The 288358-nt window shown below is 45.4% G+C and overlaps 2 long non-coding RNA genes across 3 annotated transcripts; one reads left to right on the forward strand and one right to left on the reverse strand.

The window, feature by feature from the left end:
- Positions 1 to 27982: 27982 nt before the first annotated feature.
- LOC147703623 (uncharacterized) lies at positions 27983 to 173697 on the reverse strand. Of its 2 annotated transcripts, XR_015297589.1 has the most exons (5): positions 173644 to 173697; positions 173011 to 173073; positions 36757 to 36852; positions 28999 to 29962; positions 27983 to 28483 (listed from the first exon to the last, which is right to left on the reverse strand). It is a non-coding gene; the product is annotated as an uncharacterized LOC147703623 (long non-coding RNA). The 2 variants fall into 2 exon arrangements; XR_015297588.1 differs by having other exon boundaries at positions 27983 to 29962.
- LOC147703624 (uncharacterized) lies at positions 61890 to 225266 on the forward strand. Its single transcript, XR_015297587.1, has 4 exons — positions 61890 to 62007; positions 67639 to 67730; positions 169228 to 169323; positions 224734 to 225266. It is a non-coding gene; the product is annotated as an uncharacterized LOC147703624 (long non-coding RNA).
- Positions 225267 to 288358: the final 63092 nt, after the last annotated feature.

Raw genomic sequence — 288358 nt, forward strand, 5'->3', positions numbered from 1 at the left:
CTGAGACCTCGGGCCATCTTCCTCCAGCCTCTAGAAGGCAATGATCTACCCTCTACAAAAAAACACCGTCACTAAATCCTTTAGACCTAAGCAAAGGCTGCCTGATTTCCAATCTGTTCTACCTGACTAAATTAGTGGAGCCCACTCCAGAGCAATAGATACAGTCCTTGCTATAAGTGCCTATACTCCTGAAATTGTGTCAAACATGCTGGTTGATGTAAAGAACCTGATTTCCTATCCTTGACTGACCAACTTTATCAGATCACATCTAAAGAAGATAGGACTGCCTTAATACCAGTTAGGTTAGAAAGAGTTAATTCCATGTACTACAAGATACTTGTCAAGTGCCTGTCAATATGCGATGTGGTGGAAAAGTGCTAGAATGAATAGTGTCGTTTTTTGTGACCAGTCACAACAGGGTACCTTGGAGCGTTTACCTTGGACATCCTACACTGTTTGAAAGGAATTTCTGCAGTAACGTGCATGGAGACCAATGCTTTTCAATGTTAAACGATCTCAATAGCTTCCCTAATTTCTGACTTTGGGCTCTGCTTTTTAGATCTTGAACAGACTTAGGGCCAGATGTAGGTAGCCCAATACCGGTCGGTAACGGCCGAATTCGGCCGTTACCGACCGGTATTTGGGTTTCCAGATGTAGGGGCCTATATTTTACCGATTCTGTAAAGTTACCGAATCGGTAAATTTACAGAATCAGTAAAATACCGAATCGATATATTTACCGATTCGGAAAAACCATATGTAGGTGGCACTCCTAAGAGTGCCACAGGCCCTTAAAAATTGGTATTTTACCACCCAATCCTATTGGGTGGTAAAATACCGAATTCAGGTGTGAATGCACATCTGTGCATGCACACCTGTGCACTGTGACACACAGACATGCCCTAAGGGCATGTCTGTGTGCCACATTGCACACAAGTCCAGAATTGGGGTGCTAGAGGGTGTCAAAGTGACACCCCCTGCACCCTTGCTGGATTCGGTATTTACCGATTCTGTAAATACCGAATCTGTATTTCACATTGATTCCTATGGGCTTCAAGGCCCATAGGAATCAATGGGAAATACAGAATCGGTATTTACAGAATCTGTAAATACCGACTCTGACAGATTCGGTAATTTTTTACCTACATCTGCCTCCTTCCTATTTACCGACTTTTAAATACCGAATCGGTATGACTCGGTATTTAAAAGGCGGTAAATCGGATTTACCTACATCTGGCCCTTAATGTGTTCAATATGCAGAGGTTAGACTTCGGGTCAGACCCTATTTCATGATGGAATGTCTTGTTGCCTATCTTAGTTGTCTCCTCTCGATTCATTGTCTCTCCATTTGCTTATTTGTATACTACTGAGGAGCATTTCATTCTCATAGTGTTCTGAATGTCGACTTGTATATTTATACTTCTGACGTTACTGCATTTAGAGAATTTCTTTTTTTTCTTCCTTTTCCTATAAGCACTCTATGAGAGTGCATGTGTTTTCTTGCTCCTTTTCCTATGTGCCTCTTCCCCTTTCAGTTTGCCTCCTTCCCTTGCTCTCTGTATTACTTCTGCTTAACCTCCCCAAGCTTGTTTGCTGGGCCCTTTTCTGCTTTTTTTAATATGCTACCACTCCCCTGCTGCTTCATTCCTCCAACACCTGTCAAGCTCCGCCTTTCCTTTTTTTGTTATTATGAAACTTAGAGGAGCCCTCACTGCTATTTCAGATTCTATCTTAAAATGGGTGTTTATTATTTTCGAAATGGACACCCATGATGGATCATGCATATTCATGTGTCGTGTTCACCAAGAAATTGGTTTGTGTCATTCGAATGCCCCTTGAAAAGGTCTACTGCAGATTCATGCACATTCTCTGTGGCCATATTTGAATGCGTTTCTGCAAAAACTGCAATTGAACTCAAAGATGGCTGTGCTGGATACTCTTCCATCCATGGTAGCCAATCGTTGTTTTTAGCTCCCATAGGGAATTCTGCTCACGCCTACAGCAACAACTGCTGCACAGATTTGTGCAGAACTTGGCATTAAGGTTGAACTTTACTCAGAAAGTGTTCTTTATTGAATTGGTGTAACTACATTCAGTAGTTTTTGAGATAAAAGTTTGTAAAAAAAAAACAACTTGTGGGGCTGGCTTGAAAGAGCATTTTGTATATCTTTGACATTTTTAATCACAATTCAGAAAATCGCAATCATTTGCAATGGCTTCAGAAGAGCTCTAACAAATATCTTCCTCTATAATAAAAAAAAGTTCACACAGTAGAAAAACAGTATCCAAAGCTTTGTTTTGGCACCAGGTGAGGTACGGGACCCCCAGGTAGTGTGGAGGGCATCCAGAGGCATGGAAAAATCAGCAACACCCCAGCCCAAAAAAGGAACTGTGATTTCATAGTCACCATTTAGTGAACCTTAAAAAAGGCACTTTTTTGTCAGAAAATGTTTGTAAGCAGCATGATTTGGCACACATGGTGGATTGAGTGTCAGGCTGATCATAGGCTAGACCAGTGGTTCTTAACCTGTGATTCGGGGACCCCTGTGGGTCTGCAAGAGTTCTTCAGGGGGTTTGCTATTTTTTTAAGGAAAGTACACATTATTAAAATTAATAAATTAAAATTAATAATGTATGTGCATATTTCGTGGTAACAGATCTAGAACCCTTTTGCTCAGTTACTCATTTATTTATTTGATTATTTATTTTGTGTACTTGTAGAGAGCAGACCTGTCACCCAGAGGGCATCCTGGCGCTTTGAACTTCGGGACGGATGCACTTCTCACTGCTCAGGCAATTTTCGGAAAGAGATGCGTTTTCAACGCTTTCCTAAACGGCAGGTAGTCCTTCTGGCTTCTCAGAGACAGAGGCAGGGAGTTCCAGAGTTTGGCCGCTGCAACACTAAATGAGCGGCCACCCATCCTAACTCTCTGAAACCTCGGGACCACCAGCAGTTGTGCCGAAGAGGAACGAAGGGTCCGCGAGGCAGAGTACCAGGCAAACATATTACGCAATGGTACTGGGCCCTGTTGGTGTACTGCCTTGAACACCAGGCACGCGGCTTTATACAACACTCGCAGATGTACCGGAAGCCAGTGTAAGTCTCTTAGAGCAAGAGTGGAAGAGCTGGACCTAGGACGAGAAAGAGCCAACTTGGCGGCCATGTTCTGCACCCGTTGTAACTTCCCCAGCAGATTTTTTGGGGCCTCCAGAAGTAGCGCATTGCAATAGTCTAATCGACTTAGAATGGTACTGCGGACTACCTCCGGCCTGGCCTGGGCGGGGAGAAGGGGCAGAACTTTACGCAACATGCGTAACAGCATCATGCACGTAGAGATGGTTTTATTAACGTGCAAGTCGAGCTGTAGATTTGGGCCGAAGATCACCCCCAAGTTGCGAGCTGATTCCGCCGCCGCTACTGGCTCGGGAAAGGTGGTAGGCCAAAAGTTCTCTGGGAGGACTCGCGGAATCCGGTCTATGGAACAGTAAAGCACCTCCGTCTTTGAGCTGTTAAATTGGAGGGAGTTGGCATGTAGCCAGTCCGCTGTGGCTGCCATACAGCGGTGAAATGTCTCCAGCGGGACCGCATTATTTCCTTCCAGAGAGAAGACCAACTGGGTGTCGTCGGCATAGTTAAAAGCCGAGACACCAAAAGATTTTATAGGCTGGACCAAGGGGCGAAGATACAGATTAAAAAGTATGGGGCTGATGGCCGAGCCCTGTGGGACCCCCTGTCCAACTTTCCTAGGCTCAGAACAGAATGGAGGAAGCGAGACCAACTGTTGCCGGCTACCCAAATAGGAAGTCAGCCAATCTCTTGCACCCTATGTGACCCCACACTCCTCCAGTCTTCTGATAAGGGTTTGATGGCAGACCGTATCGAACGCGGCCGACATGTCGAGCAGCACTAGAAAGGCTGCCCGACCACTGTCGACACGCGAACGGAGGTTGTCCAATACGGTTACCAGTGCCCGGGGCGGAAGCCAAACTGTGCCTCGTCAAACCAACCGATGTTCTCCAGGAAGCCTGAGAGTGAGCGGGTCACCCATTTTTCCATGATCTTGATAGCAAATGGGAGCAGAGAGATTGGCCTATAGTTAGAAAGGCAAGCAGGGTCTAGCGTTGGCTTCTTAAGCAGAGGTGACACTACTGCTAACTTCCAGCACTCGGGGACCGAAGGCAGCTCCAAAGACTGGAGAAAGATGGAATGCAGAGGCTGAAAGAGTTCTGCGTGGAAGGCCTTCCAGAATTTGGGAGGTAATGGGTCGAGCGGAGAGCCCGAGGCTACCGTGTGTGCCAAGCTACAGAATTCCTCATATGAGGGACAGGGGAACAGTCTTAGTTGGGGTCGACTGGAGGGGGTCTCCGGAGCTCCCAAACAAAGAACTGGGTCACTCGGCTGGGGTCGACTGGGTAGTCCATCCGGAGCTCCCAGACTGGGGCCAGACGTACCCGTCTGGGGTCGACTGGGCGGACCAACCGGAGCTCCCACGCCAAGAGTACCCTGTGTGAGAGCTGCAACAATCGGCTGGGGTCGGCTGGATAACCCGTTCGGAGCTCCCGAGCCAGGACAGAACCCGACTGGCCGGGGTGGACTGAGCGGGCTAACCGGAGCACCCAGACCGAGGGCCGCGGGCAGAGGGTTTTTTAAGCCCTCTAAGATCTTTGCAGTCTTCTCCTCAAAAGCACCCGCCAGGGCATCGCACAGGGCCTGCGACGCCACGACCGTGTTGGCCACACACACTGGGTGAGACAAGTCCCTGACAATTTTGAACAGGGCTTGAGATTTATTAGGCGCCTTATTCAAGGTGGATTCCAGAAAGGCCGCCTTTGCCAACTTAATCTGCGCCTTGTAGCCCTGCAGTGCGTGCCTGAACGAGGCCTTCGCCGAGGGTGAATACTCATGCATAGCCAGATAGATACACAAGAAATACGCAAAGAGGCTACCCATATTTAATGAACCATTTTGATTCTTGTGCAGAATATATGCGCTACAATGATTAATTGACAAACAGTTGGCAGTGATTAGCAATATGAGAACAATTAAAAGGATAACCAATTCCATCATTGTGCGAAAGCAGTAAATATGTGCTGGCATATAAGTACGTGCATAGTGTACTCCTACTATGAACTACCTGACCTAGTTACCTAGGGAAGGTGATCTGCAAAAATCCCCTACTGAATGACCTATCTCCCCATTACCTATGGGAGAATGGGTTCAGGTCCCCGTCTTGGTCACAAGTTGGGCACCCCTCCTTGCAGGGGGTGCACAGGAATCAGCTGCGCTGAGACTCCGACAATCAGAGACCTCGCAGTTAAAGCAGAGTGCTCCTTTGATTTGAACACTGAAATGCGTGTGTATATAATAACAGCATCCATGCTTCCTTACTGAGGCCTCAGCCAGGCTGTCATTGCTTATCGTCTTGTGATAAATGCTCCTGTACAAAAGAAGGCAACTTAAGAAATGTGTGCATGGAAAATGCCAGTGTTTCTACTCTGGCCTAACCCGTCCATTTGAAATAAGCTCCTCTTGCACGTGTCTTATGAATATTGTGTAGACAAATGCTTTAGCCTCGTGTATTTTTACATTGCACTTACTTGCAATTTTTTCTTATGTGTAATGTATTAGTGGTTATTTTACAACCTTTTGAGGTAAAAATTAACACCCCTGTATTGACACTTGAAAACAAAATATGTTGTTGGGATGCTTGTGGTGCCTGTGGGTGTGCATTCAATTTTGTGTGTGTTGTTTGTGTGCAATGCAATATGAAAAAGGGGCATAACACATTACCTACATGTATTTCAGAAGCAAACACATCATATAGGTGTATTTACACATTATTAGGTAGTACTTACCAGCCTTCACTCCATCGAGGATGCACTCCATTAGCAAACCACTGCTAAAACAATGCTACCACAAAGGGAGCATCTAAATATGGGTGGACAAACCCACTGATCAGTTGGTGACAGACTACTGTTAGCTAGCAGAGGAGTCTGCTGAGTCGACGAAGTTGCACCGCTACACAATGGGAAACAGTCTGTCAACCCAGACGGCGCTTCAGATAGCCCACATCTAAATACGGTGGGTGGGATACAGTCAGCTTGGTGGAGTGTTTGTATATTCTGCTGCAGAGTGACGAAGGGGGTCCTGCCAAGAGCTAAATCAGGCCCAAAGTTAGGCAGCCATCCCTGGTTCTGCAAGGCTATGTGTAGAAAGGGTTCACCACACGCGATGGGTTAAGCACAGGGGTTGGTAGCAGACCAGTTCCTGGTTCCACTTATTCCCATTTTGGGTTGGAAGCAGGACGGCTGACCACAATGGTGGTTATATCTGAGTTGTGGGTTGGATGCAGGGCTTGGCCGGCTGACCTGGTTCTGTGACCAACCACAGCACTGTAAAGCCATTCTCAGCAGTGGCGTGGAATTATGTGGTGGGTCAGCAGCAGGGTCTAGTTTTAGGTTGGGCTATGCGCCAACCTCAGCTGGGCACGGTCATACACATCAATGGTTGACTGCACATGCTGGGTTGGGCACAGGATCTAGTTGCAGGTTCGGGCCTGTGGTCAACCAACAATGTGAGCAGTCAGGGTTGTCTGCTTGTGATGGTTTGGGCAACAGGTCTGACTGAGGGCCAGGCCCTGCATCCAACTCTTGGTGGGGACAGCTGAAGGTTGTGCATAGTGGGATTGACTGCCCATTGCATGTTGTGCCCATGGCAAATGTTGCTTGTCCTCAGTGGTTTGGGTGCACGGCCTCACACTGACCTGGTCCTGCAGGGAATCTGTGGGTACACTTCGGTAGTGCCCTGTGTGTCAAGCCAAGTTCATTACTGTGCAGAAAAATGTTTGACTAAATGTGATATTCCTGGTTGTAGACGTTTTCATCCCAGTGATGAAATACAGAGTGAAGAATCTTCTAACTCAAAGTCTGTGGTGCCTAATCAGAGGGTCGACTGACCCATATGACCTCTAATGTGTTTGATATGTGTGATATGTGTTCAAACAAAAAAATATATGTTAAAAAACTGTATCATATGCATTTTTCAAATGTTTGCAGGCAAATGTTCATGGCAAGTTGAGATCAGAGCATGTGTGAAAGTATGTAATAACTGTTAGCTTCCAGACATTATTGGACCTAAACTAGGAATCAGAAATGCTTTAAAGCATGAGCAAAGGGGACAATTGCCTAGAGCCCCCAACTTCAAAGACACCCCCGGGTAAAGTAAATTGGAATGACAAAATTGCTACCATAATAAGGTTGGTCATAAAAAACATATTTTTCGAATTTGACAGCTGAGCATTCTTAATAGAAACAGAATGCGGGATTATCCAAGGGAATGGGCCAAGGCAAAGCCACACAGAGGAGTGCAAACTCTTACACAGGTGTTTGGTTTCCAGTTTAAAAAAAGCTCATATAGCATTTAGTGCTACTTTGCAGCACTCTGCATCAAGGGGACGTTATAAGGGTGTAGTTTGACGGATAGGCACACACACTCAAGGTTTCGTGATAAAAACCCTTATATACTAAGAAAGCAAAACTGGTCTTTGCGTAAACAAAAATATTCCTTGATGCAGGCGTTATCATGAGGAAATGTTTACATTTTTTCAGCATTCCAGACATTTATTATTTGAAATGTATACAAATAGACTAGGATTTTGATTTTGTGTTGGAAGAATATATTTCAAGTACAAATGCTGTACTAAACAGCATGCATATACGTCTGCACCATGGTGTACATTTTGTCGGTGGTGCTAGCTGGCACAGGGGTAGAGAGAACCAACTGACCATTTTTATTAAATATAGCTCAGCATTGCTTTCTCCCCCTTGTTCTGTGCAGTAACGTTGGCTGCTGTGCTGTATTGCACTAAATGTAATACATCTGCCCCTAAGTGTGCATGGCATTGTCTGCCCGGCCTTAACCCGTTCACTCTCGGGCAGTTGACAGAAATAACTTATATTCAATTGAAAAGTAATCTTTCTGTGCTGTTTCTCTTACCTTACCTTACGTCACCTCACCTCTTCTAACTTAACTCTCTATTTCTTCTTCTCTATGTAACTTCATCCTCTCTATCTCAGCTCTCTCTATCTTACCTCCCCACTCTCAATGCACCCAATTCATATTCCTCTTCTTCATCTCTTCCTACCTCATGACCTTTCTCCTCTCTTTCACTCTCTGTGCCGCTCTATTACTCTTGATTTCCTCTCTCTACCGCATCCCCATCTCTGTATTTCACTGCTCCTTTTCCATACTATCTCCCTGCATTTTCATCCATCTCCTTTGCTTCTTGCACAACCTAATCTCTCTGTTTACCTCATGTATCTATTTTGTTTTCTCCATGTCTCTGCCTCCAAACCTCACTACCTCACTCTCATTTCTCTCTCTACCTCACATCTCCTCACTACCTCACCTCTTTCTTTTAATATTGTTTGGGCACAGAAGGGCTTGTATCAGTTGCATAGGGGACATAAGTGTTAATTCTTCCAAACAGGGTGTCCCAAAATAAATATTGTTCGGGGCCCTTCAAATCCTTAAGATCACTGCTAGCAATCAGATTCTGACTAAAACACCTGATATATGTGACTATATACAGGTAGCCTGCACAAAAGGCCTTTCCTGGCTGCACATTCTCCATCCAATGCTTTAAAGGAGCAGGCACTTAAAGATGCCATGCACTTACACTTCTTGTATTGGAAAGTAGCCATGCCTTCACTTTCACCAGACCAAACTTATTCAACAGAAGAATTCCACCTAATCGAAAGTGTCAACTTAAATTCTACCTACTGTAAAGTTACAGGTAGGCAGCATGTATAGTGGCATAATGAGCATCTGGCCAGCCAGCTTTTTTTGCAATCACTGTCTTTGTCACCTTATGACACAAAGACCTCTTCTTATGTCAGTCTATTTATGACTTCTGGCCCATCACACCTGCTGACAGCTCAGATTTCTATTATCATCTATTGATTTGAGGTTACAACTGGTTCTTATGCCAGTGTGCAGTTGCTCTCATATTTAAACATGCAGTTGCAGAGGAAAGTAAATGGGCAGAGTTTATATAGTGTGTAATTATTGGTATATTTTGTAATCCTCCCCGCTTCCTATATCTCTTCCTCAACATTCCCTATTTCCCTGGCTCTTTTTTCTTCAAAACCCTGAAGATGGAGCTGCGTCGGTTGTTCTGGGGGGGGGCAAGAACCCACGGCTAAAATGGTCCACGCTCACCCTCTCCTATGACAAAGGAGGCTTCGATGTCCCTGACTTTGAGGCATATAATCAATGTGCGCAGGCACATTTCGCCTACCATTGGATGGCTCCTACACCATTCAATGCCTCATATTGCGGTTGAAGACTGAATAGTGCACCCCCTCCCGCTCAATGGGTTGCTCCACTGCCCGGAATTGTCCATCACTACGCCGAACACTTCGGTCTCATGCACATTGGATGCGTGGCGCCGCATAGCCAGGAGTTTGTCTTGTCACCTGCCTTACTCGGCCAGATTGCCGCTAACCTATCATCCTAATCTCACCCTACAGTGGGAACAAGGATTCCGCAGCCTTTGTGCTAGGATTCATGTCACTTGCTGGGGTGCCTTATTCTCTAACGGTCAGTTTAAATCTGCGGAACTGTTCTTTGCGTCACACAGCCACACCCCCCTTGAGCTTTTTTATTACATACGCCTGCGAGCGGGGATGAGAGACATTCTACCCAACTTCCCTGACGAACCTCAAGTCCTACTTCCGCTCCATTTCCTGTTATGCTCACAGGATGGGGTCCATCTGGTCTCCGGCCTTTATCGTCAGCTCAGGGGCGAAGCTCCGATACCCGAATCTAATGCTCGGGCACGCTGGACTACTGAACTGGCTACTGACATCACTGACGAGCAATGGCACTACTGCTGTGCTCTCACATCTCGCATCTCCGCCAGCAGCAGATTGAAAATCATACATTACAAATTCCTACAACGGGTGTACTATACGCCGGTGAGGAAACACAGATTTGGCTTAGCGGATGGTGATCGCTGCGGGCGCTGCGGTGCCGAACATGCGGACTTCCTGCGCCTGGCATGGGAATGCTCTCAGATATCGCGCTACTGGCAACAGGTAACAAGCGCCCTTACAGCGATGACGAAGGGAGCCGTGCCCATGGACCCCTTGGTGACAATCCTCAGATAGACTTTGCAGATCCCTAAGTCTTGTCGGAAATTTGTCGATACCGCACTACTCTTGGCCAAGAGGCGTGTGGCGTCCCGCTGGGGTCGAGGCAGGGCGCCCAAATTTAAGGACTGGTTGGCGGACTTGACCTACTGTCAGGAACAGCACACTACATTCACTGAACTGTTACCCATCTCAAGCCGGCCTAACGACCTTTGGGGTCCTCTAGTGTGCTATCTGCTTGCACGTTCAGATGACGTTGATACGCCTGAGGAAAGTCCTGCTGCTGTTTAACGATACGGCTGGAACTTGGACTCAGACCATTATTCCCAATCATACTTCCACATCTCCTTTCTGGATGCCCACAAAGGGACATGTTATCCTCAGGCCACGAAGCTTCGGCCTGCCTGACATACCCCACACAGTGCCCACCACTGCGGACCTCCCTCCTGGTATCGTCTACCCCCCAATACTATTCAGGGATCCCCTGAGCCACACACGACATTTACTCGCACCTTTTCTATTAAATGACATTCCATGACACCACACACGTCGCTCCCTATGGCACTGATGATAAGCCGTCAGGATCAATGGGTTGCGGCTACTGCGACATACATGACACTGCCTATCTGGGTTGCCATACCGGCTTGATACCTCTTTTCCGAGCGATAATGTAATGCCTCTTAGTTTTTTCACTGTTGGGAAGTTCTTTTAACTTTTACGAAAATGAACAATAACTAAAAACACTGTTCTGCTGCAGCTCATCCTTCAACGCACCACAACACCGGCTGTGTCACCAACTTCGCTTACGCACGTGTTACGCCGCCGGGCCTCAGGGATGCCGGTCACAAGGCTGTGTTATTGTCACCTTAATACGCTGCCGGCCTCCAGGTTGTAGGCGCAAAAAGATGTGTACTGTGTTTACTCCTATGCAATAAAGCAGTTTTGAACTCCAAAAAAATAAAAATAAATTATTGGTATATTTTTGTGTATTATTGTTGAGGTACAAATCGTAGAATGACTTTGGGTCTGATTTAAAGTTTTGCGGACCACGTTACTGAGTCACAAATATGACGGATATCCCATCGGCCATATTACAAGTCCATTAGATGCTTTGGCACTTGTAATACGGCGGACACTATACCCGTCACATGTGAGATGGAGTAACCCACCCCCAAACTCTAATGTAGGCCTATAGAGTCCCTGGCTTTCAGATATGATCCAATAATGTCCACAGAAGTAAAAAGGTTCATAACCACAGTCATAGACAATACCAGCACCCTCTTCTGCGGATAAGCAATTAGACCCTAATTCCTAGAAGCTGTGTTGGCTCCTAAGAAATGGGATTTGTTCCTTTGCAGGATCCGAATTATTTCCAACAATGTAGACTTTTTTGAGATAAAAGTTGGTAAAAAAATACTTGTGGGGCTGGCTTGAAAGGGCTAGCATTTTGTATATCTATACAATTTTTACCTGCTATTCAGAAAATCACATTCAAATAAAATGGGCTTTAGAAGAGCTCTAACTATGTTTTTCCTCCATCTGGAAAATATAATCACACTGTGGAAAAATAGTTTCCAAAGTTGTGCGGTGCATTCCACTGCATGTTGAAATTGGGCTGCATGATATAAGCTGATAATATCATGGCTTCCATGACCAACTCTGCTGATGAGAATATTTTACATTTGAAATTAATCTTCAAGGACCGGGTGGTGGTGATGAGCAATTGCTCAAAAAGCCATCTTTAAAACAGAATGCTATAAGAACAAGAGTTACTATTTTCTGTTCTTCGCTTTTCAGTCGGTTTTGTCTGGGTTACATTACAATAGGTTTAATGGTTGGACAGTGTGTGCATGCCCATTCAGCCTTTTATCCAAATTAAAGTTGGGCGTAAATTGTATAATTCCTAGTGTAATCATGTGGGTTTACATAAGAATTCTGCTAGATTATGCTTGAATTACACGACAAGAGTAATTCTGCTTTTAGTGTTAATTCTTTTTGCAAAGTGCTCCCTCACATCTAAAAATGGATGTGAAGATGTTTTTGTGCTTTGAAATAATGTAAAATGTCACAGAACATACATCGAAAGCATGAGCAGCCACAAACACTCACCAAATGTGATCTTGGGGTAGGGCTTCGTCCAATTTACTACCACCACTATTCAGTGCTATTTTCTTATCGTAAAATGCACTGTATTCAAAATAGACAGAAGGACAAAATGCACTGTATTCAAAATAGACAGAAGGACAAAATGCACTGCATTCAAAATAGACAGAAAGATGAATTTTGCACTAAATGCAGCAGAATATGAATAGCAAGCATGAGCGGTGGCTCACGCTTGTGAGATATGTTCTCTCAGGTAGGATTTTCCCCCAAATTGCTCTTAATTATGCAAGGAGGAGTAATCACATAATTATCGGTAAATCTGCCTCAAAGAGTTAGACGGAATCCACAAAATTACTCTGATTACTCTAGCATAATCTAAATTTTGCCTAAGCCTAATAACAATATTTGACAAATTGGCTTTGCTGATGTTTGCCGTTATTTGATGATGCATGAGGCTTGCTTCCTGTGGCATGAGCTTTGCTTCCTGTGGCATGAGGTATGCTTCCTATGGCATGAGGTTTGCTTCCTGTGGCATGAGGTATGCTTCCTGTGGCATGAGCTTTGCTTCCTGTGGCATGAGATATGCTTCCTGTGGCATGAGGTATGCTTCCTGTGGCATGAGGTATGCTTCCTGTGGCATGAGTTTGCTTCCTGTCTATATATTTCTTGTAATTCAGTGAGGCTAACAGCTCTGTGAGCAATAAAATGTAGTCCAACTCTGCTGGAATCCAAACTGCATATTTTTTAAATAATATTTCCTACAGCATTTTACATTATGTCCAAACATTTTCCCCACTCAGAAATGTGCAAAGAGACAAAACTGTGTCTGTCATAAACCCAATGTGTTCTTTAACCCATACGCTGGTCAGGTGAGGACGCCAGGCAGCCTCCATCTTGCAACTTGTTCCCTCCTGACACTCAGGTGTATACACAAGGGGTGCTTCTTTCAAGTCAAGTGAACATTAGTGCCCTAAGCAGTCAGCCTCTTAATTACCCAGAACTTTGCATTTCATTTAGTTTGTTAAGACAACATTTAAAGCATTTGAGATTAAGGGCTGAAAGAAAGCACTCTGCCTTTGGGGATTCAAATTGGATGGATAAGATGCAAACTTGCACTTTGATCTAAGTTGTTAAAAACAGAAAGCCGAGATATTAAGCTTGAAATGTATTAACAAGCTGTTCACATAAAGCCTGTCATGCTGTTTACCCTGCATTTATAACAGTTATCACCTTGTTTAGTCCTGACTAACCCCAGGTCTAGATATGGAGACATAGAGCACTGACCTGAAACCGTGAGCTCCACAATCAGGTTTCTGAACAGTAGACGACAACCAGAGGTCAATGGAGCAGCAATTCTTTTGCAGAATAGGATTGTGATAGTTCAAAACTCACTACTGGGTGAAGCTGACCCCTTTAGCCCAAAACCATGACATGGAAATGTTCTCATTTACAGATTAGTGGAGTGGAAGTTCTGTAATAAATTTGAGTAACTTCCCATCTGTCAAACCTGCAGTTTCACAGCCACATTTGGAAGTAGGGGGGTGGCTGTAAAGCAAACTTGAGTGAAAAGTAGGCACAAAACAAGACAGGGCACTCAGATTTTCAGCAGGGATGAAAGCATAGACACCACATTTACATCCCAGAGATCACTGCCGGACAGTTGGGCTGGTCTCAAAGGGCGCGTGTTCCTTTGCGAGTATCCATTTGGTGAGTGAAGGGAGTTTCTGACTAGGCAAGCTGTAAGGCTGCCTCCTCCATCTAGACTACCTCCTATTGAATCATGTAGCAAGGTTTCCTGGTCACGGCTGGGGTCCTGCTAAAGAGAGTAAAGAATTGAGACAATATTTATGGCGAAGTGAGACAGTGCAGCAAGTCACGCTGCTGTGCTGAGTCACAAGGAAAGGGCAGGAATACATCGTATTTAGCCCAATAAGGTGCATTCCTGCCCTTTCCCCTGCACTGGCGCACAATGGGTTGCCTAGCAGCAACGCAGGAACTCTTGCACCAAAGTGCAAGGGTACCTCCATTGCTTGCAGGATTGGGGGCACCTTCCTGCACACAAAAAAATCTCTGGAGGCATATTCCTCTATATCTCTGTGCTGCAATATACAGCACACATAGAAAGAGGAGGTAACAAGGAGAAATAAACATATTTCTCTTCATTACGTGTCCCCGGGCAAGGCGCAGTATTTTGGTACATTCCCAGGCTTACTAGTTATGGTAGATTTGGGAATGCGTCAAAATCCATGGGTGTTGCGTAAGAATACTGACACAATGTTCATGGAATGCATTCCCAGGGCAGAGTAACACAATGCAGCAGTTTGTGCTGTTGTGTTGCTCTAGATTTATGAAGCCACGCAAAGATGCCTTGCATGGCTTCATAAATCTTATTTTTTTGTTGTGTTGCAAATACACCACTTTAGTTGGTGCAAGTGCAATGCAACTGGCCTCATAAATATGGCTTTGCTTTTACTTTTTTTTTGTTAAGTTTTGAAAAAAACCTTTATTTAGGTAGAGAAACCGGTACAAAACCAAATTTCGCTGCCTACATCCATATTTAAGCCAGCAATATGTTTCAGCGAAAAAGGAAAAGGGTATACTGTACTGGTGGGAAATTACACAGCAAGCCGCCTACAACCACAGCGGGCCGGCCGCGTTAGGTGGGGTAATGCATTTGAGGAGTAATCAAATATATGTTATCATGCGGTGTCAAATAAGGCCTGTAGAGGAAAAAAGTAAGTTAACATTTCCATCAGCACAACATATGCAGTGAAGGTATGGCTGAGATGAAGATGCATCCTGCTCTTGTAGTGTGGTGGATGGTGTCTCCTGGTGTCCCGTGGTGTCCAGTGGCTAGTATGTGTGGGCGTGGGTGGGGGGTCACATTGCAGCAAGGCATGTTTCAGTTAGGGTGGGGTTGCATCTGAATTTGTGGTGTGCTCCAACAGGTACGTCTGTAGGGGGCCCCAGATATCTCTTGGGCGGAGGAGGGGGGCTGGAGCTCAGCATAGGTATGTAGTTGCTCTTGGCAAGGGATACGTTCTTGAATCCTTAAATTTTGGTTCCCTCTCTCTTCCCCACTGACAGGCTATTCCTCTCTTTGCAAGGAGAAGCGCAAGGGAAGTGTAGTGTCGCACTTTAGCAGCAATGTGTGCAGTATAGCCCAACAGCGCCGTTAGGGGAACTTTTGGTATGTGTAATCCCGTCATACTTTCTAGTGCATTCAATATCTTCCACCAGAAGTGTTGAATGGACGGGCAGTCCCAGTCCACATGCTTAAAATCCGCAGCGGTCACAGCTATCATTATCTTGGAGCCACAGACGGTGTAGCCGCGCTATGGTGTAGAGGTGATGTACATATTTATAGTATATGATTCTAAATCTGCTGCTGGTAGATATTTCTCCCGTCTGCCCACAGAAAAATATCCATTGCTGGTCCGTAAGGGGGTGCCACAATTCCTCCTCCCACCTACTTCAGGCCAGGGGGGGTCATACTCCCTGTTGGATTGGAGCATGTGGTACAGTAGTGAAAGCACATTTGCAGGGGCCATTTGTTGTAAAAGTGCATGGAGTGGGAACATAATGGGGGTTCTAGCGGAAATTCAGGTGTGGTGGCTTACACATCCTGCTGCAGTCTAATATAGTAAAATCGCTCCAGGGGAGTGGGATTAGTGTTGCCCAAAAAAATTTCACTTGTACAAAATTTGCCACCTGCGTAGAGTTGCCCCCATGTCTGTATGAACAATTTGCGAAGGAGCCATCGGCATCCTCCTTGCGTGACTGGGACATCAACCCTTCTGGGGAGGGGTAGAAGCAGAGAGTACAGTAACGTGTACTGTGTGGGCGTGATTAAGTCATGCCAGGCACTGGTGGCACATTGTACGGTAGTGGAAGCAAGGCGGCGTGGGACAGCGGGGCTGCTGAAGTAGGCGGTGCAGGGGACCTGGGCCATGTAGCCATCTTCTATTGCTAGGTGGGGTATGTAAGAGGGAGGTTTGATCCAGTATGCGGCAAAGTGGGCTTGTGCGCAGCTAAAGTATAATTCCATGTCTGGTGTTCCGAACCCTCCTGCGCAGAAAGGGCGCGTGAGAGTGTCCCATTGCAATCTGGCCTGTTTTCCTCCCCAAGTAAATCGTATGAGCTGTGTTTTAAGGGATGAGAAGAAGTAACGGCTAGAGAATGTTTATGAATAGGTATAAAAGTTTGGGCAATTTGACCATTTTTTATCAAGGCAGCCCTGCCAGCCATGGACAGAGGCAGTGCAATCCGCATCACTATTTTCTCAGTTATGCAGCCTAATGCGCAACCATAGTTGGCCCTCATCAGTTCCTCACGATTGCGGGATATAGTTATGCTGAGACAAGTTAGGGTGTCATCGCACCATTTGAGGGGATAATCAGGTGTGAATTTGGGGGTGGAGTCAGTGAGTGGTTATTTCAGGGACTTGTTCCAGTTTATGTTAACTCCTGAGAGCTGGCCAAAGAGGATAAACAGTCGGAGGATAGGGTTCAGACTGACATTCGGTTGTCGTAGATAGAGGGTGAGGTCATCTGCATATAGAGAAATTAATATTTGTCTGCTGGGGTAGATGATAGCATGTTCGTGGTGGTGTTGCCGTATCGTGGCGGCAAGTTGCTCGATGGCCAGGGCAAAGAGGAGGGGGGCAGTGGGCATCCCTGTCTTGTGCCTTTGACCAGTGGAAAAGCAGAGGAGCGCCTGCCATTAATCATCACCGTAGTCCGAAGTCCAGTGTACAGTAACTGTATCCAGGCTAAAAATGGGAGAGGGAATCCCATACGCGTGAGTACGAAGGATAAATAATCTAACTCCAGGGAGTCAAATGCCTTAGTGGCATTGAGGAAGATAACAGCTGCATCCTCCTCGGAGTCAATATCGTGCAGTAGCGCAAAAAGTGTGCATAAATTATTGGACGTGCACCTAGTTGGGACAAATCGTGACTCATCTGGAAGGACCAGTACTGGCATAAGAGGTCTAATTTGATTTGCGTTTAACTTAACCAATATTTTAGCATCTACATTTATGAGGGGTAGGGGCCTATGTCGACATGACTGGAAGGGAGATGATGAGTGCTTCGCGCATTGTCTGGGATAAGATTCCTGACTCCCTGACCTCCTCGAACACATGTCGCAAGATCAGAATTAAAAGGTGGAGGAAAGCTTTATAGAACTGATCCGAGCCACCAAGAAATCAGCACTCAAGAATCGACTCGACAACAACGCCCATAACAGCAAGGAACTATTTAACATCGTCAAAGAATTCACCAACCCCACCGCAGCCTCAAACAACATCACTCCCTCCCAAGACCTCTGCGATTCGTTATCCTCCTTCTTCTACAACAAAATTACCGACATACATAACAGCTTCGAAAATAGTTCCAACAAACAATCCTCTCCACCCCCCTCAGAACCTAAACCGCCCTCTAACAACCTCAGCGCCTGCAACCCAATCACCACTGAAGACACCATTTGCCTCATGAATTCCATCCACTCTGGCTCGCCAACCGACCAATGTCCCCACCACATCTTCAACAAAGCAGACTCCATCATCGCACCCCATCTCCGCGATGTCATCAACTGCTCCTTCATCTCTGCCACCTTCCCAGAAAACTGGAAACATGCCGAAGTCAGCGCCCTCCTTAAGAAACCCACAGCAGACCCCTCTGAACTAAAAAACTACCGCCACATATCCCTCCTCCCATTCCCGGCCAAAGTCATTGAAAAAGCCGTCAATAGCCAACTCGCCGCCTTCCTCGAATCCAACAACTCCCTCGATCCCTCACAGTCCGACTTTCGAGCCAAACACAGCACTGAAACCGCCAGCAACAGACGACATCCGAACACTACTGGACAGCGGAGAAACAGTGGCCCTCATTCTACTCGACCTCTTCGCCGCCTTCGACACTGTTTGTCACAGCACACTCATACAACGCCTCAGCAACATCGGCATAAAAGGAAAAGCCTTGGACTGGATCATCTTGTTCCTAGCTGGGAGAACTCAGAGAGTCCGACTTCCCCCGTTCAAATCAGAGGCCACCGAAGTCATCTGCGGTGTACCACAAGGATCATCACTCAGTCCCACCCTCTTCAACGTTTACATGAGTCCACTCGCTTCCATCGCGCGTCAACACAACCTTAACATCATCTCCTACGCTGACGACACCCAACTGATCCTTTCCCTCACCAAAGACCCCAACAACGCCAAAACCAATCTTCACGAAGGCATGAAAGAAGTAGCTGTATGGATGAAAGACAGCCGCCTTAAACTTAACTCAGACAAAATGGAAGTGCTCATCCTAGGATCAACCCCCTCTGCCTGGGATGACTCATGGTGGCCTTCGGATCTGGGCTCAGCACCCATACCCACGGACCACGCACGTAACCTTGGCTTCATCCTAGACTGTTCACTCTCGATGACCAATCAAGTCAACGCCGTCTCTCAACGCCGTCTCATCCTCCTGCTTCAACGTACTTCGTATGCTCAAAAAAATCTTCCACTGGATCCCCGCCGAGACAAGAAAGACTGTCACCCACGCACTGGTTACGAGTCGGCTAGACTAGGGAAACACGCTCTACGCCGGAATTACAGCCAAATTACAGAGAAAACTCCAACGCATCCAAAACGCATCAGCGAGACTCATTTTGGACATCCCTCGCCAAGATCACATTACCGGCCACCTGAAAGACCTCCACTGGCTTCCCGTCAACAAGAGAATAACATTCCGTCTCCTCACCCACGCACACAAGGCCCTCTACAAACTAGGGCCCGAATGCCTCAACACTCGACTATCCTTCTACACACCCACCCGCCAACTAAGATCATCCAATCAAGGCCTCGCCGCAGTTCCGCGTATCCAAAGATCCACCATGGGAGGTAGATCCTTCTCCTACTTGGCGGCCAAGACCTGGAACTCACTCCCCACTCACCTCCGCCTTACACAGAAGCACATCTCCTTCAGAAAAGAACTTAAAACCTGGCTATTCGATAAATAATGAACCCCCTCCCCAAGCGCCTTGAGACCCTCTGGGTGAGTAGTGCGCTATATAAATTCTTGAACTTGAACTTGAACTTGAACTCGTCCGGGAGGCCATCTGGGCCAGGGGCCTTGCCCGATTGTAACAGCATAAGAGCAGAGATGATCTCCTCATCCTCCTGATGCTGCAAGAGAAACTCTCTTTGACCATTCCCCAGCCAAGCCATTGTTGTGTCGTCAAATAATTTTGGGAAGTCTGCTGGGGTTTGTCGCTGGGTTGAGTACAGTTTTTTATAGAATCTCTTAAACGCTTCCAAGATGACTAAGGTGTTTCTGTGTGTTAACCCGTCTTCATCTTCGATTTCGAGGACTGTATTGTCAAAGTGGGGGGGGGGTCGGACGGAGGAGGCCAGTGCTTTTCCAGGTTGTTCCCCCTCTTCGTATCGGCGAGCCTGATGGTATTTCCCTATAAATTTACATTCTTGTTCTGCCGTCTCCTGATATTTGGTAAGCAGGGCATGCAGATGCGTTTGCAATGCAGGGGAGGGTGCAGCATGTATGGATATCTCAGTTTGCTTGATGTCTAACTCTAGTTTCCGGAGTGTGTTGTGAATATCTTTCAAGACACCTCCGCTCTTGGCTATGCATACTGCCCGCATGGTGACCTTGAAAGCCTCCCATATTGTGGAGTTTTGCGGAGTTGAGCCATTAATGAGAAGAAAGAAATCCGAAATCTCTTCCTCCAGCTCATCTTTAAAGACGGGGTCTAAGAGTGTCTGAGGGTTAAGTCACCAGGAGAGAAAGGGGGGTTCTTCATGTGGTGATCTCAGAGTGAGAAATACTGGGGAGTGATCAGAGTATGTCCGAGGGAGGTGTAGTGCGTTTGGCGACCAAGTTGCCAGGCCTCTGTCAGTGAGCCAGGCATCTATGCGCGACCAGGAGGAGTGAACAGAAGAGTAGCAGGTTTCCTCCCACTTCTGTGGGTGGAGATACCTCCAGGGGTCCATGAGGTCATGGCTTTCGACAATGTCTTTCATGGTGTGTTGTGCGTTGGTGTAATGATGAGGCTGTGGGTGCAATCTGTCCAACCCTGGGTTAATGGTAACGTTGAAGTCCCCCCCACACCAAGTGGGTGGATCCCATATCTTGTATCTTTCTCCACAATATCCGGAAAAATTCCAGATCATTGTTGGGTCCATAACAGGACACTAATGTAATGGTCTCTGCGGATAGTCTCCCCCACAGGATCCTGTATCGACCTTGTGGGTCCCAGTAATATCCGATGGGGTGTACGGGAGCTTGCGTTTCACCAGGATGAGAGTCCACCGTGCATATGAAGAGTAGGAGGAAAAGCATCTGTTGTTTGCCCACCGGGTAGCAAAGGTGGGGGACGGGGCGGGGCGAGGTAAGTTTCCTTGAGCATAGCGCATTGTATCTTGTAACGGTCTAGATATGCCAATATATGGCAACGCTTTTGGGGATTTCCCAACCCATGGATGTTCCACGTCAGAAAGTTATATTGGAGAGTTATCAGTCAGGACTCCATGGAGTAGATGAAGATTTGCGATGGTGCAGTGTACATATTTATTCCGGGAAGCATCAACCGATACGTACAAATTGCTAGTGTACATAACGATGTGTGAAAAACGATTCCCATCCCCCCTTCCCCCAAACGTGTTCCCATGGCATGCTGAGGCATAACTGTATGACATTCGAAGTGTTAAACTTCCCCGATCCCTCCCTCCTCCCACAGCAGTGACCCAATCTCACTGTGTCCCTTCCCGCCCTCCTCCCCATAACATCTTCTATCCATCGCCCCAACAGGGGTAATGTGGTCAACAAATGTACCCAAAGGTAGTGAAAAGTTCTGAGGGTTTGCCTGGTGGGTGGTTTCTAGAAGGCGACCAGTCTCTCCTCGCTCGGGTGAGAGTGCTCGGGCGGTAGCTTTTCGTTTCATCTTCAGGTTACTGAAATTTGGAACTCTTTAATGTTGGTTGCAAGTGCAGCAGTGCCTCCCATTCCTGATTTATAGCAAGTGCAGTTGCATCAGTAATGAAATGACTGTTCAGTGAGCAGCTAGAACATATTTTCCTGACATACTGCCCCTTATCGTATTTGGTGGTGTGGCAGCAAAGTGTCCAGCAGATTGTTGTCAGCTATACCGGGCAGTGGGCCCTCCCTGTCACAGTCCAGAGCATTTCCTCCTGCATGCTAGTCTATCATAGTCTGTAACACAATAGTGAGTCATCTGTTCTGGTTCATTCTGCACACTGAGGGCTGGGATGTCATTATCGTTCAGTAGTTGTCTGATGTCTAAGGCATTGCAAGTGCAACCGTCGGGTTCTGGCATATCGCATTTCAAGGCGGAGCGGCGGCTATTCTTTTGCTATTCCACGTCTGATGTGCCTTCTCCGCCCTCAGGGCGGAGGGTAGGAGACTGCCCTCCCGCAGCGCTCCTGGGTAGAGATTTGAGGAAGTTCTGAACGTGCTGTGGGTTGGTGAAGAAATTGTGCTTCCCTGAATGTGTAACCTTGAGGCGGGCCGGGAATTGCATGGCATAAGGGATATTTAGCTGTTGCAATTTTTTCTTCACCTGCAGGAATTTCCGACGTTGGTCCTGGACAGCCATGGTGAAATCAGGATAAATCGAGATCTCCATTCCCTCATGTCGCAGTTGTCCTTTTTCCCTGAGCGTCGGAGAGCAGTTTCCCGGTCTTGATAGTTTAGCAGTTTGGCTATTATGGGCCTAGGGTCGGCCCCCGGAGCCGGCTGACTCACTAGTGAGTGATGTGCCCTCTCAACCACTAGGACCTGTGAGAAGGCTTTTCTCCTGAAAAGTGTGATGAGTAGCCGCTCTACATACTCCTCCATATTCCCTGCGGCTGTGGACTCCGTTAAACCGAAAACTCTCAGGTTGTTCCTTCTCGATCGGGATTCCAAATCCTCATTCTTAGCGTCTTTTACCTTGAGGGCCTTCTCCATTTCGAGAGTGCGATTCGTGGTGGCGCTGGCTGTGTCATCCAGATCCGAGATACGGCGCTCTGCTTATACGATCACCATGCTTCTCCACCCTATACGTCAGGCCGTCGAGTCCGGCAGTCATGGAGTCCATTTTAGATTCTATGGAGGTTAGGCTCGACTGCATCACTAAAAGTATTTCCTTGAAGTCTGCAGTGGAGGTGGTCGATGTCCCTTGTTGTTCATCGACCAGCTCCGTCTGGGAACGCGATGACTTGCGGGCCTTGAAGGTAAGTTTCAGCTGTCGCCCATCTGGTTTCCCCATGTCTGCCAGGTGAGGGGAGAGAGTGGTGCAGCAGTCAATTGGGCCGAAGCTTTAGCTGGGGTGACTCAGGGAGGGCAGGTCGCAGCGGGTGGTCAGCAAGCTGTGTCTGCAGGGCCCTTGTTAGAAGCCTCAGGGTCCCGGAACTGGGTTTTCGGTGTGGGAGCCGCAGCCGCACCTACGAGGCTTTTCCCCAAGCTGTTACCACAGCTCCAGGAGCGGGTGCTCCGGTTGTGCAGGGGGCCTCAAAGGGCCAACAGGACTCCATCTGCGTTGGTAGTGTCGCCAGGCAGTGGGGACGCAGGGGAGCCGCAAGAACAGGAGATGGTCTTGGGTTAGTTTTGCTCATTTACTCGAGCTTCCAGCACGCGTGGAGTTCCGTCTGGCGGGCAGTCCGTTTCAGCAATGGTGAGCCCCAAATAGGTGAGGGGGTATATGGCGTAGTATCAAACCCCCACCGTCTAGTGCCAGCTGTGTGTGTTTTTTCCCACCAGCGCATTATCCAGGGGGGTCTTTAGGGCCCCGGCCCCAGAGATCGTGTTCACAAATGCTTGGTGGGGGTGGGCAGTCGTGGCCAGCACGGCCCCTCCGGGCCCCCTGCCCGTTATCTTCAGTCAGTCAGTCAAAATACACTTTATTCGATTTTTGTTAAAATCATAAAAGGCAAAGATAAAACATACATTTAAAACATTTTTAAAAATACCCACAATACATTTATTATACACAGCATCCTTAAAAAGTCACTTAATTAAATACCATATATGTAAAAAAGAATTAAAATTGATGTATTGGTACTTTAAGTTTAAAATGATGCGGTTCTGAGGATCCTTTTGTTTTCCTCTGTAAGCAGCTGTTAAAAAACTAGCAACACAAAAAGTGACATGTGCATCTGGTAACCATTGAAGGAAAAATAAGGCTGGTCTCACTTGTATAAAGCCCATAGTTTTCAGGAGAGGTGTTAAGTATTTTCCCCTCTCCATATTGTAGAGCCCACAAAAGAACATGAAATGGAGAGTGTCCTGATTAGAGAACTGGTCACACTCACAGGGTGGTGCATGCTCTGGTTTTCCCCACACAGGGAAACAACCTAGAGAGTAGTGGATCAGGTTCATTCTAAATCTGGTTAGTAAAAATCTATGCAAGGGTTTGGTGACAAATTGCAGGTATGGTTCCATAGAGGGGGAAGAGGATAGGACCAAATGTGCTCTTACTAATGGTTTGTTGATTTCAAGCTCCTCTCTCTCCAAACGTATCCTCCCCTGGAATTCCTTCTTAATCCATGCAATGTCCGCTTTCCTAATATTTAAAGGTGTTATATATTGGTCTGGTCTCCCGAGGGCAGTGAGTGATGACTTTATATATTTCAACCAAGATATTTTCATTGCCCCCTCCCTTGCAATCACATCTTTTAAAATTATGTGATTTAAAAACAACTCTGTATTTAACCAGGTATTGGCCCAAAAAAGTAAAGGGGCCAATTTCAAACCGTCTGTGATATAGGGTAGGCCAACTTCTTCATGTATGGAGTAGGTGGGTGTAGAGGTTGGGACCGATAGAATTCCTCTAAATAGGTGAGGGGGTATATGGCGTAGTATCAAACCCCCACCGTCTAGTGCCAGCTGTGTGTGTTTTTTCCCACCAGCGCATTATCCAGGGGGGTCTTTAGGGCCATGGCCCCAGAGATCGTGTTCATAAATGCTTGGTGGGGGTGGGCAGTCGTGGCCAGCACGGCCCCTCCTTGCCCCCTGCCCGTTATCTTATTTGCTTCAATCATGGAGGGGGTCTGCTCAAGCAGTTCCGGATGTCATTCTGTGGCACTCAGTCCCCCCAAATTGCTGGGATTGTGTAGGCCTGAGTGTGTGGAGGTTGTTTTTTTCAGCCGGGGCTTGGCCAGAGCCGCAGGCCACCGCACTCTCCAGCCCCGTCCGGTGCGAAGCAGTGCGCAGCATATGCTACGATTATTACCGTGGGGGCCGCCTAACTCGGGCCCGCCCCGACCGACGCGTGTATGGAGCCTTCTTTGCTGGCACGGTCCAGGCACCTGAGGCCCCCCACAGTGCCCAGAGGCCCCCGCTGGCTGGGGGGGGGCGGCGCGCGGTTGCCGCAGCATCTCCCAGACACTCCCGCAGGCTGACCAGGGTCAGGCGGCTCTCCCGCCGTCTGTCTCTGCCTCAGAGCTGTCCGGGCACGGGCACAAGCCACCGTCAACCATTGCCACGCCGTCCGTTCCCGCTCCCCCAGTCCGGTCCGATGTCTGCAGACTCCAGCCCTCACCAGCGGCAAAGGCAGATCCAGCGGTCTGCCGCGGATCAGTCGGGAGGCCGGCAGTGATGATGTCCAGGTCTCAGAGGAACGTCAGGTGCAGTGCAGTCCCCAGCAGCAGTGTCTGCAGGCTCGCCCAGGCCCCCAGCCGTCCGCAGAGAGGCTAGGCTGCCATCTTGTCGAATTTCGTCATCTGAAGAGGGGTCTGGACAGATCAAATCAGCACAGCAGGTTCTCTGGGGCGTGAGCAGCAAGCCGCAGTGAGTAGAAAGCAGGTGTCCATCAGGATGAAGAGGATATTGGGTGGATTAGAGCCCGAGCTGCAAGAGCCTCACAAAGGTAGGCCATCTTACTTGGCGCCCTCTAGCACCCCCTCAAATATGGCCCTTGTTGTTTAGCAAACGGAGGTATATGCAGCATCATGTCCCAGAGCAGAAGTGTTTAGAAACAACGTTGTGACAAGCTTCGGCTCAAAGAGTTGGCTGTGCAGTACCAGGAAACTTAAAGACCAGTACTGCATATATCCCTGGATCAACAAAGTGTATCAGGATTCAAGGAGAATTCACTGGGACTGTAATGGAATACAAACTGGTTCTCCCCCTGCTAGCACTGGTGACAAGGTGAGTGATTACAGCTGCCTCCTGGAGCGAAAATTTATAAAGTGCCCCGTTTGGGGTACAGAGACGTCTTTGCACCACTTCCAGGCATTTATTAAAGTGAGTAGCAGACACTTTCACCATGATTAGTCAGAAGCAGGGCATCTGTTGTCCATGTGATGCACGTCCATGACTTTTTGTAAAGTAAATCTCAGACTTTAGCCATGTAGTCACCATAGAAGGTAACATCTCTGACACCTCGGGCCATCTTCCCCCAGCCTCTAGAAGGCAATGATCTACCCTCTCTAAAAAAACACGTCACTAAATCCTTCAGACCTAAGCAAAGGCTGCCTGATTTCTTATCTGTTCTACCTGACTAAATTATTGGAGTCTACTCCAGGGCAATAGATACAGTCCTTGCTATAAGTGCCAATACTCCTGAAATTGTGTCAAACATGCTGGTTGATGTAAAGAACCTGATTTCCTATCCTTGACTGACCAAATTCATCAGATCCCATCTAAGGAAGATAGGACTGCCTTAATACCAGATTGTTACAGAAAAGGGGGTGGTGATGAACAGAGTGTCTGAATTAAGCAGACCACTCTTACCCAGTCCAAAGATCAGGGCTTGATCCATCACCGTTTTTTAGCTCACTGTACCATCCCAGCTCAGGGGCCCGGCTTGCTTGAATCCTGATGGTGCAATGAGCTAGGGACTCACATCTGAGTATACCCTTCCACGCTTATGGTGCACAAAATTGTTACAGAAAAGGGGGTGGTGATGAACAGAGTGTCTGAATTAAGCAGACCACTCTTACCCAGTCCAGAGATCAGGGCTTGATCCATCACCGTTTTTTAGCTCACTGCACCATCCCAGCTCAGTTAGTTTAGCGACAGTTAATTCCATGCACTACAAGATACTTGTCAAGTGCCTGTCAATATGCGATGTGGTGGAAAAGTGCTAGAATGTATAGTGTCGTTTTTTGTGACCAGTCACAACAGGGTACCTTGGTGCGTTTACCTTGGACATCCTACACTGTTTGAAAGGAATTTCTGCAGTAATTTGCATGGAGACCAATGCTTTTCAATGTTAAACAATCTCAGTAGCTTCCCTAATTTCTGACTTTGTGGTCTGCTTTTTAGATCTTGAACAGACTTAATGTGTTCAATATGCAAAGGGTCGTCTTCAGTTCAGACCCTATTTCATGATGGAATGTCTTGTTGCCTATCTTAGTTGTCTCCTCTTGATTCATTGGCTCTCCATTTGCTTATTTGTATACTACCGAGGAGTATTTCATTCTCATAACAAACTCTTGTTGACTTGTATATTTATACTTCTGACGTTAGTGCATTTAGTGAATTTCTTTTTTTATTCCTTTTCCTATACGGACTCTATGAGAGTGCATGTGTCTTCTTGCTCCTTTTCCTATGTGCTTCTTCCCCTTTCAGTTTGCCTCCATCCCTTGCTCTCTGTATTACTTCTGCTTAACCTCCCCAAGCTTGTTTGCTGGGCCCTTTTCTGCTTTTTTTAATATGCTACCACTCCCCTGCTCCTTCATTCCTCCGTCACCTGTCAAGCTCTCTATTTCCTTTTTTGTTATTATTAAACTTAGAGGAGCCCTCACTGCTATTTCAGATTCTATCTTAAAATGGGTTTTTATTCTTTTCAAAATGGACATACTCAAGTGTCGTGTTCACTAAGAAATTGGTTTGTGTCATTTGAATGCCTATTGAAAAGGTCTACTGCAGATTCATGCACATTCTCTGTGGCCATATTTGAATGCGTTTCTGCAAAAACTGCAATTGAACTCAAAGATGGCTGTGCTGGATACTCTTCCATCCATGGTAGCCATTCTTTGTTTTTAGCTCCCATAGGGAATTCTGCTCACACCTACAGCAAAAACCGCTGAACAAATTTGTGCAGAACTTGGCATTAGGGTTGAACTTTACTCAGAAAGTGTGCTTTATTAAATTGGTGTAACGACATTCAGTAGTTTTTTAGATAAAAGTTTGTAAAAAAACACCTTGTGGGGCTGGCTTGAAAGAGCTAACATTTTGTATATCTTTGACATTTTTAATCAATTCAGAAAATCACAATAATTTGCAATGGTCTTCAGAAGGGCTGTAACAAATATCTTCCTCTATAATAAAGAAAGTTCACACAGTAGAAAAATAGTATCCAAAGCTTTGTTTTGTCACCAGGTGAGGTACCAGACCCCCAGGCATGCAGAGGCATGGAAAAATCAGCAAACTCTCAGCCCAAAAAAGGATCTGTGATTCCATAGTCCATTTAGTGACCTTTAAAAAAGGAACTTTTTTGTCAGAAAATGTTTGTAAGCAGCGTGGTTTAGCACACATGGTGGAATGGGTGTCGGGCTCGTCATAGGCTAGACCAGTGGTTCTTAACCTGTGATTCAGGGATCCCTGTGGGCCTGCAAGAGCTCCTCAGGGGGTTTGCTATTATTTTGGGAAGGTACACATTATTAAATTAATAAATTAAAATTAATAATGTATGTACATATTTCTTGGTAACAGATCTAGAACCCTTTTGCTCAGTTACTCATTCATACCCAGAGAGATACTAAAGAAATACGCAAAGAGGCTTCCCATATTTAATGAACCATTTTGATTCTTGTGCAGAAGAAATGCGCTTCAATGATTAATTGAAAGAAACAGTTGGCTGTGATTAGCAATATGAGAACAATTAAAAGGATAAAAAATTCCACCATTGTGCGAAAGCAGTACATATATGCTGGTATATAAGTAAGGTGTATAATGTTCTCCTACTATGAACTGCCTGACCTAGTTACCTAGGGAAGGTGATCTGCAAAAATCCCCTACTGAATGACCTAGCTCCCCATTTCCTATGGGAGAATGGGTTCAGGTCCCCGTCTTGGTCACAGTTGGGCATCCCTCCTTGCAGGTGGTACACAGGAATCAGCTGGGCTAAGACTCTGACAACCGGAGACCTGGCAGTTAAAGCTGAGTGCTCCTTTGATTTGAACACTGAAATGCGTGTATATATAATAACAGCATCCATGCTTCCGTACTGAGGCCTCAGCCAGGCTGTCATTGCTTATCCTCTTCTGATAAATCCTCCTGTAGAAAAGAAGGCAACTTAAGAAATGTGTGCATGGAAAATGCCAGTGTTTCTACTCTGGCCTAACCCGTCCATGTGAAATAAGCTCCTGCAGGTGTTCTTCTATGAATATTGTGTAGACAAATGCTTTAGCCTCGTGTATTTTTACATTGTATTTACATGCAATTATTTCTTATGTGTGATGTATTAGGTGTTATTTTACAACTTATTCAGGTAAAATTAACACCCCTGTATTGACACTTGAAAACAAAATGTTGTTGTGATGCTTGTGGTGCCTGTGGGTGTGCATTCAATTTTGGGTGTGTTGTTTGAGTGCAATGGAATATGAAAAAAGGGGCATAACACATTACCTACATGTATTTCTGAAGCAAACATATACAGGTGTACTGACATATTAATAAGTAGTACTTACCAGCCTTCACTCAACCGAGGAAGCACTCCATTAGCAAACCACTGCTAAAATAATGCTAGCACAATGGGAACATCTAAATATGGGTGGCACAAACCCACTGACCTGTTGGCAACAGATTACTGTTAGCATGCAGAGTAGTCTGCTGAGTCGACGAAGTTGCACCGCTACACAATGGGAAACAGTCTTCTGTCGACCCAGACGGCGCTTCAGCTAGCCCACATTTAAATATGGTGAATGGGATACCGTCAGCTTGGTGGAGTGTTTGTATATTCTGCTGCGGAGTGACGAAGGGAGTCCTTCCAAGAGCTAAATCAGACGTCAAGTTAGGCAGCCAACCCTGGTTCTGCAAGGCTATGTGTAGAAAGGGTTCACCACACGCGATGGGTTGGGCACAGGGGTTGGTAGCAGACCAGTTCCTGGTTCCACTTCTTCCCATTTTGGGTTGGAAGCAGGGCGGCTGACCACAATGGTGGTTATATATGAATTGTGGGTTGGATGCAGGGCTTGGCCGGCTGACCTGGTTCTGTGACCAACCACAGCACTGTAAGGCCATTCTCAGCAGTGGCGTGGAATTATGTGGTGGGTCAGCAGCAGGGTCTAGTTTAAGGTTGGGCCATGCGCCAACCTCAGCAGGGCACGGTCATGCACATCAAGGGTTGGCTGCACATGCTCGGTTGGGCACAGGATCTGGTTGCAGGTTCGGGCCTGTGGCCAACCAACACTGTGAGAAGTCAGGGTTGTCTGCTTGTGATGGTTTGGGCCAGGCCCTGCATCTAACTTTTGTTGGGGACAGCTGAAGGTTGTGGATAGTGGGATTGACTGCCCATTGCATGTTGTGCCCATGGCTAATGTTGGTTGTCCTCAGTGGTTTGGGTGCAGGGCCTCACACTGACTTGGTCCTGCAGGGAATCTGTGGGTACACTTTGTTAGTGCCCTGTGTGTCAAGCCAGGTTCATTAGTATGCAGAAAAATGTTGGAGCTAAATGTGATATTCCTGGTTGTAGACGTTTTCATCCCAGTGGTGAGATACAGAGTGAAGAATCTTCTAACTCGAAGTCTGTGGTGCCTAATCAGAGGGTCGACATAAATATATGTTAAAAAAATGTATCACATGCATTTTTCAAATGTTTGCAGTCAAAAGTTCATGGCAAGTTGAGGTCAGAGCATGTGTGAAAGAATGTAATAACTGTTAGCTTCCAGACATTATTGGACCTAAACTAGGAATCAGAAATGCTTTAAAGCATGAGCAAATGGGACAATTGCCTAGAGCCCCCAACTTCAAAGACACCCCCTGGTAAAGTAAATTGGAATGACAAAATTGCTACCATAATAAGGTTGCTCATAAAAAACAGCATCTTTTTCTAATTTGACACCTGATCATTCTTTTTTTTTGTTTAGGAAATTTTTATTTATCATTTGAAAGATAATACAAAAGACATGTCGTAAATATTGGGAAAAAGTACATAAACATAAGTATAACATGACATGCGTAATCATAAAGAAATGCATAAGTAAGAGGGAAAAAGAGAAAGAGGATAGGTAAAGTTAAGGGAAAAGAAAAAGGAAAGAGAAAAGGAAAGAAAGAAGGAAAAGAATAAAAGAAAGAGAAGATAGAAATATTCTATGTGGGACTATCAGCAAGAAATGAAGTAGGAGATTTGGAAGAAAGATAAGTTGTGAAAGGAAGCCAAAGTAGATCAGATTTAATTTTCTGGGGAACAGAGGTGGAAGATGCGATAGAAATTCTGTGTTCATCACAAATAAAATTCCACCAGGTATGTATAGAGAGCTTAGAATTATCTTTCCAACACAATAAAATAACTTTAAATGCAAGAGCAATAAACCAGTCTAATAACTTAGCAGAAGAAGAGACAATAGTAATATCATCAGATAAAGAACCTAAAAAAACATTCAATAAGGATAATGGGGCGGAGCAAGAAAACATTGGCATGCAAATATTCCATACTTCATTCCAAAATGATAAAACATATGAACATTCGTATAATTGATGTTTAAGAGTTCCAGTTTCCTTAGAGCATGACCAACATAAGAATGAGGAAGTTTGGGAAAACTTATGAATATTAACTGGGGTAAGAACAACTCTATGATAAATAAAGAATAAAGATTGAGTAATACGTGCAGCAATAGATACTTAAAAAAGTTTGGACCATATACGATCCCACAACACAACAGGCAGGGAGACATCAATGTCAGTCTCCCAAACAGTCTCTACATTTGATTTAGAACGTTCTGAAACATTAGATAACAAAATTGAATAAACAAGAGCAGCTTTTGGTTGTTGAGTAGAAAATAAAGAATACAATGGAGTGGTAGGGATGAAAGAAAGAGAAGCCTCAGGTAAGGAGAGGGAAGACAAATGTGACTGAATGTCAGACGTTATAATGGTATATTCAATAAGAAACGATAAAGGCAAATGGAATACATTTTGCATTACTGAAAAGGAAAGGAGAGAGGGACCATCAAAAAACTGATGTACAAAGCAAATATCCTTCTCTTTCCAGTGTTTAAAGTAAAATGATTTGCCTTTGTATCTGAGGAATTTGTTGTACCACACAATAGGGGATAAAAACATTGAAGAGTAGATAAAGTAGAAGAGAAAACAGTATGTAATAATAATTGGGAGTATTTCAAAATGGGATATTTGGATAAAAAAGAACAATTTGACATGAAAACAGTATGTTGGAATGAGAAGTCTTTCAAAAGGGAGCGTTCAAGGAGATCCCATTTAGGTACAGGGTTATCTGTGAAGTCATAAGCCAAGGAAAAGGACTGTTTAATCAAAAAGGCAGAGTGGTATGTTTTAAAATCAGGAAATCGAACGCCACTTTCAGGTTTAGGTCGAATTAACTTGTGTAATGCAATTCGAGGGTGTTTGTTGTTCCATAAAAATTTAGTACAAATAGTATTAATAGGATTTGGGAATTTTAAAAGGGAGCATGGAAACAGTATAAAGAACATGTGGAGTAATCATCATTTCGATAGTGTCTAATCTGCCCCACCAGGAAAGGAATAAGGGGGACCAAATTTGAAGAAGGGATTGAATTTTCTTAATAAGAGAGTCAAAAGTTAATTTAAGGGTGTTCGTTAAGGATGAAGAAAACTATATACCAAGGTATTTGATTTTGGAAGGACACCATGTAAAATCCGTATTGTTAAACATATACTGGAAACAGATCGAATTGAGGTGTAGAACTTCCGTTTTAGATAAATTGAGTTTGTAACCTGATATAGAGGAATACAAACGCACCTCACTCAAAAAGTGTGGGAGGGAAGATTCAGGATCGGACATGTATATCAGGACATCATCTGCATAAGCAGACAATTTAGTTTCAGTAGAGGAGAGTTTAAGGCCAGTAATATTAGGATTAGAACGAATGCGTTCTACAAAAGACTCAAGACAGAGAATAAATAATAAGGGGGAAAGGGGACAACCTTGTCTCGTGCCTCTAGACCACTGGTACTCATAGTACGGCCCGCGGGCCGGTGGCGGCCCGGCAAGCCTTCCCTGGCGGCCCGCGGACCTTGCAAACATGTAGCCGTGTTTAAATTTTTTTTTTTTACAGTGTCAGCAAACACCTCTGAAGCAGCGCGACTCAGACTGCTGCTCTGTGGGGGCCGGGTGATTCCCTTCGTAGTCCGAGTGGGGCTGCAAGGGGGCTAAGAGGTGACAAAGCCTCATTAACAAACGAATGGTCTTTTGAAGACCCGTGAAGTGCTCCGGTGAGGCTGTGTTTGTGTGTGTGCCTGCCCAGAAGCTGTCTCGGCCCTGGCACACACGGGCAAGGTGGAGGGAGGGAGAAAGGGAGGGCGAGAGACGGGGAGGGAGAGTGAGGGCAGGAGAGCGAGGGCAGGAGAGTAAGGGAGAGGGAGAGCGAGGGCAGGAGAGCGAGGGAAGGAGAGAGCGAGGGAAGGAGAGAGCGAGGGAAGGAGAGAGCGAGGGAAGGAGAGCGAGGGAAGGAGAGCGAGGGAAGGAGAGCGAGGGAAGGAGAGGGAAGGAGGGAGAGGGAAGGAGGGAGAGGGAAGGAGGGAGAGGGAAGGAGGGAGAGGGAAGGAGAGCGAGGAAGGAGAGCGAGGGAAGGAGAGCGAGGGAAGGAGAGCGAGGGAAGGAGAGAGTGAGGGAAGGAGAGCGAGGGAAGGAGAGCGAGGGAAGGAGAGCGAGGGAAGGAGAGAGCGAGGGAAGGAGAGAGCGAGGGAAGGAGAGGGAAGGAGGGAGAGGGAAGGAGAGAGCGAGGGAAGGAGAGCGAGGGAAGGAGAGCGAGGGAAGGAGAGAGCGAGGGAAGGAGAGCGAGGGAAGGAGAGAGCGAGGGAAGGAGAGCGAGGGAAGGAGAGCGAGGGAAGGAGAGCGAGGGAAGGAGAGAGCGAGGGAAGGAGAGAGCGAGGGAAGGAGAGGGAAGGAGGGAGAGGGAAGGAGAGAGCGAGGGAAGGAGAGCGAGGGAAGGAGAGCGAGGGAAGGAGAGAGCGAGGGAAGGAGAGAGCGAGGGAAGGAGAGAGCGAGGGAAGGAGAGCGAGGGAAGGAGAGCGAGGGAAGGAGAGCGAGGGAAGGAGAGCGAGGGAAGGAGAGCGAGGGAAGGAGAGCGAGGGAAGGAGAGCGAGGGAAGGACAGCGAGGGAAGGACAGCGAGGGAGGAGAGAGTGAGGGAGGAGAGAGTGAGGGAAGGAGAGGGAAGGAGGGAGAGGGAAGGAGGGAGTGGGAAGGAGAGAGCGAGGGAAGGAGAGCGAGGGAAGGAGGGCGAGCAAAGGAGGGCGAGGAAGGAGAGAGTAAGGGAAGGAGAGAGTGAGGGAAGGAGAGAGTGAGGGAAGGAGGGAGTGAGGGAAGGAGAGAGTGAGGAGAGAGTGAGGGTGAGGAGAGAGTGAAGGTGAGGGGAGAGGGAGGGCGAGGGAAGGAGAGAGCGAGGGAAGGAGAGAGCAAGGGAAGGAGAGAGCGAGGGAGAGAGTGAGGGAAGGAGAGGGTGAGGGAAGGAGAGTGAGAAGGGAGAGGGAAGGAGGGAGAGGGAAGGAGAGTGAGGGAAGGAGAGTGAGGGAAGGAGAGTGAGGGAAGGAGAGTGAGGGAGCCCGCTAAGAGTGAGGGAGCCCGCTAAGAGTGAGGGAGCCCGCTAAGAGTGAGGGAGGGAGACAGAGTGAGGGAGGGAGACAGAGTGAGGGAGGGAGACAGAGTGAGGGAGGGAGACAGAGTGAGGGAGGGAGACAGAGTGAGGGAGAGAGAGGGAAGGAGGGAAAGGGAAGGAGGGGAAGGGAAGGGGAGGGAAGGGAAGAGGGAGAGGGAAGGAGAGAGGGAGACAGAGGGAAGGAAGGAGAGAGAGAGGGAAACTGAGGGAGAGGGAAACAGAGTGAGGGAGAGGGAAACTGAGGGAGAGGGAAACAGAGTGAGGGAGAGGGAAACTGAGGGAGAGGGAAATAGAGGGAGAGGGAAATAGTAAGGGAGAGGGAGACAGAGATGGAGAGGGAGACATAGAGAGTGAGACATTCAGAGTGAGTGAGACAGAGGGAGAGAAGGAGTGAGACAGTCGGAGTGAGTGAGACAGAGGGAGAGAGGGAGTGAGCGAGACGGAGGGAGAGAGGGAGTGAGACGGAGGGAGAGAGGGAGTGAGACAGAGGGAGGGAGGGAGCGAGACGGAGGGAGAGAGGGAGTGAGACAGAGGGAGAGAGGGAGACAGATGGAGAGAGAGAGAGAGAGGGAGGGAGAGAGAGGGAGGGAGATTGAGGGAGAGAGAGAAAGAACGAGAGAGAGAGAGAGAGAGAGAGAGAGAGAGGGGCCGGGTCTGGTGGCTCAGTGGACGAAGGCGTCCGCTGCAGGGACCTGTGATCAACCTCATGGTCACATTTTTGTTGTTGTTGCTCTAGCCCCGCCCCTTCCCCCACTGACCCCGCCCCCACTGGTGCGGCCCTCGGACATAAACCACACTGTAAATTTGGCCCCCGAGAGAATGTTTGTGAGTACCCATGCTCTAGACAATGAAAAAAAAATAGAAAATTGGTTGTTGACAAAAATACTAGCACGGGGAGAAGAGTAGAGGAGTTTAACCAAGGATATGAAACAAGGACCAAAACCAAACCATTTGAGGGTATGAAACATGAATTGCCAATTTATACGGTCAAAAGCTTTTTCAGCATCTAAGGACATAGCCGCCAACGGGACTTTAATGTTCTTACTACATGAAATGACATTGGAAAACAGGCGGGCATTATCAGCAGCAAGTCTACCTTTCACAAAACCCACCTGGTCAGTAATAATTAATCGAGGAATAATAGAATCAAGACGAGAAGCGAGGATTTTAGCAAAAATGTTACAGTCATAATTAATTAAAGATATGGGGCGATAATTTTTACAATGTGAAGGATCTTTGTCTGGTTTGGGAATGATGACAATTAGAGCTTCCAAAAAGGACCCAGAAGCCTTGGCATCTAAAATGAATGAATTAAATAACTGAAGGAGTTTTGGTGCAAAAAAGGAGTGAAAAGAAGAGTAAAATTAAACAGGTAAACCATCTGGACCAGGGGTCTTAGACTTTTTGAGAGAATTAATGGCAGTATTAACTTCCTGAAGAATGATTTCCCGTTCCAAGTGAGCAAAGTCCACCGGAAGAGAAGGAGGGGGAGGGAGGCCTTCAAAAAATGACGTTAAGTGCACTTCAGAGGGGTGGGTGTCATCAGTATACAAGGCTTGGTAGTAATTTTGAAATACTTCAGCAATGTCCTCATCAGACTTAACCAATTGATTTGTAGAATCATTAAAGATGGGGCCAACAGTTTTACGTTCGGATTTGATTTTTAAATAATTCGCCAACATTTTCCCTGCTTTATTTTGGCCACCATGGAATTTAGATTTGATTTTAAGAAGGGTGTTACAAGCTTCATTGGTTAATATTTTGTTTAGGTCTGTTTTGGCAGAAATTAATTCCTGAAGGGCGGAGGAGGATTTGGAGGAAAAATAGGAATGCTCGAGGCGCTTAATCACCTTAAACTGGTCTTCGTACTTTTGTCTATTAAGTTTCTTCTTTTTGGAAACATAGGATATAGTGAATGCACGGAAAGCAGCCTTAAATGCATCCCAAGTGTTAGGAATGGAGGTGTCAGAGGGGTTATTAAAGGAGAAAAACTCAGTAAAAAACTCCACACTCTCTTTCACAAAACTGGCATCAGACAAAAGAAAGGAATGTCATTTCCAACGACTAAATTTAGAAGAGATAAGGGCAAGATCTAGGTTAGTACAAACAGGAGCATGGTCAGAAATGAATATAGAACCAATGACAGATTTTTGAATGGAGGGCAAAAGAGATTTACTAATCATAATGTAATCAATTCTCGAGCGTGTATGATGTACATTGGAAAAAAAAGTATATTCTAGCAAGTCCGGATTACACATTTTCCAGGAATCATATAAAGGACGAGAGGCAATAGCAGATTGAAAACTCTTATGGGATTTGTCAGGTTGAAATTTACTGGAGGATAATCTGTCTGAAAAGGGGTCTAACCACTGATTGAAATCACCTACTATGACAAAGTCAGGACAATCTATGAACAAAATCAGGACTTTAATGTCTTTCCAAAATTTTGGATCAGGGCGTACTGGACCATATATGTTGAGTAATACCAACGTCTTATTTTGTATGACGACCTTAGCCATTGCCCAACGTCCTTCATCATCACAATGGGAGGAAAGAATTTGAACATTTAAAGACTTATGAAACAATATAGCAACCCCTCCCTTTTTATTTACAGCAGGTGAGAACACAACTTGACCCACTGATTGCCTCCTCAGCTTAACAGATTCGACATCCAAACAGTGCGTTTCCTGAAGAAAAACAACCTGTGAATGAAATTTAGATAAATGGGACAATACCTTTTGGCGTTGACAGGATGACCAAGACCACGGACGTTCAAAGTTACACATGATGGTAGGAAGGGAAAATGGGCGACAAATGGAGCAAGGAGATAACTACAAAAAGGAAGACAAAAAACACATAAGTAATTAATAAGGGAACTCCCAGAACTGTCACAATACTGGAATCAAATACATCAAGAGATAGAAGAAATAACAACACGAAGAAAAAGAATAGAAGTAGAGAACGCTTAGGATTAGAATGGAATTAAAATAGGAGAAAAAAAGAATAGCAGCCAAGAAGAAGGAGGAAGAAAGAAGAAGGAAAAGGAAAAAGAGACAAGTAAAACAAGAGAAAGAATGAACTAATCAAGGCACAAAGGCCTGATCGGAGAAAAAGAGAGTGACCAAAACATTCGAGGCGAGGATACACCAGAAAAAGAGGACATACCCCATGAGCCACCGAGAACGAACGGACATAAACAGAACAAAAAGAGAAAAGAACGTGAGACCTCAAGAAGAGGATCAAGATAAAGAAGAGGAACAAAAGAGGTCAAAAAAGATAATAAGAAGAGTTACAGCGAATAACACACAGGAGGAAAAACATTATATATTAGTGTCCATGTTGGCAGGAGAATCACTCTGAAGATAATCGTGGAGCTTCTGTGGGTCATCAAAGGATCTGGTACAGCCATTATGTGTGATCTTGCAAAAACAGGGATGCAGGATTCCATTTTGAATGTTCAGTTGTCTCATTAGAGGTCTAAGATACAAGAATTCCTTGCGCCGGGCATTCGTAGCAGAAGAAAGATCTTGCGAGATAACAATGTTATGCCCAGACCATTGGAGACGTCGCTTGATACTGGAGGCCTTCAGAACAGACATTAATTCTGTAAATTCAAGGAAGAGCAGAATGATGCCACAAGGTTTCGTAGGGTTGGAATTAATCCAACCAAGATGATGGGCTCTCTGAATATTAAGAGGATGCAACGTTGGCTGAAGATCCAAAAGTTCCTGTAGAAATTTCCGAATAAAAGACATCATGTCAGATCCTTCCAAATTTTCCGGAACACCATAAACGCGTAGATTGTTCCTACGATTGCGATTTTCCAAATCCTCTGTGTGGAGTTTGAGCTTGTGGATTTCCTGCTCCAATAATGGGATTTTAGATGAAACATCTTGAATATCACTCACACGTTTTTCCAGATTCAAAACCTTGCCTTCCATGATAACCCAGCGCTCCTCAATCTGCTGAAGCTTCGCATTAGTGGCAATCATGAATGGTTGAAGGCCACGAACTTCCTCACGAATAGTACCCAAAACAGGATTAGAGGATGACTTAATGGGAGAAGGTGGGTCATTCTTAGGCCTCTTAGGTTTAGCGCCTGTATGTGACAATTTTGGAGTAAGAGAGTCATTTGCCATGGTGATGAAATCCTACCAAAGAGAGTCACACAGGAAATCAGCAGGAGTCTACGAAGGTGAAGAGAGTGCACTGGCGTGAAGATGCTGAAGTAGTAATAGAGGCACACCAAGAGTGGTAAAATGTGGCAACAAAAAAGATCAGGTAAAGGAGTGCACGATCCTTGCAAGCCGAGGCACTCACGGTGTTGAGAATGTCATAAAGATCTGCAAAACTGAGTTAATAATTACCACAAACAGATGGAGAGCATCTATAAACGCCAGCACAGATATGATGTAGTAGAATGTAAAAACGCTGAAACTTTAAAGGTGGTTGCGTCATAGAAAGCAATAAAAATGAAGACGGCTTTCCAAAACCAGCAAGACGAACATGGCGATCTTGTTATCCTCACAAAACATATGAAAGGCATGACCAACGCATGAGCAAGAGGTCAGAGGGACGGAGCAACAAGAGAGCTGAAAATACGCAGAAAATAACTTCAGGCAATTCCTCCGGACAACACTTGAGTGAAGATATTAAGCAGTAGAGGAGAAAAGGAGAACACTTCAAAAATGGCAATCTTAAAATGGCGGCCGGGTTTCCTCACGGAGCTCAAATGTAGGGTAGCGAGGGTTGAAAGACAAGAGGCAGTTGGCAGAGAACAGCAAGAGATTGGCAGAAAAAATAGCAGTTTGGCCAGGTGACTCCTTTGAAGTTAGGTGGAAGTCATGTGAGGGGAAGCGGCGTATGAAGGTAAATGCAAGTGCGAGGACGGCATATAAAATGGCGGCCGCTCGCGTTAAGGGGACAGTTGAAATTACCGTAGCCGATAACTGTCGGTTCGCTGCAGGAAGACGCCGCACATCTGTGTCATCTTGCTCTAGACCCCTTCCGCCGGTACTGCAACTCAGTCAGCCGTTCGAAAAACGGCAAGAAAAGCTCTCACGGCATCCGCTCTGAGTGTCCGCAGCGGAGCTCACAGAGAAGCCGTCCTCCCTCGATGGCGCGCAAGCCACGCCCCCGACAGCTGAGCATTCTTAACAGAAACAGAATGCGGGAATAACCAAGGGAATGGGCCAGGCAAAGCCACACAGAAGGACGCAAAGCAGAGCAAACTCTTACACATGTGTTTGGTTTCCAGTTTAAAAAAGCGCAAATTGCATTTAGTGCTACTTTGCAGCACTTTGCATCAAAGGGACGTTATAAGGGTGTAGTTTGATGGATAGGCACACACTCTCAAGGTTTCGTGATAAAAACCCTTAAACACTAAGATAGCAAAACTGGTCTTTGCGTAACCAAAAATATTCCTTGATGCAGGCGTTATCATGAAGAAATGTTTACATTTTTTTAGCGTTCCAGACATTTAATATTGGAACGTGTACAAATAGACTAGGATTCTGAACCTCACATTAAACACCCAGGCCCCCCATACAGGTATTTATGCTTGCATCTTGGCAGATGGAATAGGAGCTTATTGTTTCGTTTTCGAGATTGGAGTATAGTAAACTTACTAAACTTCCCCTTGGGTTACAACAGACACCTTGAAACCTTAAACTGTCCATGTAACCCTAACATGAAACAGAGCCTTATGCACTTTTTGTTCTTCTGTGGTTTTTACAAAAAGCTTTCTGCTCATTACTTAATGCCCTACTGTAGAAAACAGAAATTGACTAGTTTTAGAATAGCTTTGAGGTCTTTTTTATTACTGGGAACCGATGAAGTAATATTTAGGGTGAGCTGCTTTCTCAAAGCTGCCGTTAGATCACGAGCCACCTTACATATTGATGTTTAAGATTTGCACATTTGCACTTTTTATGCACTTTAAATTTTCTAATTTGCACATTATTGCTGTTTTTGCACATTATGAATGTGGACTCATTAATGATGCTGCTCTATCCATCCATTTTTTCTCTTTTTAACTATGTTTTATAACTCATCTTTTTAATTGTATATAATAGCTGTTTTTAACAAGGAGGGACAATCTGTATGTAAATGTGAAAATGAAATTGATATGATTCATCAGTCTTAAATTTTGCTTTCCAGATGTCATACTATTGTATTGTATTGTTTTTGATTGCTTTAATTGTATTTTGTCTGTACTTTTATGGATGTTTTTAATTCCGAATAAAGATCTTTTGACTTGACTTTGACTAGGATTTCGATTTTGTGTTGGATGAATATGCTTCACGTACAAATGCTGTACTAAACGGCATGCACACACCTCTGCACCATGTGTACATTTTGTGGGTGGTGCTAGGCAGCACAGGGGAAGTGAGAACCAACTGACCATTCTTATTAAATATGGCTCTGCATTGCTTTCTCCCCCTTGTGCAGTGCAGTAAATTTGGCTGCTGTGCTGTATTGCACTAAATGTAATACATCTGCCCCTAAGTGTGCATGCCATTGTCTGCCCAGCCTTAACCCTTGCACTCTCGGACAGTTGACAGCAATAAATGATATTCAATTGAAAAGTAATATTTCCGTGCTGTTTCTCTTACCTTACCTTACGTCACCTCACCTCTTCTAACTTAACCCTCGATTTCTTTTTCTCTATGTAACTTCATCCTCTCTATCTCAGCGCTCTCTATCTTACCTCCCCACTCTCAATGCACCCAATTCATATTCCTCTTCTTCATCTCTTCCTACCTCATGACCTTTCTCCTCTCTTTCACTCTCTGTTCCGCTCTATTACTCTTGATTTCCTCTCTCTACCTCAACTCTCTCTACACAATCCCCATCCCTGTAGCACAGAAGGGCTCGTATCAGTTGTATGGGGGACATAAATGTTACATTCTTCCAAACAGGGTGTTCCAAAATATATATTGTTCGGGCCCTACAAATCCTTAAGATCACTGCTAGCAACCCGATTTTGACTAAAACACCTGATCTATGCGACTTTATACAGGTAGCCTGCACAAAAGGCCTTTCTTGGGTGCACATTCTCCATCCAATGCTTTAAAGGAGCAGACACTTAAAGATGCCATGCACTTACACTTCTTGTATTGGAAAGTAGCCATGCCTTCACTTTTCACCAGGCCAAACTTCTTCAGCAGAAGAATTCGAAGTGTCAATTTAAATTCTACCTACTGTAAAGTTACAGGTAGGCAGCATGTAGAGTGGCATAGAGGAGCCGGATTTGTCCTTTAGGACACACGCCAAGAAGACCGCGGGCGTGTGCTATGGAATGCTCCGGTCGGCCCGTAAGGTTCTCCCCCTGCTGCCAGAACTCTCCCGGAAGCTGTTAGTCCAAGGCTTAATCATCTCACGCCTGGACTACAGCAATGCGCTCTTTCTCGGAGCGCCAGAGTCAACGTTTAAGATCCTGCAACAAGTGCAGAACGCAGCAGCAAGGCTGCTGCGGAACGTTCCGGCTAGGCAGTCAGCCAGGCCTGCTTTAAAAGCACTCCATTGGCTCCCTGTCAGAGAGAGAGTTACCCATCGCCCACAAGAGCTTGCAGGGGAAAGGACCAGCTATTCTGAAGGACATGATTCGGCCCTATAAGCCCACAAGAGCCTTACGCTCTGACAACAAACATCTCCTTCAGACAAAGAGAATCAGGAGAGCCCGTTCAGGTGGCAGGAGCTTTTCTATCCATACAGCTCGCGCCTGGAACTCCCTCCAACTCTCACTGCGCTCCGAATCAAACCTTCTCAGATTCCGAAAACGTATCTTTTTCCAGAATAATTATAGCTCCTCTGTTCTCTATTAGTAGCCTGCTCTTGGTTTCTTTAAGCGCTGGGATGCCCCAGGGTAACCGTGCGCGGTACAAAATTCAATAATAATAATGAGCATCTGGCCATCCAGCTTTTTTGCAATCACTGCCTTTGTCACCTTTTGACACAAAGGCCTCTTCGTATGTCAGTCTATATATGACTTCTGGCCCATCACACCTGCTAACAGCTCAGATTTCTATAATTATCTAATGATTTGAGGTTACAACTGGTTCTTATACCAGTGTGCAGTTGTTCTCACATTTAAGCATGCAGTTGCAGAGGAAAGTAAATGTGCAGAGTTTATATAGTGTGTAATTGTTGGTATATTTTTGTAGATTATTGTTGAGATACAAATCGTAGAATGACTAGGGGTCTGATTTAAAGTTTTGCGGACCACATTATTGAGTCACAAATATGACGGATATCCCATCTGCCATATTACAAGTCCATTCGATGCTATGGTACTTGTAATACGGCGGACGATATACCAGTCACATGTGAGATGGAATAACCCACCCCCAAACTCTAAAGTAGGCCTATAGAGTCCCTGGCGTTCAGATATGATCCAGGGCTGTCCGCATAAGTAAAAAGGTTCATAACCACATTCATAGACAATACCAGAACCCTCTTCTGTGGATAAGCAATTGGACCCTACTTCCTAGCAGCTGTGTTGGCTCCTAAGAAATGGGATGTGTTCCTTTGCAGGATCCGAATTATTTCCCACAATGTAGTCGTTTTTGAGATAAAAGTTGGTAAAAAAATACTTGTGGGGCTGGCTTGAAAGGGCTAGCATTTTGTATATCTATGCCATTTTTAAATGCGATTCAGCAAATCACATTAACATAAAATGGGCTTTAGAAGAGCTCTAACAATGTGTTTCCTCCATCTTGAAAATATTTTCACACTGTGGAAAAATAGTTTCCAAAGTTGTGCGGTGCATTCCACTGCATGTTGAAATTGGGCAGCATGATAGAAGCTGATAATATCAAGGCTTCCATGACCAACTCTGCTGATGAGAATATTTTACATATGAAATTATTCTTCAAGGACCGGGTGGTGGTGATGAGCAATTGCTCACAAAGCCATCTTTAAAACAGAATGCTATAAGAACAAGAGTTACTATTTTGTGTTCTTTGCTGTTTCAGTCGGTTTTGTCTAGCTTACACTACAATAGGTTTGATTGTTGGACAGTGTGTGCATGCCCACTCAGTCTTTTATCCAAATTAAAATTAGGCATAAATTGTATAATTCCTAGTGTAATCATGTGGGTTTACATAAGAATTCCTCTAGATTATGCTTGGATTACACGACAAGAGTAATTCTTAGTGTTATTTCTATTTACAAAGTGCTCCCTCACATCAAAAAATGGATGTGAGGATATATTTTGTGCTTTGTAATAGCGTAAAATGTCACGGAACATACATCGAAAGCATGAGCAGCCACAAACACTCACTAAATGTAATCTTGAGGTAGGACTTCGCCCAATTTACTACCACCACCATTCAGTGCTATTTTCTTATCGTAAAATGCACTGTATTCAAAATAGACAGAAGGACAAAATGCACTGTATTCAAAATAGACAGAAGGTCAAAATGTAATGTATTCAAAGTAGAAAGAAGGATGCCTTTTGCACTAATAAATAGCACTAAATGCAGCAGAATATGGATAGCAAGCATGAGCGGTGGCTCACGCTTGTGAAATGTGTTCTCTCGGATAGGATTTTCCCCCAAATGTATTGCGATTTATATAGCGCACGTATCACCCGAAGGCATCAAGGCGCTTGCCTTGGGAACCCGTCCTGGCTTTTCCCTGAGAGATAACCCCTACTGGGCATCCCCAAGGTGAAAGCCAGGCATCCCCCAGCGGGTGGGCCGCCGTAGTGGAGATTAAGCAACTATTGCCCAGAGTTGCAGCATGGGACCCCATGATTAGAATCGGCACCGAGGCGAGAATTATCGAGTCCGTGGACATTTTGGGATCAGGACCCTGCCGCGTCGGGAATTGAACCCTGATCCCGGGCCAGACCTCTGCATCAGGGTCTGCCGCTCTAATCAGTGAGCCACACTCCTCCTCCTCTTAATTATGTAAGGAGGAGTAATCACATAATTATCGGTAAATCTGCATCAAAGAGTTAGACAGAATCAACGAAATTACTCTGATTACTCTAGCAAAATCGAAATTTCGCCGAAGCCTAATACAAATATTTGACAGATTGGCTTTGCTGATGTTTTCCCCGTTGTTTGAGGAGGCCAAAGGTTTGCTTCCTGTGGCATGAGGTATGCTTCTTGTCTATATGTTTGTTGTAATTCAGTGAGGTTAACAGTTCTGTAAGCAATAAAATGTAGTCCAACTCTGCTGGAATCCAAACTGCATATTTTTTAAATAATGTTTCCAACAGCATTTTACATTATCTCCAAACATTTTCCCCACTCAGAAATGTTAAAAGAGACAAAACTGTGTCTGTCATAAACACAATGTATTCTTAAACCCATACACTGGTCAGGTGAGGACGCCAGGCAGCCTCAATCTTGCAACTTGTTCCCTCCTGACACTCAGGTGTATACACGAGGGGTGCTTCTTTCAAGTCAGGTGCACATTAGTGCCCTAAGCAGTCAGCCTCTTAATTACCCAGAACTTTGCATTTCATTTAGTTTGTTAAGACAACATTTAAAGCATTTGAGATTAAGGGCTGAAAGAAAGCACTCTGCTTTTGGGGATTCAAATTGGATGGAGAAGATGTGAACTTGCACTTTGATCTAAGTTGTTTAAAACAGAAAGCCGAGATATTGGGCTTGAAATGTATTAACAGGCTCTCTGGTGAAGCTGTTCACACATAGACTGTAATGGTGTTTACCCTGCATTTATAACAGTTATCACCTGTTTGAAAATGTTGTGTCTTGTTTACTCCTCACGAACCCCAGGTCTAGATATGGAGCCATTGAGCATTGACCGGAAACCGTGAGCTCCACCGTCCGCTTCCTGAACAGTAGACAACAACCAGAGGTCAATGCAGCAGCTATGCTTTTGCAGCATGAGCTCATGATAGTTCAAACTCACTACTGGGTGAACCTGATCCCCTTCAGCCCAAAATCATGACATTGAAAGGTTCTCATTTAGAGATTAGTGGAGTGGAAGTTCTGTAATACATTTGAGTAACTTCCCATCCGTCAAACCTGCCGTTTCACAGCCACATTTGGAAGTAGGGCAGTGGCTGATTTATTTGTTAAGTTTTTTGCTGGTGAAATCTCCATGTGCTCCATCAGAAAAGCCCTTTACCAGAAGCATATTTTCCACAGACCCTCATGGTCAAAGATGCAAAAGCCCAGCCCTACTTACGGGTGAAAGGTACCGCATGCATTCAATGCTTGTGAACCAGGGATGGGCAAAGTGAAATCCAGGGAAATAATTCCCTAAGGATCATGCAGGTTTCTCTTCTGTTCTTTAGAAACAGTTGGGAGGTTTGTTTCTGTAAAGCAAACGTGAGTGCAAAGTGGGCACAAAAACAAGACAGGGCACTCAGATTTTCAGCAGGGATGAAAGCATAGACACTACATTTACATCACAGAGATCCCTGCCGGACAGTTGGGCTGGTCTCAAAGGGCGCGTGTTCCTTTGCGAGTATCCATTTGGTGAGTGAAGGGAGTGTCTGAATTCCCCTGACTAGGCATGCTCTAAGGCTGCCTCCTCCATCTAGACTACCTCCTATTTTATCATGTAGCAAGGTCTCCTGGTCACGGCTGGGATCCTGCTAAAGAAAGTAAAGAATTGAGACCATATTTATGGCGAAGCGAGGCACGCTGCTGTGCTGAGTCACGAGGAAAGGGCAGGAATACATCGTATTTAGCCCAATATGGTGCATTCCTGTCCTTTCCCCAGCACTGGTGCACAATGGGCTGCCTAGCAGCATCGCAGGAACCCTTGCACCAAAGTGCAAGGGTACCTCCATTGCTTGCAGGATTGGGGGCACCTACCTGCACACAAAAAATCTCTGGAGGCATATTCCTCTATATTTCTGTGCTGCAATATACAGCACACATAGAAAGAGGAACTAACAAGGAGAAATAAAGATATTTCTCTTCATGACATGTCCCCTGGGAAGGTACAGCATTTTGGTACATCCCCAGGCTTACTAGTTATAGTAGATTTGGGAATGCGTTAAAATTCATGGGAGTTGAGTAGGAACACCCATGTAATGTTCATGCAATGCCTTCCCAGGGCAGAGTAACACAATGCAGTAGTTTGTGCTTTGTGTTGCTCTAGATATATGAAGCCAATCAGAGCCACACAAAGATGCCTTGCATGGCTTCATAAATCTCATTTTTAGTTGTGTTGCAAATACACCACTTTACGTGGTGCAAGTGCAATGCAACTGGCCTCATAAATATGCCACTTGTTGTTTAGCAAATGGAGGTATATACAGCATCATGTCCCAGAGCAGAGGTGTTTAGAAACATCATTGTGACAAGCTTCGGCTCAAAGATTTGGCTGTGCAGCACCAGACAACTTAAAGACCAGTACTGCATATATCCCTGGACCAACAAAGTGTATCAGGATTCAAGGAGGATTCACTGGGACTGTAATGGAATACAAACTGGTTCCCACTTTGCTAGCACTGGTTACAAGGTGAGTGATTACTACTACTCTAAAATAACAGACATTTGCTTCTCAATGTGACGGTCTCTCACAGGAGAGAATATTTATAAAGTGCCCCGTTTGGGGTACAGAGACGTCTTTGCACCACTTCCAGGCATTTATTAAAGTGAGTAACAGACACCTTCACCATGATTAGTTAGAAGCAGGGCATCTGTTGTCCATGTGATGCACGTCCATGACTTTTTATAAAGTAAATCTCAGACTAACATCTCCTAGACCTCGAGCCATCTTCCTCCATACTCTAGAAGGCAATGATCTGCCTTCTCCTAAAAAAACACCATCACTAAATCCTTCAGACCTAAGCAAAGGCTGCCCGATTTCCAATCTGTTCTACCTGACTAAATTATTGGAGTCCACTCCAGGGTAATAGATACAGTCCTCGCTATAAGTGCCCATACTCCTGAAATGTGTCGAACGTGCTGGTTGATGTAGAGAATCTGTTTTACTATCCTTGACTGACCAACTTCATCAGATCACATCTAAGGAAGATATGACTGCCTTAATCTTACCAGTTTGGTTAGCAACAGATAATTCCATGTACAACAAGATACTTGTCAAGTGCCTGTCAATATGCGAAGTGGTGGAAAAGTGCTAGAATGTATATTGTCGTTTTTTGTGACCACTCAAAACACTCCGCCTTCTCCCTCAATATGTCACATAAAACCAACAGTCTCATCATGTTTTTGATGAATAATTGCATTTTAGAGGATGCAATTGGCCTATGTTTTGAATGCTCGCAACAACACAGACCTGTTCCATTTGGTGCTACAGTTCTACCTAGTCAACCCTCCTATGTACTTTTAGGATTGGGCAATAGCCAGCATTTCAAGCTATTTGTTTCTCTAGACCCGGTTCACCACTTTCTGATTATTCATTAAAAAGAGAGAGTGCACTCTTCCCCCTTGTATCTCTGTAAATTTCTCCCCACCTTGCTGACAGTCTTAGAGTGAGAAGCAAACAGGAGGAAAGGATAGAACACCTAAATAGTGAGGAAAAGAGTGGTGTCGCCTCACGGGAGTAACACCATGGAGGCTCTGCAGGAAGGTACTCGCCTGCCGCCTAGGTTCTCATCATTAGCGTCCACCACTCATAAAGCAAGTGTGAAGTGTAAAGGAAAATAAACTAGTGAGGGTGCTAGGGCAACAGTACCTGCATGTGCACCAAGATTGGTGCACAGCAAGTCTGAACCCAACAGAGTGAAGAAAGATGACAAAGATAGTGCCACCCTTCTTTGTGAAAGTTAAAAGATGAGTTCACTGGTGTTCCGGGCATTGTCTCGGCAGCCCGGTTCCAGCTTGATTCACGAGACTGACGGGAGCAGCTCGCTACAAAAACATTCCCTATAACAAGGGACACAGACACTGCTAAAATGGAGGTATAGGTATGCCTTCCACAGTAGGTGACACGGAACACCTGTGAAAGGGTGCAGGGCGAAGTGACAGACCCAAGCCCTGAAGAAGTTGCCGTAAGTTGTTCTAGTTGGCAATGAAACATGTCGGCGTTTTAATTACGAGTCTACTCGCAGCCAGGAATAAAGTCAAGAGGGCCAGCGAGTTAGAACTCATCTTTTAACTTTCACAAAGAAGGGTGGCACTATCTTTGTCATCTTTCTTCACTCTGTTGGGTTCAGACTTGCTGTGCACCAATCTTGGTGCACATGCAGGTACTGTTGCCCTAGCACCCTCACTAGTTTATTTTCCTTTACACTTCACACTTGCTTTATGAGTGGTGAACGCTAATGATGAGAACCTAGGCGGCAGGCGAGTACCTTCCTGCAGAGCCTTCATGGTGTTACTCCCGTGAGGCAAAACCACTCTTTTCCTCACTATTTAGGTGTTCTATCCTTTCCTCCTGTTAGCTTCTCACTCTAAGACTGTCAGCAAGGTGGGGAGAAATTTACAGAGATACAAGGGGGAAGAGTGCACTCTCTCTTTTTAATGAATAATCAGAAAGTGGTGAACCTGGTCTAGAGAAACAAATAGCTTGAAATGCTGGCTATTGCCCAATCCTAAAAGTACATAGGAAGGTTGACTAGGTATAACTGTAGCACCAAATGGAACAGGTCTGTGTTGTTGCGAGTATTTAGAGAGGGGGACGACCTGTTCCAATAATCCCCTTAGCTCCTGGATGTAATAGCTATGTTTTGAATGGCCTGTCTAATACATTGTCCAATCTTATATTAAAATCTCCGGCCATTATAACTGGGGAAGTCAAATCCAGTAAATTTAAACAAATCATTCTAAAAGGTTCTATATCATCTATGTTCAGCCCGTAATACCCCACTAAGGTCTAGTTCTGATCATAGACTGACAAATTAGTGATGATCCAACTTCCTGATTTATCTGTGATTCTGTCTTTCATAGACACTTTCAGAATTTCTTTATCAAAAGAGCCTCCCCCTTAATGCTGTTGCTCTGATTGGTACAGAACACTTGTTAAACCCCTTTTCTAGTCTTAAAGGGGCCTGTACACTCTGCCCTTGTCATGGTAGTTTCTTTCAAAATGATTATATGTGCTGGAGAGTCACTTAAATATTGAATCAGTCTTTCTCGCCTCCCTTATACACCATTATGTTGCATGAAAGTGTTTGTATAGTAGCTATTTTAACTCGGCCTTCAACAACCATGTGAAACAGAACCGTGCAAAATTTTTTAAATATGTCTCTCTCTGAAGGTTCACCTAAACTTTTTGCTTTCTTCCTCTTTTTCTAACCTCATTTTAGTTGGCTTTAGTATTCTGAGCACTTTATCAATTCTAGCCCGTGCTAAAGTGCTTGTGGGTTTCCTCTAAACATGGTAACACTGGCTCATACCCAATTGGCACATTTGATTTATCTCCAAATGCCTAGTATAGTGTGTACTACCTGTGCCCTGGACCTGTAAATGTAATGTGTCACCCACCCAAGTAGATCTTTAAACATATCTCAGGCCTACTACCTCAGAGCCTGAGTGTGCAGTGTTATTGCCATATTGACTTGCAATTTAAAACCCCCTGCCAAGCCTTAAACTCCCCTTTTATTACGCAAAAGTCACCCCTAAAGTAGGTGTTAGGTAGCCCATTGGGCATACTTCTGTGTAAGTAAAAGGTAAGACATGTACTGTGAAGTTTTGCATGTCCTGATAGTGAAGGACATATACTTGCTTTTCATTACTGTGAGGCCTACTCCTTTCAGTGATTAATATTAGGAATTCCTTATTACCCTTTTAACCTGTAATTCCTGATTGAGAAGCACTGGAATGTTTCATATCATAGGCATGGCAATGATAAATCCTCTTTACTGGTAAAGTTAGATTTAACATTACTATTTTAGAAAGAGGGTGACAGCTTGACTTTGTGCATTCCCTCTAGTATGAGTATGAAAAAGGCTGTATTTCGATAAAAACATATCTTAAAAGCATAAGCATAGATAATTACTTTAACATCATAAAAGAAATTCATTTTTCGTCAACATGGACACTGAGGTGCCAACTTCGTACAATTTTTCTTAAAAGTACACATATTACATCAAGGATAAGACGCAGAGTAGAAAAATAATGCTACTCTCACATAAGTGTAAAATCACAAATTAAATATTTTCTGTTAGCCTTTTCAATCTGATGGACCAGGCCCATCTCAAAAACTTGGAAAAACCACATACATACAATAATCGCCACAGCCGAGCCCATAGTAAGAGCGGTCGGACTTTTACCAGATCATTAATCGAGTGACACCCCAATTCAAGTAACAGTGGGATCGTAGGGGTGCTCTGGGGGAGTGCCATTATATCTTTACGGAATTTATTTTCCGATATTGTCAACTGTTCAATATTACTTGCACCCCACAGTTCGGCTCTGTATAGGGCCGAGCTTACTCCTCTTGCCTTGTATATTTCTATAACCGGGGCAAAGGGTCTAATTGATGAAGAACGTTGTTCCTTGAGGATGGCTCCCGCTACCCTTTTGTGGCATAAGAGCATTTTCTGTATGTGAGGGTTCCACTGCATGGAATCGGTAATAGGTATTCCAAGATAATCAAATACGGTAACCCTTTCCAAAGATACAAGATTCAAGACTGGGGGCCTGCCCAACTTTTTTGGTGGATTCAGTACCAAGTACTTGGTCTTATCTGTGTTTATTACAATGCCTCTCAGGATACAGAAGGACTGGAAACTATCTAGGAGGCTCTGGAGTCCCACAGGGGACTTGGAAAGGAGGAGGGTATCATCAGCGAATAGGAGAGTTGGAATTCGCTCGCCCACCAGGGATGGTGCATCAGATGGACTTTTCAGTAAGTGCTCCACCACACCGTTCACATAAAGTGGGAACAGGGTGGGAGCAAGGACACATCCCTGGCGGACGCCCCTATTCACTGGGATTCTATTAGTCTTCTGTCACTGTGGGCCCCACCTCACTTGAGCAAAGTTACCCTTGTGGAGCCTCACTAAAATTGACAAGATGTTCGAGGGAATCCCCATTTCGGACAACACTCCCATAAACGTTCCCGAGGCACCAGGTCGAAGGTAGTCTTTAGATCAATAAATGCGAGGTAAATACTGCCTTTTCCCATGACGACCACTTTCCAATAAATAAGTAGCAATCTAAATCCCTGCTCTATGGTCCCAGTTCCGGCCCTAAATCCTGCTTGGTAGTCCAAGAGGATTTTATTTTCGTCAGCTCATTGCAAAATTCTCTCAAGTACCACCTTCCCGGCGACCTTCTAAGTGGAGTCGATCAGACTTATCGGACGGTAGTTGGCAGGGTCGCCCCTGTGCCCCTTTTTAAAGATTGGGACGACCTCTGCCCCCTTCCACGACTCAGGGATTATAGCGCCGTTATCCATGGCGTTAATTAAGATGGAAATAAGCTTTCCCCTTTTGGGCAGGTCAGAGCGTAGAAGGTCTCTGGGGATGCCATCAGGGCCTGCTGCTTTATGTGGCACAATGCACTTAATCGCATATTCCACTTCTTTCTGTGTATATGGGTAGTTATTGGGTTCCCCCAAAGTTGCCGAGAAGCTTTGAGAAATGGACTCATTTGAGCCACCCTGTGGAAACGAGTACAGTTTTGAGAAGTGGTCGAACCACGTTTGGCCTGCAATATTACACGATATAAGATTGTTTGCAGGACTATTCTTAGATCTTATTATACTCCAGAAATGGCCAGCAACTCGCCCAATGCTGGCCTCCTCGAGTGCTTGCCAATAGTGGTCCTCCCACTCTTTTTTTGCTTCTAAAACAGTCCGTCTATACTCTTTCCTGGCTAGCTGGATCAGTACTTGGGACTTACACTTAACTGCCTTGATTAGTGCAGATTTCTTATGACGGCATTTTGTTGTATACCAACCCTCTTTGTCATTTGGCTTACGGAGCTCTCTCTGTGTCACACCTTTGTTTTGGACTAAAAATAGGTTACCCAGTGCTTTAATGGTGTCTTGAAACATTACCGACACCCTAGATGGATCAGATCGATCTGCAAGGGTTATATTCAACTTAGTCTGTGCTGATAGCAGGAGGGCCCCAATATTCTTGGCTTTCGCCTCATCCAGAGCAACTTTGCACCATTTCAGGCGCCTTCGACAATTGGATGGACGAACTTCTGAGGTTGACATTGTTTCGGTTAGTGCTACAGGCCCATGCACACATGGCCACAAAGGATGTAAACTCAAAGAAAGTAGATTGTGGTCGCTATCAGTAATCGAGTGAACTTCCATATCCTGCATAAAGCGCCAAAGCTTAAAATCAAGGAGAATATAGTCAATCTTTGTGGAATGATTGACCCTATTATACGTGTGGGCCCCAGTTGGATCTGAAACAGTTCTACCATTTGCTGCTCTTAAGCCAAACTCCATGACTAGTGTGGTCAACTGTATAACCCGTTGCGACCACCTCTTTATCGGTTGGATTGCAAGTATAGGATTACTCCTCCTGACATCATCCTCGGCAATATCTAAGATGTCCTCTGCCGCAAGGGGCTCAGATGTACAATTAAAGTCCCCTGCAATCAGCACGTGCGTGTTGTGATAGCAGTGCCTGAATTCATTTTCCAGGAGAGTAACTATGGGTGATGGAGCGCCACCTTTAGTGCCTTAGGCATAAATGTTAAATATTTCCATTGTTCTCCCTCTCTGTACACCAATTACTGAGATCCTCTAGATGTCAGGGGAATTGCATTGCATTTGCTTAATGGTACATCCCAGAGAGACACTAACCCATATTAGGAGCCCACCTGAATTGCTGCCTCTTCCTGTGGAGGGGGATACTGGTGGTAAGAAGAAGGTGGTAGAGCCGACTTTATAGTGGGGCACCAGGCTCCAGGTCTCCTGGAAAATACAGATTGTGTAAGACTCAACCAAAATATTCCAGTCTGGGAGATTTGATTTCTTGGAGATGCGCGCTATATTCCAACACAGAATCTTTATGGGAGAATCAACTACAGCTAAAACCGGGGGTATATTTATTGGCGCTATATATGTACTATCTTGCAACCCAGCAGGGTCTGTTGTAAGATACAACAGGTTAATAGCCTGCGAGACAGGAGTCTTTCCCAGCTTAGTGAATTGGTCTGGCAGGGTCGGACTAATTCCATGGGATTCATCGCAAAAGGCCTGAATGCCGTTTATTCCAGGCCCGATTAGAGTCTCCTGTGGTCTTCCTTCTCTCTTAGGGCTCCCACAGTTACTCTGAATAATTGATAGTTCTCGCACTAACCTGCTTGTGCGGCTAGCGGCATTAGATAGAGGAAAACTATCAAAAGTTCCAAAAGTCCCTTGCTGTTCTACAAACTTCCTACTGCCAGCAGACCAGGACCTATCAATGGCATTTAATGAGAAATTAAGGGCACAGTAATCATCGTGTCAATATCCACAATCCAACCCGTAAAAGTCAGGGGTTCTGCTGAGGCCGGGTGCTATGTGGGTACAATGATTGTTATAGGTAGACCCACCTTGTCCCCCCCCCAGAGTGGGTAATGGGGATTCTGCGTGTGCTGCGAGTATGCAGATTGCAAGTGGAAGTGATTCAGATCGAAGGTATCAATTCCACTACAATCCTGACCAAACTGTTGATTACATATGAACCTCGCAACACGAACGTCCCTAAAATTTACAAGGATACAGTCCCCAGAGATATCCTTAACCCTGTTGCCAAGCCAATTTACCCTTCTTACAAAGAGGACATGACCGTCAATTTGGCTCGGGAGCGGTCTGTTCTTATTCAACCAGTAAGTGGTTTTATTTTTGAGTTCGTGATAGGATTCCGATTTACCAGCCTTTAGCTGTGGAACTCCAGTTATCACCACTACATAGGGAAGACATTCGGGGGACAGGTTGATATGGATTGGATTTTGGTTATCTGACGTTGCCATACCAGGCTTTTCTTTTGATGTAAGTTGGTCACTACAATGCCTGGCTGTTTTGCTTTGATTGTTATCTGCCTCCTGGCCCTGCTCGGGTGCGCCTCGGGGGGTTCTTTTATATCTATACCTGGGCACTATGGGTTGTAGTAGGTATAGCTGCAGGATTCATTCCGGACAGAGACCCGGAAGTCGCTGCAATATTTGCTGATTCCAACACAGGTATAAGTGTGGAATCTGCCAGAGGATTTTGTCTCGGTTCACAATCGCCCTGACTATTTCTAGAATGTAATTTAATTAATGTCTTAATGGAAAAGAAATTGTCAAGTGTGGCTTGTTCAAATCTGTCCAACCTCTCCGACAATACCTTTATCCTCTCGAGTATCGGGAGTATAAGTGATTTCGCAATTTGCTCTATTTGGGCAATGGGAAGAGTCTGGGGTATGGAACCTATAGAAGAAAGTGGCTCTAAGCAAGGGGTCACCAACTCAGATAGATTACGAGAAACCGGGCTACCTGCAGGTGAATCGACTCTTGGTGGTAGAGATGTAGGTTTTACTGACCTCCCCGGGCCCATTGTTTTCTCGCTTACATTATGTGTTTTTGTTTTAAATTTCTTAGAAGTTTTTGGGGGTCCCCCCTTCTGGCCGCTACCAACTCTTTTTCTTTTGATGGGAGCTAGATTAGGCCCTGTGATGGTCACAGACTCAGACTGCACTAAAGTTCCCTGGGGGGGCATTGTGTTACTGATGCATGCGTGTTTCCTATTTGAGGTGACCGTCTGCGATAGAATCAAGGGGTCCATCTGAGTTATATGTCCTTGCACAACGGACCTCTCAAGATTCTCCCCTGTGCTACTTGAACTAATCGATACATTGCTGAGTAGGATGCCTTCAGAGGGCTCGTCAATGTTGGCAGGGGAGACAGCCAACGATAGTGGCCCCAAAGACGAACGCTTATGGTTCAATGGTTCAGTAGAAAGGCGCCGCTCGTTAATAGCAATTTCTTTTTCAAGTACCGAATATGCTCGGGTAATGAACTGGTCTAGCGTGCCACAAACGCAGCCCCCCCACCCTCCTGCCCTTTCCTGTTCATGTAGACATTGCCATGTAAGATACTCTTATAGTGTGTTGATACAGCAAGCTCTATATTACATTAATAGTGGGATAGCACTACACTTTGCACAGTACCTCACAAATACTAGAACGGTGGGAGGGAGGTTAAAGAACTGGCCCTGCCCGACCTCCTCCGGCCTCCTCCGGCCGCAGACGGCCCCGCCCTTGTCCCGGGCTTCTCCCGGGACGCTCCCACGCGCTCCCGCGCAGCGGAAGTAGCCAAATGTTTTATAGAAACGGTGCAGTGGGCGGTGACAAGCCCCGTTGCAGGTGATGGCAGCCCAGAGCCTTCTGGGACTTAGAGTCCGGTAACCTGAATGCGGCATATTCACTATGTCCAAAGAGCCCTCAATGGCCTTTAGAAAAGCGGTAGTGCTCCTCTCGACCCCTGGTAAGTAGCGGTATTCCGCTAAGCGCTCCTTTCAATCCCGTACAACAATCAGCACACTGAGAAGCTGTAAATCATGATTGAGAAGGAGTAGCTCTGGAATGTGTAATATAATTGGAATGTAATGTTAAATCCCCTTTACTGGTGAAGTTGGATTTAACATTCCTATTTTAGAGATACCACTATAGAAAGTTGACACGTCTCTGCTCTCAAAGCTCTGTTTGTCTCTAGCCTGTCTCCAATACATATCTGGGGTGGGCGACAGCTTGACTTTGTACATTCCCTCTAGACAACCACACACAAAGGAAGGTTAGGTGTGTTTGAGTGCCTATTTGCATCCTGATGGCTCATCCTGGGCAGGATGGGAAGGCGGCCAGCTGACACATACACCTGAATAGGCAGTGACCTGTCACCACACAAAGGGTTGATTACCCCCCTGTAGTGAGTCTGGAGCCAGGACTATGAGGAAAGGTCCTGTGTGCACTTCAAAGACCCTTCTTTATTTTCAGCTCATTCCATCAAGACAGGATGGAGAACCTCACTTCCTGAGTTGGTGTCCACTTTAAGATTAAGAGATACCTTTTTAACATGGCACCCACATGAACATGACTTCACCTTCTACTCTGGGACCACCTTAAAAGTTCTGGTTCTGGGTAACATCTCATACAGGGCAAGTCAACATAGAGAGTAAACAGATCTTGAGTCCTCAATAAATAAAATAAGGAGGCGTTCAATTGAGACTCGAGGTGCAGAGGTTTTTAGGCATCGGAAGGCGGCCTGGCTGTCCCTTAGGGAAATGGTAATGGATATAGCCTAAAAGGCATGGGTGGCATCCCAGTAGATAGTATACAAACAGGTGGACAAGCTAGGGAAACTGCTCTAATAAATGTCAAACCGGAAGATGTAGCTGAGTGTCATAGGGGACTGGTGACCTCAAAACGGAGATTGCCAAACCCTTCACAAATTATTACACGCAGTTGTACTGAAAAGATCGCATAACTCAGGCTAAGATAAATAACTCAATGCTGCACCACACTCCAGTCTCGGTACTACAGAGAAGTGACAGAGAAATATTGAATATGCCCATTTATGGTTCCCAAATATTGTAAGCAATTAAATCCATGTCCTCTGGAAAAACACCTGGCCCTACTGGAATTTTTCAAAGATCAGCCAGCAAATTGGTGGATCCACAGGAAGCCATGTTCCAAGAAGCAGTTCACATAGAGACAAGGCTTAATGATCTCAGTGGTTTAATCATAGTGGTCATGCCGAAGACTGGTAAGATATCCAACATATATGCCTCATGCAGACTGATATCTTTACGAAACATCAAGGCTAAAATGATATTCAAGCTACTGGTCATCAGACTCACAAAGGTAGTAAGGACTGTAATAGGTGTTGATGAGAATGTTTTCATCCCTTTCCATGGGACCAGACTGCCTTAGATGAGCTTATGAAGCCTTAGCAAACGTTTAGAGAATACATCAGCCGGCAATGCTGCTCTCAATTGATATTTGAATGGCATTTGACTCGATCTCTTGGTCCTTCTGCTACCAGGTCCTGGAAAAAAAATGAGATTTGGACCAATGTTTTTGTCTTACGTATACTTTTTGTATTCCTCCACATGGTCCAAGGTGTGAAAAATGGTGGGCTCTCCAGACCCTTTCCAATAAAGAGGAGGACACAGCAGGGGTGCCCATTGTCCCCTGTCCTCTTCATTATAACTACACTGCCTATTTGGATATCCCAGGATGCTCAACTTAGTGGTCTTGACTGGGTAGAGTATTAGAGGACTGCATTGCGTTATACAGCATGCTGCTCTTTGTACAAGACCAACAGATTTCAGTCCCCAGAAATATACAAATCCTCAATGTATATTGTAATGCCTGATGACTTTGAGTTATTTGACATGAATCCATTTTAATGCTCAACCCCCCCCCCCGCCCCCGTAGGATGTGACATAGATGCCATGTTTGCTGTCCCTGGGCTACCGGTCACTGGAGGCCCATTTAAATACCTAGGGAGTTACATATCTCTTTACCAAGAAGAGAGTTGTAAATGGAACAAAGCCCTGCAACTACATAAAATGCAAACACAATTGGTGGCCTCCCGATTTCCAACATTGGTAGAGTGGCGCAGTCAAATATGATCTCACTGCCACAAAAGTTTTATATTCTCCAAAACTATCCCCTATTGTTGCCTTCAACCTCTTTTAAATCATTGCACTCAACATCACTTCTTTCTTTTGGGGGATAGGCCACCTAGAATGGCATTCATGAACTGTGTGCAGCCACCATATAACAGCAGTCTATTTGTATTTAATACATTTATTTAGAGGCAATTAGCCATCCATAAAATCAATATATAAAACAGTACAAATATAAAAACATTAAAAAGATACAATTCATTGGACCGGCTCAAGATATATGCATAATATATGCATAATTATATCTTTAAAGACAATAGTGAAAAGGGGTTTACAATCAAATAACAATACCACAATATATTAATAAAAAGAGTTGATATACAGCACTTAAAAAAGGCATTCACAACTTGGTGGATTCTTTTCCCTGTGGTAACATATAGTTATTATAACGGAATCGTCCATAATTCAGCAAAACTAGAGTGGAGAAGGAGGACAAAAATCTGATATTGGGTTTGTCATGTGCTTCCTACCTGCCCTAGCAAGCATACTCAAATTTAGTCAGTTATAGGGACATACAAATACATTAGATGAGATGTACTTCAAGCACATATCGCCTCCCAGCAATACACCATAGAGATTGCATCCTAATTTCTTTATTGTGGGAAAGTTAGCAGGATTTTCTTTCTAACATTGATAACAGCCCACATAAAAGATGCCATACTACAGCAAATCTCCGGGGATTGGATGTATAAATACACAGGTCGACATTGCGAGAAATGTGCACCTCTTAGAATTGGTATAATGTTGTGCTTCCTCTGATGGTTAAAACTCCTACAAAAAAATACCACATGCATAGTATTCTGAGCCATAACATCACTACAGGGGAAACTGGTTAAAATTGTAGACCAGTCATTCATGTTTGGAAAAACTGACCAGCCAGTCAAAGGTGCCTAGTCTTAGATGAGTCAGAGCAAACTTATGTTTTGCAGTTAAAGCTGTTTTAAGATAGGGTTGCATATCAGAAGTTGTTAAAATCATTTGATTTTTCAAAACACTGGGTTGCAGGTTTCGGATGTAAGTCTGACGTTCTCCAGATGTGTTATGGTTTAGTTTTTCATAGAGTCCCTACTAATAAGGTCTATTGTCTCAGGATTCTCAAAGTACTCCAGGTGGCCCTGATAATTAAACAAACATTGATTTTAGTGGTTCGTGGGACCACTGCTTGCTCTTAAAAATGCTTTTACAACCATTCACAAAGGGGAACGGGTCCCTTGGGGACCGCTCTCATTTGCAAATGGGTTTCCATCTACTTGAAGTAGGAGGTAATATTTGAATGTCATGCATACAGTTAGGATTCGATATTTGGAAGGGATGCCCTAAGCATGCCCCTTCCAAATACCGAATCGCAAAACCATTTTGTGATTCGTTAACAGGTTACCAAATCACAAATTAAGGTTTAAAGCATTTTTTACCTTCGCAAATGGCCCGATTCCGCTAATCAGCCCGTTTGTTAAGCCAAAAATGCTTGAGGCATGTGCCCTTAGCCTTATAAATTGACATCATCAGCTCTGGTGGATTTAAGCCCAGGTATCTGGTAAACCCTCTGAGTGCCATACAGGCTTTACTACATTGCAGCTTCCTGTTGGAGATTGCCTCATTCCATAGTCACTATTTATCAAATAAAATCCCCAAATAGAAAAAAGTACTAGCAAAGCCTATAGTTTTTCCATGTATTTTTAGATCTCTCTAGTTAGTGGTTTTCTTCCCACATTGCATGATAAAACTTTTGGATTAGTTTACCAAATGCCCGATATCCTGCACGTATTCAGAAAAATTTGTCAGCAGGGACTGAAGAGCAAGTGGAGTTTGTACCATGTGGACGGTGTCGTCAGCATAGAGAGGGGCTGGTACAGGGCAAATCGCTACTTGCGGTAGATCTTTGGCAAAGCAGCCAGCACCACACCCACACTGTTTATATATAACGAGAACAGAAAGGGGGCCAGGACGCAGGCCTGTATCACCCCCCTCTCTACCCTGAATGCTTCTCTGCATTACCCTCTGATAACATATCTGACCCTTGCATTACATACCGAGTATAGGCCCCTCAAAAAGCTAATGATGGATGTTTCTACCCGCAGGTCCTTCATAACTGACAGCAGTCTTAGGATAGTGAATGTGCAATTATGCTACTGGGTGGCTAAGAAGCTTTACATCAATGACTGTGTTTTTTGGACTTGCATGCCTAGATGAAATAGGGGTACGGACAACACTATATAGCATGGGAATGTCCCTCTCCCAACTCCTGCAAGGCCATACCATCAATATCAAGGGTATCTGTTGACTGTTGATTTAAAAGTTTAAAATGTTTTGCATGAAGTAGGAAGAGGACCCAGTTGTGGGTGGGGGACTGTATTCCCTCAGCGTCCAAATTGGAGGGCTTTGAACCTTGGGACAAAACAGACATTTATCACCTTGGAGATATTTGGATATCCACACAACTCAAATGATGGCAGACCTTAGTGATGTGTATGAATTGCATAGGTCATAGTACGGTTGATTGCAGCAGGTCAGGCATGCCTTGGAATTTTGAAAAAAGAACAAAACCCCCAACCTGATGTAGGATTGGAATCTATACTGGCTTTAGAAAAGACTGAAAACAACGGTGGTTCCGAATATATTAGGCCTGGGAGTTTACATGCCTGACTCTTTTGCTGTTGAGGGAGAGGTGGAATACAGAAATGGGCGTGCTTGATGACAGTGACTGGCAAGAAGCCAAAATAGCAGGAAGTGAGTCGACAATCTCATTTAGATTATGTCATATCCAATTTGAATTAGGCCTGGGTGGTAAATTCCATTCCGCTCACGGAATTTGGATAATTTCGCGTTCCACTGAGAACACAGAATTGCCATAAATTCTGCGAGATATGCAGCATCTTAGGGGAATTTTTTTTGCTTGTTCGCAAGATATTTTCCCCCGAGCATGCAAACAGCATTCGCGAACAGGAAAAAATCATTCGAACGGGCGGAACAAGCAATTCCGCTTGTTTACGGAATTTATGCGTGCTCGCTGAGATTTTTTACCATTTCCCGGAGGTTTGCTTGGCGTGAACTAGCTAATTCCGCCCACCCCTAATTTAAATGTTTCCATCAAAATTATTATGCCTCTGTCAGGTTTCATAAAATGACACCCTATTCAGGTTGTGTGAGATGAGTGGAAGCAGGCTCCTTTTTACATATAATGTAGGAATGTTCTCTGATATCCATGAACTAGCCCAAGATTCAGGCAGCCTTGGTTGGGGTTTCCATTGTGTGGGATGCCAGAACCATCTTGTAGGGGATAGCATTGGAATGAACTGTTACTGAAAGTGGTTATTTGGTGGCAAAAAGAGACATTGCTGAAGACTGACATGCACCCACTGACCCGACAAAGACAGAATGGCTACAGGATATGGATTACAGTGACTTGAAGGAGAAAGTGGTGTGTGAAAATAGGAGTTGCCTGAGTGAACACAAAATAATTTGGAGCAGTGATGGAACCATTTTCAAAAAGTATAGCCAAGTTGATGCTGATATGAGGGCCTGCGACATTGTAATGAGATACGCAAGAGGGAATTATGTATTACTTTGATATGATTTGCCTTTCCTACTTTACAGTGTTGGCTATACATGGTCTACCATATGCTGTTTTTAGTTCATAAAACAATGAAAAGCCGTTTAAAAAATAGAAATCTGCCATTTACCCAGCGGAGGAACAGGCCCCTCCAGCTTGGGAGAGAGATCCTGTTCATACCTCGAATGCATGTGCCTAATCGTATGGCTGAAGGTGGAGATTGCAGAGGCACACAAATAAATGGTCACACTCACATTAATGTGTCCATTTGATCAGACGTAAGAGACAGTCAGGTACAATCTTATAACAGAAATATTGCCCACTCAGAAAGGTGAATAGAGACATTCCAGTTTATGTGTGAATAGCTTCATCAGAGAGCGTGCTAATACATTTCAAGCCTAATATTTCAGTTTTCTGTTTTAATCAACTTAGACGAAGGTGCCAGTTCACATGCTCTCTATCCAAGTTGATTCTTCAAAGCAGATGAATTTATTTTAGCACTTAATCTCAAAAGCTTTAAATGTTGTCTTAATAAATTAAATTAAAAGCAAAGTTCTGCGTAAGTGGGCAATTGACTTCTTAGGATATTTATGTACACATAACTGGAGAGAAGGACAACTTCTGTATACACTAGAGTGTCACAAGGGTAAAAGAAGCATGACAGACACTGCTTGGTGTCCTCACCTGTCTAGTGCATGTGTTCAAGAATACATTGTCTTTATAATAGACCCTGTTTTTTGTTTATCTTGATATTAGAATAGTTATTGTCTGCCTGAAAATTGTGTGTCATGTTTACTCCTCACTACCCCAGGCCTAGAAGTGGAGCCAATAGGCACTGTCAGAGACTCTTATATAGGGCTGACCTGAAACAGTGAGCACAACAGTCAGCTTCCTGAATTGTAGACGGCAACCACAGGTGAGTGCAATAGTTATGATTTTGCAGAATGAGATTGTGATAGTTCAAGGTCACTTCTGGTTGAAACTGACCCCCTTCAGCCCAAACTAATGACATAGGGAAGGACTCATTTAGAGATTAGTGGAATGAGTGTTCTTTTTTTTATTAAATTGTTTTTTATTTGAATATTCATAAATCAATAGCAATAAACACATGGAATATAAAGCAATAGTACCAGAACTACATAATATTACAAGAAGTAAGGAAATGAGGATCAATAAGAGAAACCCATGAGTATAACGTAATCATAACATTGTATGTAAAAATAAATCGATGGGGGAAAATAGAAAGAAGAAAATAAATGTGGGGAGACAGTAGGAAAGGAAAGAAGAGTAAAGGATAGAAAAAGACAATGAGAGAAGTAGAAATATGATAATGAATTACATGTTAGTAAGTGGATATATATGTAGTAAAGGGTAGCCAAAATAGATCTGATTTAATTATCTGGCGTACGTTTAATAGTGAAGAAAGTGTAGATATTCAATGGACATCACAAATAAAACCCCACCATGTTGATACAGATAACTTAGAAGTGTCTTTCCAACAGGAAAGTATACCCTTAAAAGCAAGTGCAATTAAAAGAACAAACAACAAAGGTGTAGGTGAAATAGGATCAAAGTCATAAGACACAGATTCAAAGAAAACATTCTGAATTGATAATTAAATATTACATTGGAAGATTGTTAACCACTTGGACACAAGAGGGAAATAGTATAATAAATGAATTAGGCACCTAAGGTAGAGAACATGAGCAACATAATGGCGAAGCAGTTGGATCAATTTTAGAAATACATTCAGGTGTAATAACAGCTCTCTTGTAAACAAAAATGCAAATAGAACAAAGGAGCTGATGAAATTATTTTAATAGTTGGCAAATTGTAACAATCTCTTTATGTCCTTTACATTGCAAAGTTTGGGCCAATCCACCACCACAGATCCCTTTTGTTAATTCCTTTATCTGATAAGATGAACCCCACAAATGAAGGATAATGAACCTCAAAAATATTATTTTTCAATAGTAATCCAAATGTGAGTTATTAAATGCCCTTGTGCCTCTTGTATGTCTAATCAGTGGTTTTTCCCCTCATCACTAGTTTTGATTTGAACAAAATGAAAAGCTCCTCTCAAGTCTAACTTGGCAAATAGCTTGACAGTGTGGGCTTGCTCTAAAAGGTCTAAAATCAATGTCCAAATGTACAGATTTTTTACAATAGCAGCATTCAATTCTCGATAATCCACACATGGTCTCATATCACCAATCAGCATTGATCAACATGGTTGCCCCTGTCATTAATGTGGAACATCTGATGCAGTTGTTAGTTAAATTATCATCAATATTTTTCTCCAAATGTTTATCCTTCTTCATGGTCAGCCAATGTGTCCCTCTATGTGGAATCTATGTTTTGAAAACAATTATATTTATCAATCATACTCCTTGTGAGGAGGCAAGAAATTGGTACTCTTTTTGCTAAATACATCCTGGAATGATACATAAGGTTCAGGAATGTGGTACTCAATTTCAGTTGCATGCAAAATGAAGCATCAAGATAAGGGATTTGTTTATTGAGACAAATCTTTTAGAAAGCAATGCTCTTTGCAGTATTCTCAGGTAAATTGCACATTAGAAGGTTTCAAATGTGATGCCTGAATATGTTGGTGGAGCCAAATTGTTCCAGAGACAATGTAGAAATTAGAAGTATATATTAAACCAAAACTGATTTGTGCACAATGTCCTAAATGTTAATTGAGCTGTTACTAGTTCTGAATGCTATATAAACCTCACTTGCGGTTAAGGATGTACAGCTTATATTTTTAATGAGTTCGGTTGTGGTCTTTCTCATTGTAGGAATATTTTGTAATTCTGTGACTTGTAGGCCCATGAAGCAGCCAACTACCACAAGTCAAATAATATCCAACATTTAAGATTTAAGTGGGCAAAATGAAGTGGCTGGCTTGACCTTCAACAAAAGCCTGCTCTACTTTGAGCAGGCACTTGTAGATCTGAATCGCCTGACCTTGGCTTGAAAATTGAGGTTGGGTGTTCTTGTTTCACTCCTTCTGTGGACATTTCCTCCAAAAATGCCCTGCTATCTCATATTAAATTATTTTATGATCTATTTATGCTTGGGACAAAGACTTTCCGGCATTGCTAATTTGTATGGTCTCTTCCAAAGGTGTGACTTGCTTGGTGTCAGTTGGACAGTTAGAATATATCCACCAGATTCCCACATTTTTCTGCACTCATTTGTTTTTACTGATAATCTATTCGAAGCACTACATCAATTAATTCATTAGGTTTAGTTGGCTAACTGGTCACCAGCAACAAAGCAATATTAGTATGTGATTGAAAGCAGTGGGTTAAGCCTCATCAGTCCACACTGATTCTGACTTTAATTGAGTGGATTGATTAATATAGGTAATAACATATTTAGCACCTTGCCATAAGGTGATTAAGCCAAGGTGCGCTGAAAGCTTTGAGGTAACCATTGAAAACTGTGCAGTCCCACTAAAACATGCAGATTATCCTGAGTCAGTATAGACTAAAGAAACGGTAGATCTCATGTGAATTTATCAGGTGGCACCATGTTAGGAGACCCCACATAGAAGACCTTAGACGTCTGCGTGGAGTCACATGTTCTATGTGAAGCGGAACTACTAGAATTTTGATTAACAGAATCTCTGGATTTAGAGCTATTTGTTTCAAAGAATGTAATAAATATGATCATTAACTACTAGTGGCCAATAATATACTGCACCATAGCTGCCGCAGATTGGGATTAGAACTCATGACAAAGAATATTACAGTGTGGCAAACTGTAAAGGATTTACAGATCTTGAACGAGAGAGTTTAATGACAATCAGGCACACTCTCTAGGATTTAATTATGCTTATCATGAGTAAGCATGGATAGCAGAACAACATTCTTGAGGCAACAAGGAATGTGAGTGGGGGAGAAAAGAGATGGACAGAGCCCCACAATATCATGTGGTGCGGCTCTCAGACTTCAGGAGAATCATGGTAGTATTCCTACAGATTAATGTAAAGCCCCATAGTACAGATGCTAAAACAGACAAATATTTACTACCGCTCACAAACAGAAGATGAGTAATAACAAAGATGGTTTTTGTTATGTTTACTGGCTTCAGAGTGGCAGGGCACAGTGAGCCTAAGCCAAGGTGGAGAAAGCAGGTATCAGATATGGTGAACTCCAGGTTGAAAGCAAACCTGAAAAAAAGAGACAACCAAGAGACAAATAAAACAAACTAAGCCAAATCATAATTAAAATACAGGTCAAAATTCAGGCAGAAGCCGGGTAACTAAGTAATCTGAGCAAGGATCAAAGCAACAAACATGAAGGACAGGTATGAGGGTGAATGAACTAGAACAACAGCAAAGGAGCCAAAACACACAGAAAGTTGCTAGGCATCTTCCAATTGAATTGAACTACTTAAAAAGCACTGCTGCCACTCATGACCTGGATGTCACACCAATTTATGTTCCATGAAGTAGTGTTGGTATCTTTGAAGCCATACCTGGTCTATTACAATTTCACAGGGATTCTAGCAAAATCTCTATGGCATCTTTTCCCACAGCAAGCCTCAGTTTCTTCATACCTATTTCTTGCTGACAATTACAATTATTGTAAATTACACAGAACTGAAAAAAGGCCAAATGACCACGTAAAATCTAAATGAATCCTTTCAGCTTTAAAGACTACAAGTAACTTTTTGGGCATGATCCTATTCACGGAAAACCCATCAAAGAAAATATATTCAATCAGCCTAGCCTTGCTTCCTCTACAGTCAAGGACATACATGTGAATTCACTAGAAAGAAGTGGGACACCAGTATGATTGTGTCAAAATATAGGCAAAGAGAGCAGATTACTCATTATGGGTCTTTACTCCTTCTTAAGTTACCAAACCTAAGTACAGTGGTTGCTGCCACACAAGGAAGTAAAGTGGAGAGGGTGGAAAGGAAGAAGGGCGGGGAATAATAATAATGTTTAAAACTTTTCTGTCGCTGATGCTGTTCGATGCCTCTGTGGTTCTCTTTTCCCATCAGTCACTGCGAAAGCACCCCCCCCCTCTTCAATCAGACACTGCTCTCATGCTATACCTAGCACAAGGACAGTGCCAGGTTTGGTCTGAGCTACCTGGCCTGCCACTCAGACAGCTCATAAGAGACTGTGCTGTTTCTCCAACCCGGCTGTGCAACACAGCTGGGTTGGAGTGCGTATGTCGAGGTGGCCAGTCTAAGACGGACGGCCAAACTGAAATGAACACTTTACAGTGCCCATCCCTCCTCCCCCTGCCATGGCCCGGCCCGCAATACCCTACAATGACATTGGCTCAGAAACAGAAAAATAAATTGATATTATTGTTTCATTATCTTTTTTTTCTGTGACTGACTTTGACCAATAGAGTGACACTCCTCCATCATTACGGAGGAGCCGCCCCTGCCTAAGTATCCATTTATTTTTAAAACTACCCAGTTAACTAACTCTTCAAGTCAATTAACATCACTGAGGATCAGGAATATGAAAGGCATAGAGTGCATTAATGACTACATGAATTTTGGAATATCAATAAATAAGTATTTGAAATGTATGAAAGGATTGCTATACTATTGTTAATCAACCCTAACTTTAGGCTTGTCACTAAGGGCCTGATTTAGATTTCAGCGAACAAGTTACTCAGTCACACCGGTGATGGATATTCCGTCCCCGAAATATAAATACTATTATATCCTATGGGATTCATATTTTACTGGACGGGATATCCGTCATCGTTGTGGCTGAGTAATGTGTCTCCCAAAATCAACATCAGGTCCTAAGTCTCAGAGCTAGCAACTTGGTCATGGAATATTGGCAGTGTTGACAGACAATGTCAAGCACCTGATGAGACTTTAACTCGGTATTTACCTTAATCACTACGTGATGTGTTTTCAGGAATTGTGAAAAACCAAGCCTCTCAACATATCAAATTTTATCAAGTATGAAGTATTTGCTACAAAAAAACGCAGGCCAGCTGAGTGGAGCTTTTATAACCCTAAATAGCAATTCATTAATAATGAAACTTCGATAGTTGAACTACAATCAAAAAATATCCTGATTGTTCAGTTTGAGGACTGCTTCTTGCAAAACATCATAATAGGAAATATATATATTTTCCCTCAACTTATTAGGAACAAAGGCGAAGTGCTTAATCAATACCTATTTTCCATCAATAGCAGTAACCAATCAGAAGATTCATTTGATCTGTTTATTCATATTCAACCCCCTCTTACATTGGCAATGAAAACCCTTAAACAACCAAGTACAACAATGACTAATTATACACTTAACTTTCCAAAGTTTCTGATTAAAAAGTTGAGTCCTACATTCTACTGTTGCAGTGCTTTAATTTGTCAGGTTGTTTTTTGAGTAACTGACACAAGTCTTACCAAAACCCCAAAAGCATATGGTTCTCAGATGGTCCTGTCAATTGAAGAGTATTGTTCTTAGCTACAAGAAGACCCCAGAAAGTTTTGAGAGCCCCTTTCCCCTTTGGGATTGTATTCCAGTGTCATTTAAAATGATTCAATTTTCCAGGTGTCTTCCTGGGAAGAACTTGAAGACCTCCTATTTGAGCAAAATGAAGTTTGCCACTCTTATTCTCTTCCTTGCAGTGGTTGTGGGCACAGGTAAGTTAGAACTCAATCAATTATATTTCCAACTAAACACTTTATCAGGCTGTGGTAGAATTTGTGTTCCTGGTAGATTTTGAGTAATTCCACCTCTGGATGGTCATTTTGAAATGTTACTTATTTGTTTGGATGTAACTGCAACTAGCTTGAGCAGCCATTGAAATCTGAAAGTCCTAGCTTACTTTCAACAGGGGCTCATCTTGGGACCAACATTTCCAAGTAACATTTGACTCTGAGACTTTACATTGGGGACATTTCCACTGATTCGAAGCCTTACTAGACCTTCCAACCAAACTGACATACAAATAAGTCTACTGGGGTGAAAGTTGTGCTGCTTTGCCACTAATACCTCTGGTCAGGCAAATTAAATTGTCTTGAACACAGGGAATGTGTACATTTGTACATAAATATATTTTATATTAAAATATTTGACCCCACAACCAAAGACTTGTTTTCCCTGCCCGGCACTCTCTACCCCTCTTTCAGCTTCAATGGGGGTTGAATTAGTAGTTTATTTTCTTTTTTTGCCAGCCCAACACCTGTTCATAAGTAGGAGGGTATTTACAACAAGGGGTGGTGAGGGACAGAGTCTCTGAATTAAACAGAATACTCTCACCCAGTCAAGAGATCAGGGCTAGATCCAACACCGTTTTTTAGCTCACTGCACCATCCCAGTTTCAGAACCTGGCTGTATGCAAATTAGTCTGTTCCTGTCCCAGTGCATGATGGGAACAGGGCAAACCAAACTACAAAAGCCAATTCTTACACTGGGAAGGAAACAAGCTACCGGGGACCGGTTTCTGGCATTTCAGCCTCTTCGGCCCGGCTTGCTTGAATCCTGATGGTGCAATGAGCAAGGGACTCACATCTGAGTATACCCTTCCACGCTTAGGGTGGACAAAAATATTTACAACAAGGGGTGGTGAGGGACAGAGTCTCTGAATTAAACAGAATACTCTCACCCAGTCAAGAGATCAGGGCTAGATCCAACACCGTTTTTTAGCTCACTGCACCATCCCAGTTTCAGAACCTGGCTGTATGCAAATTAGTCTGTTCCTGTCCCAGTGCATGATGTAGTTTAGTCTGCCCTGTTCCCATGATGCACTGGGCCAGGGACAGACTGATTTGCATATAGCCAGGTTCTGAGCTGGGATGGGGCAGTGAGATAAATAACGGTGATGGATCAAGCCCTGATCTTTGGACTGGGTAAGAGTGGTCTGCTCAATTCAGACACTCTGTTCATCACCACCCCCTTTTGTAAATCGATTTTGGCCACTATAGGTGTGGCAGGGTATACTCAGACATGAGTCCCTTTCTCACTGCTCCATCAGGATTCAAGCAAGCCGGGCCGAAGAGGCTGAAATGCCAGAAACCGGTCCCCGGTAGCTTGTCTCCTTTCTGGTAAAGAATTGGCTTGGTAGTTTAGTCTGCCCTGTTCCCATGATGCACTGGGCCAGGGACAGACTGATTTGCATATAGCCAGGTTCTGAGCTGGGATGGGGCAGTGAGATAAATAACGGTGATGGATCAAGCCCTGATCTTTGGACTGGGTAAGAGTGGTCTGCTCAATTCAGACACTCTGTTCATCACCACCCCCTTTTGTAAATCGATTTTGGCCACTATAGGTGTGGCAGGGTATACTCAGACATGAGTCCCTTTCTCACTGCTCCATCAGGATTCAAGCAAGCCGGGCCGAAGAGGCTGAAATGCCAGAAACCGGTCCCCGGTAGCTTGTCTCCTTTCTGGTAAAGAATTGGCTTGGTAGTTTAGTCTGCCCTGTTCCCATGATGCACTGGGCCAGGGACAGACTGATTTGCATATAGCCAGGTTCTGAGCTGGGATGGGGCAGTGAGATAAATAACGGTGATGGATCAAGCCCTGATCTTTGGACTGGGTAAGAGTGGTCTGCTCAATTCAGACACTCTGTTCATCACCACCCCCTTTTGTAAATCATAAGTAGGAGGGTGCATCTAACCCACTCCTTTGCTTGAGTGATGTGTCCAGTTCGCAAATTGGCCCATCAACAGGTGGTAGGCATTGCTGTAGATAGTGCCTAAATTAGAGTTTGTGCAGTAAGCTCTTCCAAAAGAGGTTGGTATAGGACTCTAGGGTGCTGGCTGGGTGACTAAGTCAAGGATTAGCTGAATGATGCTTGTTTTTTTAGGGCATCCGAAACCTACGCTGAGATGCGAGGGTTGTAAAGGGATGGACATCTTATAGAGGTAGTCAAGAAGTGAGCACACAGTTGTATAACAAAGTATCACTGACAAAAATATTGTCAAGAAAAATATTGTCAAAGAGTATTGAGTACACAAATATCAACTGTATACTTTGCATGTAAAGTCAAAAATATGCACAAAATAATTGGAAGACTACTATTTCATAAAATAGATATTATATAGCATTTTTGCATTTTTACTTTTTTACACTACAGCAATTTTAAAACATCAAATTAAATGATTCAACATTAAAAAGTTGTCTAACAGTATATAACTATAATAAAAATTATGTTACAAATATACAATATATATTAAAATATTCACGAACAAAATAATAAACAATATTTAAAAAAATTATCGTTTTATTTCAAAATAACAAAATGCAAATTATTTTTATTACAAACACAAGATATTGAAAAATAATATTAACATGAAAATACACAAATGCGAAATATTGCTAACAAATAAATATTAAACATATTTACAATAAATTATCTTCATTTAAACATTTTATTCTATTTTTGCTTTTTTTAATCAACACCATATATAGGGATACGTCACAAAACACTTACTATGTTCTTGTGGATGTTGCAATCATCCAATGGTAACTATATACATGTTTAGAGGCTTGCACAAAGATGAAAGAGGCATAAGCAGGTTTGTGCCATTTTCACATGTGTACATACTGGGAGTTAAGAGAGAATTGCACTAGCTCTTGTTTTTCCACTTCAATTAACCCCAAGCTGTAAGCTGATGATTAAACGGACTAGACAAAGGACACCCTTGCAAGAGAAAACACATTACAGGTATCACAATGAGTGTATCTGTGTTTCACCTTTTGTTCTTGAGAACAATAAAAAAAACAACACGAAGAAAGTACATTTGTGCTTGGTTTTCCCAAAATTCTACAATGGGTGGTAAAGTCAAGTAGAAGCAGAAATTGCAGCACACAGTCTTACTACTGAATGGAGCCCAAAGAGCTCGGAGGCTTTAGGTGTTGTTGATGGTCACCCAAGTCTATTTCACTATATCTATTCTGATTTCTTCTAATTAACTTCATTGTTTGTCACTTACCATATGCAGGCTTAATAACATTTAGGATGATGACAATTCCTAAATGAGGCTGTTATCTAAATAATGGTAAAATAATGGTAAAAGGTATTACTGGCAGTGTGAGGTATGGCCCAGCTGGAGTAACAACAGAAAAGTTTTCATCTAGATCGTGCTGTGTGCCAGGGTTGCATACCGCCCCCCTTTCTTTGTACGTCAATGGTCTAGAAAAATATTTATTGAATCTCAGTGTTGATTGTCCCCGGTCGGCAAACATAGTGTACTTGCCCTGATCTATGCCGATTATACTTTCTTATTTGCCAGGACTACAATTGGCTTGGAGTGATTACTAGGCCAGTTGGTTGTATGACATTACAACGCGGGCTTTTACTCCGCGTGCCATTACGACGCTGTTTTTACAACGCAAGTCGTTACAACGACTTGCGCTGTAAGCGCTGGATAGTGGAATAGTTTAATTTTCTATTCCAACTCCAGCCCACGTTACAGTAGGGAAGGTGTTGGAATAGAAAATTAAACTATTCCTTTTCCAACAGCGCCCTCCAGCGCAAGTCGTTGAAACGACTTGCGTTGTAAAAGCAGCGAAGTAATGGCAGCGCATGGTAATGCCCGCGTTGTGATGGCTGCTCACCGGCCAGTTCTGTGCCTTCATTAATAGTTTAGACCTGATAGTAAATATAGTAAATTCAACAAAAATCTACATAATGGTCTTTGGATCCAGAGACAAAGAATATAATGTTTTGTTTGTTAACAGAATGGAAATTAGTAAGGTCCCCTCATATTCTTACTTGGGAATACCATTTGATGTTAGACTGACTTAGGGCATTCTGAAAGTTGGCACGGCAGCCGCTCTAGTTAGGAGTATAGAAGTTGTTTTAGGTGTGGCAGCCAGATTAAGTGGTAAACCAATCAAAGAGCTGATAATTAACAAATCTAAGTGCTGCCCAGCTGCCACATCGGGCCAGGGAAGGTAGAAAATGCTTTTAGAAAAAGGCTGCTAGCCATGCCTACTTAGCACACTAGTGTTGTATGGCATTTTTGGACCCAAGTGAACTTTTCCCGATTCATGCCCTTATATAGGTACCACTCACATTGCCCTAATATAGGCATAAAAATCATACCCATATTTAGACATAGCCCATGCAGTCCAAATACCGGCATGGCTACTTCCACCCATTCCGAAAAGTTGTTGAACAATGTATATATGGTAGATATGTAAGTACTATCCATATTTTGTACAAAAAGTGTCAGTAAGTACTGTACATGTCAAAGAACTGAGTAACAGTACATCTTTTTGTTGCCGTATATAGAAGGACATATGATTTACACTTATGCAAATGAAATAGAATATGACGTAATACAATAAAATAATTAATGAATTGTATGTCACTCGAGTACTGTGAAATTCGTGTTCACTGTTGTGATAAATTTGAAAAATTGTAAAAATAATATTGAATGACTCCTTCAGGAACATTTTTCTATTGTGTTATTGATTATACCCAGTTCCTTGGGAATATTGGGTTACCCTATTAGTCTTGGCCCACATTTATCAGAAGCAGTTCTGCCATTTAGGGCACGAAGCCTGTGTACAACACAAAGGACTTTGAGCTGCAAAGCTGCATCTGTCCACTTTTTAATAGGTAGAAGTGTCAATTGGGGGATATTCCATGGGCCATCTTCTTCCAAGGTAAGATCTATGTCATTGGTGTCCAAGGGTTCAAAGCAGCAATTTAAGTCGCCTGCGACTTTAATGTTACCTTTTTCTCTATAAAGATCTAGGAGTAAATCTAGCTCTTCAATAGTATGCAAGGGTTTACCTCCTGGCATGCCCCTAGAATAAACATTAAAAATGAATAACTGTTTGGATCCGGGGCACTGGATTGATATTAATAAAATATCGCTGCTATTTGTATCAACCTGGTTGATAATGAATCGTCTATCTTGTTTGATCCATGTCAAGAGGCCCCCCTTTGATCGACCTCGAGAACTGGGGACAGCAGGGACATAAAAGGAAAGATAACCGGGTCTAAACTCAGGAACATTCAACCAGGTTTCCTGTAAAAGGATTAAATCCTGACTGTCTATAAAGGACAGCCAGTCCAATGATGTTACTTTACTTCTGAGCCCAGCCACATTCCAAGAAAACGATGATAACACATTGGATTCAACGTCCAATAGTTGTTATGTTTTGTTATGTTAAATGAAACTTATATAGCGCACTGACACCAGAGGTTTCCTGGCGCTGAATGACAAAGTGAGTGAGTGTAAGGTCTAGGGAGGCAGAGTTAGGCTGATGAGGGGAAGAGGAGGGGTTTGAGCAGTTTCCTGAAATGAAGAAGGGTAAGGCTGGACTTGATGGAGAGAGGGAGAGGGTTCCAGAAAGCAGGGGCTAGGTGTGCAAAGCGACGGCCACCGAATTTCTTGGTTTTAACTTTGGGGGCAACTAACAGATGGAGGTGGGCTGATCGGAGGTTGCGCGTAGGTCGGTGAGGGGTGATGAGTGTGTTAAGAAAAACGGACTAGTGCAGTGGAGGGCTTTGAATGTGAGGCAACCCAGTTTGAAGGCCGCTGTTTGTTCTATGAGCAACCAGTGGAGTCTATGGAGCAAGGGTTTTGCCGATTGCCACTTGGGAGTTTTGTAGATGGTTTGTGGCCTGGTTCTGTACTACCTGGAGGCGACGTGACAATGATTGCGGAAGTCCGTAGTACAGGGAGTTGGAGAAGTCCAGGCGGGATAGTACCAGGGAGAGGATAACCTGGACCAGTGCGGCATGAGGCAGTAGGCGGCTGACTTTACGGATTTTCCGGAGCTGATGCATACAAGAGGAGGTCACAGCGCTCACTTGGGCTTTAAGGGAGAGCTCGGCATCGATGATCACACCCAGACTTTTCACCAATTTGACCGGGACTGGGGGGGGGCCTAGCTCAATGGGCTAGAACTGTGGGCCCCAGTGGGCAGGGCTGGAACCAGGGAGGAGAAGCTTGGTTTTCCCTGGATTTAATTTTAGTTGGTTGTAATTCATCCACTGTTGGATGTGGATCATGGCGGCATGGATGTTGCTGACAGTGCACAGACAAAATATCGACTCCAAAATATCGAATGGACAAAATATCGAGTTAAAAATATCGACAATAATAAAATATCGATAACAAAAATATCGTTGGCCAAAATATCGAATAAAATAATGATAAAAAAATATCGAGTACAAAAATATCGACTCAAAAAAATTTACAAGACAAAATATCTATAAATAGTCAAAGTAAAAAATTTCGATATTATGTAGAAAAAAGGTTAATTTTTTTTATTTTTTATTAATAGTAATATAAATTGTAGTTAATGTTTAGGAGCGGGATGTTGGGTTAATAGGGGATAAGGGTGGGGAGTAATTTAATAATAATTAATTAATTAATATATGTTTGTAAATATTATTAATTAATATTTAATTGGTAATTAATTAATATTAATTAGTTAATTAATTAATATAATTTTGTACATATTTTTAATTAGTAATTAATTGGTAATTAAATAATATTAATTAGTTAATTACATTAATTAGAGTAATTTATTTATATATAATTTTTAGTTATTGTTAATTAATTTATTGGGAAAAAATAATATTAATTATTAAATTAAATTAATTACAGCTAATGTGCTGCTAATGTGCTAATATATTTACTTTATTGTTATTGTTAATTAATAATTAATTGGTAATTAAATAATATTCATTAATTTTGGGTAAAGGAGTATTTTTAGGGTTCTGGGTCAGTTTTCAGTTTTTGGGTAAAGGGGTATTTTTAGGGTTCAGGGTCAGTTTTCAGTTTTTGGGTAAAGGGGTATTTTTAGGGTTCAGGGTCAGTTTTCAGTTTTTGGGTAAAGGGGTATTTTTAGGGTTCAGGGTCAGTTTTCAGTTTTTAGGTAAAGGGGTATTTTTAGGGTTCAGGGTCAGTTTTCAGTTTCTGGGTAAAGGGGTATTTTTAGGGTTCAGGGTCAGTTTTCAGTTCTTGGGTAAAGGGGTATTTTTTGGGTTCAGGGTCAGTTTTCAGTTTTTGGGTAAAGGGGTATTTTTAGGGTTCAGGGTCAGTTTTGGGTTTTTGGGTAAAGGGGTATTTTTAGGGTTCAGGGTCAGTTTTCAGTTTTTGGGTAAAGGGGTATTTTTTGGGTTCAGGGTCAGTTTTCCCTACTGTTGCACCCACTGGAGTGGAAATAGTAATTTTAACCCCTACGCTATCCAACGCTTTCCCTACGCTTGCACTCTTTGGAGTGGGAATAGTATTTTTTACACTTCTGGTATCGTACGGTAATATAATAGTATCTTATTTAATTATAGTATGGTACTATATATATATGTTTTAACAAATAAGATTGTAAAAAATTATTTTTATTATTTAATTATTATAAGTTAATTTAAGTATTTTTAAGTATATTTTAGTAATTAAATTTGAATATTAATTTAATTTAACACTGTTTTTAATAAAGTCGATATTTTTTACAACTATATTATTGTAAACGATATTTTGTACTCGATATTTTTGTACTTACCTGTTTGTAGATACAAACTCGATATTTTGACTATCGATATTTTGTCCACGATATTTTTGCAAGTCGATTTTTTGTCCCTCGATATTATTTCAGTGATCCGTTGCTGACTGCATTAGGGGAGTGGAGTGGGAAGACAATCTGCAAGTCATCAGCGTAATTGTACACTGTGATGTCCCAATTCTGAAGTGAGTGAATCAAGGGCCGGAGGTAGAGGTTAAACAATAGGGGCGAGAGGGAGGAACCTTGGGGGACTCCACAGGTCATAGGGGTTTTGTCCGCTGTGTATGGACCGAGGCGGACGGCTTGTGTTCTTCCAGTCAGGAAGGACTCGATCCATTTAAGGGCGGGACCCTGGATGCCTGCCTGTCCGACGCGGTGGAGGAGGATGTTGTGGTCCACCGTGTCGAACGCGGCCGACACATCCAGGAGTACGAGGGCTTGGGGGATCCCCGCATCGGCATTCCTCCTCAGTGTGTCTAGGACTGGTTGGGCTCTAGGTGGCAGGAGGTCTCGATGAAGCTTGAGAGACATCAAGTGACATGGGCCTCCATTAGCTTGGAGTCGTAGGGTAGGAGGGAAATGGGACGGTAGTTAGAGGGTTCTGCGGGGTCCGCACCAGGTTTCTTGAGGAGGGGCACTAAGATGGACTCCTTGAAGGATCTGGGGACGATACCACTGCTGAGAGAACCGTTCAGCAGGGGTAAGATGCAGTCGGGTAGATTGAGGCAAATATTCCGCAAAACCGAGGGAGGGCAACAGTCCTTAGGGGAGACCGATTTGACGCGGGTCGCGAGTTCCGCTAACGTGTTGGAGTTGAGGATGGGGAATTGGGTGAGGGTCAGTGAATTGTTGGGGTAGATGTCCAGGGGTTGAGTCTGAGGAAGAGGGGGTATCGAGTCCTTAATTTTCGTGATTTTTTCGACAAAGAAGAGATTGAGGGCGTCACAGGTCTCTTGGGTGGGGGTCTGAGCTGGGAGGGTTCTGTCGTCTGTGGTCAATTCATTCATAATTTTGAAGACCTCCTTTGATTTATTGTCCGCTGACGAGAGCCTGTTTAAGAAATGCTCCGACTTGGCTAGGGTGATAGCAGTTTTATATTCTTTGCGTGCAGCAGTGTATAGCAATCTGGCTGGGTCAGAGTAGTTGCGTCTCCAAGTCCGTTCCAGCTGACGCACCTTCAGCTTGTGCTGCTTAAGGTCATCAGAGAACCATCTATGAGAGTTGTGGTGTCTGGTACGAGGGAATTTAGTTAGGGGGCGAATTGGTCACTGGCCAACTTTAGCCAGATGCCAATGTCACCTTCCATTACATCAATGTTGGCAGGGGAAATGATGATTGGACGAGTATCGGCCAGAGTTGTGAGGAAGCCTTGGGAGTCATATGAACTCCATTTACGTGAAAGGCCGCCAGCCATCAGAGGGGCAGAGGCCCTGCCAGCGACAGTGATGGTGGTGTCAACTAGGTAGTGGTCTGACCAGAAGCAAGGGGAGATAGATGGTTGAGATAATGCTAGATTATGGGTCCATATCTGGTCGAGGATGTGGCCTTTCATGTGGGTTGATGAGGAGACTTGTTGGGTTAGGTTCAAACTATTAAGGACTTCAAAGAGTTCTGTGGCATGAGGACCGGCGTTGGCGTCATTAAACCAATAGTTAAAGTCGCCAAAGAGAGCGAGTCTAGAGTGCAGTGTCAGCAGATTGGACAACTGTTCGCTCATGATGGTAGAGAAAGATGGCATGGGGTGTGGGGGCCGGTATAGGAGTAGGAGTGTGAGGGCTCCTGCATCAGTTTCCAGACTGATGAGCAGATTATCTACCTCGGGAAGGGTGAGGGAAGACGAGGATATAAAGTTAAGGTGCTTCGATATAATGGCTGCCACCCCACCCCCAGGCCGATCCCCGGGACGATCGGCATGGAGGATATAGTAGTCGGGGGGAGGGCCGCTAGGATGTCAGGGAGGGAGTCTGCGGTTAGCCAGGTTTCTGTGAGCAGGAGTATGTCGGGTTTGTTATTGGACAGCAGGATGTAAATATCATCTTGGTGTTTTACCAAGGAGCGAGTGTTCAGATACATCACCCTGACGGAAGTGTCACTCTTGGCCAATTTAACCAGGAGTTTGCTGCGGCTGGGTGTGTGTGAGACTGAACGCACAAGGCCAGCTGTGTTTATGCGCCTGATGGTTGCAGGAGATGGTGGGGGATAGGGGTGCTGTAGCTCTCTGAGGGATTTGGCCGAATAGGGGATGGGTTGCTCAGCATAGTTGGCCCTTGGGCCCGGTCTGGAGCGGACGGCCGCAGACGGGCTTACCTTAGGCGCACCTTCGGCGCGCCCTCTGAGCTCGTCCGCTGCGCTTCCGGGGAGGGGGAAACATTTTATACTAGTCAGGGTGGGAGGGCCGAGCAATTATTATGCTCACCCTCTGACTCACCCAAGATGGCGGTGGGAGTAGGAGGAGCAGCGCCTAATCGGCTGCTGGAGCCTCGTATGAGAGCGTTAGCGTGGGCAGGAGGTAGGGAGTGCCTCGTGAGGGATAGATGTATTCAAGTCACAACAATCACAGCCAATAAATTTTTTTAAAAAGATCGCAACAACAAGTAAAATTTCTACAGTTTAAAATCACGGCGTCCCCGGCTTCCGCCTCAGGGACCTTACGCTAGGTTGGTTGGTCTGTCAAGTAATGGGAATGACAAGGCGCGCGGCGCTTTTATACTAGTCAGGGTGGGAGGGCCGCGCTATTGTTCTGCTCGCCTTCTGACTCACCCAAGATGGCAGTGGGAGTAGGAGGAGCAGCGCCTAATCGGCTGCTGGAGCCTCGTGTGAGAGCGCTAGCGTGGGCAGGAGGTAGGGAGTGCCTCGTGAGGGATTGATGTATTCAAGTCACAACAATCACAGCCAATACAATTTTTTAAAAAGATCGTTGAAAGTTGTGGACTGGGGATCACTCCTTCCACCAACCTTCCAGTACTATTTAAACCACGTTCTATATCCTCCTGCGGTATACTAACAGCATTACAATTGATAGAGCTGCTAAGTATTGCACTGGCTCCCAGGGCAGGAGTAATAGCTCCTTGTGACTCAATAACTATAGGGAGTCCCGCATTGTGCATATTTGCTGTGTGTCCTACCCGCTGTTCCCGTATTTCAACACCTTGAAGTCAATCATTGGCATCAAGCGAGCTAAAGACCTCAAATCTATTACTCAATGGAACCAAATTGCTGAGGGGACTACCCGAGAATTAATCTCTCTCCTATGTAAATCAACTGCAGCGGTAGAAGGATAGAAGAAACCTAAGGGTAAAATGTTGATGGAGTCGTTATGGATCCTAAATGAACCTGCCTGTCTCAAAATATGGTCCACCAGTTGGGGGGAAGAAAAACTCACAACAACACAATCCACCTCCATGCTTTTCCTGGTCTTTCCCACCCAAGCCACCTTTCTCACCATCTTAAAGTTCCTAAAAAGATGATCCCCCAGAACTGTTTTGCTGTTCAGTAAATGGAGAGCTTTATTTTTAAGTGCCGTCCAGTGTTCTTTCCCACCATTATGGATTTTTGGAACATTTGCCAGAATAACGGTGTAAGGGCATGCCTCGGGTGGGAGGTGAAGAAATATTTCTTTGGGGGAACCATTAGCCGGGAGATTTAATCTCCCAACTGGTCCCCTGGGGCCGGGCTTCGCTCCTGCTTGATTGACTATAGCTGGTACCAGAGTATTGATTGCTCGAATAGCTGAGACTGTAGGTGCCTCACTCCGGCCTAAACCTGACGGTATGGAAGCTTGATTTGGTCATTCATTGGGAGTTTTAGTTCCTTTAGGAGGAAGTGGGTCCTTAGGTATAGACTTTTCAAGAGCACCAAGTCTACGGTCAATTGAATCCAACTTTTCCATAACGGGAAGAATTAGTGCTTTCAACCTTTCCTCCATGTGTCTAAAGAGCTCAGAAGAGAGATCCCCCTAGTGGCATCTTGTACTGGAATGGTAAATTCATTCCCTCCTTGAGTTGCGGGAGGAGGTTCTTGACTAATTACTGTCACCTTATGGTTGCCCAACCCAGATGTGGAATTCTTTTTTTCAGCCAATTTAGCATTGTGTCTAATACCTTTAGGGGCGCTGGTAGCATTTCTTTTCCCTGGAGCATCTCTAATTTTGGCCCCTGTCAGAGCCCTTTGCTGTCTAGTGCGGGTAGTGGGAGGGGAGGATGAAAAGCTCACAGCGGATGGACAAATAATATTTGTCGAGTTGATAACTGGCACTAAATCATCATCGGAGGATGAAATTTGGGCCTGCGGGGACAGAAGCATTTCAATTTGTCAAATTCAGGCAGTCCCTTGCCCTCGCATAATGGCGTCTCCCGTGAGGGATTGCCCAGTCACCTTATGGATGTAGGGGGCTTGGTCCAAGTCATGATCGCCACTTGAGTTGCTGGAAGGAGCTGGCCCATCCCACGACCACCGTATAACTAAAAAAGTCAAGAATGCATTGGAAACCTTCCAGTCTAAATGTATAATGGTTCGGAGGGGCATAGATCCAATCATTCACATTAATTAGGTGAGATACCCAATACTAGGCCCAGATATCAGGCAAAGCAACGCCCCCCTATTCTGGTTGTGCTGGAGGGTCGACGGGTCACTCTAGGGTGCTTTCCCTCTCACAGCAGTGTCCATAAGTCTCCTTCTAATGCTGATAGTGCCTCTTGCAGGAGAAGATAGTAAGTATGTTGAAGGAAGTACAATAGTTTGGGCAGAGACATCATTCTGAACATAGCAGCTATTCCAAGCAGAGTGAGGGACAGGCTCCGCCATCTCTCCATCTCATCACGACATGAGCCCAGGACCATTCCCTGGGTGCGCTTGAAACATAGGTCTCTCTGTGGAGTGAGAAAAACCCCCAGATATTTGATACCCACTATATGTAGTGGAAGCAAGTCGGCTAAAGGTTCAAAAGTTGCCTACAAATACATTTTACTTCCACCTGTATAGGAGTGCCTTTTTGAAACCCGCAAACTCCTGCTCCATACATTGCTGTTAGGACACACTGGAGGTTATAAATCCTCATATAGGGGGAAATAAGGCTCTATCCTACTTTTTGGTGGAGATTAAATAGAGCTCCTGCTCTGCTTAATTTCATATGAGAGACATTTATCTGGGGCTGCCAAGTACCTGCCGAATCAAAATGAACACCATGGTTACTAACATTCTTCACACAACTCAGAAACTGGTCATAGTCCTCTTCACTAGACCACAGGCCATTATATGGGATTTCCCATAATTTGTTAACAAGTCTAAGCTAACCATGAATGAGACAAAAGTATCCACCGAGATACTTGAGACACTAAAAGTCTTCATCATTAAAACAGCTTTGTCAGAGTAAAATAACACCAGAATGAATGAATTAGCTATCTTTGCTACATCATTAGTAGCTGCTGACAAGTGGGGTAACAAAACGCACCACTGGCGCACCCTCCTTGCAAAACGGAAAAATCAGAAGATACCCTGCTTGACCATAACAAACTCTAGCCCCAAAATTCTCATGCAGGGTATACAAACATTCACCAGGGTAATTTCTACTCCCAGATGTATCAAAATAAGCCATAGCTTGGTACTATTCATGCAATCAAATGCACTAGATAAGTCCATAAAAGTCAGGTACAGTGGACAGCGCCTGAGATTGTGTATGTATCGTATCCACAATCTAGTGCAGGTTCAGGAACTGCTCCAAGGTACTAAGCCCTGGATGAAAGCGATACTGACTCAGGGACAAAATATTATTAAGATTGGTCCAGGACCTTAAAGGATAAAAAATTACCCTTCCCTGCATCTTTACTGTGCTGCCAATAAGAGAAACCAGCCTTTATCATTGGCGTAGCCTACAGTACCCTTTTTAAAAAATGGAGACAATTATTAAAAGTGCCCAAGAGCTTGAAACCCCGCTACACAAGGAGTTATGAAACAAATTTGTGAGCAAAGGACCCCAGAGTTCAATGTTCAATGTTATACTTAAAAAGGTCCATGAGTATCCCATCTGTACTGGGAGCTTTGCGGCACAAGCTGTGCTAGATAGCTTCCTCCACTTCCAAAAGGGAAATCCAAAAGGAAGGGGAATTTGGCAAATGTGCCCAAAACACGTCCTATTCTTCAAATCCTGATAAATAGTGGGAAAGTACATAACCCACTCTGAACCCGATATATTACAGACTAAAAGTGGTTTAGATCAAATATCCCTCTGCTGAATCTTGTGAACAGTTTCCCAGGACACTTTGCTGTTATTCCGAGTCACTGCCAATACTAGCTGTTCCCAATCCCTGTTATTCAATAAGTTCTTCCTGTCCTTAATAGTGTATTTATAGATCCTCCTAGCCTCCCGATCCTCCTGAATATCTGTAGGACTCCCAGAGGGCGCATTCCTGAGATAGCAACTAGCGGTAGAACAATGCTTGTCAAACCAGAGCAGGCAATCTTGTGCAGGTCGAAGGGGTCTCATTAAGTGACTCCTAATACATAAGCTTAAATGGTGATACCAGGCAAATAAAATTTCTCCAGTATCCTCAATAAGATAACCCATAATTGCTGACAAATGATTCTTTAGCAAAAGACTAAGCATAGCCTTTGGGCACTTCAGAAACAAGACCAATCAGAGCCCATCTCTCTATAGCTGAATAATTGCACTGCAAATTATGGGCGGTTTGTCCTTGCCAACAGGGAAACACCTTCTAAAGACAATGAGTTGTGATCCCCGATTGGGTCTCTATAATTGAACAATTGGAGACCACTGAAGTAAGTTCCTCAGAGCAAATATATAATCAATAGTGGATGACCACCCCACTCCCTAAAAGTGGGTACACAAGGTCCTTCAGTCTGGAAAAAAATAGCTAAACCACTAGATCATTTGAGACTATGACATTTTTCAGCTCTCTCCCTCCAATATCTTGATAGGCTACTTCAATAGCAAAGCTCTAGAACCCCAGCTCCTTGAGCCGAACCCCAAGTTTGTCATTTAAGTACCTACAAAGCAAAAATATAGGTTGGAATGTATCAACAAACCAAATTGGTTTCAAACTCAGTATAAAATGAAATAGCTCCTCAAAAAGATAAGAGGAATTAGTAAAATCCTTATTGGAATAATGACCAATAAAAATAACTCGAACTATCTTTAATAAGCAGAACATGGTAAAATAGGACACCTGAATCAATAGTTAACACTTCCACCCTCAGATTCAATTTTACCCATATTGATAGACCACCCCTAGCTCTCCCATGAGTGGAAGGTAACGCAGGGCAAGAACAACAGAAGAAACCCTTGCAAGAGATTGACGTGATACCCAAAGTTTGTTGCAAAAGAACAAAATCAAATTTATTTATAAAGTGTAACCAATCTGGAATTATAAGCCCAGCTACATTCACCCTCAGAAGAGAATAATGGCGCTCTCAATTAGGAATTACAGCTTAATAGGAGGGACAAGATGGGCGCAGCTGGATCGTAGTGATCAGTCGCATCAATCCCTCTCCCACCTAGGAAGATGCTGGAGCTTTGAATAGCATGCTGGGCACCCCCGGAACCCTGGAAGGCTGGATACGAGCGGAAAAGGGAGATCACAGGGCTGTTAAATTGCTAAATTCCCCTTTTAGCATCAGCGTCGGCCTCGCTGTCTTGAAAGCCAGCTTGCACAACTTGCTTGCTCTCCTTTCCCGCACTGAAGCTGCTTTCAGGATGCTCCCAGAAGCAAGAGAAGGAGCAGCCGGAACACACTATCACGGCAAAGACGGGAGCGGACAAAGGTACAAAGAAGGATACACCGGCTCCGGGTCAGGCGCATTGCGCTCTCGGCGTTGTACGGAAAACGGTAATCCCTGCGACAAAGAAGACGACGGAGCATCGGGGGAAAACAGGGGATCTGGGTTCTATGGAGGAACCGCGGAGTACATTGACACAGAGGACTGAGAAAGAAGGCATTAAATACAAGGACACGACATTCAGGCAGCCTACCCTTGCAGAAGCCTTCAGCGCGAAGCCCGTAGAGCAGCCCGCAGAACAGGTAGAGCATTTGGAGCAGCCAGACGCCAACGCGAACGAAGACGGTGCCGTCCTCGAGGACGCTGTGAGCGAGGTTGCAAGGCAACGCCCAGGGTTGGGCTCAGCGGTGGGATATTCTGCAGCCAGGCAGCTAAGAGGCGAGGCGGAGGGCAACATGAGGCAAGAGGAGCCCTTGGGTGCTGCTACAGCGCTGAACATCGCAAACACTGGAAATAAGGAAATGTTGAACTCTCTATTACTGGTGGAGGCTGGACTGTGCTCACCGTGCCAAACAGTGAGTACAAGGGGGAGTGACACCATCTTGGCAGGCCAGAGGATCAGGGCAAACTACATTATACAGGAGAGACTGGAGAGAGGGGGGGAGGCTCACCAGAAGGGGACGGTTTTTACTCATTGAATGAAGACTCTGAGTCTCTGCTATCCAGCGAAGTGAGCTCAGTCGATGGGTGAGATACAGGGTCCACCACCTCGGGCAACAAGAGCACTCAGAAAAAGAGGAGATCAAAGCAAGAATTTACTGTCCGGAGTCTCCTTCAGGCACGAATAAAAAGCTCCTCTGGGACTGCTCGGCCACTTCTCAAGTATATCAGGATGAAAACACCCTACCACCCACACCACGGGAGGCTCACGCTAAGTCTCCAGCCCAGCATGCCTCACTTGACTTATTGTTTAACACCCTTAAACAAATGCAGGGGGAAGCGAGAGCCCAGAGCCGCAGGGCTAGGCAGGCTACAAAGAAAATTCAGAATACACTGAGGAAAGTAAACAAACTTTACGAAGAAGTAGCGGATAGAGTGACGCAGGTCGAGGAAAGAACGGGAAGGCTGGAACACGATGTGGGTAGCTGGCAGACTTTTAAAACGGCGCAGGAAAAACTGACAGAGGACATGCAGTAGAAGATGGAGGATTTTGAAAACCGCCAGAGGTGGAATAATGTTAGACTGTTGGGTGTGGCAGAGGGGGCAGAGGGGCAAGACGCCAGGCTATTCGTGACCAACTTGCTAAAGGGAGCTTTTCCTGATACATGCTGGCAATGGGAGAATGAGGTGCAAAGGGCACATAGGTTCCCATTGACTATGAAAAAAGGAAGGGGAGTTGGTCAAGAAAGTACGCCTACGGCGATGTTGGTGTACATAGGTAATTATCTGCTTAGACTGGAACTTATTGACAAGGCAAGACCAGATTCCAAACGATCATTTAACAGCACCACCTTCTTCGCTAGACCCGATTTCTGCCATGTCACAGTGGAGAGGAGGTGAAAGCTTAGGCAGTTAATTACGCCCTTCCAGGCCCTAGGCTCAGAGGCGTATCTTCTGATTCCAGCTAGGCTTAAAGTAATCACAACAGGGCAAGTAAGGATGTTTTTTCCGGAAATTAAAGCACAGCAATATATGGAGGAACTAAAGGGTAAGAAGGGTGGCTAGGTGTGGTGACCCAGCATATAGATTAGAGCTTACCACTTTAGGGGTAATGGTTTTTGGCTTTTTTTTTTACTCAAGATAGCGGTGATGGGCAGGTTACATTACAGTAGGGGGGAAGCACAGCAGGGACTCACAGTCTTAGGAGAAAGAGGGATACGATAGCTGGGATTCAAAAACGGCCACACATAGGTCATGTGTGACCTATTTGCCTGTAAGGGGGAGGGGGGTCTTGGGGGGGTTCAGGGTGGGGAAGGAAGAGCGGGGGGGGCAGGGGAGGGTTTAAAGAGGGGGAGGACTTTGTTTGGTTGGTATTTGCAGCAAACCATAACACAGCATGGCACAGTTTGGATTTATATTTGTACACATTATTTTGACAAAGCTGACACGGCATCTATAGAAACGCAACTTGTCACACATTAATGAGCATTACACTTGCTTCAATAAATGTTTGCGGCCTCAACGATGGGAGTAAAAGGGAGCGTGTGGCTCTACTCCTTAGAACATTGTGTTTAGACATAGTGTGTCTCTAAGAGACCCATATTGAGGGAACTAAAAGCTATATATTGGAACAACTTGGCTTTGCAGTAATAGCATCTACAAAACAGGGGACTAAAACTCGAGGGGTGGCCATACTCACTAGAAGGGGGGCCATTATAGTGAAGAGGAAAAAAGAGGATTTGTGGGGGAGGTGGATAGTTCTCCAGTGTAGTTTCAGGGGTGAGATATTCACACTAGTTTCTGCCTACGGGCCCACTAAGGATGACCCAGACATTTTTGAGTTTTTTGACTCTGAGCTCCCCCTTTGGCCAGAATCTATTGTTTGTTGTGGGGATTTTAATATTAATGGGTTGGATGGGTTAGGTACGGAGAATAGGAAGGCTTATACTGGTCGTAAGAAGCGTGCATGCCAAGCAATACTCAATCTGGCACACCATAATTCACTAGTAGACCTTTGGGCTCGACTTAATCCAGTCGGCTCTGGCAGTGCATTCTACTCAGCTCCCCACAGGATCACCGTCAGATTGGACTACTTCTTGATTTTGAACTCTTTAGTAAGTAGAGCGCAAATAGATAAGCAACCCAGAGAATCATATCCGACCATAACCCGTTAATACTTACGCTCAAATTGGGGAAGGTGCCGCATAAAGTAAACAATTGGACATTTGAGAGGGCTCTCTTGAAAGATGAAGAATATGTTAAATACATGCACGACTGGATTGCTATGTTCTGGGAGATAAACAGAGGTAGCACCCAACCCCCAGGGGTAGTTTGGGATGCTTGTAAAGCTGGAATCAGAGGGGAAACTTTAAGCTATACACTACATAGAAATAAGCAGGAGAAGACTAGAATTACAAAAAAACTAGCTGATATAGAGGAGGAGCTGAATTTAGCTGTAGTAAAGAAGGCGCCATTGGAGGACATCCTGCTCAGAATTACTCTTAACAAAGCAGAGGCAAGTGAGATTATTTCCAGCAAGGCGGCTATTAACTACTTCAATTCAATTCAATTCAATTCAAAGCTTTATTCGGCAATTTGCCATCAAGCCAGCAAGTAAAAATACATTATACATTAAACAAAATTACATCAATTAGAAGAATAAAGTGCAAGTTGTTGTACAATCCTCATGCAAAGTCCTAGTTATTTATATTCACATTAGTTTGTTTACAATTCATAAGAGGGACATATACATTTTACATACAAGGGAGTTTACAGACCTCTAGTTAAAAACACTTATATAAAAAAGTTTTAAATAATTTAAAAGCCAGAGTTAAAAAACTTAGTATCTATGTTTTAAAACCATACTTTTTCCTTATCAAGCAGATACTAAAAAGAAATCGACTGACTCCAAAAGTTATCAGTCTAGTGGACAAGGATCTGAGTAATCTTTCTGCCTCTTTATATGAGCGTATACCCAAATTTTTACAAAGGGGTTTGATCCATTTTGTACGTTGAGCTTTGTACAATGGACAAAAAAAGAGGATGTGTGCCTCATCTTCCCTTTGCTTCAGGTCGCACAGTTTACAAAGTGTATCATCTCTGTTAGGGTTAGGATTCCCCCACCGGGACGTGTTGGCATTTATTTGGAGAACCCCGTACCTATATTGGAGATACATGGTTTTAGCCAGGGGTGGTTCCACCTCGTCCATAAATTGCTCAAATATGGGGATGTCCTTGAATTGCAGAAACTCAATTGATAATGAACCTGTAACACGATTATGTATATTGGAATTCATATAGTACCAAAAGGCGGATTTTACCTGATCTTTACAATTAGGTTGCATGGATGTTGGGTTTTTCCAAAAGTGTGAAAGGCCCAATTTAGTGAGCCATGCAGATATATGTCTCAGCCACTGAATTGAATTGTAAGTATCCAATTCCATGATTTCCAGCAGACCCGCTCTATAGTCTGCGAGTTCCGGGGTTGTCCAGATTCTTACCCAGTAAATCAGTGGCCTCAACCAGCATAGATAGTCTGTACGTTTAAAGTTCATGTCTAGAAAAACAGGTGCTAAAGGTGTTCGTGTTGGTAGCCTTAACAACCTCCTGCAGAACGTATTCTCCACAGTATGGAATGTTTGTTTAACATACGGCCCCCAAATCTCGGCCCCATATAGGGCCGCGGATTGTCCTTTAGCTTTGAACACTTCAATCGCGGGTGATATAGCTTTTGAAGTACTCCTTCCATGGATTTTCAGAATGGGAAAGGAGTTCTGTTTTAATATCAATCTACTTTTTTCTAGCTGATTTGACCAAGACATTTTACTATCAAACCTAATGCCCAGGTAATCAAATGATTCCACATATTCAAGTTTTATATTATTTAAGGCCAGATTTTTCTTAAAGGATTTTGGAGGGTTAATGGCCATGTATTTGGTTTTACTTGAATTGATTTCTAACCCCTTCTTTTCACAATAACTATAAAATTGATTTACTAAATTTTGTAAACCTTTGGGAGTTTGAGATATTAAAATCGTGTCGTCTGCAAAGAGCAGCGCTGTGACAGCCTCATTACATAATTTAGGGGAGTCGTGGTTACACTGTGCCAAAAAAGGGGGGATATCATTTACAAATAAAGAAAAAAGAGTCGGGGCCAGCACGCACCCTTGTCGCACCCCCCGTCTGACTGGGATAGCTTGAGTAAGTTCGCCATTTCTTCCCCATCTTATTTTTGCAAAATTGTCTGTGTGGAGTTTTATGAGGTTAGACAATAATTCGTCAGGGACACCCATTTGCCCTAAGGTATTCCATAACAGTGAGCGGGGGACCAGATCAAACGCTGAGCGTAGATCCATGAACGCAACGTATATGCTGCATTTTTTAATCTGGACATACTTCCAACAAATGCACATGAACCTATGTACCTGATCTACAGTACTTGTCCTAATTCTAAAACCTGCTTGGTATTTTGAGAGGATTTTAGTTTCCTCAATCCAATCTAAAAGGCGATTTAAAATGTGTCTGGCAAAGATTTTTTGTAAAATATCTATTAAACTTATAGGTCTGTAGTTGCCAGGGTTGTAGCGATCTCCCTTTTTGTATATGGTTACTATTTCCGCCCCCTTCCATGACTCGGGGATCGGAGTGCCTAGCAAAATAGAATTGCACAAAAAGTTTATGTAGGGGCACCATACTTCTATATTATGAATAAATAGGTCGCACGGTAGTTTATCCGGACCCGGCGCCTTACCTGCCTTAACTGCCTTAATAGCACACAATGTTTCCTCTGTGGTAAATTTTTCCGGCTTAAAGTGAAAAGGACTGAATCCAAAGCAAGGATCTTCAGAGGGCACCTCAGTTGCGTCATATAATTTTGCAAAGTGGTCGTACCAAATTTTTCCATCTAAGAAAAAGTCTCTATTGGAGCTCCCTGTTTTATTGTTTTTGGATATTAGGCTCCAAAAGGTGCATTGATCATGCGACCTGGCAGCATTTAAGAGGTCATCCCAAATTGAATCGTCCCACTCTTTTTTCGCTCTCGAGAGAAGGTTCTTATATTCAGTTCTACACTCTTTAACCTTCTTTTGATCTTTAGATTTTACGGCCTTAATAAGATTACCTTTGGCCAGGCGACACTGGTTGTTATACCATGGTGTCTCCAGTTCCAATTGCCGTTTAATTTTACTGTCCCTGTTGTTGCAGGGTTTGCTCAAGAGGGGGATTAACTCTTCTATTAATTGATAGTGCATTGTGAGCACTTCGTGGGATCCCATAACCAACTTATTATATGAGGAGATAGTGTTTGAAAAAATATTGTAGATACCTATGAGTGTGTCCTCTTTTGCCAAGATATGCGGCCACTTTATTGCTCTCCTATTGTTAGAAACTTCAACCTCACCCACGTCATTATTCGGTTCCGTACCACTATCTAATGGTTGGAATAGTGCCGGAAGTAGCCCTAACTCAAGGGGGAAGTGGTCGCTTTCTGGTCTATTCACAACAGAAAAAGTCAGCAACAAATACCATAGGTTAATAGTAATCAATACATAGTCAATAAGTGACTTTGCATTCCCTTTGTTGTAAGTGAAGTTAGATGGCCTATCCGGATCCAATCTACCATTACATGCTCTTAAGTTGTGAGATATCGTCAGCTCGTATATCTGCATAACTGCCACCGAGCTTTTGACTGCTTTTACACTATCTAGCCGGGGAATATTGTTGGCCCTATCCTCGTTTTCAAGGATATTTTCTAACCCCAGGACGGGCTCAAACTGACAGTTGAAGTCCCCGCCTATAATTATATTAGGGTCCTGCTCCAGGGTATTCAAAAACATATTTAACTGTTCCACAACCAGTGATTCCTTTTTTCGAGGATTGGGTCTATTATAAATGTTTAACAAATAAATGTCCCCAATATCCTTCGTGGTGACCTTTACCCCAAGCAAATCTTTAGAACCAATATTACAGGGTGATATAATAACATCCAAACATACTTTTATCCAAATTATCAGGCCCCCTGATGGTCTGCCTCTCACAGAAGCAATGGCCCCACAATGGTACGCTTTGTATCCAAGTCTATGCACCATGTTAATTGCCCATGTTTCTTGTAGGAGAATAATGTCATACTCTTCCAGAAATGAACTCCAATTCCTATCGCATAAGTTCCTGGATACCCCTGCTATGTTCCATGACAAGATTTTTAAATCACGGTTAGATTTACATGACACTGGGATGCTGGGGCAATTATTACCTGTACCCAGGATAGAGGATATTGCCCCTACGTTGGAATCATCAGAGGTCTCATGGGAAAGTGTCAAGCCCTGCGAGTCGTTAGGTGCCACTATCGACCTAACTGTATCTGGTGCATGGCCACTGTTCATTATAGCCTCTCCTTGGTGGTCTTTGGAGGGGCTAGTGGACAGAGCTATGACCGGTCTGGTTTCCACGTTATCCGATGAGGGGAGCATTATTCCAGTATTTACAATTGGTTTTAAACAGGGGTTCTCTTTGGTACCATACAGGGAGGGCGAAATTTCATGTGTGCCACTTTTTCCTTCTTGTCAGTAGCCCCACCATGACCAATTTTTATCCCCTTCCATGGTACCTGGAAACATTCTTCCTACTGGAGTTGGAGGATCAAAAAATGAATATTTATTATTCATCGGGCCTAACCGAGATTGATCTCTATTATCTTGGGGCCGCTGCATGGGGTAAAAGTAGCTGAGGTCGTAAGTGCCAATTCCTAGATAACCACCTCGTTGGTTCTGGCTATACACAAGTTGAGCCACCGAGGGGTCCTTAAAATTGACTAGAATACAATCACCTGCTATGTCTTTCTGCCTTGTTCCCAACCAGCTAATTCTTCGGACTTGGATAACCTGACAATTGACAGAGTATGGCAAGGGTCTATTTTCTTTGAGCCAAAACAGCGTCTTATTTTTCAGCTCATCGTATGACTCCCTTTTGTTGGGTTTCAGGGGAGGGACCCCGGTAAGCACAACTACGTACGGTTGGCATCCCGGAGGAAGGTGTGCATTAGGGGTCTTTTTCATTGCTGGTTTGTCTCCGTCGTTATCAGTTACTTTAGCATTATTGTCCGAGCCACAGTTAGTAGAACAGGTAGTAGTTTTAGTCCCGACATCCAACTTAGGTGGAGCCGGGGCTTGAGGTGTGGTGGTTGTGTTAGCCAAGTTTACTTTCCGAGGTGCAGGTTTCGGCGGGACAACCAACTGGGTACCTCCTTTGTTTGAGTGTGCTTTGGCAGGTTCCGATTGTCCTTTCCTTGGATCATTAATGAGTCTATTCGGCTGGGTCCCACTGTCACTCCTAGGTTGTCGGGGATGTTGTGTTTGTTTAGAAGCTGTCGGGCTAGGTTCCACCCTTGTAGTCTCACCGCCAATCTTAGAATGTAATTTCACCAAAGATTTTAGGGCGAAAAAGTTATCTAAGGATGTTTGTTCAAATTTATCCAGACGTTCTGTTAGCCCTTTTAATTTTTCGAGGACTGGCGAAAGCAGGGTTGTCATGAGTTCTTGCATCTGGTCAAACAACGGGTTTTTGGCAGGTGAATTCTTTGGACAGTCTAAAGTCTGCTTTTGACCAGGTGTGGCGTTATGGTCCACCCCCGCTTGTGAAATATTTACTTCTGGCCTCATGGTTATATTTTCTTGCTCTACAAGTTTGCAGGAGGTGCCTCCATTTGTGTAGTTCCTGCGAATTCTTTTAAGTGTTTTAAGTCTATAGGCTTTTCTCGGGGAAACCACTCTCTTCCTTTTGACAGCTGGTCGACTATTTTTTGGCGACGGTGTTATGGGAACTGACACTGGAGGTGAATCGTGCACCAAAATTACAGGTAATGAAGGTGGATCAAGTGTTTTGTTGATCAAACAATTGTTTGTGCCAGTACCTACTTGGGTGCTGCCTGTAGGTGCAGGGTCCGAGATAATGTCAAAAGCGCCGTTATCATGACTTGAGTCAACAACACAAGGTTGTAAAAAACCTGTTGGAGCAGATAATAATGGTTCAGCTGGAGTGGTATTAACCGGAGATGTAGCATTGACTAGTGGTCCTAGTGAGGAACGTTTATGAGCCAAGTATTCCCTTGATAGTCTGCGTTCTGCCAGGATAATTTCCTTTTCTACTACAGACACAGCACGGGTGATGAAATTATCCATTGTACATAGGGTCGAGTTTCCCCCTCGTCTGGAGCTTCTACCTGAACGGGTGGTCATTGGCGAAAATGAAGACATGCGTGATTACAGTAAACTTTTATAACGTCCGCCGCCAACAATTAACAAGTTTACCTTAGTTGTTGGGGAGGTGGCCCGACCCGGCCCCTGCTGGCCCCGGACGGCCACAGACGGCCCGCCCTTTGCCCGGGCTTCGCCCGGCGTCCCGCTTGCGTCCCGCAAGACGGTCTCTCCTCTGATCTTGTAGAGTGGCGGTGGGGCGGGGCACGCAGGGGGGCGCTGACCGATGACTCGTGGTCGTGCAGGGACTCCTGGGAAAGCGAGTCCCTGCGGCGCTTACCCCTGAAGCCTCCTCTGTTGCAGCTCTCCCTCGGCAGCCAGGCAGGTTGGGTTCCACGTTGGTGGGTCCTCCCACAAGCGATGCGGCTCCCGCTGTGACAGGGGTCACAGGCAGTCTGGCGAGATCCCGCGTCTCAGGAAGCGCCGGATAATAGGGTCACCTACTACTTAAATAAGAGAGAAAACTGCTATGAATGTAGCGAGAGAGTAGGGCATATCTTGGCGATCCGAACAAATCAGAAACTGGCAGTGTGGGAAATTAAGGAGATTTTGGATGGTAAGGGCGGTGTGGCCATAGAATCAGAAGAAATAAGGGAGGTCTTTAGACGGTTTTACAAGACCCTTTTTGATCAAAACCAGTTAGAAGAAATAAATAGCATCAAGGAATATCTTGAAAGTATCCCACATCCGGTTCTACCCAAAGAGGAAAAAGTGGTGCTGGACCTCCCGATAACACTACAGGAAATAGCCACAGCTTTGGAAAATCTCCCTTCTGAGAAAGCAGCAGACCCGGATCAGCTAACTGCCGAATTTTATAAAGTCTATAGAGGGGCACTAGGTAAGGATATACATACTACCCCGGCACAAGCACAACAAGGTAACTCAATACCAGCTTCGTGGGGGGAGGGCATACATAATAGTAAATTTAAAGAAGGATAAACCTCCCCTGGACCCTGGCTCCTACAGATCTATCACACTCATGAACGCAGATGCGAAAGTATTCTCTAAAATATTGGCAACAAGATTAGGCAGGGTGATCGAGAGCCTGGTCAGTCCCACGCAGCACGGGTTCATCCCTGGAAAGGGCACTACACAGCACACAAGACAGATGATTACACTGCTTGATGCAACGGAGGTCTCAGGGGATCCTGCAACGGCCATGTTTTTAGACGCTGAGAAGGCCTTTCACAGGGTTTCCTGGAACTATCTATGGTTGGCTATGAGGTGGTGTGGCATAGGGAAGGATATGTAAGGGCTGTGCAGGGTTTGTATAGAGACCCGCCGGCTAGGGTGAAAATCAATAAAGGATTTACAAACACGCTGCAGATTAAACGGGGGACTAGGCAAGGGTGCCTCTCCTCTCCATTACTATTTGCTCTATATATGGACCCACTGCTACGCAGATTAGAACATAATAATAAGATCCCGCCAGTTGTTATGTATGGAGTGGAGTATAAAACGCTTGCATAGTCAGACAACGTGGCTATTATCACATCAGCTCCAACAGAGGCTATTAAGGAGATCGAACTGGAGGCGAGGGGTTTTGGGGCAATTACAGGCTAAGCACTAAATAGGGCTAAAACCCAAATAGTTAAGAACTCTTTTATCTCCTGTGAAGATGATAGGGTGGGTCCCTCAGCTATATATTTAGGGATTACGATCACTTCAAATCTAAACAACTTGGTAGAGCAGAACATGTCACCATTAATGACCAAAGTTGAAGGGGATCTTGTAAGGATGCACAATCTACATTTAACTTTAGTGGGAGGCACAAATGTTATAAAAATGCTCATACTGCCCAAATTTCTTTATTTGTTTAGGGCAATCCCGCTGTTCTTTGAGCCCAAATGGTTTGGCAAATTAGAACACATACTGAATAGGTTTATTTGGGCCCATGGGAAAACAAGGAGAGCTTACCGATATATCACCCTGCCCAGGGAAAGAGGGGGCTCGGGGGCCCCAGACTTCAGAATGTATTATTGGGCGGCAGCTCTTCAATACATCCAGGGGTTAATAGGAGGCACCGGAATAGGGAGAGGAGATTTGGGAGGCATGCCCAGGTACTCTAATCTATATGCTATCTTGCTGGGAAGTGAAGCAAGGAATTGTTTTTTAAATTGTATTGATTTCAGTTACTACAAACGTACAAAGTTTAATATTTTACAAGCGGCGTATAAAATTTGGGCTGCTTTTTCCAAGAAGTTTGGTCTGGGAAGGGTCAATAGATATACCCGCATGTCAACAAATGCCTCCCTGCCAGGTGAAATATTTAGGGATTCAGTCATGTTGGACTGGGTGAGGCATGACATTCAGAAAGTAGGCGACCTGTTGGGCCCTAATGGAGTGCTTCAGTTCTTGGGACTGCAATCTAAGTACGCCATAGACAGTAGGAGTTTCTTTAAGTACCTGCAGGTTAGGAGTTTTATCACTAGCAAGCATGGGGGACCTTTAGGGTTCGGCCAGAATCGCATAGTAGACGCTATTGAGGGTAGGGGGGATTGTTCGATACGTCAGCTCTATGCAGAATTGATTACTGTTAAACCAGATGATCTTGAGAAGCATGCCACAAAATGGGCAGAGAAATTAGGCATCACTCAGGAGGGGTTTCAGGTTTCCCTGGGTCTGGGGAGAACCACACTTTGCTCAGCCTCCCTACAAGCACAACATTACAAAAAATTGTACTCCTTGTATTATACACCTGCAAGGATAGCACAACGGGGGGGGGCACATCAGGTATTACTTGCCCACAATGCGGTTCCATGGAGGCAGACATAATTCATATTTTTGCTACGTGCCCACAGCTTTACACACTTCTTAGGGCAATTGAAAAATGTATTGATACTTTACTAGAGATTAAGATCACCCTGTCAGCAGATTTAATCATCGTGGGGATTAAGGCAGAGACAGGGGGCCTGCATACAGAATTTCTTTTTATGGCTATGGCAGTGCTACGCATTTGTATAGCCAAAGCTTGGTTAGATCAGGTGCCCCCTACATTTCAGATGTGGTTAGTTAGGTTGCTGGCCGCTTATAATTTAGAAAATGGAATCTATGCTAGAAAAGGCTGAAGGGGCAGAATACTTGGGGAAAAAATTTGGAATCCCATTGAGCAATGGAAAAGGGGCTTGAACAGTATACCAGGGTAGGCTGGTTCTTGTTGCTTTTTACGTCATGGTGATTTTGTGTATCCCTTCTTCTATTTTTTCTTTTGTGGGATTGCTTAGGAAATTGTAAGGATGTGTGTAAATTGTGTCTAAGCTTTGTAAAAATAAGTCTATGATTCAGTTCATAATGTATTCTGCTGTGTGGTGTGCTGTAACACCAGGTGTAATAATTACTGTTTTCAAAAACTCTTTAAAAAAAAAAATTAAAAAAAGAAGAGAAGGCCTACAGATCATTGACCAAATCCTTTCTCCACACTTACTGCCCCTTTAGAGACATTAAAAAACATGTTTCCAAGGTTAGACTGAAGGAATCAGTCGACTTCAGATAAAACATCAAACCCATCCCCAACAGACACATTAAACTGATAACTAATGGAAACAAATAAGGTAACAGATGAGCCAGATGGCCGTGGAACTAATGGCACTTGTGAAGTATCCACAGCCCTTTCCCACAAGGCTCCTTTACCTGACGATTACCAAATCGTGTCGACAAAAAGGGGGTTTATAGAAATATCTTAGTGTGACAGGGACTATAGAACTCTCAGAGACACACATGCTCATACTCCCAAACAATATGGCCTGAACCGCTAACAGCGATTTAAAGTTAATGATGATACAAGGCCTTGAATAACAATTAGACCATGACCAATCCATTGGATCCTTCGGGTGAACAAAATCTCTTCAGAAAGGGAGAAAGTAAAACCCCTATGGTGAACTAACCAGTCTCATACCTTGTTACGCAGCTCCGCATAGGGCTCCTCCTGGTTCTTTTGCATGGGGGAACTGCAGTCAAGACCACTTCATAAGGACAGACGGCAGGGGGAAGATTTTAAAAGGTCAGATTTGGTAGCAAGTTTGGGTCCCTGGCCCCAGGCTTCCCTGCCATAGAAGCAGCCACAGATACCCATATGGCCTGAAATGTCTTTTGAACATGGTCTCTAGATGTTACAATCTCCCCTGCCATTATCAAGGTTTTCTCACCAGGTAACTCACTAAGCAACCTTGCTGCTTACAATCTTCTCTGTAGAGTCTCTAGTGAGTAAGGGTTGCTGCAAAGAGGATGTGGGTGGGTTTCAATAGCTCCTAAAAGGTATAACACTAATGAAAGCTCGGTTTATAGTAGTGCCTTGATTTTAATAATACAGTCTTCCATAAAGCGCTAGGTGCAGCAGGTATCGTGCAAGGGTTGAGCCACAACTGCCTCGGAAGACTGGAGAATAGGATTGACACAAACCAAGTTCACAGAATTATCAGTCTGTGTTGTGCGTCAATCACCTCATGCTGCAACCCCCTTAGGCCTTTTCCCCATAGCAGGTGCCTTATGACCAGCAACGGCAAAACGAACAGCCCTTTCCACCTGCAGGGGTCCGAATCTGAATAGATAAAATAACTTGGAAAAAGCCGCACAAGTGTATCGTCCATTGGTACTAGATGAATGCATGAATTCAAGGCCAGCCTCCTTTCAGTAATGTCTATTTCCGAACTAATGTCCCCCACTGCCTTCTCCAGCATCCAAGCAGTAGACTTACACTTCGTAGGGGGAGTGGGGGCTGACAATGCACCAGAAGCCTTCCTTTTTACAAATTGCGGACTATGATACAAAAATCACCCAGCAGACAATGGCCTGCTCCCTTTCTTTCAAACAGGTTTACACAGAGGAGCAGCCACCACCGACAACATCATTGCACTGGCCACCCTAAGTTATCAAGCTGCTCAATGGAAACAGCTCCCACTCCTCTGATTTTTCATTGATTACAGCACAGCCTTTGATAAAGTTGACAGACCAACGTTGTGGAGGAAGTTATCACAATGGGGAATCCCACCCCACCTACTAAGGGCAGAAGTGTTCTTTTATTCCATAGTATGGGTCCATGTGAGAATTGGTCCGCACACGAGCAACCCCAAAATCACTGTAGGGGGTCTGAAGCAAGGCTGTGTGTTAGAGCCTCTACTTTTCAACTTATACACAGCAGACCTGGGGAATGCCCTAGCAAACAGTATCCTTCCTGTCTCCAGACGAGAGCACAGGCTGCTTCATAGGCTTCAGAATGTGGATGGCATAGTTATCATGGCAAAAGGAACAAAAGATGGATGGACTGATGAGAAATGCAAACATTCACACCCAGTCACAAAGATCTGGGTTTAATCCATCATTCTTTTGCTCAACACGCCACCCCAGTTTGGACCCAGACATATGCAAATCAGTCTTGACCTTGTTCCCCATGCGAACAGTCCAACCCGAACTGCCAAAACAAGTCCTCCCTGGACCAGAAACAAGCATCCAGAAACAAGCATCCTGGGACCGATTTCAGGGCATCACTCCCCATCAGCCAGGCTAGATTGAATCCAGTGGTGCAGTGAGCATGGATCCCATGTCTGGACATACCCTACCCACTTAGGGCGACAACAGAAAAAAGGAACAAAAGATTGATGGAATACTGAGAAAGGCAAACATTCACACCCAGTCACAAAGATCTGGGTTTAATTCATCTTTCTTTTGCTCACCACGCCACCCCAGTTTGGACCCAGACATACGCAAATCAGTCCTGACCCTGTTCCTCATGGAAAAAGTCCAGTCGGAACTGGCAAGCCAGGTCCTCCCTGGACTGGAAACAAGCATTCTGGGAAGGTTTTTGGGGCATCACTCTTCATCAGCCAGGCTAGTTTGAATCCTGTGGCACAGTGAGCACAGGTCCCAAGTCTGGGCTTACAGAAGTCTCACTTTCCCCGGTTAGGTCACCGGCCACTTCATACCTTCACGACATAGTGATTGTAGATCACACAAAAATGGGCTTTCAACAAGCTCTGACCAGCCTAAATACATATAACGAGCAAAACCTCCTCACCTCAACCCAGGAAAGACCAAAATCTTGGTTTTTAGGTGCTCCAAGAAAAATAACTCTATCTCAAGCACCTTGGGGCACACGACCATCACTACAGCAGCAAAACATAATTATCTGGGGGTGTGGTTCACTGAATGTGCTCAACCTTAAGCCCATGAAAGTTGGCTAGAAAATAAATCAACTGCTAGAATTTATGGACTAGCCAGCCTCAACAAGAAACTCAACAGCCCTTTTGCCACCCTTTTCACAGCACTACAATTGGCCAACAGGCTTTTCCCGGTGCTTGTTCGAGGCGCATTGATCACGCTCAGTGTGCTGGATAGAAGAGAATCTTCAAACTGACTAAATAACTCCGTAAATCAAGACTTAGACTGGAACTAGGCCTGGTAAAAAAAACACTAAAGCAGGTTTTCTGAAATTCTAATACGAACACTGAAAACACCAGAGAACTCCCTCAAGGCCTGCTTAGAGTCATCTTCGAGAAACCGTGTACTCCATGGAACAGACAACTACAGAGGGCAACTACATCCTTTTCAACAGATCCAGCAGCACTCGCCCTTGATTCCATTCCTTTCATGACATGGAATAAGACAATCAACAGACAGGCACGGCTAGTTTCATTTCAGCAAGACCTAGCCTCTCTAAGGCCTCGGAGATCTTCCACTCTTTAAACTCTTCATACTGGGGGCGTGGCCAAGATGGCGGCGTGAGCAGACGTGCCTCGCCGAGCTCCCGCCGCCGGCCGCTGATTTTAGCACATTTTCAGCGTGTGCCCGGCTGCAACTGACCCTCGAGGACCATCCAGCGCAAGCAGAGGGGCAGCGACGACCTTTGGGCCGGCCGAGTGTCCAGAGCCAGCCTGATTCCCGCCGCGAGTGCGGCGCCGCCGGCGGCCTAGTGCGCTCCCGAGCCCTAGCTGGAGGTGAGAGCGAGGCCGAGGTGGGTGGAGCCTCGGAGCCGCCCGGAGTCCCTTGAAATCGGCGGTGGCAGGTCCGGCCCGCGCGGAGCTGCGCGAGGCCTCCCACAGCGTCCTGTGGGGGCTTCTGCGGACCTGCAGCACACCCGAGGCAGCGGAGCGACCCCCGACCGGCTCGCCGCCGGCCCGCGCCTGAGGACCCAGCAGCGGCATCTTTCATGCAGAGGTGAGGCCTCGGGGAGACGCGTGTCCCTAGCGCGAGGAGGACTCGCAGCAGCGGAGCGGAGGCACGGGGGGGGTAGGACAGTAGCAGCGGGCCCCCCCTTCTCCCTGCAGAGCTCCCGCTTCCCGCCTGCCCAGCGGGGGTGAACCTCGGCACACTGCAGCCGCCGGGGCCGAGCGCCACGCGCCGCGACACGGAGGATCCGGGGGGCGCCGGGAAGCTACAGTACTTGGCCCGGTGTCGGCCCGGAGAGCCCGGAAGACCCCAAGGGGGCGAAACACAGAGCGGGGGTGCGCGGAGTGGGGAAGTCAGGCGTTTCCTCCCCCCCCCCCCCCCCCCCCCCAGCAGGCCTGCCCCTGCAGGACTACACCCACGTGCCTCGTCCCCCAGGCGGGGCGCCCGGCCTGTCGTGGCGGAGTGAACCCCAGAGCACCTACACCGGCAGCCACGCTCCCCCACGGCAATCCCTGCGGAGGTGTAGGAACCTAAGGGACGTGAGGAGGCCCAGCTAAATTGCTACGCTCTTGGCCCTGGAGGCGGCAGGGCGACCCGTGGCAGACGCCATCTTGGCGGCTCCCTAGCTGACTTTTCCCGCCCTGACCGTTGGAACCTTTCCTGTGCCCCTGCCGCGCCCTGTGGCGCTGCGCTGCCCGCCTGGATCCTGGGGACCGCGGGATATCGCCTCCACGACTCTAGCCTCGCAGACCCGAATTTGCGTCCAGAGGACCAGGGATTTGCCGCGCAGCCGACGGAGGGGCGACCTTGAAGGCCCTGCGGCGCGATGTCCGGCGGAAGGCCCAGGAAGGACCGCTCCATCAAGGACCTCTTCGCCCCCCCTACCACAGGGAAGCGGGGCGGCCCCACGGGCGCTTCCCCCCGAACAGACACGGACAAGAAGGGGGGGGCCTCATCGCCTCACGAGGAGGCCGATCCCGAAGCTCCAGTCACGCGGTCCTTCTTGGAGTCCCTGTTCTCTAGCCTGCGGGAAGACATCCATGCCCTGAAAAAGGAGCTACAGGATGAGATCAAGGAGGTCCGCCGTGACACCGACGCCATAGGAGAGAGAGTGGCAGACCTGGAGACCAAAAGTGACACGCGTGACGCCGAAATAGAAGCCCTGCGCCAGGAACTGGCCCGCATCCACGACCAGCAAGTGGACCTCCAGACGCACGCCGAGGACTTAGAAAACCGCTCCCGGCGGCATAATATCCGGATCAGAGGTGTGAAACTGTCCCCAGACACGGAAGACCTCTTCCAGTTCACCCAGGGCCTCTTCAATCACATCTTGGGCCGTCAGGGGGATGCCCCCCTCCACCTGGACAGAGCCCACCGGACGGGCCCGCCGAGGGCCAATGCAACAAACCCGCCAGACATCCTAGTGTGCGTGCAAGACTACAAGACGAAGGAGGAAATCCTGCACAAAGCTCGCCACATGGAGAAGATTTCCTTCGGCGGGCATTCCCCGGTGCTCTACCAAGATCTGGCTGCACTGACTTTGGAGAAGAGACGCACCTTCCGCCCGGTAACGGCGGAGTTGAGACAGCGCAACATCTCCTACAGCTGGGGGCACCCCTTCCGTCTGATGTTTCGGCTGGGCAATGTCCTACACCAGCCACGCACTCTTCGGGAGGCCTGCCAGGTGCTGGGGCTGGACGAACCGAGGGCTGAGGACGAGCCACCTGGAGCCAAATCATCTAACGAAGCGGGACCAGGCCGCTGGCAGCAGCAGCGGCGCAGACGCAGGCCGCGACGCCCAGCGGACACGGAGATAGAGGAGGGGCGGAGGTCTGCGGTGGAAACTGTGGCACAGGGCCTGGCGCCCACGAACAATGGCTGACCGAAGGGAGGGCAACGCACTGGTGGTTCTGGAGTTGGTCAAGCCGGGCTCTGCTAGCCCGGCGGCGGGGGCCCGTGCAACGCACCCCCTGTCCTTTCCTACTGATGACATTGACGTTCTACCGGCATTGGTGCGCTCAGAGTGCACGGACCTGCTTGCGACGTCGCCACTGCTCCCATTCTACGGACTTATTTCACCACGGGTCCAGCGGCCATGGGGCTGGACCTGGGACAATGATAGACCATGTTTCTTTGCTTGTTGGGGAGAGGGGTTGGGGGGGGTTACGGGTGGGGGGAGTTGAGCGGGGGGAGTTTGCACTGCAGAGGGGGGGGGTTCAGGCGAGACACTTGTCCCGATTGGGGGGGCAGGTTGAAGTTGGGGGTTCTCGGGGGGAGAGGGGGGAGGGGCGGGGGGGTTCTCCTTGTCCAGGGCCTTTCGCAGTCAAATGGCGCTCTGCCGCGACCCCTAGCGCAGTGTTGTGTGGCGGCCCGCGGGCCTACGATCCCGGCTGCGGGGTAAACTTGGCTTCCCTGACGCGACCCCTGCCATGCCGCGACACCTTGTAGTGCTCACGCTTAATGTGCGGGGTCTCAACAGCCCGAACAAACGCAGGGCGATATTGTCCTACCTCGAGCGCTCCAAGGCAGATATCTGCCTGCTTCAGGAAACACACCTTGTGCGCAGCGACCAGCATAGACTCAAATCCCGCGCGTTCCCATGGCAGTTCTTCTCCTCTTCCCCGAAGAAGACCGCTGGGGTGGCGATCCTTGTGGCTAAATCCTTTGAGGGGAAAGTCCTCCAGAAAGAGGCCGAAGTAAGAGGGCGGCTCCTACTCTATAGCTTCCTAATAGCGGGCCACACCTTGCTAGTGGGTTCTGTTTATGGCCCAAACGAGGGCCAGGAGAAATTCCTGCACACAGCTCTAGAGACCGCTACAGCCACCACACACACTCATCTGCTACTGGGGGGGGACCTCAACATTGTCTTTCATAACACAGCGGATCGCTCGGGTCAGAGGTCCGGTCAGGTGGGGGCGCTCACAGCGGCGGGTCACGCGCATCTGTCGGACCTGGGTCTCATCGACCTCTGGCGGCACGCATACCCCCAAACTACCGCCTACACGTACTACTCGGCGGCGCATAAAACATACGCAAGGCTGGACTACTTTCTGGGCTCCTCACAGCTGGCGCTACAAGTGGAGAGCGTGGAGATTCTGCCAGCCTCGCTCTCGGACCACTCCCCGGTGGTAGCGAAGCTTCGGGTAGGAACGATGCCGACTCCACAGCGGCACTGGAGGCTGCGGGACGGTCTCCTGCACTCGGCTGACACGCAAGCTCGGCTCTCGTCGGCGATTACCCATTTTCTGGAGCACAACGCCAATGATGACACTACCAAAGCGACTCAATGGGCAGCCCTCAAGGCGGTCCTACGCGGGGAAATCATCTCCGTCGCCACGGCCAACAACAAAGAGAGGGAGCTGAAACGCGCCGAACTCTCTCAGCGCGTGGCGGAATTGGAACAGATGCACCAACGCACCGGGGCGGCCAGAGCGTGGCGTCAACTATGCGCCGAGCGGAAAATGCTAGCTGCCCTGGACCAAGACGTAGCGGAATACGCCGCGATGCGCCTTAAACACGTCTACTACACCGGCGGCGACCGCTGTGGAAGGCTGCTGGCGAGTAGGCTTCGGGCGCAAACCCAGAGGCAACAGGTGCGCTCGCTCCGGTTGCCCAGTGGTGACTTGGTCACGGAAAACGCAGCGATTGCGACGGCCTTTGGCAACTTCTATGCGGCACTATATGATGCGGATCACTTAGACCCGGATGCCGGTCTGGCCTACGTACGGGGGGCGGACCTCCCCACCCTCACCCGGGCCCAGGCGGACTTCCTGGAGCGGCCCATAGCCCTGGAAGAGGTCATCTCGGCCATTGCCCGCCTCAAGGTCGGGAAATCCCCGGGACCCGACGGTTACACCGCGGCGTTTTACAAGACCTTTTGCCAACAGCTTGCCCCTCTCTTGCGTGACCTGTTCAACACGTTTGACTCGCCTGGCGCCATACACCCGGACTTGCTGGAGGCGTCGATCTCTGTTATTCCCAAGCCCGGTCGGGACCCGGCAGTCTGCGGCTCCTACAGACCCATATCGCTACTGAATGTAGACCTGAAGCTCTACACTGGCATACTAGCGAGCCGCATCGCCCCATATATGCAGCAACTGATAGATCCCGACCAAGCGGGCTTTATCCCCCAACGGCAGACCAGCGACAACACCAAGCGGGTGCTGCATCTCATTGAAGCCGGATCGCGCACTAAACCCGGCTGCATGCTGCTCACCATTGATGCGGAGAAGGCCTTCGACAGAGTGCACTGGCCATACCTCAACCAGGCCCTCCGTCACTTCGGATTCGGAGAGAAACTCCGCCATCGCATCTTCAATTGCTACCGCCGGCCCAACGCCGCGGTACGGGTGAACGGGCACACCTCCCCGAGATTCGACATCGGCAGGGGTACGCGCCAGGGATGCCCGCTGTCACCGCTCCTATTCGCACTATACATGGAGCCGATGGCCCAGAGGGTGCGACAGCATGCTCACATCTCAGGTATCAAATTCGGGGCCGACACGCATAAGATCAGCCTGTACGCTGACGACGTCTTGCTGTCCCTCACCGACCCGATACGATCCCTGCGCGCTCTCTTCGTGGAGCTGCACACCTTCGCCCTGGCCTCGGGTTTCAAGATCAACGAAGCCAAATCTGAGGCTTTGAATGTTTCGCTGAGCCCGGATGTAGTGGCCGAGATTAAATCGGAATTCCAGATCCAATGGTCGGGCACAACCGTCCCATACTTGGGCGTTCGCCTGGCTCCTACGGTCCGAGACACTACGCGGACCAACTACGAGGCCCTCACTCGCAAGCTCCGGGAGCAGCTACGGCGCTGGAAGCCACTCACGCTGTCGTGGTTGGGAAGAATTGCCGCAGTCAAAATGACACTACTCCCGCAGATTCTGTACCTGTTCCAGACGCTCCCCCTGGACCCCCCGACGGGTTGGCTCCAGCAAACGCAATCGGAACTGTCACGGTTCATCTGGAACGGCCGACGACCCAGGTTCAAGCACACCCTCGCCACTCTACCCCCCGCGAACGGAGGAGTCGGGGTGCCAGACCTCACACTGTATTTCCAGGCAGCCCAATTGCGCACCTTTGTGGAATGGTTCCAGCTGGAGTCCGGTAAGCACTGGCTCTTCCTCGACCAGGCAGTAGCCGGCCGTACCCTCCAGGGCGTGCCCTTCCTCCCGCGCCGACACCGCCCTCGCAACTTGTATGCCTCTGCAATCACCGGCACAGCCCTGCGAGTGTGGGATCGAGTGGCCGTGTCCAAGGGGCTGACTACCTTCCCCTCACCCATGACTCCTATCTTTGAGAACCCCGACTTCACCCCGGGCCTGGACGCCGGCACGTTCACGACGTGGCGGACGACACCCTGTCGCGCGGCGGGACACATGTTCGACCTTAAGGGCGTACTGTCGTTCCAGCAGGTCAAGGCGGATTACGGCGTGGCCGAATCAGAACGCTTGCAGTACCTGCAGGTACGCCACTGGGTGCTCCACCCCACGGTCCAGCCCGGAGCCCAACGGCACCTCACGCCTTATGAGCGATGGCTGCTGACGCGCACCTCCGACAAGAAGCTGATATCGGATCTCTACCAGCAGCTGCTGCTCACGCAGGCACACACATACAATGCAGGCCAGGTCCGATGGGAAAGGGACTTGGGGAGGCAGCTCACTAGGAAGGAATGGGAAGGGATATACCATAGAGCCAGGCACTCGGCACACCACACTGGTCTTACCGAGACCCTGACGAAGGTAGCAACATACTGGTACCACACCCCTGAGAGACTTCACCAATGGGATGCCCGAATCAGTGACAGATGCTGGAGGGGTTGTGGGGAACTAGGGACACTGGAACATCTGCTCTGGAGCTGTAAGGCGCTGCGCCCCTACTGGGACCCTATTCTGGATCTTATAGATGCACACCTAGACACACAACTGCCGCGCTTCCCTGCGTACATCCTGCTGGGCCTCCCAAACGCCCTCATGTATCCTCTGAAATCCTGGCGCGGGCGCCTGATCGCGCTTGCACTTGGGGCAGCAGTCCAGAATATAGTGGCGCACTGGAGGGCGACCCAGGCTCCGCAGCAGTTGGGGTGGCTTCACCGTCTGTGGGCAATCCTGGGAATGGAGAAGCTGTCGCTGGCGGCAGCGGGGAGGGGGGCGGACTTTGCGGAACTTTGGCAGCCATTCCTCGCCTTGCTTACTGGTGAGTTCCGGGAGGTGAGCTGTCCACGCTACCTGCGACTGCTCCGCTTGGCGGAAACGCCCCTCCCGGACCCCAAACCACACGCTCGCAAACGCACAGGCCCTGCGCACGTGGCATCCACTGACTGTTGAGAGGGGTTCCCGACCTGTAGCTAGAGCCCGGAAATGGACAAGGAGAGGGGTGGGGCGGGGGGGGGGGTGGGCTGTGGGGTTGTTTACAGTTCTTTGATTCTCGTTTCCTTGCAATGTACTAGCACTGCTCAGCTTGCACCGTTGTAGCACCTCTTAAGACGCGGCCGGCCCTTTTTGGGTTGTAGGCGGCTTGCTGTGTTAATGAGAAGACTTCTCCGCTGGCCCTAGGCGGGGTGTCCGCGAGGCCACTGATTTCGGCCTCCCTGAACTGGTTACGGCCATTGCAGAATTGGATGGGGTGCATTTTTTGCTTATGCTCAATAAAATATTTAATACATAAACTCTTCATACTTGGTGGGAAGATTCCAGCCTTATTTGTCTGTCGCTTTCAAATGCTGAGTGCGGAGATACATTATGTACTTGAGCCTCCTTGCCCCGCGAATTGTAAATTTTAACCCGGTATGGGCTAACCAAGACAATGGAGGGGCCTACAGGCTATATGTAAATTAACACTTGTACAGCGCACTACTCACCCGCAAGGGTCTCAAGGCGCTTGTACGAGTACCGCTGTGGAACCCATCCTGGCTTTCCCTGTGAGGTGTCCACTCCTGGGCACCCCCAAGGTAGAGGCCAGGCATCCTTAGCGTTGTGGGGCCGTTGTGGAGATTAAGCAAGCTATTGCCCAGAGTTGCAGAGTGGGACTCCATGATTGGAATAGGCACCGAGGCGAGAATTATCAGGTCCGTGGAATTTTGAGCCCAAGACCCGCCCAGGCAGGGAATTGAACCCTGGTCCCGGGCCAGAACCAATGAGCCACACTTCTCCACTTCGCTATAGAAGTTCAAACGAGAATCATGCCTGCACCTTCTGGTGCTGCTGCTCTACGATTGATGGCGCAAAGAGTGTCCTACTGAAACCAATATTTTTGACACTTCTGCAGAGGCATCTTTCATATGTCTTTACCAAACCAATGCGACCTTCCTATCACCGTGCCGGAAATGTGTCAAAATACTCAGACACACTCTTCAACCTCGAACTGGACGCTCTCAACCCATGCACACAGTTAAAACACGAATAACGGATTGCTACCCTATGAACCTTGCAGTCACACAGCCCTGCACTCTGGGCCCTCTACCCTAGTACACTTCTTATGCACGCCATTGCATAATTACGCTGTTTGCTCCGCCTAAATTACATCTGCTGGCGGTAATTCCTGTATCAGCAACAGTCTGGTCTCCCTACCCAACCTGCTGCATGTTAAAGAAATTATTGAAAGTCACATTGATTTTAAGTACTTAAAAGAGTTTTTAAATCGATTAATGCGCCAACACCTAACACTGAGAATAAACAACAATCAATCCTTCTTGAGAAGCAAGCTCAGCCACTCAACTTATATTTTATAGTCGAATGGAGCCAACGGTTGTGGAGATTGGCATCTGTTTTTTAAATATGTATCCCTGGTCTATTTACTGCACTGTATAAACTTTATAAAATGCTTTTATTCCATTGAACAGAACACATGGAAGCCAGATAGAACGTTGTTTTACATCATGACATGGTTTTAATTGACTGAATCATGATTAATAAACATTTGAAAACACTCAGCAGAGAAGTGGGCCCAACTTAGCACTCCCCACTTCTAACGAAAACAAAGCTGTATAGGGACCAAGCAACAGAAAGAAAGCACATTCAAAATGGGATTCCAAAGAGAGGGGGTCCGACCCAGCCTCTCCGGGCTCGGGCGGGAGCAGACAGGCCCGCTCTGGGCTTTCTGATTGCAGAGACATGCGCACGGGCACGTCTCACACTGAGGTGATTACTCATGCTTAACCACATCCGTGCGGGTAAGATTTACAGCCGGTGCTGAGCCCGAACGAAAACGGGCGTGGTCATGACGGAACAGTTCCGTCATGAGCACAGCTCAACCGATGCTCATAAAAACGGGCGTAGTCATGACGGAACGGTTCCGTCATGAGCACAGCTCAACCGATGCTCATGACGGAACCGTTCCGTTATGAGCATCGAAGGGCTTAAAACACTGAGAAATGTCCTGCCCTTCGCTTTGGGCTGGCTTGGGAGCGCTGGGGTTTATTGTCCCCCCAGCACTGCAAGCACTGCAGTCAGAAGCTGCCAAATTAGCACGTGCACCTAGCCATTTAGGAGCCAAATCAAGGGGTCTGGGGTTGATTCCAATAAATGTTTCAATGATTTAATTAGATTAGTGAGAATATGGATACATTTAATGTGTGCTTGCTCTCAAATAATCATAGCCCAAGTGAGATAATTCTGGAATTTGAAGTTCTTTATAAGGCTCTTGATATGAAGCTGACTAATAGTGGCCACCCAAGGAAAAAGCCATGTGAAGGGCTGGTTTAACAGTATGTGTACTAGAGCTCATTCTAATTTAAGGAAGGCCTTAAACAACTACCCTAGAGGCCCTGTCATTGTGCCCTTCTGTCAATAGTGTGAAGAAGTGTGGCTCAATGATTAGAGCAGCAGACCCTGATACAGAGGTGTGGCCCGGGACCAGGGTTCAATTCCCCGGTCTTGGGCTCAAAATTCCACGGACCTGATAATTCTTGCCTCGGTGCCTATTCCAATCATGGAGTCCCACTCTGCAACTCTGGGCAATAGCTTGCTTAATCTCCACAACGGTCCCCACAACGCTAAGGATGCCTGGCTTCCACCTTGGGGGTGCCCAGCAGTGGACGCCTCACAGGGAAAGCCAGGACTGGTTCCACAGCGGTATTCGTACAAGCGCCTTGAGACCCTTGCGGGTGAGTAGTGCGCTATACAAGTATCAATTTACATTACATTTACATTTACATATCTGTATAAGCTAGTTCTGAAAGACGGCAAGGATAAAATCCGTAAATAGTCCTGGGACAATTTAGTCAGAGCAAGTGAATTAAAAGATGACGGTTTGTTCTGGCCCATATGTAACTCCTCGTATTTTATGAAGGAACATAATCCTACATTAGAACGGAGTGTCCCTGAACATAAATGGATAGCCCATTACAATAAGACCTTTATGTAAAACGAGGATAGTAGCTGTGTAGCAGACCCTAATAACGATCATGTGCGTCTTGATTCCAATTTGAATCTGAACTTTTCTATAAATGAAATTGAAATGGCTCTGAACAAAAGTCGAAGTGGTGGAGCGGTAGGGCCTGATGGTGTGCCGATTGACATGTTAAGGGTTTGATTGTCTATTGGGACCTTTAATACCTAATGTGCTGAATACTGCTTGCACAGGTGTGCTTCCTTCATTTTGGTCTAAGATAATAATTGTTCCTGTATTTAAAAGACAAGGGATAAATCAGATCCCAGTGTTACTCCCCTATCTCCCTTCTAGATAGTTTGGTAAAATATTTGGGTAGAGAGGGGATTGTGCCTCTTTAATCTCCTTTAGCTCTCAGCAGCTAAAAAAGATGGCTTCATCAGTCTTCCGGTTTGCCTTCAAATTAGGATCTAGGCCAGTTATAGAAATGCTTAAAATCTATTCCAGTAAAAGCATTTGAACTGCTACCTACGGTGCTAGTATCTGGGGCATACTGTTTGCAAAGTCCTGCAGCAAGCTGAGATAACAATTTCTAGAAGGTTATTAGCTGTTACTAAATCCACCACTGCCTTTATTCGACAAAATAAATTGGGTCTTCCTTTTATTGAGGACACTCTTAGATCAAGGATCATGTTACTTTGATACTCTAGGTGGTTGAAGGTGGAATGTACTTTAAGCAGGGCCCTGATTGCCTTTTCTTGAATGCTTCTATAAAATTGTGTGGTTGGAGTTCATTATATCCAGTTATCAAAGTATGGGATTAAACCTGAGCACTTCTGAAGATGATATTCTCGCTCTGATTTCTAATTTAAGAACATTCTAATTAAAAAAAAAGTCTGAAAGAATTGCTTGTGTAGTAAGAGAGAGCTGTGAAATGCTTAAGAGTTCTGTGATAGAATATTCATTAATCCCTCCCTATTAAGATTTGCAGATGCACCGTAATTATATTTTTAAAATACATCCTTGCTATATTCCAACTCGCTTTTGGCCTGGAACTGTGCATATTATGGTTGCTCAAAAGACTAAGCTGTATAAATAGTGTGATGAAGATCAGAAAAAGCCTGCCTGATTTCTATGCGGTGTGTATTTGATTAGTTCTTCTTTAATATATTTGTTGTTTTTAATGTCTTTGTGTGATCTTTTATGGTTTTAATGTATTACCTGCCTATTTCATTGTAACGGAGCACTGAAATCTGACTTTGACTCACATTTTTATGTTCATTTTAAACACGGTTATTTGATGTGTTGATTTTTTTTTTTGTATTTATGCATTTTGTAGAGCACACAAGTACCAGAGGGTGTCTCGGCGCTGGGGGACTGATGGAAAGATGGTAGACATAGTGAACAACTGATTGAAGAGACAGGTCTTTATCTGTTTCCTAAAGATGAGCAGGTTGGGGCTGTTCTTGATGTGGGAAGGAAGCCTGTTCCAGAGTTTGGTAGTGGCAGATATAAACGATCTGTTGCCCCAGGAGGCTTTTTTTGTGCGGGGAACAATAGGAAGGTTAATATTGGAGGAACGCAATTGTCTGGGGGGATTGCAGGGTCGGAGAGACTGCTTGAGGAAATCAGGACCAGTGGTGTGTATGGCTTTATAAGCAATACAGAGAGCTTTAAACTTGGATCTGCTTCCAATTGGTAGCCAGTGACGTTGGCGGACTACATTAGGGATGGGCTTCAATTTAGGAGTGGCTGTCATCAGCCTAGCTGCTGCATTTTGAATCAGCTGGAGTTTTTGAAGAACTTTTTCTTGTGCATTGATGAATAATCCGTTACAATAGTCCACTTTGGACATACCAAATATACTGATCAGTGTTTTGGCGGCTGAGTAAGGGAGATATGGGAGAAGTTTCTTTATAATTTTGATGGTGTGGAAGGCTGACGACACAACCGAATTTGCATGGTGCGTGAAAGTCAGTTTGGCGTCGGAAATGACTCCAAGGTTTCTGACCTTTGCAACTGGAGACGGGGGTGAACCTAGGTTTGTTGGCCACCAAAGAGAGGACCAGGATGGTGAGAGATTACCGAAGATCATAACTTCGGTTTTACTGGAATTCAATCTCAGGGAGTTGTCAGCCATCCAGGAGCTTATGGCAAGCATTCCCTTCTGGAAGTTATCTGCGACTTTTGCACCATTGTTATGTATTGTTAACACTAGTTGGGTATTGGCAGCGTATGAGGTAAGCGCCAGGTTGTATGTTTTGATGAGCCTCACCAAGTTCGACACGTAGATATTAAAGAGTGTCTGGCTTAGCGAGGATCCCTGGGGTACCCCGCATGGAAAAGAGAATGAGGTGGAGGTAAAAGTGCCAAGCGTGACTGATTGTGAACGATCAGCCAGGAATGACGCGAGGAGGGACCTGGCCTTGTGACAAATATCTAGTGCAGTGGCACGGTCGATTAGGGTGGTGTGGTCGACCGTGTCAAATGCTGCTGAGAGGTCCAACAGGACGAGAACCGCCGCTCCTCCAGCATCCATGATTTTTTTGATCTCATCAGATGCTTTGATGAGGGCGGTTTCCCTCCCAATGTTCCCTTCTGACGACAAATTGTGTATCATCTAATAAATTATGTTGTTCGATGAAACTTGCCAGTTGGGTGTTCATTACTTTCTCTGCAATTTTTGCTGGTAGAGGCAGCGAAGCAATGGGTCTGTAAATGGCTGTGTCAGCTGTGTCTAGGTTATAAAAGAAGGGGGGAATGGTAACGGCTATAAGGAGCACACAGCACAACGTCAAGGTTTATGTAGCAAAAACAGATTATCAAGTAGGTGCTCAGGAAGAGGTGGGGGGCTGGTTACCACAGTCCCCAAGGCAAACCTAGGTCCAGACAATAATTGTAGTCTTCCGAGCACTCAATCTTATCAACAAAAGAGAGTCTTTATGTAGTTTTCATTCTTTTAATGTTCACTCTGCATCATCAAATCCAATTCTCCATCAAAACGATTGCTTGCAGCCAACGCGCGTTTCGTCAAGTCCGTGTAGGACAATCTGACTTCCTCTATTCTATGTATCTCCAGCACGTATATTTTTGTCCAAATCCTCACTTGTAGTATTTCAATGTATTTTTCCAATCAATTCCTGAACGCCAGAGCAAGAGACGGAAAACGATACTGACTAAACGACACGGACTCGTGTCACTGATCCTTTTTAACACGGAGGATTTTGAAGATACAGTGAGATAAAAACGTACATGTACAGATACTGCAAGATAAGGAATTGATTGGAAAAATACATTGAAATACTACAAGTGAGGATTTGGACAAAAATATACGTGCTGGAGATACATAGAATAACCCTACCACTATATGATCAGGAATGTGTAGAGAGGAAATTGACCCAAATTTCTAAGGAATATCAATTGGATGGTCCGAGGGTAGACAATTACTACTAGCTAGCCCTGAGGAAGTCAGATTGTCCTACACGGACTTGACGAAACGCGCGTTGGCTGCAAGCAATCGTTTTGATGGAGAATTGGATTTGATGATGCAGAGTGAACATTAAAAGAATGAAAACTACATAAAGACTCTCTTTTGTTGATAAGATTGAGTCCTCGGAAGACTACAATTATCAGCTGTGTCTAGGTTGACTTTTTTATGAGTGGCTTGATTAGAGTCTTTTCCATTTGGAAGGGTATATGCCGGTTTTGAACATTAAGTTGAGTATTTTAGCCAGATTAGATCCTATGATGTCAGGGTTAAGTTTAAGGGTGGCAGGCGGGCATGGATCTTCGGGGGACCCTGATTTTATGGAAGAGATGAGATGTGAGATGAGGTCCGGGTGGACTTGGCTGAATTCTTCAAAGGTAGCGATTTGGGGAGTGCGAGCAGTAGTGTGTTCTCGGATAACTGGGGGGTCTATTGGTGTGCTGGATTCGTTGGGGTTAGCCATGGGAGTGATCAAGGAATTGTTGAGAGTAAAGTTGTGATAGATGGTACAAACTTTCTCTTGGAAGTATGTGGCTAGAGTTACAAAGTGTCTGAGTGGCGGTGATAGGGGGGGTTGATCCCTGCCCTGCCCATGTAGTTTAGTTTAGTTTAAGTTTATTTGTTTGATTAATTAAAATCTTACAAAAATGTGACCTTAGAGAAAATATCAGCATCAATACACATTTAAAACATCGTGCAAATAGTAAATGTCATTAAAAAGAGAGAGAAAAAAAAGAAAAAAAAAAAGAGAAAAATATAACTAGATAAAATTTTTGTTAAGACTTTTGGCAATCACATTTAAAATTTTTACAAAAGCAACATTCATTGGTAGGTCATTCGGGTTTAAGCACGCCATTATTGCTTGTCTACAGGTTCTTATTTCTCGTGCATTAAACAACCTCCTGAGGATTAACCTTCTTTCTGAGTCTATGGCAGGGCACAGACATACCAAGTGCACAATGTCTTCTTTTCCCCCCTTGCACAGTCTACATAACGTATGCCCCTCATTTGACTTCCAGGGTGGAAGATGACACAAACCTGGCCATAGACCAAAGCGTGCTCCTATAAATGTTCGCTTACTTTGGACTGACCATGCAGTATGAAGGTATGGTTGGATTTGTTTTTTTTTGTAGCCGTTTATGATTGGCCATGAGTGCTTTCGTTTTACTAATAGAGCTTTGTCTTTTAGCAGCGATAGGTGAGTAACCAGCTTATTGATTGTTTTTTTAAAGCTTTCCTGCGTTATTGTGTTTTCCCAGATTGCTGATATTCCAAATTCTTCTTTTGCGATGTTTAGGTATTTCCACGCTTGCAGTTTCTGGTTATCTTTCACCTCTCTCCACAAAGCTATAGACAATTGATTATCCTGATCATTCTTTACTCTATTCCAAACCTTTAATATTTGGCCTTGCCGGACATATAGCTGATTGTTCATACCGAATTCCATCCTTATTTGCGCTTGTGAGGCATTACATGGTATGGTGAATAATTTTTTATAGGTTTTTGCCACAGCATTGTTGATAAGTACGGCATCCTTCCCGTTTAGCACTTCAGCACCATATGTTAGGGATGGTAGTAGCTTGGCAGCTATGATTTTTAACAGTGGCCCGTATGACAGTGCAGATAGATTCTTTTGAAGGGTTCTAAATGCCGCAATCAAGCTGTTCGCCTTCCTTACAATATCTTCCCTTTGTGGTACAAAACTTCCAGTCTCATTAAAAAGGACACCGAGATATCGATAACTCTCCACTTGTTCTAGTTGAGTCTGTCCCAGCAATCATTTCATCTTTTGTCTTTTTCTTCCTGTCACAACCATTATTTTTGTTTTAGTCTCGTTTATTATCATTTGGTTATCCTTTGCATATTTAACTGTACGATCGATCAGTCTTTGCAGTCCCACTTTTGTGTGGCTCAGCAACACCACGTCGTCTGCGTATAACAAGTTAGACATTTGTTTTCCAGCTACCCTAGGTGGATGTGAGTTTACCTCATTTAATGAGTTAGTAAGATCGGCCACAAATAAGTTGAAGAGTAAAGGTGCAAGCACGCATCCCTGCTTAAGGCCACGAGTCACCAGTATTTTGTTGGTCAGAGCTCCGCCATCACCTATCCTCACCTTGACCCAGTTTTCAGATATAATAGCTTAATAAGAGTCAGTAGTGAGCCTGGGATTCCGTAGCCCTCGAGTTTTTTCCATAGGAGGGATCTATTTACTAGGTCAAAGGCCGATCTGAAATCGACAAAACAAAAATAAAGTGACTGTTTAGATAAAAGTGTCTTATCCATTAAAACTGATAAAATTAACAAATTGGTTGTGGTGCCTATTTTAAGCCCTTAACGAAGCCGGTTTGGTTTGGGGGAAGTATTGACTTTTCCTTGACCCAATCTATCAAGATTGATAATAAGAGTCCTGTGAATAACTTGGCGTCCGTATCTTGCAGGGTGATCAGGGGATAATTCTCCGGTAGTTGCCAATTACCCTTTTTGAACACGGGCGATATAATTGACCCTCTCCAGGATTGTGGTATTTACCCTGTGTGGATAATTTCATTGAAAACCTTTGTCAGATAGCTGGCCCATAGTAGGGGGTCCTCTTTGTAGAGGGCAAAAGGGATACAGTTGGGGCCCGGAGCTCCATCCTTTTGTCTCTTTATTAAGTTTGCTACCTCAGTGATTGTGAAATTTATCACCTGATCCGTTTCAATTGGTCTTTCAGTGGGCTCTTTGTGGCCCCCACCGTTGGTAACTAATTCAATTTCGACGAAAAGGGTTTTTTTAAGAAACCTTACCCAGTCCTCTTCTGATATTGGCGAGGCTATTACATACTTGTTTGGTCTGTTTATTTCGTTAATAATTTTCCAAAATTCTCTGGAGTTTGGTTGGTTACTAGCGTAAAAGATTTTTGTCCATAGCTCTTGTTGGGTTTTGTTTTTTTCAGACCATATTAATTTCCTCAAATTACTATTCGTATTTCTGAGTTGTATCCTGACATCTTCATTATCCGGCATCTTGGTTAGTTGTTTCCTCAATTTGTTACGGGTCCGCCTCACTTTTTTAATTGTGTGTGGAAGATTGATTTTGTTATCACTTTTTATTATTTTTTTTTCCTTAAATTTCTATTTCTTATTAGTTGTGTTTTCGTTATCCAACTCTAATGCCTTTTCGGTAAATTGTTCCCAACATAATATTGCTGATTGTGTTGCATGCTTTTCAAAACATTCAACTGCCAATTTTTGGGCCCTTTTTTCCACAACATATTTTTTATCCGGTTTCCAGATGAGTTTCTTATGATTAATTGACGTAATCTGTCCTCGTGTGGTTAAATAACTTTGGTGTCTAGAGAAATCAAAACACAATTCCACTATTTGCTGACAATGGTCGCTGTCGATTCGCTTATTGAGTCTGTAGGAACCTATTTTATCATACATGTGTAATGACATTAATGTGAAATCAATGCCCTGCCCGTGTAGATCCTACTTGGAACAATTGTTTGGCCGAGTTTTTTACCGAATAAATTTGGTTACAATAAAATTTGCTTTTGGCTGAAATCAGGAGGCGTTTATAGTTAGCGAGGGATTGTTTGTAGAGGGCTTTCTTGGAGGGATCATAGTGTGAGCGCCAGCTACGTTCTAGAGGTCAACATTTTTGCTTTTCGCACCTTAGGGCCTCCGAGAACCAAGGTGCAGAGACGGAGGCTTGATTATTAGACCTGCGTTTGATGGGTACCGATTTGGGGCCAGATGTAGGAGCCCTAATACTGGTCGGAAATGGCCGATTTCGGCCGTTTCCGACCGGTATTAGGCTTTTCAGTTGTATGGGGCCTACCGAATCGGTAATTTTACCGATTCGGTAAATATACCGATTCAGTAAAATACCGAATCAGTATATTTACCGAATCGGTAAATCCATATGTAGCTGACACTCCTAAGAGTGTCACAGGCCCTTAAGAGTCGGTATTTTACCACACAATCCTATTGTGTGGTAAAATACCGAATTCAGGTGTGCATGCACATCTGTGCATGCACACCTGTGCCATGTGACACACAGACATGCCCTTAGGGCATGTATGTGTGCCACATGTCACACAAGCCTGTACTTGGGGTGCTAGAGGGTGTCAAAGTGACACCCCCTGCACCCTTGCAGGATTCGGTATTTACCGATTGGGTAAATACCGAATCGGTATTTCCCATTGATTCCTATGGGCTTCAAGGCCCATAGGAATCAATGGACAATACCGATTCGGTATTTACCGAATCGGTAAATACCGAATCTTACAGATTTGGTATTCCTAAATTCAGATTTACCTAAATCTGCCCCCTTCCCATTTACAGACTCTTAAATACCGATTCGGTAAAATTCGGTATTTAAGAGTCTGTAAATGGGAATTACCTACATCTAGCCCTTGGTAACTGCATCATTTATCCAGCTCGTGTATATAATGGCCCCTGAGTCAGGGTCAGTCGGGGAAAGGTCAGGCTGATTTGGGAGTAAGGAGGAATGAAATTCCAGGGGATCAATATTACTCCAGGCTTTGAACTGTCTAGGGAGTGAGGGTTTTAGGAAGGGGCAAGGATTATTGCTATGTTGAATGTCGAAGAGGATTGCGTAATGGTCTGTCCAAGGTAGCGGTAGAATATATCCTAGGTCGAGACGTGGATGGTTGGAGAAGATTCCATCTAGAGTATGTCCAGCATAATGGGTGGGGGAGGTGACAATTTGTGTGAGGCCTACCGCCTCTAATACGGCCAGTAGTATTATTGTGTCTTGGTGGCCTGTGACTCCAAGTGAAAATTAAAGTCTCCTAAGATGGTGTAAGCGGCTGGACGGGAATAGGAAGGAGACGAGTCCGTGTAGGTTTCAAAGATGGCTTTATTGACTGATACAGTCTGTCAGTGCAGGTAAGACGGGTGGTAGTTCGTCGCGGGGATCGACTTCTTTCTCGCCGGCTCTTTCCCTTTGCTCCTTCTTCCCGCCTAAGATGGGTCCCTCTTCGTTCTCTTCTGTCGGTCTCCGTGGTGTCCCAGGCTCCACCGAAGGAGAGAAGCAAAGACAGAGGAAAGTATCAGGACAGGTGTTTTGTTGCCACTCGTTATCAGGGAAGGGGGTGGAGGAACACACTGTGCACTTTAAGAACGGTGAAGGTGAGGGATGTGCTCAGGGGAACTTATTAAGGGTATCGGGGTTTTCTCAGGGCTTACTCCACACCCACCCCGCAACTTTGTTACGCACCTCTGTTAGCCACGCCCCTCCAGGGGAGTGGCTGGGCGAAGCGTGTTGTCGTTGGCCTCCTGGCTCCGATGCTCTCGCTTGTCGTCCGGGGAACCACCGGCGTCTCGATCCGTCCGTTGTCGGCTCTCTCCGGATGTCGATCCCTGCGGGTGAGTCCTCTGGTCCGGACGCTGTGTGCCTCTCGTGCGCTCCGCTCGAGTGCTCTCCTTCTCCGTCCTCGGCTGCCTTTGGTCCTTGTCCAGGGTCTGTCGACTCCTTCGATCTCCGCTCCTCTTCTTCTCCTCCTCCTGCTTCCTCTCGCTCCGTCGTTTCCTCCGCTTTACCGCTCCTGCTCCCACCGCTGCTCCACGCCTCTCCGCCTCTCCAATCCACTCTGACCGCTCCTCCGGTGTATAGACACACCTGGTCCTGTGGCTGTGAGCCTTTTAAGTCCGCCCTTGACTCCTCCTCTTCATCAATCATACCTGGCCAGTTAAAGGGACCGTGTTCCCATTCTGCATCTTCTCCACCGAAGGGCTCTTCCACTCTGTGCCACGTAGGGGCGCCCGTTTCCTGGTGAGAAAAGAGGGGGGGGTCACAAGTTACGAGTCCCTCATCGCATACCTGGGCCGGGGGCTCCCCCACCTCGCTACACACCTCCCCCCCTGGACTCTTCCGTTCGGGAAGGGGATTACGGGAAAGGTAGTCCGCCCCAGTGTTGTCTACCCCTTTCTTGTGGCAAACCCGAAAGGCGAAAGGTTGCAATGATAAAAACCACCGCAACACCCGTGGATTGTTTGATTTGTTCCGGGCCATCCACAAGAGGGGGGCGTGGTCCGTATACAGTGTGAAGGGACGCCCCTCAAGATAATATGACAACTTCCCCACAGCCCACCGAATCGCCAAGCACTCTTTTTCCACAGTTGGGTACCTTAATTCTCTGGGGAACAGTTTGCGGCTCACATAAACCACGGGATGGTCCACTCCATCCTCTCCTGGTTGGGATAGGACTGCCCCTATGCCGTAGTCCGAGGCGTCTGTATGTAGCGCAAAGGGCCGGGTGAAGTCAGGAGACGTCAGTATTGGCGAGGAGGTAATTCGTTTTTTTAGGGTATCAAAGGCCCCTAGCATTTCCCTCGAGGGGGTCGATAGGACCGCTGGCTTCACCTGGGATTGTAGCGTATCTGTTAAGGGGGATGCAAGATGTGCGAACTGCGGGATGAAGCGTCGGTAGTAACCGATCAGACCTAGAAACGCACGCATCTCCTTCTTGGTTCTGGGGAAAGGTGTTTCGGAGATGGCTCGGATCTTCTCAATTTGGGGTTCGATCAATCCATGTCCCAGTACGTATCCCAGATATTTGACCCTCTGGAATGCCAACCGTGTTTTCTTTGCGTTGATGGTTAATCCCGCTTCGTACAGGGTTTTGAACACTTTGTCCAGATGTGTCAGGTGGGTGTTCCAGTCCGGGCTGAACACCACAATGTCGTCTAAATATGCCGACGTGAATTCCTTATGAGGTTTCAACACGTTGTTCATAAGTCTCTGAAAGGTCGCGGGCGCCCCGTGCAGCCCGAATGGTAGGACCGTGAATTCAAAATGACCCGAGTCTGTTGAGAAAGCTGTTTTATGACGGTCCTCCTCCCTCAGAGGCACCTGCCAGTATCCTTTCGTAAGGTCTATGGTACTTATGTACCTGGCTTCTCCGAGTTTTTCAATTAGTTCGTCAATGCGGGGTATCGGGTAGGCATCGAAGGTGGATATATCATTCAGGGCTCGGAAGTCCATGCAGAACCGGCGGGTCCCATCCGGTTTGGGGATCATCACGATCGGGCTGGACCATTGACTATCGGAGGGACGGATGACATTCATCCTCAACATATCATCAACCTCTTTTTGTATGTCTTTTCTCCTCGCCTCAGGAATGCGGTACGGTTTGATCTTGATGATCTTGCCAGGGACTGTCCTGATTCGATGTTCCGTTAGTGAGGTTTTTCCTGGTTGGTCGGAGAATATCGGGGTATGTCGCCCTAGCGTTGCCAAAAGTTCTTTCTTCTCCTGTTCCATCAGCTCCTCATTGATCACTAACTTCCCGATGGTATGGTTCTTTTCTCCAGTCGAGGGGTCGGTGATGAGAACTCCGGTAGGCGGCGGGCCTAGCCACTTTTTGAGCAAGTTTATGTGGTAAACCTGAGTCTTTTTAGCTGTAAGTTGCAGTTTATAGCTGGTGTTTCCTATGGTATCGATGATCCGATACGGCCCTCCCCACTCGGCTTTAAACTTTTGGGTTGATGAGGGGAGCAAGACCAGGGCCCAGTCACCTTTTGGTAGTCTTCTCCACCGCTTCCCTTTATCATACCCCTTTTTCTGTCGCTGTTGGCTTCGGGCTAGATTGGTGTAGGCCAGGTCTCTCATTTTGCCCAATTTAGACCTCAGGTTTCGGGCGTACTCCAGGGTGTGTAAGGTGTCTTCGGGGGTTTCTTGCTCCCAAGCCTCCTTTGTCATGTCGAGTAGGGATCGAGGTTGTCTCCCGTAAAGGAGTTCGAAGGACGAGAAGCCTGTGCTGCTCTGTTTTTGCCCTCTGATCACATATAAGGCCAGGGGTAGAACTTGGTCCCAGTCCTTGCCGTTCACCTCCAGCATTTTCCGCAGCGTGGTCTTCAATGTCCTGTTGTATCTCTCGACGAGACCGTCTGTCTGGGGATGATAGACCGCGGTTCGGATCTGGTGTATATTGAGCAAGAGACACACTTCCTTCATCAGTTTGGATACAAAGGGGGTGCCTTGATCCATAAGGATCTCCTTGGGGAACCCCACCCGTGAAAACAGTTCTAGCATTTTATCTGCCACCTGTCTTGTAGTTGTTGACGACAATGCGAAGGCCTCCGGGAATCGCGTGGCGTAATCCACCATCACTAACACGTACTGGTGTCCTTTCCGTGTAGTGGGAAGGGGTCCAATCAAGTCCATGCCTACTCTTTCGAAGGGGACTCCTATTATCGGCAGGGGTTGGAGCGGCACTGCGGGAGGTCGGGTCATGTTCTTCTTTTGACAGGTTTCGCATGTTTGACAGTATTCCATTGTATCTTTGTAAATCCCGGGCCAGTAAAAACTACGAAGTATATTCTGTGTAGTTTTCTCGGCCCCAGTGTGGCCAGCCACTAGGTGTGCGTGGGAGTAGAATAGTATCTGCTCACGGAAGGCCACCGGGACGAGTAGTTGCTCCGGATCGTCTTTGGCTCCCTGTCTATAGAGGAGGTCGTTTTTAATGAAGAATCGGGGATAAAGTATTGGGAATGATCCTTGGGTCCGTTGAGCGTTGTCCCAGGCGTTGTGTAGGGTCGCATCATTGGCCTGGGAGAAACGGAAGCTTCGGTCCAGGATCCAGGGCTCCGGGGACACCATTGCTGGCTTTACCCGAGTGTCATGTTGGATCCCCTTGTAAGGTCTCAGGCTTTCATGAAACATCTCCAGGAAGGCGGGGTTGTCTGTCCCGATAATCAGGTCTTCCGGGAGGGTGGGCAGCACTCCGACTTTGACCGTCTGGGGTCGCCCAACCAGGGGGCGTATGGGAAGTATTGCTACGGGATATGGCCTGACATCCCCATGAACACACCGGATGAATACCTGTTCCTGGGGTTTAACCTGAGCGGGTAACACATGCAATGATTGTACCACCGATTGGCGGCACCCCGAATCCAACAGGGCTTGTATGGGGGTCCCATTTATTTTAACACTCACTCGGAAGGCTGGTCCCATCTCTGCCGAATACAATACAGTTCGTGGCAGGTATCCCACCTCCATGGGTTCTTCACCGGTTTTCTTCCTAGGACACATCCGGGCGATGTGTCCCCAGGCACCGCACTCAAAGCACTGCGGTCCACTCTGTATGGGTGGTTCGGGTCTCCAGGGCCTTGGTCTTACTGGATCCGAGGGTCTCAAAGGTTTCTTGTCTGGTTTCGGCGGCTGTCTGTGTTTCTCGGTTTCCCAAGAAGGAGGAGGTCGAGGTTGAGCCCTTGTGAAGGTGGTGGCCATTTCCACCGCTTGGGCCGTGGTTAGGTTGTGATGTTGTCTCAACCATCTTTGTGTGGCGAAGGGTAGTGCCTCTAAGAATTGTTCTAAATAGACTCTGTCCATTATCTCCTCTTTTGTACACACCGCAGGGGTCAACCATTTGTCTGCCGCCATCTTCAACCGGACAAACAGAGTCTTGGGAGTTTCCCCGGGCACACCCCTCTCCTTCCGAAAACGTATGCGGTACGCCTCGGTATCCAGTCCTAAATGGTCCAGTATAATGAGTTTTATGTCCTTATACGATGTATCCCCCTTGGGATTAGCGACCTGGTAGGCCGCCTGGGCCTCCCCCACCAGTAAGGGAGCCAGGAAAAAAGGCCACTTCGCCCGGGATATACTTCTGGAGAGAGACGCCTCCCAAACTGTGCGGCACTGTTCCGGTTGTAGGAGCCACCGTGGATATCACTGGGTCGAGGGCATGCGCGGTCACGGCAGCCTTCATGATCTCCCTGTCGGCCTCGGCGGATTGAAGCTGTTTCTCCAACACCCATTCCAGCCGCTCTTGCCCTTTTGCTAGTTGCTGCAGGATTTCTTCCATCTTGTTTACGCAGACGGCTGGGTTGCCCGCATTCTCCACCACTGTAAGCAGCTGGACGGGAATAGGAAGGAGACGAGTCCGTGTAGGTTTCAAAGATGGCTTTATTGACTGATACAGTCTGTCAGTGCAGGTAAGACGGGTGGTAGTTCGTCGCAGGGATCGACTTCTTTCTCGCCGGCTCTTTCCCTTTGCTCCTTCTTCCCGCCTAAGATGGGTCCCTCTTCGTTCTCTTCTGTCGGTCTCCGTGGTGTCCCAGGCTCCACCGAAGGAGAGAAGCAAAGACAGAGGAAAGTATCAGGACAGGTGTTTTGTTGCCACTCGTTATCAGGGAAGGGGGTGGAGGAACACACTGTGCACTTTAAGAACGGTGAAGGTGAGGGATGTGCTCAGGGGAACTTATTAAGGGTATCGGGGTTTTCTCAGGGCTTACTCCACACCCACCCCGCAACTTTGTTACGCACCTCTGTTAGCCACGCCCCTCCAGGGGAGTGGCTGGGCGAAGCGTGTTGTCGTTGGCCTCCTGGCTCCGATGCTCTCGCTTGTCGTCCGGGGAACCACCGGCGTCTCGATCCGTCCGTTGTCGGCTCTCTCCGGATGTCGATCCCTGCGGGTGAGTCCTCTGGTCCGGACGCTGTGTGCCTCTCGTGCGCTCCGCTCGAGTGCTCTCCTTCTCCGTCCTCGGCTGCCTTTGGTCCTTGTCCAGGGTCTGTCGACTCCTTCGATCTCCGCTCCTCTTCTTCTCCTCCTCCTGCTTCCTCTCGCTCCGTCGTTTCCTCCGCTTTACCGCTCCTGCTCCCACCGCTGCTCCACGCCTCTCCGCCTCTCCAATCCACTCTGACCGCTCCTCCGGTGTATAGACACACCTGGTCCTGTGGCTGTGAGCCTTTTAAGTCCGCCCTTGACTCCTCCTCTTCATCAATCATACCTGGCCAGTTAAAGGGACCGTGTTCCCATTCTGCATCTTCTCCACCGAAGGGCTCTTCCACTCTGTGCCACGTAGGGGCGCCCGTTTCCTGGTGAGAAAAGAGGGGGGGGTCACAAGTTACGAGTCCCTCATCGCATACCTGGGCCGGGGGCTCCCCCACCTCGCTACAGATGGCAAAGTTATTTTCATCTGCAACTAACTCTAGTAGGTTGCCTAAAGAGGATAGGAATTCTGCACAAGATCCTGGGGGTCGGTATAGCAGAATACCTTTGAAAGGCGGAAAATGGGGTTGTGATGGAGAAGTAGCAGGCTTCACAGAAATTGGTGGGGGCTGGCTCTACTTTGATGAGATAGTTTTCCTGGTACATAATTGCAAGTCCTCCTCCTTTTTAGGTCTCGCATAGAGCAGCACATGCGCTGCCTCTACGAGGCATCAAGTAATTAGTATTACTACTGAAACTCCGCCTCTTTTTTCTCTTTGTTTTGTTGGTCGCCATAGGTGGAATCCTGAATTGCTGTTAATATGTCGCTCACTGTTGGCTGGTGGTCAGATACATCACTTCCCTTTTCTTCAGTGTCTGGAGGAAGCAGCATGGACCAACTACAGTTAACTTGCACTGCTGGTTGTTATCTTTTCATTTAGGGACTACTTTTGTTCTTTGCTGCTCGCATTTCCACATCTGCAGCTTCCTGCCCACATCTATTTACGTTTAATATACACAAGATTTTAATAATTAAATGATGCTGCCCATGCCCAGGCTCGAACCCTGTTCTCCTGCTCCAAAGTCAGTAGCTTTATAGGTTGAGCCACCTCCACGCACCGGTTGTTTTATGTGGTTTTAGATGCTACATTTTTCATTTAAGGGCCGCTCCCCCACCTTCACTAGAGCTGCTTTTGACACTTTCTATTTACAAAAAGCGCTCACCTGCATGATGCATTTTAACTTTAATTATGTGTATTTCTTCCTTAATGGCCGCTCCCCCACGATGACTAGAGCTGCTTTGGAGATCGCTTTTTTTGTGTAACCCCTGTCTTGTTTTATTTGATGCCATGGCAACTAGCTGATTCTAGACACACAAAGAGCGTGAAAGAGGTCCACCTACAGCCCTAATTGGCTGGTCTCCAGCTCTCTTGATCACGGGGGAGGAAGACACACCCAGCTGCTCTGGCTGGTACCCCGACCCCCCAGGTTGCCTCATGCGACAGATATCTTGCACAGATAGCGGAGGTGCACCCGTGTTCTCTCAGCACCAAACCCTGGAATCGAGGTGGAAGACTCGATAACATGCCCAGGCATGTCTTGCATGTCTTGCAGACTGTGGCTCCCGCTTACGTTCTTTTAAGGGTTGTAATGGCGATTTCGTGGCGCTGCACTCCCCACACTGCCACAGACAGGTCTTTACTTTATTCGTACTGTTGTATAGGGAGTAATGACAGATTTCCTTCAGAAGCCCAGTGGATGCTTTCAGAGTACTGCGGGCTGACCGACTCGTCCCCGCAGGGGACCCTCATAAGAGGGCGGCCCCCTTAGTGCCACAAGATGGCACACGGAGCAGCCCAGTGTTCTAAAGACCCCTTTTGGGTCCCGCTCGTCACTTCCGGCAGAGGTGGGGGTGGGGTGAGGTATATATTCCTCAACCGCCTACCTGGCGGCCTCTTTCTCCCCTCACCCTGATGCCGGCACTCCGGTCGCTCATCCAGAGGCCGGGTCTGGCGTTGGCGTGCTGTTGTTCCTGCGTTCGCCGGGTTGGTTTTCTGTTGCGGTGAGTCGTTCCCTCTCAGGGATTTTGTGATTTCATTGCCGTTTTTAGGCTAGGGGACAGTGGGGGTACAGAGGCCATGCCACGGATTGCGTGCGCTAAGCCCCTGCCTGCACCCCGGGAGGTACTCCGGTGCACGGCCTCAGTAATATTCAGGGGCATGTGGGGTCGCTTGAGTGGGCCCACGTTTATTGATTTGAGTTTGCACTGGTGCTGGATTCATTGGAGAGTCCATGGATGGTGAGATGCGGCTTGCCGCTCATCATTGAGCGCAGTCTTTCCTCGCGCAGAGATTCACGCCGTCGTCCGAGAAAGCTGCAAGTGAGGCTGAGACTTCTGTAAAGCCCCCCCCCTTAAAACCTTGTGGGGTAGGCACTATCCGGCCATTGCTGGATTTGTGATGCCTAAGAGGGGGGGTTTAGGAGTTCCCCCGGTACTGGAGCAGGCCTACAAGGTTTCGTGACTCTGAGAGATAGAACTAATGGAGGTTGCGGTTGGCCATTAATTTGGCCAACTCCGGTGCGTGTTTAATCTCCGGTGAGTCGGGTCGTCCCCTCAGACTGCAAGACGTGGGCATAGTGGAAGTCGTCTTTGTCTCTGCCCTCGACGCCCCTTACAGTGCCGATGTTCCACGCCATCTGGTCTTGCGGCGTACTGGTTTAATCCCCTGTCTTGGATTGGGCCGGCCTCTGGAGGTTTTGATGTGAGTCAACCACCACTCCTCGGCACGAACGGCGGTATGCCCACCTGAAGTCATGTTCCTTTGACGGGACGTATAAATTGTGAATTGATAATTATATTGGCCGCACTTCATGGCGCGGAAAGCTTTATAAATTCACTGCTTTCTCTGTCGTTGGCCCCTAAGGTTTATTTACGGTTGCGGGGGTCTCGTTTCGGCCGGTTGTTGGACCCTGGTCTGGCGGTGGGGGGAGTGGTGTATGCTGGGAGAACAGATGAGTCGGAGTCAGGTGCGCGGGCTACCGCTGGAGTTTGCTTTTGTCAAATGAGTCACACTATATAGGGGCCCTGGCTCACTCTTGACCATGCGCCGAGTGGCTCGTGTCTGGACAGATGCTCCGGGGGTTGTGTCCTGATTCCCCCTATGTCAAACCAGCAGGCAGCAGGTCATTGTTGGACAGAGATAATCTGTATTAAAAGAACCACACTGATTACAGAGCAGTTCAGGTGTACTCTGCTCCGAAATTGCTTGGGGGTTGAACGCGCACAGCATGTTTCAGGGTGGACTTACAGGTGGGGAGACCAGATAAGAGTGAATTATTTGCACACGCTGTCCAGGGCAACTGTCCGGCGAGCGATGGCCAGCGCCGTTGGGTTTGCGGGGACTCGGGCCCCTACTTTTTGCAGTGGGGCAGTACTGCGGGGTTGATGTCGGGCCGGTTGCGCGGCCGCTGGTCTGGCGAGAGTAGGAGTGTCGTGGCCATGTTGCACGCACAGGCTCGCACTGATGTTTAGGTGCACCGCAGGCTGAGGTTTTGCCCGAGTTGGTCGTCGCAGGGGCGAAGAGGTGACGGGGTGCCGGTGGCGAACAGCCCTCAGTGGGTATTTGGGCATGCTGATGCCAGTGTTTTGGCTTTTTGGACAAAGGCGGGTTGTTTAGTCGTCGCTGTGAGTGGCTGCCCTGTTTCCTAAGCGACGCCCGAGGCGAAGAGCTGCCTCCTCGAATGAGCATTGCCCCCGGTGGCAAGGCAGAGGCGTTCCTTTGTTCTCCGGTGCCATTTGTAGCTTTCTGTTCCCCCCTGGATGGAAGTAAGACATAGCTGCCAGGTTGCTATGAATATATTGTCCTACTTTTGTTGTGGGTGTGAGTGACATTGCGGAATATGTGTACACTTCCTTGCGAGCGATAAAAATGAGGTTAACAAGTATGTATTAGAAATTACGTCCACTTGAGCAAAGGAAGTGTGTAGATTAAAGTGTGCAGGTTCGAGAGAGAGGTGCAGATTTATGTGTGCAGTGTAGTAGAACAGGCTGACTGACTGGCATGTTTTATAGCAGTTAATTTTGCCGGCGCCCCTCGTGATATGGAAGTATCTCCTATTACAACCTTCACCCTTCCGCTAAAATATCAGCAGCTGGAAGGTCAGCGCTAGGAGCTATACTGCTTCACCATTCCTGGGGAGCGGCAGTTCGATATAGCTAAGGGTGAGGACAGAACACAGGAAGCAGTAGGAGTGGTTAACCACATCGCTGCTACAGGAATTTTCCTGCTGTGCTGCTTCTTTACGAACAGGGTGTGGTCATGACGGAACCATTCCGTCATCAGCACAGCTCAACCGTGACTGATGACGGAATGGTTCCGTCATCAGCATCGAAGGGGTTAATTCAGGCTAGATTGAGCCTGAGAATCACAATGCAAGTTTTGTTATGCGCATGTATGGGCAGTGATCTGCTTGACCTGGCCACCATGGGGGCACAGTACTTGAGTAGGGGGACTGGCATAAGGCATTGAGCAGAGTTGTCCCATCTCTCACCTTTCATCAGTTCTGCCCATGGACCTGGGAGGCTTCAGCTTGCGTCAGAGTGGTACTTTTGTGGAAAGTGGATGCTCAGTTGTGCCTCAGGCCACAGGGTCTCTTTCAAGGGTCATGCGCAATGGTGCAGCGGGGCACTGTATTAGTCGAGCGCGTCGGCAATGCATGCGAGCCATGCTGCCATACAGAGGACAACCAGCGCTGGCGGCATGGCTGCTGCTGGCCAGACTGGTTTCCCATCCTCTCCATTAGTCTGATGAGGTCCGGGCGTGCTGTACGCTATAGGTGCGTGCACAGGAGTGTCGCTGCAAGCATGCTGTAAGGTTTTAGAGACTGGGTTTAGGGTGTAACTTCAAAGGGGCTAATTTCAGATACAGCTCGTCTGACCAGTTCACAACGGTAGTCAGGACTTCTTATAATGGTGAGCCCGGACTGTGGGTGGGCATTCTCAGACCCATTTTTAGTCTAGTCAGGTGACTTGGGAACCTGTTGCCCTCCTCCATATTTCTGTTGGCGATCTCCTCCCTGACTCAGGCCCACAGCGAAACGTTACTCAAGAGCTCACTTCGCAGCACAGTTGAGCAGGATGCACCAAGCACAATATTACGTTATCAGCGTCCCTTGCCCCGGGATGGTTTCCAAGAGAGGGATGATGACAAATTGGGGCAGTTTTAAATGTGTAAAGACACTGTTTACATGTTTTGCTAGGTATGGGGAGAATGCATGGATTTGTGCTTGCTGCAATGTTTGTTTTAATATGTATTTATTTATTTATTTATTTATTTGTAAAGCACGGCACTCATCCCATCGGGATATCAAGGCGCTGAAGCACATAGTCCAGTGGAACAGAAAGGGTCGGGCTGGAGTTTCTTATATTTTGGGGTACAGGTGGGTCTTTGGTTTTTTTCGGAAAGCTAAATGGTTGGAAGTAAGCCGTAGGTCCAGAGGTATCTCATTCCATTTTTTTGCCGCAAGGTATGAGAAGGATCTTCCGCCGGACCTCACTCTCTTGATGCGCTTTGTTCTAGCCAGGGCTAAATTTATTGACCGCAGGCTCCTTGAAGGGATATAGAATTCAATTTTGTCCTGGAGTATTTTTGGGCCGCTTTGGTACAGTGCTTTATGAGCGTGGCGAGCAATTTAAATACTGTTCGTTGACGCACGGGTAGCCAGTGCAGAATCTTCATGCACATTGATGCAGAGCTCTTCCTATTTTGGTTGCAGACTAGTTTGGCTGCGGCGTTTTGGAGTATCTGAAGCCTGGTGAACAGATGCTCGTTCATGCCGACAAATAGTGCATTACCATAGTCAAGTTGACTTATCAGCAGGGCCTGCATGACTGATTTCCGACAGTCCATTGGTATCCACAGGAACAGTCTAGTTAATAGTTTTAGCGTTGCAAAGCCCCTTCCACAGAGGATCCGTACGTGGTCCTTCATGGATAGGGTGTCGTCGACAAAGACGCCTACGTTTTTTGCACACTGTTTGGGACTTGGGACAGTGCCCAATGTTTGTGGCCACCACGTAGTCTCCCAGAGAAGCTTAGCCCCTCCAAAAAGTAGAATCTCGGATTTGCCCGCATTTAGTTTTAAGCAGTGCTTATTCATCCATTGGGACATCTCTGTCAGGCAGTTATAAAGTTTATGTTTGGAGACTTCAGGCCTTTCCTCCAGTGCTACCATTAATTGCGTGTCATCTGCGTATGAGCAGATGCCGATTCCCCACTTCCTGCCAATTTTGGCAAAAGATGAAACGTTGGCATTAAATAGGGTCGGACTAAGTGATGCCCCCTGAGGGACACCGCACCTGGAAGTGCTAGGTTTAGATTGGAATTGGCCCAGGCGGACTGATTGGGTTCGGTTGCTTGGGAATGATTCAAACCATTGAAAGGCGTTGGAGTGGATTCCCTAGTCTCGGAGGATTTCCAGCATTCTGTTATGTGAGACCGTGTCGAACGCTGCCGACAGGTCCAACAATATCGGTGCGACTGCTCCGCCTTGGTCAGTGCTTATTCTGATGTTGTCCAGCACTGCCAGCAGCATGGCCTCTGTACTATTGGTGGTCCTGAAACCAGTCTGTGATGGATCCAATAGATTATTTGTTTCCAGGTAGAGTGTCAGGTGCTTATTTACCAATTTCTCCAGGACTTTAGATAGGTAAGGAAGTTGAGAGATTGGTCGATAGTTTTCCGGGTTGAGGACATCCGATCCAGCTTTTTTTTTAGCAGGGGGGTTACAATAGCATGTTTCCAGATCTCTGGAAATGTGGCGGTGTTGAGGGAGTTGTTGAACAGCTGGGTGATGTATGGGCAGAGGATGGGGGCAATCTGAAAAGTAAACAGGAAAGGCCAGCTCAACAGACAAATAACAGGTCAGAGTTGCATACATCGAGTTCCAAGTAACTCTAGGATAAGAGACTGATCAGGGAAGGGGTATATTAGCACTCTGTAAGGGTATGTAAGCGAGTGTAGAACGTACTAAGTTCACAGAGGAGAGTATGTTAATAAAAACACTTTATACCTCATCTGTGCCTTCGGTGCTGGAAGTTCCAGCATTCCTACAAACTATTGACACAGAGGCAAAGCACAGAATACTTCCAAAGCATCAACTCACGTGCTGCCATGGGGTTCAATTTGTGATACCTTTATAAACGGAGTTGGGCGGTCTTGCAGTTCGGTCAGTTTTGACTCATTGTTCATAACATTAAGTTTACTTCTAGGACTCACAACTACCAGGAAATTTAGTCCAGGGCTGCATTATTGTGCAGACGGGTGCCAAATATTAACCCATTGCTAGGCCACTTGCTCTTATTTGTACCAGTCCTTAGGCAGGGCGGACCATATTGAAATTACTAGTGCACGCTGCCCATGCCAGTCTTTTAGCCTTTGGGGCCTGGAATAGTCTATTTTGACACAATTGAACTATTTTCAGGGTAGGAGTTGTGAGGTTACCAGGGAGTGGCAACACAGCAGAAGCAATGTGTGAGGTTAACTGAAGTGGCTGCCTGTCAGCAGTCCTGGCAGTTAGTGGCACAGTGCCAGGGTCAGTAGTTGCAATATTATTGTTTGGGCAGCACGACAGGCTCTATGTGTGGTGCAACTGAAAGGGCCACCGGACGCAGGCATGGCAGATGGGTTTATACAGGTTAGCGCTGCACATGCAGAATCCGTGAGCTCTTTGGGGCACGGCTGAGCTGATATGGGTTATAGAGATTGGGGCGGGCCCCGCGCCTTCATGCCCAGGCAGTAAGGAAGCAAACCAATAAAATACAGCATGGAAATTAGGTGGTTAACATAGTCTGGTCACCAATTATCCTTGAATGTCAAGATAGGAGCACACTCAGAATTTGAAGATTAGGTTACTTGACGTTGGGCAAGAAAGTATTTGTTAAGGAGGTGGAGTTTCCTTAACAAGTTTCCATCTGAAAGTGGCAGGGATTGATGTCTCCTCGAACAGGGCTTGGTCTGGCCGCAGCAGGATACAGACGCGAGGCAAATATTTCAAACATATTTCAGCCCGGGAGCGACCAGAACGTTCTCTGGGGAGGAGAGGTAGTTTAGACAGGGCTGGGGCAAGTGTATCGCCACACAGAGGGTTCGCGCAGACAGCAGGGCCCTTCTACCCGAATTTTGAGAATGCCAGCATGGAGCTGAGGTCTCGGGCAGTCTTGGCAGTGTAGGAGGGTAAACTATGGTTGGAGGAGCGTTATCCTCTGCTGCATTCCTAGGTGCATGAAGTTATCTTCAGACCAGTTATGTGACATCATTTGGTTTTGTTAACAGCAGGGGGGGGGGGGCATACAATTTTCCCAGGCTAGTGGTGTCTATGGGGCTAAAAGGTAACGGGGGAGCTCTGAGCGGGAACCGGCTAGATGGCGGACGGCTCCTTTTTAGTTGGTAGTTTTGGGCTTGACATGCAGGCAGGAAGGACCCACATCATGCTGCGGTCTTCCTCCATAGGTGTTCTGCCACCGGGAGGAACTGCCCCTTCTCATATTCAATATTAAGGAGAGTAATTTGAACTTTCAGTTTCACATGGGTCAACAACATTACACTGTGTAACAGTTACTTATGCCCAAACCCTGTCAGCAGAGGGACCACGGTTAGGGAACATATTAGTTTCTCAGCATATGTGGGCGCTTTATCCTTGCAATTCATTCTCACCACAGAGGGCAAACACAGGCCGTAAGCCTTGATGGAAGGATTATTTGGCTGTGTGGGATTTCTCAGCAGTGTAGTAGGTGAAGGATTTGACATTCCCATATGCCGAAGTGTGGTGCGAGCACAAGATTAGCTAAGCCAAACCAAATTAAGAAACTTAAAGGGGATAGGGATGCAGGGGGGCAATGGGTCCCCCTAGGAAAAGGGGTACAGCACAGAGGCACGTCATTTATGTCTTAACAGGGGAAGGTTGACGCCCCTCCCTCCCCTCTTTGCCCACAGGGGATTCAGGTGGGAGGCCTGTAGCTCTCAACACACCTTGTCCCTGCCACTGATAGCTAAAAACTAATTTGAACGCTCACGCTCCCACACGTGGACAGGTTGGACAGGTGCAAGATTCAGTGTTGATTAGGGACTGTGTTGTTTTCCTCTCTATTTTCAATTGCATTTATGATCGAATGAGGCTCCATCCACTAAGCGAAGGGTAGATGCACAGATAAGTGTAGCGTACTTAAGAATCCAGGAAGGTACTACTTTCTTGGCTCAGTCTGATCTTTTCAGAATGGCGAAAAATTGATAGTCTTACTCGTTAGCCTCGGTTGTTGTTTAATTCATTATGCAAATACCAGACAGCGACAAAGCTAAGAGTCCCGGCTGGCCACAGCTCTGGGAGGACAGGATGAGTAACCATGTAACAAGAGAGTGAGCGGTGAGAGAGAGCATGCACCAAGAGATGGATACTCGAGATCATCCAAGACAGACAAAAGACCCACCCTCTAGCCAGGCTTTTGTGGGTTGCGGGGCAATAAGGTGAGGGGAACATGTGGTCAGAGCATATTTTGGCTACAATGATTGAAGAAGGATTGTTTTGGCGTTCCCACTGCTCAAGAAGGGGCAAGTATTCGTTCATGTTGTTCCCCCCTCTTACTCGGCTGGTACACAGGGACACCTGTGCATATGTCACATATCCCATGGCAAGATAGTCACCAAAAGGTGGGAACGGCCATTGACATGCCTTGCCAGGACAGGGACTGCCACTCACAATAACTTGCAACTCTTAAGGAAGATAAATGTTACAAACACGGACTGGGTGTGCTGGGCCCAATGCCTTTCATCAAAGCTGCAAGGGGGCATCAGGCTGTCAGATGTTTTGAGGGACGGGGAGGGCATTAAAGGGCCATAGTGCGTGACGCAGGATTTGAAGGGTTACAGAAGGGTCCCAGCGGATCCACCAAAGGGACTACAGATGACATAGAATCAGGTAGTCCGACACCATTACTGGTGGAAGTATCAAGGCACGCGCAGGTGGATAGCAGGGACCGGGCAGAGGTGACCGGTCGAAGGTTCAGCAAGCAGGGTAGGCTGCGTAAGTTGGCCCTTCACGAAAGATTGCAGTGTGTAATAAACAAGCATCATACACTCATTCCCATGTTGTGACACCATGCTATGTTCACCAGGGATCAAGGGAAAAGAACTGTGAACTTGTCTGGTCAATGGGACAAAGTAATGCACCCTAGAAGAAGACCACAAGGGGCAATTGGCAACCAGTTGGGGACAGGTGAACTTTAGTGGTCTGAATTCACCTCCTGCTCCCGTGGCATGGAGCTCTGTTGGGGGAAGTGAGGCAGCCGGTCGCAAGAGGTTCTTCTGCGCGATGAACACATTTATTGAGAAGAGATTTGGCTTATTAGACATGAGTGCTACACGCCAAATTCACAGGGTATTTTCAGGATGATGGGATACAGCTGTCCAGTATATGCATGGGCCTGTTTCTTGCTGGATAGGGGGGAGGCACTAGAAATAGCAAGTAAGAGTTAGTAAGGAGGAATGCCGGCCTTGGTGGGGGGCCCTGGCTGCGACGGTTGCCACACCCAGGGCTGTGGCGGAGTTACAGGGCGATCCAGAGGCGGAAAGGTACTCAGGGGTACCCTCTTCAGGAGAACAAAGGGTGCTGAGGCCTAATATCCCCAGGAAGTCTGTGCGTTGGACCCTGGGGTGCGATGGCGCCCGTCTGTCCTACGGGCGGTTGGTAACCTGTACAACCGGGGGTCGCTTGAACGCTCCACCCCTCGTAGGCGGGGCGTGAGAAAGAGGGTGGGCCGATGGTTCACCGGAAGTGGGAGTGGCTATCCCCTCATCACAACCGCTAAGCACTGATTGGCTAAGGCCACGATGCAAGTTTGGCCCATCAGGTGGTAGGCCGCAAAGGGCGGCTTGGCTTTGGATCCCCTGTAGGATAACCCACCATGTTGGCATATTTGTATGCTAATAAACCTGCAGCAATTTTCTCCAACCAAATAGTTGTCTTGCCTGCTTATTTATGCTATCTGTATTTTGCTACTTGAGGGCTGGTGAGTGGGGCCGATATTGGCACTATGCTTAGTGCTTGCTGTGCACTGTGGCAAGGTTGGAAGTCAGACACAGGCCTGGAAACACCTCACCACTGTGTGCCAAGCAGCCCGAAGACCACAGCTAATATGATAAGCAAACACCACATGCCAAAACACAACGTGTAACTGGACAATTACCTTCCCGACAGAGCACCTGCAGCAGGCCTGTCAAAGGCTGCACAGCCATTTTAACGCTTCATGTAAAAACTTCCAGGGGCACATTAGGTAACTGGGCTGCAGGCATCCAAATTATGAGGCACAGTTGCCCCACCGTCGAAGCACACAGACTGGCCCACAAAACTGGCCTTTTGTAAAAGATGCGCCTACCTCGGCACGTCAGTGTTTCTGGAAGGGAGCATGTACCAATTAATAATTTGGATCAAAGACCATTCAATAACGAAAATCCAATGAGGATGGTCGAGGTTGTTTATGTGTTTTTATATAGCGCTTCTTGTTTTTAAAGATGATATAATCTCATGCAGTAAAGCACTTGACGAATTCCTGTATAAATAGACCAAGCGTTAACTTGAAGCAGTTTCGGTTCATAGCACACTCCAGGACATCTGGGGGGCGGACTTCTAAAACAGTGAAAACAACCCCCCAAGATTTGCGCTCCCCATTTCAGCCCCATTCTCATGGTGAATACGGCATAAATGAAACTTGTAGGATTTATCAACACTGCGATGGGAACGTCCGAGCCCAGACACGTCACTGTGCTGTTTGGCATCAGAACGCAGAGCTCACTAAACCCACAGCCCAGGAGGCGACCCAGTGCGATGTATCATTTAAATATAACGTGTGACGTAATTAAAAGATGTGCACTCTTTATTCTGATGCAACAGTACTGAATGCCAGATCATGCAAGGTTCTTGGATTCATGCGTATGCTGTTTTGTTTTTTCAGCTGTCTTTTTTTCTGCAGATTCAATATGCTACGATGAATAAGTTACTGTACATCATGAGAATTCAGTGATTTTTAGAGGCATTCATTTCTGAGGACATCGCCAGTACCAGGTAGTGCTCATCTGGAAAGTAATAATACAAATTTAGCCCAAAGGCAGCGCATGGACTGGAGAGGTATTCGTCAAACACACACAATCTGACGCTCTGCGAATTGATACCTGCACAAACTCGATTTGGCATGCAAAAACATGACTTCCCCAACATGTTTGTTATCGATCCAGTAATTCATTTTTCGCCTCATTAGTGAGTGAATCGGGGGCAAGGCTAGTATTTGAACCTTGTGAGAGAGCGCAATTTGAATAAAACGTATACCCGAGTCATATTTATAAGCATATCGTATAAACGTAGGAATGAAATGTATATCGTAACGTGAAGTTGACACTTATAGTATACAGTTAACAGACGTAACCAAAGTAATATAGGAAATGTAATTATATTTACTCTTGAATGTGCATCATATTAGAAGGCCCGTATACCTAGTGGGCTAATGTAGAAATGCGTAGAAATACTTACGAATGGAAGAACGTGCAAAGTAGAATTCATGTACGTGTATAATTCTAAATGGAGAAAGCGGCGAGAAAATGTAAAGTGAAGAAATGTGCAGAACATATATATACGATGTAATAGGAGAATATAACTTTACGTTCTATGTATGAGGTTTATATTCTATGTAAAATGTATTCACTTATAAACGAAGGATTTGCTAAATGCGATTATATATAAATGTGTGTTAAAGGTTATACTGTGTAGAAAGAGTTTGTAGGAATGTTAGAAGAGTTGGGTCATTTGTGATTTTAACCTGACTGACCAAGGGTTCGCAGGAGTGTAGTCCGCTGTATGTAATTTAGTGGGCTCACAGGAGTCGTGAATAGACTTGATGTGAACGTGCGAGCCAAGGAGTCTAAGTTTGTTAGATTTAAGGTGACAATGTCGGACGAAGTTTATTGCCTAAACGTGAGAGGAGACGCTTGGAATTTGAGTCTTGTTTTGAAATGACTATTCACAGGACCAAGAAAGGTTACGCATATAGTCGTAAAGAGTAAAGTTCTGATGAGGTGATAGACTTTTGCTCCGAAAGTGTCAAATGTAATGTTAATGAAGTCACCAGCAAGAAGACGAAGATGGCGTCTAAGAAGAAAGGTCAACTTAACGGACGACGCGAAGAGACGAAGCCATGGAAAGAGCTAGAAAATGACATCATGGGGGAAAGTCCGTGGTGGGCGTCGAAGGGGCGTTCCACCCACACTGTGATTGTGTATTTTAGGGACAGCACCCCGGGGAGAAGATAGCGAAGGCGAAGAGCGAGAATAGCGAGAGCGAAGGAGAAGGGAGCGCAGATGACTTGAGCAGATGCGCTGAGAGAGATCAGAGCGCAAGAGAGCAGTAGGCCGAGGACCCTTAGAGAGCGGATGGGTAGGCAGATAGGGTACTGCTTCTTAAACTTACGTTACCTTTAGAGGCTAAGAGAGTTTGAACTTCTTTGGAAGTCAAACTGCTGACACCTTTTTAGGGTACTAGAAACTTGCGAAGTAGGGATGTCACTTAGCATAGAGTAGGGACAGATTTAACTTGATTATTTTTTCTCTTTCTGTAGATGACGCAACGGAACCACATCATATCTATGCTTTAATTTGTTGATTCTGGAACTGACTTTGATTGTATTTCTTTTGTAGACTGAGGTTCTTTGGGAATTCATGTTCCTTTTAGTTCCTGTATATTTGCTGAATCTTATCCTGAGAGGATTGTATTTGCAACTTTTCTTAATTTTATATTAAACCTTTTAAACTTTATCAGTCGTAAGTGGTTCTTCAGAGTTGCGTCAGTTTATGGGGTTTATCTAACCTATGTGGGGGTTGTCTTTTACTCAATGACAGAAAACAACCGATCCAAATTGATGAATGAGATTAATATCTAGGTGATTAAAAAGGGTATCAAAATCTCATTCCCCGCAGTTGGTAGCAGAGGATGGTTTTCTTCTTGAGGAAGACAACCTAGGTCAGGTTTAGTTTACCCCAAGGTCCCTAGTCATCGACGACCAGAAGAAGAATCCCTGCCGAAGACGGTGCTGACGGTGCGTCAAGAGAAAAGCAGCAGAGTCGGTCGAGAGTGAGTATAAGGGTCATGCGTTGCCAGATTGCGGTGTTTTATGTTGTACCTGTGTTGTAATGTCAAGCGGAGTTGAATGCCTGTAGTGTGATTGAGGGAAGGTTGTGAGCGCGCGCAACCGGATAAAATCTTATGTCCAGAGAGGGCTTAAGTGGTTCGGGTGTATCGAACACCCAGAGTAATTTGTCTACCATTTGAAGGGGGTCATGAGGTACCATTGATCGCCCGCAGACCGATGATAGGGGGAGCGTTTGAGTGAGTGTATGAGTAACGGACGCTGGTCGTACGTTTACTGTGTGTAAGTAACCTATCAGTTGAGGCAAGCGTCTGACCGTCAGAGGGAAGACGTTTCGCCAGTTGAGGTGGCAATTACAGTTAGACTGTGGCCGTACAGTCAGAGAAAAGTGATCGCTTGGACGGAAGTAGTCATTTTTCGGCGTATGAATGATACGTATGCAAGACTGCGAGGCAAGCTGAGAAAGGAGGGGAACTGCTGCAGAAGGGGACGAGTGACGTCAGCGTAGAGTCGCGCTGAGATTGGTCGGTTAGCGTAGAACCGCGCTGGGATAGGCTGATTAGCGAGAATCGCACAGGGATTGGTGGTTTGTCATCGGGACGTAAATAAGGAAGAGAATTAATAAGGAAAAATCGTAGATTACTGAAAATGAAGTGCTTTAAGAGTTTAAGGGCAATCTTTAGGAGAGATAGAAGAAACGTATATGCCGGAGAAGAAGCTCCACCAGAAGGCACACCAGCTTATCATATGGCAGTATATGTAGGCTTACACTCGATAATGTGGATCTCCGAGTGGAATAGGCTAACAGAAGGGAATAAGGAACTGACGTTTCCGAGATTCGGAACGTTTAAGCTAGAAGTGTTGAACCAACTGAAAGCAGTAATGCTTGCAACAAGACCTCTACCGAGGCCAACACAGTTCGAAGCACTTAGTGCATGGTTTAGAGCAGCACACGAAAAAAGCTTAAAGAGACGCCAAGAAAGAGTGAGACGATCGGTAAAAGCAGTGCAGGATGCAAAATGGGATGAGGAAGCTAAGAAGTGGAGAGTGCAAAAGATAGAAGCAGACAAACTGTTCACCATGATAGAGACTACGGGAGAAAAGAAACCTCTAGAAGAAGATGAGGATAGTGAACCAGATGACGATCTGATAGAGAGGCTATTAACAGATAGACCACCTCCGTACAACAGCGAAGCTGAAAGTCCCGTATTACAGCAAGAGGACGGAGCTAGATGGGGGGAATATAAATCGCTCCCCACATCAGAGTGGGATACCAAGAAAGGTGAGGAAGCAACTCAATCTAGTTCCGAACAGAGAGTAGTGGGAAGATTCGTGGTCCAGAAGGTCCCAGAAACACAGCATGCAAGGTCGTATCAAATGCCAGATGCTTTACAAGTACCTGTTACCATAGGCCCTATAGTGTCAATCTACAACCCAGAGGGGGTCCAGCAGGAGGAGCAGGCACGATGGGACAGGGAAAGGGCAGAGATGGAGAATAGGAACAACGCGATAAATCCTCAGAGTCAGATACTAGCACCAGTGAGTCGGAGTACCCCATTAGATTCCGCAACGGGTCCCTGGATAGAACAAGGGGGTCAAAGAGGATCAATGGATTTAAGGGGACCGAAACCAAAGTCCTATAAGGAATTAAGGGAATACCTGAGAGAATGGGATACTGCCGAAGAGACTCGGAATAAAAGTTTAGAAACAGGAACAGAATGGAGAGACCAGGATAACAAGATCCTCTCTCATTGTGGAGCTGGCGAAAGCAGCCCGGAGTGGGAGAGAGGGAGTCAAGGAAGCAGGGGAGATACTTACCCAACTACTAGTGGCAATAGGCAAATGTGCAACGACAGGAGTGCAGGGTGTGGGGAAGTGCCTCGCGTCACCTTTAGTGAGGGAGAACGAAGGACGCAGGAGTACCGAAATACTTTTAGATGCACTCACCATACCCCGGACGAAAATGTGCAACATTGGAATCACGGGAACATGGAGAGTCGTGAAACGTCTCGACATGCCTCCGGTGATTACGGACGGAATCACGGGAACATGGAGAGTCGCGAAGGGTCTCGCCATGCGTCCGGTGATCAAGAACGAAGTCATGAGAACATAGGGAGTCGCGAAACGTCTCGCCATACATCCGGTGATCACGAACGAGATCGCGGGAACATGGAGGACCGTGACGGACCTTACCATTTGTTGAGTGACACTAGACAGCAAGCGAGTTACAGTGGTTTAGAACAGCATGGAGGATCCTATATCGTATCTGGAGAAACTGAGCAAAAAAGACGGAATGTAGTGATGGGGAATGGAGCAATGTTCCACCACACCCCAAGGGAAGATGGAAGAGCTTGGGATCTAGAGAGGTGGGAACAAAGAGATAGAAGAAAAACTCCTCATAACTCACCTGTGCTTAGGCGTAGGGCGCATAGTGGAGGTGAGAGGGATGTAAGAGAACAACCTAGGACTGACGTACTGAGAGCTGAAATAAAAGCAAAGCGGATTGATGTAATGAGCTTGAAATCAGACTTGGATGAAATCATAGATGGCACAGTGGCAATAGAAAGGTTAGAGCTGTACGATCCAGATGAAATATTGTTTTTATCTAAGGATGTTACTCGAAAAGCAAGGTCAGCTCATGAAAAGTTATCTGAATTAGCAGAAAAGTATATGATAGACATGTCACGAACTAAAGCCTTACAGGCCAACTATAGGCTGAATTGCACGGATAGGGATCTAGATGAGCGTAGAACGATTGGGCTAAGAGTACACATAAGGGAACTAATCATGTGTATCAGAATATGGAGAGATCTGGATAGATGGGAGGAAAAATGGTCCAAGAGGGGATCTGTCAGAAGGAGTGCACTTGTGAAGTCCCAGGATACAGACCTAATGCGAATGGAAGCTTTCCCTTTGCGAGAAATCGCGAACGGAAACTACGTTCATGTACCCTGGAGTAGGGGGGATTTAGCGGCATTCACTAATTCTTTCCCAAAACTTAGAGAGAATCCTGTGGAGTGGTACAAGCAGGTAGAGAGATTCGTGAAGATCTCTAAGGTGCTGTGGATCGATTTGAACACTTTGTTCGATATCGTAGTACCCGGAGATTTGTGGACGGCATGTAAACTTAGTATTGAATGGCCCGCTTGTGAGCCTCCGAGGGATGCACAGACAGGCGGTCCATCAGACAGAGTCATGGAAAAATACGAGAGAGTAATAACATGGCTAAAAGAGAAAGTGCCGGTGCAGGATATAGACTGGGTTAAGATAGATCGAACAACTCAGGAGCCTAAAGAGACCGTTCACGAGTTCTATGAGAGGTTACTGAAAGCATTTAAACAGTACAGTGGGTTGGACGTAATGGATCCTAAAGACATAGGACAGTTTGTGTCGAAGTTTGTTCTCGGATTGAGACCAGACATAAGCCTGATGATTCAACAGCATTTGATCTGTTGGCAAAACAAACCTTTAGATGAGATTCTGAGGTATGCAAGGTACTGTAGCGATGAAATAGATTCGAAGGCAAAGAAGCTTAAGGAAAAGCTGATGTTGGTACAGATGCAAGCAGCTGGAAAGGGTGGACAGCGGCAACAGGGAACAGCAACGCCAGCAAAGAAACAGAATAATCAGAGCAGAGATGAGGAAGAAAGACCGAGACCGAGAATAGATATTGCAACGCTGAAAAAGACAACGAGGTGTCATCTATGTAACGAGGTGGGACATTGGAGACGCGAGTGTCCTTACAATGTCGACACAGGCGAATTAGAACAGGAGGAGGAAGAGGTTCAGAACAACGTGGTTAAGGGAGCAACAGTCCCGAAGGGAAAGTTTATCAAAGGGGGGACTCAGACTCCTCGAGCCCCGTTTCCTCAACCGCCTCGCATTACAAATGGAGGGAAAACCTATAGACAAATGCCATTGTTCGTAGGAGGAGAAGAATGCTACTACGTTGATCCTCTTACAGGGCAACGAGTGAATAGGGAAGAAGACTGTACTCTAGGAGCAGCCCTGGAAGTAGATCAGAGAGGACCATACGTAGAAGCTGAAGTAGCTGGATGTCCTACGACCTTTTTGGTGGATACGGGGGCCACTAGATCCACGTTGAGATCAGCGGTAGTCCCAGGTCTGCCGATATCAGGAGAGATGATTCAGGTGGTAGGAGTCGCAAACAAGAGGATGACGAATCCTCTGACGGAACCAGTGTCAGTGAAGATAGGGAATTACAGTGACGAACATCAGTTTGTGATCTGTGATTCTAGCCCGGTGTGTTTGTTAGGAAGAGATTTGTTGTGTAAATTGAATTGCACAATACATTGCACACCTGAAGGAGTAGAAGTGCAGACCAATGATGAAGATGCCGATTTCAAGGTTGTAAACTCGCAGGAATGCATGGAACTATATCCTACTTTAACAGTGGGGGAGCTTCCACAAGACTTGAGGGAGAAAGTGTCAGCTGAGGTGTGGGATTTTACTGGAGAAGAAATAGGACTGATCAAAGGGGTAGAACCAGTAAAGATCATGGTAAGACCCAATGCCGAGTATCCAAGAACACCACAATATAAGTTGACACCGGAGACGATTGCAGGAATAAAGCCTGTGATCGAATCCATGATTAAACAGGGAATACTGAAGGAGATCGTGGGTAGTCCATGTAACTCACCGATTATGGGTTTACAGAAGCCTAGTGGAAAATACAGAATAGTGCAAGATCTTCGAAAGATTAATAATATTGTTGTCTCATGTTGTCCAGTGGTACCGAATCCATCAGTCATATTGTTTCAGATACCGTTCCAAGCTGAATGGTTCACCGTGATAGATTTGTGCCAGGCTTTCTTTTCGATTCCTTTAGATGAGGATAGCCAGTATCTTTTCGCTTTTAAGCTGGAAGATCGCGTTTTAACATGGTGTCGTATCCCTCAGGGGTATACAGAAAGCCCATCGATTTTTAACCAGTTACTGAAGAAAAATCTTGAAAGTCTAGTACTGCCCAAGAATTCGGTTCTGGTCCAGTACATAGACGACCTCCTAGTTGCGTCAGAAACAGAGGAAGCTTGCAGAGTAGACACCATCACCTTGTTAAATCATTTGGCCGAGAACGGACATAAGGTGTCTCCAAGTAAATTGCAATATTGTCTTACCGAAGTGCAATACTTGGGCCACAGGATTGAAAAGGGGAAACGGAAGGTGTCTCCAGACAGAATAGAGGCGATCATGAAAATGAACGCGCCTAAAACACAGAGAGAAGTCAGGATGTTTCTAGGCATGGTCGGTTATTGTCGACAGTGGATAGCCAACTTCTCACTGAAGGCAAAGCCGTTATTACAACTGACGCACAAAGGAGTGAGTGATCCGGTACCATGGGACAAAGATTGTTTGATGGCATTTTTGCAGCTGAGGGAGGACTTGTGTCGCGCCCCGGCTTTAGGAATGCCTGATTACACAAAATCATTCTTGCTTTACTGCTGCGAAAGAGAGGGATGCGCTTTAGCAGTTTTGGCCCAGATACATGGAGATGCGCGTAGGCCAGTTGCGTATTTTTCGGCTACATTAGATCCAGTAGCCGCAGCGTTGCCCGGATGTCTCAAATCCGTAGCTGCAACGGGTGTCAGCATTGAACGATGTGAAAGTGTGGTAATGGGACATCAGTTAGTGGTGTACGTACCGCATTCTGTGGAATTGTTAATGACCAGGACCAAGACTCAGCATCTGACGAATAGCAGGCTCACACGCTACGAGCAAGTCATATTGGCTGCCGAGAATGTGACCCTAAAAAGATGCTCCGTCTTGAATCCTGCTACGTTGATGCCACTTCCAAATGATGTGGATGATGAAATTTGTACAGATCATGACTGCCTTGATGTGACTAAACTATGCACCAAACCGAGACCCGATATCGTAGATGAGCCATTGACTGACCCCGATGAAATTTTCTTTGTTGATGGTTCATGCGTAAGAGACGATATTGGTCAGCTGAGAGCAGCTTATGCAGTTTGTACAATTACCAGAGTCGTAGAAGCCGCCTGCCTGAAAGGAGTACATTCCGCTCAGGTAGCTGAAATTATTGCTTTGACGCGTGCCTGTTTAGCAGGTAACAAAATTCGAGTCACCATATACACCGATAGCCAGTATGGTTTCGGGGTAGTTCACGATTACGGGCAGTTATGGTCTCAAAGAGGTTACATGACCTCCTCGGGTTCTCCCATTAGGAATGGAGAATTCGTGAAACTACTGTTAGAAGCATTGCAAGGACCATCAGCTATTGCGGTTGTCAAATGTGCCGCGCACACGAAAAACGTAGATTTTGTGTCGCAGGGCAATCGCTATGCTGATGAAGTAGCGCGTTACTGCGCAGAACAAGGTTATTCTCACACCAATGTAGAAGTGGGGGGAATACAGGAAAGAACTGATTTAACAATGTTGTTAGACACTGTAGATATGTGGGATGAGCTGAAATGTGTTCAGGATAACGCACCAGATGAGGAGAAAAAGGGCTGGGAAACAGCTGGGTGTACAAAAAGTGAAATGAACTTCTGGATTTCTGCAGATGGGAGAGCAGTTTTACCGAATGAACTTGTTAGTCCAATGGCAAGGAAACTGCATGGATCAGCACACATAGGTAGAGATGCTATGGTAAGAGTATTCAGACAAACGTGGTTTAACCCAAAATTCAGAGTAGCGGCAGAAGCAGTATGTCAGCGATGTGCGATCTGTCAGCAACTAAACGTAGGAAAGAGAACACCAGTCGCATTGAGTCACATTGGGAGGTCTGGGGGGCCTTTCAATAGGATGCAGCTTGATTTTATCGAAATGCCTAAATGCAACAGACTCAGATACGTTTTAGTGATTGTCTGTATATTTTCTAGATGGGTTGAAGCTTACCCTACACGTAGATGCGATACACTTACAGTAGCAAAACTGTTACTTAGAGAGTTGATACCGAGGTTTGGGGTGCCATCCTCTTTGGAATCGGACAGAGGAACTCATTTTAACAGCGAAGTAGTGAAGATGTTGTGCTCAGCTTTAAGTATCGATCAGAAGCTCCATTGCAGTTATCGACCAGAAGCCTCAGGGATCGTAGAGCAAATCAACAGCACAATTAAGTCCAGACTTGCCAAGGTTTGTTCGTCAACATCTCTGAGTTGGCCAGACGCACTTCCAGTGGTTCTTATGAGCATACGTAGCACACCAGATAGAAAAACAGGTCTCTCTCCACATGAAGTGCTAATGGGGAGAGCTATGAGATTGCCATCGGTTCCGACTGCAGCGTTATTGAACATCACAGACGACTTGATCTTGGACTACTGCAAGGGACTATCTGATGCCATTAATTCTGTGTCCCTCCAGGTCCAGGCTGCAGAGGTTCCATCAGCACAGGACTTGTGCCATGACCTGAGTCCGGGGGACTGGGTTTTGGTGAAAAAGCATGTCAGGAAGAACTGCTTAGACGTACGCTGGCGAGGACCATTTCAAGTCATACTTGTTACGAACACTGCAGTGAAGTGTGGAGGCCTGCCAAATTGGATACATGCTTCACATACTCGAAGAGTGCCAACACCTCTAGAAGAAACAGCTCCTCTCTCGGATGAGAATCCAGCGGAAAGCGGAGAAGCCACAGAGGGGGAAAACCAAGCTGTAGAGGTGATCGAAGAGGCTGAACCTGTGTCGGAACAAGTCGACGACGGTCAAGACACCAGTGAGACCGAAGCAGTATCAGAAGAAGGAAGTAGTTGGGAATTCGAGTCAGAGACCGAACAAGATGTAAGTGACCAAGAGACGAGTCCAAGAACAAGAAGCAGGAGGACAAGGAGTGATGAAGCCAGTTGGCCAGAACGAAGGAGAAGGCCAAGCTTAAGAGCACCACAAGAAAGTACCCTTGTCCCGATCGCTGAAGATTCAGATCAAGAAGAAGAAACTACGGATTCAGGTTCTGAGAGTCCAAGAAGATCGAGAAGGGTACGTGTGCCCTGCAGAAGGTACGCCACCCCAGAGTGGACTTATCTAGCAGATGTCTTGGGGACAGAAATCTGGGAGAGTGAGAGAAGTGAAAGTAATCGATCTCGATCCATTTGTGGCAGTGGAGATATGGATGTTGACGCCTGGACTCGAGACTGAGGGGTTACTAACTTTCACACTTCCCATACCCCCATACCTAAGTCGGATCAAAGACCTAGTGCTAAATCGATTACAGTTTCCAACCTTTGGTCATCAAATTCCAGAACAAGAAGAAAAAGTTGTTCGTTTTGAATTATTGGAACTTGTTATTAAAGCTGCAGGTACGAGAATCATTATAGATGCATAAAAGACTTTTGTGTTTAAAGCTATAAAGAAGAAGATAACCTAGCGCCGAGTGGAAAGAAGAATAAAATTAGGGATTACATTTAGAGGACGGAGAAGGGTTAGGGTTGTCTGTTATTAAAGAGAAAAGACATTGCTGTGAAAAAGAGACTTTTGTTGATAAAGAGCACTTTACAGACTGAGAAAGAAAACAAAGCAAATAAAGACTTGCAAAGAAAACTTTCTTCGCAAAAGAAAGAGCTACGCTGTTTTGATAACATGGAGAACGGCAACCCAAACCGAAAAGCCAAATGCATAGTAGGTACACTAATAGCAGTAGTAATTTTTCTCATTATTACAGTAGTGACCATATCATACATAATAGGACATGAAAGTGATAAAGAAACAGCAGATGTAAAGCCTGTAACGACTTTGAAACCTGCTCTTGTTGGGAAGAAGGAGGAGAGCAATGTTATCCGTGAAAAAGCGTTACTGGCAGATGAAGCTCGTAGATTACACGTAGACGAGTCACAGGGAAACTTTAGGTCAAATGCATATGCCAAACTATTGTATGAGTATATCGATGCCATGGAGGCCAAAGATTGTTACGTTTGTATGCAATTGCCGGCTTCTGTAGATGAGGGCATCAGATATCATCATCTCCCATTGACTTATGGGATAACATGTAGTTTACTGCTTAGTATATTTTATGGTAGAGAAGGGTTCGAGTACTACTTTTCAAATTATGATTAGGTACTGCCTGAAGTTCCGAATTATAAACAAATGAATAAGTGGGACTATTACAAAAAGGAGGATAGACTAGCCAAATTCTTTCTTCCTTGGGATACACTAGATACATCATATGCACGCAGAAATAATCTGACTTGCAAAGTGTCAGAGATTGAGAAAAAGTTCATAGGACAAGTAGATGACCGATACAGAAGGCAGAAGCTCTAAAAATGTCAGGACAGTGGAAAACTGATTGGACCGAAGAAGAGAAGGCACACAAAAAGAAAGGGAGCAATGGTCCAATAGCTTTGGATAGAACGCAGAAAGGAAAGTTATGTTTAACTCGAAGCAAGACATATTATGAGAATGTATTTGTAGGTGAAGTTAATTGCGAACATGCATTTAGACTAGAATACTACACGAAAGATTTCATGAAGGAAATGCAAGTGATTCCTAATGTATATTTTGTATGTGGAAGAAATGCCTATGTAAAACTGCCTGACAATTGGTATGGTTCGTGTTACTTGGCAATTGTCTTCCCCAAAATATATCATGCAAAGGATTTAGCGATCATAGAAGGAAAGGCTTCGACAAGAATGAAAAGAGAAGTAGGAGATGCAGAAGTAGTAGGAGACGTATTTGGAGCGATGTTTCCTATGTTAGGTTTAATACTTAACGATGTTAAGATCAGGAGACTAGCTACAGTCGTAGATAGATTGGCTGCAAGTACTGCAAGGTCATTAATGCTAGTAGAAGGCGAGATGCAATCGATTAGAGCAATGGTTCTTCAGAATCGACTTGCTCTTGATGTACTATTAGCAAAAGAAGGCGGAGTTTGCAAGGCTTTGAAGGTTCAGGAATGTTGTACTTATAGTCCTGATAATTCAAAACCACTTGAGAAGGTCATAAGAAATATTACACAGATACATCAAGAAATCGAAGATTTGACAAGAGTAAATGTTTGGGAAAAAGTAGGTCATGGAGTAGGAAAGGTTGGAAGTTGGTTTGCCAACCTTGGTAAAAGTATTGTATGGTATATATTAAAACCTGTATTAATAGTATTAATTTGTATAATTACATTACTAGGGTTAGTAAAATTGTATAAATGGTATAGGACGAACCGGTTACAAAGATCCATGAGAGAACAAGAAAGGAGATTAGCTACTTTACAAGATCAACAGTATAACAGTTTAAGAGCACTCGAAAGGATAAAAAGAGGGAATGATGTAACTAGTTCTGTTTAAAAGTGCTATTCAAATTGCATTTAGTGATGACTCCTAAAGGTCATCAAAGGGGGGAACTGAGAGAGTGCAATTTGAATAAAACGTATACCCGAGTCATATTTATAAGCATGTCGTATAAACGTAGGAATGAAATGTATATCGTAACGTGAAGTTGACACTTATAGTATACAGTTAACAGACGTAACCAAAGTAATATAGGAAATGTAATTATATTTACTCTTGAATGTGCATCATATTAGAAGGCCCGTATACCTAGTGGGCTAATGTAGAAATGCGTAGAAATACTTACGAATGGAAGAACGTGCAAAGTAGAATTCATGTACGTGTATAATTCTAAATGGAGAAAGCGGCGAGAAAATGTAAAGTGAAGAAATGTGCAGAACATATATATACGATGTAATAGGAGAATATAACTTTACGTTCTATGTATGAGGTTTATATTCTATGTAAAATGTATTCACTTATAAACGAAGGATTTGCTAAATGCGATTATATATAAATGTGTGTTAAAGGTTATACTGTGTAGAAAGAGTTTGTAGGAATGTTAGAAGAGTTGGGTCATTTGTGATTTTAACCTGACTGACCAAGGGTTCGCAGGAGTGTAGTCCGCTGTATGTAATTTAGTGGGCTCACAGGAGTCGTGAATAGACTTGATGTGAACGTGCGAGCCAAGGAGTCTAAGTTTGTTAGATTTAAGGTGACAATGTCGGACGAAGTTTATTGCCTAAACGTGAGAGGAGACGCTTGGAATTTGAGTCTTGTTTTGAAATGACTATTCACAGGACCAAGAAAGGTTACGCATATAGTCGTAAAGAGTAAAGTTCTGATGAGGTGATAGACTTTTGCTCCGAAAGTGTCAAATGTAATGTTAATGAAGTCACCAGCAAGAAGACGAAGATGGCGTCTAAGAAGAAAGGTCAACTTAACGGACGACGCGAAGAGACGAAGCCATGGAAAGAGCTAGAAAATGACATCATGGGGGAAAGTCCGTGGTGGGCGTCGAAGGGGCGTTCCACCCACACTGTGATTGTGTATTTTAGGGACAGCACCCCGGGGAGAAGATAGCGAAGGCGAAGAGCGAGAATAGCGAGAGCGAAGGAGAAGGGAGCGCAGATGACTTGAGCAGATGCGCTGAGAGAGATCAGAGCGCAAGAGAGCAGTAGGCCGAGGACCCTTAGAGAGCGGATGGGTAGGCAGATAGGGTACTGCTTCTTAAACTTACGTTACCTTTAGAGGCTAAGAGAGTTTGAACTTCTTTGGAAGTCAAACTGCTGACACCTTTTTAGGGTACTAGAAACTTGCGAAGTAGGGATGTCACTTAGCATAGAGTAGGGACAGATTTAACTTGATTATTTTTTCTCTTTCTGTAGATGACGCAACGGAACCACATCATATCTATGCTTTAATTTGTTGATTCTGGAACTGACTTTGATTGTATTTCTTTTGTAGACTGAGGTTCTTTGGGAATTTATGTTCCTTTTAGTTCCTGTATATTTGCTGAATCTTATCCTGAGAGGATTGTATTTGCAACTTTTCTTAATTTTATATTAAACCTTTTAAACTTTATCAGTCGTAAGTGGTTCTTCAGAGTTGCGTCAGTTTATGGGGTTTATCTAACCTATGTGGGGGTTGTCTTTTACTCAATGACAGAAAACAACTGATCCAAATTGATGAATGAGATTAATATCTAGGTGATTAAAAAGGGTATCAAAATCTCATTCCCCGCACTTGCATCTTCTAAAGCAGGATGTTACTGTCGTTTGTCAGTGAACAGGCAGGCTGGAGGGCTTTTTTTGCTTGTGTGTGGGGGGGTTGGGGCAGACATTATTGCCCTGCATGTGCTTCATGTTTGCTGTGGTCCGTTTTACTGCAGGCGCCTTGTGCTACTTGGGCACGCTCAGGGCAGACTTGAGCCACACCTGGCTTTTAGGGTTGGACCTGTGCTGCCAGACACCCCTGGCTCCTCTGAGTTACACATCTTTCAATTGATGCAGGATGATTAGTTACATACACACCTCCTTGTCCCCATATCCACCCATCTGACTATTCATTTATTTGTCCTTTAATGTACTACACTCTCCGATCACCTGTATCTAGAACCAGCTGTCTTTTTCCCTCCTTTGTTCTCTCTCTCTCTGGCATTTGCCACTTTGTCAACAAATCTCTACCCTCTTATATCATCTCCTCTGTCCGTCCATCCATCCATCCATCCATCCATCCATCCATCCATCCATCCATCCATCCATCCATCGTGCTCAGTAGCATCATTCATACATACACTCTTCATACACCGTCCATCCATCTAGTTCAGCAGCATCATGCATATATATGCTCTTCATAGACGATCCATCCATCCATGGTGTTCAGTAGCATCATTCATACATACACTCTTCATAACCCGTCCGTCTGTCCGTCCATCTATCCTATCCATCCATTCATCCATCCATCCATCCTATTCAATAGCATTACATGGTCAGGACTGACGTTGAGTGGCCACAGGGAGATGGCTATAGGCTGAGGAAAGACCCAAAGAATTTGTGGTTTTTTATCTTATGGCTGATGAATGGATAGAAATGCATTCTTTATTTGGCTAGGGTGCAGGATGACAAACAAGCATTCGCAATGCAATAGGTCATACATTTACACGAGTTTAAGCTATTGGCATTGTAAATGACAATGCGATTTATTTATGTTTCAAAAATGAAAACATAAATAAAAGGCATTGTCATTTACAATGCCAATAGCTCAAACTCACATAAATGTGAGACCTGTTGCATTGCACATGCTTGTTTATTTTGTCTATCAAATCTGCAGATCGCGTATCCTTCTGGTGTTGCTGTGTGGAAGTCAGGCCCAGCAGCCAGATCCCCCAGGTTTCAGTTATCCTCAGGATGTCTAGTTTCTGATTCTCAATACAAATCTGTATTTCATATTTGTGTTTTGGTAGGAAGCAGGCGTTTATCAGAGCCAAATGCATATTTGTGGGTGAAGGGGTGGTGCTGGCTGAGTAATGTGCTGCCTGGTGAATGTTCAAGGAGAAGCTACAGTTAGGACAGCACATCACGTGCTGAAAAACAGGTTTCCCAATTTCAAAACTGGGGCAATTGGTAGGATAGTTGCAGGAGGAACGTATGGATGCAAGTCGTTTAGACATATACTGTAATTGTTTATTACAGATTAATTGGCCGGGCTGACAAGGGGGAGTGTCCCTGGGTCCGGTCCAGGCGTGGACGGGTGCAGACGGGCTTGCCTTTGGCACGCCTTCGGCGCTCCACCGGCACGCCCGGTGCACTAGTCCGCTGCGCGAACGGAACGTCATCGTTCTTTTAAATTGGTTGGGGCAGAGCAACTAGCCTGCTGACCTGCGCGCCGCAAGTGAGGAGGAAGTATTACTCACTTGCGGGAGGCCTTCCCTCCACAACAATCTGACTAAGTCAGCGGTGGACCGGGGAAGGGGATGCTTAATGAGGTAGGAGCGGTGTGAGTAAAAACAGAGTTAGTTATTAAAAATACCATGTTCTAAGTCTCAATTGTAGCAGTTACTTAAAAAAACTATAGGAACCCTTTGCCAGGTGCTACAACCATGCGCTAAATCGCAATTGCAGCAGTTACTTAAAAAAAGCTATAGGAGCCTTTTGCCAGGCGCTCCAGCGTTTCGGCGTTTTAGTAATGGTTTACCTTGCTTTGTCATGTCTACCTGAGTGTGGAATTGCGAGGCTATTTGTAGTGTTGGTAGGGCAGAACAACTAGCCTGCTGACCTGCGCACCGCAAGGAAGGAGGACGTATTAATCACTTCTGGGGCGCTTTCCCTCCACAACAATCTGACTTAGTCAGCACTCAGCAGTGGACCAGGGAAGGGGGTGTTTAATGAGGTAGGAGCGGCGTGAGTAAAAACAGAGTTAGTTATTAAACATACCATGCGCTAAGTCTCAATTGCAGCAGTTACTTTAAAAAACGATAGGAGCCCTTTGCCAGGCGCTCCAACCATGCGTTAAGTCTCAATTGCAGCAGTTACTTAAAAAAACTATAGGAGCCCTTTGCCAGGCGCTCCAGCGTTTCAGTAATGGTTTACCTTGCATTTTCTAGTCCACCTGAGTGTGGAATTGCGAGGCTATTTGTGGTGTTGGTAGAGCAGAACAACTAGCCTGCTGACACGAGAGCCGCAAGCGAGGTGGAAGTATTAATCACTTCCAGGACACCTTCCCTTCACAACAAATCTGACTAAGTCAGCGATGGACGGGGGAATGGGGTGCTTAAAAACAGAGTTAGTTATTAAAAATACCATGCGCTAATCCTCAATTGCAGCAGTTACTTTAAAAAACTATAAGAGCCCTTTGCCAGGCGCTCCAACTATGCGCTAAATCTCAATTGCAGCAGTTACTTAAACAAACTAAAGTTGCCCTTTGCCAGGCGCTCCAGCGTTTCGGAGTTTCAGTAATGGTTTACCTTGCTTTGTCGAGTCCACCTAAGTGTGGAATTGCGAGGCTATTTGTAGTGTTGGTAGAGCAGAACAACTAGCCTGTGACCTGCACACCGCTAGGAAGGAGGAAGTTTTATTCACGTCCGGGGCGCCTTCCCTCCACAACAATCTGACTAAGTCAGAGGTGGACGAGGGAAGGGGGTAATTAATGAGGTAGGAACGGCGTGTGTTCAAACAGAGTTAGTTATTAAAAATACCTTTGCAGGCGCTCCAACCATGCGCTAAATCTCAATTGCAGCAGTTACTTAAAAACACTAAAGTTGCCCTTTGCCAGGCGCACCAGCGTTTTGGCGTTTCAGTAATGGTTTACATTGCTTTGTCGAGTCCCTGAATTCTAAAGTCCTTGACGCCCTTACTTTTTTACAATTTTTTTTAATCTATGATATTTTTTCAACTTTTATGTGTGACTATAGGTATGTGCAATATTTTAATGTACTTTTATGGCCTATTCTTATTTAGATCGAATAAAGTTATTGAATTGAATTGAATTGAATTGTATTACGTTAATAAATGATTGATTGATTACATTAATTGATTGATTGAAACCCTGGTAAACTCAGATCGATACAGTTGCTGTGAACATGGGTTTGTTGCACAAAGATCAAAGAAAACTGACCAATAGGGTTAATTCTGCAGAGATGAGCCCAGTTGTTTCAAATGCTATCCAAACACATATGGAGAGAGTGTGGATCCTAGAATATAGAGCAGAAGACAGTGCACTGTAACCAATGTATAACATAAGAATATTGGTTCTCCCCAAGCCCATGGAAAAGTGGGACATTGTTACATAATTTTAAAGTGGAAAACAGGAACCATAGTTCCTGTTGGTCTATCAACCATTTTTTGCTGTAGGTAGAGCACTTAATCTATTAAGTGCAGCCGCCAGCCACTGGCCGATGGCTGCTCTACCTCCCCAGTGCATGTGTTGGCCGTTGTCTGACACTTGTGAGGTATATAAAGGCCTCTCTGGTGCCCTGCACCGGAAGGTTTCCTTCATTTTATTTGTACCCCAGGCTGCTAAGTAAGAGCTTTCTGAGCAGCACAAGTTCTAATTTGTATGTTTACTGTAATGACGGTCAGCGCTCAGGGCACTCTGACAGCATTAGAATAAAGTAAAAGTAAAATGAGCCAATGGGTTTCTCTTACTTTCACTGGATTTGTACTTGGAAGGCTTATCTCAGCCTCCCCCCGACCCCTGATACTCTTGTGAGAGAATGTCGGAAAGGGGAGAATCTCCCCTTTTCTAAAGTTATCTCTGCCTGGTGGATCCCTGTTTTTAGATCACCACAAGAGAGTGATCCCCAAGCAGGGATCCAACCATTATGTACCAAGGATTTTGAGAGAGTGCCCCCTGGAGCAAGGGCTTGGACAGCCCATCCCCCTAAATATTTCAGTCTTTCTGTTCCCCCTGGGAAGTGGATGGGGTAAATACTCCTGATCTTCTCCTGGGAGGGAGGAGGGGGAAAAGCCCTGTAGACATCATGGAAACATTATAGAAAAACATAGGAGTGGGGTATGCCCACCATGGCCATGCCCCCACCCCAAACAAATTTAGCAACTGTTTTTCTACCCTAGAGGGCAGTGGATGGGATGATTACCCCAAGCTGCCCCGCGAAGGTACGGAAAGAGCACTAGGCTTGAAGGCAACATTGTTTATAAAATGTAGTGGAGTCTGCATACAAGGGGAATTGCATGCCCCCACCCCAAAACATACTTTCTGTCCCCCGGGGGCGTGGGGGGTGGAAGGAATGGATAAAAGTGTTTACCACAAGCAGCCGCCCCCGGGGGCAGTAATCAGTAATCCCCCTAGACAACCAGGGACTGCATCATGCAATATTTGGTTTGAGGCCAGGCCCCATCCAGGCGTGGGCCTGCCCTCTCCTCTAGCCCAGGGGCCAATAGACTCTCTGCCCCTCCCTTGGGATGTGGACAGGGGTATTTAACTCCAATTGGCCTCTTGGGAGGGCAGAAAGGCCACTAGACATTATGGGTTTTAAAATGGCACCAAAACAAACAAAATGATGTGGCAGCCCACCCTGGCATCGAGCCATACCCATACCTCAGTAGGGGTAATAGATTCTTCCTTGCCCAAGTCTGCCCCTGAGGGGGGTACAAATCCCACTAAACAACAAATAAAAAAATGAGGTGGGTCTTGCCCATCCTGACATGAGGCCCACCCTAATCCCGAAAGCCTCTACTGTCTTTTTGCTCCTCTGTGAACTAAAACATCTACCCCAGTGGCAAGCGAGAGGACACTTTATATTTTGGGTGTTGTTTTTACAAATTGGCCAGAAGAGTGTGACTAAATTCCAATATTGTCGTACTTGCCATGGTGAATGGCTGTACTTGTTGGACTTGGATAGGCTGCCACCTGGAGAAAAGTACCAGTCCTAGACATTTCCGAAAACTAGACTTCAAGGGAAACTCAGGGTGGTATGCCTTGTGTGGAGCTCATGACGTTGTGTTACCCACAATGCAATGCAGACCTTACACTTTTTCTAAAATCACACATTCATCTTGCATTTATGTAATTCCAGACGTTTCCATCACAGAAATGGAAAGGAACATATGTGCATATAGCTACCGATTAAAGTTTGCAGAGCATTGTGGGCACACCACCATGGATTCCCCTGGGTATCTAGTTTTAAAAAATGTACAGGTTTGCTATGTTTCCATAGGTGCCAACTGAGCTAGGTTCCAAAATCCACAGCTACCCACATTGCACAAACAGGTCAGTTAGGAGGGGAAAAATGTGACGTGTCCATGTCGCATTTTATGGCCCCTATAGCAATGTTTCCTGGCCAGTAATCTGATCCCTGCATGGCCTCTGTAATTGGGTCACCTTTGTCTTAGTTGGATGGTTCTACTGAAGTAAAATTACTGGTGATGTGTGCCTTCTTAAAAAAGCTTAGATTTCATATCTATTGAGAGCTGTACCCGCTCCTCTTACATTTCACTTAGGAAACGTGTAATACTTTATGGAAGGTATCACAGATTTGTAAGTACTTAAGGCACAAACCTCAAATCCTCTTTCCCAGGACCCAGACACAACCATACTCTGTTCAAACAGTGAATACACTTTCTATTCAAATTCAGACTTCCCCTCTGGATGCAAAACCAGTAAGGATGTAGAAGGGGACGCAGCACTGGCCATTATTAGCATGAATTCTTTCCCTTGACTAGGCCTCAAAAGCTACCAATTGAAATTACTTTTTACATACAATTTTCAGCCCCAATCACCCCCTCCCCTACCAGCCACTGCAATCAAATAACCAGGATGGTAGGAATGTCAGTGTCTACAAAAAACAGTATTAGGGAGTGAAGAGGTAATGCTCCTCACAGGCACTGGGGTGGATACGTCCTCAACTAGGTTAATTGAAAATAAAAGGATCCACCTCAAAGAGGTTCAAAGGAAAGTTTTCCCAAACTTGGTAGGGCATACACAGTGTTTGTTAAAATAGCCCTCACACACCAAAAGGGCCCTTGGTATCATGCTTCATCATAGGGGTCTTCCCGCCCGCAGCGGGACGGGGGGTGCTCCGACTAGCGACTATGCTGAAGCACTGTTATTGTAGTGCTATGTGTGATGTATGGTAGTAAGAGAAAGGGTCAAGGGTGGATGAGGTCAGTAGGTTAAAATGTACCTGGCCTTATAGACCTAAAGAATTTAATAGGTCATAGGCTGGTACTATTAAAAGGGTAATTCGGAGATTTCCCGCGTTTTAAATGTGCGGATACTCCTGGTCAAGTCAACATGTTTCAAAGCATCAAGGCTTTTCAGGGACATTATAGTGACATTTGAGATGTCTTCAGTGATGTCATCAGTGATGCCACTGACCATGTCATAAATCATGTGATACGTGACGTCATCAGCAGTGCATTGCGGGGGCGTGAGTTATAGTTAGCTCAACTAACTATGGTGCCCAAATTTCTCTGGTTATGTACGAGTGAAATGTCCAACTAACTATAACGTCCCTGAAACCTGTGTTTTTTTTGTAAATTTCTAAGCATTTTGCAAATGCTAATTTCTAACTATACCGTCCCTGAAACCTATGTTTTTTTCAGTGAATTTCAAAGGTTTTTTAAGTGCTAATTTCTAACTATAACATCCCTGAAACCTGTGTTTTTTTCTGTTTTCTGTAAGGCCCTAGTACATAATAGGGAAGGGGGATTAAAACTATCTCTAAGTCAGAGGTGCAGAAAGAGGCAAGAGAAGTGCAGAAAGAAGCATCATAGGTATCAAAATAGGCAAGAGAGGTGCAGAAAGAAGCAATTGAAGTACAGAAAGAGGCAAGAGAGGTGCAGCAAGAGGCAGGAATGGTGCAGAAAGAAGGAAGAGCAGTACAGAAAGAGGCAAGATAATTGCTGAAAGAAGCAAGAGGTGTAGGAAGAAGCAAGAGAAGTGCAGAAAGAACTAACAGAGGTGCACAAAGAGGCAAGAAGGGTGCAAAAAAAGGTAGGAGAGGTGCACAAAGAGGCAAGAGCGGTACCGAAAGAGGTAGGAGGGGTGCAGAAAGAAGGAAATGAATTGCAGGAAGAAGCAACAGAGGTGCTGAAAGAGGTGCAGAGGGTACAGAAAGAGCAATAGAAGCGGAGAAAGAAAGAACAGAGGTACAAAAAGAGGCAAGAGAGGTACATAAACAAGCAGGAGGTACAGAAAGAGGGAAGAGGGGTGCAGAAAGAGGTAAGAGGGGTACAGAAAGAGGCAAGAGGGGTGCAGAATGAACCAACAGAGGTGCAAAAAGAGGTAAGAGCATTGTTGAAAGAAGCAACAGATGTGAACAAAAAAGCTATAGAAGTACAGAAAGAGGCAGGAGGGGTGCAGAAAGAAGGAAGAGAAGTGCCGAAAGAAGCAACACAGGTGCTGAAAGAGGCCCTAAGGGTGCAGAAAGAGCAAGAAAAGTGCATAAAGAACCAACAGAGGTACAGAGAGAGGCAAGAAGGGCGCAGCAATAGGCATGAAATGTACAGAAAGAGGAAGGCGCTGAAAGAGGGAACAGAGGTGCAGAAAGAGGTAAGAGAGGTGCAGAAATAGAAAAGAGGGGTACAGAAAGAGGCAGTAGGGGTGCAGGAAGAAGGAAGAGAAGTGCAGAAAGAAGCAACCGAGGTGCTGAAAGAGGCATGAAGGGTGCAGAAAGAGCAAGAGAAGGGCATAAAGAACCAACAGAGGTACAGAAAGAGGGAAGAAGGGTGCATAAGGAGGCAAGAGAGGTGTATAAAGAGAAAAGAGGGTTACAGAAATAGGCAAGAGGGGTGCAGAAAACAGGCAGGAAAGGTACAGAAAGAGGAGGGGAGAACTGCAGAAAGTAGGACGACAAGTGCGGAAAGAGGCAACGGAGGCGCTGAAAGAGGCTCAAAATCGTGCAGAAAGAGCAAGAGAATTGCAGAAAAAAGCAACAGAGGCACAGATAGTGGCAAAAGAGGTGCAAAAAGAGAAAAGTGGTACAGAAAGAGGCAAGAGGGGTAAAGAAAGAAGCAAAAGGACAGGGCAGAATTAACTAACAGTGGTAAGAAAAAGGGACAATAGGGGTGTAGAAAAAGGTAGGAGCGGTGCACAAAGAGGCAAGAGAGGTACAGAAAGAGGCAGGAGAGCTGCAGAAAGTAGGACGACAAGTGCAGAAAGAAGCAACAGAGGTGCTGAGAGAAGCTCAAAGGGTACAGAAAGAGCAAGAGAATTGCAGAACAAAACAACAGAGGCGCAGAAAGAGGCAAAAGAGGTGCAGAAACAGGCAGGAAAGGTGCAGAAAGAGGGAACAGAGGTGCAGAAAGTGGCAAGAGAGGTGCAGAAAAAGGGAAGAGGGGTGTACTGCAGAACATAATTCCACTACAAACAACATCCATCCATTCCACCCCAAACATTAGTAAACAACTTTTACATTTACAATGCCAAAGCTTTAACTCTTGCAAATGCAAGACCTATCAAATTACAAATGCTTCTTTAACTGGTAGTCACGTTTGCAGAGTGGTTGAGAAATGGGGCTGGGCCTCCAACCAGTTCTCAGGAATTCTACTGCGTATGACTTACAGGAGTTACCAGGAGGGCTTCTTGGCCCCCAAAGCCCCTCAGGAGTAAAGTGGACTTCATTCCTCAACCAGTACTGTGCCAGGAGGCGCGTTTACAGAATGGTGGAGAAAGCGGGTATATGGCCTTCGAATACCTCTCAGCAATCCCACTGTTTTGAACTTAGTGGAGGTAACAGGAGGGGTAGTTGGCCCCCAAGGACAACCCTGGGGGCCTATTACCCCTCCTATTACCTCCAGTAAGTCCCACACAGCAGCATTGCAAGGTTCTCATAGCAGGCCATGCCCCCTTTCCCCACCACTCTGCAAACACACCTCCTGGCGTGTCCTGGGTTGGGGGATGAAGTCCCCTTTAATCCTGAGAGATCCTGGGGGCCAACTAGCCCACCAGGAACCTCCAGTAAGCCCCACACAGCTGGATTGCTGAGAGTGGTCAGAGGCCACAACCTCTTTTTACACCACTCGGCAAACGTGCCTCCTGGTGCATTGCTGCTTGGATGATTGAAATTCACTTTAGTCCTGAGGTCCTCAGGACACAGGAGGACCTCAACGCCCCGACAGCAGTGTACCAAAAGGTCCCAGGGATGCCCGGGGAGGTGGTGGTCCCTGGGGCAGTGTGGGGAGGGGCAGGAGCCCCCACACTTATGTATATATTAATTTAATCTCCTGAGAGGTGGCGGTCCCCGGGGCTGCGGGCTGGCTGCATGTCCCCCGCATATGATAAACGAAGCCTGCTTCATTTTTTTAAATAATTTTGTCCGGATTCACACACCCAGCGTGAATTTGGCTGAAATTATAAAAAATGTAAATACTTTTTTTGGCCCTGGGGGTCCTTGTGGGAGCCCCTGAGCAGGCCTAGGGGGTCAGGGTATTTCTACCCTGCCCCCTTTTCTTCATATTTAACGTGTTTTTCCTTTTGCTTGTGACTTGGTTACCGAGTCACAAGATGGCTGCCAACACATTCTGGTTTGGAGTGTTGGCAGCCAATCAGGATTAAGCTTGTGCTCGGGAGGCTTTGCGAATCCTCCTCAGTGCTCAGATATCGATATTTCTTTTCAATTTCTTGCCAAATTTGGTGTAATTGCTTTCAGCAGTTTGGGCTGTAGCTTTGCCTAAAGATTCCTTCAGAAATTAACACGTGGAAAACCAGTTTTGGGACCCCCCTTTTTTCTTGGCACCCGCTTGACAAATCCCCCCGAAACATTCAAGACAGGAGCTGACCTGAGCTGGGCATTAGTTTGAAAATCCTGCGAAGATTCAGCAAACGGGTCTGAAGATATTGGCAAAAGAAAAAATGTTTTTTGTACAGAAACAAAACCCTAACTATAACTACCTATTGATGATCGACTGTAGGTAGGTAGGTAGGTAGGTAGGTAGGTATATATATATATATATATGTAAATGTGTAAAATTGATTGGTTAGCTGACTTATTAAATGTATCTTAGTGAATACATATATTAGCGAGTAATGTTTAAATATTTAAATATCTGTATCTGTGTCTCACTTTGTGTATAAGTGGCTGCATGGGTTGGTGAGTAGCTACATGAGTGTGTATATGGGTTATTAGTTGTTTTTTTGAGTATCAGTATCAGTGTCTGTATGGTTCGGTGGGGATATTACTTAGAGCACAGATGCATGAATGAGTGACTCACTATTTGTATGTATTTTGAAGACAGCATGTGTGCAAGACTGTATGGGTGGATGATCGTGTGTATGGGTGGGTTAGTGAGTATGTGTTTTTATAATTGATTGTTTAAGAGAATAAATATGTTTCCGTTTCTGTAGAAGTATGCGTAGTGGTGTGTATATAGCAGTATAATCAAGTAAATGGTTTTTGATAGTTTATTTGCATGTGTGAATTTGTTTGTGAGTAACTATATGGATGAGTATTAGTGTGTAACAGGATGTATAGGTGTATGAGTACATATGATGAGTAAGTACATGCATGAGTGACTATATAGAACTGTTGGTGAATGAGTGGATGTGTATGTAGATGTTGGAATTACCTAATAAGTTGTTGTAATTGGTATTGGTTTCTCCTTTGTTAAGAAAATGTTAGTTTCTATTTTTGAATGTGTGTGTCAAAGGTTATTTTATGCTGATAGGAGGTCTGCCACTTTGTCACAAGGATGTTGTCATCAGTGATGTCATTTGAGATGTCATCAGTAATGTCATGAGTGATGTCACTGACCATGTCATGAGTGATGTAATATGTGACATCATCAGCAGTGCATTGCATGCGCAAGTTATAGTGAGTCCAACTAACTATAACGTGGGAATTTCAATGGTTTTATGCGAGTAAAATTTCCACCTAACTATAACTGGTGTGAAACCTATGGTTTTTTCAGTGAATTTAATAGGTTTTTTAAATGGTAATTCCTAACTATAACTGGTGTGAAACCTATGGTTTTTTCAGTGAATATATATATATATATATATATATATATATATATATATATATATATATATATATATATATATATATATTACCTACTGGCGGTCGCCAGTAGGTATATATAGTTAGGATTTTTTCTCTATGGAACTTTTGAAAATTCTATGTCTAATAACTTTGGCGTTTGTGGACGGAATCGGCTGAAATTTTAAGGAAAATTGCACATTTCGTTTCTGATCAGCCCCTGAAAATTTGGGGGGTTTCGTCAAGGGGGGGCCGAGAAAAAAGGGGGGTCCCAAAACGCGTTTGTCCCATTCATTTTTCCATAGGGCGTTTGGCCTCACTTTTAGCTCGAACGGCTGAATGGATTTACACGAAACTTGGCAAAATTGTAGGGACTGTTAGCCCGATGGGCCTTTGCTGGGTCTCAATATATGTGCTCCAGTGGATTTTGAGAAATTAACGTTTAAAAAAACAGATATATCTGTGACAGCGTCCTGGATAGCGAACTAGTTCGCGTACTTTTCGCGTAACGGAGCTTTGCGAAGCGAAGCTGATTGGCTCTCCGGTGTCTGTCAACATTCTAAATAGTCCGTAGCGGCCGCCATCTTGTCTCTCGGTAGGATCGAGAGACAAGAGGAGGCTAAAACGAAGGGGCAAATGCCCATAAGGGGGCATAGTAGATCCTCCTTGACCCCCTAGGTTTGATGTGGAGGCTTTAAAAGGGCCCCGCCGTGCAAAAAAAAAAAAATGTTTTTTTCGTGGGGTGCGCCCGGTACACGTACCGGAAAGCGGTCTGGGGAGCGTACTATAAGGAAACAAGAATGATTGACTTTTAACTTATTGTATGTTTATTGATTGTTCGTTTTTTTTTATTTTTTATTTACGTTGCAACATGTAGGTACCAATGCAGAGTGTAAAAATAAATAAACGCCGTCTCCTTTGTAGATATCTTGCAAGTTGTTTCAGAAGTTATTGTGGTATATGGAATTCATACCATAGTCTGTCTGGAAAGCCGAAACAATATGGAGGCAGGAGATGATAAAGAGATGTTAAATACACATTGGAGATAATATAGTTGGAGAAAGGAAGTATCTATGAGGAAATTTACTACGTAACATAAACAAGTTTTACAGTATACTATAAGTCTGACTTTACATTATAATCAATTTGGTACTAGTTTATGAATTACATATAAAAAAGATTAAAGACTCGAACAATTTTTGATTATTAAATATAAATTTTTTCTTCTGATTTTTCTGATTCTTTTTCAATATTTAATAGACTGTCTAATATTTGACTGTCCAAAATGTCCTCTTGTTGAGTGAACATAACTTCCCACATTTTATCGTCCTCATAATGAAGTAACAAATCCACAGATTCTACACATTGTAGAAGTTCTTGGTCTCGTGATTCGTCCATGAATTTCAAGTCAATGCGTTCAATGATTTTCTCATTGTTCATCTCTAGGGCAATTTTCAAAGGAAACGTTCTGTTCTCCTTCCTTTTTTGTGCTGAAATTTGCATAAAAAATAAATATATCAGTAGAGATAAGGAAAATAATTATGCATTTCGGAAAAAGTTTGTTGACGTCACTTCGGCACGCAACGTAAGCGCCCTCGGAAGCGCCTACGTTCGCGCCGCGTTTGTGCGTTTGCGTCCCGGAAGCGCCTACGTTCGCGCCGCGTAAACGCACCCGGAATCGCTCCTGAGCGCGCAGCGTAAGCGCGTCGGGTCATGTGACCTTAAAATAACACTTTTCATTGGTTGCTAACAGTTTTTTTTACAAAGAATGAAATCCCCACCCATTTCCTTCACTTCTTCTTTCACTTTTGTGACTGAAAGACCTGCCTTTTTGCTCCAGGATATTTCTTGGTTTTTCAATGGCTGCCAGACAATCCAGCAGTGAGGATGACTCCAATGAATTCATCAATGAACAGCCTCCTCAACGAAAAGTTAAGGAGCATTTCATTTGGAAATTTTTTATAATCCCAGCTGGACTAAAAAAGGTTAATGCTCCAAAAGTACAGTGCAGGATCTGCAAAGAAGAGCTGTCTCGAGGTAATCCTTTGAAAAAGTACTCTTTTGGGAACTTTACAATGATCCGGCATGTGGAGAGGAAGCACCCCCAGAATTTTGCCAGGGAAAGTGTCAGGGCTCTGGCACAAGAGGTTCCCAAAGATGGGGCCTCTACATCAACCGGAGGAGCAACTTCTTCTGGGAGGGAGCAATCACAGGAGCAGGTGCCAAACATTCAACCTGCATTTAACCATGGGGTCGTCAGATGCAGATACTGCAATCAACTCCTCACCTATGGGGAGCAAAGTGTCCAGCTCATGGTTCGAGCATTGGAGAACCATCGCTGCCCTTCCCACCCCTAATTTTTTTGTTTTTTTTGCTCCTGTTGAGCAGTTTCCATTCCCTGTTTTTGTTCCAGTTTTGAAAAAGAAGAAAACCAAAAGTTCTTTTCAGAACTACCTCCAATTCTCATCAAAGAGCTATATTCTTAAAAAAATGAAAAAGAGTAAGTGAAATAGAGTGCATTGATAATTGAAAGGAGAATGAGTAAGAAAGAACAGAAAGGTATGAGAGGAGAAAGTAACTCCTTGCGACATGATTCGTCATACATTAAATATGACACATCTGGAATGTCGTAAGGAGTGCGCACAGAAAAGTGATGCATCGCACCAGCGGTGTAAAAAAATGCACCTCGTTGCGCTATATTTAAAAAGTGACGCATCTAGATAAATGGGTCACTTTTTAAAACCCTGCGCCACATTATACCTGCGTCAGGGATAATGTATGCAAGGGGGGCGTAAAAGAAGAATACATTTTACAGCTTTTGATATTTGCTATTAAAAAACCATTGATATTCACTGAAAAAACCATAGGTTATAGACCATATATAGTTAGGGATTAGCATTTACAAAACCTTGAAAATTCACTGAAAAAAACATTGGTTATAGACCATATATAGTTAGGGATTAGCATTTACAAAACCTTATTTTACTCGCACAAAACCATAGAAATTCGAATATATAGTTAGTTGCAATAACTATATATCGCGCACCCGCAATCCACTGCTGATGATGTCACATATTACATCATTCATGACATGGTCAGTGACATCACTGATGACATCACTGATGACATCTCAAATGACATCACTGATGACATCATTGAAGACAACTGAAATGACATCACTGACGACATCACTGATGACATCATTCATGTGATAATACGATCAACCTCTTTAGACTTTAATATAACCTTAGATGCACTCAGAGTAAACAGACACTCACAGATTATCAGTCATCCATGGAGTTACTCACACACCTAGTCAGTCATGCAACAAATCAATCACACCTCCATTTCCTCAACTATACAGTTATACACACCTTACCTATTGAAACATATTCTAACACATATTTACTCTCTTATACAATCACTTTTACAAGTTCTCAATGATCCATGCAGCCACTCACACATTCACTAGCTCTTATACACAGAAATTTATATATGTCAACTCTCACATGTACTGTGTTTTACATATGTACTTACTTTGAAATATAGCACTGAGATATCCATTCACTCACCAATACACTCATGCACACAGTCAACCACACATACAGCTGTTTCCACATGCAGTTTTAAACCCATACATCTAGTGAATCAACTGCTCACACATCTATGCACAGTCACACACCTCCCAGACACCCACACACACACTTGTTCTCCCATACAAATACTTGGGCAACCAATCAATAACCCATATAGTTACTCATATAGGTACTGATTAACACATGTAGCATCTTACACAACAACAGACATACTGATGCACACATTCAGACAGTTTAGTCACTAACCAATGCACTCAGTGAGACACATTTAATCACTCTCTCATACAGTCAGTCATGCACCTACTAAATCCTTCATCCAGACACTTATACATCCACTCATTCTTCAATATGTAAGACATATTTTAACTTTACAGAAACTTACAGTCACTGGATGATGTCATCAGTGATGTCATCAGTGATGTCACTGACCATGTCATGAATGATGTAATATGTGACATCATCAGCAGTGGATTGCGGGTGCGCGATATATAGTTATTGCAACTAACTATATATTCAAATTTCTATGGTTTTGTGCGATTAAAATAAGGTTTTGTAAATGCTAATCCCCAACTATATATGGTCTATAACCAATGGTTTTTTCAGTGAATTTTCAAGGTTTTGTAAATGCTAATCCCTAACTATATATGGTCTATAACCTATGGTTTTTTCAGTGAATATATATATATATATATATATATATATATATATATATAATTTCAATGGCAAAATGAAACCCCTCATTTTGTTCCTTTTCAAATTAAATGTATTAAGTGTTACCACTTTATTCCAATCAAGATGACTTCAGGTGTGCCATACTTTTGTCATAAGTAAGACTGTTAGCGTTCTAGTTGTTCTTTAGAACACTCTGGGACATTCTGTCATTGGGCTATAGTTGGGCTACATCTGGCTGATATTTGGGCTACATTTGGGCTCTTTTGTCTCTGGTGGCCCTCTTGGGAGACTGCATATCAGAATTGTTTTAATGAAATATAAGAGGATTTGAGAAGTCACTCAAAATGTGCCCTAATTTTTCTTTCTTCAGCACTAATCATAATTTCTATGGCAAAATGAACCCCCTCATTTTGTTCATTTGCAAATTAAATGTTTTAAGTGTTAACACTTTATTCTAATCAAGATGACTTCAGGTGTGCCATACTTTTGTCATAAGTAAGACTGTTAGCGCTCTAGTTGTTCTTTAGAACACTCTGGGACATTCTGTCATTGGGCTATAGTTGGGCTACATCTGGCTGATATTTGGGCTTCATTTGTTTTTTTTGTCTCTGGTGGCCATCTTTGGGCTACACTGGGCTACATTGTCCTGTATGCAGACCCCTTATGACGGGTACCACCACCATTCATCCCATCCTTGAATAGCTGTATCCACAAGCGTTCAACCAGTTGTTTACCACTACAGTGGTGAGTACTGCCTATAATGTGCCGACATTGTGCCCATATGCGTGCACCATCCTTAATTACACCTTTACTTATCGCTTTTTTCCCCTCCCCCTGACAACAGTACCCGGCTAGGCACACTGTAAGTTGTTTTTAGTTATCTATCACGCATGGGTTGCCAATTACTCAGACTAAGGTAACAAGTCTGTCCGCTTAGTTCGCTTTTTTACCTTACACCTAAACATAGTATATACCCTCACTACTTTTTTGTAAACCCACCCTTAATTTAATTTAATTTAATTGCGGGTTTATATAGCGCTAGGATCGACTCCCGGAGGAGTATCTCCGCGCTTCGACCGCTGGGGAACCCATCCTGGCTCACCCTGAGAGATGGTCCCTAATGGGTATCTCTAAGGTGCGACCAAGCATCCCCGGCGGTCTGGGGGGGCCGTTGTGAAGATGAGGCAAGCTAATGCCCAGAGTTGCCGAGTGTGGTCCCTGACTGGAGTAGGCACCGAGGCGAGAATTATCGAGCCCGCTGACCCTGGTCCACGACCCTGCCGCGTCGGGAATCGAACCCTGGTCCCGGGCCGTCCTCTGCTTACGGGTGCCGCCTCCAACCAGTGAGCCACACCACTCCACCACTCCACCTTAGATGTCCCACAACGACTAGTCCTGACGAGACCCCCATCCTCACGGGTCGAAACGCCGTTGACGCCATAGGAATTGAACCGCGACAACAGTGCCTATGAATATAGATAGTCACTGTGTAATCATTGCGTGAATTATTGTATATGGTCATTTTCCTTTCTCTTGTATATAACCCCAGCAGAAACCTTTGTATATATTCACTCACTGACCTTCACCTACTCCTTGGTTCTCACTAAAACACGTGGGACACCCTTCACCATGTTCTTGCAATACTATGTATTTCAATGTATATATCGATGCAACCATTGTTTTGAATTACAAAAACTTTGATGACAAAAAACCTGGTATACTGATTTTTGCTTCTCTTCTCTACATCCCCGTTCAAACCCTCTACTGCTGTTAACTGCTATTATGCTATGCACTGACTTTGCAATGTACGTTTATTAAACCACAGGAACCATTGTTTTTTTTTTAAGTTTGAGTTTATTGAACATTAAAGAAAGTACAAGGGAAACCAGATCAGCGAAGAAACAGTCAATATGATAAAATCAGAAATTATACAAGAAAAAGGAAAGGGGTAATGGAAATCATACAACCATATGAGGAGATAAAAAATACAAAAGCATCAATAACTAAGCACTTAAAAAAACGATAAAGCAAGCATTACATTCTGTAAAAGAGAAAACTATTAAAATGGAAAAGGAATCTAAGGTGGTTTGCGCACCTCAATGGAATGAACATCATGAGTGACGGAGGAGGGGGTAGAGGAGGATAGGTAGTCCACCAAAGGAAGCCAAAGGAGATCTCGCTTAATTGCTAGGGAAACAGGGGAAACAAAGTTAGTGTCCAACCTGTGATGGAAACATATTGCATTCCACCATGATCGAAAGGAAACATTTGCAGCCTGTTTCCAATTAGATGTGATATGGTGAAAAGCAATGGCAATAAGGAGATCCATTAGGAGTTTGTGTCTATGTGATTGGGGAAGTGGTGAGGATAAAGAGCCCAAAAAGATGCGATCGGCGAGAGAAGGGGGTATTGAATTGAACAATTTTTGGGATTTGTGACCAAACCGTAGTTCAGAATCGAGAAATGGGGGGGCAATCGAAGAGCATGTGTTTTAGGTTTGCAGATGGACAGGGACAAGACCAGCAAGTAGGGAGGGTGTCTGCCGAGAAAGAGGATAAGACAGAGGGAGTGAAAAGGGTACGATTGTAAATAAAATACAGTGTTTGGGTTGTATTGGCTGCCCTAGAGGTCTTATGGAGTTTGGACCAAATTTTGTCCCATATTGCAATTGGCCAAGTTAAAGAGAAATCTTGTTCCCAGGCTAGCTCAACTTTCGACTTGGGCCTGTCAGTAGAAAAATTAGCCGAATTGTACAGGAAAGAAGCAGAGGGAGAGGAATCCAGAGCAGAGGCAATAGGGCTAAGAGCAGGGGGAATGGGATTCGAAATTGGCAAAGACGCAAGATAAGACAGAAGAGTGGGATGCAGCGCTTCATATTGAGAGCGTGCACTAGAGGGCAACGAAAATTGAGACCGAAGGTCTGAAAAGGATAAAGGGAGATCATGGGATAGAAGCTGAGAAAAACCATTATTTTTTTGATAAACTGTTTGCCCTGGTTCTTTTGTGAGTAGGGTTCCCTTGTTCTCCCTTGTGACCTTTGATGCAGTGCAGCAAGATGGTTAGCTGCACTGTGTCTTATGATAAATCTGGCCCTTAGTTTCACCCAAAACTCCTTCCAACCAATGCAGAATACACAAGAACCAATCAAAGAGGAGTCTTTCTTTCACATGGTCGCCCATAAGAAGCATTTATCTGCTTGACCTTGGATGTACCATCAGTGTGAACAGGCTGGTACAGGAGCCATCTTCTCATGCCCAACAACCTATCCCAGGGGTTGCACCTGTTCTGTATGCCCCCAGGGGATTAAGATATTACAGAAGGGGCCACTGGCGCATGTGCAGTAACCTCTCTAACACTGATAGCGCTGGCACACATACAACACCAAAGCTATCATGAGCGGGTAGTCCCTTATTTGAATGGGGAAGTGACCCTTAGGAGGTGCACTGAGAGTACACCACAAAAATGGGGTACACTTTCATGGCAGGTGGAAGTGGGGAAGAGGGTCCTCTGGGAGCCCCAGACATCCCCCTGCAAGCGGGTGCAGTCACTCACTGCATCCACCTTCATGGTGATTTCAGTGCTCTCTTTAAAGCTGAGGTGGGCTCCTGCCTACAATGTGAAACACTGAGTGACTTATAAGCAGTCCCTCTGTATTTCACTGAATGCGCTGGTAACATGGCAGCACAACTTTGCAGGCACTCTGGGGCAGTGTATTTATCATCCTAGGGGGCACTTTCCTGGTCACTGCCAGGTGGACCCGTTGAAAGGTGCGCAATGGTGCAAACTTGGACAATACACCAACCATATTTATAATACGGGCCAAGATATACCTAACTAACCTCTTTGTGACTACATCGAGTCCTCCTTTAAACACACTTTTCATAAAACGGCTGAACAGATTTACTCCAAATACTGAAAAGCACACTTTCTATGTAAAGTTCTAACTTTTTGTAAACATTTATTTAATTGAGTTCAGTGGTTTCTTCTGTACAGCTTTAAAACTTTCTTATGACAAATAACATGAGGAATCAAAGATTTGGATTCCCTCTTTTTCTTAGCCACTGGTCACAGATCACCCAGAAACTTTCCAGAACAGAACTGTGGTTAAATAACGTTTGTGCTGATTTTTCAAAAGGTGCCAAAGTTATTAGTAAAGCAAAAAATACTCTCCCCATGGAAACTCTGGCTAAATTATAACTAAACTGCCATTACAACGACTGTGTAAAAAATGTATATCATCCACCGCTAAATTTACTTGTGATCACTGATTTGTACCTCTGGCAAGAGACGAGGTACAATTGTGGTATGGTATGCTTTATGTACTTAGCTGTTCCCCACAGGTAGGAGCACCTCCTCAATTCAGGTCTTGCTGTGTGCTACATGCCTGGAAAACATTTGCTAATGGAAGAAGGCCTGATCCTGGTGGAAATAGCTGAGCCGATCTAAAATGCGTTTTACTGCATCTAATTAAAAAGAGTTGGAGTTTTTGTTATTTAATCAAATAACAAAAGTTGGGGAAATTTTCAATTCAATATGAACGGATATATATTAGCAGTGAGTTCCAAAATGTACCATGAATACAATTGAGTTTTCTTTATAGCAGTTCCGTAGATATCTTATAACGGATGCCGGTAAGCAGAGTCTAGAAAAACTGTATTCAATCTCCTAGAAATTGCACCAGGTAGACTATTGCTAGCAGAACTGAAAGATGTATTTTGACATTGAATGGCGAGAGAAGCAAAGCCGCTCTTCGTGTGCCTCCATCGCACTCTATCTGTCGACCCATCTGCTTTGGCTCATGAGTTAAAGGTAATTAAAGTAAAAGGGTGTGAAGTATGGTAATATAAACAGATGCTGAAAACCTGTGCTCGCACTCCATCCAAAATTCTTTAGTTTTTATGCTCTGCTCATATAGCTACATAGTTCAATCCATCTACTTGCCTTCTTTGATGCGTCCTGGTATGTTGCTCATGATCTCACTTTCAATCTCTAAATTTGTCTTCTTTCCTCTTCCATCACACTAACTCTCTCCTATCTCATTTAGGTGAAGCGATCGAATGCTACCAACAAGTTTTTTTCGGTGTATTTCCTGGTACATGTTCCCCTCCTAAGGATACTTGCTTTTACAATACGGAGTGGGGTGAGTAAAATAATTATTTACGTTCACAATATCTTATGACATTCAATTTGTTGTATGACCATGATCATGCCCCCCAACAGACTATTGAAAGATTAGAGTACGTTTGTTTTGGAAGAGCAACAGGTCACATGTTTATTACTTAATTTGGATTGATTTTATAGACGATCAAGGTGCCTATCATAGATGTTGAATGACCTATGTCGTTTTCTATTTCTGCTTTTTATTTTCTGGACTCACTGTTCAGATGGATAATGAGTGTTAACTGTCCACTTTACTTGATAGCATTGATGTATCCCACATCCCTTTGTTGTGACCTCAGTGGAGTCCAGAAGAGTGCTTTGATTTGTCGATCTACATTTGAGACTTCTGTAAATCTGCTGTGCCACTCCACTTGTTTTCTGATACTTGTGTGCACCCCATCTGTGCTCTATCATTTCACTCCCTTTCCAAATGTATTGAAAATTTAATAGAAACAAATCCTTACCCATGTGTAGTCCGTGGACTCAATCTGGATGAAGACACCTTGGGTTCCTTTATTTTGCCTAATAACCTACAAAATAGCTTTTTGTGATATTGCTCCTTGCGCAGTTTACTCTGCTTCCTGGCATCTCTATCCAGGGTTTTGGCTTGTCCTGTGACATTGGGATCCACATTGCTACATACAGTATCAGCTCTTTACTCTCCTGTAAATCTCTGTATTGTTAGGCACTCTGAATATTGTCGTTATCCCCCAGCTATATTACCATTAGGCTTTGTAGTGCATGTCATTTATGCTTGATAAACACCACAAGTGAATCCAGGATCATAATTCTCTTGACAGGTCTATGCTCAATAGTTGGTCATGATAAGGCTTGTTTAAATAGTGCATCATTTCAGCATCACAACTTTCTATTTCTAGGCGCACAATCCCTCCAGCACTTGCATCTAACAGTGAAATAACTATATAGCCTGGAGTCACCTGGAATATTTTTTTTTATAGATTGTGCTACACAAAAACGCTGTGTAAATTAAAACGGCCATAGTTGAATTCTTAAATCAGAATATCAATACAAGATAAAAACGAAACTGATATAAATTAGTCCCACTTTCACATCTGGGTGGGCAAAAGTATATGTAAGACAATAACATCTTGAATGGGATCAAAGCCTTATCTTTGAAGAAGAATTCAAGCAGCATGTCTCAATATTTTTTTCATTTGAGTTTTAAGTCAAAGGGCCTTCAATAAGAGTTTAAACAAATGACAGCCCTCTACTCAGGATGAAAAGGAGCAAAGATTGAAGCTAGTGATAGCTTTCAGGGTTTAGAGCTGTGTGACTCCTATTCATAACAGTGATTCTGGATTGTGCATTGGACTAGGGTATACTGGTTTTCAAATCAACCTCTCAGGCTTTTTCATCCTCTGTGATCCCTACTCTTTGGTCCTTAGCATAAAAGTGGGTTTTGATCCTTATTATAGCTTATGATTAGAGCATCTAGGGCCAGATGTAGGTGGCCATTTACCGGCCGGTAACGGACGATTTCGGCCGTTACGACTGATAAATGGGTTTTTGGGATGTAGGGGGCCAATTTTATTGAATCTGTAAATTTACCGAATCGCTAAATTTACTGATTCGGTAAAATACCGAATCAGTATTTTTACCGATTCGGTAACTTCTAGATGTAGGTGAGACTCCTCTGAGTCCCAAAGGCCTTTCAGAATCAGTATTTTACCACCCAATCCAATTGGGTGGTAAAATACCGAATCCAGGTGTGCATGCACATGTGTGCATGCACACCTATGCCATGTGACAGACAGACATACCCTTAGGGCATGTCTGTGTGCCACATGGCACACATGCCTGTATTTGGGGTGCTAGAGGGGGCCAAAGTGACACCCCCTGCACCCTTGCTGGAATCGGTATTTACCGAATCGGTAAATACCGATTCGGTAATGCCCATTGATTCCTATGGGCTTCAATGCCCATAGGAATCAATGGGCATTACCGAATCGGTATTTACAGAATCGGTAAATACCGAATCTCAACGATTCGGTATTTACCGATTCTGTAATACCTACATCCCCCCCCCCACTTCTTGAATACCGAATCGGTAAAATTCGGTGTTTAAGAAGTGGTAAAATAAAATTACCTACATCTAGGCCCTACTCTTGGATGCTCAGTGAGCACATACAGAAGGGAAACATCCTTTACGACGCAACTTTTACCACGCAGTGCCTTTACAACGCAGGTTTTTCAACGCAAGTCATTAAAACGAATTGCGCTGGGGGGCGCTCTAGGATAGGTAATAGTTTAATTTACTATCCAACACCTTCCCTACTATCCACGGGGACTGGAGTTGGAATAGTAAATTTACCTATTCACTATCCAGCACCCCCCAACGCAAGTCGTTGTAACGACTTGCGTTGAAAAACCTGCGTTGTAAAAGCATGCCTGGTAAAAGCATGCGTTGTAACAACGTACATCCATACAGAACAATACATTTTATTGTGTAGGAAGAACAATATATTTTTTTGTTTAGTATCTTATTTGCTAAATATCACTGTTTATACAAAATTGCAAAATAGTTTTATGATTTATAATAGATGTGCTACTTGGATTATTCTATGTTTGGAGTGATTGTTGTCATGGGTACACGTCTGTGTTTTAGACATTTCAACAATACACTTATATCCACTGTTGACGAGAAGTCTTGTGATATCTCACACCCCATTGATTTATTAACCTGTACACACTGGGGAAGCAAAGGTGCACTACGTGTCCTGCTGCCACTTTGTAAAAAGCAATTCATGATTTAATTAGAACCAACATAATGGCATGGTAAAGAGTTGCTTTTAGTGGCTGTAGGAAAGTGGAGTATTATGTTGTGATGCTGGTTAACCTATCTGACTACGGGGAGGAAATCGGTCTATTTGGTGCGACAGAGGAACCTCCGATGCTAAAGAATACCCAGTTCACCAGTTTTACATAGCTTGTCCAATACCTGGCTTGAGGAAAGTTTCCATCAGCCCACTCATTTGGTGGAACTTCGTCATCTGGAAAACCAAGAGAGAGGGGTCACATGTAGCCAAAGTTGCTCCAAGGCTAGCATACATGGATACTAGACCTCATACTCTCAGAAGGTCTCAGCCACTCTGGTTGTTCAAGGTATGTGGAAACTGATGGAGTGCAGTGCAAGTGATAAACGTGTGTGAAATAAAAATGACTAAAAGGACAAAAAATATGTTTATTGAAGATTGTCCTAATGCCATCTAATAAAAACCGCCTGATAGTTTGGGATAATTTAACTATCTTTTGGCAACAAGTGAGGTCGACATGTTTCAGCCGTATAGCTCACTAGCTCGGCTTTCTTCAGGACCTTATAAGAAAAGTGTTCTACTGCAAGAAAATCATAGGTGAAATGTGTTAATCATCAATTCATTCATCAGAAGAAAATAGATCAGTGGTGTATTACCACACTACCAGACATGTATCCCATGTATATGTAGTTTGAGAGCTATTTCTTCATTCGTAGAAAAAAGGAAAGTGCTGTCAAAGAAAGCAATTAGGCTTGAAGTGGTAAACAAAACATATGCTCTAAGCATGGAGGTAAAACACATCACTGAGTCGATAATACACTGTATTCGACTATGCCCATTCAACACATGATTCTGATTGGGAAATTAAAGTTTGACAATTGAAAAATACTCACCCAGCTTTCTGTGGGAGTAAGCCTCACCTCACCCGGCAACTGCTCGGTGGCTGAGGCCCCGCTCTAATGGTAAGAGAGAACACGGGGACAAAGGGTAATCACATTATCCATCTTATGTACCCCTGGTATACTCTCAAAGCAAAATAAATAAAACCTAAATCAAAAACGACCTTCGACCATGACATTCAACACCATTGGCGGCTGCAGACTGACATAGACTTAGGTAATTGCTTCATATTTGTAAAAAATGAAGATAAACCAAGGTCTAGTCTAATTTACTGTTATATTTTGTAGTGCCCACTTAACTCTGTAACTATAATCAGGTCTGGGATAACTGACCTTTGTTGGAAAATTCCTTCACAAATGATTTAATCAGAAGTATAGTGAAGGGTCAGCCATGTTATGGTATTCAAATTATTAAGTCCATAGATAAAGTATTAGTGCTAAGCCTGGTTCAGTGGTTCTCAGCACTGACTAGGGAGCCCATGGTTCAAGATACTATACTATGCCCATGCTGATAATTATGAGTACTGCTCTTGTCATAAAGAAACCTTAAGAGTAGAGCAGTCAAATTGAGCTCAAACTAACAAAACCCAACAACTAAATACAGCCAAATAGCTTGTATTAACTCACCTATCCGTCGGCACCCCTTCGCAGTCTGCGAGCAGTGTGGGAGGTACCGAGGATGGTTTCTAGTCCCTTCTTACAGTGGAGCTGATTGGCCTAATCAGATCTCATCAACTAATTGGCCAAACGCAGCCCGCGTAGTTGTGTTTGAATTCCGACCTGCCTGTCATGCGTTCTGCTATTGGAGCATGTGCGGGCCTCGCGTCACCCTCAGATGCTATCTTCTCTAATTGTTTTAACTCCGAACGCGCATGCGCCCATATGACACACCGCTCTTTGCAGATTCTATGCTGATACTTCACGCGTCCTACCCTGACGCTATATTAGCACGCATCCGCGATCGTAGTTAACATCGGCTGGTGCGCGTGTGTGTTCGTTTGAAGCCGCGAAATGGCAGCGGCAGCACAAGTCGCGAAATTAAACGACGTGTATCAAGAGTATCTGATAAAAAGGGGAACGCTTATTCAATCATTTCTTTTAACCCCACTTTTCATAAAGATGATCATAACTATCTTCATCACTGACCTAGTATGTTTCATACCACACCCTGTTCCATTTAATGGGTAAAATTACATTAATGCAGTGCGAGGTATTGTAAAAAATTCTGTAGATTCTTTTTAACTTATATAAAAGCTGTAGATTGGGAACACTTAATAGAGGTTAAATATATATCTAGGTTCGTTATGCTCCTAACAGGACCACCGACATGTGTAATAAGCAGAGGTGTCCTTAGAACTAGTAGGCTTCATGTAGTCACAATGTCATCTCCGATATCTGTAGGTTGGAGAAGCTAGTGGAGAATATTGAGCCAATCATAGTGTCCAATGGTACCTGCAGCACTGATGGCATATGTTCTACAGCTGTATCGGACCCGAAATTGTCCATCCTCATCTATGTCTTTGTAGTGTGAGCGCACCACATCACCCATTGGGTTGCTGTGACACTCGTATCTATGATGACGTGCCAGTAGAGAAAATGCTGGTTTCCGACATTTTTAATAAGTGTGATTCAGGGTTGCTGTCATTAGTGTGGCAACTGTTAGGTGTATCATGGATAGGTCAGATCTGAACCCATGGAATACTATTGTTCAGGACCTCTATATCTGTTCCGAGTTTAAAAATCCTCCTTTGTTCCCTAATTAACAGAAATCTGGAGATATCGGTAACATGTTGAGGAATCATGGGATGTTCACGGATCACCCATCTCATGTCATCTGCTGAATGTTTGACACTCAGGAAATGATTGGTCAGGCATGTGGATTGCTTGTTACAGCGTATGGTACTTTTGTGCTCACTGATTCGTAGATTGATTTTGCGAATGGTGTGGCCCACGTACCTCAGTGAACACGGGCATGTGATCATATAGATCACGCGATCTGTGTTGCAGTTTGTATGGTTTCCCAGAATTCCAATATCTACGGATTCCGTTTTCATAGTCTGTGGGCAAACACTACATGAACCACAAGGATAGTGGCCACGTACCGGAGGAAGCCCCTAGAGAGTGTTAGATTCTTGTTTCAGCTGTTGCCTTGGACGAGTGTGTACGAGGCTGTCTCGCAGGCTTGGGCCTCTCTTGAACGCAAATAACGGTAGTGGAATATTCTCTGTGGCAATATTTAAAATGCGCCAGTGTCTGCGTACTGTCTTCTGAACTTTGTTGGACAGTGTACAGAAGGTATTGACAAACGTGAGTCTCTTGGTTACAGGTTTGGTCATACTGTGGTCGAGTAAGGCATCTCGGTTGATGCTGGTTAAGCCACGACATGCAATACTAACACAATACCCCTAGGATGGTCCTTGGATTCAAAATAATAAATCCTTAGCTCAGCAAAGAGCAGTCAGGCTTTACTAGAGAAACGTGTTAGGCATTTCAGAGTACCAACCTGGATGATAAGTAATTGACATGAGTTTAAGAAAATCCGACACCAATTTATACAAATAAAGCAGATATTAATATGAATTTAGACACAAAAACAAATACAATCAGATGTGTATTATCAGTGTTAGGGATTTTAGAAGCAATAATTAATCAGCACAATTCACTACAGCAAAACTTCTTTTTTTTTTTAAAGTTTCAAAGACCTTTATTGGTAGGTTCCAAGGGTACACAGCTTTGGGCCTACAACCAGTATTGGCTGGCAGCATCATAATATCTCCGTCAAGTAAACAAAGTAAAACTAAATAACATAAACATGATAACACAGTAAGTCGCCTACAACCTCTTCAGGCCGGCCGCGTTGGACTAAAAGGCACTATGGCATTTACCTAGGAGGAGCAACAGAACACAACATCCGAAAGAATGGAAAGTAATAGAGGTCTTGGGTATGTCATAGATATATCTCTTGCCACTCTAGGTCGGCACGCGGCTATGCTCTCCACACCAACAGCATTACATATACTAACCTCCCCTCATGTATAGCTGGTACTCATCCAGGCAGACAGATTCTCCTCCCTGGTCCTCTTACTCCACTATCAATTACACCCCCTCTGGGGACTCCGCCATGTAGCCCCTGTACACGGTACACCGGCACCTTAAGTGGTGACATGTAAGAGAGTATGCTCAGTATTGTACCTATGGATGCACTAGCTGTCTCCGCCGTGGGTCCTCAGCTGCAAGTCAGCTACTAGTGGCGACCATATGTCCCTAGGTTTGGATGTGATAGGTAATAGCTCAGCATACAGGGCAGACTGTTCCTGGCAGTGTATCAGATCGTTTAGCCAGTCCTTAAACTTAGGCGCTCTACCCCTGCTCCATCTACAGGCTACCCGCCTTTTAGCCATTAACAATGCCAGTGCAGTGTATCGGCGGTATGCTAGTGGGATATGTTTAACATGGCTCAATAAAGCAATCAGTGGTGTGGCTTCTATGCATATATTGGTCATTTGGTTCAGTGCTGTAAAAACATGTTCCCAGAAATCGTGTACTGCTGGGCCGCTCCAGCACAAGTGTAAGAAATCGGCCTGTGGAGCCTGACACCTGTCACACCTATCATTATCACGAAGACGGTATTTGTGCATACTGACCGGGGTGTGGTAAAGTCTGTGAAGATATTTATAGTGTATAATCCTCAACCTGCTGCTGGCCGATATTCTTTCAGTTTGCGAGTAGCAGTCTTCCCATTGTTCATCCGTTATGGGAGTGCCTAGCTCGGTCTCCCATTTTGAGCGGGATGGTGTAGCTTCAGTATGTTGTTGAGTGCGTACGGTGCAATAGAGCAGAGATACTAGCCGTTTCCGCGACTGTTGCTGTAAGAGTGTCTGCAGTAGTGCATGTAGCGGGGGTTCATCCGGAAAGTCTACATGCAAGGATCTAACACCTAGCTTAAGGCGGATGTATAAGAATACATCTAGTGGCGTGCAGTGTGCACCGCGAAGCATGCCGTCAGAAGTACGGAATGTTCCATTTTCATACAGATCCCCCCAATGTTTGATGGAGGTGCGGTCCTGCCATTTATGAAAGAGCGCTTCCTGCAAGAGGGGCATGTCTGGATGATATACCAGAGGTAGCAGCGGCGAATATGGTATAGGGGTCTCAAATTGGCGCACAATACGCTGCCGCGCCGTGATCGTGGCATTTACAGTTGTCTGAGTGCATTCCCGGGCATGAAGGGTCATGTATATAGCGCCCTCTATCGGTATTCGGTGAACAAGCCAATGCTCTGCTGCCAGCTGCGGCATATATTTAGGTTGATGTATCCAAAAATATAAATAGTGTGCCTGAGCGCTGATATAATATTGTTCAAAATCAGGTATGTCAAAGCCACCTGCCGAGTAAGGTCTTATTAACACAGCCCATTTCAGTCTAGCCAGCTTGCCCCCGCACACTAAACGAATCATCTCAGACCTAAGGGCCTTGAAAAAATATCGTCCCAGAAAAAAGGGGATATTCAGGAACAGATATAATAGCTGGGGTAAGATCACCATCTTAATCAGCGATGTCCTATCTGCCAGAGACAGCGGAAGACTAATCCATCGATTTACCTGGTCAGTAATGCGAGTGAGTGCCACTCCGCAGTTGAGCCTCATGAGCTCTTCCTTATTACTGGTGATACCGATCCCCAAATATCGGAGCTCATCTGCACACCACTCTAACGGGAAGTCCATCGGAAAGCGGTCCACTGAGTCAGTTAAGGGAAAGATGCAGGATTTCCCCCAGTTGATCTGAACTCCAGATAGGTGCCCAAAAACAAACTCTCGCAAGAGTGTATTCAAGTTATTCTGCGTGTCCTTCACATATAGCGCGATGTCATCTGAGTACATGGAGATAAGGATTTGCTGCATGTTAAGGCCATTGCGTTGTGATGTTGACGCAGACGTGCTGCAAGGGGTTCTGTGGCCAAGGCAAATAAGAGTGGGGACAGCGGGCACCCCTGGCGCGTCCCTCTAGTAATCGAGAATCTCAGTGACATCTGGCCGTTGATAAGCACTTTGGCCCCCGGTTGACGATGCAACAGGTGGATCCAAGACAGAAAGAGTGGTGGGAACCCCATTTGACTCATGATCGCAAATATATAATGCCACTCAATGGAGGCGTCTAGGAAAACCGCTGCTAATGGTATTTCAGAGGCAACATTATTCCTCACCGTGAAGAGGGTTCTCAAATTATGGAAAATGGCTCTCCCAGGGACAAACCCAGACTGGTCCGGGAGGATAAGATGTTCGAGCAGCAAAATCAGACGTTTAGCAATAAGTTTTGCAAACATTTTGGCTTCACAATTGAGTAAAGAGAGCGGCCGGTATGATCCGCATAGCTGGGCCGGTTTATCTGGTTTCAGCAGGGATATGATGAGGGACTTCCTCATTGACGGGGGAGAGATCCCACCTCCAAGGATTCTTCATAAACCTCCCACAGTACAGGGGCCATGATGTCAATATAAGTTTTATAGAATTCGATGAGGATACCATCCATTCCTGTGGTCTTCCCAGATTGTAACTCCATTATGGCTTCGCGAACTTCATCCAATTCAAATGGTGCACACAGAAATCTACGCTGAGCATCGCTAGCCAGCCAAGGGTTACGTCATTTAAGTAGTCATCTAGCTTAACACTGGGGGTCTCTGAGGTGGTATATAACCTTTCGTAGTGATTGGTAAATTCTGTTAATATGCCGGCCATATCACAGCAGCGTGTCCCGTCAGCCTTTTCCAGTTCCACTACATAGTTGGAATATCGAGGCGTATGAACAATGTCCGCCAATGTCTTGCCAGGCCGCTCCCCTTCTCCATATCTGCGAGCCTGCCAATGCTTGCCCCTAAAGTGTACCTCCCTCTGCGCTTCTTCAGTGTATTCTGTGAGTTTGACCCTGAAGTTCTCCTGTGCATCCCGATCTGGAGCATGGAGCATGCTTCAGTGCCTCTTCCAGAGTCTTAAGTTCTCGCTCTATTCTGCGTAACGTATCAGTAATAGCCCTAAGCACCCCTGTCCCCTTGGAGACGCAATAACCCCTCAGTGTGACTTTAAAGGCCTCCCAAATGGTCTCTACGTTTTGCTCCGTCCCCTTTTTGTGCTCAAAAAATCCAATATCTCCTTGTGCAGTTCCTCCTGGAAAACTGTGTCCATAAACATCTTGGGGTTCATTCGCCACACGCTGCATGGTGTGCTAAAATCCGCTGAAGAAAGTGCTAATCTGACAGGTGCGTTATCGGAGTATGTTCGAGCCATGTGTTGTACTGTGCAGATGGCAGGCCCAAGCCCTCGAGAGACCAACCAGTAATCAAGCCTCGCCCAAGTAGCTGCATGCGCCGTGAAATGTGTACCTTCCCGTTTTGAGGGGTATATGTGCCGCCACACGTCTAGAAGCTGATGTTCTGTGATGATGTCATGGAGCAGTGCGCCCGCTTTGGTGCAATGGTGTGGTGCGGGGTGTGATCTATCTATAGACAGAGCATAGGTGACGTTGAAATCCCCGCCCCAAACAATGTGATTCGACCCTATAGTTCTCACCGCCTCCCATAGAGTGAAGTAGAAGTCTGGATCATCCACATTAGGTCCATAACAACATACCAGTGTGACTGATTCCATGCCCATGCGTCCCCATGCTATGCAATATCTGCCCTTATCAACACTTAGCGAGCCCACCAGGGAAAAAGGCACTTGTTTTTTACCAATATAGCTGTGCCCCTGGTATAGCTGGAATAAGAGGAGAAAACTCTGTGCGTGGCCCATCTAGAAGCAAATACATTAGGTTTTTGGGATGCAAAATGGGTTTCTTGTAGCATAGCTATATGTGTGTTAGGTCTGTTCAAATACGCCAATATCTGGCACCTTTTCCGAGGATCCCCTAGCCCTCTGACATTCCACGTAATAATGTTCAGTTGTGTCTTACTATCTAATGAAGAAATTCCAAATAAGACGTCTCGTGCCATAGCATTATATTACAATAACTGTTCACCATGAGTCGCTGTGTGTCCAATGCATTTTCAACTCTTACTTGCAACGTACATGTTCTTAATACAGGGCAGTGTGTGTTTACCAAAGGTCAAAACAATCAATCCCCAAACATTCATGCATCTTCCACCCCCCTCCCACTGAAGCAATCCCAAACTGCCAGTATTATACTCCCACCCTCCCACCCCACCCACCCTGAACTGTTTCCCAACCAGGGACTTGCTACAGTCCCATTCCTGAGGAAATGGCAAATAGCCATAGGGTATTTCCCGCTGGGGGCCATGCCCAGGTGGCTACACAGCAACCCCCCGCTCCCAGAGCAATCACAGCCAAGGCAGTGGTCTCTACGAGTGTGGAATAATAAAAAATGAATAAATACATGACACCATGAAATATAAACAATACAATTAAAATATTTTTAAAGATAAAATGAGTGCCTAAAGTGCTAGAGAACACACGAGTTTTCATGTGTTCTCTAGCACTTTAGACACTCATTTTATCTTTAAAAATATTTTAATTGTATTTATTCATTTTTTATTATATGTTAATGTATGATTTATGATATATGTATATTCCTATCATATAGTCTGATCTGTGTTCAGCTTCTATATGATTTTTACTATGTCAATTAAAAACATGTTTTTTATATAATTATTTTTATCTTTGACTGTTCCCTTTACAATTGGTTCTGGTTAATTGTTCATTTTATTAGTTGATGGCCTAGGATTCTTTATTCACATATGCTGTTACCCTGCCCTAGGAGTCTGTACTACTACCCAGGGGGTCCTTGTTTATTTCATAGTAGCCTGGTTTGCTTCAGCAGAATTTTTGGACGTTTTGTTGCTGGAAAAGCAGCTTGCAAAAGTTCATTGGCGGCAAGATGTTGGGTTGCTGCCTGATGAAACATTGACAAATCTGATGATTTACCTGGGATGATGTCCCACGTGAGCTGCTGTTAAACCCCTACCCAGCTGCTCACAACTTGGCAGAGCTAGAAAGAAACATTGCGTTGAGTACAAACTCTTATCGGGCTAAAGTGAACTCAAGGAAGATTTGTGCCTGCACTGTGCAAGCTGGTAGCCTGAATAGCCATCTCCAACATTGGCATTGACCTCGATCCAGCAAGTTTGAGATTTGAGTATTGTACACAAAAAAAGCAATATGCAAGCGTGGGCATCCGTTTACAATCAATGGTTTTACAAATAGCAAGAGGATGGGGAATGGAAAGATTCCTAAGTAGGTGCTGGAAAGCAACAGCAAGGGCACTTGCTATTGTCAAAGCCTCAATATGGGCAGTTGGAAGACCCAGGTCGTTTGCCCAGATATTTGATGTTAGCCACTCTTTCCACTATCTGGCTGTATCTGGCTGTAAGAAAGCAGGGTTTTTGCAGTGTCCCCCACTTTTTGCCCCCATTTTGATCAGTAAATGCTGGTTTTATGACACAGAATGTTCCTGGGGCTTCGCTACCCCGATTCAGGGCCTGTGCTCTGATTAAAACTACATTGCAATTAGAAAGAATTACAATTAGGACCAACAATCTACATGTAAATCCGTGGTATATAGTAGGGCAAGTAGGTTTAGAGGTCGGGTAGATTTAATGCACTTATATTTGCACCGCTGTGTTGCCTGCTGCCACTTAAAAAGTCAGCAAAATCACAAAAAGAGACAAGAGTATGAGCCTTCTCTCACTTCCCTTCCAAGACTGCTAACTCACTCAAAAGAGAAGGACGAATAAAGAAATGTTAAAAATCAGAGCCCAATGTACGAACCGAGTCTGAAATCTTCTAGTTCCAACTCCCTGTTCTACCTACAGTGTATGTTTGGCTTATGCAACGGGAGAGAAAGTAAGAGGAAAAAAAGAAATTCTTCTTAATACTGCCCTCATCCTCTGTGCAGCTTCATTATTGGACCGCTGCAGATGTCCAGGTGCACACCAACACACTAGACGGAGCACAATTTGTTTTAAAAGAAGGAGTAAAGTGGTGAGGGAGAAACTTTTAGAAAGATAAAAGTACTATGGAAGAATATTCCCTCAAGAAGGGATCATAAGGTGCAGAGAATAGTAATAAAACTTTCTAAGGAGATACCATGTGATTACCTTTATTCTTGGTTCCCCTTGGTAGGGTTAAAAATACGTGTTGGGATAAGTAGGAGAGATAAATACCCTTTTGTCCCAGCTGCAAAAACCAACATGTTTCGGCCTCTAGCAATAGCCCCATGGGCCAACGAGGACTTTTTCAGGGTATGGATCCCTTGATTTAAATGGTCTAGACCCCCACGGGGCTATGCCAATAATAAAAAGGAAGGTTCAAGTTCATCTTACTACCTTTAAAGAGAGGTGGACATTCTTCCGAGTTTAAAAGGAATACTCTAATCCCGGCACCGTAGTGAGAACCTGGTCTTGTAGTCACACTTACTCCAAAGACCAGTGCTCGTCCTTCCCCCGGACCAAATGGGGAAAACGCTCCGAAAAAGTGCGAAGGTAACATTTTGACCAAGACCTAGAGCTTAGTGTATCAGACTCGCACTCCATCACGGTCGGCCTCAAACTTTTACTTTGTCCCGGTCTAGCGCAACCAGAAGTCCCAAGTTGGCACGTTTGGTTTTTAGGCTCTATATAGTGTTCATTCTTTAAAAATTGATATCTCTAGTTCACTACATTTTTTGATGTTTATTGTATATTGTAAATATTTTACACATCTGTATCCTAAGTGAAGCCTGCCTGCTCTCAGCCAGCTACCATGGCTTGAGTAAAGGAATAATTTATTGGGCCCTAAACCGTACCTTATATTGTGTTTCTGACCCTATTATTAGTGGTAGATACCTACTTACCCCTACTACTAAATCACTTTCCAACACTGCCCATTTACGAACTAGAACCAGGCCTCGTATCTGATTTTCCTTTTTGCAAAGACTAACATCTTAGTTTGGAAGTATTAATACTGAGCTCATTAGTTTTACAGTGCTCAGCCAGGCTGGTCAATGATCTTTGATGCCCAATCGCAGTTTGGTCTAGTAATATTGTATTGTCATCTTCCGAGAGATCTTTTTGGTGGAAAGTTGTTAGCAGCACTTATATAGTCATTCAAGAAGACAAGATATAAATTGAAAGGTAAGGGGGCAGAATGCATCCTTGTTCGAGGCCTCTGTTTGTATCGATCTTTGCTGATGTAAACCACTTGCTTGATACTCTTATTTTGGCCCATGTGTTAGAGTAAAGGCTCATTATGGCTGACAAAAGACAAGGTGCCATTCCCCATGCTGATACCTTGGCTATGATCGGAACCTAATTCTCTTTATCAAAAGTTTTGGTGAAGTCAATGAATGCACTGTAAAAGGAGCCTGGACCCTTTGTTGTCGCACGTTTGATCAAGGCTGATATACACAGCAGAATCAACTCTGTCCCATTGCGTTTTGGAAGCCGGTCTGACTTGCTGGAATGATGTTTTTATCTTGCTCTCAAGCCTTTAGTTCTTTAGCAGGATCTTTAGGAAGTACTTCCCCTCCACGTCCAGCAGAGCTATCAGTCGAAAGGTTTCAGGCTTCGCAAAGTAACCTTTCTTACACATGGGGACTAGTACGGAACCCCACCAACTCTCTGGCACCTGGCAGGAGTTGAACAATGGGGCAAAAATAGTTGGACCATTTTTCTTTGGCTGCCTTAAAAATGTTGGCTGGAAGGCCATTAGGGCCTTGAGTGCCGAGCGAGTCGATGCTCAGGTGTTTAAGACCATCTCCTCCATAATTAAGCTCAGTGTTTCACCTGGGGCAATAATTGTGTTTTGTTGCCATTGGCACCTCTTGTAAGGGCATAGGGTCAGCATAAAGCTATGAGATATATGTTGTCCATCCGGATGCAGACATATTGGATAACTCATTTTTTCTATTTCTCAGCTAAATTATAAACTTTTAACCAAAGTTTTTAAAAATCTTTAGCTTTGAGTGCAAGAATCACTGCCTTCCTTTGTGTTTCTAGGATATGCTGCCTTTCCTCATGAAAATGACGCCATAGCAATTTGATTTCTTCCTAGTGAACTGTATTTGTTGGATCCTTCTGTGCTGCCCTAATGCTTCTGTTTAGCTGTCTTTTCAATTATGACAATTCTTGGCTGTTAGTGAAGCCTAGGCGATGATCAGAGGGCGCACATAATGCTGGTTAAAATTCTGATAAGGAATTTCTCAAGCCATTAACACAACATAAGGCACAGAGGAGGGCTGCATACTTAGTAAAGGGCTCTGAGGTAATGGAGATATAACAGCCTCTATATTGCACCTGTCGTTATTGTCAAATGTACTACTGCCTGTAACGCCACCTTTCCTCCCAGTATTGAGCTGAAACATTTGCGGTATCTTTGGGATGGAATGTGTAGCAATTTCGGAGATTCTGGAGCTAAGGTCTTGTTCCTGTGCTGATTTTGCGGCTAAAGCAGCTCGAGTGCCGACTGAGCTTTCCCCGGTGGGTCTGGTTTTTCCCTCCCGTGCAGGTTTTGGCGGCATAGTCAATAATGTATGAGCAGAGTCTCAGAAGAAAGGGATGTAGCCAGTAAACTACTTTCAGAAAGCATTAATGGATAAAACTTCTGATCAGATTGACAAATTGAATGTGGCAGAGGATGCCATTTCAGATTATCCAACGGATATAATTGACCCGGCAAGTAGTAAGGATGGGGACTTTTACTCTCTCTCTGAGCACTCAGAAGGTTCGGCTCTAGATGGGGAGTCTGAGTTTGAGGAAGACCTTCCACTCGACGGTGGAGGGACTACGGGCAGCATTATATTTGATGTAGAGGGATCTAGGGCCACAAGCAGCAACACACCTATAGAGTTTGTTGAAACGATATCTGTAGATGAGTTTTCTACAGTCCGGAAGAGAAGGGTTGTGGAGGGCGAGGCGCTTACTTCTGGACTTCCTGATTGGGACCCCTCCGCTGAGGAGTTATCGCTGGATAAATTGAATTTATCTGACCAGGCCACTTCTGGTCTTGCTGTAGAACAAACGGGCCTGTGTTGCTTGAAGCAATTTGCAAAGCTATTACCGATCATAGGCTGGAGGAACGCGCAGAACATTTAAAGACTCACATAGCTTGCAGCAAGTTACAAAATAATGTGCGCCGCCTGACTAAAACCTGTAATGAGTTCACTGATCGTATGACTGAGGCTGAAGGACGTATATCTGTGCTGGAAGACCCAATGACCAGCCAGACAGAGTATGTTGCTAATATCAAGGCTGGCAATGAGGACGTCCATAATAAGCTTGCGGATTTAGAAAATCGCCTGCGTCGTAATAATCTGTGCGTGCTCGGAGTTCCTGAAGGCCTAGAACATCAGGATGTTCGTAAATTTATAATTGAACTGTTTGAGGAGGCTTTCCCAGATGTTAAGGATTGGAACTGGGCTCAAGAGGTTCAACGTGCACACCGATTTCCATTTCGTCAACGGCCGATACGGAACGTGCATGCTGGCAAGGTGGCGTATCGTTGAGCCATACTTATTTCACATGAATAACTTTTTGGCAAGGCAGACCCTATATGATCTTGCGCGACCGGAAAAAAAGCGATCTGCTAAAGGGGTTCAATTCTTTGTTCGCCCAGACTATTGCCATTCAAATGTTGAGAAGCGTTGGCAGCTTCTCCAGCTTATTGCACCATCTCAATCTAAGGGTCTGCAGGCTTTCCTTCTACAACCGGCGACACTCAAGATAGTGAACAAGGGACAGGCTCGCTACTTCACATACGACGCTTCCACTAAAGAATATCTGCAGTCTCTGCCTTAAAGGCTTGGTATATTGTATTTTTGTTTTCGAATGATGGATCCATTTATAATACTGTTATAGTTTGATTGAAACTTGGACGGCCCGAGCCTTTAGTGAGGCGCTCACACTCATCAAGGGGCGTTAGGCCCTATTGCCTTAGTGATGGGGGAGGGTGTGCTATGGGGTGGGGGGGGTTTCTGGGGGGTCCGCGTATTTGGGGGTAAGGGGGTGGGGGAGCACGCGGGTCTGGGTGAAAAGGGTAAAATATCAGTTCAGAGCAACTGCTGTAGGGATTTTAGAATAATTTCATTTTCTGCATGTTTTGACGACCATCGACGTGACTATGATAATAATAGCTAATCATCAAGTACGGATTTGTTCATTTAATGTTTGTGGCCTGAACAATGTGATGAAGCGCAGACGGGTGAGGGAGGAGATTCGATTAATTAATCCTGATATCATTTGTCTACAGGAAACTCATATATCTTGGGCCAATCGGAAAGTACTAACTGAGTTTGGATATTCATTGCTAGCTGCATCTAGCCAAGCTATAACTAATCGAGGGGTTCCAATTCTGGGTCGTCAAGCATTGGTCGTGGCTGGTAAAATTAAGGTTGATAATTTTGGCGGCTGGGCAATTGCCAAATGTATAATAGGTTGTCGCAAATTTACAGTGTGCACGGTTTATGGTTCCAATTTTGATGAAGCCCAGACCTTGGATTCTCTGAATGTTGAGCGCACTCTATGGGACACTCCATTGGTATTATTAGGAGATTTTAATATACATGGCGAGCTATCCACTTTGGACTATCATTTAACTAATTATAAAGGTCGGAAACCTAAAGTGTTCTCTGCGGTTCATCAATTATTGATTCAGCATGGCTTGGTTGATGCATGGCCAGTGGCCAATCTGGGTGACCCGGGATACACCTTTTTTTCCTTCCCCCATAATAAGTTTGTCCGGCTAGATTATATTTTTGTACCTAGATTTTTACTGGTCCAGGTTAAGATGCAGGTCGCACCACGTATTACATCTGACCACGGTCCCCTAGTTATTGACCTTCCGTGTTTTAATCTGGTACGGCCACCACGCTCATTTACTTTCAAAATGATTGTTATTAGAGGAAGAATACATATGTCATATTCCAGTATGGGTCAAACAATTTTGGGAATTTAATCGTGGCACTGCTTCTTTAGTAATGATTTGGGACTCCCTTAAGGCCGGCATCCGGGGCGAAACGCTTAGCTATGGCTGGACTCTACAGCGCAAAAAGAAAGAAGTGATTGAGAATCTGATTCTAGATTTAAAAACGGCTGAGCGTGAATTAATTACAATAATCCGTACAAATAATGACAGTCAGACGGCACAGACAAAGGTCGCCTGCTGTAAGGCTTAGATTAATGGTGTGTGGAGTGAGGAAATAGCAATCCAGTATAAAATAAATAAAACTGAACGGTATGAGTATGGAGAAGCTGTGGGCCGATGTCTTGCTGAAAGACTACGAGGTCACCAAGTATCTCAAAGAATTGAGGGCCTGTTGGACAACCAGGGCCATTTAGTAGCCTCTATAGAAGGCATTATGGATATATTCTAGCAATATTATACAGAGTTATATACTCAAGATGTTTGTCCAGTATAGATTTGCCCGTGCTGGACGGTATAATAAGAGAGGAGTCAGGGGCACCTATTACTATGGTGGAATTACAGGCTGCGCTTATGGATTTGGCATCTGGAAAAGCAGCCGGACCAGACAAATTACCTTTAGAGCTGTACCACATTTTGTTTCCGGTAATACAAGATGATATGCTAGCCATTTTTATTGCGGCACAGTCAGGTAAACCCCCCCCCCTTCCTGGGACGATGCTAATATAGTTGTTTTTAAGAAAAAAGATAAGCCCACTGAACTGGCTGGCTCTTATCGGCCCATATCTTTAATCAACGCCAAGATATACTCTAAAATCGTGGCAACACGGCTGTTGCAAATCGTCCCCTTTTTGGTGTCTCGCCATCAACATGGCTTTTTACCAGGCAGAAGTACTACTAATCACTTGCATAGAATGGTGGCCGTACTAGATTATGCTGCACTATTTCAAAAAAACATTGGCTTCATTTTTTTAGATGCCGAAAAGGTGTTTGATCGCGTCGCCTGGGCTTTTCTTTGGGCAGTCATGTCCAAAATGGGATTTGGATCTCGGTTTCTGCCCTCTCTCCAAATTATGTACAAACGACCCAGGGCGAAGATTTGTGCGATGGTCCAGGAATCTGCACCTGTGTATATCACATGTGGCGCAAGGCAGGGCTGCCCATGCTCACCGCTATTGTTTGCGATGTATATTGAGCCTTTGTTGCGTATTCTGGAAACTTCACAGAATATACAACCAATGGCGGTAGGGAATCATAGTGTGCGTGTCTTAGCCTATGCTGATGACATAGCAATCGTTACATCTGATCCGGAGCAAGCACTATTGGAAATTGAGCATGTGACCTCTGACTTTGGAAAATCGTCCGGGTATAAGTTAAATCTTTTAAAAACCCAGGTCATCTCTACTTTAGGTCTATGCCCCGGCGAGACGCGAGTGACTCAAGAGGCCTGTTATTTGGGGATTAAGATTAGGCTGTCTCTTCAATAAATTGTCACCGTCAACTGGGCGGATATAATAGGCTCGGTTAAAAGGCAACTTGAAAAGGTGGAATGCTTACATTTATCTTTGGTCGGGCGACAGAATGTATTGAAGATGTGCATTCTACCCCGGGTACTCTATTACTTCCGGACAGTACAATTAGAATTGTCACATAAGCAATTAGCGACCCTTCAATCTATTACCGACAGGTTTATATGGGGATGGAGGAAAGCCCGTCGGGCTTCCAAATACATGACGCTACCACTTTCCAGAGGGGGATGGGGGGTGCCTAATTTTGCCTTTTATTAATTAGCTTGCCTTCTACAAAATATTAACAGTTTGGTCACTGGGGGCGAGACAAGGATGTTTGAAACTCCCAATATATATCTGATGTTACTCAGGGATCAATCGCGACACTTACTGCTTACATTTCTCGAGCAGAGTTATTACTAAAAAACTAGATTTAAGACCGTACTTGCTGCACTCAAAGGACTGAGATGGGTGCGCAAGCTTATGTCTTTTAATAGAATTAATTATTATACTCCACTTGACTCCACAGAACTATTTCCAATGATTGTTAAGATGAAAATATGGTATGAGAACGGGATTCGACGGGTTGGGGACATTTTTGAGCGAGGTATCATGTTGTTGTTTACAGAGTTAAGGGATAAATATGCAATACCGCAGAATGATTTTTTCAAATACTTGCAATTGAGGGATTTTTTTTCCAAACATTCTGAAATAACTCCCATCGCTGCTAATGATTTATATGATTCTATGTTTAAACATGCGAGGATTGGGACCCTATATAATATTTTGCTTGCAACATAACATGATGACCTAGCAGCACATGACGCAAAATGGTGTATTAGGTTTATTAGTGCCGGCGCATTTGTTCAAGAATGTATCGATCTTGCCTCTACAGTCATTTTGTCGGCAAATCTACGGCTTGGTAGTTTGGTCTGCCCTGTTCCCATGATGCACTGGGCCAGGGACAGACTAGTTTGCATATAGCCAGGTTCTGAGCTGGGATGGTGCAGTGAGCTAAATAACGGTGATGGATCAAGCCCTGATCTTTGGACTGGGTAAGAGTGGTCTGCTTAATTCAGACACTCTGTTCATCACCATCCCCTTTTCTGAATCGTTTTTGGCCACTATAGGTGTGGCAGGGTATACTCAGACATGAGTCCCTTGCTCACTGCACCATCAGGATTCAAGCAAGCCGGGCCGACGACGGCTGAAATGCCAGAAACCGGTCCCCGGAAGCTTGTCTCCTTTCTGGTGAAGAATTGGCTTGGTAGTTTGGTCTGCCCTGTTCCCATGATGCACTGGGCCAGGGACAGACTAATTTGCATATAGCCAGGTTCTGAGCTGGGATGGTGCAGTGAGCTAAATAACGGTGATGGATCAAGCCCTGATCTTTGGACTGGGTAAGAGTGATCTGCTTAATTCAGACACTCTGTTCATCACCATCCCCTTTTCTGAATCGTTTTTGGCCACTATAGGTGTGGCAGGGTATACTCAGACATGAGTCCCTTGCTCACTGCACCATCAGGATTCAAGCAAGCCGGGCCGACGACGGCTGAAATGCCAGAAACCGGTCCCCGGAAGCTTGTCTCCTTTCTGGTGAAGAATTGGCTTGGTAGTTTGGTCTGCCCTGTTCCCATGATGCACTGGGCCAGGGACAGACTAATTTGCATATAGCCAGGTTCTGAGCTGGGATGGTGCAGTGAGCTAAATAACGGTGATGGATCAAGCCCTGATCTTTGGACTGGGTAGGAGTGGTCTGCTTAATTCAGACACTCTGTTCATCACCATCCCCTTTTCTGAATCGTTTTTGGCCACTATAGGTGTGGCAGGGTATACTCAGACATGAGTCCCTTGCTCACTGCACCATCAGGATTCAAGCAAGCCGGGCCGACGACGGCTGAAATGCCAGAAACTGGTCCCCGGAAGCTTGTCTCCTTTCTGGTGAAGAATTGGCTTGGTAGTTTGGTCTGCCCTGTTCCCATGATGCACTGGGCCAGGGACAGACTAATTTGCATATAGCCAGGTTCTGAGCTGGGATGGTGCAGTGAGCTAAATAACGGTGATGGATCAAGCCCTGATCTTTGGACTGGGTAGGAGTGATCTGCTTAATTCAGACACTCTGTTCATCACCATCCCCTTTTCTGAATCGTTTTTGGCCACTATAGGTGTGGCAGGGTATACTCAGACATGAGTCCCTTGCTCACTGCACCATCAGGATTCAAGCAAGCCGGGCCGACGACGGCTGAAATGCCAGAAACCGGTCCCCGGAAGCTTGTCTCCTTTCTGGTGAAGAATTGGCTTGGTAGTTTGGTCTGCCCTGTTCCCATGATGCACTGGGCCAGGGACAGACTAATTTGCATATAGCCAGGTTCTGAGCTGGGATGGTGCAGTGAGCTAAATAACGGTGATGGATCAAGCCCTGATCTTTGGACTGGGTAGGAGTGGTCTGCTTAATTCAGACACTCTGTTCATCACCATCCCCTTTTCTGAATCGTTTTTGGCCACTATAGGTGTGGCAGGGTATACTCAGACATGAGTCCCTTGCTCACTGCACCATCAGGATTCAAGCAAGCCGGGCCGACGACGGCTGAAATGCCAGAAACTGGTCCCCGGAAGCTTGTCTCCTTTCTGGTGAAGAATTGGCTTGGTAGTTTGGTCTGCCCTGTTCCCATGATGCACTGGGCCAGGGACAGACTAATTTGCATATAGCCAGGTTCTGAGCTGGGATGGTGCAGTGAGCTAAATAACGGTGATGGATCAAGCCCTGATCTTTGGACTGGGTAGGAGTGGTCTGCTTAATTCAGACACTCTGTTCATCACCATCCCCTTTTCTGAATCGTTTTTGGCCACTATAGGTGTGGCAGGGTATACTCAGACATGAGTCCCTTGCTCACTGCACCATCAGGATTCAAGCAAGCCGGGCCGACGACGGCTGAAATGCCAGAAACCGGTCCCCGGAAGCTTGTCTCCTTTCTGGTGAAGAATTGGCTTGGTAGTTTGGTCTGCCCTGTTCCCATGATGCACTGGGCCAGGGACAGACTAATTTGCATATAGCCAGGTTCTGAGCTGGGATGGTGCAGTGAGCTAAATAACGGTGATGGATCAAGCCCTGATCTTTGGACTGGGTAGGAGTGGTCTGCTTAATTCAGACACTCTGTTCATCACCATCCCCTTTTCTGAATCGTTTTTGGCCACTATAGGTGTGGCAGGGTATACTCAGACATGAGTCCCTTGCTCACTGCACCATCAGGATTCAAGCAAGCCGGGCCGACGACGGCTGAAATGCCAGAAACTGGTCCCCGGAAGCTTGTCTCCTTTCTGGTGAAGAATTGGCTTGGTAGTTTGGTCTGCCCTGTTCCCATGATGCACTGGGCCAGGGACAGACTAATTTGCATATAGCCAGGTTCTGAGCTGAGATGGTGCAGTGAGCTAAATAACGGTGATGGATCAAGCCCTGATCTTTGGACTGGGTAAGAGTGGTCTGCTTAATTCAGACACTCTGTTCATCACCATCCCCTTTTCTGAATCGTTTTTGGCCACTATAGGTGTGGCAGGGTATACTCAGACATGAGTCCCTTGTTCACTGCACCATCAGGATTCAAGCAAGCCGGGCCGACGACGGCTGAAATGCCAGAAACCGGTCCCCGGAAGCTTGTCTCCTTTCTGGTGAAGAATTGGCTTGGTAGTTTGGTCTGCCCTGTTCCCATGATGCACTGGGCCAGGGACAGACTAATTTGCATATAGCCAGGTTCTGAGCTGGGATGGTGCAGTGAGCTAAATAACGGTGATGGATCAAGCCCTGATCTTTGGACTGGGTAAGAGTGGTCTGCTTAATTCAGACACTCTGTTCATCACCATCCCCTTTTCTGAATCGTTTTTGGCCACTATAGGTGTGGCAGGGTATACTCAGACATGAGTCCCTTGCTCACTGCACCATCAGGATTCAAGCAAGCCGGGCCGACGACGGCTGAAATGCCAGAAACCGGTCCCCGGAAGCTTGTCTCCTTTCTGGTGAAGAATTGGCTTGGTAGTTTGGTCTTCCCTGTTCCCATGATGCACTGGGCCAGGGACAGACTACTTTGCATATAACCAGATTCTGAGCTGGGATGGTGCAGTGAGCTAAATAATGGTGATGGATCAAGCCCTGATCTTTGGACTGGGTAAGAGTGGTCTGCTTAATTCAGACATTCTGTTCATCACCATCCCCTTTTCTGAATCGTTTTTGGCCACTATAGGTGTGGCAGGGTATACTCAGACATGAGTCCCTTGCTCACTGCACCATCAGGATTCAAGCAAGCCGGGCCGACGATGGCTGAAATGCCAGAAACCGGTCCCCGGAAGCTTGTCTCCTTTCTGGTGAAGAATTGGCTTAGTAGTTTGGTCTGCCCTGTTCCCATGATGCACTGGGCCAGGGACAGACTAATTTGCATATAGCCAGGTTCTGAGCTGGGATGGTGCAGTGAGCTAAATAACGGTGATGGATCAAGCCCTGATCTTTGGACTGGGTAAGAGTGGTCTGCTTAATTCAGACACTCTGTTCATCACCATCCCCTTTTCTGAATCGTTTTTGGCCACTATAGGTGTGGCAGGGTATACTCAGACATGAGTCCCTTGCTCACTGCACCATCAGGATTCAAGCAAGCCGGGCCGACGACGGCTGAAATGCCAGAAACCGGTCCCCGGAAGCTTGTCTCCTTTCTGGTGAAGAATTTGCTTGGTAGTTTGGTCTACCCTGTTCCCATGATGCACTGGGCCAGGGACAGACTAATTTGCATATAGCCAGGTTCTGAGCTGGGATGGTGCAGTGAGCTAAATAACGGTGATGGATCAAGCCCTGATCTTTGGACTGGGTAAGAGTGGTCTGCTTAATTCAGACACTCTGTTCATCACCATCCCCTTTTCTGAATCATCTACGATCCCAGCACTATAAAACTGTATTTAACCTATACTATACACCTGCCCATATGATGAAGTGGGGAAATGCCCAAGCTTTAGATGCTATACACCGCTGGCTGATATAGTTCATATATTTTATGATTGTAATAAGTTAGCATCTTTTTTTCTATCCATTGAACAGTTTCTTTCGCATCTTACTAATGTAAATGTTACGATATCTAAAGAGATGTTGATGCTTGGGTTATGTAGCAATGCCCATTTATGCCAATTGTATTACCCTCATAGATTTTTTTTATGGCCATGGCAGTAGCTCGCCTATGTATCACTTCAATGTGGCTTAAAACAGAGGCACCCTCATACGAAATGTGGCGAGCGAAGTTCTATAATGTTTTCTATACAGAATTCAATCTTTATCGTCTCAAGTCATTGAAGAAAAAACATTTAGGGATTCAGATTTGGCAGCCCATGATTCAGCACATGGCAGACTAACAACTATCTGTGTGGTGTTCCTTTGCTTATTCATTTTCTACCATTGTCATCTTCTTGTTTTATTTTTTCCTACAGCATGATGAATATGTCGTTATCTATGCAAGTTGTGAAATCTTTTTGTGTTACCGCTCTGAACTGAATAATAAATATTTTTTTAAAAAAAAGGCATTTCTCAAGCCATTGATGAATTCAGACTATACTTCTATTGAAATTCAGGGTTATTATTCAACAGTCAGTAGATGAGCTTGAGTTTGCTTTGTCATCAGGGCTTCTGCTTTGGGGTCCCAACTTATCCTTTTAACCAGTTCCAAATCTGTTTATTGAACGAACAAGATTTCTTTGTGTAGAGGGTAGACCTCCAAGTAGAGAGAATAACACAATTTGGTATGATCACTTATAAGATTATACAAAAATGTAAAATCCAAGATCCAAAGAAAGTCTTGCATCATCACCCATAGATAATCCAGAGTTGCCAGTCTTTGGTGAGACGTGTGCGTATATGCAGCATCATGATCAGTGATGCTCCTGCCATTCAGCGTGCACAAACCCGAAGTATTCAAGGCGCAAGCTAGTGAATTGCAGAGCTTAGAGCATCTGATAGATGTAATAGCATTTAACATTGGAATTTTCCATAGCTCATCTTCCATGTCCAGCCATTCTAGATCATTCGTTGTCATTAACAGGTTGGCATTGAAATCACCTGCTAGAACCCATGTGGAATTGAGGTGATCTGGTCATCGGTTCGAAATCTCGATAGAAAATTCTATTGTTTCCCTCTTTTTATCCAAGTTTTAATTTATACATATCTTGGCCAGGACTAGGGAGATTAGAGGGCTATCTTGACTAGTCAAGCTGAGTATCATAACAGCATTTTTTAATTGGGCCTGAATGGTTGTGGTGAATCCCAGATGATTGAGAACATGTGTTGAGATCCCACCAAAGGGCAGCCATCCTTTTTTGATATTATTTCAGGCAAGTGATACTCGGTATAGTCTGACAAAGGGAGTAATCCTGATTGCCAGGTCTCTTTCAAACACACTATTTTAAATATACCTACATGATCCAAGTCGTCAGGTGAAGAGGCAAGATTGGTACAGCCCCTGATGTTCCATGAGCAGACCCTGAGCAGCTGTGGAAATTTACGTGGGTTTAGGCTAGGGTTGGTGAGCATTCGCACCCGCAAGCGCAGCCCAATTGACAGCAGTAGCATTCTTTAAGTGACCGGCTCTACTTCCTTACCCAAAGTATTTATCCATAAATAAATAATTTTGGTATGATTTACTGTTGGAATGATCAGTAACGCCTGGCAAACCTATCTCCCTAGATGAGGAAAACTTTATAGCATTATGATCCTTGTAAGTTGTCTGGCTTTTTAAAAAATTGGAGGATATTTAACCCTGATTGGTTTGACAGTTCTTATGTTCTCATTGTTCAAACCTTTTCTTTCCAGATTTGAAGTATGTCCTCAATGCCACGTCAGGCATATACAGGATATAGTCTGACACTGTTTCTGTCACTTCCTTCAGAGTTTACAGCGCTAGTCCATGAGTAGGCCACTGGGAGACCTACAACATCTTTCAAGTTGTTTTGTTAGCTTGATAGGTCATTTGTTAGCAGTCTAGTGTTAAAGGAAGCTGGCAACATTATTGGGTCTTCTAGAGATTTTGCAGCCTTGAGCGTACAACCAATACCTTAAACAAATTAGCTCTCTTTTGGGCATTTCAAAAGCTTGTATGTCCCTGGTTTGTGTACAGGGAGATTGATTCAACTTTTTATCCTCAGCAACAGTTGTGGTCTGAGCAGATGATAGGGAGGGATCCTGCTCTTTCGGCAAAGGAATTGGCTCAATCCATTGATCAGTTTGTACAACCTTAGTAGACTTGCTCAAGTTATGAATGGGTGCCATTGTATCACTTGGTATTACCATTGGAGGGGGCTCGGCAAGGGCATTCTTCTCTGGCTGTGAAGAGGATTCTGTAATACTATCCAGATGGGTGTCTGTTTCTTGACCCCAATTCGTTCCAAACCCACCTTTGTTGAGATCAGTGGGTGCTTGGCATCTTCTTGCTGCTGCCCTACTTTGAAAAAGTAGTAAGCAGATTTTGTTGCAAAGAGGGCCTTTTTCTCGCCTTATTATTGAGTTTCGACAGGCATTTTCTATTTTTTTTACATAATTGGGAGATTTGAGACAGTAGACATAGTCTATTGCTCAGGAAGGTGAGCTCAGTTGAAGCAAATTGTTTGTCAACCTTTGTCCAAGATTTTTGTTGTTTTCAAACTGATGATGGAGAGGTTTCTGTCCTTATTGACAGTGGAAGAGATGACTAACTCAGTTGACCCCTCCTCGGCATGAGGATTCTCCTTAGCAGCTTTAAATGCCCCTTAATAGTTGGGTGAATCACAGAATCCATATCTGCTGCAACTAAATCATCTGTGGGTGGCCTGATTAAATGATGGCCCAGTTGTATGCACATCCTTTTTCAAATCTGCTGTTAGAGATATCATCAACGATTTGAGACAAGCCAATTTTTTTTCTAGGAGATGGACACAGAAGCAAGTGACATCATTGTCTAGCACTGATTGCCCCACTGGTGTAATTAGTGAATTTCGGTTGTCTATTTTTTTTATTAATGGCTTTGGTGTTATCAACCAGGTTTTGCAGAGTTATAATTTGCACATCCAGTTTGTCAGCATGCTGTTTTGCTGCTCTTCCAACTGAGGAGCTATTTTTCCATTAATAGCCACTACGCAGTCTCCTCTCCAGAATGATTACTTGAAGAGCAAGGTTGAGATGGGGAAATATCACCTGCCAAGGTTATTGGACAAGATATTGGAGCAGGTGAAGGATCCGTACATATAGTTTGGCTCATAACTGCATTGATTCCTGGTTACAGTGTGCAGCACCCTCCTTTAAGGGTATTAGCAATTGTCCTGATAGAAAAGAGGAGCATATGCGTTAATAACCATCACTATTTGAGATAGTGGGATCTTATTTATAGGGTGAGCTTCCAAGGTGGGTTGTGCACTATGGGGTCTATTAGGATGGTGGGCGGATACCCTAGTGGTGCTGGGACCGGCCGCAAGTGGTGCAGCAGTCCCACACCGGCAATTAGGATGCCAACGCCACGGTGGAGGGGCCATCCACAGCATTGTGGTGGGCGGTGCATTTAATGACAAGTAACAATCCCAGGCAATATATAATATAGTACAAGGCAATGTAAACAAGCAAAATCACAAAAAAATCTTTAAATTTATAAAATCACAAATTTTTATAAATTTCATAGAAATAGGATAAAATATAGAAGATGATACCACTTTGCAAATTGTCAACAATACATATTAATCACATTTCATATTGAACAGTTTGGTATAGATAGTGACGGTTTTCTTCAACGCGTTTCGACACGAAGGGTGTCTTCATCAGGAAAGTACCATCAAATGATCAATCTTCTGTGTGATTCCAAGAGCGTTTTTATCGTGCTGTAAGATGACTATTCAAGAGCGGCCTGAATTTGATAATAACCGCTACCAGAGTGACGTGTTTCCGTTGCGTTATTTGACTATAGAACGACGATTAGAGATGTCTGTAGCAGTGGCGTTCATGCTGAAACTTAGTGCACGTGTCTGTCTGAAATGTGGACTATAGATCACGTCGAATCTTTATCGATATGCGCTTCTTTGGTATATTCATAATAATGGCGTCGTCGATAAACAAGAAGACAAACCACTGCACAACGTGGCAGGCACCGTGCAGTGCCTGCCATGTTGCCCATGCAAATGCAGGAGGGTACCATAGGTTCCACCCATGTGCACCCCCCAACACTCAGTAAACGCATGCCTTTCCCGCCATGGAAAGGCACATCTCCACCTGCATCTTAATATGGATGGCGGTGTCTTGCAGACACTGCCACCAGTTTGTGCCCCTTTTCCGCCTGTTCGACTTGTCGACCGGCGGACAGTCTTTACGTCCGTCGGGATCCCCCCGCCACCGTAATATGACGGGGGAAATAGAGGGCGGGCAGTGTGAAATGGCAGGCGGATAGCCACCGTCATACTTGCGGTGGTGATCCGCCCGCTATTCTAATAGACCCCTATGTTTCCCAAGATGCTCCACCTGCTTTAGCACCTTAAGGTGATGATCAACCACTTCCCTTGGCAGATGCCATATGTTTGGTTCAGAAGGTGGCATGGTCCTGCTGATCATTTCTGAACCTGGTGCCCCTATGGAAATACTGGAATTTTAGTGATTTATTCCAGTAGGATCAAGCTTCCTTCACCAAAGGAAATTATAAATGACGATTATCCTTGAGAGGGGATTTTTCTTTATCTGCTACCCCCCTGAGTAAAGCATTTTTGTCCAAGAACAGCAACTTATCTGCAGAGCTTCTGGTTTTGACTAATTTTGGTCTAATTTTGACTAATTTCCTATATTCAATTATTAGCAAAGGGCATAGCTATGGGCTCACCCATACCGGAGTCTTGGAAGGGTGCCGAGATCATCCCGCTCTTCAAGAAGGGGGAGCGCTCGGACCCAGGAAATTACAGGCCGATCAGCCTTATTGATTGCATACAAAAGGTGGTAGCAAGGCTAGTACTGCAGCGAATCCAGGGGTGGATTGAGGCCAATGAAGTTCTGTCGTCTCTCCAGGCCGGGTTCCGCAGTCATACAAGTACGGTTGATCAAGTTTTTAGATTTGTTTTAATTTATTGGCGGGTGGTCCTACTAGGGGGGGGGCACACTCTTTGCGGCTTTCGTCGACCTTAAATCAGCGTTCGACTTGGTGCCACGTGCAAAAATGTGGGCAGCTTTTCAAGAACAGGGCATGCCCTGGGATATTTTGTCCCTTTTAATTAGATTACATGAGGACAACTTTGCCCAAGTCCACTGGAACCAGCAGGGGAGTGTAACTGATAAATTCCCAATCGCCAGGGGAGTACGCCAAGGGTGCATACTAGCACCGACCCTCATATCACTATACATCAACAGGGTGATCAGCTATTTTGAACATCAACCGACTGATGCCCCAAAGTTGGATAGCAAGCTGATCCCCCTGTTGATGTTTGCAGACGACACGTTGTTAATCTCAAAAACTCAACAGGGCCTCCAGAAGGCCATTGATGTTTTTGAAGTCTTCTGCAAAGACCATGGACTTGTCATTAATACATCTAAGACTAAGTTCATGGTCCTACACAAATCCAAACACATCAGAGGGAAGGTGGTAATGAATGGAGTACAACTCGAACAGACCCAACTATTCACTCATCTGGGTATTACACTATCATCAAAATTAGATTGGAAATATCACTCAAACCAGCTGGTCACGAAACATGCGCAATTGGCGGGAGCCCTTACTAAAGTATTTTATTTGTCACATACCAGGCCAATTACCCCGGTGCTAAAGATTTATGATGCCAAAGTCGGAGCAGCTGTCCTTTACGGTGCAGAATTGTGGGGACTTAGCAATCTAAACCAACTGACGGGCGCGCAAAATAAATGTTTGCGTGGCATTACAGGCCTTCCAGTATCTACTCCCTTGACTCTGCTTCTCTACGATTTGGGATCTCAACGCCTCGAAGAAATGGCTTGTTACAGACCAGTGTCCTACTGGAGGAGCTTGTGGGTTACCCCAGAACTCTCCTGGTATGCTCGGGCCTTTCTCGAGGTTAGAGATGCCGACAGGGCACACAAAATATCAAGGTTGAGGGATGTAAGGGCAATCTACACTGCCATGGGCCTATCCCCTTTGTCGGATGACCCATTAGCGAATGCATTTCCCCCTAGAAAAGTTTTTAGAGATCTGTACTGGAAGATGGTTGTGTTAAAAAGATTTGGTCGCTCTAGCGGCCCATCCCTAACGGTGGAGTTTCTAGGACTAAAACACTCTCCAGCTCTTGAGGGTTATTGGGATTGGATTACTATCCCCGGGACAGGAAGAAATACCATCAGTTCAGGGTTGGGACTCTACCACTCAATGCCTTCACCGCGAAATGGCACGGGGGACATTGTATGGGACATAGTCTCCCCTGAATATAAAGTCCCTAGGATAACTTGGTTAAAACCTATTTGTTTGCAGCTAGGTTTGAAAACAGGTTGTGAGTCTGTTAGGATCCTTCGAACCGACAACTCTCAGGTAGTTGTTATAGCCGTTGCCAAGTTTCTCCACTGGATGTGGATCATCCGAGCACGTAAAACGAGTTTACAGTGACAAAATGAGGCTTTTTAAAGTTATGAGATTATGCCACCTGACACTATACACACCTTGTAAAATGATGAATTTATAGTTTTTTTAACTGTTACTATAGAAATAATTTTTTAAAAGACTATGTACAATGAAATGAATTTTTGTATTTATGTTTTAAAAGGGATATACATTATATATTTCACCACATGTACTTAATTTATTGTTTTAATCATTTGATGGATAGCCAGTGATTGATGTGGTTCCTTGTAACATGTGGTACTGTGAAAATCTGCTTCCTGATATGTTAATGGGTACTTTTAAATTTGTAAATGTCCAGTTGTTGCAATGTCTTTTATGATTTCTATATCGAAATAAAGACTTGTTGAATTGACTAATTTTGGTGGGTTTACTGACAAAACATAGACACCCAAAACATCCCCGTACCACATTATCGAGTTATAAATATAGATGTCAAAAATATCGACATACTATATATATAAAGGTAATTTCAAAAATATGAAGATAAAAAATATTGATAGCATAAATATGGATGTAAAACATATCATTTTATATAGATCTATAAAATAAAATAATGAATATTAAATAATAAACGTAATTGAAAAAATAGATGTAATATACATTATAACAAAAATAACAAATAAGCTTACCTTAAACACATATTTAACAACTACATATATTTATTGTAAAACAATTAATAAACTATTAATTTATATATTTTATGATTTTAAAAATATATACAAAAAGTATACAATATACATATATCGATAACATAAAAATTACGTTAAAAACATTCTATTATTAATTAAAACATTGAATTATTGAAAAATGTTTAAAGTTAAATTTCCCACCACAGTGAATGTAATAGTAGGGAGATTGTTGGATAGGGAGGGGTAAACCCTGCAATTCCCACTCCAGTGAGTGCAACAGTTGGGAAAGTGTTGGATAGTGGAGGGGTAAAAATGACTATTCCCATTCCAAAAAGTGCAACAGTAGGGAAATGTTGGATAGCGGAGGAGTAAAAATTACTATTCACACTCCATTCAGTGCAACAGTAGGGAGAGTGTTGGATTGCAGAGGGGTAAAAATTACGATTCCCACTACAATCAATTTCAAATTAAAAGCAAACAAAATATCAACAAAAACTAAAAATATTTGAAAAACAAAATACATTAAAAATATATATAAATATGTTAAAAATGTAAATAAAAATATATTTAATAATATACATTTATTTTAGAAAATATAAACATATAATGTTAAATACATATCACAATTACCTACAGATGTTAAATTAAATAAAATATAAAAATATTTTTAAACAAATATTTTTAGTTAGAAATTTACATCCTACCCTTTAACACCCCACAATTTACAATCCACAGCTAAATTAAAAATAATATGTACTTCCATAATTAACAATTAATTATCAATTAAATACATATTATTAATTAAAAAACAAATTGAAGCACATAAAAATGTATTACCATCCCACCCTTTACCCCTAAAAACCACACAGCCCACACCTAAAATGAATTACACAATTACCATATTTAATTTCAATTCATGAAATAATAACAACTAACTATTAATTCATTAAAAATAAATTACTTCCCACCCTTGACCCCTATAAATACCACAACCTGCACCTAAAAATAATTTTAAAAATCCATATTTAATTTTCAATTACATAATTATTATTAATTAACAACTGATTATAAATTAATTAAAAATAAATTACTTCCCACCCTTTACCCCAATAAACCCTACATCATGCACCTAAAATGAATTAAACAATTTCCATATTTAATTTTCGAATAGTTAATTCATTAATATTAATAACAATAAATTAATAATTTAATAAAAATTAATTACTTCCTTCACTAGGACTATAAAATTTAAATTAAAAATATCATTATTCATTAAAATTAAATTACTTCCCACTCTATTCCCCTATAAACCCACAACCCACTACAGAACTAAAAAATGCAAAATGTAATTAAAATAAAATTGATAACTACAAAAAATGTATCACATATATCAAAAAACATAAATACTTGTACAAAAAAATACATAACATACATTTAAAATATATATTAAAATGCATAACACTTATTAAGCAATCGATATTTTAAACAACTATATTTTTGCCATTTATATTATTGATTTCTATATTTTTAAAGACCAAATTTCTTACCTTCAAATCGATATTCCAGATCACGATATTCTTGCTGTCAATATTTCCCACTGACGTTATTTAGGACTCAATATTTATGTCGTTTGAAACTTCTAACACAATATTTTGTCTGCACACCGTTTTGGAGGCCTTGGGCCCAGCGAAAGTCCTCAGTGAAGTCAAAGTCAGTGAGGATGATGGATGATTAAACCGACCCCAAAGTCCTATATTCGTTGTTTTTGCACTTGAAATACTTCTTAATACCCATTTCTTGACTGGACAGTGTATTTAAAATTACAGGCTCTTTAATCAGCAACTGAGTCTCAACTTGGACAAGAAGTTCCATGGATTGTGCCTTGAGTGAGTTCAATGAAAGCAAGGCCTTAAGCTTTTTCTTCCTCATGTTAAATCTTCTTATTGTTGTGCTCTCCTTATTTATGTTTGCCACCATGGAGCTGTGAGTCCGAATTTTGGCACAGAGCTGGCAGAGAGCTGGAATTAGCTGAGATATGTTGGTGTAGTCACAAAAAACTTCTCTGTAAATGTAAAATTCCCCACTATCAGTCACACTGCACGCTGAAACTTGTGCAGAAATTTATAGCAATGTTTAGCGAGTTGCAATTTGTGGTCTTAGTGGTTAAGGCTTGAGTCAAGTTGAGCAAGCAGGGAGGCTGACCTGGTGGCAAGACATTATTGGTGTTAACTGGCAAAAGGAGCAGAGGGGTTATGAGAGAGGGGACTGACAGCAACTTTTGGAGCAGTGTTCTGGAAGCAGAACAATGCGGAATTGCCAAATAAGGGCAGAGCGGAGGAGTGGCGAGGGTGAAAGCCACACCAAAACCTAAGCCTGCCGCTTCTGCACCGCTGCAACACTCAATCGTGTGTCAGAACCTAGCGCTGCATTCTCAATCTTTGCTCCTTGTTCCTGCGCTCCCCTCCATCCTCCTCCACCAACCTGAAGGGCAGAGGTCAAAAGCCTCCTGGTCCCTAGGCTCTGACCTGTCAGGCCTCCAATCTTCCAGACACCACTTGGATGGAGGCTTAGGAGGAGATACGCCGTGGTTCCATGCCTGGCCGCTCCTTGTCACTCCTTAACGCTGCTTTAGCCTCTTTGCACCCATCAAAACCTGTGCCAATAAGCTGCCCCAGCAACGCGGACACAGAATTGCCAAGTTCATCTTTACCAAGCCCTGTTTCTGCATCATTACCCCTACCCCCATTTACTGTTTCTTTGACTCCAGTGGTGCCTTTATAGAGTCCTGATCAGTTTTAATTTTTTCATTCCATTCTCTGTTTCATATACTCCAGCTGTGACTTTCCTGAATCTTTTTCTGTATTCTGTTCCCCTCATTATCTTCTCTTTATTCTCTATTGTGGTTGTGGTCAAAAACTCAGTTATTATTATTGGAGGTGACAATGACTTCTGAGACTTTGTGCTTCATGCACAAAGGCCCACCTACCTTTCTTTTCTTTTTTTTAATTCTGTTTATTAACAAATCAGAAAACAGTGGTGGTCGTCACAATCAGAGAATACATCAATTACATTTGAACCGTATGAAGAGTCAAAGCATACAGGTCGGTCACATTGTAAAAATTCACTGCAGTTCATCGCTAATCAGGTAATAATGCGAGTGGCTCATCACCAAGAGTAATCTGGGGGGGGCTCACAAATATTACCCCTATATTCGTTCCATTTAGACCACACCTCAACCCATTTCCGGGGGCACCCCGAGCCACATATACTGTCTTCTCTTGGAGCATGCACCAGTCCATGTCCGTTTTCCATGTGCCAAGTGTTGGCGGCACCGCTGCCCCCCATAACCTAGCAATGTTCCTCTTTGCAATTGCAAATCCCAGTGTAGCCCAAAGCTTCCCCCGAGGTGGCAGGTCTGTGGGCTCCCAAATGTTCAATAGGCACCTCTTAGCCTCGACTCTGAGCTCCACCTCCCACACCTCTTGCATACAGCGATGCAACCGGCGCCAGTAAGCCTGAAGCTGTGGGCACTCCCATATTGTGTGAAAGTAAGTCCCTAGCTCTCTGTATCCCCTCCTGCAGAGCCCATCCTCACTATGGCCCATCCGCTGCAATCTAGTCCCGGAGGCGTATACTCGGTGGAGAATTTTTAGCTGAATCAGCCTAAGTCTGGCCAATATAGCTACCTCCTTAGGGGATGCAAGCGCACTTCTCCCTTCCTCCTCGTCTATTTCTAACCCGTCAGCCTCCCATTTCCCTTTAAGTTTTAATAACAGATCCGGAGAGTTGTTGATAATTTTTTTGTATGTGAGTGAAATGGCATGCTCAGGGAGGTGGCCATCTAGCAGTCTATCCTCCAGAGGGAAGGACTCTGGGGGCTGGGTCCCTGATGGGATGTTTGTCAGAAGGGAGTGCCTGACCTGCATGTATCTGAAGTGCTCTGTTTGTGCAAGAACATAAGTGCGCTCGAGTGAGGCAAAGGACACCACACCGTCTGGACCCCATAGGTCTTTAATGCGGGAGATTCCAATTAGGTCCCAGTTGCGGAATCCTTTGGTGCGACCCAGAGTGCCCAACCTTTCTGAAACCCATAGCAGAGTAGCCATTGTACGGGTGTTAGCCCATCCCAACTTTCGCTGTACAATGTGCCACAGTTGAACTGAGTGCTGGGTGGGCCTGGTGAGTGGGTACCTGCCAGGCCTGGAGTAGAGTGCTGCCTTAAAATTCCCCCCCGGAAGGAGCCAGTGGTCCATTCCATAACCCGGGTCATTACCGTTGCAGTAGGTGCCCTGTTTGATGGCCGAGAGATGTGCAGCCCAGTAGTACTTTCGGATGTCCGGGAGCGCTATGCCTCCGTCGAACCATCCCAATGTAAGTTTCTGAAGGGAAATTCGGGGCGTCCTGGACCATAGTAGTTCTCTCTGTGTGGCTTCGATGGACGCAAAGTAGGACTGTGGAACCAGGTCCGGATAATTTTGGAAGGCGTACAAGAATCTTGGCAGCGCTATCATTTTTTTTTTTTTAAATCTTTATTGACATTAAGGCATCAGTGACATACACAATATTGCAATAGGATTCAACTTGGTTCTGTGTAATATTAGACTGGTAATACAGTATGGTAATGCGTATTTTAACATGTGGTAAATGTAGTCCCAACAGGTACATGGATTTGTAGCAGTAATTGTCCTCAGTACAGTAGTTGGAACGTAACTAATCTGTCTCATTGATACATAAGGTATACCCCTCTAACCCTCAATATCATGTTCAACAATGCGTGAAAGGTTTTAAGATAATAATAAAGAAAAGAAAAGAAAATCTAACTATTTGTCATCATGTGTAGTATGTCTTCTGTACACTTCAACATTTATCAGCCATTCAGTTTATTTACAATTCGGTACATGATTGAGCCACAATCGTGCGACAGCCCGGTGCGTGAAGAACTCAACCCCCACCCTCCTAGTCATCCTCCCCCTCAGAATCTAGATCTTCGTTTTCCGGCAAGGGTTCACAGATTTCTCCTCTATAAGTGTTCCAGGGAGCCCAGATCTTGTTCCATTTCCGGGGGCAAGCCCTAAGCACATACACCGCTCTTTCCGTTACCATCAACAAGTCCATATTTTTGGCCCATCGAACCGCTGTAGGTAGTTCTGGAACTCCCCATTTTTGTGCTATATCCCTCTTGGCTACTGTAATGGCTAGCGTGACCCATAACAGGCCATACCTGTCCAAATCATTAGGGTCCCAAATGTTCAACAGACACTTTCGAGGTTCAGGCAGGACAGATATCTTAAGTGCTCTTGAGAGACAGTGCGCATAATTTGTTTCCAGTATTCTTGTATCAGCGGGCATTCCCATAGGGCAGTGGTCTTCAAACTTTTTGATGCCGAGACCCCCTTGTAAAACCTTTTTAGGCGTAAGGACCCCCTTCCGACAAAAGTTTCTAGAAACTGGTACTCCTCATCATCAACTTTTGACAACCATAAATGCGCCTGTTAGACCTCATCACATCCATCCATCATTCATCCACCCACACTTTCACACATCCATCCATCCACCCTTTCATCCATCCATCCATCCATCCTTCATCCATCCAAATCTTCCATCCATACATCCATCCTTTACCCATCCACCCTTCCATCCATCCAACCATCTTTCATCCATCCACCTTTTCACACATCCATCCATCATTCATACATGCAACCTTTTATCCATTCATACATCCATCCACCCTTTCATCCTCCCATCTATACATCCATCCTTCATCCATCCACCCTTTCATCCTCCCATCCACACATCCATCCACCCTTTCATCCTCCCATCCATACATCCATCCACCCTTTCATCCATACATCCACCCACCCTTTCATCCATCCATCCACCCATCATTCATCCCCCCCACCTTTTCACACATCCATCCATGCATCATTCATCCATGCAACCTTTTATCCATCTATACATCCATCCACCCTTTCACCAATCCATCCTTCATCCGTCCACCCTTTCATCCTTCCATCCATACATCTATCCTTCATCAATCTTTCCTTCATCCATCCACCCTTTCATCCTTCCATCCATACATCCATCATTCATCCATCCACCCATCTTTTTACACATCCATCCATCATTCATCCATGCAACCTTTCATCCATCCATCCATCCTTCATCCATCTACCCTTTCATCCATCCATCCACCCTTTCATCCATCCATCCACCCTTTCATCCATCCATCCACCCTTTCATCCATCCATCCACCCTTTCATCCATCCACCCTTTAATCCATCCACTCATCATTCATCCACCCACCTTTTCACACATCCACTTCAGCCTTACATCCATCCATCCACCCATCATTCATCCACCCACCTTTTCACACATCCACTTCAGCCTTACATCCATCCATCCACCCATCATTCATCCACCCACCTTTTCTGTGCCTCTCTCATGGGAGGGGGGATCAGTATCTCTTTGCTCTTCTTCCTTCTTCTTTCCATCTCTGTACCTCCCTGCTGGGGGCGGGGGACGTGTCACGGGACCCACAGCTCCAGGCGCGCAACATCCATTGAACTCAAAGGGCTACACTACAGCCTGCTCCCCCAGCCTATCCCCCCCATGCCCCCCGCTCCCTCTCCCCAGCTCGTGTATGTGAGCCCGGCTGAAACAGCTTCAGGGACACACACACAGTCACACCTGAGTACTTGACAGGTCTTTAAAAGACTTTATACTTGTTAATGAGGTGTTGATGTTTTTCACACCTCGGTGTGAATTAGGCCTCCGCCGTGAGCACCCTCGATCAGCCCAATGCCAGGAACTGCACTCTGCAGAATCTGCGACCCCCTTCCCAGGACTCCACGACCCCCCTGGGGGTCGCGCCCCACAGATTGAAGACCTCTGCCATAGGGTGTGATACAGATTCCCTTCCTATCCGCATCCCCTGAGGCAGAATGGGTGTGGTGTCCTTTGTATCCTGTGAAGTAATGTTCTAGTGTAGTAAACTCGGTGCAGAATTTTGAGTTGCACTAATCTAAATTTCGCCGATATGCCTACTTCCCTCGGTGAGGCAAGCGCTTCATTCCATTCGGATTCATCAACCTCTCCTATTTCCCTTACCCATTTCTCCTTAAGGTGTAATGTGGGATCTGCCAGGTTGTTGACTAACTTTTTATATGTAAGAGAGGTTGCACTCTGCGGCATAAAATCCGTCAGTAGTCTATCTTCTAGTGGTGAAGACTCTGGTAGATCAGTGTCTGGTGGAATTGCTTGGAGTAGTGCGTGGCGTATCTGTACGTACCTGAACGTCTCATTGGGGCCTAAACCGTATTGCTGTTGGAGTTGCGGTAATGCAATCACTGTGCCTTTCTCCCATAGGTCCCCTATCGTGGAGATTCCTATGCGGTCCCACTGTGTAAAACCTTTGCATAATCTGAGGTTTCCCAATGATTTTGTATCCCACAGTGGCGTCAGTTTGGTGAGTTTCCCTGCCCAGCCCAGTCGTGTTTGTGCTTTATGCCACAGTGCTGCTGTGTGTTGCGTCGGGCCAATCAGTTTTCTAACCTGGGACTTGTATAAGACGGAGAGCATGCCGTCTGTCCCCAGTTGAGACCAGTCCGCTTTATATGCTGGGTCCTCTCGTGGGGTGTGGACCCATTGATTGATTATCTTAAGTTGAGCCGCCCAGTAGTATAATTGGATATTGGGTAGTGCAATCCCCCCCTCATAACAACTCTTCACCAGTTTATCATGTGCAATACGTGCAGGGTCATTATTCCAGAGTAAGCTGGAAACCAGCGCTGCAATCTGCTTAAAATAGCGCGGTGCAACCAAATAAGGGGTATTTTCCAACACATATAAGAATCTAGGGAGTGCCATCGTTTTATACAAAGCCGTCCTCCCCAGGAGGGTCAGGGGAAAAGTCGCCCAGTGTTTAACGTCAGCACGTAGGCGTTCCATAGGTGGCTTTAAGTTTGTGTCAAAGAAGTCAGTGGCATTACCCGTGATGAAAATACCCAAGTATTTAAAGGAGGTTGTCGTTAAGGCCAAGGGGCAGTCCTCCCGCAACAATGGCTCCGGGCCTCTGAGTACATACACCACTGATTTTGACCAGTTCAGGGTATAACCCGACGATTCCCCATGTGTGTTACAGAGGTGCAACAGGGCAGGGATCCCGTTATTAGGGTCAACCATGTAGATGAGCATATCATCAGCATATAGGGAGATCTTATCTTCCCACCCCTCCTCCCACCTGATACCTCGAAACAGTGGCGTTGTTCTAATCAGGATTGCCAGCGGTTCAAGCACCAGGGCGAAGAGCAAAGGAGACAACGGGCATCCCTGTCTAGTCCCCCGCTTCAGTGGGAACGACGCTGAAATGTGTCCGTTCGCCACCACCTGTGCTACCGGTGACGTGTACAGCAGTCGCACCCATGCTCTAAATTTTGGTCCAAAGCCCATACGAGTAAGCACTGCAAATAGATATTCCCATTCCACTAGGTTGAAAGCCATGTTGGCATCGAGGGAAAGGATCACCACCTGCTCAGCAAGAAGGTGTGCACGTGCCATCACCCCATGGACCCTCCTGAGATTCATTGCTGTGCTTCTGTGGGGCATGAAGCCCGATTGGTCAGGGTGTATCAGCGTGTGCAGGTGTTGTGTCAAACGGCTGGCCAGGATCTTTGCCAGGATTTTAGCCTCCGCGTTAAGCAATGATATGGGGCGGTAGGAGGTGCATGCAGTCGGCGGTTTATCTGGCTTAGGTATAGCCACTATGGTGGCAGTACGCTGGTCAAGCTGCAGTGCCGCCCTTTCAAGGCTGTTGGTATACATATTTAGCAGCGGTTTGCTTAGCATAGGGGCCACCGCTTTATACCACTCCACAGGCAGTCCGTTGGGGCCTAATGCCTTACCGGATTGCAAATTTTGTATCGCCAATTGAATTTCCTCTTCCGAAAGATCAATTTCCAATTCTTGCTGTGCCTCTTGTGTGAGCGCGGGGATGGTAATGTTCTCTAGTGAAGTTGTCGCCGTCTGTGTAGTGACGTCATGTTCTGGGGTATATATGTCCCGAAAGTGACGTGCCAGGGTGTGTACTATTTGTTCAGGGTGTGTCTGTAGTTGACCATCATGCGTGTAAAGTCTCTGTATGCCTCTGTTACTGCCTCCTCTCCTGTCCAGCCATGCTAGCATTTTCCCAGCCTTATCTCCCACATCGTATATTCTATGTAACGTGTTTGCTTGATAACTTTTGACGGTTGTTTTGAGAGGATCCCGGTGTTGCTGTTGGCGGAGCTGTAATAAGTGTGTTGTTTCTGTTGTGGGATTTGCCATGTGTGTGACGTTCGCGTTGTGAAGTGCTAGTTCTAGTTCTGTGAGTTCACGTCTGGAATCCCGTTTGTGTCCCATTATCGCTGCTATCGCTTCCCCTCTGAGGACTGTTTTATAAGCTTCCCAAAGTACTGAGGGCGAGGAGACGGTCCCTTCATTTTCTTTGAAATATTGCGTGGTTGCCAATTTAAGTTTTTTCCTGATCTTAGGGATTTTCAAATACTTGGGATAGATTGGGTATGTTCTAGCACATTTCTTCTCTTTGGTGGTGAGTGATAGAGATATCGGGGAGTGGTCAGATACACCTCTAGGCAGGATATCTATTTTATCTATCGATCCCAGACCCACCCCCAGAAATAAAAAATAGTCTATTCGTGAAAGGCTATTGTGAACTGCAGAATAGTATGTGTAGTGGGTAGCCGCTGGGTTCAACTGTCGCCATACATCCTTAAGGCCCATCGCCTCTATAAAACCAGGGAGTGCGGCAGAACCCCTCGGGCGGTTTCTCACGGGGAAGGTGTCTAGCGCGGGGTCTATTATTGCATTAAAGTCCCCTCCAAGGATTGTGTCACCCTCCGGGAGGTCTAGGAGAAATTTACCAAGTGCTCGTAGTGCCGTTGAGTGAAGTGCCGGGGGGATATACACGGAGACCACATTCAAAGGTCTTCCTTCCCATTGTCCGTGCAGCGCCGCAAAACGACCCTGATCGTCCATCCTGCGGCACTCCACCAGAAAAGGGGATGATTTTTTTATGAGTATCCCAGTTCCCCTGGATCCCGTTGTGAATTCTGCATGCACTGCCATAACATACCCACGTCTGTTAAGTGCTTTACATGTAGACCCTGCAAGGTGTCTCTCCTGGAGCAGCACTAGGTCAGGTCCCTGACGTTTAACTGCTTGCAAGACCAGACCTCTTTTAATTTTATCCCCTAAGCCCCGAACATTCCAGGTTAGCATACGCGAGGGGCACATCAGCCGTCGCAGGAGCGCCCTCAACGGGTACTACGTTTAACTGTTGGGCCATCGGGTCGTGTAATCATTGTTGCAAGCGATCGGTGGCTGACATCAACATAGATGCGGCGCCGTGTGGTAGTGTACCATAATCGTGTGGCTTTTGTCATTGTAGCGTACCATAGAGTAGAAGTGATGACAAATAACAATAACATTAACATTTGAACTCCCCCTCCATCCCCCCTCCCTGCTCCCCTGCTCCACGGACTGCTTCCCGCCTGCTTCCCCAACTTGGCAGAGTGCTTTTCCCCATTCCCTACTATCTTACTTGCTCGTGGGGGTTGGTGAGTCCCCTACAGGCACCCGGCTAATGCCCACCCTACTCAGCTTAACCAACTCCAGGTCCCTGTAGTTCGTATGTGTTGTCCCTTATGAAGTCCACCTCTAGATCGGGGCCGGCTGCCCAGAGTCAAGAGGGTCCCGCTCCAAGTCAGATTCCAGTCCCGCAGCATCAGCGTGTTGTGAAGGACGATTGTTCTGTTCGTCCGTATGCTTGCCGTTACGATGGTTTGGTCGATCTCTGTGTGGACGCTGTTGTTGCCCCGCCTGTCTCCAACCATCAAGCCAGTCTCGTGCCACTTCTGGCTTATCAAAGAACCATGCTTTTCCATCGGCTACAATTCGTAATTTGGCAGGGAATAGCATTGAATATGGCAGGCCTTTGTCTCGCAGTGTCTTCTTTACCTCTGTAAAGGACTTCTGGCGCCTGGCCACCGTGCAGTCTGGAAAGAAGGCCAAAGTGGAGTTTTGGAGCTTGACTGGCGGTGAAACTCTTGCCGCCTGTAAGATTGCATCCCTGTCTCTGAAATTAAACAGTCTAGTCAGTACAGGCCGCGGCGTCGCTCCCGGTTTGGGCGCCCCACCTGGCACTCGGTGCGCCCTCTCAACGGAGAAAAAATGGGACAGGCCTTTAGGCTGCAGTTTATTTTTGATGAGGTCCTCGACATAGAGGTCCATTGCTACCTTTCCTTCTGTTTCCGGTAGGCCAAGAATGCGTATGTTGTTCCTGCGGGAACGCCCTTCCTGGTCGTCCAGCTTTTCTTGTAGCATCCTGGTGACTTTTTCCATGTGTTTCATCGCTATTTGTAGTTCGGAAGTGTCTTCAATAAGTGATTTTGTAACCACTTCGACCTGAGACACCCTCTCGGTCATCTTTTGAAGGTCCGCCCGCAGCAGAGTAACTTCAGAGGAAATGGAGCCCACTGTTGTTTGCACCTCTGAGAGGGTCTTCATAATATCTTCCAGTGTCACTTTTTTGGTACCATCCATGTCCGGAGTAGCGCCTGAGGAGTTTCGCCCACTGACTTGTGAGTGGCTGTGTTGGCTATAGGCAAATTTATCCAGTTTTGCCTGTGTCAAAGCGCTTCTGGTCCCTTTGCCCGCCATGACTCGAGGCAGAGCAGCTTCGTGTCCCGCTGTCCCGTGAGGTTAGGCGTCGGCTGGGCGGTAGCAATGGCTGCTTCAAGTCTCTTTCGCACACGGTCGCCCTACGATTGCAGCCCCAGGAGCTCGATCGGCATCCGACCGTTGCGTGGACCACCGGGGCTCCTCTAGGAGGCGGCTCCCGGGTGTTGTCGACACCGTCAGTACTTCATGTGGTGTTCCGCAGTGTAGGGATCCAGGGGCTCCTGGCCGTGTCGATGGCAGCCTCAACGATGGGTCTGCTCGTTATCACCACATCTAGTAGGCGTCTGCACTCCTGGCGTGCCTATTCCTTTCCCGTTTCACTCAAGCCGGGCAGGCCTCACCTCCAAAATGGCGTCTGATGGGGTCCCAAGGTGCCGCCCACCATGTGGAAACTTTCATTGTTCAGTCACCGCCATGGTTTCTCTGCGGGTGTTTGCCGCCCTGAGCAGCCGCCCTCGTCCACGGGTCTCAACGGCCACCCCAGAGACTCTCTCCATTAGTGCTTGTACTGGAGCGTCTTTCACTACGTCCCTTTCCGTGGGAGGCCGGCAGTCGCCACTGAGGTCAATCCGGGCAGGTCACACTTCTGGTGGGGTTCGATGAATACGCCAGGCCGATGTCGCCAGTCCGCCGTAGGCCTCACTGCGCACGAGTTGAAAAGTGCAGTTCCCGGCACTCGATTTTCGTCGGATCAGGTGGTGCTGCTTCGGTTCCTGAGCAGGTACCTCCACTTCGGGCAGGCAATGTGACAGATTAGATTATCAGATTTTACGAAAGGCCGTTATGCCGCTAGGAGCTCCCACTTCACGCTGCCGCCATGCTTGGCCGCTAGCCACGCCCCCCGCAGCGCCATCATTTTAAAGAGTGCCGCCCTACCTAATAGGGACAGCCACCTACCTTTCTTATTGCTTACAGAGATTCTGGGTGTCTCCAAAGAGAATTATTGTTCTTCACCTTATTGTGACCTGTTTTTTTGCTACAGGCAGATATATTTCCATGACGCATATAAGGTGCCATTTATGGTACTTAGTCTAATGTTCTCTTGCTCTTTACTTTCCTATTGTTTAAAGAGTTGCCCGTTTCATTGTTTCTTTAATTGCATGTGTGGCCTGCCTAGTTTTGTCTTTTAAAAAGATTTCCCAGCTCCTGTTCAGTGTTTGGAACCAGTAGCAGCTGGCATCCTGGGGGAGTGCGGGGAGGCAGGCAACAGCGCCTTAATATATATAAAAATAAATTAAACTTACCGACACAATGTCCTTACACTCCGGACCAGTATCGCCTCAGGAACTGGATACAGGACTATGGGCACCAACCTTAGCGCTGTTCACCTGCGGTTAACCAGCAAGTGAGCAGTGCCCTGATTGGAAGGAGTGACCTGTCACATCGCTTCACTGTGCTCTGGAGGCCTGCACCTACTCTCAACCCAGCTGTCTTAAAGTCTGCATGTCTGGCTGGCAATTGCAAGACGGCCAGCAAAAAGACGGGCGCACTTTAAAGCGCACAGAGAGCCCTCCACCCTCCATGCTGCTGTCACTTAGCAGTAGCCTCGCCCCCGTCCTGATGCTTTGTTCGGGACAGGGGATGAAAAATAAAATAGTAATGTATTACCATTTCATTTTTCATCTTTGGAGGTATTTTAAGTGGGACGACGCTCCTCTGCTACAATGGAGGAGCCGCCCCTGTTCAGAACCACGGGGCATATTATTAAGGGCCATTTCGCCGCTGTTTTGGCTTTAAAAGCCAAAAAAGCGGCAAAAATTACATCGCCCTATTTACAAGGCGGCGCTAACATGAATTAGCGCATGTTAGCAGCCGTTTTTCAAACGCTTAGCTTTGCATCGCTAATGAGATGCAAAGTAGGCGTCCCTTTCAGGAAACAACAGGAACACGATCGCCAACTGTATATCGACGTATTTACAAGCCGTCCCAGAAAAACCGTAGCTATGAAAAAATCTACGATAACCGTGGATATCGCCTAATACTAATTTCATCTCAATTCTCGACTTAGCCATGTACATAATGCCCTATGCTGGTTTCGATCTTTTCTTGCGGAAAGGTCATTCCAGGTTGCGATTCCACCTGGGAAGTCCAAATCCTATCTGTTGGACCTGGGGGTCCCACAGGGTTCATCGTTGAGTCCCACTCTATTTAGTCTTTACGTGAGGCCGCTGGCTGCGGTCGTCAAGCAATGGGGCTTGACGATGGTTTCATACGCAGATGACACGCAGCTGGCGGTCACGGTGAGTGGGGACTCAGACATGGAGGCTCCCAGGTTCCGTGACGGTTTAAGGGCAATGGCCAACTGGATGAACTCCAACTGTCTCTAGTTAAACACCAAGAAGACGGAGGTTATGGTTGTTGGCAAGCAGGCGGGGTTGTGGGGCGACAAGTGGTGTCCTCCTGAACTAGGTGTGATCCCCTCTCCAGCATCGGACATAAAAAATCTTGGGGTCTGGCTTGACCCAACCCTCAGTTTCATCTGTCACACCAAGAAGGTGGCGGCCTCTTGCTATAGCATTATCAGAGGACTTAGACCTATCCTTAAATTTTTTGAAGCATCAGTGTTGTCCCGGCTGGACTATTCCAGCTCACTATTAGCTGGGATTAATCAGTCAGAACTTACCCGGCTGCAGCGAGTCCAAAATGCTGCAGCCAGAGTGGTGATAGGTCTGCATAGGCAGTGCTCGGTCTCTAAATCCTTGCACTCTCTCCACTGGCTCCCTGTAAATCAGAGAATTAAATTCAAGGTTCTCTGCCTTGCGTTTAAAATCCTCAAGGGTACGTCTCCACAAATTCTGGAGAATCTGCTTACACCGTATGTACCCCGCGAACCCTCAGATCTTTGGGTCAGAATCTGGCTGTGGTTCCGCGTTTCAGGCTGAGTAGAGATGGTGGCCGCTCTTTTCGAGTGCTAGCGGCGAATTGGTGGAATTCCCTTCCTCTTCATATCCGGGCTATTGATGACCTTCTTCAGTTTAGACGTGCCATCAAGACCTTCTTATTTGTTTAGCCCTTATGCTGTTCCTGTAGCCCTTTTGTCTTTTGCCGGTGTTGTGTTGTGTTTGCCTTGTCAAAGCGCCAGGACATCCCTTCGCTGGGGCAGCTGTGCGCGGTATAAGTAAAAATAACATAACATAACATAAAATAACATAATGGGAGGTGGATTGTTTGGTTACATCCACTTCTCCCTATTTACAACATTTTCTTCGGGCTGTTCTAACATCGCTGGGTATTATGCGATATTGATGACAATGGCTGTATATCGCCGGATTTCACATCGCCTGTTAGAAAATCGTTGCAAATAAGCCGCTAACATAGCGATGTGATCCAGCGATATACAGGGATATTGAATAACACGCTAAATGCATTTAGCGATATTTATTGCTCGTTGCTGATGATATACCCCCTAGTTTGTCCCAGCCTGCTCCAAACTTTGGCTCTCTTGTTTTTCCTACTAGGTTTCACATATTTCATCTTCTATGATAAACTCCTCTTCCTAAATACCTTTGTTGTTGCTGAAAGCAAGATCTCCTTGGTAGCTATTCAAGTCCGATTTTCTGCAGAAACCCTAACAGAGACTCACACATATCAGTGCATCTCATTTCTACCTGGTTCCCTACATCGCTCCCTGGAAATATTACTCAAGTGGAGTTCAGTAATTATCCCAGCAAACATTTTCAAAGAATTATGGCTTTTCCTCATTCTGTAAAAATATCAAGAGAGTGACCATTCAAACAAAGGGAACTGGAGCCAAACCAAATAACAGCAAATTGTTCCCTCTGGAGTTTATAAGGAATTATCTCTTATTTTATTGAGAAAATTATTACAAATTTAATCTGTTGTCTTGCAAATTAAAAACAGAACCCATTAAAAATCAATACAGTACGGCAAACATGCTTTTTTTTTAAGAGACACACATAGATTTGCTACATGCGCCAATTCATTTGGCCCCTTTAGTGCCTCTTAAACATGATGTCCTGTATAAAAGAGATTCAAATTTTACAAACCAATTTATTAAAAACAATTCTCAGAAAAAATAGTGTTGAAGCGGTGCTTCAGTGGGAAATACTTGCTTACACCACCTTCTTCAGGACAATTAAAAAAAAACAGTTTTGTAGAATCTGTAGAAATAATTAAAACACAAAAGAACAGTATATTTGTTAACATGTATAAACATTTTATCACAGAGACATTTCAACACACTTTCTTAATAAAATAAGAGAAAATTCAACATTACTGTAAAGTTAATTTATTTTATTTTTATTTTCTGTATATTCTTCCAGCTCTTTTATCATTTTCTTGTTGAGCACCCATGTCAGTTTCAGTGTGTAGATCTAGGGACGCCTTATAAACTCCAGAGGGAACAATTTGCTATTATTCTCCTCATTCTAGTGAAATGTGTCAGGGCTAAAAATTCAGAGGTGCAGATTTCTCGGACTTGCAATTCCACATCTGCCTAAAGCGATTGTTTATGAATGAATCAGGGTTTATAACAAAGCGACTGATTACATTGTCTTCAGGAAAGGCTGGAAATGGCATTAGTTTAGTCCGAATCCGAGTCGCTGTCGACCAACTCGGTCACCTTTCTGGGTGATCAAGTACAATGTAAGGGAGATTTCCCGGCATTCTGACTTGGTTCAGAGCGAGACTCAAGCAGCCAGAGTTGTCCGGAACCAAATCGTACAGCCCAATGGAGACGGTCTCCAAACGAGCGAGTACGATGACCCCGTGTTTACAGCCATTCCGACTCAGTCTGTCCGAGGTGAAACAGCTGTGGGAATTGGACCTCGGAGGCCCAGCGCAGGCCCCTTTCACCCAGGGCCCTCCTAATTGGGCTTGTAGGAGTACCCACGAGTCCCCCTTCCCAAGCATGCACAGTGTGGCTGGCACAATGGGGTGCCAACCACCCCTTTTTGCAATGGGCGCATGTGTTCTCGTTCAGAACACAGGCTCCCATAGGAATCAATGGGAGTCCGACTGAACCGAGTTCGTCAACATACAGACTTATCGAAATCGGTAGTTCGGACTGTCCCGCTCTGAGTCGTTCAGGAAGCATTCTTAGACTGATTAGTTAGAAATGGTTTCCTGACGACACAGTAATCAGTCCCAAAGTTATGTTGAGAGCCTTTCTACAATATCATCCCCAGATTGGAAGAAATTCTAATTGATGATTGGCATTTTTTGTCAGTGCTCAATGTGTGAAACTCTACAGGGGACTCCCAGGCATTGGAATTACATTTTGGTGCACCGAATACAGAGTCTATGCCGTTTTAAATCCACTTCATGCCTTTGAATTCACTATCACACACTCCCTGTCCATTTATCTTCTGCTGCAGATGTCTGCTTTCTTCCTTTGTGATGTTTTTGATGTCTTTCTCTTCCTCCGTCTTTCTAATTTTTGTGTTTTCCCTCTCATGTTTCAGTAAACATCTGATGTTGAAAAATAAGTGCTGGTCCCCAAAGTTGAGTACTGGTGCCCCCACAGGCAATGAATAGCTAAAATGAAGCCGTTTTTTGGTCAAAAAAGAGCGCTACAGTCTACTGGTTGCTAAGGATGAAAGAGGCATGAGAGGGGTTTCGATTAGGCAGAGGCCTTTTTGTTGGATTTGACATATTTCTCAAGGAAGTCACTGGATAATTTTTGCTCAAATTAAAAATCATGTGAATGGCTCTGTTTGCACCAACTGCAAAAAAAAATTCCAGGGGACTTGAGCATATGGCTGTACAGCATTGAAGTCTGGACATCATCTCTGTATGAATTACTAGTTTAAGTTGCTCCATTGTCAACAGAGGACACATTTTTATTGGGTTATTTAAATGAAAGTTGGACAATTTTACAGTGGGGTGGATCAATAATTCAAATTATAAAACTGAGAATAAAAGAGCAAACCCAAGTATGCGGCCCGTAGCATAGCTACTGATTGGCTCATATGAGAGAAACAACACCTAGGCAATGAGTGGTTAAAAGTGTTATCTCAAAACATAATCTAAGTTGTACCATTGTTCAGTCAGAAATCTACGTTCCAAGTTTATTGATAGTTCAAAATAAAATTTCATCATAAAGAGCATGAAACAATTAGAAGTAAAATAAATTAAAACAATAATACACAAGTATAGCAGATTACATCATACATAAAAACAGAAAAGAAAAAGTGAATTTAAAACCCAGTGGGGAAAAGTTTATCAAATCAGACACCATAAAATCACAACCTATCATGTTAATGAGTAGTTTAGAGGTCAAAAGATGTTTAGCCTCATCCGATGTTATATATTGTTGTTTCATTAAAACGACTAGTTAAATCAATTAACAACTGGGTATTGCAAGTGTATATATGACCATAAAGGTCCCTTTTTCAAACAACTATGGTAAAAGTAACCTATAGAAGATCAAGAGGCAAAGATGTTTCACCCTGTAGAAAACTACAATCTAGGGGGAAATGTACAAGTACTGCCACTAACTAACGCGAACACTAGTTAGCGGCAGTTTTCTCAACGCGGCCTATCAACAAAACTTATCGCCCCGTTAGCGATGTATTTACAATATGTCGCTACATGGCGATAGTATCAGGTAGCCGCGGTGAAAACTGCCGTTAACACCAACGTGAAGGCGATACAAATCCTGATGTTACCGGGCGAAAACTGACGAAAGGCTAGTCAGCCCAACGTGACTTTATTTGCCTCTATAGGCAAAAATAGTCCATAGGTCCACTTTCAATGAAAAATAGGAAACAAAATCAATAGAATGCAGATTGGAGCAGCCAGGACCAAGTGCAGCACAGATCAACACCCCCCCCCCCCATGCTCCCCAACAACCAGGATGACCAGCCAGCATCCCAGGGTAAGAGGACATCCAGGGCTACAATCATGAAAAGAGGTGCATCGCTAAGCAAAACCAGTGATGCATCACTTATCAATGTGCACTCCTTGCAACACCATAGCATCCAAAACCTTGAAAGCACAGGCAGTCCCTGGAGCCCAGAGGCCTCGCTGGGCCTGCGTCTGAACCCCGGAGTGGGATGCAGATGTGGAGGTGCTGGGCTGTGGTGTGGTGGTAGACATTGAGGCGTCGGTGATCGCCCCTACCTGGTGGTGAAGTCAGCCATGTCGCATGGAGACACATTGATGACCTGTGTGAGAAGATCGCCTGGTTCCTCTTGGAGCTCTGAAAGGTAGAGGTGCTCCTGCGCACCAAAGTAGGGAGGTCTGCATCGCATTCCATGCACCACCACTACACTAGGGTGCACGGAGGAGATTACCAATGGTGGGCTGCTCCTCTCTCCATCACAGGCCAGAGGATGCTGCGCTGGCTGGACGCTGTGGAGGAAGAGGCCCTAAGCTACGCCAAACTTGTGTGGTCGGGAGCACTGCAACTTCATGCCTAAGGGGTCCTTGTTGCATCACCTGAATCAGGAGTTTCCCCAGTGGGCTTGGCGCCAACTGCAGTACCCTGGCTTTTCTTGACTGGCTGAGGCTCCTGCTGGCTGAGGCACAGATTTGGAAAGAGTGCAGCGGATAGCGCCATGGTGTCAATTTCCAGGTGAGGAGAAGGTGGGATGCATAGCGGAGGAGGCCCGGGGGTCGAGTCAGGTCCAGGCCTAGCACCTGTGGGTGATGCACCCCCAGTGACAGCTCATCCGCTATAGCGGAAAAGCATTACCCCACTGCTTTCAAGTAGTGCAAGAAGAGGAAACATAATATGATGATAACTTTTTGATGTACTCCTGCTATGTTTCCTTTGCCAGCGGTAATGTGGGTGGGGCTGCTCTACACACGCAGTAGGGGCGGAGCGATATGCCCACTCAAGTGTGCAATGACTGTCTGGTTGGCCCTCTAAGGCCACACAAAGCATTGATGCACACATCCCTGTTTGCAATGAAGGCTTCTTTACAGCCTGCGTGGAGAACATGATCACCCCTCCATCCCGTGGCTGAATGCCTTGGCACAGCCCTCAAGAGCTTTGCAGCATTTCGATTGGTTCTGGGGAGGGAGCCTGGCTGCCTGCTACCTATTCCTGAAAGCAGACTCCTCAGGAGAGCAGGAGCACAGAAGAGGCAGAACCCATATATTGCAACCTGCGCTCCCCCCGCAGACCCGCCCCCTCCAGGGCCCTTTCCCACATTTCGTACCTCCTAGCTGTCCAGTCCCCCCCGCAGCACTACATAATGTTATCCGCTGTGTGGTCATGTGCAGCGGGCGTACCACTGGTGAGCCAAAGGCAAGCTCGTTTGCATCCGTCCACCCCTGGACCTCACCCAGCACCAAGGACCCTTTCTCTCAGATACTCCACGGCTATGATGCCAGCACTCTCTTTGCCATAAACCCTGGGCAACACACAGCCTGCCATCTAGCAACACTGTACAATTCTCTTGCGCCCTGCACCTGTAGAAACTGCAAAAGCACCTTCTGCCAGATCAGCGCCTCCTGTCGCCTAGCCGACTGGCTCAACTGCATACTTCTCAATGTGTGGTCCCTCCACAAACACGCAACAGAAATCTGGGACCTCCTTGACGCCACGTCTTCAGGCATCACCTTCTTCACCAAAACCTGAACCAACCTCTGCTCCGGACCGGATATAACCATCACCATCCATGATGGCTACAAATATACCCACATGGACCACCCTGAGGGACCGGGAGGAGGCCTTGCCATTGTCTGACTCCGACTGACCACCACTCTAATGACCCGACGGTGACCTTGGAACACCTCCACTTCCAGATCCAGACCAACCTCAACATCACCCTCCGCAGCACCCTCATCTACAGGCTCCCCGGGCCATGAACCCCCATTAATTGATGCCATTGTAGACCTCATCACACCCCAGGCTCTCCATTCCACCGACTACATCCTACTTAAAGACCTCAAGTTCCACCTGGAAAACCCCCGGGGACCACAGAACCACCCCCCTCCTTGTGAACCGCGCCAACATTGGACTCAAGCAGCTAGTTACCACACCAACCCACGTAGCCTGACACAGGTTCGAGCCTCTCTTTTCCACCAGGGGGAACTTCAACTACAGCCACACCACAGGACTCTCCTGTACTGACCATCATTGCTTACATCACGCATTCACCTCGCTCATGGTACACAATAGCCATCATGGCCCAGCCCGTTGTGGCTGGATCAAGGCCACCGAAGAACTTCCTGTCAATTTCCTCAGCATCACCACTCTGCCAACATTTACAGATTCCAACACCTCGGCGTGCAACCTCCACCGATGGATCTCTAACTGTGCCAACACCCTGACTCTCCTCAAGAACAGAACATGCACACAACACCCCAAGAATGCCAACTGGTTCATTCTCGCCTTCCACTAGTCCAGCCCCACCTGCATGTGTATTGAGAAGAGATGGAGCCACTACATCAATCATCTCCGCAACACACTAACTTGTGCACCATGGCACATGGGTGGCTGCGTTGGCGCTTGGCAGCCGTTGTGCGCCAACTTAGGGGACAAAGACAGGGGGCTTATTCATGAGCTCCTTCTGACAGTTTCTTCCCACTGGTGCATCAATTTCTTGACGTACTTGCAGTGTGATTCTTTCACCACATTGAGCCGTATTTGCAAAGTGACGAATCTAGGTATATGCGTGACATTGTGAAGCTGTGTGCCACATAATACCTGTATCAGGTAGGTTGTATGCAGGGTGGGCATTCCCACACAACAAAGCCTCATAGGAGTGGCGCAGTGAAATCCATCAGATTTCCCTGTAACAATTGTAGGATGGCACTGCGTCTGTACATTGTGCCTGCCTCATGGCAGGCGTAAGGGTGACACAGTGCCACAGGGATAGGCTGGCCCCATGCATTGCTCTGGATTTGTGTCATGCTTGTGCCACAACTGCAGCAATGTGTGACTTTTGCACTGACTGATACATCAGGATTCCAGATGTATCTGTCATTAATTGCAACATGGAGCACTGTACAGTAAATACAGTGCATCCATGGTGTCTCAAGAAGGGCATAGTGAAAAGTGTTGCAACACTGTTTTGTCGCGCCGATGCAACACCTTTCATGAATGCGCCCCATCTTATTTATGGTGCGCATTCCTGCCCTGTAGTTTTGTCACAGGGCAGCGCAGTAACATCCCTTGTAGTGCTGTCCAGCACCAAATCCTTCGGAAATGAGGGCCCAAGTGTTTGCACCATTTTTAAGACCAACTATTTTCTGGTCTTAAAAACTGCCTCTAACTGGAGTTAGAGGCAGTTTTTTGGGTTTTGCATTATACAAAGAATTCCTTGTAAATATCGCGAAGTGGGGTTAGTCGCAATTTTTATAGGGAAACTCCCACCTTGCATCTCATTTTCTTTAAGTCCCACTAACAGAAGTGGGGATCCTAAACATTCACGTTTACGCTGGAAAAGTGCTGCAAACAGCGGTTAGTGACTACTTGTACTTACGGCGATAAAAAAAAGCTGCCTTAACGCAAATAAATTGACCCTACAGCAGCGTAAACTCCTTGTACATATGCCCCCTAGTGCGGTTTGTTTGGAGGTGCATTGACTTACCAGGTGCCCATAATTTTCAATACTTTTGCAGAGGTATAAAATCAGTTTTTCATGAGATGCTAGGGTACCTCATGATCAACTGAAGGGAAGACAGTCAAGAGGACCAGAAAAGCCCATGCTAGTGGACACCCTTGATTCTCTATCCCTTATGCACATGAATGCATATTTATGTCCTTCCAGAAGTTCAGGAATAGGAGTGTGCAAAATTTGTGCAATTTGCTTTTGTGTAAATATACAAACTTACTCAAAAGTACACATAAGGCAAACCATTATGCACACTTATGCAAAATGTAAAACTGTAGTTTTGGGCTATATTTTAGCGTAAAATGTGTCCTTCCATCAGTTTTTTATGCAAGGATGCCTTTAAACAACACAGTGAACTGCTCGCGTTCTCATGTTCTCGTGCTTTTGTTGTCAATTTATACCACAAATTGCGCACAGTAAATTCTAACGAATTTGCGAATGCCACATAATTATGAAATGTGGCTTAATGTGTAATTTCGAGATTTTTTTGTGGCAACTGTAACTTTAAATTTCCAAAATGACAAAAAGTATGCTGGTATAATATCATTTCACTTAATCAGAAACCTGACAGGTCAGCCAAAATAAGATGACTATTTCCGCCAAATTCAGCAACTGTTTTTCTGCTTATGCTACTACTTGTGCTAATTAAATCTTAGTCTTATTTAGGCAACTCTAATAGCCACAATCTTCACATGCACTCAATTGATTTTTAATACCTTGCTTTCAAGTTGAAGTGGGGTGAAAGACATTAGTTCTAGATACATTTAGGTATCTGCATCTATCTCGTTCTGCGTGATGCTGAATTCCTTGAAAAAATAGGTAAAGGACTTCTGTTTGAGTGACCCTTAGAGTCTACTCATTACTCAGTTCTACATATTTCTTATGCATTTTAAACAATTCTCTAGATTTTTTATACCAATCTTATAGTGTGTGTTAAATGCTGATTTTTTAAAAAATCATTTGTATTATGTACTGAGGACTCCTTGCAGGTTATAGTTAAATTGAGTAAGGTATGGATTAAACCAAGTCTACTGGTTTTATTAATCAGGTGAATTATTCTGTTTTCCAATGGTGCAAAGCAGTCGAATACCTATCCACAGCTATCATGGAATTTATCCACAATAGTGTCTTCTTTTTTGGTAATGCAAGGAGAGTTGAGTGATACTAGACAGGCTGTAAATAGGTTAACTAGAGACAGGTGTTTCAGGTTTAAGGGTGGCACATTTGTATTATGGGTAGGTTTGTTCATGCAGGTGTTGTTAATCAATAACACATTTTTAAAAATCCTTCATCAGATCATGACACGTGGATCCTAGTTGATTTTAAACATAGTAGGTTGCAGTCTACGATAAGTACAACGCATGACCTGCTGGAGGTGTGGAGTCCTTCATGTGCTGGAAATCGTGACCACTGAACTGTGTTAGGGCATCCTTTGCCTTAGTGATCACCTTGTCTAGGTACAGATTAAAACCACTCATCACTATTAACTTTCTCTGGGTTAGCAGCTTTCACTTCCCTAAGATCACAGAGGGTCTCAGGGAGTAGCCACAGCTGCAATAGAGGTGATTCAGTTAATCAAATAAGCATCACAAAAAATGTATTAAATCAAGTTGTAAACCACAACACTTTCCTTAGTTAATCTGACTTCATGGTGACGCAATATAAACTGAGACAAGATGGAGTTCCTTTCACTCATCGCGTACAAGTGCATAACCTCTATTTTGTGCTACAGTTCCTTTCATCCTGCTTGATGATGTTACACAAGCAAAAACAGACAAAGGCTAATACGTTTGTTTTATCCGCAGGTTTTCATGCTTGCATGACAGCAGCGGATTGTGAAAAGCTGAGGAGAGAAGCCCCATCTCAGAGGAGATGCTGCCAAACTGACCTATGCAACATGTCATTTGAGGATGATAAATGAAGGAGGTCAATCAAGAAGGTGTGCAAAGAGCTTGGGCACTGCAATGCATATATTGTAAAAACATGCGATGGGCCACTGTGTTTCTTGGGAGCATAACTGTGGTGCAGCTCAGTGCCAGGGTTGCCGCATACCAAGACTGATTCATCCTTACCCCACCTCACATCACCGCACAACATTTCCTGCTGCTGAATCTCACTCTTGCAAGTTTTATCACTCCTGCTTTTCCATTTGTCAGTATTTTCCAATGTCTCTCTTAATCGCTTTTGCTCTTGGGCAAAGTCTGTTGACGCAAAATAAGTTGCAGTCACCAAAAATCGGTACTGATGATCTCTATCTGCGCAAATATAAGCAATGGTGGGATGGTTTTACCATACCATGGTGTTGTGCTATGTTACGAATAAAATTATTGCATCAGCATTTGAATTCGTTTTGGAGTATTATTGATTTGAAATATTTGTATTTTGAAGCTAATGTGAGAACGTTTATATTTCTTCTAAAAATCCTAGATAGTTTTCCTGAAACTGACCATTTCGAGCATTATTTCAATAAAGAAATAAGCCACTACTTTGCATGCAACAGGTACATAATTTATTGTCTCTGCAATGTATACAGTCACTGGCTAAATGGTAAAGATGCTTCACTATTTAGCAGGCTGCTGTTAATGATGTTGATTAATCAAAATACCAGGTGAGCAGAAGTAACATCACAATCCATGTGACCCCTGCCTAATATTACATTACATACATTGTTTCAGGTAGTATCTTCAGATATACGATTAGGATAACGTAGCATTGATTAAGAACCGATCAAATAGTGTACAACAATGGAAAATATGCTAGTCAAGTTGAAATCAGCCATTATCAATATCACATAACTTATTAAATGGGAAGGTTGTTGGGCCTATAATGTTGAAAACAAGTTCAGTTTTTTCTTATGTTTTAGAAACTAAGAGTTCCTTGTAATTAAACCTTATTCTTGGAACATAGATAACAGTGCTATTAAAAGTCAGGTTCTCCCAGCAACCTTCCTTTCCATGACATGGCATACGTACTTCTAAGCATCTGGAGCCATTGAACTTTTCCAGGTTTACTATCAATAATTTCTTCTACAGAAAACATGCACATCACTGGTACAGTACATGTGTTGATCACTAATATGCCTGCTCCGCATTAGCATGTTTACAGAGTGTTAAGAAAAGTTGGGTAGAGTTTACTCACATGGGCGAAGATACTGGCTGTCATCTTGATACTCCATTACTGATAACAGGAGATTCTGCTGCTCAGCTTCCACTGACTGAGTGGTTAGAAGGAGACCAAGAGTTCACATATCCCCATCAAGCATTCTATCTGCTGGTTTGAGCAGCAACTGGTTCTAGTGATAATTGGGTCATCCTACTATATAGAGGCTGACTTGATAGTAAGTTGATGCTCAGCTAATAGGAACTCCAGAATAGGCTGACAATGCCACAGATAAGGTATATAGATCTCTGAATAGGATCCTGGCTGGTACAAAGAATAGTTGCTGTACTGATAATTGCTAGTCTTAATGAGAGAACAAACAGGTGCACAGCAAGTTCTTGGCTGCACGAAATCAAGGTGGCTAATAGTGCTTTGTAATACTGTTCCCATATTTCTACACATGACAAGCTGATATGGTGGGGCTGCATATCCACTGTGACAGAAAGAAACGAAACGGGCAGCAAGTTGGTGCTTTGCCAATAGTGCTTAGAAGTGTGGTTGCTGTTCTCTTCGTGCCCCTGCAAAGATTACTGATTTCTAGATCAGTTGCGTAAATCTTAAGGGTGCATATGCCTCAAGGTGAGAAGAAGAGACTGAGACTGACTGGAAAACAGTTGTTGCCTGACTAGTCATCAGGAGAAGTCTGATACTGTTTGGCAGTGTGATAGATTCTGTTGTCTTGACCCTGCATTGGGTTCTGGGTTCTGAGATTTTACTGGCAGCGGTATAGGCCACAAGGGGAATAGAGACAGATTGAAGAGTAACTGTGGTTTGGTTGGCAATCAGGGGAGGCCGATATTGCATGGCAGCATAGTAGCTGCTGTCTTAGTGCTCCTGCAAAGGGTATTGGTTTCTGTGACCACAGGCACATATCTTCAGGAGGCGTAGGCCTCAGTGGGAATAGAGACTTATTGAGGAGTAACTGCTGTTTGCCTGGCCGTGAGGAGGAGGCAGGCCCTGCTTGGCAGAGTGGTCGATGCAGTCCTCCTGCTCCTGCAGATGATACTTCGTTCTATGATCACTGGCTGTATTTTCAGACAACAAATGTTTCAAGTTGAAAACAGATTGACTGCAGAGCAGCAGTTGCTTGCCTGGTCAGGTTGAGGAGGTGAATATGCTTGGCAGCATGGTAACTGATGTCTGTTTGCCCCTGCATAGGAAACTGACTTTTGCAATCACTGGCAGATATCTTCAGGTGGGGTCTACCTCAAGGTGAGAAGAGACTGAGACTGAATGAGAAATAGCTGTTGATTTCCTAGACATTAGGAGAAGGCCGATACTGTTTGGCAGCAAAATAGCTTCTGTCTTCTTGACCCCGCATAGGGTACTGGCTGCTGATATTTTACAGGCAGATTTCATCACGTGGCATAGGCCTTAAGGGGAATAGAGACTGACTGGCAATTAACTGTGAAAGTGTGAGGCTGCTTCTCCGCTTCTCTGAGGCAGATTTTCTGAATGATTGAAAGGATCAGCTCATTTTAATAGGATACCTCTGGCGGGGTATGTCAGCAAATCTGTCAAAGGCTTCATTCAAATTTAGCAGCTTAACCTCATTAGGTTTACAAGCCATTACCATTAAATCACTAAGTCTCTTGTCTCCACATTTATTGTGCAAATTATGTTTTACCCTTTCCTTACAGGAGAGGAATCTCTCATTTGTAGCAGCAGTAACAGGTAATGTAAGAACTAGATTTAAAAGATACAAAACCTGAGGAAATGGTCCTGGAAGATACATGAGATACTGCCTGACAGAGTGAATACCTAGTACATTCTTGACTGAAAGATACGATTTTGCAGTATCCAGTTTGGATTGTCGAAGACTTTGGTCTAACTAATGCAGAAGAAAAGTCCAAAAAATGAACATTCGAAAAGCTCATATAAGTCACATGTTGTCTGTAAATCGAGCACTAAACTCATTTACAAATCTATCCACAATAGAGAAATATGTTTTCTACTTTAAGAACTCAAACAGTGGAGTTCGACTTTGTCAGCCATCAAAATAGCTGGATCTTTTCCTTACAGAGGTATGGACAAAGTAATCTGTCAGTTTGTCACTCAATTTATGGTGTCAAAGGTAGAGCCCTTGGATTGGATTTCTCTTGAATCATAATTCCACACTGCTCTACTAAGTCCTTAGCCTGACTAAGCACTTCATTCCACTGACTGTATTGACAGTGTTTCACTGAATCACTTCTCGTTGATTAAATTAGTTCACATATTCTCAGCAAGTCAAGGTGTTTTCTCTGTAGCAATTTGGATAGACTGAATCTTTCATAGAATGAGTTCCATACACTGCAATGTAAGTAAGAAACCAACGTTTTCAATGTTCTTAAGAATTCCTTTGACTTCTGAACTAGCCTCCTTGTCATGTTGTTGTAATTCTATTACATGGAGCACAACAATAATAGACTCAAATCGCAACTGTACATTTGTAACACAGGAGTACCAGTAAAACCATCTCGTTCCTGAGAGTCTTTCTAGCTCGATTACATACAGATTACTCTCTTTTTGAGCTTTCACAAAGAGCTCATGCCTTGCTGAACTTTGTGAAAAAAAACTGCTTGCAATGTTGAAAAGAAATGTTTTACTGGTTGCATGTTAGTTACTATTGTACTAACGTAAGGTTTAGGCGATGGGCATGGCAGTGCAAATAAATTTCTTGTGATGCAATCTCTCTTATTTTTGCTTTGCCACCATTAACACACCCACTCATAAAGGATGATCCATTGTAGCACTGTGCAAAACATTTTTTTTCAGTCAAGTCAAGCTTTCTGTACTGCTTAAACAATGGCTGCAACAAGGCTGGAGGCATCTAACTTCTCCATATGGTAACATCCTATTGCATTCTCCAGAATATTTCAATCACCATCAACAAAGTGAATAATGAAACTCAGCTGCTCTTTATGTGAAACATATTTGGTTTCATCAACTAGCACTGCATAATATTTTGTCAAGTTTTTGACAATGCGCTCACGGACAAGATCTGCCACCACAGATATCATGTCATTTTGGTAATCAGGAGAGATATAGTGCCCATACCTACTGGACATTTTTTGCTTTTAACCTTTCATCTTTACAAAAAGATTATCTCTAACAATTCAATTAAATGTCCCCTATTGTGAGAACCATTGGTTTCAACTGTGGCATGGAATGCAAGCCCTTGACAACCTAAGAAACATACTACCTTAAGCAGCTGCTCCATATGCTGTCCATTATCCTCAATTTTCCACTCTGCACCTCTAACTAGTATGAAAGCGACTGCTGACAGTTTGTAGGCTGCTGTCATCTTTTGAGGTTTTCTCAAGCAATAAATGAGGATTTATGCTTCTCTGACTTCGAAAGTTTGGACACAGAACAAATAAGCTTTTCCCACTTACTGAAGCCACTATCAACAAAAGCAACAATGGCAAGTTCATGTCTTCCTCCTCCCACAGTAACCGCACTAAAATGCCTGCATGCAAAAAATAAACAGCATCTTTAAGGACTGAATGCTCTACCCAAGGATGGGTTTTATAATTTCCATTAAACCTAATGTATGTAGTTAAGGGTAATGTTTGCAGTTTTGGTTGCACAGGGTCACTGTAATGATTAAGAGACAAGTTGGCTGCCAAGGATTCACTTGCCAGTTGGGACTTTGATGTTGGTGTCTGACTAGTCTCTCTGATTCAATGTGCCTCTATTATGTCACTCACCAAAAAAGAGTTGGCTGTATTGTCATCACAGGATGTTGAGCAGTCAGCACGGTCAGCCAGGGAAGTACTGTCTAAGCTGCCAACATAAGATGAATCTTCAACCTCATTATGAAACGAACACTCAGAACTGTCAGCATGTGAATAAATATCACTAATGTCAACAATGGCAGAACTATCCTTGGCACAGGGAGAAGCAGCTGCAATGGCAGCAGATGATGTTGCAGGGCTGTCATAAGAATGTGAACATATGCCTTCATTTCTCCATAGAGCAGCATCAGAAAAATATTTTGTTCTCTTGCCTCCATTAGAACCTGTCAGTACTTTTTAGTGAATAAATCCAATATTGATTTTTGTTTTGGATCTTTGGGTTTTCTAGGAGGGATAGACATTTTATTCTGTTTTCCTTTGTTTGCAGCTGAACTCAGCAATTCCACTGCTAAAATGTAAAGAATATAGAAGAAAGGGTTGGGGCACGGCATGGTACACTGCACATAACAGTGAGGAAACACATACAGGCTTTCACGTGCAATCATGTCTGTTTTTTGTTAATAAACAGTACGCAAGAGATGTTTTATTGCATATATTATTTTCTGTATATTGACATTGTATATTGTTATATTAGTGCATACACAACCATGAGAATCAACCTTTATTGCAATAAATCAAATCACTATTCACCCACGTTGCGAACGATTAATAAAAGATTTGAGCTGAAGTATGGAATATGCCTAGGAAGAGCTTGCAGTGGTAAGGATGGGGCATTTTAGGATGATGGATTGATTATGGTGGACATCTTACTTTACATTACAAAAACCCTAGAAATTCACTGAAAACAACCCGGGTTAAAGTGACATTATAGTTAGGAATTCGAAGACTATCTGACTTTGCATTAAAATACCTTAGAAATTAACTGAAAAAGGAAGTTTAAAGGGATGTTTTAGTTAGGTGACAATGTCACATAAAACATACCATTTGAAACTAACAAAACCACTGAACTCCACCAGTTATAGTAATCTCAAGTCACTATACCTCGTACCCTAAAGTAACTATTACTTGTGCCCTTGCCATGCACTGCTTTTGCCCTTGCATATTAAATCACTCATGACATTCCTTGACAACCTTTATAGCATATCTAATCACATCTGAAATGCCATGACACTCCTACATATGACTTAAGCATCACACCAGATATTTGCTACAAATCTCTACTCCATCTTACTCCTACATATGAACTAAACCCTCAGCTGCTTCTCTTTACAGCCCTCTCCTCCCATGTAGTTTATGGAGCTCTGTGTTGTAAGCCTCACAAATGATTCCATAGACCTGTCTGTGGGGCAATTACTCCTGCTGCTACATATAATTCAGTAATTCCATGACTGGGATTGGTTCCTGTAATATAAACACCCAAAATAAAGTTAGCCCATTGTGTTACCTCCCAACAAAGAATCCGAAAGAAAACATCCTTTTAGCCCATGATGTTCTCGCCGTGCACATATAGTGGCAGACAAATAAAGACTCTTTAATGTGTGATGGTCTGAACCAGAAAAATATCTCTGTACCCAGGACGTCCCCACAGAAGAGCAGAAATATTCTTTTAGCTAGTTATAACAATGCTCAGCAGTAGAAAAATGACATAAGATTGGCCCATATTCTCTTTTTCATGTCTCTATCATACAGAGAAGAGGAGGAAGGACCTTGCCTCTGCACTGACTATCTCTAACACCTGTCTGTCAGCAGGTCATAAAGGTGTTACACTCATCACTGACAACTCAGAGCAATAGCTGTATATTCACCAGTACTCAGTTTTATTTTCACCATTGGATATTGGTACCAGTACCGAGTCCTAGTGTCGTTACTGGGCATCAGTGTTCAGTGTTAGCCTCACTATTAGATCCAGGTACCAGCACTGAGTCCTGGTGTCACTACTAGGCCTGGGCATCAGTACTCCGTAGTAGTACGCTTACTACATCTGAGTTACAATGCCGATCCTAGTCCTAGTGCTACTATTGTTTAAGGGATGGTGCAGCAGATGATGGAATATGTTTCAAAGGCAGCAAATCCATAATTATGCGGAAAATGCTGCAGCCTCAAAATTGCATCATAAAAGAGGCCATGCTTATATTCCATTCGATTTTGTTCCCCTTATACAATTCTGTGAATGTGCTACTGAACAGTTTATCCATCTCCATAGAAATAAATCAAATATCAGAAACGCCTTGCGTTTAGATTAGGACTGAGAGGAGCTTGTAGAGTTTCACTCCACTTAATTTCACGGAATTACTGAAAACCTCTACCAAAATCCTTAGAGTTCCACAAGTGACAGAGTATTGCTCGGCCACCCACCCTTAGGAAGTCCCCTTTGATGCTGAGGTGAACCTAGGGAATGAGATGAAGCATAAAGGAGTCGTTGAACATGCCATTACTTTTGGCTAAGTCAATTTAGAGGTGAGAATTTCTAATGATAAGCCATGGTCCCATCAATGTTAAACCACTGCAACTGAAGTCGGGGAGCAAAACTATAATTTCTGTCCAAAACTATAATTTCTGTGGCAAAGTTATGTATGCGGTTTAACCATTATGGACATAATAAATGACCAGGCAGTGTTGAGGAAAGCACACCTAGATCCCTTCATCAGCTCCTGGTTAGGACGAAACAGGCTGCTCTGTCCCTACTATGAGCTTTTATAGTCTCACATCACCCCAAACTTCCAGAGAAGCTGCAACCAGAAAATTTGCTTGGCACCATGATTGTAAGCACCCTGATGTCTGGCCGGACATCTGTCTTCTAAAATCATGGACCACATCAATGCCAGTCATACATTTGCAACTCAACAAACGAGAATAGGTTTCTGTTGGGATTCTTTGTAGCTGTAGTTTTGGTAATCAGCCTAACCAAGTCTGGAATTTATCACTAACATTGCCACTCTACTCTTTCCTCTCAAGAGAAGTAGCTGGTTAGTGTACAGTGCAGATATCCCCTTGATTAATCTGTGGGCTTTAGTCACACATGTTCTCTAAAAAGAATGATCTTTGTTCTATCACTGAGGACTGGATAACCCAAAAACTAACTACGGGACAAATCCACACTTAGGGCCCCATTAGGATTGTGGGTGGATCGCCACCGCTGGGCCGACGATCCACCCGCGGAATGGCCCAGTAACACCCCTTGCCATATTACTATGGCGAGGGGAACAGCGGCAGATGGGAAGACCGTCCGCTGCATTTCCTCCGTTCCGATTTCCGACCAGGTGGAAAAGAGCCTGAGTATGGTGGCGTTGCCTCAAGGCACCGCCATCCATATTAGGATGTGGCATATTGCATCCCTTTCCATGGCGGAGACACCCCCATGGAAAGGCATGCAGTCTTTTTTATAGGGGCCGTTGCGGGCCACCAGGGGGGTGGGGGGAGCTGCACTTGGGGGGTACCTATGGTAGCCCCCAACATTGTCATGGACAAGGTGGCAGGCACCGCGCGGTGCCTGTCAGGTTGTGCATGCCAATGCACGATACCCATTCACAGCACCACCCGCCACAATGTTGGGAATGGGGAATGCCACGGTGGCGGTGCTATCCTAATGGCCACAGCGGGACCGCCGCACCTCTGGCAGATGGTCCCGCATACCGTTATGGTGGCGGGCGGATCGTAATAGGCACCTAAGTGTGGGAGCAAATGCCCCACATTGATAAATTCTATTTTGGGCCTGTTCGGTTGTAAGATATGTTTAGAAAAAGCACATTTGCTGGATGCAGGCAGCAGAGCTCCAAGGAACAAGTGGTGTCAGGCCTTATTTAGAGTTTGGAGGATGTCCCGTCTGCCTTATTAGGAGTGCATTGATGTCAATGGCACTCAAAATACTCAGATAGGACATCCAAAACTTTCTGTGCCTCTCCACCAAACTCTAAATATGGCCTAGTCTTTAAAATGCGTAGCATTCACTCACCAAGTTTCAATGAACATACCCTACCTACTCTACCCCCTCAGCAACATGCACCGCTGATCCGTAGATCTGGTCAGATCATGTGGCATCAACAGCATAACATCATATGAAAGAGGTATCTTTTAGCTAAGAATGGCCCGGGCTTTGTATTGTGTCTAGTTCATGGACTGATAATGACACATAGTGTTCATACGATCAAACAAATAATACTAGGGTCAATATGACATGACAGGTATGAAGACAGCGATGGGCTCCTCTTTATTGACTCACTGGACACCATTTCAGATGCCCAACCCAGGGACAGCTATCAGCTTCATAGCACTTGTGATTAGGAAACTAGAGGGTCTCACATGCATAAATCCTCAGACATGTGGTATTTAGTATAGGATTATGGCACCTCTTGGTAGAATTAGACAATTATGTAGAGTTTGAAACAAATATAAAGACGGTGCTGTAGGGTGTGAAGAACCACTAGACTCCACAGAAACAAAGCCAGAGCTCTATACACAATCTACTTCACTCCCCAGCACACGTCAAGTAGTACAAAAGGTTTCCCTATTGTGGTTGAGAACACATTATTATTTTTTCATCATACAACATAAATATGAACAATTCCGTTTGGTTCTTATGTTCAGGCTTTTATTTTCCTTGTCTTGTATTTCAATTTCAACAGCCACAGCCAACACGTGTTTCATCGCTAACGGGGTGCGATCCCGCGACTTCCTCAAGGCTGTATAAACACAAACATACAGAAGGCCTCTGTACTTAATTACTAAGACCTCTTGCAGGTAATATACAGAGTGCATACGTAATGTCAACACAAGGCCTAGCCATTGTGATTAAAGTTGCCATAAACGGTGACAAGGAATTAAATCTTATACTTGTGTACAGAAACCTCTTAATAAGAGGCACACTATAACCCGAAAGCGATGGAGAGATATAATGTGACGGAGCTACAAATTCTATAGAGGGCAAGTGCAACCTCACTGCCCAGGCGTGTAATTCAATGTGTGAAGTGCTGTCACTATTTGGCTATTCGGCCTGCCCTGGGAATAGTGCTTGGTGAAAGAACAAACACCTGATATAGACCCTGTAGCCAATTCCAGGTGAAAAAGTGAATGTGAACAAAGACAATCAAGCGTAATTTCCGCAAAACATATAGCCAGATAAATTACCTATATCCTTCAAAACGTCGAGATCTGTAATGTAGAAGATAATACACACGTACAGTTAACTTCAAACCAATCTGCTTTATAGTGCTGTCTCTCAAACCTAAACGATATGTCCACCCTTTATTTGAAATTATTCAACACCTACTTGAAATGTGGTGATACTTCCAACCCACATTGGGGTTTCGATCTATGCGGCATGTTCTCAGTTATCAGCAAATTCTCAAAGTTTCCTTTTCTATTCAAAACTGGTTTCTGTGAAAACCATATAGAATATATTAGCCAATAGTTTATATAAATACTGACCTTTCAATCTATATACTTCAAACTAGGATAACCGGTTATAATAATGATAGCCTCTATGTGGTCTAGGATAACCTATTGTAATAATGATGAAGTCTGTGTAGTCTCTAAGCAACCCCTTTTGGGAAAACTGATTGTGGCCCCATATTAAAGCCATATAAAGCCAGCTGGAAACGGGAGCTTCTCTTATCACTGACAAAAGATGTCACACTTTGCTCACCTTTGTAATCATTCCTGGCACCACAATAATCTGCTATTGTTGATTATAAAACAATCTCTATGAACCACAAAACGGATCTTGTAAAACCCCACACTTACAGCAAAATTACCATAGTCGATGATTACACAGGAGTCAAAGACAGATGAAAGGTGTCACTCGGTGAGAAGAGGCTAACTGCTGTGAAATGTATTGAAACGTACTGAGTGTCAAGGGCAGACACTGCAAATCCTTGTATGTTAACCATGACTTATTTGTTGCTTTTTTAGAGGTTTGCTGCCAGCCCGCAGATCACAGCTTGAGTCTTGATGACCGAAACACCAGGGCTGTGCCGGCACCAAGGGGAGTTGAAGAGGGGGTGTTGATAGACTGTTCTGATGACAACTCAGTCAGTGAGTCTACTGCCAGTGTCATTGTCTCACACGATCCTTCACCTGCCCCACCCAAGGGCTTCCGACTCGTTCTAGTGAGACGCTCACACTGACTGTGAAGACTCATGCCGGTGCCACCGTTTTTATTGGCCGGGTGTTGTTTGGCCACTTACTCATTCTAGTCTGAGACACTAGTCCGACTTCGAAGAGACACATCGGTCACCGCGGCATTATATATAGAGCGCTGTGGGCGCTGGCCAATAAATCTTACCATGGTCATCACTGGTAGTGCTTTTACACGCTACTAGATTGACGGCCCTGTGACACAAACATGCAGATACACACATATAGCACCATCTTAGCTAGGGTGTCAACACTTAGTCCAGACCTTGCTTACAAAAATCAATGTGCTGCATTGCACCTGTCCACCACTCCCCCACCATGTCAACATACGTTATATTTAGAAATCAAGGACTGCACCAGCTGGCCCGGGGTTACTATAACAACACAAGACAAGTTATTTTCAACAGGCCCAGCTTGCAGACACCCATGATTTAGAGCATCAGCAGTGCAATTAGGTGCTGCTCACACTATGCCACTATAGTACTTGCCAAGGCTGATAAACAGCCAGTGTTGCAAGCAAGGAGGCACGATTTGCAACAGGTGGCTTAGTGGTCGCAGTTGTGACCCATGGTAACTCCTAATTGACGTCCATGGCTGCTTCCTAAATAGTCAGGTTGTTGTACTGTTTGGCTGGAATCCATGGAGGTAGCAAGGAAACTTCACTATTTACCTGGCCTGTGGCTAATTAACAGACTAAGGGCCTGACTTAGATCTCAGTGGGACTCCCGTTGTCCCTCCATGGCAGTGCTTACAAGTACTCCGTGAAGCTGATGGCTTCCCACTCGCCCTATTTAGATGTGGGCTGGCTGATCCTCTGTCCGCATTAACAGTGTTTTCTGTCAGGTAAGTGACTCACCTCCATCGAAGCTGCAGACTACTCTGCTGGCTAACTTTACTTCATCGCCATCAGGGTGGCCAGAATGTGCTGAGTCTATTTAGATTTCTCAGGTGTGCTGTTGTTGTCCTAGTGGCGGATTCCTGCCAGAGGGATTCCGTCGCCAGACTGTACTATTTCTGTGGCTTTTTGATGGATGCTAAAGTCACACAACTGATGTGTTTTGGCTAATTGTTTTCACCTGCATACCACACTATAAAGCACAATCAATTTTACACCATGATCCTTTGCCATTCGACTGCAGCAGAAAGTTATTCATGAGAACTTTTTTAGTGAAGTCAGGTTTTTTTGCTTTCTCTGTTTCTTGCTCCTTTTGTCTTTTACCAATCATTTTCTTGTGGGTTATAAAAATCAGTCAACATTATTATTTGATAATGGCCAAACTCAAGTCCCTTCAACCCAAATCCAACTCCCACCTCAATCCCAAGCACACTTACTTTGCAGGCACCCACTCCAACAGACACAAGCAGAAGAATCACACACACACACAACCAAACACAACCAAACAAACAAACACACCAAAAACATACACACACTATTGGAACTACACTCACAAGCACCACAAACGCAACACCCCCAAGCACCACCACACCCACAACAACCACAATCACACCAACCACACTCGTCATAACCAACACACTCAGACAAAAGCACACCTACAAACAAAACAACATCAACTAATAGCAAACACACACACTCACCAGAATAACAACCACCAGCCACAAAACACACATTCAAGTATACACAACAAACACCGTTATATTCCATATAGGTATTCACCTATATTCTTCCCTACATTAAATACATAACTGTTCATAGGGACTGACCTTTTACCTGGATACAAGACTGCATTCAGAACGCGGATTTTTCCCTTGTTTGAATCCCTTACATCATGCATAAGACTTCTTGGAAGCACAGCAGGACTGAAATCTCCTGTATAATATATCTGTATAAAGTTCAGGCCTGATGTCATCCTTTAGGTTAACACAGTAACACAGCAAGATAGGACCCTAGGGAGACCTATGGGTATAACTACATCATGTCTTGCTTAGAGAGACAGCGGAGACAGACTTCATGGCTGACACACTGACCAGAGACGCTGAGGTTCCTGCATGCAGGTGCTCCAGCCAGCAGTGGTCTAATATCGCTCGAAGGGTGTCCAACTCGAGACAAGGACAGGTACCACATTCTCTTATTTCAGGTAAATGGGGTTGACTTGATCCTAGAGGGATTCTTGGCATAAGACCTACATAGATGCTAGGTACATTTAAGTACATCTAGTTAGGGAGGCATCGTAGGGGTATGCACCTTGTATCATGTGTTTTATATACTTGGATGTATTCATGATTATCACAAGATGGTAGAGCTATACCATCCATTTACTTTCTAAGTGCTGCCAATCATATATCTCTGCTACTGTCTAATGGTTGTTGCAGCTCATCTATTATACACATGAATAACAACTGTTCAATAAATTCTTATTGAAACGCCCAGCCTGTTTATTCTGTGTATCTCTGTAGAGACACTAAGTGAGCACGAGTGACTGAACGAAAGGTAGTATATTGTTTCCACCATTCTGAGCGATCAGGATTGTCATGTTCTGAGGTTGCCAGAATCTATTCTCTACATGGTAAGAGGAGATTATAGTGGCACTGTGAGCTAGCTGATACAGACAGGCTAACGTATCCGGTGGGAGTGCACAGAATCAGTCAACCACCAATCCCACAGTTTATGTTATCCAAACGTGCAGATCCTGTATAGGTTATATAGGAATTACACGACATGGCGCCCAACATTGGTTGGGTACTTATTTAACAGTAGAATCTGAGTAGCTCAGTCATGTCATTCTCGGAGACCGCTACTCACAAAACACCAGAGACGCCTGGAGTGGGTGGGCACAACCTCTGCCACAGCTGAGTAGGCTAAGAAATCCTATCTATTGGCAGTTGGTTTTTCAAGCTTAAAGGACACAGTGTTACTTAAATTGTGCAAAACACCTTATCTTAGTTTCCTTGAAAAATACTTCTTCCTCTAAAAAATTACTGAAGGCTTGGGAAACGCGGGGGGAGTTGTGCATGGTTTGTACCTCTCAGATGAAGAAGAAAATGCAGATGCAATTCCGATTGCAGAGAAACTACTTGCGCATGGTGGAACAGCTAGGGATGGCATAGTAGCTTTCGCGATTGAGGCACACGAATCAAACAGAACAGAGGTATTTTATTTGTTGGATACATTCCCAGCAGCAAATGCAAGAACAAAAACATTTCACTCCTAAACAAAAGGAGATGCACCAGCGGAATATTGCCTGTTTGAAGACATAGACGTTCTGCTCACGTACCTGAAGCAGGATCCCCTTTAACCATATGTAATGCCTTAGGCCGAACCCTGAACACACCTGGAGCATGAGTCCCTCATATGAGCTCACCAGCCAGTGTACAGGAATCTGTTAAGTTGACACTGTCTCAACTGTTCTCTAAGCATAGTAGGCCCAATGTCTCACTGCTAAAAATTACAAGATATCTCCTGCCACACATGCGGAATCCCAGCCTGTCTTTTTGGTACACAGGAGCTTGGAAGCCCCGCTCCCTCGTTGTACTTTCAATGTGCTCTCCTCATAATACACCCACCAAAGGATAATAATATCACAAAAACAGGAAACACCTGAAACTAAGAGGAGCGCAATGGGGTGCAATAGGGTGGGGGCCAGTTTCGATACTTCAATATTCTTTATTTTATTATAATTTGGGTGTCCTATAAAATTCCGTGAAGTGACGCACATCATTTCTGATAAATGTATACACTGTGGGAGGATGATGATCAAACACCTGTGGTCAAGTACTTCCTCATTAAATCAGTATAAAAGAGGTGGCCACGGTCCATTCGACGGGTCACTTTGCACCATGTTTGTGAATCACATGCTGGGTGATCACCGGTTAACGGTTGTTCTTATTTTAGAATTCTTGTTTAAGATTGTAGGTTGTTTATTGTATTCAGAAAATTATTTCTTTCTCTACATTAGTAGGATTTTAAGTCTCATTGTAACTATATGTTTCTGTTTTCCATGTTAAAATGTGTCTTTAACGTCTAGGTCTTTATTAAGACTGTATGATTTCATTAATGAATATTGAGTGTCTCTTGATAGTTATTGTTTAATCTTATATTTTGAAATAAATAAGTATGGGCGAATTTTGCAAATTCGCGATTCGCGAATTTGCGTATTCACGAATTCGCAATCCGCAAAATTCACGAACTTTCGCGAATTTGCGGATTTTTTCTTTTTTTTGTGTTTGCAAGGGTTTCTGCCAGTTCGCGAGTGTTTTGTACCAGTTCGCAAACGCGAACTTACTTGTCGGGTCGCAACGGTCGCAACCATGTTGTTTCCACGTCTGGTTCATCACAGCACCCTCTGTTTCACCACTGCCACCCTCTGGTTCACCCATACCACCCTCTGGTACATCACTGCCACCCTCTGGTTCATCATTGTAGATTATGGGGGGGAAAAGCACACCTGCCCTGCTTCAACTGACATAAATGAATTTGGGGCTGATTAATGTGTCACTGAATTTGAGCTGGCACCTGCTTCCTTAGGTGTAAGTGCTTCCTGATTAATGATGAGCTTGAACTTTTGCACCTGCTAAGTGCTTTCAGTTTTGAAAAATTCGTTAGCACACCTGCCCTGCCTCAACTGACATGAATGAATTAGGGGTTGATTAATGTGTCACTGAATTTGAACTTCCAGTCTGGCACCTGCTTCCTTATCTGTAATTGCTTTCTGTTGCAGTGTAATTTTTTTTAACAGGACCTTTGTGGCATACTTGTAGTTATTCTCTGAGCCTGCTGTGAGGGTCAGAGCAGGGTCATATAATAGCTGCAAGTAGGCAATTGAACTCTGGAGGGGGCCCTCAGGAAGCACTACAGGGAATGGTTACTAATGATGAGCTTGAACTTTTGCACCTGCTGAGTGCTTTCAGTTTTGCAAAAATCGTTTTTCTGCAATTTTGCGGGATTCGCGGGGCGCGAATTTGTGCGAGATTGAATTCGGAAGCCGCAAATTTGTGCGAATATGCGATTTGTTTTTTTGCGGCATGTTAGTTCGCGTGGTTTTGTGCGTTTTAGCGAGCCGCTTGTAGCGCAACGGCACAAAGTCACCCTAGCGGTCGTACATGGGCACGGCCATCTTGTTTGCGTGATGTATTTCCGTTTCCGGGCGCTATGTGTAATCTCGCAAAGTGTGCGGCTCGCTAGTACAAGTTCGCGTGTGATCGCGAGGAAAATCTCGCGCAAACTTACCCACGCGGTCGTGAACGGGCGCGGCCATCTTGTTTTTCATTCATTGCTATGGTTCTGGGCATGCTTTCTGTATCCTCTTTCAATATCTGCCATCCTTTGCTTGTTTGAAGTTTTTTTTAATCTATTTTACTTATTATCTATCCCTCTATTTTTTTAGCTCTATATTTTTGTGTTTTCTGCTACTTTTGGTTAATTTTAAACTACTTTTTTAAACTCCTTTCTTTTCTTCTTCCCTATTCTATTTCTTATTTATTAATTACCTTCCTTTCTGCCCAGACCATGGTAAAGGGAGCCGGGAAGCAGCCTGAGAAGGGGAAGGGTCCCGCACCCCGTGCCCGGCTCCCGTGCGGGCGTTTGAGTGGGGAGCAAGTCACAGCCCAGGAGATCTTTAGCGCGGAGGAGGTAGCCGCACTAGTGTTTTATGCCACCTCCCCAGGACCATCATGGCAGGCGGCAAGATCGCTAGCGGCTACGGGCTCCGGGAGCGCCGGAAGCGGTGGGAGAAGGTGTGCCGGGCCATGTATCAACACTCTCGGGTCCAGCGCACCTACAACCAGGCCACCCACCGTTGGACGGATCTCCTGGACCGGGAACGCGACTTGCTCGACCTGCTCGGCATCGAGATCCCCGGGCTTGGTGAGTAGTAGTAGCTATTTCATCACTACTCTGTTTTCTCCTGCTCTGTGTGTTATTATATTGCAAATTTTTGTTTTTTACCAAGAGCAATAATGCTGCCGATTACATTGTAGGTAAATTATATTTCAAAATCTTCTGTGCATTTCAGGTGCATGCTCTCCTTCTCAGTAACGTTGCTACTATGCTTATTTGTTTTTGATTTTGTGTTCATTTCATTGGCCTGAGAAATTATGTATTAGTGTTGTTTAAAGAACTGCGTAATGCTAGACACTAAGGGGCAGATTTGCAATTACTGGCGCATCCCTGCAAAGTAGCAGGGATGCGCCAGTAATTGTGCGCCATGCCACCACCACCCATGGTGCGCCGTATTTACAATGCGGCGCACCATGGGCCCAAAATGTCACCGAAGCGTTACGCATCTGTGCCGTAAAGGCGGCGCATTGCTGGAGTTGCGTCGCAACGATGGCGCAGCTCCAGCAATGCTCTGGGGTGCCCTATCTCCCCAATGCTGCGTCAAGCCGTACGTCTGCTTCAAGCAGGTGCAGGGTTTTCAGTCACGCATCATTGTCCTAAAAGTGACTGATTGAAATCTTGTAGATTTCCCTCAGCCACTTTTAGGATGCGTTCCTGCGCAGGAACGCCCTCCCTTGCGTCGGAACGCCCCCTGATGGCGCAGGGCTTTACAACCTGATGCATCTCCCATATGCGTCATGTTGTTAATATACTCCGCACCATGGCGCCTCTTTTGTTCTGCCGCTGCGTCACAAAAGTCACGCAACAATGGAGCAAAAGAGCCACAAGGGGCTTGTAAATCTGCCCCTACAGACTCAAGTCCAGTCCTTCCTTTGTACACCTGGCAATAAGAAGAAATAGTGGTGGTGGATTGATAGTTTGAGTATTTTAATGACTGGTTAATGTAGTAGGAAACTTTTTAGTGTTGTCGCTGATCTGCAATCACAATGGAGTTTGTCTGTCACTTCGCGTGCTGCGGACTGCTTCCTGCCAGTCCTAGGCGAACCTTTTTAGTAGTTTGTTTAGTGAGTTACATAACTTTCCAAGTCAACGGTCCGCAAATCAAGCAATACTAATATCGTAGTAGACCACATGAGATAGACAACTATTCCACGGGATATATTGACCTATTTGCTATTTCGCCACAATATTTTGTTATTGTTCTTTTGAAATGTTTGATTTGGTTGACAACAATCATCCATGTTTTTGGGTCTTTCTTTCTTTCATGTTGTACATCAGCTCCCCCCAGGGCCAAGAGGACAGAGGAGGAGGCGTTATCGGCTGCTGCTGCTGTTCAAGGCCAGGATCGGTCAGGCGAGGGTTCCTTTGCTGGCCCGGTAAGTTTTAATTTTAATATAGAGTACCTAATTTTTCCTAGCGTTCCTCATTCGATTTTTTCTAAATCGTCTTTGATCTTCTGGTAGACTGTATCTAAATTCTTATCCTGCCTCTACTATGACTCCCTGTGGTATTACTAGATTATTCTTATTAGTCTGTCTGTGTAGCTAACTAAGATTGCACATTTGGCAAAAGGTGTTAAACGAAACTCCCATTCTAGTCAGCAATAGCTCTATGCACTGAGTGCAGTCCTCTGGGATTGTCCATAATGTCTTTTCAAGTCTTCTAAATGTTTATGCTTTGACAATTACCAACAATAAAAAGGTGAATGACCACCAAGAAAGAATAAGATACTACTTTACTTTTGGTTTGGATAGGAGGACAATCCATACTACTTCTGTTGCAGGGACAAATCTACACAAACAGAACTATGGACACTAAATAGTGCATTGTTTATCAATTATAATAGGCACAGGTAGACCTTCCACATACCTCAGTGATATCAGACTTTGAAGAACCCCCAATCTCCTTACTGACTAGATAGTGTGGCAGAGTCATTTAGCTCCCGAATTCATCGATGATTGATCCCCAATGATGATTATCCAACGCAGGACAAGAGTACGGAGTCAGAGTCCAGAAGTGTCAGAGGCACGGACTCATGCTTGCAAATTGCAAAACCTTTTGCTCATTCACTCTTGACCAAAAACCACGAAGTCTATTTAAGTTTTAAAGCTTTATTAAAAGTAAAAATATTTATTAAAATCAAGCTTGTCATAAAACATAAACGGTTGATTAAAAATGGAAAAGTGCTTAGTGATTTATTCCACACATTTATTGTGGGCGAGCCGAGCCCTCACCTGGTTTGAACTTTAATTTTTCTTTTTGGTGCTGAATCGTTGGCCACTCCGTCCTAGTGATGATGATTTGTTCTTAGAAGTGAAGCTTCTGTCTGTTATGAGAAAAATGGTGCGTGTTAAAAAGCAAGCAATCATCAGTTGTGCCAAAAAGTGCAGCAAGACAACACCCTTCCCTGGAAAAAGGGAAATTTTTACTTTAGAGTAGACAGTCACAAATTATTAGATTGGTTTCTGTATTCACAGTTCTTCATTCCTAGACAAAATACTAGTGAGTTGTGTATGTCTATGACATCTAACATTCTTAAATGTACTTTGTAGGTGAAACATCTGGTGCTGGGCCCAGCGCGGAGGTGGAGGAGGAGACTTCTGGGGAGGAGGCGGTGCAAGTGCCGGACGAAACTGCTGTGCGGGTTGCCACGGTAGTGGCGGGCAGTGGTAAGCTCTTATATTCCTTACTTATTGACATTGCAGACTGCATAGTCTGCTCTATGTACGGGGGTAGTATATATGTTCTACAGTTAAGTTACTATACTGTTAAGCAGACTTTCAAATTTAGAACAAAGTTTTTATCAACCAGTTAAGTAGCCTCCTCTAAATTTATTTCAACTCAGCTGTGATTTTTTTTTCGAGAATCCAAATCAGATCGGAGATGAACTTGATGGATGGGATGAACGAAAAGCGAAAGAAGGGTGTAAGTAAGTGTGGAAGGACGAGCAAGTTAAAAGTAATGATGACTGACAAAGAAGAATGATACGTGTTTGATTGGTGCCAGAGGTGGCTGGGAAGGAATAAGATGCATGGCTGGGTGAACGATGAAGCAAGGATGGGTGGAAGGAGAACCGCCTGGGTGGGTGAAACAGAAACTGTATGTGTGCACAATATATGCTTTGGTTGAAATTCAAATGCAAGTCAAGGACGGGTGTATGGCTTGCGGTTTCCCAAATAAAATGAAAAGGTTGTTTTCCCGTGAGAAAACGTAAGGTTTGTCCAGATGAGAGACATGAAGAAGAATAATTGACATATACTTTGAATGGATGGATGCCTGGATCATGGTACTATCTGACTCTTAGATAGCATATGTGTATCTAGAGAGAGTAGACGGTCACTGGATGAACTAAGTGTTACTTTGAAGAGCATGTAACACCGCACCCGCACGTCCGTCCCAGTGTAGGAAAGGCAAGGAAAAGAAGTTGTAATTTTGTCCGAATACTACCATGAATAGTAGCAGTAGTTTGTATTGCAAGCACAGCATATATCCGGCTATTACAATGGCCACTCACTACCTCTGTTAATAAGTTTAGTAGAACTCGGTCATTCATGCATGGATGTATCACTGTTCACTCAATAAAAAGCAAAGCACCTAAAGTCATCCCATATGTAAGCAAATACATACCATGTGCAGTGATAGATATTCAGATTATTTATCTTCTTCATTTTCCTTTTCTAGTATTCATTGGCACTGTAGGGTGAAAGTTCAATTAATTAAGCAGTAACCCTTGTAACAGAGTATTCTCAGTGCCACCTGCAATAGAAAAGTAAGAGCATCACCACCTGCATGTACTGGACTGGTACAGTAACGCAAGTCTGTCTCACTCATCATGGCGGGCGTCTGTTTTTCTCGGGTGCAAGTTGACTGCGCTGGCATTATGCCGGCTTGCAGAAGTTAACGTACCAATTTTGCTAAACAAGAGAGAAGAAGAAGAATAAGACTGGTGTACTGTCATATTCCTTAAACTCCCACTAATGTTAGAGCAAGGATGAAGAAGTGGGAGGTTAGATAGATACTGGCCACAATAGTTATGTACTGCGCTTGCAAGTTGCTAGTTCTACTGTGACACAACTTTCTGCTGAATCATTTGTATTAATCTTAAAGAGCATTGGTTACAGACTATGTCTTTCTTTATTATTATTATTATTATTAATATTGCATTTATTGAGCGCACAGCTACCCGGAGGTTACCCGGCGCTTGCCTTGGGAACCCGTCCTGGCTTTTTTCCCTGAGAGATAGCCCCTACAGGGCATCCCCAAGGTGAAAGCCAGGCATCCCGCCGCAGGGGGCCGTTGTGGAGATTAAGCAAGCTTAATACCCAGAGTTGCAGAGTGAGAACCCATGATTAGAGCAGGCACCGAAGCGAGAATTATCGAGTCCGTGGACATTTGAGCTCATTTGAGTTCATATAGATGCTCCTTCCAAACCAACACGGAAGGAGCTGGCTAAAAGGGCCTGGCAACGGAGGCTGGAGGCCACTGTCGCCGAATATCGGCGGCTGGTGGCCCAGGAGGAAGAGGACACGCAGAGTACGTCGACAACATCCACGGCGACACCTGCATCCTCCTCCGCGCTCCCTGGGTCAGCCAGTCAGCGCAGCAGGTCTCCAGCAGTACGGAGCCGGGGTATCGCAGCCACCCGCCACCGCCGAGCAGCAAAGAAATCAGCTGCCCCCCACAGCAGGTGCAAGGCATGCGTGCACCGCCTTTCACTTAGGGTGTCCTACCTCGAGCAGGAGCTCCTCAACACCAAAACCCTGCTCGATGCCCTCCGCAAGGAGCATGCCGACCTGGCCCGAAAAGTCAACAGCAGCCAGCAATAGGAGGAGACTCTCCCTTGCTCCTTTTTTAAAGACTTCTGGGGGGTGGGAATTGGGAGTTGGGTTTTCTACTTTTTTGGACTTAGTTTTCACGGACATTCGTTGGGGTTCGGGAGCGGGGGTGGGTTGGGTCTTGCGGGAGAATATTTATGTTAGGGATATATAAATATACTTTAAACTTTATCTTAGCATACATGTTTTTTACTGCTTTTGAGGCTGGTGGGTGGGGGTTTAACAGTAAGTTTGTTTTCCTGAAACTTAAGTGGCATCTTGATTCAAGTTGTGCAAGTACTAATTGCCCAAATGTTTTCAAAACTAAGTGCCTCTCACAGAGTAAGTGAATTCAATAGTCCTAGGACCGTCAGTCTCTCGTCTCTCCTAATACTCCATTATACTACCTCCCCCAAACGCTTATCTTACCTGTAATTTCTGTTTGGAAATAGGGCTAGGCACAGGGCTGGCTGCACGGGAAATGGTGATTAAGGTTGGCAATCCTGGGCGGATGAAATGTCATCATTGCGGTGGTACATGTGGTGTTACACAGTGGCAGTTGCAGCATCTGAAAAAAAAGAAAATGAAACCTTGTTTGTCCTTACCGTAGCATTAGAACGGTACATTAGAGAATATAGCAGGTGACAGTACACTAGAACAGTGCCACAATGTAGCCTAACAAATGGTAAAGTATTGAAAGTATAACTACTACTCGCGTTGAATTTCTTTGACATTGGCTACTACTACAATAAATAGTACTGAAGGTGAAGGACACAGCAGCGTAATAATTTGCCACGTATAGGAGGAGGATGTTCTTGATGACCAATCAAGTTGATGGCGCACATGAAAATCTGCTTTCATTTGCCAATAGTGACTCAGTGTGAAGCTGAGTAAGAATGTATCCTCAGATTCCTTCACCAGCCGGTTGCTATGACCTTATCTTCCCCAGCAAGTGTGTAGAATTATTGCTGTCATTTGGTCACACATCAATCAAAACCACACAGCCAGGGGGAAGAGGGTTAGGGTTTGGAAAATGGATGGGAATGGGGGTTTTTGGGAACGTTTTGTTGAGAGAAGAAAAAAAAAGCACAGCATGGACAAACAATAATTGAAGATAAACAAATCTTTGGGTACAAAGCTATCCATAAATCTTTTAAGTGACAAAGGAAGTGCATGCACTACTGCATGCATGGTTACTGAAAAGTAAGTAGTACTTTCGACAACCGTGAATGAAAGAATGCGACAGTACAGGGCTGCAGTAATAATTATGCGTTTTCACTTGCCTATCTCTGAACTCAGAGAAACACTTCGTACATTAAATTAGGTTTGAAAAATAGCAGAAATAAAACCTATACAATGGCTGTAGGGATGAATTTAGAAGCAGAGATCAAAGAAATGCAGTCACACTCATAGAAGTTCACAGCAATAACATTACTTAAAAGATAATTAGAAAAGAACGGATACTGTATCTGTATGTTGTTGTAGTTGTCCTGTTGAATTTAGTAAGTTGCATGCATCCAACCATTCCTCTTATTAGCGGGACTCCTCTATTCCACCTGACGCTCCGTCCATCAATGTTGGTGACCAGAAGACACCCTGTCCACTGCCTGCCTGGCGGATGCTGAATTGCGGCTCGCTAATGTGAAGCCTGACTTCATCCTTTTTTCCCATTGCACAGGCTGAAACCCGGCCTGTAATTATTGATGGAAAAACAGGAAGTGATATTAGAACACCACTGACAAATAAATATAAGGTATGTATGCTGTGTAGTGCAAAAAGTCACACTTTGAGTTTCCTAATAGACAGTACAATATTTCTGAAAGTGCGTACTCTGTCTGAGTCTCCTTTTGAAGGATAAATAAGTATGGGCGAATTAATTTAGCGGATCTTTCCCCTCAAGCTAGGTGTACTGTAAACTGTGTTTTAGAACAAAATTAGACCTTCCCAGCAGTGATCCCAGACCCTTACTAAACCCAGTCGCAAAAATGTAGAAGACCCCCAATCAGATCTCCAAAAACGAGGCCTAGTAGAAATTGGTGACAAAACGTACTTTGAAAGTAAAGTAGGCCCAAATCCCCCCTTACCCACCATGGGTTGTATTCAAGCCACTTGCAAGCAAGCAAAATTATCCATACCCAGCATTGCTCCAAGTCTCGCAAACCCCCCCACAAATACCAGGAACCCCCACAAACAGCCCCCCGAAAACGGTAGAGTGAGCGAAATCTCAGAAAATGCAAAAACTTTTTCCCCAGGGATTGTCTCCAAAACTTTCTTTCGGGTATTTGACCTTCCCAGCAATGGCCCCCGAACTGTCAACCCGGGAGAAAACAAGTTTAACCCCCCCAACAAGCCAAAAGGCAAAACCCGGGAAAAGCCACACTTCGAAAACTTTGGGCCTACCTGGAATTCAGTCCAAATGCGCTGTGCAGCTAGGCCCCAACTCCCCTTTTCCACCATGGATTTCCTGAAAAACAAATGCAATCAACATTAGACTGTGCCAGCAGTGCTCCCAGACCCCAAAACCCACCCACAAACACCTGGAACCCCCCCAAACAGCACCTCAATGACAAGCAAGTCAGCAAAAACGCAAAAGAATTTTCTCCTCCGATTTTCTCCAAACCACTTTTATCCAGTATTAGACATTCCCAGCAATGGCCCCAGACCCGTCAACCCAGGCGGAAAGAAGTATTAGACCCCCAAACAGCCAAAAAGCAAAACTACAAAAATGGGGACAGAAATTTTCAGGCAAATTTCCAAAATCACTCCACGTGCGCTCTGCAGCTAGGCCCTAACTCCCCTTTGCCACCATGGATTTTCTTCAAACCACTTGCAATCAAAACTACCAATACCCAGCCTTGCTCCAAGACCCCAAAACCCACCCACAAACACCAGGAAGCCCCCCAAACAGGCCCCCGAAAACGCTAAAGTGAGTGAAATGTCAGGAAATGCAAAAACATTTTCCTCATGGATTTTCTCCAAAACACTTTTTTCCGGTATTAGACCTTCCCAGCAATGGCCCCAGACCTGTCAACCCAGGTGAAAACAAGTAGAAGACCCCCAAACAGCCAAAAAGCAAAACTACAAAAATGGGGACAAACATTTTCAGGCAAATTTCCAAAATCACTCCACGAGCACTCTGCAGCTAGGCCCTAACTCCCCTTTGCCACCATGGATTTTCTTCAAACCACTTGCAATCAAAACTACCCATACCCAGCGTTGCTCCAAGACCCCAAAATCCACCCACAAACACCAGGAAGCCCCCCAACCAGGCCCCCGAAAACGCTAAATTGAGCAAAATGTCAGAAAATGCAAAAACTTTTTCCTCATGGATTTTCTCCGAAACACTTCTTTCCGGTATTATACCTTCCCAGCAATGCCCCAAGACCCGCCAACCCACTCGCAAAAAAGCACAACACCCCCAAACAGGCAAAAAGCAAAAATGGGCCTACCTTCAATTCTGTCCAAATGCGCTGTGCAGCTAGGCCCTTACTCCGCTTTTCCACCACGGATTTCCTGTAAAACAAATGCAATCCACATTAGACTGTGCCAGCAGTGCTCACAGACCCCAAAACCCACCCACAAAAACCTGGAAGCCCCCCAAACAGCACCCCAAAGACAGGCAAGTGAGCAAAAACGCAAAAAAAATTCACCATGGATTTGGTCCAAAACACTTGATTCCGGTATTAGACCTTCACAGCAATGCCCCAGACTCGTCAACTCACACATAAAGAAGTAGAACACCCCCACAAGTGCAGAGTCTTTCGTCATTGGGCGTAATCCAGCCATCTGCTTTGAGGGAAATAGGAGTCTGGAGGAGGAGGATAGAGGAGCATGTTCTTGTGAACTTGTGAACCTGAGGAATGCAGACTGCGGCACCTTCAAATCAATAAGCAAATAAGTGAAGACAGTTCTGCTGATGGGCTTGTTTTTGTGATTAGGTGATTGAAGTTTTTTTATATAGATTTTGCAAAACAAAGAAAGACAGACACACAGGAATAATAGTGAATAAGGACGAAAAAAGGAAAAAGAAAGTTAGTGATTCATTGACTCATTTTCAGGGTTCGGTGTCAGGGAAGAAGAGCTCGTCCTCAAACTCTGCGGATTCAGAAGGGAGTAGGTCAGTTAACAGAGAAGAACTCCCATCATCAAAGTTGGTGTCCTCCTCGTCTTCTTCCTGCGTGCATTCTCGTATTTTGTAATCTGGTGGTATGAGGTGCTGATTCATCTTGATCATTGTTAACCTCTCCACATTTTTGGGCGAGAGGCGGGTCCTTTTGGAAGTTACAACGCCACCAGCAGCACTGAAACACTTTCAGAAGACACGCATGCGAGTGGGCAAGACAAGTAATTTATAGCCAGGTTGGTGATCTCTGGCCACACATCTCTTTTCCCATGCCAATACGCCATTGGGTCATCATTAACATAGACCTCTGTTGAGTCATTCAGATAGTCCTGCACCATCGACTCAAGTTTCTCCTTCTCCAGGGTTCCTCCACTTTGCTTACTTTTTGTGGGACCTTTTGAGAAGCAAACCCAAGCTGAGTTAACCAATCCTCTTCTTCACACAATGTTACTGTTGTGTCTGGTACAGATGATACGGTTGCTGGTGTCTTTAACGGCTGAGAGGGAAAATCACTCACTTCTGCCACAGCCACAGATGCAGAAGTGGATTTTTTTGACTCCGGCTGGCCTGCTGATGCTGATGTACTGCCTTTACCTTCAATTTCCTGCCGTTCTCTTTCAAACCAAGTGGCTGACACAGCTAGCCAATGTTTGTACTTTGTAACATCTGCGTCATCAAAAGAAAAGAATACTCTGCCTGCCACTGCCTTTTTGTACCGTGGATCCAGAATAGTAGCTCAAATGTAATGCTGTTCTGTGTGGATCTTTTGAAGACGTTCATCGCAAAGTAGGCGCTGTAATAACTTTTCCGCCAAATCAAATGCTTCTTGCTTTTCATCTTTTTGAAACGTAGAAGACACCGCCTTCAGTCGGTGCTCTAGCATGCGCAACAATGGGATAGCTTTTCCCAAATTACAGTCCTCCCTGCTGACTGCACGCGTGAAGACCTCAAAAGGACGAAGCATGTCTGTCAGGCTTTTAACTAGCTTCCATTGCTCCACCTGTATCCTCAGGTCCATCATAGGTGTACCCAGTGTAAAGAAATACTGATCGACTAGCGCATACTGCTCATACAGACGCTCAGGCATGTAGAAGGTTGAGTTCCAATGTGTTACCACCTCCTGGATGAGTGCTTTCACTGGCAGTTTACGTTCATGTTGCAGGCACCTCAGCTGCTTCCGGGCCTTAAAAGAATGGTTGAAATGTGTGAACATTCTTCGGCAGGTGGTCAGTAACTCGCACACTGGACTTTCTTCACTCAAGAATTTTTTAACAACCAGGTTTATACAGTGCGCCAAACACGGCACTCTGAAATAGTTACCCTTATCCATGGCCTTAACCACATTGGCGCCATTATCCGTGGAAACATAACCAATCATGCGTTTTCTTGGGGACAGCCATTGAAAGACCTTTGTGTTAAACTCATGCAAAATGTTTTCTCCTGTATGACTTTTCTCCATGGCAAACATGGCTAGTGTTGCATGTTTCCGAGCTGCTTTAAAAACTATGTCCGGGTCAACACCTACGTTTAGCTTTGCTTTAACCCCTGAAAAAGAGAGAATGTGTGCAGTGATGCACATGTAATCAACGGCTTGGCAACTGGTCCACATGTCTGTTGTCAGATGTATAGTGTGAACAGCACTCTTCTGCAAAGCTGCCACAATCACCTCCAGCACATCTTCATGTAGTGCTGGAACAGCAGCTCTGGCAAAATAGAACCGGCTAGGAACCTTCCGTTTAGGGCAGAGCGTTGCCACTAATTCAAGAAAACCCACCCCTTCCACAAAAGAAAAAAGGGAGAAGGTCCAGCTCTAGCATTTTAGCCAGCTTAGTGTTATACAGACGCGTCATTGGGTGGTTGCGTTCAAATGGCGCATCCGAAAACAACATGCTTCTAATGGTGGGCTGGAACATGATTTTACGGGATGATGATGACTTCTTCGACCCAGTTACGCTCAGTGATGATGAACTTTTTCGCATTGGTGTCTCACTCTCTCCCACACTCTTAGTGTGGCTCATATATCTTGCAGGGGGTGTGCTGCTGACAGGGGTACTGGGTGTAAGTGAAGAAATGTTTGACGCTTCTTCCTCCTTGCCATCATCAGATGAAACATCAACGGATACAGTTTGTTGACTTGCAATTCGGGCTTCCTTGATCTCCTTTAGGTGCGCATGCCATTTGACCTCTCTGGCCTCCGGTACCATAGTTGGTACCAAGCTTACCACGAATAACTCGAAGCTTACAAATGGTACAAATGGCTATGTTTTCCCTTGTTGCGCTAACACTAAAGACGTCCCAAACTGCGGACTTCAAATGTCTGTGGGGGGCGGAGGAGGCGATACTGGGAATGCTAATGCCAGATGAAGTGGAGGATGTGTGTTGCCGAACTTTACTACGTTGTGCACTTGCAGCACCACTAATTGAGGAAATGGAGGTCGAGGTGGATGGAGGTCCCTTCTGGCGAGAAAATATGGAAGCGGTAGGTGGTGGTGTACTAGTTAACTGCATTGGTGGTGGTCCCATTGCCACGTCGACAACATCACGCTCAGCAGCATTTCGGGCTAGGGTAAAAATGTCTGTTTGCTGCATGCCCGCTGGGGCTGCAGTGACGTCTATGATGACTGCGTCGTCGTCGTGAGAGTCTTCATCAGCAGGAGTATACACCACTTCTTGTTCAGCGTCATCATCACACTCCATAACTACGAGACTTTCGGGGACCTTCCTTTTATGCTTAGCTACCTTTCTCAGATCATGCTGTGCCTCACTCTCAGACGGCCGTGCTGGTTCCCAATTTTCATCCATATCATCAGAAGGAAGGGTGCTTCAAGAAGATGTAGACACCATCCATGATCTTTTCCTTGCTAGGGATCTGGAAGACAATGAATGAGCAAGAGGAGTGGCTTCCTCAAATGATACCTCAGCTTGAATGTCGATTTCCTGATGTGCCCCTACTTCTGGAGGAACAACTATTGTGGGCACTTGTGCCGCTCCATGCACCTCTGCTTGCGCATCTCCTTGCGCCGCCTCTCCTTCTACATGTAATTGGGCTTGTACTTGCACATGTGGCTGTTGTTGCGGCTGTGGTTGTTGAACACTCGTCAGATGAGTTACAACAACCTGTGTTGATTGAGGGATGCTGCTACTTTCTTGCGATGAGCCAACATCACTGGTCGATGGTGATTGAACAACTATACTGGCTGCCTCTGCAGCACTCAAGGGCTTGGACTTAAGTTGGTGTGGTGGCACTAAGCCCAATGGAGCGGGGGTGCTGCTCCCAGCTTGGTCCCCAGCAGACCCCGCTGCTGCTGCAGGAGTACTTTTTTCCCAAAAAATGTGGCGGTCGGCACACCAGTCTCCTTGGTTAGTGTCGTCACTTGCTTCTTCTGCTCCTTACTGGCAACTTTCCTGCTAGAGGAGCTACGGGCAACTTTTTTTTAGGGCCATCTTCTTCAGATGTCAGAACAGCAGGCCGCAGTTGCACAAGTTGCAGAGTTGTCTGTGGCCACACGTGACGTTGTGCTGCACACACCGCAGCAGGACTTGTTCCTGGCACTGATGAGGAACGATGAGGCTGATGATTTGTCTTTCTGCACCTAAAAGCAAACGAAGCCAGAGGAACATCAGTTAAATAAATGTTGCATATGTAGCGCTTCAATTAATAGTTTGCAAGTAAGCATTTTTATTATACCCACCCCCCAAAATGGAAAGACCAATAAAATGCACCACTGACAGAGTACCCCTGGGCATAATGAATGAAAGCATGGCAGACTGGGTGCAGGCCTATGGCACAACAAAGCACACTGCCTGGCTTCAAAATGGACCCTAGACCCCCAGCCACATGGCCAGGCCCTGCCTGTACCAGTCCTCAAAATGGCCCCCACCCACATGGCCATGCCCCATCAACACCTCAAAAAATCGAAAAACTCACAAAAATCACCACAATCCAATGCCATCCATGCCCTCAATCATGTTCAAATTCAAGACACCCCACAGAAAGACTAGGCCCATGCACCACTGAGTACCCCTGGGCAAAAGGCCCCAACACCACCCCAAAAAATCGAAAAGCACACAAAAATCACCACAATCCAATGCCATCTATGCCCTCCATGATGTTTACATTAAAGAGAGCCCACAGAAAGACTCAGTCCATGCACCACTGAGTACCCCTGGGCAAAAGGCCCCAACAACAGCCTAAAAATCGAAAAACACACAAAAATCACCATAATCCAATGCCATCCCTGCCCTAAATCATGTTGAAATTCAACAAAACAATTGTATCATGCTAACCCTGGTCCTACTGGATACTGTGGCTACCCACAATATATTTTATTTAATGTTCTGAAAAAGTTCCAAAATTGTAGTTGCAGCAACTGTAATGCCCCAAAGAAACTTACTGGTGAAATTTCTAATCCAAAAGTGATCCAAAGAAAGTCAAAAAGGCCTCAAATCCAAATATCCAGCAGCATCCACAAAAATTAATCCTTCCAGGTCAAGATCCAAATCAAAGTGACCAGGACATGAACAAAGCACTGGGAGGAGCCTGCTGGACAGGAAGAGGAAGTTGGAGACTGTGGGGCACTTCCTTCCTCCCACCCCCCAAAATCGACTCCTTGCAAAAAAAAGTGCAGGCAAATGTCAACCTGAGGAGTTATTCTGATAAAAATCATAATTTTCAGAAGGTTTATGCTGCCTGCTGGTGGATTTCTTGTGCAGAATTGCAAATTCTGCAATTGCGAACTTCCGCGATGCGTGATCACGGGCCTTTATGATGTACTCGCGTTGACAAACTCTCGCTGTGCAAGGTGGCAAGCCACGATGACGTAATCGCGGTCGACAAACTGCCGCGGGATCCCGCAGCAAGATCCAAAATGGTGCAGCACACGCAAAACATGGAGAAAAACAACTCTGCAAACGCTGAATGACGGTAAGTGAATGCCGCGCGCCGCAATATTGTATTTGTCAAGCGCGACCAAGCAAAAAAATCCGCTGCGTGCGAATTTGTCAAATTCACGAGAGTTTGCGGATTGCGAATTTGACGAAAATCCGCAAATTCCGTGAGCGGAACAGATTTTACGCCCATGCTTACAAATAAACTGTAAACCATTCTGATTCAGTTCCTGCATCTCACACGTGTATTTCTTCATATTAGATAGACCATCAAAGGTCAAATTAAGCCACTGTAAAAAATCACCCTGCAAAATACCAGGAATACTTATACTGGTTTAAAGGCGCCCTACCCATATAAGAAGAAGAGTAAGACAATCTATAGAAACTTGACGCAATTTGTCATGAGGACACTTTCAGTCCAACCAGAAATAGTTGTAACAAATAGAACTCAAGCTTAGGGTACAGCAATTAAAATCGGAAAACAACCTTTACAACGCAACTTTTCCAACGCACTACCATTACAACAAAACTTTTACAACGCAAGACCCATTACATCGCATGCCATTACAACGCAATCATTACAACGCATGAGACTACAACACATACCACTAGAACGCATGTCATTACAACGCAGTCATTACAACGCAGTCATTACAACGCAGTCATTACAACGCATACCATTACAACGCACACCATTACAACGCATAGTACCCTTACACTATCCAACACTTACCCTACTGTTGCACCTCCTGGAGTTATAATAGTAATTTCTACCCCTACACTATCCAACACTTACCCTACTGTTTCACCCCCTGGAGTTAGAATAGTAATTTTGACCCCTACACTATCCAACACTTACCCTACTGTTGCACCCCCCTGGAGTTAGAATAGTAATGTTTACCCCTACACTATCCAATACTTACCATACATGCAATGTAATGGTATGCGTTGTAAAGGTAGTATGCGTTGTAATGGAATGCATTGTAAAGGTAGTTTTTAAAAATTCGTTGTAATGGCATGCGTTGTAATGGAATGCGTTGTAATGGATGTTGCATTGTAAAAAATGCATTGTAAATGTATGCGTTGTAAAAGTATGCTTGTAACGTAATACATCCCTAAAATCACACCACAAACATTACACGCAGTAATGGGTAAAATGTCCACGACAACGTGAACAAATGCCATTCTGGGTAGCTCAGAAAATAACGCAGCTAGAGGCAGAATTTACAAATACTACCCCTTATGAGAAACACAGAATGCTAACAATCTTCTTGCCCATGGGGATAACACCACAAGTAGAGGATTGTACCGCTTGGGGTACAGTCTTTGCTGCCATTTATACCAGGACTCATGGTATCCAAGTCATTAGCAGTGGTACCTATTGTATTGAGACAAATACAAAACAAGTACGTTCTGAAGGCTGCTCTGAACTTAAAGATGAAGTTACTTGGTAACTGTGCCCAGGCATCAGCTATAATACAAGCTAATATTAAAAGGGAAGCAGCTTCAGTGGCTATCCGCCAATGCCTAAGGGAGGTAAGTCCTTTAGAACAGGAACACAAACTACCTAAAATATTTGAAACTGCATATGCAGAATTAGGCATAGGCAATTTGGTTGAGAAAGCATTGAAAGCCCAACTGATGGGCATTCCTGAAAAGGACACTTTCAAGCAGACACCTGCTTCAACTACGAAGAAGTGGGGCAAAGAAAAACAACAACATTTTAAAGGAAATAGATCTCAATTCAGAGGTGGATCTCTTCCATAGGAGCCCTCCAAAAAGAGGTATAACCTCAGAAATAGGGATGATATTAGGAAACCTGACAGGTATCAGGATACTGATACACGTTCCTCTCGTTCATTTCAGGGTTCATCGAAAAACTCCGACTGTTAAAAACTGTTAAGGGCATTGAGCCCTATCTCACGTACCCCATCTCTACTCAGGAACGTTTTCTATTGACAAGATTCCGGTTAGACTTTTTACATTTGTTATTAGCAGTACCAAAAGGTAGCCACAGAGGCCAAGTGTTAGCAACCTGCGGCTGCAACTACAAGTCTCCCCAGGATCTGCTTCACTTCATGTTTTTCTGTAATTTTTATGTGGGACCACGTCAATATTTTTTATTTCCTCTTTTAAAAAAATTGAAATTCTCCCAAGTCCGCCCAGCTCTCCTTTATCTACAGCTGCTTCACCCTGAATGTATTTTATTTGTGATAGGATTTGTAAAAGCCGTTGTTAGGATTAGAAAGAGTCTGCCCAATTGAATTGATCATGTATGACGCATTTCTTAAAAAAAAAATAATGTATCTGTTGTGTGTACCGTGTAGAATCCTGTACAGTTTATTAATTTGTATAAATTATGCTGAGTCTTGTCGGGAGGATCTTCATGCTTGGTATACTCTTGTTGAACTGTTTTAATATGTTTTAACTATGTATCTTTTATGGTTTTAAAACTTAAAACCGAATAAAGTGTTTTGAAATTGATACTCCGAGAGGGAAGGACGGTCAGACATACGAGAAGAGCATACACAGTCTAGACAAGCAGCACGCTCAAGATTATACTTCCAAAAAAGAAGATAAGCAAAAGACACAGTGCAAAAAGAAGGTAGCACGTCTAAAGATCTGACATGCCCAAAATTCTGGGGACTCTACTAGTGAACGGGGAATGGGCTCTGACGATGCTAGATAGTGCGGCAAAAGTAACAATAGCTCGCCAGAACCTGATGGAATTTCTACTGACAGCGGACTTGAATGATTATATCACGGTGGAAACACCTGAAACTAGGGTGAGTGTCTCACATAAGTTATATGAAATAACACTCAAAAAGGAGGGGGACAAATGTAGGACAGTCGTTTGGCTATGGCATTTTGTTAGCTGAACAAGATTGGCCGCCAGCATTCATCATGGATTGCTCTAAAGGAGAAACGGTAATTCTACCAGCATTTTCAGATCATTTTTCCAGGCACTTGCAACACACATATGCGCAGGAGTGGGCAATAGCCCAAGCCCCTGCAATATACAAAAACCATGTTGGATGGGACGAGGATTCAACCCACGACATTATTCCTTTAAAAAATACTCCAACTGCACAGAGGCAGTATCCAATAAAGAAAGAAGCCAAGAAACAGGTCATGGAGATCTTAGATCAACTTGAATACCAGAGGGTGATCGAAAATTGCACCTCATCAATGAATAATTCTTTGTTTCCCGCTATGAACTCAGACAATTCATAACATCTGGTTTTATACTACAGACATTTAAACACTAGCACTTAGAGATTTGCAGTCCAAAATGCACACAGTGCTGCATTATTGAATAACATTGTTCAGAAAAAATATAAAACAACACTTTAAGTCTCATATGGATTTTTCTGCCAAAATATTGCGCCTGAAAGCAGGTATCTAACTTCATTCTCAGCGTTGGGGCTTCAACAGCAATTTTGTTGACTCCCCCAAGCATATAAGAACAGCCCGGGGTTGTTCTCGGTCAGAGTAACTGAGTTACTTCAAAATTTGGATGAAGAGGCACTTTCCTATGTGGATGATATTTATCTGACGGACGATGACCTAGAGGAGCACTTGAACAGAGTGCATACCATAATTTTGGGATTTTCATCTGAGGGCTACAAATTTAACTTTAAAAAATCAAAAATTGCCCACCTCAGTGTCCTGTTTTTGGGATATGAGCTTTCAAGTGAAGGGAAAAGACACCTGACCTGACCTGACCTGGTCTGTGCCGGTCGCTCCACCCGCCGCGTGGCCCACCCGCGTGTGCCCAGTCCCCGTTGGCCGCCGCCACTGCCAGTAACTGTTTCTGCACATCGCATCGCTCCACTCCCCACTCGCCACCCCGCTCCTGCCTCCCAGCTGCTCCTCCCTCCCACTGAGTACTTAAGGTGGTGTCCGCGAGGCGGGGAGCTGTGACCTGACCTGACCTGGTCTGTGCCGGTCGCTCCACCCGCTGCGTGGCCCACCCGCGTGTGCCCAGTCCCTGTTTGCCACCGCCACTGCCGCCACTGACTTATTTGTATTGTGCCAGCATTCTGTATTTTCTCCCGCTGTTGTGCCCTGATCGCCACTGTTGTGCCCCTGACTGTTTGTCTGCTATCGCCGTGTTTTTCCCGCTGTTGTGCCCCTGTTTGTCACTGTTGTGCCCCTGATTGTATTTTCTGCTCTCACCGTTCTCCCGCTGCTCCACCCCGCTCCCCGCCGCTGCTCCCCCACGGCACCACCCCCGTTTCCGTCAGCCTCACACATCGCATCGCTCCCTTCCCCACTCGCCACCCCGCTCCCGCCTCCCAGCTGCTCCTCCATCGCTCTGCGCCCCCACTCTCCATTTATGGCAGAGTCTGCACATACGCGCAGCGGGTGCGCCAATGGCAAGCCCGTCTGCGCCCGTCCGCGCCTGGACCACGCCCAGTGCCAGACCCCCGCAGAGGCCATCCCACCTGCCGGACGTACGACTCCGCCATCCTCAACGCACTCCACACCGGCCGCATCCCTGGCTGTCACCGAGCCACCCCAGGATGCACCCACGGACCCTTCACCTGTCAATCCTGCAAGTTCTCCTGCATCCGGACCTGCACCGCACCCGCCAAGCCGAGCACCAGCAGCAACCACCTGAAGTGCATCCTGCTCAACACCCGCTCCGTCCACAGACACGCCGTGGAACTATGGAACCTACTCGACACCACATCTCCAGACGTCGCCTTCCTCACGGAAACTTGGATGAACGCCTCCTCAGCGCCCGCCATCGCCATCCCAGACGGATACAAGATCACCCGGAGGGACCGCGTCAACCAGACAGGGGGAGGCATCGCCATCATCCACAAGAACACCATCCGCATCACAACCAACTCCGACGACACCCTCACAGCCGCCGAACATCTTCACTTCCAGATACGCACCGACCCCAAGACCACTCTTAGAGGCACCCTCATCTACAGACCCCCAGGACTCCGCACACAATTCAGCGAAGACATCGCAGACTTCATCAGCCCACACGCTCTCCCCTCCGCTGACTACATCCTTCTAGGTGACCTCAACTTCCACCTGGAGAACAACAACGACAACACCACCACCACCCTGCTGGACAACCTTGCCAACCTCGGACTGAAGCAACTGGTGAACACCCCCACCCACTACGCCGGCCACACGCTTGACCCAGTCTTCTCCTCCAGCAAGTACATCTCCTTCAGCCACTCCACCGGACTCCACTGGACAGACCACAGCTGCGTCCACTTCAGCTTCAGAAGGACCACGACTCACCACCACCCGCAACAGGCTCCCCGCAGGAGCTGGAACAAGATCACCACCGACCAGCTCACCACATCACTGAACCAGAACCCCCCTGCCAGATCAACGGACCCCAACCAAGCAGCCAACAACCTCACACAGTGGATCACCAACTGCGCTGACGACCTTGCACCCCTGAAAAACCATCCCAGCAGGCCCAGAAGCAAGAAAGCCTCCTGGTTCAACGACGACCTCAAGAACTCCAAGAAGGACTGCCGCACCCTCGAGAAAACCTGGCGACTACAGACAACATGACCGCCCTCAAGCACGCCACCCGCAAACACCACCAGCTGATCCACACCACCAAGAAGACAGCATTCAAGGATCGACTAGAAAAGAACGCACACAACAGCAAAGCACTCTTCAGCATCGTCAAAGAGCTCTCCAACCCCAGCGCCGGAAGCAACGATATCACTACCTCACAAGACCTCTGCGGCGCACTCGCCTTGTTCTTCCACAGCAAGATCGCAGACATACACAACAGCTTCGGCACACAAACCACGCACCCAACCACAGAACCTACGCCCCCCACCACCACCCTCCGCGCCTGGACCCCGGTCAGCACCGAAGACACCATCCACATGATGAACACCATCTACTCTGGATCACCATCCGACCCATGCCCCCACCACGTCTTCAACAAGGCCGACTCCGTCATCGCACCCCAACTCCGAGACATCATCAACTGCTCCTTCAACACCGCCACCTTCCCGGAGAGCTGGAAGCATGCCGAACTCAGCGCCCTCCTGAAGAAACCATCAGCAGACCCCACCGACCTCAAGAACTACCGCCCCATCTCGCTCCTCCCGTTTCCTGCCAAAGTCATCGAGAAGACCGTCAACAGACAGCTTGCCGCATTCCTCGAGACGAACGGATCCCTCGACCACTCACAGTTTTCTTCTGAGCCAACCACAGCACCGAGACCACCGGGCCCTGCTCGACAACGGGGAAACAGCGGCCCTCATCCTCCTGGATCTCTCTGCAGCGTTCGACACTGTCTGCCACCGCACCCTAGTTCAACGCCTCAGCATCATCGGAAGCCAAGAGAAGGCACTGGAGTGGATCATCTCGTTCCTCGCCGGGAGAACCCAGAGAGTCCGCTTCCCCTCGTTCAGATCCGAGGCCACCAAAGTCATCTGCGGCGTACCACAAGGATCATCACTCAGCCCCACACTTTTCAACGTCTACATGAGCCCCCTCGCAACCATCGCACGCCAACACAACCTCAACATCATCTCCTACACCGACGACACCCAGCTGATCCTCTCCCTCACCAACGACCCAGCCACCGCCAGAACAAACCTACACGAAGGGATGAAAGACGTAGCCGAGTGGATGATGAACAGCCGCCTGAAACTGAACTCAGACAAGACGGAAGTTCTCATCCTTGGACCATCACCCTCTGCCTGGGACGACTCCTGGTGGCCCCCTGCCCTGGGCAGCGCACCCAAACCAACGGACCACGCATTATATGGATAGGTGATTTTAACTGTGTTCTGTGTGAGTTTAGCGGATCCAGAGTATGTGGCCTGATAGATCCGGGTGTTCAACCTGTGGCGCATTTCACACACTCAAAACAGGGGGATGCTTTAAATAATATAGTTTTGATCAACGATCTATGTGTCCTGGATATGCCTAGTTTTTCTAGACCATTGGGTATACCCACCTTTCAGGGTTTAGGGGATCGGGTGAGTACTATTGATTTTGCCTTGGTTTCTAACAGGTTTGTTCATCTTGTAAAGGATTTTCAGATTGATATAAATCCTTCAAGCGACCATAACCCCCTAATTGTGAGCTTCAATCCCGTTTGTGAGATAACACAACCATTGGAACAACCAATAACATATAGCCAGAATAGGGGGGTTACCTTAAGGTGGAATATGGTAGATGTAAGGAAATTGGAGGCGGATATTTTTAAGGAAAATAAGGTAGGCATAGAAGTTTGTTTAGCACCTAATAGTGAGCCAGATTTAATTATAAAAAATGTTGAGGCTCTTTTAGACAATGTGGCCTCTTATCTTATAAAAACTGTAAGGAGGAAAGAAGATAGTGGACCAAAATGGTTTGATGCAGAATGTTCTGCTGCGCAAACAAGCCTTTCGAAGGCACTGCATCAGGTACCTCGGGATAGAGAGCTGGTTAGGAAATCTAGGAAGAGGTATAAAGAAGCAATTGACAGACGGAAATCAGATTTAAAAGCAAAGGCCTGGGACGATCTGGGGATAGCGGCAGAACTAAGGGATAGCAGGCTCTTTTGGGAAGTAATTAATCGACCTTTTTTTAAAAGTGAGACAAAAGGCGATATTTTAGTATGCATACCGGGGGATCTATGGGTATCACATTACAGTAATATTTGTAACCCAAAAGAAGTATCTCTAAATTCTGATGTAGGGGCTGTGGAATGTAATTCGGAAATAGCCAAAACCTTTAGTCTCTCAATTACTCTCTCAGAGATTGAGACCGCTCTGAGGAAAGGTGCTCCTTTAAAGGACCCCGGCCCAGATGCCGTACCTTTGGACCTTTTTAAACATAACCTAGAGGTGTGGGCTCTGCTTCTATTAAATGTTTTTAGATCAGTAGTGGTTGGACGTATTCCAACTTCTTGGAAAGATGCGGTAGTTATACCGATTTTTAAAAAGGGCAATAAGGCTGATCCGTGCTGTTGCAGGCCAATATCACTAATAGATGCGTCCTGTAAGTTGATGGGGAGAGTGATATTGGCACGCCTTGAATCATGGGTAAAGTCAGCAGGTACCATAGTGGACTCCCAGTATGGGTTCAGATGAGGTATGGGTACCACTGAACAGTGCCTGAATTTGGCACTAATTATGGGCAAGTACATGGGGGTCAAGCGCAGTGTTATACACTTGGACTTCATGGACTTGTCCAGTGCCTTCGATACAGTATGTAGGGGTAAGTTGTGGCAAATGATGGAGACTATGGAATTTGAGGAACCGCTGGTTGCCCTGCTTCGCAGACTCCACGCTGCCAGACTTGGAACTCCCTCCCCATCCACCTCAGTCTTACCCGAGACCACCTCTCCTTCAGGAAGCAACTGAAGAGTTGGCTGTTCGAGCAGTAGCGGACCCCCACCCCCCAAGCGCCTTGAGACCCTCCGGGTGAGTAGCGCGCTATGCAAATTTCTTGATTGATTGATTGATGGAGCTAACTTTTTAGAAAAATGTGCGCTGCTCCAACCTCCAAAATCATTTAAAAAAACTTCCAATCAATCCTGGGATTCCTAAATTTTGGTAGAACATACATTTTAGATTATGCAGAAAGAGTAAAACCTTTCTATGATGTAATAACACTTGATTTTTCAGTAAGACAATGGACACTGGAACACACAGATACACTTCATTCCTTCCAAGCTGACATGATAGATTCCAAACACTTACAGACATGTGTAAACATATGCAACCTGGTGATCCGTACAATTGCGGGTCAATCTGGGTACACCTATCTGACATATATTGAAGATGAAATCGTACCAATAGCATACACATCACATTGGTACACAAATGCTGAGATGCGCTTTGCATCTACAGAAACAATTCTAACAGTGGTGCAGGCTGCTGTAGTGAGAGATAGAGCACTGGCACAGGGAAAATGAATAATAGTTTCTGACTCTGGTTCCAGCCTTAGAGGCAGCAAAAAAGGCGAGCATTACTAATGTTAAAGCCTTACATCCGAGATGGATACAACAGGCTAATTCTCTCACTGCAACAGATGTAGAATACAGGTACGATCCAAATCTAAAGAGACAGGCATTTCTGCAGTATGAACAAGAATATCCTCTACCGAACAAAATTATGCCTCTAGATCAAAATCAATATACAATTTACACTGACGGATCTGCTCAACCGGCCAATGGAAGTAAGCAACAATATAGCGCAGCATGTGCAATCGTTAAAGGAAGTAAGCAACAATATAGGGCGGCATGTGCAACCGTTAAAGGTCGCATGCAGGATAGAAAATTCCATCCAAGTTGCATGAAGACGCAATCTCTAGTAGACTGCACGGCACAGCTGGCAGAGTTAAAAGCTTTGAAAATGGCACTGGCAAATACGGATCGAGAATTCCAAACACTCATTGTGTGCAATTAATTTTACTGTGTAAATTCGTACAATGAATACTTGCAATACTGGGTTCAAAACGGGTTCAAAGATGTAAAAGGTGGCACAATTAAGCATAAAATGCTATGGGAACAGGTAGTGAAGTTTAAATCGGAACTACGAAGGACTCACATGATAGATACACCGAGTCATCAGCATGATGGTGTTAACATTGAAGGGAATTCATTGGCTGACAAAGCCGCAAAGGAGGCTGTATGCACGGCTTACGTAGCAGCAATCACTCGTTCTAAAATGAGAATAGACAGTGAGATTATGGTGGCTGTCATTGCTTCACGCAAAAACAGCAAAGTAGTACCGAAAAGATTTCCACTCAAGTACTCCTACAAGTTAGGTGCCAATAACATTACATTTGCTTAGATTCCTGGAGTGGGGGATAAAGTAATTCCAAACATGGATCGTAGGTTAGTTTTAATTCTAGCAGCAATCGAAGGGATAGGGTCTGCACGTGCAGGAGTTATGGCAACTGTTTCTTTATTGAAACAATGCTATTGGTGGCCAGTTTCAACAAAGCAGACTAAAGACTATGGGGGATATTCTCAAGAACGTGTGATAACTACCGCAAAAGTTGCTTGACCCAACTCTTCACATCGCAGTCTATCATGGGAAAATAACGTAGTGTTAACGTGGCATTCTCAATACCGCGATACCATGCGATAGTCACAAGACAATGCAGCAAATGACAGCATTAAAAGCAATGCGACACCGCGAAAACGCGAAACATGAACGAGAAAATAGTAGCAACGAGGCCAATTGCGATACAAAAATCGGTGATAACCAGTGATTAGCCTGCAATTTCCATGCGGGAAAATGCACCATAAAAGCAGAGTACAAAAACGGTGAGATGACAATGTATGGGCACAACCCCACATCCGTGACGTAGAACGAATGATCATTGTCACGCATCATATAGGCATCTCCTCACAGTCAGAATGTACATTGACATGCAGCCTGCATGTGAACAGTGCCAATGCTGACACGTGCATGGAACACACTGCGAAACTGCATCCCCCCATCACATTGCAGAGGGACAAGCAAACCCTCCTGCACACAGACGTGTCATGACCATGATCAATCAATTATGACAACGTGGTTGAATGTAGCGGCAGTGACTCCCACTTATGTACATGTTGCCTATGTTTTGGGACCTGAGTCACAGGGGGCATCCCTGCATCATGGTGGTACATAGCTGACCCCAAAAGGAGACCTCTTGTCACCCGTAGGTCACAAATGGCAGCCAAAATGTAATGAACTTGGACACATGTGAAACGCCGAAGAGTGGGATATCCCACTAACTGACACACAGAACTGGCAGTTCGAATACGTGATGCTACAAACAGCCTCTCTGCACAGAGGTGAAACACCCACCATCCATGAAAAAAAATCACAAAATCGTTAGCAATACATGTCGCACCCACACCTGTCTGAGTGAAGCGTCTGGACAGATGAGTGACATGCACTTCGGGAATGATATTTATTAATGCATTTATTTGCACATGCTGTGCCTGTGGTCATTTTGTACTGTCCCATGATTGCCAAGAACTGTTACAATGGGACATGCTCTTCTGAAGAAATTTGCAATGATGGTGTTCCTGTGGGCTATTCATGCTGCGGCTGCAGTGGGGTGTGGTCCACCTGCCTCATCTTCATCATCATCGTCCGGGGCTTAGGGTACTGGTATCCATTGTGCATTGCTGCGTACACATGTTTTACAACACACAACATGCAACGATCATCTTGCAGACAATGTCTGGGCTGTATAGGAGCCTTCCACCTGTGACGTCCAGGCATCTGCTACGTGATTTCAACACGCCAAATGTGCATTTCACGATGCCCCTGGTGCGTTTGTGGGCCACATTGTACTGCCTCCGGGCCTGTGTGTTTAGGGCTTGGAGGGGTGTCATCATCCAAGTGCAGAGTGCATATCCTTGGTCACCTGTGACAGTGCAGAGAGACAGGAGTCAATAGTTGGTCCTGCATGTTGTGTTGGCAGGCTCACTGGTTCATTGGTGTGTGATCTTTGACTTTGTGATTCCTGTTTGCCATGTACTGCTTTTTGCAAATGAGCTGCAGTAATGTGTATTACGTAGCCTCACTGCTGCTCCTCCCTCCCCCGAGCCTATTCACTAGTGAGCTTAGCCTGGTTGCAACACTTGCACTCCTATGGCACACCATTGCCATGCCTGTCTGCGTATCTCCACATGCCTGACAACAACACAATGATGTTGTGCACTGAAGGTGGGTGGCCACTTGTGTGTCGGACTATGGTAATCACAGGGCGGACACAGATGAAGAGTTCATACTTGGCTGAACTTGCGGAAATCGCACACACACAACAGTTGGCATACATGACCCTGGACACCCTCATGTACCCCTTGGCTGAGGCTGCACTCCATAGGCATGCTACATAGCAACACTGTACATTGTGTGGCGGGTGGCCCAGACACTATACCTGAGACACATGCATCAGTTACCTATTTGGCAAGGACTAAACTCAACCACGCCCAGAACCATGTGTCGAATGACCTCATCCCTATGCCATACTACCGTACACAGGTCCACTCCCTTACGCTCACAGGGGGGTCTGACAAAGCCACATGTCCCAGGTCTACCCCACTGCCTGAGGTGACAAGGTTGTTGTTGCATGGCCCGGGGCCCTCATGCATACATAATGACCACACTTACACACTGAGATAATTTGTGGAACTGACTACAGGCACATGCTGGATGGGTGTTGGGTAGTGTAAGCCACCCCTCAGGGGTTGGTTGGTGCTGGCAACACCTACAACAGTGATCAGACAATCAGAAGTCCAAAGTACAAACAGCAAGGGTCCAGGGCTTGAGCTGCACAGAGTTAGTGGCCCTGGATGCACTGCAGCAGGCACAGGCACACCCACAAGGGACGGTGACTTGCAGTGCACGAGAGCTGACAGGGTTCTCGTTGATGTCAAAGGAGAAGGTCGCAGAGTGTTAAAGGGGACAGTGGAAGGTGTCCATCCAGGGCATGATGCAGAGGGCAGAAGCAAGCTCAAACAGGCATTATGGAGGAGTGCTACAGTCTCCTTTTTACCACCATGTCAGTATCAGCTACATGATGATGACAAGCCCCAGGCCATGGACTCAGACGCCAACAAAGTTCAACCGGATAGTGTCCATGACTCCCATTGCACAGAGTCAGTGGCACCAGAGCTGGAAGGGTATGCAGTCTGCGATGAGGCCTGTACAATGATATAAACTCTGCAATTCACAAATCAAGACTCAGTTTTAGTTTTGTGTCCTACTCGACCGCAGTGTGTGCCAGAGGCAGAGGTCAGTGTGGGGCAGCCGCTGAGCAGCCAGCTCCTCCTGGATCTTTGACACACAGTGTTGAAATGGCATGTGGAGTAGATTCCAGGTTGATGGAGGTGGAGGCACCAGAGCTGGGTGGGTGTGCACCCTGCGACAATGCCTTGTCCTGCCTGGGACAGACTTGATAGGATTTGTCTGAGGCCTGCTGGACCAGTGTGAAGGCCTATGGCAGAAGTCCGCAAGGGCCCACAGACATGTGTGGTCGGCATGCTATGCACAGAGTTGGTGTCACCACATCGAAGGGAGTATAGGGATTTACCCGATGCCCTAAAGATGTACTCTGCCATTGTGCAATCAAGACTCAGATCCAAAGGTGTGACCTACTTGTGACCTGTGTATGCCGGTGGAGTGCATCGATGAGAAGGGAGTATGTCAGGCCTTGCTCGCGGAGTCCACGATGGTCTGAGGAGGCTGCCAAGTTCGCGGTCCTCTGGCTTGGAGCTAGCACAGGAATGTGGTGGGCACTCTTGGAGACACGCCTGTGTTTGCAGGTGGACTGGAGGACCAGGGGTGAACAAGACTGGTTCGGGGATCAGCGGCCCGGGCAGCGGCAGGTGCACAGGATTGCAGGTACTGCCACACATGGCATCAGCCTCATGGCAGGGTGAGAGGGGCCGCCCTAGCAGACACTTTGGCCATTCCGGAAGAGAACCAAGCCCAGGGCTACATGCTTTTAATTGACACCCCTATGCTAGCCTGGTGCGCACCGGGCAAGCCCACTCTGCACACACTTATTGGGGGGACGTAACAGGCTACATTTCCAGTGTCTTCCCCACTGGCTGGGGTGACATTGTTGTATCCACTTTCCACAATACTTCAAACACCAGCATTTTATGTCGACATGGACATGTCTGTGGTCTGCATACTGCAGTCTGTCCAGCACATCCACGCAAAACACTTAGCAATGTGTGCATTGCCAATCATGGTTCACTTGCCTCCTTCGCACATGCCTGGTTGCCACCTACCTCCACATTCCGCTGGTGTGTGGCTGAAGTGCTGTGCAGTTGATGGCTCTGGCTAGCCCAGGTTCCAACAGTAAGTTGTGCTGTCGTGTCTGGGCATGTTGTATGTAGATTTGTAACATGTGCATTTCCGAGTTGTATGAATGTGGAGTTGAGGTGTGCAGTGTGTTTATTTTGTACTTACCAATGACCACTGCATTCCCGTAGGTGCCATCCTGAATGTGCCGGTTGATGATGAACATCGTCGTCGGGGGCGGAGCCAAGATGGCGGGCTGAAGCCGCTCGGTGAAGGAGTTTGCATGGAGCCCACACCGCACACTGAGTGAAAGAAACTACGAGTACTGGCGGCACTTTGCGCAAGCACTGTGATCCAAATACTGCCTACCGTCTGTGCGAGACGCTGATGTAGAAGCTTTTTCTCTTCTTTCACAATACACTCTAAAGCCAAACCTGGATGCTGCGACTTGCCTGCCGACTGATTGGAGGGGCTCCACCGACTGGGAGAGCCTGGAGTATCGGCTACTTTCGTCTGCTCTGCCGGGAGTGGTACTGGGCGGGTCCTGGTCTACTCCCTGCGTTCACTGTACAGCTGCGGGGAGACTGCGGAGCTAGAGAAGACCAGGCGGCGTACCTCGCTCAGCTGCAGCAAGCCGACGAAGACAAAGCGGCGCACCTAACACCGGGTCTGAATCCTTCTGCCGCTCTCGTGCCGATGACAACGCGGCAATCCACCCGGTCCACCAGAACTGCTAGAACTGGGAAGGCGGCGAAAACTGACGAGCCAGGTATGTCTACCAGCGAGAGCAAAGCACTAACGGGAGGATCGGTAGTCAAATTGAAAACCGCTGCGGGACCTACAGGCACTCCTCACTTAATTGCTGCTACCGGTAAAGGCGGTAAGGGCGTGGTGGGTGCCGGGGGAGAAAAACAGGTACACAATGTAGCCATAACAGAGGGGAGTATTAATCATAACATCGCGGCAGTGACTTCTTGTGAGGAAGATATTGGTTCCCAGAAACTTCCTTTTTTAGCGGATTTGGCTAAGAAAAACACTAACTTTATCTCTTCCGCTAATGCAAATACAAGTCTTGTGTCTATTTCAGCGGACTTGGCTAAGAAAGACACTAACTCTATCTCTTCCGCTAATGCAAATACAAGTCTTGTGCATGCCAAAGAGAAAGTCACAAGCATAAATACTACAGACTGTACAGATAAAGCTAGAATCAATAAATCTGGTATTCTTGCAACTGCCGCTGCTGCTGCCCCTGAGTTTAATACTACCATCCCTCCCGGCCCTGATTCTGCAACCAGCAACGACCCCTCTAACACTTATAAGACTACTAACAATAATCTGGCACGCACACCTACTGCGCCAGAAGCTACTATGGCTACTATGGATAAAGAGATAGAGATTAACAGACTAACCAGCAACCTATCGTCTGTATTGGAGATCGACTCGCCTATGCTCAACAGCTTAGAGGACGACAACGAACCTAGGAAGACTGATCACATGTTAAATGATGAAACCGCAAGAACAGAAGAAAACTCAAATCAAGAATATGAAGAACTATCTGAAGAGAGCGAACAAGAAGTGGAAACTAGGAACAATACCGGTCGAGCTATGGACTCAAGAAAATCTAAACTAAAAGCCAAGGTCAGACAAAAATCCACCACTCGCAAACTACTGAGCAAAGATACTACCGTAAACAAAAAAGGGCGCAAGGCCCTCATTGACGATAGTCCGCTGAGGAGATGGATTAAAACCAAGGGAGGAGTCAAGGGCATGGCCCTAAGATTATCTGGTGCAAGCTCTGATGGAGACCTGTATCTACACGACAGGAACACACTTCCCGGAGTCGAGAACGCAGAGAATGTAGAATTTGATAATCAGACTAATGAAATGCCAATAGGTCTACTAACTGTATCAATTGAAAATGGCTCAAATACTGCCAATATTGCCGACACCTTAGGATTACCGCCTAGTGATCCCACTACCTTTCCAGCTGCCAATAATCTGGAGACTAACGAGCCCATTAACACGCTTACTCTGACTCCAACAACAAATTCTAACATGAGGCCAATATCGATAGAAACTAACTTTGAAACATACCAGTTGGAAATCTTGAATGACTCAACGGGAACAATGGGAACAATGTCTACCAATATTAGCCAGACTTCCTCGGCTACTAATCATTTGACTACACAAACTGCAGCGCCAATACCAGATGAAGAGACACCGCATCAGCAAAACAATATCTCTATGGATTTAATTATGCAAACGCTCATTGCCCAGAGGCAGGAAAGTCACCAACAACACCTCCAGCTTAGAGATGATAATATAAAATTACAGGCTTCTATGAGCGAAATGTGTCAGAAACTTGGCGGGGTCACGCAAGAGATTGAAGATTTGAAGCAACGAGTTGTGACAATTGAAGAAGGGACTTCACGTTCACAGTCAACCACGAGAAACCATTCGTCCCGCATTTCTCAACTAGAATCCAAAGTTGAGGATATGGAGAATAGAGCTCGCCGACATAACCTCAGACTGTTTGGAATACCGGAGGGCGCCGAGGGGGCTGATCCTCGTACTTTTGTAGTGAAACTCTTTGAAAAAGCCTTCAGCGACCTCTCAGACTGGGATTGGGACTCTCAACTACAACGTGTACATAGACTGCCTTCTTCTCAAAAAAGTCAGAATAACAAATTCCCTAGACCAATTATGATCTATTTTGGAAACTTCCTACTGAGGCAAGCTGTTGCTCTTAAAGCCAAAGTTAATAGCCATGTCACCCTAGGCAATTTCACTTTCTTCGTCCGTTCAGATCTATGCAAGGCTACAATGGATCGACGTTGGGAGCTGCGTAAATTTATAGATCCTTTTAAAGCTATCGGCTGTACGGTGTATCTGCAAGAGCCTGCACGCCTCAAAATTATCAGGGGTAGACAATCCCTATTCCTCACTGAACCAGAAGAGGCGAGCAAAAATCTAGAGAAAAAGAATAAGGGAAAAAGAATATGAACTCTACAAGATAGCAAACTATGAGATGCAATTTTTTTTTATTTTTTTTTGATAATTCGAGCAATCTGAAAATTAATCAGAATGAAATGTAATTACTACCATTATGTCTAAAACATAAAATTCTTATCTTTCTCTTTTCCTTTCGATCTTATATATCCTCTTTCGCTGTCAAAAAATATTCACTATGAGTCACTCTAGCGGTGTGAAAAAGACTCCATGCTCACAACTTCACTGTGCTGCCCTACCAGCGGCAGCCGGGATAGAGGGGTGCTTTCCCCTGGGGGCATCGAGGTCGAGGGGGTGGGTGGGCGGAATCAAGCCATCTGGGTGGGTCGGGCAAGAAAAAGGGGAAAAAAATGTTATTGCAAGAATAAGAAATGTATTAAAAGTTGTAACAAGGTTAATGAAGTCGTTTTGTGGAAGAGATTGAGAAACAATAATATAAGATATGTCTTCTCTTAAATGTTTAGTTTGGAACGTTGCCGGTCTCAACCACAAAGGCAAAAGGAAATTAGTACAAGAAGAAATTAATATGTACAAACCACATATGGTATTTATTTCGGAGACCCATACTAGATATCAAGATCACAAACTTTTATCACAAATGGGCTATGACCTTGTTGTTTGCTCTACTTTAGGGGCATCAGTTCGAGGAGTTGCCATTTTAAAACAGAAATGGCTAAGAATAAATGTTATCAAGACTGCTGCCGATGTCAACGGCAGATGGGCAATTGTACAATTGCAATTTAATCAAAAGCGATATGTATTTTGCATAGTTTACGGGCCAAATCTAGATATACCGAAATTATATGAACAATTGACCATTGAATTACTGGATTGGGACGGTGAGCTATTGATAATGGGGGATTTTAATTGTGTCATGAATTATGCTATAGACTCCACAAGCAAAGGAACTAGAAACAGGATGGGTAAAGTGAGATCGGCCATTTTAGAACTAGCCAGGATACACAACCTAAAAGATGCCTGGCGTACCAAACATCCTACTATACCCGGCTTCACATATTACTCCTCTCCGCATCAAACTCTCTCTAGAATCGATATGATCTGGGCAACAGACTGTATTTTAGGAAACTATGAGATAGAAATTTGCCCTAAAATCACTTCAGACCATAACCCGATATTATTTGAATTCAAAAATTTAGACATTCAACCTATAGCCCGACAGTTATCATTCCCCAGATATTTACTAACTGACCATCAATACATTTCCGGTATTAAAAAACACATTCTAGAATATATATCATTCAATATTAATTCAACTGCTATCAGATATGTATGGGATGCATGTAAAAGCAGCATCAGAGGTTACACTCAGCAATATATCTTCAAGGACAATGCTGAAAAACTAAGGTTAGAAAGAATTACTATATCAAATATTTCTTTAGCCGAGCAACAACTCTCAGACGCTATAATAGAGGGCAAAACCAACATCAAGGAGCTAAGTTTAGGACTTATCTCACTAAGGGCATCACTCAAGAAAACTCTCAGGGAAAAATTCAGCTCTAAAATACACAAGTATAAACTCGCACAATATGAAGGTGGAGACAGAATTGGGAAAATTCTGGCGTATAAGGTAGCCGATAAAAAGGCTAAAACTACTATTAAAACTATCAAAGGACTCGACTCTAAAATGTATAGAAAACCAGAACAGATTCTGGAACAATTTGCCAAATATTACTGCCACCTTTATACTCCAGAAAAAACACCTACTCCAGAAGCAATTAAATCATACTTAGAGAAATACGCACCTGAAAGATTGGACACAGAAATTACAAGATCACTTAGCACTGTAATTTCTATTGAAGAACTTGGTAAAGCTGTAAAGGCGCTCCCCCCAGGCAAGGCTGCAGGAGAAGACTGTTTACCTGTGGAGATCTATAAGATCTGTGAACAGGAACTCCTCCCCCTACTTAAACAAGTGATAGACTCTGTGGGAGAAACTGGAGTTGCCCCTACTTCATGGCGTACAGCTAAAATTGTATTCTTTCTAAAAAAGAACAAACCGCCGGAAGAACAGGGTTCATACAGGCCTATTTCATTAATCAATACTGACGCTAAAATATTTGCTAAAGTACTTGCTAACCGCTTAGCGCCTATAATGCCGGCTCTAGTTAACTGTCAACAACACGGTTTTGTGGTGGGCAGAGATACCACTACCCACGTCAATACCGCAATAACAGCTTTGGATGTTGCGGCGACTACTCTCACCCCACTCGGAATGGTCATGTTAGATGCAGAGAAGGCATTTGATCGAGTGGGGTGGGAGTATCTCTGGGCAACACTAATGGTTTATGGTATACAGGGGCAATATCTGGGATGGATCCAATCTCTGTATGAGACGCCTACAGCAATAGTTAGTTATTCAGGGAACAACTCTGATAACTTCTTAATAAAAAGAGGCACTAGACAGGGGTGTCCTCTTTCACCCCTATTATTCGGTATAGCTCTAGAGCCATTCCTCAACGCACTAACTGCTCAGGAACATATAACTCCAATAGAACACGGAGACATGTGCTTAAAAATTACAGCTTTTGCTGACGACATCGCTGTATATACTACAGACTTGGTGCGGGCCATACCTAAAATCATCCAGGAAGCTAGAGAATTTGGCGACATATCGGGATATAGACTCAACGTTAACAAAACACAAGTGATAGCTAATTATCAACCTACACATCCGATAACAGGGCTTTGTCACAATGCTACTTATTTAGGAGTCAAACTTACTGCAAATATCGAGAAAATCGTTCCGTTAAATTATGACCCCTTACTCAAAGATATCGACTCCATGCTTAAAAAATGGAATAAAATACCACTTAGCCTGATTGGACGTATTAATATAATAAAGATGAAGATAGTTCCGAAAATACTATATTTATTCAGATCTATCCCGCTGCAACTCAATAAATCATACATTAAGAAAATAGAAAGTATTTGCAGTAGATACATTTGGGGATATAAAAAAGCCCGTCGGTCAATGACGGTATTGAAATTACCTGTTGAAAAAGGGGGACTAAACTTCCCTGATTTAAAAATTTACTTTTTTGCCACTTTTATACAACGTATACGTAGTCTTCTGGCTAGTGATGTCCCCACATTTTATCACCAATTTATGTTAGGATCTCAAAGCAATAAGTTTCTATTTAGGGTACACAATCCAAATTACTACAAGAGAGTCAAATTCAAGACCGCGAGAGCCATTAAAAGAATCTGGGACCAAATTATGGACACTGAAAAAATTTCCTTTTATAATGCTGAACTTCCAATATGGGGGAACCCAGGGCTGCCAACTATCTTCGCAGATGGTGCTTGCACTTTATGGATAGACCAGAACATTAACAAGCTAGGGGATCTTTATGGCCCAGATGGCCTTCTAAGCTTTAATGCTCTAAAAATACTATATAACATCAAGGAGACAACATATTTTAAATACATTCAGATACAAGATTTCTTAATTAATAATAAGAAAATCGAGAATGTTGAACACTCAGATATCTTACAATTTATCTATTCTAATCAGACTAAAGCCACTATTAGCAAGAGCTATATTATTCTTAATAAAGGCCAAGTTGGAGACTGCGAGAAAATGGCAGATAAATGGACTACTAGGCTAGGAATTAACATCTACCCTAGCCAGATTGTGAGCTCACTAAAACAAATAAACCGAGTAGTCCAGTCATCAAATCTGAGGCTACAACATTATAGGACAGTTACCCAAATATATTACACGCCTCAAAGAATTTCCAGCTGGACACCAGGTAATATCTCCACTGAACGCACCCAATGCCCAAAATGCAATCTAGAAGCAGCTGGCATAGAGCATATGCTCTATGAGTGTCCTAAACTTACAGCTTTTTGGTTGGGAATAATGGACGTTCTCAACAGGAAACACATAACTATGCCTGTACTCTCTGCTCATTTGGTTTTGCTGGATATACAAGACACGAATAGTAATTACAAAGATCTGTTAACAATCGTTTTTGCATGTGCCAGACTGGTCATCGCGCGTACATGGATTTCGAAAGAACCACCTACTGTCAATGAATGGTGGTACCTTATCCACGAAATACATACTATGGAACTCTCTTTGGCTAAATTAAGAGGCCCTAAAGCGCTAAAAGGAAGGGAGAAAATATGGGGCACATTCACTAGCTAAATGGACAAATATATTGTGAGACCGATATGTCACATCCTTTCGACACGACTTTTTCGTAAAGCTGCCTTGTCAACATTCGTGTCTTTCTTTTCTTTTCTTTGTTTTTTTTTATTTTTATTTTTTATTTTTTTTTTATTTTTTTTTTTCTCTTCCTTTTCTCTTCCTTTTGTTCTCTTTCCAATGACAATAACATTTATCGAGAATTATGTATATGTATACGATCGAGATGATTTTATTACTGCATTTATGTTCTTTCTTGCAATAAATAAAAAATTTATTAAAATAAAAAAAAAAGGACTGTCGGAAGATGTATAAATCATGCACACCGCCTGGGTAGTTGGCGACGAGATAGGTGAAGAGTCCCGGGTGGTCCACTATTGCCTGCACAATTATAGAATGTGTGCGCTTTCTGTTGCTGTAATTGTGTGCAGTGTCTGCAGGGGGCACAAGTAGGACATGTGCGCAGTCAATTGCCTCCAACACGTGCGGAAATCCAGCTATGGCATAGAATCCTTGCTTGGTCTCCAACTGTTCCTGCGCAGTGTGGGGAAACTATAGGTACTGGGGTTCAAGCTGATGATGACATCCAAGATAGGTTTGAGGAACTTGAAAAGGGCTGGCTGTGAGACTCCTCCGGCTCTGGCCATTATAGGTTGGAATGTCCCAGAGGCCAACAGGTGCAGCACAGCCAGCAGCTTTGTCTGCGGAGGGATGTTGGTTGTCCGCTGTGTTGGTACAGTCAGCCTATGGGCAATGGTGTTCTGGATGCGGAGGATGGTTGTCCTTTTGAGCCTGTAGTGGGCAATGACATACTCTGGTGTTAAGTCTATGAGACTGGTGCATTTCCTGAAGGTCCGCTGTCTTTGTCTGCACTGCCTCTGTGGTGGTCCAGGGGGGCTGGTGGTCCGGGGAGTGGTGGCGATGGATGTTGTGGCCCGGCTGGGGCTCCGAGCTGCATGATGAGTAGCTTCATGGCATCTGTTGTTCTTCATGTGTGGCTGTGGGCTGGGCTTCCTTTTCTGGTGCAGGTTGTCATCCGGCTTTGCACCAGGTTAGAGCAGGTGTTAATTTCCTGCGGCTAACGTGCCGTATCGCCTGTTTTGGGATCTTGTCGCGGATGTGGCTGGTCCTTGAGAATGCTGAGGTGTGGTGTTGTCATGGATTTTTGCTCGGGAACGCCTACTCTGCATCACATTAGCGATAGTTGCCGGGCTCCTCTGTGGCCATGTATCTTGCGGCTGCTATCGCAGGGAAACTGGTGGTATCTGGCCTTGTAAGCCCTGCGTTTACCTCTCGGGCTTACAAGGAGGCCATGCTAGGATTGGGTATAGCATCGCTGTACTCTTCTTTGTACCATCCCAAGGGAAATTTGGTCATGGAGGGAAGAAAACGAGACTTAAAGCAGTCTTCAACAGCTAGAGTATTAGGCACGGATGAGAGCTGAGTAAAACATCTGTATAGAGGGCAGCAATCTTTGAACAATATGCCAAGAAGTTATTCAGGGGGGTCACTCCATATGAGGTCCTATTTGGGGCAAGAATGTGGGTGCCTGATCTTGATTGTGACGGCCCAGTGGTGCTTGAAAAACATTTTGACATCCATGATCGTTTGGCTTTTTACAGGATCTAAATGAATCCAGGACACAACAAAGTAATGTCCACCTGAAACAGAACGCCGCTGGGGAAGTCAAATCAGTCACGGCAAAACCTGTCTGGATCTCAAAAGTCAGGGCTTTGGTGAGAGAAAAATTAGCGGACAAGAAAGAATTTGGGCCATCATACAGAAAGCCTGTACCGGTCCTAACAGTTAAAGGAACAAGAACTGTACTTCTACCGCTTCTTGCCAGAAGAAAGGAGAAAAGATTTTTCTCAATTGACCTAATCAAACCACACTATGTGGCCGATACTGAGTAGTAGGCCACGTGGACCCCAAAGTAGCAGACACCCTCCTCTTGTTACAATTCAAGAAGTTCAGACAGAAAGACTCATTACGTTCAAAGAGTCACCAGCACAGAATGATGAACTATGCAATAACGCTATGAATCTCGTTCTGCTTGAACCTGAACTTAAAATTCCAAATCAAAATGACAAACAAATTTCAATTTGACCAAATACAGATATCTACATCAACATGCCTCAACAAGAGCAAAATTTGATTTCCAGAAATCCTGAAGCAATACCAACCATTAATCAAACTGCTTCTGGCTACTTCATAAACTTTGATACATTTTCTTCAGATCCAAGTGAACCTGAAGTGATGCCAGCCCAATGATCACACAAGCAGCAAGTTAAAGACTTTCTGAACTTTCTTAAAAAGACTTACCTGGTATCACCATGGTTAGAACTATGGGTAATTACTGAGATACTTTTCTTTCTTTTCTGGGTAGGCTTAGTAATAGATTTTAGCATGCTTAATAATGGGAAATACCTTTGACAAAGCTCTTTAGCCCTAAAGGTTCATTTGATTTTAAAGCCACACTAATCATCTCATCGAGAACAAAGAGACTTGTCATCAGTGAACATAACAGAAGTTCCTATACCTATTGTTATAGTTTGGGACAAGGTTGATTTTGATATATTCAGTCTGACTGAACTTTTAAAAATTATTTAAAATATCATCGAGTGATATCATTACCTCAAGTACATTTTCCGATGATGGACTTCAATGTCACCCTCTCTGATGCTATGGATCGGTCAAGCTCCTGCTCCTCCCACCCGCGGGCAGCTTCAGCTCTTACATCTATTTTGACTGACAACGCCTTATACGATGACTGGCGACACCTACACCCTGTGGCTCGGGAGGGCACTTGTGTCACTGGGGCGAGGGGCTGTTGGTCACGGATTGATCTCAGGCTAACTTCGCCGTATGTGGTGTCATGGTTCACTGGGGCAGCCCACATGGCCCGTACTTTTTCTGACCATGCGCAGGTCCAGCTCCGCCTCAGGCCTCCTGATTCCAAGCATCGGGCCTTTACCTGGCACCTTCCCCCCAATGCCCTTCGGGACTCTATTCTGTTTGGCTATTCAGACCGCGATCACCAGCTATTTCGAGCTAAACGTGGGCTCTGTTGACTCCGCATCCACCCTATGGGAGGGGTTCAAGGCCGTAATATGGGGCAAATGTATCTCAAAACAGGTGGGCGTCCTTCGCTCTATCTGCTCCTCCCTGGCTAAGCTTGAAGGTGAGATGAAAGAGTTGGATGTCGCTCAGGAGTCGTGCCCCAGCCATGAGACGCTGGTGCAGCTGCGCCTAAAGCATACCGAATTCTTGGACGAGTCTGGCTGTGAGCTGTCTTTTTTGGGTAGGGAGGGTAGAGCGTGCCGCTTCGGGGAGGGTGATCGCCCGGGGCGTACCATTGCTAATCTTCTTCGCCCGCTGCAAGCTGCCTCCTACATCACTGCCCTGAGCGATGGGGGTTCGGACAGGATCACCTCCCAGGGAGAAATTAAATCCCGTTTCCTGGATTTTTATTCACAGCTTTATTTTGACGGCTCCCCTTTGCCCCGGGAGGAATTTGATCGATATTTTGACTCCATGGTGCTCGTCTGGCTCGAGGACTATCATTGAAAATTCCTTGATGAACCTTTTTCCAGGGAAGAGATACTGGCAGCTATCAATAGCCTACCCGGCGACAAGGCCCTTGGCCTGGACGGCCTGCCTGCCTCTTTCTACAAAATGTTTGCTACCATTCTGGAGCCACACCTGGCAGCCATGTACAAGGAGTCCCTTGATACCAGTCTTCTCCCACCATCTCTGAGGGAGGCTATGATCACCTTGCTTCTCATGCCCGACAAACCTGCCGACCACCGCGATTCCTAACGCCCTCTTTCCCTTATAAATATTGATAACAAAATATTTGCTAAATTGATTGCCTCTCGTCTCCTTTTACTCATGCCCACCATTGCTCTCCCTGATCAATCTGGCTTTATCCCCGGAAGGGCAAAATCTCATAACCTTTGCACTATTTTCTCTGTATTGCATCAAATCAATCCCAATCTGCCTGCGGTGACCTGACCTGACCTGGTCAGACCCGGTTGCTCCCTCCTCCCGCCGGGTGGCCCGCCCAGAGTGCACCCGGCCTCCTCCTGCTGCCTCTGGGCTCTGCCCCTGCCTCTGGACCCTGCCTGCCCTCTGTACCTGCATCGCCGCCCTTTGCCGCTTTTCGTGACTCGTTCCACCGTCCTGTGAAGCTGTGGTATTGTACTGTTGTAAAGTTTTCCTTGTGAATTGTATTTGATTTTGTGCTCTCCAATTTGTGCCCCGTGTCTCCACTTGTCCCCGGCCCCACCCCGCTCCCTGCCGCTGCTCCCCCGCGGCCCCACCCACGCTCCCTCCAGCATTACCGCACCGCTGCCTCCCTCCCACCTCCCCGCTCCTGCCTCCCAGCTGCTCCTCCCTCCCACTAGGGTAGATAAGGCGCGGCTCACGAGCGAGGAGCTTTGACCTGACCTGACCTGGTCAGTCCCGGTCGCTCCCTCCTCCCGTCGCGTGGCCCGCCCCGAATGCACCCGGCCTCCTCCTGCTGCCTCTGAGATCTGCCCCTGGACCCTGCCTGCCCTCTGTACCTGCACCGTCGCCCTTTGCCGCTTTTCGTGACTCGTTCCGCCGTCTGTGAAGCTGTGGTATTGTACTGTTGTAAAGTTTTCCTTGTGAATTGTATTTGATTTTGTGCTCACCATTTTGTGCCCCGTGTCTCCGCTTGTCCCCGGCCCCACCCCCCTCCCTGCCACTGCTCCCCCGCGGCCCCACCCACGCTCCCTCCAGCATCACCGCACCGCTGCCCCCCCTCCCGCCACCCCGCTCCCGCCTCCCAGCTGCTCCTCCCTCCCACTAGGGTAGATAAGGCGCGGCTCACGAGCGAGGAGCTGTGACCTAACCTGGTCAGACCCGGTTGCTCCCTACTCCCGCCGCGTGGCCCGCCCCGAGTGCACACAGCCTCCTCCTGCTGCCTCTGAGCTCTGCCCCTGCCTCTGGACCCTGCCTGCCCTCTGTACCTGCATCGTCGCCCTTTGCCGCTTTTCGTGACTCGTTCCGCCGTCCTGTGAAGCTGTGGTATTGTACTGTTGGAAAGTTTTCCTTGTGAATTGTATTTGATTTTGTGCTCGCCAATTTGTGCCCCGTGTCTCGGCTTGTCCTTGGCCCCACCCCACTCCCTGCCTCTGCTCCCCCACGGCCCAACCCACGCTCCCTCCAGCATTACCGCACCGCTGCCCCCCCTCCCGCCACCCCGCTCCCGCCTCCCAGCTGCTCCTCCCTCCCACTAGGGTAGATAAGGCACGGCTCACGAGCGAGGAGCTGTGACCTGACCTGACCTGGTCAGACCCGGTCGCTCCCTCCTCCCGTCGCGTGGCCCGCCCCGAATGCACCCGGCCTCCTCCTGCTGCCTCTGAGCTCTGCCCCTGCCTCTGGACCCTGCCTGCCCTCTGTACCTGCATCATCGCCCTTTGCCGCTTTTCGTGACTCGTTCAGCCCTCCTGTGAAGCTGTGGTATTGTACTGTTGTAAAGTTTTCCTTGTGAATTGTATTTGATTCTGTGCTCGCCAATTTGTGCCCCGTGTCTCCGCTTGTCCCCGGCCCCACCCCGCTCCCTGCCGCTGCTCCCCGCGGCCCCACCCACGCTCCCTCCAGCATCACCGCACCGCTGCCCCCCTCCCGCCACCCCGCTCCCGCCTCCCAGCTGCTCCTCCCTCGCCCCTCCCCTCCCCTCCCCTCCCCACTCTCCATTTATGGCAGAGTGCATGCGTACGCGCAGCGTTGACGTGCAGCGGAAGCGCCGATTGTGCGCCTAAGGCGCGCCAAAGGCAAACCCGTCTGCGCCCGTCCGCGCCTGGACTGCGCCCAGCGCCAGAACCCCTAGCCCCCGCGGCTGTCAGCCAACCCACCGGACCTACGACGCAGCCTCCCTCAACGCACTCAACAGCGGCCGGCCCCCGGCTGGCACCGAGCCACCCCTGGACGCACCCACGGACCCTTCATCTGCCAACCCTGCAAGTTCTCCTGCACCCGGACCTGCACCGCACCCGCCAAGCTGAGCACCAGCAACAACCACCTGAAGTGCATCCTGCTCAACACCCGCTCCGTCCGCAGACACGCCGTGGAACTCTGGAACCTCCTCGACTCCACATCCCCAGACGTCGCCTTCCTCACGGAAACATAGATGAACGCCTCCTCAGCGCCCGCCATCGCCATCCCGGACGGATACAAGATCACCCAGAAGGACCGCGTCAACCAGACAGGAGGAGGCATCGCCATCGTCCACAAGACCACCATCCGCATCACGACCAACTCCGACGACACTCTCACAACAGCCGAACACCTGCACTTCCGGATACACACCGACCCCAAGACCACCCTCAGAGGCACCCTCATCTACAGAACCCCGGGACCACGCACACAATTCAGCGAGGGCATCGCCGACTTCATCAGCACGCACGCGCTCACCTCCGCTGACTACATCCTCCTAGGTGACCTGAACTTCCACCTGGAGAACAACAACGACCGCAATACCGCCACCCTGCTGGACAACCTCGCAAACCTCGGACTCAAGCAACTGGTGACCACCCCCACCCACTACGCCGGACACACGCTTGACCCAGTCTTCTCCTCCAGCAAGGACATTTCCTTCAGCCACACAACCGGACTCCACTGGACAGACCACAGCTGCGTCCACTTCAGCTTCAGAAGGACCACGCTCCACCACCGCCCGCAACAGGTCCCCCGCAGAAGCTGGAACAAGATCACAGCCGACCAGCTCGCCACATCCCTGAGCCAGAACCCTCCCACCAGCTCAGCGAACCCCAACCAAGCTGCCAACAACCTCACATGTTGGATCAGCAACTGCGCAGACGACCTCGCCCCACCGAAGACCCCCACCGTCAGACCCGGCAACAAGAAAGCACCCTGGTTCACCGACGAACTCAAGAGCTCTAAGAAGAACTGCAGAGCCCTCGAGAAAGCCTAGTGCATAGACCCGACACCAGACAACATGACCACCCTCAAGCTCGCCACTCGCAAACACCACCAGCTGATCCACACCACCAAGAGAACCTCATTCAAGGAACGACTAGACAACAACGCCCACAACAGCAAAGAACTCTTCAACATCGTCAAAGAGCTCTCGAACTCTAGCGCCGGAAACAACGACATCACCCCATCGCAAGAACTCTGCAACTCGCTCGCCTCGTTCTTCCACAGCAAGATCGCAGACATACACAACAGTTTCAGCACACAGCCGACGCACCCCACGAATGCACCAACGCCCCCCACCACCGCCCTCCGCGCCTGGACACAGGTCAACACCGTAGATATCATCCGCACGATGAACTCTATCCACTCCGGATCACCAACCGACCCCTGCCCTCACCACGTCTTCAACAAGGCCGACTCCATCATCGCACCCCATCTCCGGGACATCATCAACGCCTCCTTCAACACCGCCACCTTCCCAGAGAGTTGGAAGCACGCCGAACTCAGCGCTCTACTGAAGAAACCATCAGCGGACCCCACCGACCTCAAGAACTACCGCCCCATCTCGCTCCTTCCTTTTCCTGCCAAAGTCATCGAGAAGACAGTCAACAGACAGCTGGCCGCCTTCCTCAAGATGAATGGATCCCTCGACTACTCACAGTCCGGCTTCCGGGCCAACCACAGCACCAAGACCGCCCTCATCGCAGCCACCGACGACATCCGAGCCCTGCTCGACAACGAGGAAACGGCGGCCCTCATCCTCCTGGACCTCTCCGCGGCGTTCGACACAGTCTGCCACCGCACCCTAGTACAGCGCCTGCACAACATCGGAATCCAGGAGAAGGCACTGGAGTGGATCATCTCCTTCCTCGCCGGAAGAACCCAGAGAGTCCGCCTCCCCCCGTTCAGATCAGAGGCCACCGAAGTCATCTGCGGCTTACCACAAGGATCATCACTCAGCCCCACCCTCTTCAATGTCTACATGAGCCCCCTCGCAGCCATCACACGCCAACACAACCTCAACATCATCTCCTACGCCGATGACACCCAGCTGATCCTCTCCCTCTCCAACGACCCCAACACCGCCAGAACCAACCTACACGAAGGGATGAAAGTCGTAGTCAAGTGGATGACGAACAGCCGCCTGAAACTGAACTCAGATAAGACGGAAGTCCTCATCCTGGGATCATCACTCTCCGCCTGGGACGACTCCTGGTGGCCCTCGGCAGCGCACCCAAACCAACGAACCAGGCACAAAACCTGGGCTTCATCCTGTACTCCTCCCTCTCGATGACCAGACAAGTCAACGCCGTCTCCTCATCATGCTTCAACATCCTATGCATGCTCCGGAAGATCTTCCGTCGGATCCCCACCGAAACCAGGATGACGGTCACCCAGGCCCTCGTCACCAGCCGACTGGACTACGGGAACACCCTTTACGCCGGAACCACAGCCAAACTCCAGAAAAGACTCCAGCGAATTCAGAACGCCTCAGCACGACTCATCATGGACATCCCCGACACATCCACATCTCCGGACACCTGAGAGACCTGCATTGGCTCCCCGTCAGCAAGAGAATCACGTTCAAACTCCTCACCCACGGACACAAAGCCCTCCACAACCAAGGCCCCAGATACCTCAACGACCGCCTGACCTTCTACACTCCCACCCGCCAACTCCGATCGACCACCCACGCCCTCGCCGCCGTTCCTCGCATCCGAAGAGCCACCACGGGAGGAAGATCCTTCTCCTTCCTGGGTGCCAAGACGTGGAACTCCCTCCCCATCCACCTCCGACTGACCCAAGACCACCTCTCCTTCAGAAAGCAACTCAAGACCTGGCTATTCGAGCAGTAGAGGACCACCCAAGCACCTTGAGACCCTCCGGGTGAGTAGCGCGCTATATAAATGCTTTGATTGATTGATTGATTGCGGTGGCGGCCCTACTCGACGCCACCAAGCCATTTGATATGCTGGAGTGGCCTTTTTTATTTTACATCTTACCGCATATGGGGTTTAGCGATCTCTTTGTGCGCAATGTTAAACTCCTTTACACTAACCCATCTGCATGTATCCGCATTAATGGTAAGATTTTCGACCCCATTAACATCCCCCGTGGTACTCGCCAGGGATGTCCTTTATCACCCATGCTTTTTGCTATCACAATGGAGCCCCTTGCAGCCAGGCTTCGGCAGCACCATACCCACAGAGGTATTGGTTTCTCATCCCGCTCCCTGCTGGTCTCAATGCACCCAGATGACGTTACTCTATATGTCCGCCATCCTCAGGATAATCCTAGCCCCCTGGTCCGGGAAATTATACGGTTTGGTGGGCTCTCAGGCATCCAGGTGAACTGGACCAAGTCCGTACTTTTCCCTTTGACTGATGCCACTGTGCCGTTCCCACTTGATTTCCCGTTCATTTGGGCCTCTGGTCCCTCACATTACTTGGGCATCTGGCTCAGTAGGGATCTGGATGAATTGTGGAGATCGAACTTTAGGCGGGCAGTGGACTGGCTTGAATCCGGGATCCCACTGTGGAGCCGACTTCAGTTATCTCTGGTGGGTCAAATAGCAATAGCCAAAATGGTGGTACTCCCTAAATTTCTTTATCTCTTCCTAAATATCCCTATCCCTTTCACTTCCCATTTTTTCCACAAATTTCGCTCCCTAGTTATTTCATTTGTCTGGGCAGGTAAACAGCCCAGAGTGGCTTATGATATTCTCACTCCACATGTCCGCCGGTAGGATGGGCGCGCCTGATTTCAATATCTATGCTTTATGCGCCCAGGCCAGTTTCCTGCACTTCTGGATTCACCCTACCCGTTATCAGCTCCATGTCACCATCAAGACTGACGTGGTATTGCCTTGGCCCTTCTCCACTGCCCTTTTCGCTCCTGCAGTGCACCCTCACTCGGAGGTCGATACGGTCGAGACGTTGTGCTTGGCTTTGTCCTGCCTGTGCTGGCTTTCAAGCTTTCCTCTGCTTTCTGCTAACTCCATGCCAATTGTAAACCATCCAGACTTCAATTCACTTCAGTCCTCTAGCAAGTCTCGGCCTGCGACGCGGCTGGGTCTGAGAACTGTGGCAGACCTATACCCAGAGAACTCCTTCTACTCCCTCTCAGGCGACTCAGGGCCTCAGGATATGCTTTTGTTCTATCAACTGCGCACCACTTGCCGGATGCTGCATCCCACATTCCCTCAGCCGCCACCCACCATTCCGGCCTTAGACTCTGTATACACTATCTCATCGCCGCACAAGCTCGTCACCAGATTGTACGCCCTTACCCTAGCGTCCACCCCCATTTCTAGGGATCAGGTGCGGGGGCTTGGAGTGTTGACCTAGGTATTGAGATTTCGGAGGTGGACTGGCTCTACTGTTGCAATCAAGCGAAAAAGCTGTCACCGAATTACCGGCTCAGATTGATTCATTTTAATACCTGCACAGGTTATATTGCACCTCGGTGCAGCTTCACTGGCTTGGGTTAATCCCTGGGGAAAATTGTGTACGCTGTGCTGCCCCTGCTGGGGACTTCGCCCATCTGGCTTGGCTTTGCCCTAGGGTCTCTGAGTTCTGGCGGGAGGTTTGTTCCATTATTTCAGATATCTCCGGCACTGTGGTGTCCCCCGACCCTCCCCTGTGCCTCCTTGGCTTTGTTAAGTTTTGCCCTGATGCTTCCTGTCGCCTGATCCTGATGTTGCTGGGCTTGCTAGACGCAGGGTGGTCATGTGCTAGGTTCGGCGGCCTGCCCCTAAAGCAGAGAGTTGGCTGGAGGACGCCTCTCGGTGTCAGTCTCTCCTATCCGAGTTGTGGGACTTAATGCCGGCCAGATCTCGTCCGACTGACATTTGGTGCCCCCTGGTCACATACCTCCTTTCCCGCTCACCTCCCAGCGATGCTTCCTCTGCCACGCTCTCTGCTGGCTTGATGCCCGCGGTGGATGCCGGTGCTGGTTTTCTCCCCCTAGTGTCACCCCCGCTTCCCTAGTATCCATAATGATGCTGGTATTCTATGTGTGGGCCCCATGAGGGGATGGGTCTAATGGTATAAGTTGGACTGTGATTTTCAACTGCCCGTGCTGACAAAGCTGCTGTGAATATGATCAACCTGTAACAAAATGATTGAAGTGAGCTGTATTTTACTTATGAAGACTGCAGAATTATGCAATGTACTGTGTATGCCATGCTTGGGTTTCTCAATAAAGGTTTTTTTGAAAAATTAAAAAAAAGTACATTTTCCGATGATTGGGATTTTGAAAGTGTGAATAATAGTGATGTTGTGAGCCTCAGCAAGGCCTACCAGTGCAAGGGATTCACCCTTCTCTGCACAGAGTCCTCAGACCAATAGGAAGAAGTTGGCACATAAACTGGAATAGAAAATACAGAGTTTATTAAACCTCATGAGGTGGAACTACATTCACACAACACCCTTCGGTAATGTATGACATAGCACACTGAATGGAAGGAGCCTGGTCCTTTTATACCCACACAGGGGCTCAAATGAATGTGGTACAAGTACAAAATGCTGGTTGTAGGTACATATAAGGTCATACAGAGAATGTACAGGCAACAAGTGAGAGGAGCTAACATTTTGCTAATTCTGGTGGACACATCCTGACAGTTACAGACTGGGGACAGCTGCAAGCTCAACTGAGCATGTGCGAAGCAGAAAAGGCTAAATATATCTCGTCTCTAGGCAGATTTCAAGAGCAGTTAACAGGAAGTTAGGACAGAGCACATGGCGAGCACATGGCAAACAAAATGGCTGACAGAAATACTAAATGGATTCCACAAAACAGACAAGATAGTCTCTAAATACAGGATGTCTTCAGTTAATGCTTAACCTAATTGCTGCCAAATTACAACAGACGACCCTTTCAGCATTAGCTGAAGACATTCGTTTATCTGGGGTAATTAGATACGCATCCTGTACATTGATG

Source organism: Lissotriton vulgaris, chromosome 7 (genome assembly GCF_964263255.1).
Source record: "Lissotriton vulgaris chromosome 7, aLisVul1.2, whole genome shotgun sequence".
Classification (NCBI taxonomy): Eukaryota; Metazoa; Chordata; class Amphibia; order Caudata; family Salamandridae; genus Lissotriton; species Lissotriton vulgaris.